The 234009-nt window shown below is 40.9% G+C and overlaps 4 protein-coding genes and 1 long non-coding RNA gene across 10 annotated transcripts; 4 read left to right on the forward strand and 1 right to left on the reverse strand.

Annotated features, from left to right (window-relative positions):
- The first annotated feature begins 25867 nt into the window (after positions 1 to 25867).
- Positions 25868 to 28096, forward strand: LOC115380394 (uncharacterized). The gene is made up of 3 exons (XR_003930314.1): positions 25868 to 26124; positions 26214 to 26324; positions 28067 to 28096. It is a non-coding gene; the product is annotated as an uncharacterized LOC115380394 (long non-coding RNA).
- Positions 28097 to 52820: 24724 nt separating this feature from the next.
- LOC115379975 (ras-related protein M-Ras) lies at positions 52821 to 69082 on the reverse strand. Its single transcript, XM_030080972.1, has 6 exons — positions 68953 to 69082; positions 62574 to 62832; positions 62013 to 62166; positions 58922 to 59021; positions 57434 to 57513; positions 52821 to 56616 (listed from the first exon to the last, which is right to left on the reverse strand). The coding sequence occupies exons 2-6, from the start codon at positions 62764 to 62766 to the stop codon at positions 56517 to 56519; spliced, it is 627 nt and encodes a 208-aa protein (XP_029936832.1). The 5' UTR covers positions 62767 to 62832; positions 68953 to 69082; the 3' UTR covers positions 52821 to 56516.
- Positions 69083 to 76364: 7282 nt separating this feature from the next.
- tmem177 (transmembrane protein 177) lies at positions 76365 to 79686 on the forward strand. Of its 2 annotated transcripts, none has more exons than XM_030081565.1 (3): positions 76365 to 76510; positions 77130 to 77409; positions 77936 to 79686. In XM_030081565.1, exons 2-3 carry the CDS (start codon positions 77209 to 77211, stop codon positions 78665 to 78667), a joined length of 933 nt encoding a protein of 310 aa, XP_029937425.1. In that variant the 5' UTR covers positions 76365 to 76510; positions 77130 to 77208; the 3' UTR covers positions 78668 to 79686. The 2 variants fall into 2 exon arrangements, with proteins under 2 accessions (XP_029937425.1, XP_029937426.1); XM_030081566.1 differs by lacking the exon at positions 76365 to 76510 and adding an exon at positions 76798 to 76815.
- Positions 79687 to 82741: 3055 nt separating this feature from the next.
- On the forward strand, positions 82742 to 171726 carry ptpn4a (protein tyrosine phosphatase non-receptor type 4a). Its single transcript, XM_030080164.1, has 27 exons — positions 82742 to 83265; positions 120011 to 120165; positions 128769 to 128876; positions 129420 to 129462; positions 130474 to 130552; positions 132640 to 132684; positions 133196 to 133248; positions 136972 to 137092; positions 138173 to 138260; positions 139607 to 139695; positions 142591 to 142654; positions 144072 to 144244; positions 145751 to 145819; positions 145968 to 146102; positions 146821 to 146982; positions 154665 to 154824; positions 155741 to 155824; positions 156076 to 156132; positions 156779 to 156935; positions 157850 to 158016; positions 160260 to 160350; positions 160590 to 160651; positions 162327 to 162473; positions 163263 to 163391; positions 165693 to 165841; positions 166653 to 166788; positions 167195 to 171726. The coding sequence occupies exons 2-27, from the start codon at positions 120028 to 120030 to the stop codon at positions 167573 to 167575; spliced, it is 3087 nt and encodes a 1028-aa protein (XP_029936024.1). The 5' UTR covers positions 82742 to 83265; positions 120011 to 120027; the 3' UTR covers positions 167576 to 171726.
- A 1613-nt stretch (positions 171727 to 173339) lies between these two features.
- epb41l5 (erythrocyte membrane protein band 4.1 like 5) lies at positions 173340 to 218747 on the forward strand. 5 transcript variants are annotated; one of them, XM_030080295.1, is made up of 27 exons: positions 173340 to 173524; positions 173795 to 173881; positions 176086 to 176315; positions 183970 to 184074; positions 185408 to 185450; positions 185791 to 185869; positions 186321 to 186365; positions 187811 to 187863; positions 190633 to 190753; positions 191491 to 191578; positions 191832 to 191920; positions 192076 to 192145; positions 194528 to 194697; positions 195755 to 195861; positions 196096 to 196114; positions 197223 to 197280; positions 197678 to 197796; positions 206875 to 207026; positions 207564 to 207658; positions 208000 to 208137; positions 209025 to 209092; positions 210527 to 210649; positions 212113 to 212194; positions 212907 to 212987; positions 213403 to 213465; positions 214270 to 214409; positions 214862 to 218747. In XM_030080295.1, exons 3-27 carry the CDS (start codon positions 176136 to 176138, stop codon positions 214929 to 214931), a joined length of 2358 nt encoding a protein of 785 aa, XP_029936155.1. In that variant the 5' UTR covers positions 173340 to 173524; positions 173795 to 173881; positions 176086 to 176135; the 3' UTR covers positions 214932 to 218747. The 5 variants fall into 5 exon arrangements, with proteins under 5 accessions (XP_029936155.1, XP_029936156.1, XP_029936157.1 ...); XM_030080296.1 differs by lacking the exon at positions 173795 to 173881 and having other exon boundaries at positions 208003 to 208137; XM_030080297.1 differs by lacking the exon at positions 173795 to 173881 and having other exon boundaries at positions 208006 to 208137.
- The last annotated feature ends 15262 nt before the right edge of the window (positions 218748 to 234009 follow it).

Genomic DNA, 234009 nt, shown 5'->3' on the forward strand with positions numbered 1-234009 from the left:
AGGCTTGAGATACGAATCTAAAATTCATGTATGTCATATCTGGAGCGGTGTGGATTCATCTTTGCGCTGTGTTTGCTGTTGCAACATGATTAAAATGTGGAGCGGATGGTGGTGAATTGGTGGGAAATAATTGGGTTGAGCAGATTGATTGTTTTTTTGTTTTGTGTGTTTGTTGTTTTTTCAATCAAGTTTAATAAAAGATGGAGCCCAGCAAGGAGGATACTGACAGAATAATTTGAGTCCCTCTTTTATCTATTCATATGTCAAAGTTCCAAACTTTGCCTGTGATCCTTACATAACGGGTTTTGCTCCGATCTTATCCCACCTGCAGTGCTCAGAGTACAGGATTACATCTGAGATACTGAACACAGAAAAGCCAGATAATGGTGCACAAGATGAGGCCTACTCATCCAGTAAGACTCTACATGTTGAGCGGAAGGAAAGGAAAAGATCAAATAAACTGCAACTGCCTTTGGACTCCGTATTTGACTGAGTCACTCCCACACGCGCATAGACAAGGCTGTCACTTTTGCACATCAAAGGCTTGCCGTCTGTCTTCAAGGACTCATAACTGCGCAGTTGTAGCTCCTTTTATTGGTGAAACAGAGAGAGAACACACTCCTCTCAATGCTGTGTAAAACACAGCACAACAGCGTGTGACTTAAAACTTCAGTCAGGTGCCCTCAGATGCCTCCGAATTTATGGATATTATCCTTAGCAACTTAATGGATCCCTTATGCCTTTGCAGATCCCCAACCCACAGCTGTTATCCTTCACCATAATGTCATCTTTCATTTTTTAACTCATGCACACTTCATACTCAGAAACAGACACATTCAATTAGTCTTTTATCATTTGCCCCTAAACCGTTCCACTGAAGCAGTTGGTTTTTAAGCACCTGCTCAGAGCTGTTTACTTTGGGTGGGAAGAACATTACTCATTCACATCCCCACTCAGATTTTATTCTCTGATTCATGGAATTAAACCCAGCACACCCCTGTCACAAGCTGTGCTCCTCTGCATGGGTATCCACCCCCTCACATCACAGGTGTGAGTCCCAGAGAGGTGAACCCTGAGCTTTTTTCTCTTAGATCCTTATTCACAGTTACATCGTGGGTCAGTGTAATCTGACGATCTGAGAGGAAAATGATGAAGGTGTCACAATCCTATCTGGACTCTGTGTCTTGGTTCCCCCGATGACGGACAGTGGCAGCACGATGAGCTGATAGGTAACCAAGAGGGAAATGCCTTAAAAGGAAATCAAAAAATGTGAATGAACCTGTGGACCTGTGGCTCCTCTGCCTCGAGGGAATCCGACTGAAAGGCTACAAGGAGCCTGTGAAAAAAAGGGTTGCAGATAGGCGAGTGTAGGAGGACAGAGGAAAGAAAGGAGAGGCAATGAGTGAGCCTGTGAAAATGGTGCAAGTAGTCTCCCTGACTGAATTTACAATAAACTACATTGGTAAAAACACCAAAGAAATTACAAGGACACAGAGTAGCTGAGGCATCCACTGGAGGAAGGTTTCTTGCTACAGAACACACAATGTGAGCAGATTGGCAAGTCTGACATTTGATGTCTAATACCCCAAAAAAGAAAATTCTGACTTCATCCCACAAGCATCTGTGGATGACAAATATTGGTAATCTAGGCCAGTGCAGTTTTACATACTTGTACTAGTACTCAAGATTTACTTGCATTATTATCTCCGCTAATGGAGTTGGACAGGGTTCATGATTTCACCCCATTCCATCTGTTTTCACATTGTTTGTTTGTTTGTTTGTTTGTCTGTAAGCAGCATATCTCAGAAAGTTATGAATGGATTTGCATGTTGCAAAGGCCGATCATGGGCCACTGAAGACACAATCAATTTTTTTAGTTGCCTTGGTCAAATTGAAACTGCATTTTTTGATGTGCATGTAAACCTGTCTTCTAGTTGAAGAATTTATATATATAAGAAGTTAAATAAACAGGCAAAAAATGTCTTTATGTGATTTTATGTGTGCGATTTTGCTGTCTACAGCAGGGCATACCATTGGCAAGTTCCAACTTGTAATTTTTTGCATCAATAATAAAGTGTGGATATCCGACCGAAGACGGTTTGGGTCAGGTTTGGTCACATTATTTTACTGAAACTGTTATGTAAAATAAATGAAAATCATAGACCCACTGGGCAACTTCTTGTATAGTGCTGAAATTTATGTGACAACGCTGAAGGCAGCACATAGGCTATTACAGGCAGTAAATGTAACCTAGCAATAGAGCACAAGCAAAATCTCGGGCTCGGGTCAGGTTCAGACAAAAATATGCAGCCTGATCCATACTCTAATCCATAACTCTACATAAACTGTAATTTGTATTTGCAGGACAGCTTATTGATGAAAACAGCAAGCTTTTCACCCTCCCTAAGCAACACTTGGCATGCCTACAGTTAAGTATTTAATCCTCATATATCTATTGGGATTGAGCACTACAACAGTGTATTTGCAAGAACAAATACATTATTGTAAATCTGTGTTTCTTGTTATTCTACTACACATCTACACTACAGCATTCAGGACAACATATCTTGTGTTACTTTGAAAATAAAAAAACTGTAAAAAATGAATAAAGTATGAGGACATGTGTGTAGATGATACTTTTTTGAGTTAAAAAGTTAAAAAGTTAAAAAGAGAGATGTATAATACAAGACACCAATGAGCCGAGGATGGTGCATTCTTTTAAGGAGTGCACAATGGGTGGTTTGGATAAGCAATGTTCATGTTTTGCACATGTAACACCAATTAAAAGTTGCTACTCAGGCTAGCACAGCAGGCAACACTTAAGAAGGCTTGGCTCCCTATATGAAAAATATGATTTTTCGTGATTTTTGTACGTCACCAAGATAAAAGTCAAACTCTCTGTGTCAGCGGACTTCCCTCTGAGTCCAGTCTGAAAGGAGGACAAACTTGAACCTCCGTGGGGCTTCAGTGGTGCGAACACTCAGCCTTCAGAACAGATGCTCTGCATTCTGTCTGAACACTTGTTTACTCTGAATATTGTACATCCTGACAATGTCTCAGTGGGACGGCTGGACTGGGGAAAAGCGAAAACTGAATGATTGCACTGCCAGTCCTCCTTCGTTAAAATCGTATTCATGCCCGTTTCTTATCTTTTTGTGCACTATCTCTGTGTGTGAAATGTGCTTGGCCAAGGAGTGTGTATGTATGTTTGTCTCTGTATTTGTAAACACCTTTGTTAACCATTTATGTACCCTGGCAACAGCTCCAAAAAAAAAAAAAAATCTGTCAAAATCACAAAAAAACTATGACAAGGAGAAAAGTTACATGGTCCTACTGCACCAACAAGGACAACTACAGTCAAAGCATGCACGGCTGAGGATAGTGGCTTGAGTTTTTACACAAAAATGTATGCTCATACTCACATGGACATATGGATCCCATGCCTGCATGACACATGCCTGCGCATGGTGTGTGCATTAAGTTGTCACAATAGATGAGGAGGTGAGCTGTTTTCTGAACCTGCTGCCCTCCATCATGAATAAATGCGAATGCTTTTTTGCTCAAGGTAGGTAAGTATACTTAATGGCAGGCATACTGAGTAGCTATAATGGCAAGCATACAATTGTTTATGGAAATGAAAAGAACATATTGTACTTTGCAGAGGAAGAAACTGGAAATGGGGAAAGGGTGTTTAATGGGACAAATGAGTCATCATGTATTGGATTGAAACCTCTGATTTGATATGCACAAGGTACGTGTCTGAGGCCCTTGATCATGTTTAACATCTAAACAAAAAGACCCATAGAGACATGGCCTTTTGGAATAGATGTGTGTCTCTGTATTTTAGCACTGTCTGTCTTCTGTATTGGTGAGCCAAAGACAACTTTCCACCTCGGTCGACAATAAAGTTTTATTCTATTCTATTCTAATCTATGAGAAATACTTAGGGCTTTTAGACTTAATTACTCAGATGTTAACCAAATATGACTATGTTTTAAATGTTACTGACATGGAAACTGTTGAAAACTACTTTGATCATGCACAGTGTAGTCTGGAAAGTAACAACAAAATGGCTGATATCATTAAAGTTAAAAAAAACAAAATTTTGTGGGTTTATAATACACGCAAAGATAAAGACGTGTTCACAAATTATAGGAGGTCACGAGTTTAACTAAATGATAAGAAAGCTATCTTCTTTTTCAAAAAGTTGGACACCACAAAAACAAGTTCAGGCGAACCATTAAACATCTTAATTACAGTCTCAACACAGACCGCAAAAACAGCCCCCTTCTAGTCATTTGAAAAATTCCTGCAGATAAATGATCAGCAGAAAAGATTTCAGCTAATGAGATCTATTCTGAAAAGACAGTAGAACAACCACACTGAACCTTTTTCTTTCCCTCAAGGAGAGATGTGAACAGACTGAAAGGAGCAGCAGTGCCAAATTCAATAAAAGGGCAATGTTTGGATTGTCCCGATGACACGCGTAAAGCAGAAATGTCAAAAAAGAGAGCCGGGAAAAGAAAAACAATCTCCTTTTCTTTAAAATTAATTTCTAGTGAGTTTTGGAGGGCTTTAACCTCCTACCCTTTCAAGGGAGAAAATGAAATATATGTACATGTCTAACCATTCATTGAGATAAAAGGATTTTGTAAATTATATTTCAAGGCCAAATGAATGCAAAGATTTCACTGCAGTAATAGGTCTAATAATTATCCTGGAAAAATAGGTGACACACATTCTGCAGCACATCATGCAGGACTAGGTGAAGAAATTCATGACTGAGAGAGACAGAGAAGAAGAGAGAGATTTGACCTACAACTAAGACCATAATTTCACAGCAATCTGTCTATGGCTCATTAGATTTTGCGTGAGAATAAAGCCTCTTTTAACAGCATGCAGTCGGAAATGGCATCACATTTTTAACAATGAACCACCTGCGCTAATTTTTCTCATTTTGCAGTGCCCACGTACTTCCAATTTTAATTTTAACTTTCCACATTATTTTTGACAGCGAAGATAGTAAGAAAAGTTCCACAAGGACACACAATGTGACCACTGCCTGATATCTCAGTTTTAGCAACAGACGTATGGTAAACTGAACCAAACATTTGTCCTTGTCCTTATAGCTTAAAGCTGATCGGGGCAGGGCTGCACTTGGACCAACAACTGTCCCTCCACAGGCAGTCGAACACCACCTACCAGTACACCAGCCTCCTGGTCCCCTTTAATATGCATACTGTAATATCCCTCCAAACCACTGCAAAGCTCTAAACCTGACTTGACAAGACAATGACAGGAGAGAGGGAGAGATAACTACAATTAATTGAGCAGGGTATTAATACAATCATAATTCAGATCCAGAATTGTTTGAATTCCCTGACAAGCATTGATGTGCAAGTTACAGAAAAAAGGGATTAATTACTGTTACTTCTCTCCAAGTAAGTGAATTATTTTACTGCATATGAAGTATTTACAAGGGAAAGTCACTTTGTCTTATATTTAAATATCTACTTCAGTTGTCTTATTAATGCGCACATAGATTGTATTTTAGTGTTGCTGTGGCAAAGTGTCAGACAAGACAACTGTCACATTATATTTACCACTGTACTGACTAACTAAAATATTATTATTAAATATTATCATTATTAGCAGAGTCAATTGCTCTTGGAAGAAGAGTTCTATTTACGTGACATGATCCAAGTGGTGAGTTGTTTCTGCCCTCATCAGTGTTTTACCGTATGGATTACAGGCTGTTTCACATAAAACTGCCTGACGGGAGGCAGACTCAGCTCATCTCATATGTTGCTTTCTCCCCCCCAGAACTTTCAAAAGCTAAAAATGTGATCGGGAGGAGACAGCAGATCTTTCCTGCTTTGTGGATGATCTTGAATGATCTCACTGGCAATCTGCCCTCCTCTGCCAGCACTCACTCCTCAGCAGTTCACTGATTCACTCTGCTGCATCAGATGACATGAAAGATGTTGGAATAATACCAATAAATTGATATGGTTCCCGTGATGTTATAGCAAATAACACGACTGGATCAATTGTATTGCTTGAACTGAAATATTGTATAATGTCCATTACATTATCAGTGTTCGCTAAGCACTTTTAGTGGCCTCACCTTCTCCCTGAAAATAATAATAAAAAAAAACCCTTGAGAAACTATTGTCTTTTCTTTGCTTCCTCTCCCTTTCCTTTCTCTCCTCTCCTCTGACTGCCCAACTTTGCTTTAGTTTCCATCATTATCATTGGCTTAAAACTCATCACTGAAACACAGGAGCACATAAACAGCAGTTACCACACCTGGGATTAACGCTTCAGATTCAGTCTCGCACCTTATTTGTTTTTCCATTTGACTATTTTTAGAGTTGCTACTTTTAAACTCATTTGAAAAAGCCAAAGCAATTTCTTGGTCGAGGATCCTTGAGCAGCCACCTCCCACCCAGGCTGTGAGTGGTGAGTTCCACTATTCCCCTGCAGTGATGCTTCAGGCACTTGCAGATGAAAGGTAGTAACTGATAATGGTATCAGGCAAAATAAATAACCAGCCTGGGGGAAAAAAAACAGCACATGACTTGGATATCTGATAGTAGAGTTTCAATTGAATCTCACAAATTTGCAAATGTAGTGCCTAGCCTTCAGAGGTGCTACCCACTGGGGAAAAAAAGCCTCAACAGTTCCTTTCATAAAGTCTTATGAAAGGAACTGTTTCCAAATGTTGAGCTGTCAAGCAACAGTCATTGAAATCACTGAGGTACTTTGCCCAGACTACCACTGCCACCGTGTGGCATCATTTACAGGTCAGTGACAAATAATACTGGCACATCTTGTTGGCAAAGTCGGGCGATGTGCTTTGACCCATCCTCAGTAAAGTCTGAGTGCTGAGTAGAATACAGAAAAGATCCCCTAGGGAGATGGTTAAGTTTCAGGATCAGGAAGAGTTAAGCTGGATGGATGCTTGTGGCCACTATCCCTGCTGAGGTCACCCTGCCCCTGTATTACACCACTTTGAAGACATCTGAATGCATGCTGAATAGCCATGATGTCGTGCCCACACTCGCTGTAGTTTCTTCACTGGTACATGTACACCTAGCAACATAACAGGCAGTGCATAGCAATGGTCTGAACATTTGTCGTGTCAAATGACAAAATGTGGCCCAAGAAGGAGGAGCGAGTCAGAGAGATCACAGGTCCAGATAGAGCCGTTGTAGGTGTTCAGCTTTTCACAGCAAACTAATGTTGCACTTTGTTTCTATCCACCAGAGGCTCCCCCATAGCCAGCTATGAGCTCACTGAGGTCTAGACCTTGGTCATTTTGCCCTCTCAGGCTGGCATTTTGTGTAATATGTATATAATAATAACAATAATAGTGACTTTGACTAATAACAGATTACATTTATATAGTGCCTTATCTCAGGGAGAAGCACCTGTACTGTTACCTGGGTGCTACAGCCTGCCATCTCGGTGAGGCAAACTGTTTGTGTTTTGCTGGCCTGTAATGGAACGAACAATCAACTTGTGTGACATCCAGAACATGAGTCATGCCTCTAATAGGACTATTATGCAATAATAAATAGCTTAGTGGCTCCATTAATCCTGATGCCTCCTTCACTTTCACAGGGCTGCTGGCAATACCCAGTGGTTCACTAAGCCCTTGATGATGTCTTCAGACTGTAACAACACCCCACCCAGTCACCAAGTTTGGTTCAAGGCAACACATTCTCATTACCAAGACGTCAAACGCCAACACTTTGTCACAACCCATTGCATCTGATACGTACTGGACTTGCCCACTTTTAGTGTAACATGGTTTGATTTAGCCAACAAAACCGCTTGGTTAGCGTTAGGATAAAGTTAAGGCATATAAGCAGCATAAATAAGGAAACAGGACATGGTCTCAATGCGTCAAAAGCAAGACGTATCACTCCACTTGCATCACAATTCATAGAAATAGGAATCGTACCTGCAACCCCTGCTTCAGGATCCCATGGCTTATACATGCGCCATCTGCCTCAGCTGCCTCCCTAGCCCAACTTGGTCACTCTTTACACCACCCCCACATCTCATATTGACGTCAAAGGGAGACTTTGGCTTCCAATGGACGCCTTTTGTGTCAGTGTCCAACACAGAAGGGCATGATAAAGTGTTGGTATTTTGATTTGATTTTGGAGTGAGAAAAGGCTAATTAAGGTTAACAGTATGTAAAAACACTCCCATCCTCCAATATGACGGACTGAGCAGCAGGTGTCTCTCACTATAGTCACTGGTGTATACAGTCACTTGATCTCACTTCATAAAGAAGCAAAAGCCTGCACAAGAAATGGTGCAAAATCTTCACATTCAGTTTATTGCTGTATTAAATCATCAAGCTGGACATTTATGACATTTACATGGACGTTTATTTTCTTACCTGCTTAACTGGCTGAGCAGTGAACAGACTGACATTTATTCATGTACTTTTTGCACCAGACGACCAAAGAGCAGCACAGTTTGCTCCAGCGTGAAATTATTTGTTCTAGTCTGTGATCCCAAAGGCCAGGGGAGGAGAACCTTTTTCCTGTCAAGGACCACTTAAATTATTAGAACATCCTTCATGTTTATTTGTTAAATTTTCATGCTTTTTATTGGTCAAGCTTCACAGTAATTATAATGCGATGGCTGGAGCTGGCTCTCTTTGGCAAGGCATCTGATGTCAGTCGGTAGTGATGATGATGATGATGATGATTATGCTATCTGCAGCTGGTGTTCCACATTTTGGGTCAGTCAGTGTTGAGCGGAACAAAGTTTTTCCAAGAGTCAGTTTTGAAAAGCATAGAAAAGCAGTAGGTCGTCCTAAACAGAGATGCAAACTCCGGTGCGTGTCTCCTCAGAATGAGAAAATCCTCAGGACACTGTTTCACTGCAGGCCAGAGAGAGAACTGGAAATTTCTTGTTGTGTCCTTCAGTGTTTTTTCAATATCTTGTTCTATATCAGTAATCAGCTCTACAACATTTTTTTTCAAGACAAAGTGATACTTTGGAACAATTTTACTTTGTCCAGTGCTGGCAACTCCACAGCCACAACAAGGCATTCCTTCACAAATGATCTTTCTGAATGGGGTTTCAACTTCTTAGCTATTTACTTACTCACCACAAAACCTTAAAAACCATTAACACGTTTCTAATCAACATAGTCTGTATTTCATGTTGGGCAGCAATTTAGACATTTTGTTACTTTAGCTGCCAGAAGCACTTGCTTAAGGATGGTTGAGAAGAGGCTAGGTTTAGGCATGAAAACAACTCAGTTAAGGTTAGGTTTAGGCATACAAAATGTAACATTATGTTTGCAAAAAAACAAACACCACTATTATGTTGCACTGGACATGAATTCAGGCCACTTGGTTGAAAGTCTGTTATTAGACCCATCCACCGCCACATCTGACTCCTGGCACAGCCTTGAAATGAAGGGATTACAAATGCTCTTGTGATACATTGCAAACAAACATAATCCACAACAAAAATATGCTCCCCTCAAAGCATAATTGGGAATGCGGTTTAGTTGTATGAGAGTGTAATTTTTAGGAGACTGGGCTCTGCCTGCATAACATCGTCTCTGTCAGAGTGCGGTCTTGAGAAAGCTGCTTGTTGGGCACCCAAGCTCCGCCGGAGAGCATGAACACATTTGTCCTTGCAACTCATCCGGTTTAGAATGTTTCAAGCTGTAATGGTGCTTGAGCTTGGCCACTGTCAGCACACCCCCCCAAACTAGGCACACTGGTTTCACTTTTACTTCAACATGATGCATGTGAACAAACTCCTCATGGGATTCCCTTCACCTGTTCATACTGAATGAAGTGGTGATCTTGATGATGATTTTTAAAGAGACTGAATAGACAAGCCCTATAAAATCACAGAGAAGATTTGTCTGAACCTTACTGTTCAATGAATCAAATCTGCATTTAAGATTTAGCAGACAAATAAATAGGCTACCTACTTCGGGTTCCAGTTGGGCCATTATCTTTGGGTTGAGTCGGGACAGAACTTTATCAGAAAATATCAGACTGGGTTTGAAATTTTCAACCCAAGTTAAACTCCAAAATGCCGATGCTATGGTAATGACATGATGCATGAATATACTCATGCCTCTGTGGCTGACACAACAGCCTGTAAATGAACCAGTCTTTACACTGGTGTCTTAATTCACCCTCTTGGGGCTTATTCTGCAGTGATGACTTCCTGTCCTGGACTTCCCAAAATTACATACACACTAAAATGATGATTTGATATGAAATATTAAATGCTTTTATGACATCTGGCTGAACTGCATCTGTTAAAACATAAATGTCTGTGGTTACAGCAGCATCCCGAGCCTAAGTGGTCTATTTCAGATTCATAGATCTATGACCAGAGAAACAAATCCAGTAAGACTGCTGCTCAAACTTCAGCAATTTCATAAAGTTCCACATTCTAGCCTCAGTCAGCCAAGTGTTTGTCTACAGTATCCAAGGCAACGTCAGTAAAATCAGAAGTTAGAATAAAGTAATAAGAGGACAATGCAGAGTTGATGATTGATAGGCAAATTTACAGTCTTTCTTTGAGTATGAGTGTGTGTGTGCATGTGCGTTTGTGTGTGATAGATAGAGAGAGAGAGAGAGAGAGAGAGAGAGTGAGAGAGAGAGAGATTTCCTCTACTGAGTGAGTCATACATTAAATATGGCCAATATTTGGTTCTCTGTCACTGTTCAGATCTCTGACTCATGCTGCTCTCTTGTGATGGTTGTATGACACACCGTCAACAGCTGGAGTCAAATCATGGACGAATAGCAGGAGACCAGCTGACCAGCTGATTATCATGTGTTTCTGCTTTATTTTTCCGTTATTCTCGACGGTGATATTAAATTATAGTGACCCATGGTCCCTGTAATGCGCATGTAAGTCCGGGGAATTGAATTCTGTGTGTTTGTTTTTATTATGGGATCAATATAGAACTTTGCTTAATTTAACAATGAGAGAGAAAGGAAGAGAGGAAAAGAGGGAGAACTGACTGCAACACCAAAGGGGAGCAACTGTTGCTATACGGTGTGAAATTTAAGTTTGCGGACAAAAAAAAAAAAGATTCGTTTCCTTACCTGTGCCTCAACCAAAGTCCAGCACAAGAATAACATGAAGACTAATTTCCACAGGCATGAGTTCCCCAGTCCTCCACTTTTCTTCATTTCGGTTAAATGTGAGTTAAGCGTGGGGAAAACACCAAACTTCATTTAATTTCAAATAAACATATACTTGAAAGACAATACGGTTGTTTGTCCGGATCAGCCCTATAGGATTACATAGTTAGAAAGGTAAAAGAATCGCTCCGCTCGCTCAAAGATTCCTCGCAAGTTGTAGTCCGACACTGAAAATCGGTCCAGCGCAGCGGAATGAAAACTACAGCAACTTCACTGCATGGTAAATGCCGCTAGTTATCCACTTTGGATCAGTCACTCCATGACACAAAAGGTACTTTGTTCATCCTCTCACCGCTGCAGCGTTCAAAGTGCGGGGTCCGCCGCTGAGGGGCTGCAGATCAGCGACGTGAGAGTTGCGCTCGGCGAGGCGCGCAGAGAGCAGCGGCGGCGCACGTTGCACCATCAGCCAAGCAAGCTGGATCAGTGCGCATCAGCGACACGGACGGTGCGTAAAGGCTGCCTCTCCCCGCCTTGCGCCTAAAAGTGCCCTCGTCTGTAGCAGGAGCCACTTGTTTAGGCTACCATTCGCTCTTATAATTGATTGGCTATTTCTCTCTTGCTACTCTGGCAGCACAGCGCTCCGCAACACCTTCACTTTTTCGCAGCGCGACTGTGTCTCGGTGTCTTGGACAGGCTATATATACATATGCAATCAGTTTCCAGGATTTCAATTCATATAGTGTTTCGGTTCAGCCAGAATTACGTTCACGTCTGACAAGGAGAGATGGCATCTCTTCCCAATCAAAAGGCATCCTGGAGTTTTATTATGTGGGGAGAAACGTACAGGCGTGCAATCCTACATTGTAAAAACTCCATTAGTAGCCTAGTTTATTTGAGATAAGATAAGGTAAGATTAAATAAAACGTGCCTTTAATTAATCCCCTCAGGGTAATTCAATGTGTGTGTGTGTGTGTGTGTGTGTGTGTGTGTGTGTGTGTGTGTGTGTGTGTGTGTGTGTGTGTGTGTGTTAAATATCTGTGTGTGTTTGTGTACTGCATGTATATGCTCTGTGGTTCTTTGCACCTACAGGTTTATTAATTTGTAAGTCCTGCCTCTGAGGCACCGCACGCTGGGTCAGAGTTAATGTGAGTCTGGTACTGGGTGACAGACTGTCATTCTTGGTGTGGCCTCATGGAAATACCCACTCACCTTTTTCTTTTACACAGTGCAGCAGATTGGGATTCTGATTTTGTTTTGAAAATATATAGTACACACACACACACACACACAATCTGTATATGCAATACATACTCATACAGTGTTTCTATACAAAGCCCAATAGTTAAAAAAAAAAAAAAATACCTATAATCCTATTTACAGAATATTTACAGAAATAAATAATAGAGCTTCAGAAAAACAGGATGCAGAAAAACCTTTTAATTGGGTCAGATGGGAGTATCTTGTCAGTGTTGGATAAATTTGGGTTTAGTTCTTTCATTTCATGGCTCAAGACTTAATATGCCTTGTCAATGGCCTTAGTGCATACGGCAGAGTTGCTGCCTGCAGTCTCTTCTATTTGATTTAGCCACTGTGCCATTGGCCATAGTATTGAGAACGGAGGATAAGATCACTGGTATTATTAGAAATGTAGTGATACATAAAGTACTGCTCTATGGTTGCAGACAATCTTTCTTTTTTCTTTTTCTTTTTCTTTTCTTTTCAAAAGTTAGGTTTTTCCCATGAATCAACCGGCAGTAGCCACAGATTACAGCAGCTTCCCTTTCAAGGAAGAGTGCCAAGCTTTTACTTACTTGGCCATCAGTTTTACACGAGTGTATAATGACCTATATGACCACCTTCAAACTGCTGTGTGAACGTGCTAAACAGGACTTAAACAGGACAGTGCAGTCAAGGTGACAATATTGTTGTGATTCCTATATTCATTCCAAATCATCTCCATTTTACTGAGTAAATCTTGGTTTAAACCACTGGATTGTCATATTACCACCTTTATCTGGGGCATGTCTATCCCATGGAGAACTTGTGCAGAGATGCCCCAACCTGCAGGAGGCTGGGCTCACCTAACCTCCTATCCTACTACTGGGCAGCTAATTCTGCTAAATTGAATGATCAGAGGTCAATGTATGAGAACAAACATGTATGAGACCAATATGGGTCTTTATGGAACTAATGTGTGCTCCAACACCTTCTCCAATCTGTACCCATGGCCGTCTCTTACCCATCAGACTAAATTTTCAAAGCTTGAACCCTGTTGTCAAAAATTCTAATATAATGTATATAAATTCTAATATATGGTGTTAGTTCAAGAAGCACTTTCACTTCAATCAGACAAGAAATCTCTTCCCTATCAATATAGTTCATTTTGCGTTAAAATAGCAATACATTTCTTCCCATGGGCCGCAAGTTCACACCTATTTCTCCTCTCCCTCTCCCTGTGTTCATGTCTCACACGCACAGTCTCTCTGCTCCGCCTCCCTCGCTCTGTGACCTGACAACCATCCCTCCCCCTCCTCCTTCACTCACCTCCACTCATCACTGCAGCGACAACATGGAGACGGAGTCCGACAGTTGGACAGTAAAAGAAAAAATAATGGCTCGATAATTTGGAGATGGTTTGGATTCAAATTGTCAGATGACCAGCAGCAAAATGTGTTCTGTAAAGAATGTGAAAAAACCTGTTGCAACTAAAGGTTCGAGCACGACAAATCTCCTCCACTACTTAAAACAGCACCATAAAGTGCAGTACAAGGAGTGTGTGAGAGGCTACTCACATTACCCTGTTCATGTCGTGCCCAAGCACGTTTGACCCCAAAATCCTGATTATTTGACAAGTGTGATCGCTCCGTTCCGTGCTTGAATACAATACCCTTTCCACCTCTCTGGCACGGTTGGAGGGGGTGTGCTCCAGTACGGTACAGGCGTTCATGCACGAGCACGAGCACATGCACAGTCACGCACGTGCGCGAACATGGATACGACGTAAATCATGCGCACCTGTCAGATCCAGCAGACCTGACCGGGTGGCCGCACACACCGTGCGGTGCCGCAGCCGGCATCGTGCCTCCTGCCATCTAGCAGGAGCCGGGTCTGCTAGATCAGGTGGGCCGGCTGCAGAACCGCACAGTGTGCGCGGCCACCCGGTCAGGTCTGCTATGCTATAACGCTTTGGGGGAAACCCCAATTACGTCACAGAAAAAAATATCAATATATATCGAGTATTGCCATTCTGGTTCGATTGTATGCATCAAAACATCATCTCAAGGTTAAAGCAAAATATTGAGATATATATTGTGTATCGTGATATGGCCTCAAAATATCGAGATATTAATAAAAGGCCATATCGCCCAGCCGTACCTCATCATAGTGATAATGGCATTGTCTTCACTTCAGGAGAAATTTAGTTCTTTCTAGGCAAATGCCATAACACTTCTGAGGGTTCTGAAAAATGCATTCAATGTGTCAACATGTCAGGTAATCATCATTTCATCAAGCAATCAAATTTCATAAATCAACACTGTTTGAACTGCTCATCCATAAGTACCATCCAATCACAAAAGGTTGTCATCACAGGTAATATTGTGTCCCTACCCACTCAACATATACATGCTATAACACACACACACACACACACACACACACACACACACACACACACAGAGAGAGAGAGAGAGAGAGAGAGAGAGAGAGAGAGAGATACACACATACACATGTGCACAAACACACATCAAACAAAACAAGATGAAGATAAAACATAGGGTTCCTAATATTTTGTGGATGCTCTGTGATTTCATTAATGTTTTTCATTTTTGAGGTGTAGATGCTTTCTTATTTTTCCAGTTTTGCAATATTGCAAGACACAAATTTTTGGTAAAAATGCAACTTTAAAATAACAAGTTTTTATATTCCATTTTTCAACATCCTCCCAAGTCTTTGTAATAACACTGCATTCCACCATTTAAACATGTAGCCTAGGAGCTGGGGTCAAAATTATGAATTTTTCTCTCTACTGAAATATATTCTTATCATTAATTTATACTGGAGCAGATTAATCTTTTCATCAGTGGTAATCTTGTATGTAAGCTGTAATCATTCCATCCGTTTTTCTTTTGCGTGTATACCAAGGTCTTTAGTCCATTTGTTATATGTTTTGAAGCAGTTGCTCATTGCTCTCTGCTGTTACTGAATGTTGTAAACAGCATCAACTAATCGTTTCTTTTTGTCCCTTTTGTTTAGAAATTCTCTTATCTCAAAACGCCATAGCTTTTCGTGACACTGTTGGCTTGAAGGCACATTTTTTTGCAATAGAAAAGTGTTCGTCTGGTGATCGGAAGCTTCTGGGTTTGATACCCAGCTCATCAAAGGGTCCTTGAGCAAGACAGTGAATCCCTGCCATCACTGTGTGTGTGTGTGTGTGTGTGTGTGTGTGTGTGTGTGTATGTGTAAATGGGTGAATATGAGGCAAACATTGTAAGTAGTTGGTAGACTAGAAACGTGCTGCAGAAACAGCCCCCAATTTTTTTTTTTTTTTTTGAGGGCTTGGCATGGGTGGTGACATTTATTTATTTTATTTTTCTTTCGACAACAATGTTTGCATCCTACTGAAAATCAATAGAGTTCTAAAAAATCTCTTGGATGCAATTCTTTAATTCCTAGATAAAGCTAAAAAAGACTTGTTGATATGATTTGACATTTGTTGATTGAACTTATTATTAAGTTGACTCATGGTTGTTACAACAACTACGAATGCCGACTCATGTAGTTACAGCAGCAGCCTGCTATTTCAGTCAACTTGCAGTCTCTGGGCAGCAGGGGCTGAGCGCTGTCCATGGTGCTTATATCCCTCTGTCTAAAAACTGGCAGGCGCAGTGGTAGAACTTTCCTTCTCACTATCCAAAACAAGTGCATAGAGAGAGCCACCAGCCCGGCTTTATTTGTGTCATTTGAGTTTGTATTAAGAGGACATGCGAGTGGCTTGCACACACTTGTAGCAGAAATCACTGGCATGCCTTTCTCCCTGGTGACTAGTGGTTTTAAATGTAATATTTGCTTAATTCAAGACAGACTGCAGTGGGTTTATGTCCATCTGGCCATTTTCTTTATAAAGTTCTCAAAATAGGCTGTGATTGTTGTTAATATGAATACAACTAGGAAAGTGACCTTAAGTCTTGCTCACTGGTAAAACTTAAACACTACAAGGCTTCATTAAAATCAAAGATCCATTGTTAAACAAAAATCCCAGTCCTAAAACTTATTTTTTTACTCATACCAGTGAGCCACTGAAACAGTAAGATCTCTTCAAAAAAGATATAGTCCTTTAATATTCCATGCCAGTAGACTATTACAGTAGTACATAATGTGCACACATATAAAGACCCAGGCAACACATCAAGGGCAAAAAGGAGGACAGGGAAAAGGATTACATGAGTGCTTATGACAAAAGACTTATAGTGTCTGAATGAGTGGATCATTGTGTGTGTGTGTGTGTGTGTGTGAGAGAGAGAGAGAGAGAGAGAGAGAATGAGAGAGAGAGAGAGAGAGAATCTGCAGTCACATCAAACTTTTAACATTAAATTACCATCAACTGGCCTAAAACTAAATCCTCTTTCAACAGCATACAGAATCGTAAATGTCAGACCTTTAACCCCAAATTACCTGTGCTAATTAGCTATGCTAACTTACAGCTAACTTACAGCAGTAACAACAGAAATTTTGATTATCAAAATATTCAAAGTCTCTGATGTCTCAGGTTAATGGTTAATCTACCCAACTCTTGTGCCTCTTCCATACCTCAAAGCACAGAATTCTTGTATCTTAATGTTATTATCAATATCAGAATCTCCTCCTCAATGGACAAAAAAAATAATGATGATGATGATGATAAGAAGAAGAAGAGGATATGAATAAATAAAAATCTGTGCATGAATTTCCGATCTAATGGGAAGTGTACGAATAAATGCTGCAACAAGTGCTTCTCCTTTTCAAATTAGACTCACTTAACAAACATGTACAAGTTAGGTGGCACACATACCACATTTGTGACTGTTCAAATGACTTTGAAGGCAAAGATTGTTACACAGGTTTACAACCCACCTTGCAGAAACACTGCAGCTTGTCTAGTGTTGGCCATATACATTCAGCTCTACAAAGGCAGATAATAAGCAAAGCAACCCTGAAAAAAATGACAGACTTTCAATTGAACCCTCATTGAAATGATGGAAAGTAGTGAGGCTATGTGGAACCAAACAAACAATCCAGGATTTACAAAGCCTCACAAATCTGCTTAAGTAGCCTTCAGTGTGGAAGAGGGCAAAATCTCCATACACCTCCCCTCCAAAAGCTTTACAAGTGTTTCTGATGCATTTTGAGCACATATTGGCAAGATGTGTTGCTAGAATTGCAGTAAATGAAAGGGCTGAAGCAGAATACACACATGGGTGCAGAGCCATCCTGGTGACTCATTAGGCTAATGAACTAATGCATTTAGCACAAATGTCCAGGAAAAACACAGAGCAGAGAGCATTTTGCTTTTATGGTAACCGTTGATGCCATGCAGCTGTCACACTGATACATGTGTGTCAGAATTAACCCAGCATGTAATGTCAGAGTGAAATCAACTATTTTTTACAGCCTGATGAGCAACACTAGAATATGTCTGAGGGGAGAGACCAAGAGAGACAGAAAAAGGCTACTTTCAGACCAAAATGCCAATGGATCATATTCTCTCTACAAGTGAAAACCTGCTTGATTATGTTGTGATTACTGTATTATTTGACAGCTGAGCACTCATTTTTCCTTTGCTAAAGTCTTTGCTTGTTAAGGGCAACCTCTAGCATCCCACAGGTCTCATCTCAGTCCTGGAGGTGGTGGCCTGGGTGTGTTTCTTCCACCCCGGTGAAATGTGAAGTATTGAGAAAAAATTGTAGATTATCTCTCTAGAAAGCTTAATTATTGTAAAACTGCCTGCAGATGTGTAAAGATTAGGACAGGTGCCAGTGCAGGATGTTATCTTTGAAAAGCCTAAAGCTGTGAACACTAGTCTAAATCATAATGATAACGGCTGAGAAAAAAAGCATATCAAAATTTCAAAAACTTTATTCATGTAAGCTAAACAAAAGTCAATGGGCCAGATGCAGGAAGCAATATATGAACAAATTTCTTCTTATTTTTGTGTATGTCCACAATTTGGTCTTATTTTGGGAGTACCCACTGATGTCTGGGATTCACCAAAGTTTTCTTATTTTCCTTATTGTTTTGAGAAAATGTTACTTACCAAGGGTTGGGGTGGAACACAATGCCGCTCGCCTGAGATCAGGTCTGTCGGAAGTGGGAGCTCCTATGGCAGTCCTTCCAAGGAGGCAGAATCACTGAAAACCACAGCATGTAAGGCCAAAGAAGAGCCACCAAAATAAGCTTCACCCCTTCTACCTGAACCCACTGGACAAGATCTTTAATTTTAATCTTTACATGCTGCCACTTGGCAATGCCATCAGGAGGCATGGCATAAATTTCCATAGCTATGCTGATGATATACAGTTCTATGTTGCTGTGTCTACTGATGACCCAGAGCCAGTGGATGCTCTTTTTAACTGTATTTTAGATATCAAGTCATGGATGGCAGAAAACTTTCTACAGCTCAACCAGGACAAAACCAAGCTCTTAATTATTGGTCCTGAAGCTCAGACAGAGAAACTCAATACAAAACTGCAGACACTGGCATTAAAACCGTGTCAGCAAGTGAAAAACCTTTTTTTTTTTTTTTTGACTTGGATCTCTGATTTGAATCATATATCAGACATACAACTAAAAATGGATTTTACCATCTTAAGAACGCCACCAGAGACTGTTTCTCTCCCAAGCCAACACAAAGACACTGATACACGCTTTTATTACCTGCAGAACAGACTTCCAAAGAAAAATATTTCTCAATTACAGTTATTACAGAACTCAGCTGCACTTGGTTGAAAAGGACCAGAAAGAGAGCACACATTACACCAATTACACAAGTCTCTGCACTGGCTTCCCATACGCTTTAGAATCGATTTTAAAATATTTTTATTGGTTTATAAAGCTCTTAATGGTCGTAGTCCCAGTTATTTATCAGATTTGCTTTTATCCTATGAGCCCTCGAGAACCCTTAGGTCCTCTGGTAGCGGCCTTTTAATTATCCCACAAGTCAGAACCAACACTCACAGTGAGGCATCTTGTTATTACTAAGACCTACCTTTTTAGTCAGGCTTTTACTTAAATTTTTTTTTTTTATTTACTCATTTATTGAAGTATTTATTTATTGTCTGTTTATGCATTTAGTGTTTTCACCATCAGCTGGTATTTAATTTTATCCCAAGTATTTATTATTATTAAGTCAGCTATTTATTGATATTTTCTAGACAGTTTTTCTTTTAACAATTTACTATCTATTGATTTCTTTGCCTTTTAACAATTTATTATCTACTGCTTTCTTGCATACTGTATATAGTTTTATTGACTGATTGATCTTATTTCTTTTATCTTTACTTCAATTTTTATCTTGCTTCTGGTGCTTCCTCACATACGATAGTGTCTCCTCGTTTCAAGTTCCTGTTGCACTTTTAACGATTGCTTTGCTGTGGATGACTGGATGGGGGTGGGGGGGTGGGGGTCCTGTTCATGTGCATGTGTGTGTGTGTGTGTGTGTGTGTGTGTGTGTGTGTGTGTGTGTGAGAGAGAGAGAGAGAGAGAGTGTGTGTGTCGGGGTGGGAGGGGAGTGTTCGTGTGACATACTTTGTGTTGCATTTTCTTTGTATGAAAAGTGCTATTCAAATAAAGTTTGACTGATTGACTGCTTGATTGAAGAGGCTGGAGAAGGGTGAAAGAGGGAAGGCATAGAGCAGACCCTGGGGCCATGGGTGTGCCAGAGCCTCTCACCCCAGAGGCTGATTGTTGTTCATCAGGGAGAAGAAAAGTCAACAATGTACTGACTCTCTGAGAGCGAACAAGTTGACTTCTGTCCTGCCGAAGCCACACCAAATCTCCTCGACTGCTTGAGGATGGAGTCTCCACTCCCCTGGGTTTGGACCTCCATTTTAAATGATGTCTGCTGTTGAGTTCAATGACCCATGCATATGCACAGCGATGAGTGAGCAGAAGAGTGGGTGAGCCCACTGCCACATTTCGGTTGCCAGTTTGCAAAAAATCGGGGAGCCTAGGCCCCCCTGCCTGTTGATATAAGCTGTTGTCACCGTGCTGTCGGTCCTGACAATAACATGGTGACTCTCAGTCTTGGCAGGTACTGTCAGAGTGCGAGGAGAAGAGCTCTCAGCCTCAGGACATTTATGTGCTGGGTCACTCAGTGGTCAATCCAGTGTCTGCTGACCCCGCAGCCTTCATGCACACCATATTCCTGTATTATTCGGAATATCTGCAATATTCCGGTTGCGCATGGTTGAAATACAGAAGAAGAAAAAGACTTCTTCCTCTGTATTTCCAGCAGACCAGATGCCCATACGCGTACTGCTGCCCCCCGGGGCTGAGTGTTGCATTACGTAAGAGAGTGGAATACGCCGAAACACGGGAATATGCCAAGTAGCATGTAAACGGAATATTCCAGTTGCCGCAGCGCAATTACCTTCCAGGGAGGCTAACCATAGAAGATACCCAAACTACTGTATGATGGGTAAGTGGATTCAATGCTGTAACCCACACACTCCAGTAAGCTTTGTTTAAAAAACACAGCACAGATTTTCACAGACTGCACCCTGGCTCAGGTGAAGATCCAGCAATCAGCGATTCCACACCAGCACAGGTGCTTTAAAGGTAAACCGTGACCATGCATGACCAAGCAAGCCAGTGTGTCTTAAATATCTATCCACATAGCCTGACAAGCAGGGGGATCATTTCCCACACATATTTAATATGTAACTGAGTGGAGAGATAGTCTTGAGACAGAAGAGAATGGTTGCCCAGCACATGTAAAATACATTTTAAAATTGAAGAACATAAAAAACGCATTAAATAAATATCAATGCATAATCACATTTAAATAAAGTTTTTATGTGTTAGAGTAATTACAAGGATTAGATTATTAAAATAAGAATATGAATGTAGATATTTGAGAGTTTGTTGAAACAACAGCAAAAAGCCTATAGACTACAGCAGACTGTAAATTTGTTATATGCATAAATTAATGTGAGATTATGCAGTGGAACATTTCTGTTGATCAGGATCATTTATTGTCATTCCAATATTGCATTCCATTATTGTATTGGGGCCTCAGAAACTAACCTCAGCACTCACCTTCGGCGAAGCATTTTTTGGCCTGCATTTTTATACTGAACCATTTTCATTTTATTTCAGTGATTGAATGTCCTTCTACTGAGACGACATGCACAGCATCACAGATTCGTTGCCATTGTTTTCTTTTGGACTTTCTGCATCTGTACTGGCCCTCTGGATAAAAACATTTTCTATTTATTAGTTCATTTAACAGTACTTTAGTTCAGTACAGTTCAGACCTTTACCATCCCTGGAGGGGAACCCTGACTTGCAGAATGGCTCAGCACAAACTTCGCAATCGCAATGAGCTTTGCTTTCAGCTGCCGAAGTTCTTTTTCTTCCTACAGCCGTCTTTGGTTACGGACTGCTGGGACTGATCATTCAGCACACCAAGGGGTATTCTATCAAGACAGGTAAGGAGAATCCTGGTTTAATTTAATGAGTCTCGCAAATTAAAGTGCAAGTTCTGTTCCATTACTGTGACTTGTAGGAGTCCCTGCCCAGTAAGCAAGGTAACCTACACGGCTGTACTAGCCTGTGTCTGGTGTGTCAAAGAATTTCCAACAGGCGGAAACAGGGTCCCAAAAGACAGTTCCATCGAGTGTCTTTTTGCGCTCGCTTCAGCCTTTGTGGTGTCTGTGTTCGGGACATAAGTTACGACCTTTTTCTCACAATGTGACAAAGCATGAATTTCTATGTTTACTTTAGTTCCAAAGAGCATAGGCCTATTAATAAAAATCAACAAGTTAAGAAAGAGGACTTTTTATATTCTTCTTCAGCATACCAGCTTGGTTTTTTTATCTCTATTCAGGTTTATCAGTGTGAGTGAGTCTCGGGGTGGTTAATGTTACATCAAGTGCGGCGCCACTGACTTCATTTGTGAGTTGAAAAAGCCCCCTGTTGGACATGTATTTATTGTCTTAGAATGTGCATGGGTTATAGGGTTACATAAATCGCCCCCTCTATTGGTTTTTGTCCTTTCATCACCCTCATTTTCATATTCTGCTTAATGGGTACAGCTCAGAGACAATAACGCCAGCCTGCCGCTCTAGTTTTTGCTTCCTTTTGTGACATAGCATTTTGTTTTCAACGATTGACTGTCCTGGGCTGCTTCAGTACTCTGCTCGTGCACAAAATACAAGATGGTTCAAGCCTGGTTTGAATTCCCGTCCACAGCTGAAACTCAGCTAAGGCACAGCTGAGTTGTGTTCGCGGAACGGCTCAAGCATGAAGTGAAAGTCAACATTAATTTAAACCATGCTTTTTCAATTAAGCACAGATTTCATTAGCACCAGTGATGGAATGCCCTGCTGGGTAAGAGCAGACTTGGAAGGTTAAGATTGTTTGGTGCATCTTGAACACTTTTTTTTTCTCTTAACAGAACAATAAGAGAAAATATAAGATAAATGCAAGAGTGTTGCTGCATCTGGCCCAGTGTGTTTAGGTGTTTATCCTTCTCACTTGGGGGCCTGATGATGACCACCAGCATTTGAAAATACCTGCTTGTTTTGTGAGTAGAATAAAGGCTCAAAGGCTTTGTTTTGTTCTGTCTCCCTGACCTTGATTTTTGAGTGCCCTGAATGTTAATGGAGGCATTTTGACCTTTTGTCATCACTGACATCCATTTCATTATTTGAAAAGTAACATTATATTTAGACTACTTGACTCAATGTAAATTAAGAGTTCACTGGTTCATCCGCATAGTTAGATAACTTTGAATGCACATACACTGTATGGAGGCTACTTTGTGTGTCTGTTCAATCTATGTCATGTTATGTGTTAGGAGAGCTAGTAAATTGCCTCTTTCTGTCTGCATTAAAATCAACAAGAAAAAAAATCTCTACCATGATTCCTGGTTCTGATAAATTACAGTATTTTCAGCAGAACAATCAGGCCTTTGCTACGTAATTGGAGCTACAGCTAACATATCGCTGTTGTCTGTCTATTCCTTTCTCAAAATTTAAATCTTAGGTTATATTCTTGAGATAAACGCATTATGAAGGCTATGAATGTTTTGTGTATTGTGATAGTGTTTTATGATAGTGCACATTTGAAGCACACTTGGCGTTTCTCATGTTGTGTAATCACATCTCTTGTTTTCTCTCTCTCTCTCCCCATGTTTATTTTGCCCACGGTGGTGGCTGTTATTTTGCGAAATGGAGATGAATATTGAAGATATATGACTGACACACAGTATTCCTCTCATCTGTTCTCAAAGAAAGGTGTTGAGGGAAACTGTGAGACAGAGAAGCAAGCTTACACTGAATTATGTAAATATCAAATTTTCTCTGCAGCTATAGTTACCTCAGCTTTAGGAGACAATCAGAGTTTGTTAGATACTAGCTAATTTAATTCTGCTGCACTCTAATAACAAAACAGCTCCCTGAGAGGGGAAACATAGGGAGTCAACAATGAGCTACCATTTTAGGAAAACAAAAATATACAAACAGAATTGATAAAGGATTTCCAGGCCAGAGGCACAGTCATACATGTTCACCTGTGGCCCCACAAAATCAGTTGTTATTTTGTCCCAAATTAACATGTAACGGTCAAGAGTGTTGGCACTTGCTTGATGGTCTGTATTATCGATTGTTTGTTGCCTGAGTTCTTAAATATGCCATTTAGAATGTGTATAATTATAGGATATGGTATTTTTTAGAGATAGCGAAATATTAGCTGAAATAACACAGGTGTAGTATATGTTTTTTTTCCCTGACCATAAAACATTTCTCTGCTTTAAAAAAGCACATCATTATTTTCTGTGAGTGGAGTGTGACACACTGATGCAACATGAGAAGCTGTGAACTGAATTAGGCTTGCTGAAAGTAACTTGATTTCCATGACAAGGGAGTGAGGACTGAGTGAGAGAAAGTCTTGGATTGCTCTTTGCATGGGTAGAATGAGAGCCCTGTTGTGATGAATCCCCGATGTTTTCTACACTTTACCTTCACGTTGGGGCTGTGCAAAGAGCATGAAAGCGCTGCTGATAAGAGTAGCTCTCTCTGATGTCTCTTGACTGAGAAACATACATATGGTGTCGCAGGCCATGTGTTGCAGCTGGTCATGACTCCATTTTCATTGTTATTATCCTTGCTACTGTTGCTCTTAGATCTGACTATCAGTCGGCACGGATTGGCGAGGCACTCATCCTCCTCGCTGCCGCTGGCACAGACACGGGTGCAGCATGTCTTGAAAACTTTTCAACAAAGCTTTAATCCTCTGTGTCCCTTGGGGAGTTTTACTTCACTTCTTCTTGTCTTTCACCAACAGGTACAGAGGCAAAGAAAATTAGTCAAGTCATGAAACAAGTATTGAACTACGAGAGATACCTGCAATCGCCCGTGCTGTGTGTGTGTGTGTGTGTGTGTGTGTGTGTGTGTGTCTCCAAGACCAAAGACATTAAGTTACAGTATCAATAATAGAAAAATTGAAAATGAGCCTGAGCGAGTCTGTTCCCAGAGATAAACCACCACTGCTCACAAGCTGAAGACATTTTTGTCACAGCCATCCACGTGTCACAGTGCCACTTTTACTCTCAGCCAAGGCTACTCTCCTGGTTTACATATAACTCCTGGCAACCTGACTGCCAGGTGACTGTTAGACTTTGGCTTTTGTTGTCCTTTTCTTCTACGGTGTATTACTGATGTGTTGATGCAACGCACCAGTGAATGTCACAGCTAAAGCAGAATTCAGAAATCCAGGATGATAGAAAAAGCAATTGCTTGACCTCGTCTGGTCGGTTCATCCTGGCTTTGTACGCTACGCGCTGGCCAAGCCAGGTTCAGGAGGGGCAGCTAGATGAAACCAGGTGTAAGTAATTCTGATAAATGTGCATTTCCGGCTTTCTTCAAGTGAGTGAGAAAAAGCGTGCAGACAGTAGTGGACCGACTGAATGTGTAGGTAGCTTAACATCATAATTATACCATTCAAGGAGTTACTGTCATTTGCACAAATTAACAGTTGCACTAGAAAGAGGAAGTGAGTGATCATTTTAGTGCACACTGTAAGCATGACTAACATGAAGTATTGATTTTTGTTATTTATTTATGTTGTATCATGAATGGGTCTGGTCCAGTGAACTGGGATTACAATTTAGGAGGATTATACAGTTATGAAACCTATAACCACGAATTGTGTGTTACCAGTGCCAATATGTACACATTGTTGTGCAGTCTAGCATGCTAATCACATTAGTTACAGCTGTAACACGACTGTATAAATTGTGATATAGCCCTCAGGTTTGTCTTTGTGTGTTTGAGCGTCTGTGTTTGTGCTTGTGTGTGTGTGTTTGTGTGCCCTCCCTCCTCCTCTCTACCTGTGACTAACCTAGTTGGCAGGAGGGAGCGTGTTCCTGGCATTGGAGGCGGCAGCTGCAGCTCATCACCAATCACCTCAGCATTTATTCCACTTTCCAATACTCGCTCCTTGCCAGATCGTGGACATGCAACAGGTCCTTGTTTCTGGAGGGAGCCCTGACCCACACCCACACCAAGAATCTATAGTAAAGGTTTAGGGTTAGGATTAGGGTTTTAAATCTACCTGTTGTGTTCCATGTCTTCTTTGGGGCTTCTGCCAGCCTTGTACTTGTGACAAAGAGAGATTTCACAGCTCTCTCTAGGGAAAAAATCCTTGGCTGCACATGACACAAAGAGGTGTCTTCTTCAGCAGCAGCAACAATGGGCCAGATGCAGGAGGCGATGTACGAACACATTTCTTATTACTTTTGTTATATCCACTGATGTCTGGAATTCGCCAAAAGTTCTTATTTTTGCTTTTCTCTTTGCTAAGAGAAAATTTCATGAGCAGTCGAGAGTGCTCTTAGCTAGATGGGTTGTCCAACACACAAAAATACACATTTTGAAGCTGAAGAAGATTTTAAAAAATGCATTAAATTTGCAGGTACTTTTGTGTGTTTATACAGTCAAACTACGTTCTCTCTGTGCCAGGCTTCAGAAACTGTCCTGTCCTCCTGCAGATGTAACCATGGCTTTTTTGGTCTCCATTTTAACATTGAACCATTTTCTGTTATGGTCTGGATTTTGGTGGGATATTTTGGTTGTTTTGGTGGTGTTGGTGTTGGTTTTCTGTCTTAGTGTCTGCTTCCAGTGATGGAGTGTGGCAGAGGCGGGGCTGACCTGAGGCCTGTATCACGAAGCAGTATTCAGGCTTTAGCGAGATAACTTAAGGCTCCACTCCGGATTTTCTGTATCACAAAGCTGGTTCACCTCATCGGGATAGGAAACCTATCCTGAATCTGCCCTGCTCCAGGGCAGGCTAGCTTTCAGGATAGGATTGAATCCTATATAAAGCACCGCCCACCTGGCCAATCAGCTGTTTGCCAAAACGTGGCCTGCCCAATCACTGAGGATCCCATTGAAGAAGGAGCTCAAATATTGAGGAGAGCATTACGGCGTGAAAGGATTTTCCTGGACCGATCAAACAAGTTAGATTTTGCCGACGACTCTCTGTATGAGAGAGAGGCTGTAATACTGATGTGAAGAAGCACTTCAGCCTGGCTAACAGCTGCCTGCTATACAGAGCTGACACTCTGTAGGAGAGGAAAACAGACATGAGAGATCATTAAAGGAAATTTGATAATTAAAAGTATTTTAGAGGCGTTTCACAACATTTTAGGGACATTTAAAAATGGCACAATTAATTAGCTCTAAATATTTTGGGGGCAAATTATTCCTGGGTGAGAGAATGGGCCTGATTGACAGCTCGCTGATGCAAATGTGAAAAAGGATCATTTGTCCCCTTCATTCAAGAGGGCGAGTCGGCCTTTATATTTGCCTTTTGTCCCTGCTAAGTTCAAACGCAGCTCAGTATATGATTTTATTCAGGCTATCAACTTGATGTACTGACGTGATTGAATTGTGGCATCAGCTTATAGATTTAATATAGCCTGTATAAAGTAATGACATTAAGAAGGCAAACTTACCAAATGTAATGATTTCTTGTGTTTAATTTTTACTTGCTCCCATGTTCTTTTAACCCCTAGGCCCTAGGGGTTACACCTGGAGGAATTCAAGTATACCTGTCATACATGCAACACATCTGTGCAGTGCAGTGAGTTCATAGGTTTCAGTGTCAGATGTGGAAACTTGAGCCATTGATGTGTAACTTAAGCATTTATGCAGTCGGCAATTCGTTGCCAAGTGTTCTGCCTTCTCTTCGCGGCAGCCACAATGTTCGTGATTGGTCTGCTGCCTCGGAACCCGCCCCTTATACGTGCACATTCACGGCCCCTGATGAGGCAAACCTGGATCGAGTGAGCGAGCTGATAAACAGCGTTGTGATACTGGTTATCCCTGATCACTGTGACCTTGATTAGTGTAGCCGGATAGGTCCGAGAAATCCAGGGAAAACTGAGCTTGCTTCATGATATAGGCCTCTGTTTTCTCCTGAGGTACAGGGAGGCACCGGGCTTGGCTTCATCTAACCACTCTGGAGGGTGGGGACACACACCTGATGGCGATCACCTCGTCACTCTCTCCATATAAGCCAGCTCAGACGTCACTCCAGTGCCAGATAATTCTGTCCTGTTTGGTAGAGCCAGTTACCAAGCCTGTTTTTTGCTGTTTCTCTAGTGTTTTGACAGTCATTTTCTGTCCACCATTCTGTGTTGTTGTTTTTTTCAGCCCAGAGCTTCGCCGCCTCCATCTCCTGCCTCCACCTACTCTCCACCTGCTGAAACCTTTTTGTTTGCACCCTCAACCTTAGTTTGGATAATAAAACGTTTTGGTTTTTTAACTTCGATTCTCAGTCTCTTGCTACTTGGGTCCACTTAGTTCTCCAGGCCTTAACAATTTTCATTTTATTTCAGTAACTGCATGTTTCTGCTGCGGAAATTTAAACCATCACAGACTTTTTTTTCTCCACAGTACTTCCTGTAATGTCAATACTGATCCTCAGGAATTTTTAAAAGTTCATTTAACAGTACTTCAGTTTAGTTCAGACAGTTTGTTGTCCAAAGAAGAGAAATGTGTCTTGGCTCAGCACTCACAGCCACAATCAACTCTGATTTCAGCTGCTGAAACTCTTCCTACAGCTTTGTCTGGCAGCATCTGGCAGAGTATTTTGCATTACCTTTGCTTAAAACAAATGCTTTGACACACACCTCCAGTTCACAAACAGGTAAACATCATCATTCAGCACACCTTGATTTGTAACATTTGGTGAATCTGGATTTGACTTTTTTCTCTTAACAGAAAAATAAGAGAAAATATAAGGATGTTGCATCTGGCCCAGTGTTTTATTTGGGATACAAACAAAGCGCTGTGTAGTTAGCATGAACATCAATAACCACCAAGGGCTGAACAGAAAGAAAAGGCCAGTAACAACAGAAACTCAAAATGCAGCACAAACCCACCACAGCACTTAAGTTATTATACTAATTTACTAAATCAAACCACTAAGCCAATCAGTAAATTAACTACCCATGTGGCTGAAGCAACACACACTGAATTGAGAACAAAATATTAAACAAAGGAACAGAACTGAACAGAACTGAAGCTAATCTGAGCAGGCTGGGGGAATATTCATTACTGGGAGTTAATACAAAAAAGCAAACTACTGACAAACAGCCTTGTCACGGGGGTTCAAGAGGTGAGAGGGCAGCACTCAGCATGCACAGTTTTAAACAGATGGCCATTGGCCAATCAGATTGGCCACCCCAGATTTCAAAAAGGACGCTTTAGAGGTTTAAATGGCTGAAAACAAATGGCTGCGTGACTGGTGACAAAAACAGTGAGCTAGAAAAGCAGATTTTTTTTTTTTTTTTTTTTGGTCAAAATGTTTTATCTGCAGGGCTGTTGCTGTTGGTAAGGAGGACGGCAGTTTGCCACACACCAACAATAAGGAAGGGTCAAAGTCCAATTATAAAACAAACCCACACTGGTTGAAAACAGCTTTATCACATTTGAAATGTGAAAACAGAGAGGCTGTTTTGTCCGGTTGGAAGGATGCCTTGCCGGGAGGCATCTCCAAGCTACTGGGTCACCTTCACGTAGTGTAATGGGTGCTACCTGGCTTCTCCTCAGTGCTAAAGGGGAGTGACTGAATTGCTAAAAAGCTGTGTGAGTGGACTATTAAGGGCAATGCTGAACTGGATATTTTTGTTACATTTAGGAACTGTTTTTATATCTGGAAATAAATTTGGAATTTGATCCTATAAAGATTGAGAAAAACAGTAGCTGCTTGTGGTGAGGAAAAGAGTAAGCAAGAAAACTGGACAGTTTTTTTGTTAAAGTTTTTGATATTTATCTGCTCAGTGTTGCTGTTGGAGAAGGATGAGAGTTGCCCGTCATACCCAAAACAACAAGGACGGCTCTAAGTCAAATTTTATTTCCATGTAGCACCGTGGTGGCTCATCGTGTTGAGCGCATACCATGTAACACTGAGCAACATTTCTTTCTTCTAGTCAAGGGAAAAAGGAAAAACTAACCAAGGTAATATTCACACCAGAAACAAACTGCAACAAAGCCAACTCAGACGAACAAAACCAAAAGACTAAACACAGAACACAGCAGCAATGCAACTTAAATACTAAACCTCACAGGTAAAACTAGTTATCCAATAATGGATGCTGAGTGAAGACAACACAGTGGGCTATGACATGACTGTGATACTGAGACTTATTTTAGCTGATTATTACTACCACTGCTGGGGAAGTGAAACATCCGTCAGGGGGTTATGTAAATGCCTCTTTCTATTCTGTTCATCTGTGTCTATGTCTGTCAGCAGGATATCTGAAAAAGTATTTAATTAGCACAAAACTTGGCTGGAGGGTTAATTGGTCATGGACCAGTGAACAAAGTGGAGATTACAAGTTGATTATCCAATGAGGGTTCTGAAACCCTCTGATTTCTATCTGCTGCCTTACAGACAACCAATACACTACATATCTTGCAATTTGAGACAGTCTGCCCACATACTTTTCCAAAATAATACTATGCTCTAAGTGGAAAAGTAATTTTAAAATGGTTATGTGACCTCCTAGGTGGCACTTTTTGTTTATAATCACAGAGCAGAGTCTGCCAGTTGGCTGATTTATTGATGAGGCAGTGTCAGAACACAGCCATTAGCCCAGGAGGATGCCTGTGGACAGGACAAGCAGAGCTGTGCCCAGTATCATTATAAATGCCACACAGCATGCAAACTCAGTCTGACAACATAAATTCCACAGCTATCACTATAAACACTAATATTAGTACTACCATCTGTTACTAGTGCTTTTATCATAATAAAGCATTAGATGTGTGGCAAAACTATAATAATAATAAACAAACACAAAACTGTCCATAACCCTGGCACACCTGTGCACATTTGTTTTGTTTTGTTTGTTTGTTTTTCAAAAAAATCAACAAGACCAACTCAGAATGGACAATGAACAATATTGGTGTAACTACGAGATTTGTTGAAAAAAACAATTTTCTTTTTACAAGAATCGATTATCAGGTACATTGCAACTTTGAGGAGTGTGACTTTGGCATTTCCTGGCTTTACACAGACAGGCTGCAGCCTGGATGTGTACGGCACATGAATCACACTAAACCTCCCTCACAGGTCATCCATGAGTGACTGATCACAATTTGAAATGCATAGTCCCTGGTTTGCAGTAATGCACACCTCAGGAAAAAGAAAACTAAAAGCAGTTTAGCTCTCCTAGCAATTAATTATCCTCTGATACAAGTAGTAAAAGTAACTACTAACCACCCACCCACATACAGCCTTCCTCACCAAGCTGTGGAATGGTCTCCTCTGAAGCAGGACATTCTTGGGGTGACACAGGTGACGTATCATAACATCACCTGTGTCAGATTTGGGCAACTGGACATGAGAGAAGATGCTTCCAGTAAAGCTTGTGTGGGTAACTTTGGGCAGAATCTTGTTTAAAAATGTGAGCTAACAGAACTTTAGCAGCCCTCCTGTCTGTGATTCAGTACATCGTCTGAGTCCCTTCACTCACATGGACATTTGTGCACGTGGCTCTGATGCCAATGCAGAGGGGGAATAGGATTTGGTGAAGAATTGGAATTGTGGAGTTGTGCAGCAGTGGCAAAGGTTAGTTGGCAGGAGAAGGCCGGATTGTAGCAGCGGAGCCCTTGGGAGGAGACGAGGACTGGAGTCCGGCAACGGAGTTCGTGTACCTCGTACCTTGTTGAATTCTTGCACTTCCTCAGATGGGTATAAGTAGCACCAAAGTAGTCAACAAACATCCTTTACTACTTACCTTTTTTCTCATTACCCTGAAGGTGCAATTCCACACTATCATTTCAAATGTGTCAGTAACAAACACATTTGAATGTGCTTTTTTGGTCTCCAGTGAGGTAAGTTTAGCATTTTTATCTGCAAGTACCTCATGAAGTGAGTTATTCAGATGCAGCTGGGGAAACACTTGCACAGGCCACTTAAAACTGAAAAACTCCACTTCCTTCCCAGGATAAAAGCTCTGGAGGTCCGCTGAGAAGACTTTATAAGGCCTATTTTAGCCACACACAAAAAAAAAAAAAAAAAAAAAAAACATTTTTCTTTTCATCCCTTCCAAATGTTTGGGCAACCATTGAAGTTACACATTAACATAGAATACCATGTTCAAAATTACTGATAGAATTATAGATACTGATAGAAAACTGTAACAATCAAGTGACTTGTGCTTGTTTTTGCTTTATTCTCAATTGGTTTGTATAGCCCTGTATCAGAAATGACAAATTTGCCTCAAGGGCTTTGCAGCAATGCAACAATCTCACACTGGATTTTCTCTCTTGTTCCTCTAGCTCCACTTCGTCTTTCACCTTAAATTGATGCATGCCTGTTTTGTATCAGCCTCATTAGCCCTCTGGGAATTGGCCCCAATTCCCAGATTAGTTGCATCCTTTCTCCGCTGTGACCTGGAAATGGAAAACGCCACATGAAAGACTGTTCCAATTGCTTCAGAAACAGAGCAGAGGGCACTTGTTGCTTCATCCACCTCTCCTCTAACGAAGGATACCAAAGTGTACCCTCTGTTGGAATCCTCTACCACTTCCTCTTTGGTCTTAATGGTGTAGTGCAAACCAACTTGTAGGCACACAGCTGGCATCTAACTGAAATACCAGGCAACATTTGAAATAATGCGCTCTATTTTAACAATCCAAGTGCTGGGTCTGAGGAGCATGGTACAAGTTCTTTTAGTTCAAGTGCACTTGTTTTTTTTAATGGCAGAAAAAAAGGGGTCATTGCACCAGGCACCCAGTTCAAAAGAGTTGTACAAGAGTGCCATCTCCCATTCCCTTTTAAAAGTAAGGTGTGTTAGCACCTGGTGGATTGCTGTCATAATGAAGCACTTGCCAGGTAAGAAGGAATGATTCTCTATTGCCCCAAGATAGCACCGCGCCAAACAATGCACCTGACTATGCCTCATTTTAAGACCAACAGAAGTGCATCTCTCACCTGTAATTTTTTACCCTATGACAGATGAAAAAGTGATGCAAAAATCATGCCTCTAAAAATAGAATATCACACAGATTTTGTAAAGCCGTTCAGACCAACCAGTATTTTTTTTTTTTTTTTTTTTTTTTTTACTACTGTATTGTGAAGCTTCACAAAAAATGGCCATAAGTATTATTAAAAACTGCAGCCAAAAGTGGCTCAAGTTTTAAGAGCAAGCCAATTGTGGTACCAGAATAAAGACTACATATTTGTTTTATTATATTTGTTTGTTATTTCTTTGTGTGTATATCTCACAAAATTCAGTTCCATTATTATTGCTATTTCAGCACTGACTGACACTCAACCCACACACATTGCAGCCCGTATCATGATTATTATTATTATTATTATTATTATTATTATTATTATTAAAATTTCATAGTAGGATAATCCAGTCACATCCAAGAAAAACACTGAAAGGACTGTAAATTTAGGTTTATTTAGGTCCAAGCAGTTTAACAATTCAGTTTATTTTACAAATGTTTCTTTAAAAAATGACAACAAAATAAAAAACAGCAAATAAGCTATAACCAGACATACCTGTGTGCTGTCTCATAATTCAGACAAACCTGCACGGCACGCTATGTTACTTAAAATGTGCAGCTGTCTTAACAATGTTGATGGATTTTAAATGCTCATAACTTTTTTATAGCTCTGTTGCATTTGATTATAACTGGCATCATTATTAGTAACATGGTCTATCAGCACTGAAACTTCTAATACCTTTGTTTCATAGCAGAAGTTATTAATGAAAATAATAATGCTAGTCAAATAAAGCACAGCCATATCTCCTTCTGCCAGCTATCCTCTGCCTGTGCAGGGTACTACTCACACTGTGGCACGAATTGTGAAGGAGCTGATGCTCGGCTTATCCTGCAACATGTTTCATTGTGTTTCATGTCTCCAACTTTCCTGAAAAAAGTTTGCAACTACTGCCACATTTGCAAAGTTGATGCCAGCCTTTGTTACATGGCAAACTGACTGGGCTGGGAACTTATGTCATGTAACTCAGGAGACATTATTAAAATGTATGAAGTTGCTTTGGCGCAAAATAAATTGCGGTTCACCTGTGTGATGAGCAGTGTGTCTCATTCTTTCAGTGAAGTGTGTATTCCCTCGATAAATCCAAGCAAGCCAAGAGTCTGATAGCCAGGCTAGTAAACAGGTCTTGTTCTTCTTCGGCAGTGCCTTTCTGTGCGTATTGTGCTAATTACAGGATAGTGTCATAGTTGAATGTGCCATTACTGCAGTCAAATTGGAAAATCCTATTCATTCCAAACATCGGTGCGGCATCCAGGTTGGTCCACGTTTCTTTGCTTTGAAGATTGACCTGTAGAGTCACCAGGAAGAGTACTAGTTATCCCAATGGCCTGCCTCCTACCTCTACACAAAGTAAAACACGGTGTTAATTATGCAGCGTTCATCTGAGAGAAAGTGTGTGCAGACAAACATGTAGGCTATGTAACAGTCCAATCTATATTTAAAGCCCATATATGTAAAGGCTTAATTTATAATATTGACACTCAATATTACTCAATATAACATAATATTGTGTTCATTCTCTCCAACTCTTTATCTGTCATCTGTGATTCTGTTGCCACATTTACACATTTGGAAACAGCCATCTGATTTGTATCACTATGAATTTGGGAAATGAATGGGGGAATTTTTAGTTAAAGTTAAAAACAGACAGAATCCTATGAAAATTGAGTGTTGGCAGGCATAAAAATTATTTTATCAATGAACCTTTTAATTACACTACTACTGTTCATGTGAAGCAGCCATTTCAAGTTAGTCTTGTTGCAGACATGCCACAAAGCATGGAGGTGCAGGAGCTTGGTTGTTCACCTCAAAAGCAAATTTCTCTCTCCCTCTCTCTCACTGTCTGCCTCTCCCTCTCTCTCTCTGCCTCTCATTTTCATTCTTCATCTTCGAAGACCAGTGGTAACTAACACACAGTCAATGTCTTTGATCTGCCAGCCAACCGTATAAATTTGAGCACTCACTCACTCACAGACTTAGTGGTCTCAAACACTGGTCCAATTCTCAGCCCAGCCACAAAACATCCTCACATATGTTCCCCTTCTGTTCAGAGTAGGTCAGTGCAGTGTGGAGAGCAGTAATGATGTCATCCTCCATGGATCTATTTGTCCCATGGATCTAAACCTATTGGATAATTGGACTGCATAACTGTTATGGTTTATAGGCAAGATTCTCTCTACCAGGCACCATACTACATGTATCATTATTGATTTCTTTTCAAAGGAAAACACCTTCTCAAGCCGAGCATCACAGCAAGCATATTTCTCGTTACTACTATATGGTAGCCTACTTGAGAAAGTTACAGCTGTCAGCAGCTTTGAACTGTAGAAATCAAAAGCGTTCCACCTTTTTGAAGTGACTGCAGGTTTTCAGAGGTGTAATAATCTTGGCACCACTATGTAAATGTTATTTCTATCACCTGGCTGAAAGTTAACATGCAGACACGATGGTCACAAGTTAACATAGCAGCTGTTGCTGCTCAGATAAAATGGGGTGGTTTACACATTAACTGCAAGTGTCGGCTGGTGGTCGAGAGGAACAGAGGTGAACACACCATATAGTCATTTTATTTCTGAGTTTGAAATCCCATGGTGTGTTCTTTGTTTTCTTTCATTTTGTGACTGATGAGCAAAAGTATGCATTTTTTTTCTTTCATTGCAAGCTCATTTATTTACACAGACCAGTAAACCACAACATTAATCTAACCTAGCCTATAGCTAGAGACTAAAGGCTAGGTTGAAGAGGTGGGTTTTCAAGAGTTTTATAAAGGTGTCCAGAGATGGGGCCTTGCGGAGCTCAGCTTGGAGAGCGTTCTAAAGGGTGGGGGCTGCCACGCTGAAAGCCCTGTCCCCAAAAGTCCACAGTCTGGTTCGGTTCGCAGGTTCCGTGACTGTGTGTAGGGGTGGAGGAGGTCAGAGGTACTGAGGAGGCAAAGCATGGAGGGATTTGTAGGTGAGGAGGAGGGTTTTATAGGTGATGCGGGATTTGACCGGGAGCCAGTGGAGGTGGATGAGTGTGGGGGTGATGTGCTGCGAGGGTTTAGTGCAGGTGAGAACCCTGGCAGCTGAGTTCTGCACATACTGGAGCCTGTCCAAGGTTTTTCTGGGAACACCGGACAGGACTCCACTGCAGTAGTCAAGACGGGGGGTGATGAAGGCGTGAATGAGGGTCTCTGCCACAGAGTTGGTTAGTGTTGGCTGGAGTCTGGAAATGTTTTTTAGATGGTAGAAGGCAGATTTGGTGACAGATTTGATGTGAAATTGGTAAAAAAGGGTGGAGTCAAGGATGACGCCCAGGTTGCGGACCTCTGGGGATGGGTGGATGAAGCAACCGTCGACAATTAAAGAAAGATCTCCAACCTTCCGGCACAGGGCCTTGGGACCCACAACCATGAGCTCTGTTTTATTGGTATTGAGTTTGAGAAGGTTAGATGACATCGAGGCTTTCATTTCAATCAGACAGACCATGGCAGCGGATGATTTGACCAAGAGGGAGCATATAGATGCTGAAGAGGACTCAGAGTTTTAAATGCGGTCATTGTGAGATATTGTTGGGGAGAACATCCACACTCTCTCTCTCTCTCTCTGTCTCTGTCCCTCGCTGCCAGTGTAGCATGTTTGGGTCAGGGTAAGTTCAAGGTTTACCGCTGTCCTTCACAGAAGAATGGGAATTATTTTCCTTTTTTTAAACTCAATCGATCAAATTCCTAATTGTCGTTTCTCAGTGACCTTGCACTCTTGGACTTGAAGTGTAGTGGCACAGCTGCAGGGTTGTGTATGAGGATTCACGTTTTCATATTACCCAGATAATGATGAGCCAACCTTCAACTTTCATAACCTACCCTAATCAATAATGTTTCCCCTGCACTTGAATACACTTCTACAAATACTCTGGCAACACTGCCGCGATGGGGTATGCTCAGGGTTGTTCCACTGAAAAATGTGTGTGAAGGTGTACTTACAGACTTTTTGAGTCCTTTCTGCACACTTGATGTAAGTCAGCAGCCGTTCACACTTTGCTTGGGGAAATAACCCATAATTCACTGTGTTATGACATAAAAGCAGAGTTGAATTTGACAGATCCCAACGTAATTTCAAACTGATAACAAAAACTATTAAGTGGCATAATCATGGTCACTTCAGTGGAATTGGTGCTGGGGTGCTGACACAGAGGCACTCAGTCGGTCCCTCATATGGGCCCCAGTCCTCCTCTGCATGTCAGGCAGGTCAGGAGGGGAATCGACCAGGTTCTTCAGGCTGGAGCTCTGGCTCTTCCAGGACATCTCTACACATTAGGCAGACGTTATGCAGGAATGCACAGGCCTGGGCAACTTAAAAAAAAAAACAAAACAAACAAAAAAAAAAACCTGGGCCTAACCTCCAGTGCCCCGAAGAGGGTGGCCCACCACGGTGCCTTCATGAGCCAAAGTGAACTTTCAGTGATGGAACCAGGACCTGGCAGAGTTTTCATTGAAGCGCTGCTGCATTCTTTCCGGCAGAGGGTGAATGTACAGAGTTATGATAGTGATTGGCAGCTGAAGGCATGGGTATCCTCCATCTCCCAAAATAAAATAGCCAGATGGACGGTACAGAACCACAAAAAACAAACTGCTCAATACACAATACACCCTCCAAAGTGCAGTTTAACAAACACATCCACTGTATGAGAGCCATCTAGCCACACACTTCACTGATGAATTCATGAATACACAGAGTATTTTTAAGTTGTTTTAAATAGACTAAGTGGACCTCTAAGTGGACTTTTGCCGCCGCAATTTGTCGATTTTCATATTGTTATCCCAAATCTCTTAGAAAAGGTTATTTTTGCAAATAAGACAAAATAAAGAGAAAATTAGAAATGGTCACAAAATCATGACCAAAAAAAAAAACACAATACAAACCAAACTGTGGGTTTACTGAACTGTTACACCCCTGGTAATACATTACATTACTTTGAGGCAATTAATAGCTACATTACATATGATATTTTTAACAGGGTGACTAGTATACTGTAACAACTGCATTTCAAAATTACTCCTCCCAACACTGTTAATGTACACAGGGCTGTTTCTTAATATTCTAGTGTCATGCACTGAACCTCCATATACTGCAAAACGTCCATAAATCTCCCAGAGCCACAGATGGCTTGGGGTTAGATGGAATAGAACAGTTAGTAATTGAAATAGTCTGTTTGGTTGTATTTGGGTGGTTTGATGCAAATGTGGCAGCCCGCAGCCTTACTGAAGGAGTTGTTCTTTACCAGCTGTCCAAATCCCCTGCCAGCATCTTCAGAGAAATGCAGTAGGCTATATGAGCTAATATTATAGTGACATGCAAACCAGCTCATTTCCCTTCTGTTTTTTTTTTTTTTTTTTTTTTTTTTAAATCCTATTGAGTGCCATGGTTGACTTTAAGTAGCAAGAGTAAATTGACAAATTGAAGTCTTCCAGTCTATAAGGCAAGAGCCTGAACAATGTAAAGATCAGGAAGTCTGTACACTGAGCACCATGGTCATGAAAAACGGCAAACATCCCAAACATGCTGGTGCTCTTCAAGGTGTGACGTCGTTAAGTGCTATCCCACTCCTCCTATTACATACCATTTTCAACCCTTGCTCACTCAAGCCCGCGTACAGATTAGCTGAGCAGGAGGTAACGGCAGTTAAAGTCTGTGAGGGTTCAGTGCTTGATGGCTTAGGGCAGACATCAAGATTGGGCAATTGCTACATATGTCGAACCCACCCGCAGTTGCAAGTGAAAGCCTCGCATCTTCCTACAGTGCCAAACGAGAACTTGTCATGTCAAGCCATTGAGGATCTGCCAGTCCTGTTTTATGTCTTGTCATCTTGATTTGCCTCAAGATGAGCAACTTTGATTTCTTTGCCAGGCTAACAAAAAAGCAGACCATTAGTTACATTTAAAAAAAAAAAAAAAAAAAAATAGAAAACAGCATCTGTGATTGCTGGTAAGGTGCACTGGGTGGAGGAAATTTCAAACACATTCATGCACATGGCTTTTACCCACCTCACATTTTACTCGTCAGTTTATCTATCTCAAAAAACGCTGAACAGATATGCTTGAAATGTGGTGGACAGGTAGACGTTGGGGCAGTTGAACAGGTTTTGGAAGCTATACAGATGTTAAGACTCCTACCATTAAATGATCATCACTTTCAAGGCATATTTATGGAAGCAGGTGTTTGCAGAACAACAGATCAGTTCAGTTTAACAACATTGAATGATTCAAAAGCTGCAATTGGGTGTAAAGTAGAAGCGTTGGTGGAGATTTGCATTATCCAAGTGCCATCTGTTTGTTTATTCTCTCTTATTTCTAAGTCTTTTGTTACTTGTTTGTTTAATTCAGCTCAAGGTTTTATACAGCATAAGCTCTGTGGTTCTCAAACTAGTCCTCAAGCAAGTTTTTGTTCCCGCTCTATTCTGTCACACTTCATCCAGTTAAGGTCTTAATGCTGATTGGTGTAAACACATACACCTGAACAGGGCGTGCAGACACAGAAAGGAAGCGAGGCAGTTCTATTTCAATCACCATTTCTGGAGAAAATGAGCCTCTGTGCTAAAACTTAATTGGGTTGTATTTTTCGTATTTTTTCTCCTATCAGTAAAAGAACAGGAGGCTTATTTGTGTGAGCAGCACACGGAAATAGGTGTGATTTCAGCAACGTTATGGTGTGTTTAACTCAGATTGCCATCCTGTACTGTAGATATTTCAGAAAATAATTTTCAAGGACAGGAATTGATGATGTAGTCTCTCTGAACAGCTAGAGACAATAAATGTTTTGATGCCAAACTGTCCTGTGTGTCATTTATGAAAGGGATGGATTTTCTTGTCATAGTAACAATTCATAGCATGTATATGTAAGATTTCAGCTTATTGAAAGTATATGAAGTAACAGGGTTGTGCTCACATTAATGGCTAACTTAAGCATTGTACATTAGGTCCACTATGAGCAACAGTTAACTTATCAAGGACATTGGCCCTCATTGATTTTTACCTGAGCTGCATCTCTTGTTCTCCTCAGATACCTCTTTGGGTAATGAATTAAAGTGTGCATCCTTTAACACTAGAACTACTATGTGGTCAAATTGATTGGATTCATATTTTCAAATGTTGAACAAGGCTTGAGCATCTACCTACTACTGATAATGGTTTAGAAGCACATGTGAAATAAATTAATCGACATAATGGGTGCTATATGTAGGCATAGCTATAGGGAGTGGTGGTACATAATCACAGCTGCAGCAAGTAGTCCACAAAATATATATAGAGAGAGAGCTACTTTGATTTGTCCAAAATGTGTAGATATATTTAGAGAAATGTGGTTCATTCACAACCTCAGTCTTAAAGTTACATCTTCAAATAGTGAATCAAACTCAACATGTTTGAAAATGCGACATGTTTCAACTGCACGGGTCTTCTCAGTCAGTCAAAACTGGACTTTTAGTGAGAATAGAAAGAGGGCAGTTATTTAGAGAACGTGGAGATGTTGAGTGCACATCATTTTAGAGAAATCTGTGGTCCCCACTCCACCTGCGCTGTGTGCACTAATGTGCCTGTTGTTGCACCTTTTTATTTTTCACTGCCTCCACAGCTCAGAACTGACTTCTGTTGGTGACGTCAGTGCTAAGGTCTCCATCCAAAGTAGTTTAACCTCTTCTTCACCATTTCCCATTGCACCTCTGTGCTCTCCAATCCATGTTTTCAATGCCTGTCTTGTTTCTTCTATGTAAACTTTTTCACATGGGCATCTGAGCATGTAAATTACATCAGTAGTTGTACATGCTATTTTTCCTCTGATGTTAATCATTTGTCCTGTTGATGGGGGATGAAAGACATATTTTGTTGTGAAATGGCATTGTCCACATGCTCCACACGGTGAATTTCCATCGGGTAGGTCATCCAGAAATGTGTGGGATTTGACTGGAGGCAGGTCTGAATGCACCACTAAATCTCCAATATCAGGCATCTTCCTGTAAACAATAAAGGAAGGAATTTTGGATGTGTTGTCCAGTTTGTGCCGATGGTTTTAATTTTTTTTTTTTTTTTCCAAATTGTTTACCTACTGGTGAGTATTGCACTACAGATTGGATAGGTTAGATAGATATTGTCTCTTTGGGGGTAGGATGTGGACAGTCCTCTTGGGTTAGGGTTAGACTTTTTGTGTCATGGCTCTGAATTTTTGTGTTTTGGGACTTTATGTTTGGACTCAGCTGTTTGTTCCTCCCAGTGTTTTCCTTGTGTTCTGGCATAGTTTCCTGTGCCCTGTGTGCCATTCTTGTTTGCCCCTCCCAGCTTCCCCCACCTGTCCTGAGGTCTTGTGCTCCAGCTCCTTCCCCAGGTTTGTCCTGTTTCTTTATAGTGTTTTCAAGCCTTGTTTCCAGTTCAGTCTGTGTCTGGTCATTGATGTTGCCATATTATCATATGGCAACATCCTTGTGTTCCTAATGTTGCTAGTTAGTTTCTTCAGTGCAACCTGCCTCAGCTCTTGCATTTGGGTCCACTCACCTACCTCCACATGACATTTTGGCCACTTTGTCTACGATGGACTCGGAATATCACCTTGTTTTAAATATTTGATTTTGTCCTTGATGTGATTTTTCTGTGCTCCATATTCTCTGAATCCTATGAAACTGGCTAATGGGTAAACTATTTATCAGAGAGGTGGGGTTGAGTGAGTCTCCTGAGTAATGAGTTTCTATGACTACTTTTTCTGAACAGGTTTGTTTGAAATGCCACATTTTCTGCCATCATCATACTGTCCAAAAAAATTACTTGATGCTGATTATACTCCATCGTCAATTTGAGATGTTCATTTTGAGTATTGAGAGAAGAGAAGAACTGTGATAATGTATATTCATCCCCGGTCCAATTGATCTTTAAGTGATGATGAATTTCATTAAACATGGCTGTTGGGTTACCAGGCCAATTTCTACAAAAGGCGTCTCGAAGTTGACAGTTAACCTCTTCCTCATTGTCCATCCTGTTTTGGATTACAATTGCTCTCCCCTTGTCTGCATTCTTTATAATTAAGGAGATATCTTGTGCTAATTTCTTAAGTGTTTCCCATTCATCTTTAGATTTAGAGTTTTAGAGTTTGTTTACTTTCTACTTTACTTTCTACCAATCTGCAATAAGTGCCGTTAGAGGCATTTCTACCCTCAGGTGGTGTAAAAGTAGATTTACCACTAAACTTAACAGGATTTGTCCATATTAGGTATATTAGACCATCATTTAAAAAAAAAAAAATCTTTAGTCTAATAGCTCAAAAGAATTTACTGAAGTCAGTGATGGTGTCAAAATCATTGCAGTAGGTGGTTATAACAAAAGAGAGGTCTTTTCTAAGGGCTGACTCACATGTTAGTACTGAGGACTTTATGACTCAGCTTTATTATGCTTATGGCCTGAAACGCCTGGAAGTAGAGCTGGAACAAAAACTTTTAAGGACACATACTTGAGAACGACATTCATGTATTGTATGTTCATCATTACCAAGGCTATATCACAAACTGAAATGAAAGCCTGCCATGAACTGAAATGTATCAAAGATTAAAAGAGGAAATGTCTTCAAGAAAGCAAACTGACAATGAAAATGATTAATGATTAATTCAATATGTGCTGCAAAGTGTTCAGAGAGCCCCTTGACATACCTGTGCCACCGATGAAGGCTCTTCTATCATAGTGAAGAATTTCAGTAGGTGTATTCCTAGTGAGGGACACACCATCAGGGAATTCCTAACGTAACTTTTCTAATGTCTGCATTCAAATACGAGCCAAGTCAGAAAAAAAAAAAAAATCTACCCAGAAATGTCCAAGAGAATGACTGTGTTCAAATTCTCAGTCCAAAACTTACTTGGGGTCAATTTAGCAATGGAGTCAGTGGAGTTTACCACATAACATCACTTCAGTATGGCAGTGCAGAGAGTTTATAACGCTGGCCCTGTTGTTTATGAGAAAAATACATTTTTGTGACCGGGCATCCTGCCTCTCGTCAACTGACGTTTTGACCAACAGGTCTTCATCAGGGTTTTATTAAAAAAAAAAAAAAAAATTTGTGAGTTTAAGTTCATTTAGCGCTCCATATCACTGTTTTGCAGTCTCATAGAGCTTTACAGACACACAAGATTACAGCACACAAAACAGGATGACACCGTCTGACCCAATCCTCATATGCCCCTTTTCCACCAAAAAGCACCTGGTGCTGGTTCGGTGCTGGTGCTAGAGCCGGTGCTTAACTGGTTCCAACAAAGAACCGGTTTGCTTTTCCATTGGCCAAGAGCCAAGCGGAGCCAAGTCAGAGCCACGTCATGACGTCATCGTGAAACGTGATGACGCTCACTCGGAATCACAACAACAAACATGGCTGACCCACCGTAGCGATGCAAATACTGCTTGTGTCTTTACAAGCCTACATTGCGGTCCAGAGGTGAAAAACGCAATTATTGCCGGCTACCCGTCGTATTCGTGGTCGGAACAAACGGTGACTATGTTTAGCTTTACGTTTGTAGCGTTCGCTGTTCCCGTTTGGGTCTGTAACCCCGCCCACCAATGACACGGTGGGTCGCATCATCGGTTCTTTCTCTGGCTCCTGTTTAGCCCCTGCTCCAACTTGGTGCTTGTCTGGAACCGGTTTGGAACCAGTTTGGCCGGAGCTTGGGTGGTGGGAAAACAAAGACCTGGTGCTAAGTCAGGCACCGGCTCTGAACCAGCCCTGGAACCTCTTTGGTGGAAAAGGGCTAATAGTGGGCAAGAAAAAACTCACCGAAAAACCCACCGATGAAGGGAAAGACGCTCGCTTGGAATCACAACAACAAACATGGACGACCCACTGTAGCGATGCAAATACTGCTTGTGTGTTTACAAGCCTACATTGCGGTCCAGAGGCAAAAAACGCAATTATTGCCGGCTACCCGTCGTATTCGTGGTCGGAACGAACGGTGAGTATGTTTAGCTATACATTTATAGCGTTCGCTGCTCCCGTTTGAGTCTGTAAGTCCGCCCACCAATGACGTGGTGGGCCGCGTCATCGGTTCTTTCTCTGTTTAGCCCCTGCTCGGAGTCGGTGCTTGCCTAGCACCAGTTTGGAACCAGTTCGGCACCAACCTGGCACCAAAAAACTGGTGCTAAGTCAGGCACCGGCTCCGAACCAGCCCTGGTGGAAAAGGGGTAAGAGAGAGGAGACAACCCAGTGGGCAAATTACCAAAGCAATACAGTTATTTTACAAAGTGTTGAAAGGAGAATCGATTTTGAGTTAATAATTGTGAGCCATTTCTACCAAAGTCTAATTAGAAAGAATAAATGAAGGAATTTTTGAAAAAATCTGTGATTCATAAAATGAAAGTATCTGTGGCAAATATACATACCCTGCTGAAAATGGGGAAGAAAACAAACTTAAAATGCAAATCCAAAACTTTGCCAGGTCATTACTCTGCAACGTAGCAGGAGCTGCAGGTTACACTGGGAGTCTCCGGTGATGCAGCTCTCCCTGAAAGCCTTAAGAGGAACAGGTGGCCTCATGCATTACAAAGAGAGCAGAGCCAAACCTGACAGCCGCAGCAATGTGAGTGTGGGATATGAAACAGAACAAATTCAAATGAGATTCCAGTGGCTTCTTCTTTGATGGAGTTCTCAAACTTTTGATAATGGCAGCCCAGTGCTTTGGTCCTGGCTTGGCTCCAGCTATCTGCTGAGACCAACAAGCCACACTGTTAGAAAACAGACCGGACAAATGTTTTCTCAGTCACCCCAGCTGTTGTCCTCACCTGTCTCACTCTCATTTCTTTGCTGTCCCACTCTGTCTGCCACCCTTTGTCCATCTCCATCTTACTTGTTTACATTTAATCCATCTCACTCTTCTTTTTACCAACTTTCTCACATCATCCCCATCCATTTCTCTCCATTGTTCCTTTTTTCTCTCTCTCCTTTTTTTCTCCTGAACCACTTCCTTTTGTAAAAGGCTCCCAACACTGTTGACATCTCAAATGAAATGTTAACTGAAAGATGAATTGAGCGGAGGGTCTTGACCTTCTCCTTTCTGCCTCATTTCATTCTTTCTTTCTATTTTGTGCTGTTCTCCTCTTTCTCTCTCCTTGTTAATATTCCTCACTCACCTCTGCTGCCCTCTGGTAGTGGGTGAAAATGAAAAGAAAACCAATTTCATCTTGATTTTTTAAAAAATTAGTCGACATCCATACTTATTTTGTCCCTCTATCCATCCTCGTGCACATTTGTCTCTTCTCCTGAAACTATTTTGCTTCAGTTTTCTGCTTTTTCCTGAAATTTTCCTCCCCATATATGATCCTTCCTGCCTGTCTTTCTCTCATTTTGGCCTTTCTCAGCATATCCTCACTCTCTTTCTCTTCCTCGGTCCTGCCAACTCATCACCATGAAGGTGTCACAATTCAGCAATGGCCCAAACACAGAATCACCCGGCTCAGACTGGAGTTGGCAGTAATCAGCAACTTTTCTGAAATCTTGCAGAAAAGGGCGGTACAGTCCAAAGGTCAAACCCAGAAATCCGATATAACAGGCTAAAGCGCCAGAACATCAGGAAGAAGGTTAAATCAGGCAAACAGGCACAGGTCAAAAATCCAGAAAAAAAAAAAAAAAAAAAAAAACGAACAGGCAGGCAAAGCACAAACTATGATCTGGCAAACAAACAAGGAAACTGACTGGTTTAAATATTGGAGGTAAGAGACTCGCGTCAGGTGTGTGGCAGAATGAGGTGATAAACTAATAGGCTGATGAAAGAAAACCCAAGCCTCCTCACAAGCTTTCATAATAAAGTCATATTCCAAAAACGCTTGCAAAGCTGCCTTCATCGGAGGTGGAAAGAAGCGCTTGATACTTGATACAAAAACTACGCTTACAGTTTAAGTATTTTTTTTTTTTTTTTAAGATAAAAAATGTTTTAATCCCAGTTAATTGGGATTTAATGCAGTAGAGTGGAGCTTCAGCTGGAGCTTTGGTGAGATGGGCGAACTAAAAAAAACTGTACAATACAGCCCTTATGAAAATGTCACAATATGCCTTTTCACATGGGAAAATTCACCATTCACCAATGCACCATTTTCACATGTAATTGGCAATATTCACCAGTAAACTATCATTTTCACGCATGAAAAGAAAATATCACATGTGATTTATAGCTGTCACATGTGAAAAGAAAACAGTGTCACACATGAACTAGATATTTTCACATGTGATTTGCTATTTTCACATGATTGAAATTTTCCGCATGTGAAAAGAAAATCGGTCACATAAAGTCAGAACCAGAATTTCCACATGTGGAAAAACATGAAAATCACATGTGAAATAAACCACATGTGATGTAGGAACACACACAACTCTTATGGACCCATCATTCTCAGAGCTCTGCTGGGATTAGTGATAATTCTACACAAGAGCCTCAAGGCACACAAAATGGTAGAAAAGAAAGCCTTCTTTTTTATTTATTTATTTATTTATTTATTTATTTTAAGAAAAAAGCACAGGTACCTAAGCAGTTTGACTACACTAGACTGTGTGAAAAATTATTAAACTAGCATGAGAAGTTACTGGGAATAATGTTCTGCTTTTTCCTACAATAGGTCACTAGCAGGTTAATTATGTGACTACATTAAAAGTTATGGAACAAAACCAAATCTAACTTTCTGGCAAGGGCAAGTTGTTTAGTAAAATCATGTCTCTTTCTCTGTGCATGTACCTGGCCGTGTGTGTGTAAATGTGAGATTGTGAAGCAGAGCTTTCCTGAAAATGTGCTTAGTGAGTCTACCCTGGAGAAATAAAGTTTAAACCCAGTTAACAAATTTGCTCAAACATTTACCAACTAGAAGGCAAATACCAAAGTCCAATGCCATAGTTTTTCATTTAGGAGTGTGTTGATATTTTATAAAAATGTATTTTATAAAAGTGTGGAGTCAGCTGGCCCCGGGGTGAGGAAAGGTATGTGTGTGTTTGTGTGTGTGCGCCCACTGGTTAGTTGTTCGGGCACAGAACCTAAAGGAGTGGAGCGCCACTGCCTGGGGACACAGTGACAGTGCTGTGGCACAAAATCAGCTGGCTGACAGGAGCGCTCGAAGTGAAACCAAAAATAAAGTTTATTGTTGTGCAGCCTTGAAAACAATTTGTGTCGCTACTCAAACATATGTTGTTTACTGGTCTGTATATGCTTTTGCAGCACATTGCTGCTGTTCTTGCAGCAGGGAAAGAGTTAACAAATCAAACTTGGTGGATGTATTACACTCTTCTTCAGGGAAATCTCCTTGGTGTGTGTGTAGGACTTGTTCAGTATTCAGTATGGATGTATGTCATGATAGCTGTCACATCACGGCCTCTGTCTTGTTATATGTATTACATCACAAGGTTGCTGGCAATATCCAGCTGATAAAGCTGCAATACAGCAGTCATTTGCCATTACAATGTCTTCAGTGCTTCTCAGAATATTATTCAATCTTACAGTGTGTGTAAGGAAAATATGGACCACACATATTTGGGAAAATATCCAGTTCATTTGATGTGGAAAAAAAACCCTATAATTATTATGCTAAATAATAGAAAAATAAAAATAAATAATAATAATAATAATAATAATAATAATAAAATAAGTTTTTGGCAATACGCTACAAACTTTGCATGAGTTAGACAGAACGATTCGGTGGATTTTATTTTTGGACTATCAGACACCAACAGAAGTGAAAACACTTCTTCCCAACACAGTCCCATGTTTCTTTTGCTAAAAAGGGAAACCTAATTATGTTATGTTGTTATGCTGTAGGCTTTGCCAGCCATGAAGCACTTTTTAATTAGCAGGCTGAAGTCAGTTTTGAATCAGTCTCGTCAGATGCAATCAGACTCAAAGCGTCTAATTAAGTTTTGGCTGTGCTACACCTTGAATCAAGGTCAAAGGGGAAGTCCACGGTGCTGTTAATGACTTTGTGAACAGCTATAGGCCGGAAACCAAGCCTTTTAAAGCTGTAACCTGAGGTTCCATCAACATGCAGGCAAACTGATAATGACTGGGAGACGGGTTCATCGTTTCTGTGGTCACATTAACATTAGTCCTTGGCAGTGCTAGCTGTTCTGTGTCAGAACATACTGTTCATCCAGATCCCCAGAACATGGCCCTCTGTGCAGGTTTTTGGTTTATTTTTTAATGGCCAATTGGACACTAAACTGTACTTTTCAGAGCAGTTTCATTTCTCTGGTTTTAAGGGTTCAGAGAAAGTTACTCAAGTTTTAAAAATGTTACTATCCTCCTGGCCACAGAAATAAGTCTGGTTTGAGGTTAGCTTCACAGAAGGGAACACACACACACACACACACACACACACACACACACACACACACACACACACACACACTCACACAAACATATACGCACAACAATACATACACATTCCTATTGATGTGCATGCACATGCAGTACATACACATGTGCTAACAATTTAAGCATGGGCACACAGAAATATAAGCACCCAGTTATTCATACACAAACATCACCATGGATAAACATGCATACACAGTCATGCTGAAGTGCATGGTGGTACACAAACACTGTTCACATATGAATGTACAGGGGTAATCAGACAACAGCATTGCAACACTGTCAAAGTGAAATGTTTTTGTTTCATCTATCCACCACAGCAGGTGACAAAAACAAGTCAAAGGTAAACTGAAGAGAATAAAACACTCCGATCTGACAGCAGGGCGGTGCCACACTGCTGGATGGCAGTTTAATCTTTCATATTATTAGTTATATTATTAGTTTGGCTACACTTTGCATATGTATTGATTTTATTTTCACTTTTTCCATTATTGCATAAAGCACATACCTAACCTTTTGACATACAAGGATACAAGGATACAAGGAAGTTTATTTGTCATTATACAACAGGTTGAATAATGAAATTAAAGTGTGGTTCCCTCTTGATTGATTAATTGATTGTATAGAAAATAAAATTATTAAACATGGAGGAGTGCAGATGGTGCATTTAGTAGTCTCACAGCCTGAGGGAAGAAGCTGCTCTGTAGTCTGGTGGTACGGCAGCGAATACTTCTGTATCTTTTGCCTGATGGCAGCAGGGTGAACAGGCTGTGGCTGGGGTGGCTGTTGTCTTTTAGGATCCTTTTGGCTCTGCGCAGGCACCTCACCTCCCCGATATCACTGATCAATAACATAACTTCATATTGCAATGAATGTGTTTTTCAATCTTTTTGCCCTCCACAATTGAAGAATGGGGAGGGTCCATCTGTCTGCAACATGCAATTTGAGCTCCTGCTGGCCTGTTTTAGATGAAATTTGGGGGAATGATGGAGTTTGACACTGAGGACCAGAGATAGTCTATATAGGGAGATATTCCACCTCCAAGAATATGTGAGGCCACCTCCAGGGAGTAAGGCGGAGTGCTGAAACTGGGCTAAACAGAGTAAATGTAACATTTTTTTTTTTTTTTACTGTAACTCAAATGGTGGTTAAGAAGATACACATTTCTATGTGCTTAGATCAATGAAAACTCAACTGATAAAGAATAGAACAGAAAAAAATACTTTTTTTGCTTTGATTACACAACCAGTCAATGCCACATATCCTCAGTGCCAGTGGAAATCTTCTGAAATTGCAGAAATCGTTTTACAGCCACCGACTTCATGACAGCTTATAATGATGTCTTGCTTGTAAACATTGTGTAACAGCGACAGTAGTTATCCAGTTACTGGTAAATGTTTGCAATCAAATGCTGTGATCATTTTGAAGCATTTAGCACAGTTGACCTCCATATACTCTACTGTGTGGCAAGTGCTCAACACTGCCCCCGATGTCCAAAAGGCTGTACTGCACTCACATCAGTCAGTGTCTGTGCATTTGGCTTTCTCTCTGTATGGGCTTTGCTGGCATTTGCAATTTTGAATAGAAACCTGATTTGCCCACCACAGCGCCACCACCAGGCTACATGCCCACTGCATCACAGGCACTGCAGTGTCAAATGTGATGAACCTTTGATGCATTTTTAACATTGATAGCCAGCATCCACCAAATGAAATCAGCTGATCCACGGCAGCATCACCCACAATTCCCTGAGCTTCAGACAGCAATGTCACAAAACAGCAATTATAACAACAACAACAACAACAACAACAATAATAATAATAATAATAATAGTAGTAGTAGTAGTAGTAGTAGTATAATTGGTGGAGGATGTCACATTTGTTCATTGTTTCTCTTGCTGTTTCTTCTACCACTTCTATTTTTCTATGTGTATGCTGATCCCCATATGCTCTAAATCTATCTTCACTTGGAGGAGATGAGCAGAGAGGGAGCTGAAGCTGAAGAGAAAAGCAAGAAGGAAAAGGAACCTCTCTGCTCCACAAGAGGAAAGAAAGAGACACTTATGCATCCATCGTATTTATGTGTAAATGACTGCATAATATATATGATGCAGTGTGAAAAATAAATATGTGAATACATTGTCTCCCATGTATTCACAGTTCATATGTTAACACTTTTGTCTGAAGTGGTTTGCAGCTTTGAAATAAGGCGGATGCACGGCTGACTGACTACATATGAATACATACACTTCCCTTCCCATTGTTTTGCCATCTTACAACGACAAACAACAACAACAAAAAAGTTAACAAAGTCTTGAAAGAATTGCGCTTGTGCCTCAAAAGGAGTGAAGCTTGTTATTGAAGTTTTCCTGTCTTATCTACAGACACACACACCTTTTGTTAGAGGGTGAGCCATTGGCATTTTTCCATACTCAGCCCTGTTGCAGTGTTTTTGTAGCAGATGGTCGTGTTATTGTGGATGCCCCTGCTTTTCCACCTCTGTTACATGTCGTGCCAGCACAGGGGTCTTGGGGCAAAGAGGCAGAGAGTCAGAGTGCTGCAGCAGCTTGGACCCCATGATTGGGGCATCAGTTGGCACTTCCTGGCTCTCCTAAACTCAGAAAAATATCATAAAGGCTCAATTGAAAAGAGACCAAATGAGGATACCATATCTTGTGATTTATGAAACAACATCAGCAATTCAGAGACAAGGCGATTATCTGTCATTGGGAAAAATAAAGCTATTATTTATTTGTCAAAGCACAGCTGCAAGGGGCGATTATGCTAGACATAAATAATAACTATAAATAGTGAAATCAGTCCATTAGGTTAGATATTACACAGCTGCCTTGGAAACTGATACAGATGGGAAGTCAGATTGTTTGTCAGAAAATGCTGCCAGTTTCTCTCAGTGTCATCCTGTTCCTCTTCCTTTTATGAGTTTCACTCCAAAATGCATGAGCCAACAGCCAATCATTTTTATCAGCTGTGCTTTTCTATAGTGAAATGATATCACATAAGTTTGGGGTTTTAAATTAATTTCTTTATCTCTGTGTATTTAAACAATAACCATATTCCATCTATTACAGACTGCTCCAGTGTTTCTATCAGAAATATTTCTTGTCAGAAGACAGAGGAAAACAGCTTGCTGACATGTAATCTCCTCAATAGAAAAGGGTTTCACACGTTCAGATAAATATCCAGTACATCATGTGTAATTGTTGTAGGTCTGTAAGTTTGTGTTAGCGCAGCTGCTAGCACAATGATCAGTAAAGTACTGACACCCAATGGCGACAACTAAGAATGACAATCAGAGGGATTTTTTGAAATATGGAGTTATCAAGCCACAGAACTGAATTATTTGCACTGTATCTCAATGCCGTCCAAGCAGAATGAGCTGATTTATTTATTTTTAGGTTGTTGTTGTTTTTTTCTGGCAGAGAATCTACAGTTCTTTAAAAGTGAAGGACACTGGATACCTAGAAGCTTGGGTGGACATCAGTGAAAACAGAAGCTTCACTGGGTTGTGCCCAGATTTGAAATGTGTCATCTAGGGCTGGGTGATATATTCCTATCCTATCAATACCATGATATTAGACTAGATGTTACCTGGGGTTTTAGATAATAGTCATAATATCATGATTTGGCATAAGTGGTGTCATTCCTATTTTAAAACATTACAGAAAAAGATGCACGGATGTTCTGTTATTTGCCTCTACCTACTTGGTCATCATATCCACATTATGAATAATTGTTTATTAGGAATCTATTGTGTGTTTATTACTTATGAAAGCACCAAGACATCCCTATACACAGAAAAATAATGGTTCTAAAATGGTTCTCATGTCATTGCTGAATATAGGAGTGTATTCTTAGTCAATATGCGAAGGGGTGAGTGGAGGTTATATGATAGATATCTGATGCACTCTTAAGCTTTCTGGCTTGAAAACAAAGGGATGTGAACTAACAGCGGACATGAACATCTGTCCGTTAACTGAGTGTTAACTATGAAGGGAAGATTTTCTTTGGCTGGCTTTTTCACTGGGTTCATTACACGTGGATGGAAATTCTATGAATCCTCCAAGACCCTGTGGCGATCATTTCAGGGTGTCCCAAGCTCCATGTTGAGCACCACAGCTTAGCACTGTCGTTTTGATAGGAACACGAATGTTAATCGATGGCAGAGGTGCAGAACCTGTTCTGTGGGCTCGCCTGCCTCAATTCCAACAGCAACGGAAATCAATAGAGCAAAATGGAGCTTTCAGCATTCTAGTGCTGTTGAACCCAATGGACCATGACGGCTCAGATGATTAATGAGCGGAGCCTTTGCTGAACAAGCAAGTCTACTTTCAAAACAGGTGTAGGCCTGTTCACCACGACTGTTAAACATGCCTCTCTTCACAGGCCATTCAACAGTCAGTGTGTGTGTGTGTGTGTGTTGAGGGAGAGAAAGAAGGGGAAAATAGACACTTACACACAGTTTAATATCGCATGTGTGTCTCCACCCTGAGTTGTAAAATAAAGCAGTCGAGCACATCAAAAGTCACAATACTTGTATTTCTTTATTGAAATATAATCGACCCCTGAGGCTAGATAGAAAGGCCACAGTTTATTTGTTTGTGCCTCGTCTAGCTCTTCAGTCTGACACAGCCAGTTAGAACACAACAGACCTGGCCAAAAACACATTTCACTGCTGTGGTGTGACAAATGTTGTTTTTTCAATCCAAATTTAAAGTTTACATGGTCTTTTATGTGTTGACAGTGTTTGATGACCCACAGAACCCATTGCTGAACTTCCAAAATGAATGGGCAGCTGTATGAAAACCAGGCCGTTTTTCTCAATATGAAAGGCCAGCATTTTGGACAATTCTGCATACTTCTCAAGTATGCAGAATTTGGCTTGCAGACAGACCAGGATCAATTTATAAGTAGTTTTAGTTACTTTGAGCATTTTCTTTGGTCTTCTAGAACTGCAAGGTTGGAAGGACAAATTACGTTCCTTATCAGCCATAATCGAAAACTCCAAGAAAAGGGACTGAATTTATTTCAAATAATAATTTGGACCTCAAACCAAAACCAAAGTCAAATAGTCCACTCAGAGACACTAGGGTGGTACTTGAGGTAGGTCTGCTTGATACTGTAAGCTGACTTTAAACACTGGAAGTGAGCAAATGGGTGCATAATTCTTTCAAATTACACATTGGAGTATAAATGCTCCTTAGGGCTCATGATGGCTATCATCCTCCTTTTGATATACAATCTTTGATTTGACCACGGTGCACATTTTTGAGGCTATCCATGTGCACCAGTGAGCTCCTGTAAATCAGAGGACCTTAAAGTACTTCTAGCTCGGGACACAATCTGGGTAAATTCTGTTTCTTCACCTTGGCCCACAGGCTCATTAAAGCATATTACAAGTCTTGACATGGCGGGGCACGAAGGCAAATGGACTAGTACCCATTTTGAGTCCCAGTCTATAGATGAATAACCGCTGCTCTAAATTAAACAGAACTGAAAACTATTTTATAAAGAGTTTTTGTCCAGGTCTGGGACACACTGAGGTAACATGGACAGTAATAAATTATTCAGTTGTTTAAAAAACACTTCGCAAGAATCATATCAATAATACAAAAAGGTATCAAACATACATGATATACCATTTTCATCAAACACATTGTTTTTTTTTTTGTTTGTTTTTTCTCCCCTCGGCCCCAGAGTCTGTTGCCTCACTGACAATCAACCTGTATTTTCTCTGGAAAAAAATCTTTTGAGCTTTTCAAAGTCGCAATTAGCAATGTAGATTAATACTGTATCTTTTCCTTTGCTGAGGTCAACTTTTCATTCTGGAGGTGGGTTTCCATTACAATGCAACAAAGAATCTGTCTCATACTCAGCCTCCTTGATCAATTCAACATTTTCATTTCAAATATGGAATTACAGTTCCAAAAACTCTGAGACTGTTTAAATCCAACAAATTTCAGCTCTGTTACGCTCGTCCCTCCGAGGCAACAGGCACACACAGGCAGATAGGGCTACAACTCCATTTGCCTGTTTTGTTGTAGTTGATTTTACATTCAAATTATTTTGACCATGCCTTCCCTTTCATTTACAGATTTGAAAAGAAAACAACATGCCAATAGGAAAGTCAGAGTTTCTATTAAAAGTGCAAAAACTTACTCCTTCAAGAGATGGTATTCATCCAGACAAAAAAAATCCCCCAAACCTTTTTAGTGCGTTAACAGTACAAGCCATTTCATAGGTTATTAAATTGTACACTCATATACGCCTCTCTGACTACAAACATATTGAATGTCTTGTTGCTTCGAGTTTGTGGTCCCCTTACAACCTAACTTGGTCACTAGCTAGGCTACCATGGCTTTGAGCTGACAGGAGTGTCACACTAGCACATTCAGAGGTGTGTTAACTCCGAGTTACACCCAGGACTAGAGACCCCAGCTCTGGAGCAGTGTTATCCTTGACTAATCATGGTTAACATCATCATCATTACCCTAGAACATTGTCCTGATTAACTGGTGCAGTGTGTAATGGGGCTGAAGCAGCCTGCGCAAACTGTCAGCCTAGGATATCTCTAGGCAAAAACCCTGCAATGCGAAAAGCAGTTTTATTTCCCCTTTTGCCTACAGAACGCAGACTCTTCATTCCTACAGCCCTGAAATGAAGTGACATCACATCATTTGGTTAGTGGCCAGTGCAAAACAGCTTCTCTAGCCCGTTTCAGATCTGAAAGGTGTAGCCCTCATTATCCCTTTTCTATTCTATTTCCATGTAAGATTTCCTTCAGATCCTTCAGAACATCTCTGAACATGTTTACACTGCCACCTATAATCTGATTTTTATGTTCACCACTTAATTTGTCATGTTATATATCATCTAGAGACAAAACAGATGATTTTCTTTGTAGACAATCTTAGTAGTTATGACTGCAAAGGTTAAAAAAATAATCAGCGCCACTGTTCATACAGTATTGATCCAGGATTACTCATCTTGTTGCAGTCATCTCACCATTCGCAATGACTGCAGAGGTAACCTATTCCAAGGTTATCATAATTCCTGATGAAAAGGGGCTCTGATTTATGTATGTGGTGGAAAAAAAAATCAAATTACAGGAGTGTGTGTAAACATGTCAGTGTTGGTAGCTAAAAAATATTAAGCCCCTTGGGGTTACACTGAGATGTAATTACATACACCAAACAAACTTGACTCTCCTTTACAATCAATGACTAGCATTTACACATTTCACCATTAATTAAATTCTTCAAAAATATTAGCTAATATCAGCATAGCTTTCATCCATGTCAGCCATTTTGACACGTATTCTCAGGATGCAGCCACATTTCTTCTGCTTGCTACGATACACTCTCCCCCTCCACCTTTGATTTGACTTTTCAAAACCAAATGGCATCACATGACCACAATGTACACGCTATACTCACAGAACTCACAGGTTACCCATTGACAACAGCACAAAACATTAATTTTCATAGGTTTCCCCAAAGCCAGGCTGTCACCACTCTTCACCCTCCCCTTCAGATGTTCACTCTTAGTGCTACCTCAGCACTGAGAACCAAAACAGCTTATCCACAGATTTCACACAGGTCCTTTTCTTCACGTCTGAAATGGCAAGAGAGGGGGCACGAGGCTAGATAGGTGATGAACAGCAAGGTGCTGGAGCTAGATAATGAAATGAACTGCTAACACGGTGCCAGCTTGAGCCTCTGGTTCCTTCCATTTCATTCCATTTCCTTCCCTTTCCGAAGAAGATACAAGTTCCAACATCATGGTAATTCTGATCTCAGTACTTTTCCCCCAGAAACTCTAGTCTTATGCCCTCAGTGACAATGAAGTTGAAACTTAACTTGACAGAGAAACAGTTTAGTGACACCATTCTGGACTCAACTGGGAGGGGAGGGATCCAAAACCTTAGAAGGGAACCAGAAATTCAGTAAGGTGGTCACAGCGCTCATTCCAAAGCGTTGCGAGATGCTGCGGGAACTTGGTCCGAGTAGGTCAGGTGTTTTGGATTCAGGTCTCCTTCCATCACTCTCTTTCCATTTTGCCACCTAGCGATCCCTCCGATTTGTGCTCCAGTAGTTGGCAACTGCTAGGGTGCAGTGTTCCCTGACATCCAAAAGGTATGTGTGTGGGCGTGTGTGTGTGTGTGCGTAGATGTGTGTGTGTGTTTGTGTGTGTATGTTATGAATGACCTGGATGAGGGAGGTCACAATATTACACAGTGGAATCTATGAGAACCTGTTGAACGCTCTCCTCTCCATTTCATCTTCTTTTTCTTCTTCTGGCTCCGCTCTGGCACCTGTTGCCTGTGGAGATGAAGAGAGTGTGAGAGGGAGAGAAAGAAGGAACAAGACAAATATAGAGCCGTAAATATATGTAGAACTTAATCCCCAACACGTTGGTGAGATACTGTGCGTTCTGCAATCTGACCACAAGAGGGCAATGTGGATTCAGTAATCTCCTCTAGTCTGGAGAAAAGAAAAGAGTGGTGGTTGTTTATGCGTCTTTTACAGATTCAGCATATCCACAGTGAGAACTCCAGCTAATCTGGATCATTTTCTTATTACCAAGAACAGGGTTAGAAACTTAAGCAATTTTATATCAAGTATCTTGAGTTTGAAACCATTGTGGCATGACCACTCCTTGTTTGTTGCTCCTAGTGACAGCAGTAGGCCCTCAGACAGGATATGACCACATAGAGAACATCAACACAAACCAAATTCTTCTGAAATTACATGTCGGTTCAGACAGGAAATAGCTCTGGGATTTTTTTTCTCCTCATACTCTCCCAGCAAACACTTTCACTGCCTCCACTCTCCAGAAAAACAAAAAGACATGCAAATAAACCAAACACCCTGAGAAATCAGTCCACTAAGAGAAGGATGATGATCCCCGGTTCGGTGGCATCTTTGTTTTGAACCGGTGTAATATCTGGATTGTGCCTACAGTACATTCTTTAAAGTAAATGGCTAATGTGCTGAAACACTAACTCTAATCGCAGTTTCAAGCTGTTACTAAAAATGCATTTGTCTTACATATCATATTTAAAGCCAAGCTCAAAAGGGTCTTTTTCTCATGAGCATAATTTCAAAACAGGATAAAGGGAAGAGAAAGCTGAGTCACCTTATAACTCGGACCAGCTCGTGAAAGGCTTTGTCCACATTCATGGGAGGATCCTTGGCACTGGTCTCAATATAGGTTATCTGAAGAAATAAGCAGAAATATTTCTATTGTAAGCACAAGCTCAGAGAGGGATTATAATGAGTACTTGCTGTCCTGTGAACTGACCCTTGCTTGAGACAACACAGCTCTGCTCCTCATGCCTGTACTGACATTGCCCTCTTGTTCCTGCAACAAACCCCCAACTCTTACACCCCCCCAAGAGCCTAATTTCAGATCACTGTAAATAGGAATTTATAGCCAACTATGGGTCAGTAACTAAGTTGAAATATAAAGCACAGGAGATTTGCAATCAGCCTTGCCACATAGGCTAGCAAATTTTTCAATCAAACCGCTAGACACTAAGTAGTACAAACAATTACTATTAGCACAGCTTAATATAGATAACTGTCACTGATAAAATACAAGATGTGTCATCATTTGTCTTTTGATGGGTATCTCCCTCTTCAACAAGGCTCAGGAATGTGATCAGGACAACATACAGAAAATAAACTGTTCAAATACTACCCAGAATCTTAAGTATTGTACTTGCTAACTATGCACTGCACTGTAACATGCACTACATATGAAAAACACATGAGTTATATGAAAATTTCTGACTTCTGACAATTTTCAACTCATACTGAACCCAGAATGCTGTCTGTATCTCTTTGGCATTACAGACACATTTATTCTACCATTTTATCACTGGTGTTACATGTGATTATGGGTATTTTTTTTACTCTAGTTATTCTTAGTATTTTATTGATGTGTACTCAGTCAACCTAGAGCACAGTTAGCAGTTACACAAATGGCATTTTTATTTCACTGATGTTAAAGGAAAATGTGCCTGCTAAACCGTTTTAAAATGAGCAGCTGATCAGCAAGGAGATCACAGAATTTGAAGAGAGCATCCACTGATAAATGAAAAGGGGTTGTTGTATCCAAAAAAAGAAAATAAAGGGAAAAGCAGAAGCCTGGGATTAAAAACAAAATAAAAATCCATGGATCAGTGGACTAGGGGAGTTTGAGGCAGAGTGAGCAGTCATTTTCCTTGTGTCCCTCTGGGCCAAACTCACTCAACACCACAGAGAGAATGCAAACTCAGCAACCCTGAGGCTTCTCTCTCGCTCTCTCTCACTTTCTGCTCTCACTCTCTGCCCACGCCCAAATACCTCCTGCCCAGGGGCAGAGACATAACACACACACACACACACACACACACACACACACACACACACTGTTGCACACACATACAGTTGCCTACTCAGACACAAAGGCACAGAAAAACAAGTGCATATTCACATGCACACTCACTGTCAAGCATGCAGTATCTGCACACATACACACACAACAGCAACTGCATGCATAATAAATGTGCCACAACCACCACCCACCCAAACACAAACAAGGACAAGTGCACACAAACAAACAAACCAGGCGACTACTTACATTATGTTTGGCAGCCATCTCCTGGCCCTGCTCACTGGTGACCTTTCTCAGATGGACCAGGTCCACTTTGTTGGCCACCAACACCATGGGGAAGGCCTCCCTTAAGAGGAACAGGACACACACACAATTCAGGGATTCCCCTGCCACTGAACAGCCCATTTCCAAGCCATTTGTACTGGCTACAGTGAAGGGTTTTACAGCTCTACCACAAAAAGGTCTCCCCTAAGAGCAGGAGTACTCACTTTAAAACTTAAATTCATGTCTACATCACACAGGATCTGACAGGCTCAGGTTGGGTTGAGATAGAAGGAAAACAGAGTGCATTTCACACTAAATGATACATTTAAGCAGATTTATAATGGGTCTGTCATATGGGCACACAAGTGAGTTGATAGGGACTTACTGTTTGATGGCAAAAAGCATCACATCTTACACAAATTGTCTCATGGTGGTTCACACACAGACCTTTGCAATAGTCAAATCTTGTTGACACACAAGCTTTTGTGTGACCACAAGATAGAACACCACCAAATATGGACTGCAACTTGCTCAGTTCCAGTTTCTATTTTTGTTTCATCTGAAGCTCAGTTTTTCTGTCTATTAAAAATTTCTGACAGAGATTTGTGTCACTGTCCATGTGAGGCACAACAGGATTCCTCCAGATTTGTGAAGATGTGAGTCTTGGAAGCCAACCAATCTGAAATACTGTCAGAGTGCCCAACTGTTCTGCAACATGAGCAGGAGGCAGAAGACTGACCCATAACCCCTGTCACACTTCAGGACTGTCTGTGCCAAGCTTTTCTGCTGAGTCAGCAAAACTCAACTTGGTCTGACGCAGGATGCTAACATTAGGCCTAAAATCAGGCTTGAGAACATCTGTTTGAAGGTAGCAGTAAAGGGATAACTTAGCAGTTTGACTTTTAGTCAGTTATTGTCTTCAACAGGGATATGTACACTGTGGAAGGCATTGTGAAAAGCTGATAGTACTGCAGCTGAAAGGGTACATTATTTTTTTAGTAGTATGAGCCTTTGTTTAACAGAGATGCAATACACTTTGATACAGTTCACTGTATTATGACACAATATATATTGATGCAATATACCTTGTGGTAAATATTTGGAGATACAGTACCAAGATATAATTTTAAACAAGCCTATACTATGGATTAACGTGGTTACTACTTTAGCTGAACATGTAATCTTTGCAAATAAATGCCTTTAGGTGTTACGAAAGAAGACTAGAACTTGATCAAAAACAGAAGTAAAAGAGTAACAAACTAAACAACAACTGACTTAGTGATTAAGGGTGGTGACATTTGTAGTCATCTGACTTTAATATTATCAGGGCTGATAACAGCCAAAACAGAGTCTGTCTGACTGCAGCCAAGGTCATGTCAAGAATACAACCACAAAGAGAACTGCATAATGTACAGTGTGTAGTAATAAACTGAAATCATTACCTCACATAATAAATATAATGTACCTTCACAACATAAACAGCAATCAACACTTGAGAGAAATACATACATCCAACTTAAACTTCTTAATTTTAAGTAGTAATTATATTAGTCAAAATAATCAATCGGGGGAATTCAGGAGAGTTCATATCACAAAATCCCCTCTGGGTTTTTCCCAGTAATCAGATGCAAAATCAAAACAAGGAAGTAATCCAGCCAATTGCACTTCTATCAGACTCACCTCTCTCTAAGTTCAGTTTGTCTTCAATTCAACAATGTCAATTTTGTAAATAATAATAATAATAATGATAATGATAATATCCATAATAATTTAATCATGATAATACCAGTCCTCAGAGTGACTACAGTCAAAGTCTGACAATCAGGCAAGTTCCCTGAGGAGCTGATCCACAGTACATTGCTGCACCTCCGGCAATAAATATTATTCATCCCTTGCAGAGTTTTGAATGGGACTGAATTTGTTTTTTTGTTTTTTTCATAGCATTTGATGGCCACTTAACTGTGAGAAAACAGCTTGATCCTTTAAAATCATCAAGGACAAGTGTGCTCCTGAAAATTTGTAATACTCAGAGACTTGCTGCCTTTGATGAAATTTTACTTCCATTTTTTCTGATAGGTTCAACTTAGTTCAACGTCACTCTTGTTCAACTATTTCAAATTTGATTCAGCTAAAGATTACTCCCCACATACATGCAGCTTATTATACAATGTTTACTAAATTGAGATGTCTGGTCAGGTAACATGACCTTAGATACTTCATCAAGACCTCAGCATATTTTATCCATACATGTCCTAGTAGTGTTTCACATTTATGTCCAAACCTAACAGAACCTGAATGAACCAAATAAGCTTGGGTCCACAGAACCTGTTCATTCAAGATCTGTGCTTGAATCACTTTCACACAAAGTTGTTCTGATTTGCTTCAAACTCGTGTGGAAAATCATTACAAAGCAAACCGAGCATTAGTCCTAAATTTAGGCTAATATAAAGTTGTACAACATTAGCCTCAGTCCAGGCTAGGACAGGACTGCTTTGGTTCAGGTCAAATGTATTAGTGCAAATCAAGCTGTGGGACTCAACAACCCAGCAGCCCTTGTCAGAGCAGACTAGTGTCGTGGGAAAAAATGGGGGTCAAACAACAGTATGAAAGGGTTCAAAGGGGTAAGTCAACTCCACAATCAATAGTGGTCAATGTTAGGGTTGAACTTTTCCATTTTTTTTTTTTTTTGATGTTCAGGGCTTTTCCTGCATTGTTTCATGTCTGGAGTGTCAAGACTCACTACACAGAAGAGGCATCACATCCAAAAAGCACCAGCCTATAGTGCAGTGCAAATGGAAATATATGGACAAATGAAGAACTGTGCCTCCTCCTCCTCCTTTTCTGATTTTTCCTTATGAGTTGGTTTCTACAAGTGCTGACCAGGCAATCTAGGACTTGATAAACATGCCGGCTTTTGATGACACAATACCGTAGCAACCCACTTGACATTCCTGTGCAATAAACACATGCAATCTGCCTCATACCCAGGATGGCGCCAGATCAGTATACCTCAATGTTACTATGCTATGTGTGGAAGTGTGAAAATGGTATTAGTTCAGCTGTTGTGTCCTACCTGTCTTTGACCCGTAGTATGAGCTGATGGAATCGGTCGACGTGCTCAAAGCTGGCCTTGTCAGTCACAGAGAAGACTATGAGGAAGCCGTCTCCTGTTCTCATGTACTGCTCCCTCATGGCACTGAACTCCTCCTGTCCTGCTGTGTCCAGCACTGTACGTGATGGAGGGACACATGTACACGGGAAGGCATTTCATTAGTGGATTCCTTAATCAATTAAAGATACAGTTAAATATATATTCATATAGTTGATGGAGGCTTTGGGCATATGTCTTGTGTTACTCAGTCTATTCATGGATAGAAACATGAATGATTGGGCAAGTGTACATTATACAACACTAATTAATTTCTGCTTTCTCATCCTTATCCACTCACTCACCATTAAAACCCAATATGAACCCTTGCCTGTCTAACCCATGTATTTGATTGAGAAGATCATCCTCTATGTTGTTATCTAAGACAAATGCACACACACACATATACCCCCCCTCCTGGATAGACACTCCCCACGGCCCCCACAACCCTACCCCCGGGATACACACACACACTTCTCTTCTCACCATCCAGAATGGCCCACTGTCCGTCTATCTCTGTGTGTTTGAGGTATGAGTCCTCTATGGTGGGATCATAGTCTGGCACAAAGATCTTCTGGAAGAATTGGATGGTGAGAGCACTCTTCCCCACGCCGCCATCCCCCACCACCACCAGCTTGTACGTCGGCAGGTTGTCGCTTGGCACTGCACTGGTTGCCATGGCTACCACGATGGTGGTGGTAAAGGTGGGAAGTAGGCTAGTAGGTGGCTAGCGAGACAAACCTGGCTGAAACAGGGAAGTAAGAGAAGGGAAGAGTGGAAGAGTGGGAGGAGAGTAGGAGGAGGTGAAATAGGGGATGGTAGGAGAGGATAGAAAGACAAATGGAGAGAGTGAGAGAGAGAGAGAGAGAGAGAAGGAGTGGGGTTGACAATGGAGGAGGGAGAGAGCAACAGAGAGAGGTGTTAAGGTTTTTGTTAAGGCTGCTTTTCCATCACCATGGAGACCACAGACCCCAGCAAGAGCTGTGGATTAAAGCAGACAGAGAGAAAGATAGAAAAAGAAAAGAGGACAGGAGAGAGAGTGGGGCCACGAGGGAGAGCTCATTGCCCTCCAAACCCTTCTTGCAACACACAGTCATCTAAAAGCTAGGTAATGAACCTCTTCTAGTCCTAGTCAATTACGTTTTAGACAAATTATTATATCAGGCCTCGTTTCATGTGTGAGACAGCAGAGAGGGTTGTTTAGCTGGCTGCAGGTTGTGCATATGGCCCAAATTATCAATTTGAATTTCAAGTTTTGTTGGATTTTGAAGGAATGAAAAAAAATCTATTTGACCTGAAGTTGCAGTTGCTCATCATTATGCTCCAACAAATACAATAAAAACCCTCCAGGAAACAATTTCTCACATAAAGATGAAAAACTACATGAGGTACCAACCTGGCACAGCACACTAAGCCACATAACATGAATCTGAGATTCTGTAAACTTGAATCCAATAAAGAATAAAAATTCATTCAACTGATAAAGAATGACATAATATCATATTTTGGGAAACCGAATGATAGTGGTGGAAATCTGTTGAATTTGTAAGCCCTGGGAGCCTTTTTTTTACTGTGTTGTAGAAAGTGGGCTAATGAGTAAGTCCTGGTGAGAGTTTTTTGGCCCTATGGTGGAAACCAGGCTTACGACTCCTTCTAGTCTACTCTTCCTAGCCCACCATAACCACAGAGCCAGCAGAGAAATATGATGGTTCAGACACATGGATTACTGTAGTTTGTAATTATGGCTTTCTGAAAACAAAAATAAAAATGCCTATATTGCTACAGTATGAGAAATTAGAATACAGAGTGCTTTTTTCCACCCAGCTGAGGTCGAGGCTCCCTGTAAAAAAAACAACAACCTTTCAGTTCAGTTTTTGTTGATACATTTGACAATGGTTCATTCTATACTTAAACCTGAGGCAAAAGCAGCAGGTACTTTACTTATGTTTTTCCATTCCTGCCTATTTCTAAGTCTGGAGAAATACAACATGGTCACCAAGGACCATGACTAAGGGCTTTGATATGTATGTCAGTGAGCCTTGTTTCTGTTTCATGCGATCTCATGCTGTTGTGGCAAAAAGCTGAAGCTCACATCACAGCTGGCCACAGAGGGGGAGAGACAGAAAGAGATGGTGGTGGCGGGAGGGGAGGGAATCCTGCGAGAGAAACAGAGAGAGAAACACAGAAAAAGAGAGAGAAACAGAAAGAGTGAGGGGGAGAACCGGCGAGGGCAAATGAGGACATGGCTGACATGAAACAACCACAATATGGTGAGGAGGGAGTCCAGACCTGATGGGGGATTGTAGCTGAACATGGACTTTTGATGATATGGGAAGGGACTCAAAGATCACCATATAATAAAACTGATAAGAGCCACAGGGTAGTTTACAGAAAGTGAGGGAAGACAGAAACATTCTTGTTAGCACAAACAGCAAACAGAAACAATTTAACTCCCTACATATCCAGTGGTAATGCTAACAAATTTGAATATGTGAAACTACCACATTCTACGTCATTTTTGCCATTGAACTGTCACATTTGCAGGGATTTTACTGAACTGCAGCAACAGAGAAAGGCAGAAAAAAGACACTCACACACTATGAGCACCGCAACCACTACTAACCCCCATTCCTCCTCCATCCATCAGGAAACAGCTGTCAGCTGGCTACAGTCCGTCCCTTCCTGCCCAGCACAATGGAGGGAAGGAAGACGCTTCCTTCCTTTGCACAGCCAGCCAACCAACCAGTCAGTCAGTCAGTCAAAAAGTCTGCAACAGTCAGCCAGTTAAGCAAAGAATTTCTAAGACAAAGTTCTAATATTATAATGCCTTCAGTCAGTCAGCTGGTGGGAAAAGTCAGTAAGATCTACGCCAATACAAACAGTCTTGAGCTGCAATTACACACTGACGAATTTTCAGTACCATGAAGAAAGACAGCAGGAGATGCAGCAAGATGGTACAGGGTTCTCTCCCAGTAGTTGTAGTTTTCACACCTGTTGTGCGATGGAGCTCGTGCAGCTACAGTAAAAACCAAGTAGGTTGTGCTAGTATTTACTCTAGAAAGTTGTGGTGCTGCGGACATGTCGAGCTAACACGATTTAGACCTCGTGATGTGAAAATGCACCACTGACACCAGCTCATGTTAAATTCCTTTGGAGCAAGTGGAAGCATGGAATATGAAATTAGCGTGTGTCCAACCAAAGCCAGTGAGCCAGTCAGTCAGCAGACCATCCCCACCATGAGAGAGGAGATGGGCTTTCCAACAGAGGGCTATGCAGGGCTTACTTGTTTAACATGTCACTCAGTTTTCGGTGACCCCTCCTGCATCTTGCTTCCAGAGTTGATTAGTCAGCTCTGGAAACACAAAAAGCAAATCTGAGCATGTCTTACTGATACTGTGTCTATACCATGGCTCCATAAAAGTCCCTTTGGCTCTGCTGTGGAAATGTGGCTAGCTGCTGCTGCCCTGGGAAAGGATATGGGGTCTTCCCTGTTCACACTGGAACAAAGCAGTGTCATGACTCACGTAACAGGAACATGGGGAACATGGTGCACACCCCAGTCCCGTACCACACTGCCTATATCAGCCCTCATCTTTCATTCAAATACCATGTGACACATACAGTTCATAGAGTTCAGCTGCAATAAATCTTAAAGCAGCTGTCAAGTGAAAACCTCCGACTTTGACTGTTCTGGATCCTTACGTACAGAATATGTTTCTTGGCTGTAGGCTCATGGACCCCATTTAAAACCAATTTACTATCAAATTTTGTTATTTGTATGAAATCAAGATGTCGCTCTCTGGCATCTCCTTCACACAAAGTACAAAGTGTGCACAGTGCTCCTCCTCACTGAGGCAATGTTTCAAACTGATTCATTAATTTGAGTTGCAAAACACTCTGCTAAAAATACGTTCTGACTTCTTCAAACTGCTTGTCATACTGGAGCAGCGGGGTGGCACAGAGAGTGAACTAGTGAGCCACGTTAAGTCTTCAACATAGCGTGTCAGTTAGTTGAAAGGACAAAGTGCAAACAAGTTACCAGTTGACTGCATAGCTGATCACAAGATTATGGGTCACCACAACTTACTCAGCCCGTCACAGTATCCAGTCTCACAGCAAAGGCAAGAGAAAACAGAGCTCTTTTTTTTTTTTTTTCTCCGAATGTCTTTTTCATAACACCACAGCGTTTGGAGAAGTTCTCTGTGAATGAGACTGCCATGCACACACAATGCAGATCTCTCACTGATCTGCTGTGACTTACTGAAGGCATTTTCTGCTTTGACCTTTCTATTCATTTGGTCTGATCATTTTCCATTCATACTGGCTGTTTGGGAATTCCAGCCAGGCCACAGAAATGCTATGTGTGAAATCCCTATTGGGCACCAAAGAAACAAACTGAATGATCAAGTGTTTGTTTCTACGTATGAACACATTTCAGTTTCAAAGCTGCATTTTGGACAAATATAGAACTGTATTAGGTTCATTACACAGCTGACACACCAAAGAGCTTACAAGAGTGACTTAGTCAACCAAGCACTTGAGTTACCAACTAATAAAAATGAGAATCAAATAACATAAATTATATTGATTTTGAGATACATCTGAAAATTTGGCTTCACTTCCAAATAGCAGATATCTCGTCTTGGAAAAAAGCTTACCAGAATGGTAAGGATTAATATTCTACACACAGTAGTACTCATTATATCGCCCAAAGCGTGAAACCACGACTGATAGCATCAGGCCACTGCATTCCATTAGGAACATCTTTATTATTTAATAGCTGCAATGATTGTGCTGAAAGATGCTTTTGCTAAAAATCAGTGCTAACTACCATATGGACAATGTCAATCATATTTCCCTCAGAAAGTACAGAAGAAAAAGGTTAATATTCCCATTTATGATCACACTTTGAACATCTCATAGCATTTTTACAACACAGAAAGCTGGATTGGTCGGAGAATGATGAAAATAGCCTATATGTGAGAGACAATGTCACCTCTCAATCACAGCTGAAAAGGAAAACTGAGACATCGCCAGTCTTTTCAGCAGACAGGCGGCATAACACAAGCTGGGATTCACCATTTGTGGTCTCACTAGGCCGGTACATAATAAGGATTTCCCAGACAAGCACACCAGGCCATTAAGGGGCAATAATACTACAAGCAATTCAGAGAGGGCTTTCAGCGTGGCAACACATAGTAAAGTATGGCTTCACACCCAAAATGGGCTGCTCAGGTCTTGGTACTGAGTCCCCACATCACTGCAGTTGTGCACCCAATTTCACAACTGAACCCCCGGCAATAAAAAACCCAAAAAACCCAAAGTTAATCAACAAAATCTCTATCAGTAAAAATAAATAAATAAATAAATAAATAAATAAATAATAATAATCAAATTTAGAGCAGCACACCATCTGATCATGAATGTCACAGATTACATATAACATTTAAAAACTAAACTGAGGACAGGAGATGATGCAGTGCAGGAGAACAGTTGTTTACAGGGCAGCCTGTTTTAGGTACCTCACTGAACTGGACATAGGCTCAATATCTGTCACTCCCACTTTAAAAATATTTAGCCCAATGACCAATTAAGTTTGGAATAATAATCCATTACTTAAGGAGATAAGCCAATTTACTCCCTAAAAAACAGAACTCTCTTCTATGCAAGAGTCTGTCAATTGAAGGTATTGCTATGTACATAAGCAGTAATGAGGCACATCTAATAGATGTAATGCATTAGGATCAGAATTAAGGTCTCTCCTGAGTGAGGAAACCCAACAACTAGGCTATTACTTATGCACAGGGGAATTTCCCCAGGTAAAAGTACCAATTTAGGCTTGCAATGCTTCAGACAGGCAAAACAGTGATTTTGTAAAAATCATATATCCAGCATCATGTTCTATTCCAATTTCTCTGATGTTGCACAACTCTCAACATCATTATCCTCAAGAGCAACACCATCATCCATAGCAGGGGTTTGACATTTCCATGAAGCTGTGATGAGAGGCTGAGAGGGATCTGTCCCCTAATAGCCAAATTATCTGGTGATTTCACTTTGCTATTAATAGTGATGAATATGCCTCTCTGCGTGCGTGCGTGCGTGAGTGCGTGTGTGTGTGTGTGTGTGTGTGTGTGTGTGTGTGTGTGTGTGTGTGTGTGTGTGTGTGTGTGTGTCTTTCTGCAGACTGACTGGTGCTTCTGAATGATCTCATCCTATGATCTGATACACGAAGAATCTCTATATTCTGCTCAGCGGTTCAAAATGTAGCTGCAGTATTTCTGCTTTTACAGCTGGACACAGTCGGGCGTGCAGCAGTTGGAAACGCATTACCGATAAAGAATTAACACCGTCGTCAAATAAAGAGCTTGTACAGCATTGTCTTACCCATTCAAGACGGGTTCCTTACTGATCATTTTGACACGCGAGGGGAAAAAAAGACCACAGCAGTCGAGGGAAGACGACTGTGTGTTTTTGTTCAGTCCCCACAGGGGGAAAAAACATGTCTTTGACACACCGAGGCAAGGCCTGTCTTCTTGTCTGGGCTCTGTATGGAAAACCGACAGTAACCGCCCCTGAATAACGGGTTTTCGGTTGCTTCATCTTTCTCCGAAGTTTACAGCAATAAGCAATTTCCGCACAATAGGATATAATGTCGACCATGTTCTTGAATGAAAGCAGCATCTCTCCATAACGGCTTGCCGAGCTGTCATGAAGTGAATTTTTGGGGGGGTACTGTTAACAGCAGGCTACAAGTAGTTATTAATTGTAGAGTATGGTTTTGTAGCAGTTTCCTGCACTGCTCGTGGTTACAACAGCCTACATTCACGACCCTTTCTTCTCTCTCAGCACTGAGACAACTTACCGAAAAAAGCTTCGCTGTCGTGGGCACCGAGAAGTTGCCTCACGCCGACATATTCCTCATCTCCCGGTGTCTCTGGTCCTCACACCACCGCCGCCCTTTCGCCACAGACCGGACTACTCCGCTTCACACATCCGAGAAACAATACGTTGTGTAGCAAATCTTTATATTGCAACAGCTGATACTATAAATAGAATAGCCCCAAAGGGGTGCACTCTCTGTTAACTTACAAATTAAACCGTCAAATATTCATTTTCACTTACAAGTGCTATCAGAGTACACGAAAAAAGGAAATATAAAATATTGGCATTGTTTCGAAATGTAGGTTTCCGTGTAAAATTCGTGTAGTCACATAAAGCGGTTGAGGAGCCCCCCCTTTGCTGAAATGGACTGTTCCGTTATGTCGCGGCAGGAGTTGGGGTAGCTCTTGTCAAATTGGCCTTTTCTGCATCTGGGGACATCAGGATAATGTAAAATATATTTTCAAAATAGAGTAGGATTTATGAAGCCATTTCCTAAGCTTTTCTGTAATTTATCAACAAGGATATTTTCAAAGAAATTGTCATGAGGCTGAGTATTCACTGTTTTCAAATGTTCTCCTCTATTACTTACTCTCTGACATTCTGCGTAACATAAGAGTTCATTCAGATTATTTTATGGCAATACTGAAAGCAAACAGACAAGTCTCGTGTGTATAAATTTAGTACAGAGACAAACTCAGCAACAGGTGACAGTTATAAGTGGTCTGAGGTGGTTGTCAAAGTGGGGTCTGGGGACCCCATAGCTACTTCCAGAGGGTTTGAAGTTCACTATAATTTAATTCCCTACAAATTGTTACAATACAAAAAGTATGATAAAAAGTATTTATCTTATGATTTAATATCACTACTTTCACTTACTTTAATCTATAGAAAAATCACTTCAAATGGATTCATGTCTCAGTATCATCTTAGTGATCTGAATCATGAAAACTGTCACCTGCCCTAAAGTACAACCATTTGTGATTACCTGCACCAAATTAAAACTTAAACAAATACATTAAAAGGTGTGTATATATATATATATATATATATATATATATATATATATATATATATATATATATATATATCTTAGTTTTGTACTGAACACAACCTGAAAAAGGTGCAGGTGTATGTATCCTGTGTTAGTCTGAGCTAGAGGTCAAAGGGACAGATAAGAATCTGATCAGTTCAGAGGAAAAGGAGAAGGTGGTGTGTGTGTGTGTGTGTGTGTGTGTGTGTGTGTGTGTGTGTGTAAGCACATGAAAAATGATTTAAATCAACACAAAAAGAGAGGAAAGGGGTGGGGATATTTATAACAAAAAAAAAAGTGCAGAGAAAATAATAAGACCAATACTACCCCCGGTTCAAACAGGCAATGTTTTTTCACAGAGGGAAAAAAATAATCATGAATCATTATCAAGCATTCATATTCAAAAATAACTTGTAAATAATTTGAATGCAAATATTGGAATGTACTTTCTTATCCGGTTGTTAGAAGTGACATGACCTGCAAATATTCAAGAGGAGGCTTCCCCAATCAGATTGCAGTCAGGCTACTCATTACTGACTGACTTACTGACTCATTACTTGCTAGCTGCTCCAAAGAGCAACTTCCCAGAAACTTTGGTAATAAAAAAAAAAGAAGCTGATTGGAAGTAGGTAAATGAACATCAACCCAGACAAGATGGAGAGGCAGTAATGTAACCACTGGGAAAACGCAGCAGTGCTGATTAGTCATCAGGAAGCCAGAGCAGCAATCAACTTTACTCATATATCACTGAAAGAAATGAGACATGAACAGAGTATAGTTCATGTTATTCACCTTTATTTAAACTCAAAGATCATTTAGGGCCGGGCTATATAATTATAGTAATTAAAAGATACAATATACAATGAGGTACCAAAGGGGAAGCAAGGGAGGGAGGGAAATATGGGGGAAGACACACACGTGCATACACGCATGCACACACACACATACAAAACAAACACACACTCTTACACTATTAGCCCTGATGGTTAGTGGTAATGGAGGACTACATCATGAGCACTCTTAGCAGTCAGTGAGAAAGGGGTGTGTGTGTGTGTGTGTGCATACATTTATGCATGTGCATGATACATATATATATATATATATATATATATATATATATACACACACACACACACACACACACACACACAGAGAGAGAGAGAGAGAGAGATGTAAATAATTTGATTTAAGTGAGGGAGAGGAGAGGGAGCTTGATATGAGCTTTGCCTCCATAAATAAGCCAGGCATTAGATGCTGTTACTTTTTACAACTTGCATTACAGTGACTAATGGATATGAAATGAAACAGACTCCCTCTCTCTCTCACTCTCACACCCTCTTTCTCTCTCTCTCTCTCTCTCGCTCTCACACCCTCTTTCTCTCTCTCTCTCTCTCTCTCTCTCTCTCTCTCTCTCTCTCTCTCTCTGCCTTTTTCTCTCGCTTTTTTTTCCCTAGCACTTCCAGGAAAATCTATTGACAGTCATTCCGTATTTAAAAGCACACAGACACACAAACACACTCATTGCTCATGTGTGCACACACGTACATACACACACACATGCACACACATACACAGAGGAATCCTTCCATACATTTTGTGTAATGTGTGATTTTTTTTTTTTTTGTGAAAGATAGAAAGGCAATAAAACAAACAAACAAACAAAGATTCAGTGTGTCCATAAGCTTTCTGATTGCAGTAGTAGGCAGTTGTGATGTGAATAAGTCATTGCAGTGAATCATCTGTTGTTTTCAATGGATGAAAATGCCTGGAGGTACGTTGAGGTTGAAAAGAAACAATGCAAACATACTGTATCTTCAGGTCTACAGTTAAGTTTATTAAAAAATACGTAGTTTTCTTAGAGTAGCTTTGGCACAAACTTGTCTCCAATTACAAGTGCTGACCGAAGTGTCTCAGTGCATAGAAAAAGTATTTTATCGGTGTCATGCTAAAATGCAATATGCATCTCCTCAGGCTCTTTAATGACTTAAATCAAATGATCTTACACACTGTGTTTAAATTTGTTATTTTATGAGGCATCATCAGTAGTTTGAATTTGACTTGACATTTTCTGAAGGTGTTGCCAGTTGTCCATTACAGTAAAGCAAAATCAAACCGTAGACGTCATGACTGACGTGTTAAGTTCTGTCTTGCGTTTGTGGGTGCGTCAGGGTGAAAGGGGCCTTCTTTGTTGGATGAGAAAATCTGCACTATTGATCGGGGCTTTGGGAAACTTCTTGGAAGCAATCAAGAGGTGCCAGATTGATTGACTGGATGATTGATTCATTCATTGAGAAGTCACTCGACTGGATTGGAAGGCCAAGTAATGGGATCTTAATCTGAGTATTGATCACTTTGTATCTTCTGCAATTTGTCTTGCAGAAGATGTTGGTGATGCTTGCAGCACCGGGTCAAATAGAGTGCAGCTCTTCCTCTTCACAAGCCTTAAAGCAGTGGCAGCCGTGCACCCTCCAGCAACAGGACAGCAGAGGGAATTAGTGATGGAGGCAGTTACTTTGCATTTGCTCAACATTACCACAGTGTACCTGTCTCTCTTGGCAAAGTACAAAGCTAAGAAAATGGCTTGAATACATTTGTAAACTGAAGAAAGGTGTAGTATTGATGTGAAACTTTAGAAGTCCATAAAATAAAATCGGGCATCCGCTTTACACCATTAAACTCAACCATCCAATCAAACTGGCTAGATTATATATTCCTTCTTAATTGGTTTTAGTGTTGATTTGCCCTTTGAAATAAATCAAACGTTCACAGCTCTCATCATGTCCACCTTTGTCCACCATCTAATCACCATTCAATACCATGGATCACTAAGCACCAATGATGTCTGAGAAAGTGGTAATGATGCACTGAAACACATGGTACACACGCACTTCATTCACAACACATCAATAATAACCTCCGTGACCTCTATGTGCTGAGAAACAATGCAGCCTTGCCCTGTCAGAACCCATCAAACTCCTTCAGCCCTCGCCCTCATGCACACACACACACACACACACACACACACACACCTGCAAACACACACTCATTCATTTATTCGTTGTTTTGCACACACAAAATGCAAACACACAGTTCTCTCTCTGTCTTGCATGCACGTAAACACAACTTAATGAACCTATGCTGAGGGGAGGAGTCTGTGTGTGTGTGTGTGTGTGTGTATGGGAGGGGGCTGAAGTAGCACATTGCAGCTTAATTTATTTATTACTGCTTGAGCCATGTCAGGGAAATAAGAGATGAAATCACATGGAGTATATTTAACAATGCAACTTTTCTTACTGTATATGTATTAAAGGAACTGTTCACCCAAAATACAAAACAACAACAAAAACAGTTTTCCATTGTTTTTCACCAGGAAATTGTTCCCAATGTTCTACTCACCCCCAAAGGCTGTGTGTTATGCTTGGTATCCATGTCAATATTTTTGGAAAAAGCTGTTGCTGTTGAGTTTTTTGTGTGTATTTTTTTTTTTTTTTTCTGGAACCTATCCCATCTTGCACTGTGTAGAAAGCACTGAAACATCTTTGATTGGTCACCGTCACAAGGTTAACAGACAGACACACACATTCATACCTCTGAGCATTTTAGAGCGTCCGGCCTGTCTGATCTTTATGTCTATCAACCGTGGCACCTGGAGGAAATCCACAGGAAAGTTGGAAAAACATGGAAAACGCCACACAGAAAGGGTCAAGAAATTAACTTGAGTTCTTCTTGTTGTGAAGTCAATGAGACATTACACTGCCCCTTAAAACTGTGATTTAAAACTTTTCCCTATTGAAGGCTATAATGATGATGGTGATACATGACTGTCACAAATTGTTACAAACTGTCAGGCTGATACAATGAATGATCTGCTTTGTACATTCACCTAATCCAGATTAATAGCTCCTGTATTGCCCACAAAGGCTTGCGTAGTTCAGGATTATTGGTTTAGACATAGACATGACAAGTTTAGGCCAATGTACTGAAATAGAATAGAATAGAATAGAATAGAATAGAATAAACTCTGATTCTCACTGATACTCTGTATTATAAAGGATCAAGAGAGGAGATTTTCACTCTCTCCGTCACTCTCCCTCTCTCTCTCTCTCTCTCTCTCTCTCTCTCTCTCGTTCTCACACATGCACACACACACACACACACACACACACACACACATGCATGCACGCACACGCACACTTCAATTGCCTCCTGCCTGTTTCCATGGAGACAGTAGTGAGCTGTTTCACTCCAGTGGGATCAGACCCTCTGACTTGATCTTTTTCTGTAGATGGAAGATCACACACACACACACACACACACACACACACACACACACACACACACACACACACAAACACACACAGCATATAACTTTATTTTACTAGACCAGTAGCAATACAGTACATTGTATATGGTATATAGTGTGTTCACAATATGATATATATAACACAGACATGCTCATTATTTGTACATCATGTGTGTAATATAACTCTGCATCTGACATGTGGAATAACAACTCTCAGGTTAAATCTCTCTCTCAAGCCCATAGATCTTCTGCCCTGCAGCAGGATAGACAGCTGTCTACAGTGTGCTCTTAAAATACATGTAGGATTTCAGGCAGAGGATACATTTTATTTGATGTCTTCAACTGCATTTGTAAATCTCGCCAATATTTTTACCACTCCGCTAGTTTCTCATGGAGAGTACTGACCGCAGCCAACATATTTGTCATACAGTTGCTAAACACTGCATTGCTGAATAAGCAGCATGGACTGAATGATGACTGTTTGAACCTGGGTCACTGAAGGACAATAACCACTATATCACTGGGCTATAATGCACTTCATGAACTTTATATACAGTATGCAAAATCTGAATACATATATAGCACGGTCAGTGTGTGTAAAAGGGTTTATTCTATTTATTTGTAACACCAAAACAGTGTTTAGACAAGCACCAACTACAGGAAACAAGCTGTTTTACACACCAGAAAAAAAATACACTTAGCTAATTACATGAGACAACAAATACAGATAGGGGATAAATAGATTATAGGTTTCTTGTGTCCACTCTGTCTTCCTACTGAGATAACAGAGGCCAAAATAAATTGGAAATCTTACACAGGAAAGGTATCCTGTGTAAGATTTCCATTTAAGGCCATTACTTCCTCTATATTTCTGCATCAGAGTCCAGTGTACAGTTCTACGAATTCAACACAATATCAGCTGTGGCAGTGGCAGCACAGTCCACACTGACCTACATTTTTGTCATTGCAATTATGGCAGTAAATATAAACTCAGCTACATTAAGTTTTCTCATTTGTAGCTTCAGCAAACTGCTTAACTTTCACTTCCTCATCCACCACTACAACCACTGCACCATGCACCCAGTGACTGCCTGGAAATCACTTCTTGTGTACCTGGTACCAGCTTTCATTTGCATCCTGTGCATAAGCCCCAGCCTCAGCTACACCATTAAAGTTTAATAATGGCTCACAGGCGTTTCGACACGTATCGAGCTCCGCGAAGGAACACACATCATTACGGCCCAGCACCTGCACATGTGCTCAGCCCTTCTCTCATTCTGGAATCAATGTTGGATTGTGTGTGCGTGTGTGTGTGTGTGTGTGTGTGTGTGTGTGTGTGTAGGGCTGTACAGGAGAAGAGTGATACACATAAGCACAGACGTGCACGCCCACACACGCGCTCCACAATTACTGCCATTATGAGCTGAGGCCAGGGTCTCTAGGATGAATGGGAAAATAACAACAGGGCTGTAATGAAGAGATCCCATCTATTTATCCACCCACAGACGAGATGACAGCAGCGGTGTGGGACAGAGGTGTGGGGCAGACCTGCTGCCTCTCTTTTCTTTTTTTTTTTTTTTTTAAATTCTCTCCTGTTTTATTCCATCCAGCTCAGATAAAATCTATTTAGCTGTGTTTTTGTTTTTTCACAACACTGTTCTACCTTCCCTTTTCTGTTTTAATCCACTCTATTATTATGCAATAATGTAACATGGTGTAGACATGGATAGGCATTAAGTGTGCCATTTGGTGAGCACTTTAATCCAAAGTGCAGAAGGCAAAACTGCTATCACACATTTCTATTCTATTCTATTCTATTCTATTCTATTCTATTCTATTCTATTCTATGCTGAGTTTTGAGGAGACAGGTAAAGCTGGAGGAGAGGTTGCAGGTATACGCCCCCTGGTGGTCGGTAGCCTGTATCAGCTCATATTTTCTACAATGGCAAAATACCAAACCGCAAATACATGACAGGGTGGTGAACCATACAAGCCCAAATAGCGACATTTCTCAGTAAAGAATAATATTTATTAAAACACTATTCTCAAGTCACATGGGAAAATTTGAATATATTATCTACCGTCAGTACTATAAAACCACGTTGGCGTAAAACTGTCGTGCTGAGCTGCTTTACGGCGCTGATTGTGTCTCATAACAGTGTGGCGCCGTATGCTCGGCTGTCCTTGCAGTGATGTGCAGAGCCTGTGAGTTTACTAACATACTTTTGCACTTAATTATTGTTGTTTAGCAAAGACGAAACTCGTTTTTATCGCAGTTCACGTAGTGTTATTGTCATAATAGACACTGAAGTAGAGTAAATAGTCATTACGAACTGGGTCGGTGGCTGTACATTGTGTAACATGAAGTGATAACCTCCATGAAGCTCAACGACAGTCACTTACTGTAATGTTAAAGTGAACCAGTCAGCCAGCGAATGAATTAATTGTCTTCTTACTTGAATATGAATTAGTTTTACAGACAAGTCAGACTTTCTACATGTCTCTCTCTTGTAGGTGCATGATTTAATTTTTTTTACAGTAGTGGTAGTGGTGTTTCCTTATGTGAGAATTATTATGAAGAATTTGCAGGTTGATGTTTAGATGCCCACAGGTAGAGGTGGGCATATTCTACCTATGTGCAGGCTATGACTGATAATAAGACATGGCTTATTATTTTTGAGTTATATGAGTGTGAATTGGAATATGATGATATTTTTAAAATAGGGGAAACATAATTTCCCTCATTGTTATTATAAAAACAGCCTGTCTTTGACCTGCAGGCCTAATGGCATGCTTATTATTATACTCTTTGCCTCCTTCATAGATGACACCTGTTGAAGTCCACAACGCCTGACAGACACAAATTCAGTCTGTACATAAGGGAAAAAAAAAAATCTCACAACATGGCGTCTCCCTTCCTCAAGTATGCGGTGCTGCTCCAGAAGTACCGCACGCCGCTGCTCATTGCGAGCTGTGGCGGGGTCTTCGCAGCCAACATGTTCTACCATGTCTTCCCCGACATGTCGTACCGGCAGCTCTACCAAGCCTGGCACAAGGGAGAGCCGGTCACCCTGTCTGAAAAACTGGAGGTTGTCTTTCAGCAGGTAATATATGCGTGTGTGTGATCGTGATAGTGTAATAGTTTTGATGTTTTATTTGTTTCTTCACTGCTTTCCCCCTTTTTTCAAGGTTTGCAAGAAGGTAAATTTAATTAGACATTTATGGTGCAATGAAACCTTTAGTAAACCCCCCCTGAAGATTGCTTCTGTCACATCCAGTGGATTATTAAAAAGTGCTACCACATGTTATAAATATTAACATTGTGGAGGGAGCGGTATATCATGGTTAGTGACACCAGTGTGATTTCCCTAATAGTATCAGATGCTGAATTAAAGTACAAGCTTCTGGCTTTTATTTTGGCCCTCCACCAACAAGTACTGACTTCCGATTTGCAAAGCAATAAACATTCATGGTTCATTTCATTCACAGCTCAAGGAGAAGTGATAGAGTTACAGGATACAAGTTTGTGTAGTTCAGTTATTAGAATCGATTGAGTGCCTCTGATGCAATCACTACTGGAAACAGATGTATAAAATACATTATTGACTTGTTTGTTGTTATTGTTCATAGGTGTTGAGGGACTATGGCATCAGCTCACCCAACAATTTCTCTGCTTTCGCCTCCTTTGGATTCCATCCAGTTGGGGCTGGTGTCCCGTGGCTTCCTTCTGGGGCTCAGATTGGCATCCCAGCCAACTTCAACAGTACTACTGATGACACAGGCGGGATCACAAACCGCACCATTTTCATCAATGGGAAAACAGTGGAGTGGGACAGTGATTCTGGCCTCGCTCTGAAGGAGGCGTTAGTGTTTTCCCCTGAGGCACAGAAGTTTGCCATAGCGCGAGAGGTGGCCCGCCTGGAGTCCGGAGGGCCCATTGTCAGTGCTGCTGTCGCCCCGTTTTGTCTTGGTGGAGTCTGGGTGTACAGTGTGCTTCTGAAGCAGGTGTTTGGGCTCCATGCAGGGCCCGTGCTGCTCCGCGGGGCCGTGAACATTCTGGCATTGGGACTCGGTGCCGTGTCCTACTTCCTTACCTCGGACACCGTCAGCCAATGGATGGACTACAGCTCAGACAGGCGTGCGGCAGGAGTGTCCCACAACTATGCCAAGGGAGGGGTGGAGTTCTACGATAAGATCCTGTCCAGGAACAAGACACTGCGCTCTCTGATGGGGCCAAAGGGAGAGGAGATGTACGCGCCCAGTGGCAACTTGTTCCCAGCCCACCTTCTCCAGTTGAAACACGCACCCTACACCTCCAGGAGGGAGGGCATCCTCAGTCTGCTGAAAGAGGAGAAAGCATGAACGTTGACAGGGTGGGGGGGGCTGTTGTGTTGAACATTCAGTTGGATGTCTTCAATGGGCCTCATCTGAGCTAATGTAATGGTCTGATTTATATGTATGACTGTAAAAGACAGTTATAATGTGGTAGCAGTGAGAGGATTTGTGAGCTCTTTTCTCGAGACATTTTGAGTTTGTTAAAAGTTTAGGAATCTGCAAAAGACTGAAGCAGACAACCTTTTTCATGACAAAGATTTCAAAGTGCATGATGCAAAACTCCCAAAGGTCAGTTGAAGCAAGGACTATTAAGAAGTTAAAAAGTGCTTTAACATGTTAATTCATGGATGTGGAATAGGCGCATACTTTGATTTTTGAGTCTGATTCTCAGCTTTGGCCTACTCACTGATCAATTACGTGCTTATTCCACATCTTTATTAGTTGAGTCTCAATGGTCCTCACTCCAGTCAACCCATGGCAATTTTGTATTGTGCACCATTAAACACTGTCTGAGGTTTACCTCTTGGTTTACTTGCCAAGGGCTGATGAACTAACTAAAATGTACCTCAATAATTTTTACTGGCCAAAACAAGAAATATATATTTTTCATATAAGTACTTCACTTGACTCTTTCTCTGCTGTTTTGTATATTGTATTTTATTCATAAGGAAGGAATGATTACAAGACAGCATTTTGAGATGTTGAATGTTGTTAATTAAAAGTTGGTAGCATGACTGATGACTTATTTATCTGCTCAAATCCATTTTTGACAGCATTTGGTGCATTGTATGTTCTAATTTGACTCCACGGTATAAATAAACATATGACATAACATATATTGCAAGCTATTGTCATGAAGAATCAAATCTCATAGCTGTCGGAGCCAGATATTGCAACATATACTGTCTGTTAAGAAAGTGAAATACTGTACACCGTTGAGAATAACCCTGAAATCCTCTTCTGCTGCTCTGCTTCTAAAATCAGCACACCGGTTTTCAAAAATGATGTGGAGGAACCACAAAATACAATAGTACAAAAACAACAAATAGTCGTCCTGTCATGTATTTATCAATTGCCTTAAATTCCTAAACTTGTTAAAGGCTTTCCTTCTATTTTAGCACTCAGCTGCTCAGCCAAAAGTTTGTGCCGTATAAAGTGTTGTGTGCCCATCGTTATTAAAGGCAGGTCAAAACTTTGACATAGAACATATATTTTGGATTTTTATGTGGTGGTCTAGCACTTCAAAGCACTGTATTAGTTGTATTTACAGTGTAAATATGGAAGTGCAAGCCACAACAAAGCAGTGTACTGCACCGTCCTACAAGCAGTCGTACATAATGTCCACACGTGCACGCTGAAAGCAGACATCACAGTGCAAAACTGTGGTTTTCCCACCACACCTCTACCAAACCTCCATCTGTCTCTGCCCCTCCCTCTTTCATTTCTATTCTCATTTTCTCGTCTTCATATCACTAAGTCCCGATTATTCTTATAAACGATAAGCAGAGGCACTCTTTAGAGCTTTTAAGGTCACAAAATATCTTTATAGTATCTTTACGGAGAATAGTACTCAGTACCCACACATCATTCCCCTGACCTTAGATAATTTGATTTGTGATAGTAATCTTAATACCCAGCTTATTGGGACTCATAGCGCTCAGGTTCCCCTAGGTTGTCTGTCTGCATATTAATGAGGTTCAGATATGGTGTTTTAATTACATCTCTAGTCTTGTACCCTGTGGGCCAAACCAAATATAGAAGCATGTAATTAACGCTGTCGCAGACAGATATACACTGATGCTTTTACATTGCTGTGTTAAGGTAGACTGTGTCATAGATGTAGGTACAAAAATGAAATCCAGAGTACTGTGTGTGTCTTTGGGGCTGATGAATGCATTCATTAAAGGAGAGGAGAAGGTACACGTGATAGAGTCTGTATATAGAGAGTAAGCTAAGTCAACACAAAGGAGTAGGGAGAATGTTAGTCATCAAGACTGCCTGGGTTCAACCCACTCTGACAGCACGCATCGTTCCTGCCATAGTGTCCTTGAGCAAGACGCTGAATCCCTATCAACTCCATGGTTATGTAGCTGGCTCTGTTTTGACATTCTACAATCTTATAAACTGAAATTCTTCAAATGCATGAGCCATTATGTTAGCATGACTTTTTGTGTTTGGTCTCCCACAGTAATCCCCTTACCACCAATTCATACGGTTTTAAAAGGGATGAACCCTAGCATTTGCCTCCATACCCAGCTGGAAAGTTGAGAATAAGCAACAAAACTTAGTTCATATCTTATTGAGATTTTAGACTATTTAAGTATTGCCAATCAACAAAGGCAAAAAAAAACAAAAAAACAAACAAACAAAAAAAACTTGAATTTGCAGGCCTATCTTTCCATTTCCCTGACTACAAAGTGGATTTTGGGGATAAGTCTCTCAACACTGGGCTCATTGTCTTGTTTTCACCACTTCACTTCATCTGCTGGCTCCCGTCAATGCTGCGCAGTGAGCTACAATGGGCCATTGTTTGCTGTATCAAAGGGAATTTCTTTTTCTAGCCACATGAGGTCAGCACAGCCCACATTACTGGTCCAGTCATTTGTTACACTCTCTTTTGCAGTGCTTTTGAAAGACAAGGCTCCATTTATGGCAGACTTTTTTTTTTCCAAGATTTTTTGATATTTCTTCTCTGCTAGACAGTGCACAGGTGTGAGTGGCAGGGACAGAGTGAGGGCATGACATGAAGTGAACACGTAAAACCTTTACATTCATCCTGGCATTTAATACAACCTAACCTGCTTAGCCACTACAAGGCTGTTGTTGCTGAAAATTCATGATGTGTCCCATTTTTCCTCTTACAGATCTGTAAAACATTAATCAGGTCCATAAGAAGAACATGTTTAGATGATGAGGTAGAGTATGGCAATCGTACTACATGTGCACGCCTTGTGCCCCCTCCTTTCAGCACTGAAGAGTAATGATCTAGTTATAATCAGATAAAGGTATGGATTGTTTACACCGAGTGAGGATGCAAGTAGAAACAGGGTAGTGGATGTGGGGACTTATGCCTGCAGGTTGCAAAAGCTGGACTGTGAAATATGGGTTGCATTTGAAAACATGGGATAATCCATGAGACATGTTACAAAAAAACATACTAAACCAGTAGTAAGCTAATAGGTTTGTCATAGAGTGAATAATGGTGTTGGTGTGGTTGCACATTTGCAATTACAGGAGAAATTTCAACACAAAGCTCTTACTCATACAAGAGAAATCCAGATTACACACAGTGCCTGGTGTATGTCACAGCAGACAAGACAAACACGGACAAATATGCATTATGACTATTTCAGAGTATTGTGAAGGGGTAGAGTCAGAGTGACACTGAACAAAACAACTTCCCCTCATAATCACATTCTTTTGAAATACAAACAATGATTCTTGATTAATTTTGCCATTAATCCCCAAAGAAATTTGATTTGATTTGACATCATAATTTGTACTCCTGGGGACAATGTTCCTTTTCACAAATGAGTCACTGATTCCAAGTCATGAATATGCTATTTGAAATTACCTCTATGTGCGTGTGCGTGTGTGCGTGCGTGTGTGTGTGTGTGTGTGTGTGTGTGTGTGTGTGTGTGTGTGTGTGTGTGTGTGTGTGTGTGTGTGCTTGCATATATACGTGCTTATCAAAAATAGAGTATAATACCTACAGAATAGAAACTATGGCCTTAACAAGCAATCATTCTTGCTCTGAACCTTAGATTTGAACCAAATAAGCCCTGGTAGCAGCAATCTTTTTTGATTTCCTTGACAAAAAAAAATGTTTAACAGTGCTTAATACAACATTATAACCTACAGATACCACATTACAAGTTCTTATAGGAATATAATGGGGATTAAAAAGAGCGTATCTAAAGGTCATCATAATCTCACCATCGTTTACCACATACACACCTAAAGTCTCTTTTGAGAATGTTATGGGAAATATAATTAAAGAGATTTCTAGATTTGAGTTGTACAGCCGGGGAGCGCTCGGAGACAAATAGCGCGCCTCCCGCTCCGTGGCCCCGCCCCTGTGCACTGGGGTTGCGCCATTACGTTGCTATGCTGATAGCGCTGTGCTGCAAGGCAGGCGAGCAGCTGCAGAGAGACGAGAGAGCACTGACAACGGACGGGCTCAGCTTGGGGAAAGTCAGAGACGCAACATTTGTCTATTATGTAGTCTGCTCTGTGAAATTATTCTGCTCTAACGTGTACGCCGATCATATCTTCGCTTTTTGTACGCACGCGTGGGATTACATGTATGGTTTTCTCCGCCTGAAATGACTGCTGGTGCCTGTGTCTAGCCAATGGTTACTGTGGGGGCTCCTGTCGTGTGGATTATCCGTCGTCGCCGAGCGAGTCGCAGGGTCGAGCCCGGAGGAGGCCCCGCTCTGCTGGATGTATGTGAAGCAGCACCAGGCTCCAAGAACTGATGAAGACCATGATGATGCTCAGGTTTCCTCGGCAGTGGGTGAACTGAGCTTGGATGTTCAGGCTATATCACCCCGACATAAACCATTTCCTCCTACAGCAAAATTATATTCCTTAAAAACTGGACGCCCCTGGAGCAGTTTATGACGGTAAGGAGACACACAGGCCACCAGTTTCACAGGCAGCTGACGTTAGCTAGCTAGCTTAGCACTGTCACTTTTATCCAAGTTTCCCCTCGCGCAGCTAAGATAGCTAACGTTAGAATTGCAAAATAACATTGTGATGAGGTCGCATTAAATGGCCATTTTTGCAGTTCACACATGGGCACGCTTGAACGGGATTTTGTTGTAAGTCGTGGAAAGCTATAATGGAAATTTTAATGAGTAACCTTACTAGCCACTGGTTGTGTAGCTTGCCTGTTAGCTAGCTGGTACTTAGCCCATTCAATACCTCAGCTTACTTTATGCATCTCCGGAGCAGCAGCTAATATATATTGTGCGCAACGTCGATATGCATTTAAACTCTTAGTACACGCGTCCGAGTCGTGAGGAACTTTATTTAGCATTCCCGTTGTCGATTTATGTCGTTAAATAGTCCAAACCCTGCTCCATTCATGGTGTAATAAGTCCTGCCACTGTATTATACTCTACACGGCGTTCAGTGTGGTGGTATGAAACGATACGGCGTCATTTTACCTACAACGCTTTGAAGATGATATTGCCTTTATCATGTGCAATAGTCATTAATGAGGGTGATTCGTGTTGCCACATTCCAGGCATTTTTCAAACGCAACTCTGGCTTGTTTGACTGAGCTAATGGCTTTCCCATAGCAAGCTCTCAGCGGTAAATACGCCTTGCAAATACCCATTCTTGAAGATATTGCTGTGGGTTTATTACTTGCTACGTATCACTGAGGCACTGTTAGCTGCAAATGCTCAGCTTGTGCATATCACATTCTGGAAATGTCACACTGGAGGGCCTATTAAGAATATGCTTATCTTCATTGCGATATTGCGACCCTCTTTTAGTAGCATGCATCTCTAGCAGGATTAATTGCTCCATTAGGAGGAAAATATCCAAACAAGCTCGGGTCCGCTGGCCAAAACCTGTTAACTACGTGGTTCATTATGGATGTGAGGTTTAGCTGTGATGAAGCGTCCTCTTTTTTCTCGATGACGTAATCCCCCACCATCCGTGCCACATCTTTTGGGTCGCAGTCGGTTTCTTGCTGCTTGCCGCCTGCCAGTCGGCTGCTGCTGCTGCTCAGATCATATGGACGCTGCTCTCCCATGTTTGTCTTGCCTGCCTTTCTTCGGTGCAGGCGGACAGAGGAGTCGAGGCATGAGATTTAGACTCAGAATCCTTTCTAAATCTGGGATCTCAGTGCAGGGAAGCAAGGGATTGAATTTAAATTCTGCGAATGCCGAGGTGCCGGATTCAGATTTCTAAGTGTGCTCCAAGGCTAGTAGTTACCTCCTGTAAGAGTGGTCCATCCAGGGATCCCCAGGGGTCCTTGATGGGATCCCAGCCCCTCCCTCCATCCTCATAAAATCAAAAACAGTGTAATTCACTCTTGTGTTATTTATAAGATGAAGAGGAATGAGGGGATGTTGCTGCAATGACTGTTCTGATCAGAGTTACCGATATCAGCTCAGAATTAAAAGTTTTTATCTGACATTTTTGTCCTCACAGTTATTCTGTGACAGCTTTTTAACACTGTGTGGTGTCATTTTAAGTTTTCTGCATTTTTTGCACATTACTTGAAGTGTTTTGCTCCGCAACTCAGTTTTTCTGTATGGGATGCATGAACTTTGATGCTCGATACCTCAAAACTGCTCAAAATGCAGATGGAAACTTATCATTCTAAGATGTTTCTCCACCTACTGTATGTATAGTTTTCCAATTCTGTAGGAAACCATATACAACAGTACAGGTCTTATCAGACCCAGTGTATGAAATCTTAGGAAATATGAGTCTGTGGCTTAATGTGTATATATCTGAGGTGTCTCTCTGTGTTTGTGTGGGTGGATGGGTCGGTGGGGGCTGGATGAGATGTTGCAGAACTGCTGTTTGATACTGATGATTGCAGAGGCTGAACTATTTTACTTGGGAATTACTCCTGCCTTATATTTGGGACACAGGCCTAGGATGTTGATATCCAAACATATGTGCTAAATTCATGTTATTTAAGGATTATTTTGCACTTGGCTAGTCTGAAAATTACTTACCACATCCGTGTTAACTTGTTAAATCTTCTGTAAATCACTTTAACCTTTCTGGTCATTGGGGATACTGGTTTTTCAGTCAATTGCTGGCAGCTATTATTTACAGTGAAATATTTGTCAAATTGAGCTGAACTCTGGTCAGCATTTTCTTACTCGCTTCATTTAAGGACAAGAGCAGGAGTGGACAATCATGGCATATCATTTCCCCCTTCTCTGGTTGAAGGTTTGTCAATCAGTGAACCAAATATATTTGTTTTGAATGAAAACTATGTTCTTGCCTCATAAGGCACACAGTCGTCTATTCCTGCCAAGATAGATTTCAAAATAGTAAATTTGACCAATTCTGCTGCTTTTACTCTGCCAAATAAATGGTTACAGAGGATTTTTAAACTCTGATGTGTTCCACTTAAGTTTTTTGTTTGTTTGTTTGTTTTTTTGTTCCTGCTCACCTAAATGTAATGAAATGCACACTAAGCATAGTGATTGGGTGTGTTGTAATTACTGGTGTTGTGTGTTACAATGATAACTCGGACACTGTGTATTGAACTTGGATCACACTTGGCAGGTTGCTTGGTGGTCAGATCAGGATGTTCACAAGATTTTTTTTCAACGGTCAAGGTTAGGGTGGAACATTAAAGGTTGCCCTATGATAATACAAGGAACATACTGTATATACCAAAACATGAGGTGAAGGTGTAGCATCTCTCTGAGTGCATTTCTAGTTGTGAAAGTTATTTTTCCATTTCTTTAGCCATGTGAATTTTGACTTTTAGAGTGTCGTTGCCTCCCCTCAAGGCTTTATTGATAGTTTCCAGTATTTTCGCATTGCTTTTTGGATGTTATGTATCTTTTCTGCTCTTCCTTCCAAAAATCATGCTTCCTACGGGCAGTGACACCAACTAAATCTCTTTGAAAGAACAGAAAACTCTGTTACCTGCCAGATACCAGTCCTTTCAATAGAGGCGAGAGTGGGTTTTGATCAAGTTTTCAGCAGCTGAGCCAGATGCAAGGGCAGAGTGTGAGACACTGGGATATTATTAAAAGGAATCCTACCACCGAAAGCTGAAACAAGATAAGTGGCTGTGTTGCAGAGCTGTAATTCGCAACTCTGGGAATTACACAGATTATACATGTCTTCATAAATATTGTGCTGAAAAAAAATCCTGCATTGGGATTCAAATTTCTTTGATTTTTCCCCACCGAAACATCATGAAGTTCTGGGCTTCAGGAGAAGATGGACTCAGCTGGTGAAGAATAACTGGCCTGTGGCAAGGGCCCTGCTTTACTAGGCAGCACACCTGAACCTGCCTCCCCTATGGTGTACAACTGAAGTGTGTGTGTGTGTGTGTGAGAGAGAGGGAGAGAGAGAGGGAGAGAGAGAGGGAGAGAGAGAGGGAGAGAGAGAGGGAGAGAGAGAGGGATAGAGAGAGAGAGAGGGAGAGAAGTGAATAGAGAGGGATGGAACGATGAAGAGAGCGAGAGGACACAGGTGTGACAGGGGTAATGGGGATAAACTGCACCTGCTAGCACAGGGCAAGGCAATCCTGTGGGAGCAAGATAGGAGTTAGGTAATATCATTGGATCCCTGAAAGATGTGTTCATATATAACACTGGATATGGTGCGGAGGCTTGTTGTAATTTACCCTAACATTTACTTCCTACAATTCTTTGTCAACTAGGGAATGGTACTTTAATAGTTAATATCCTAATGAAGTTTATCATTTCTGTCATTTCCCTTCACCTTGACTCACAGTGTTACCTGTCTTCTGGCATAGCCTGCAGGTTTATGACAAGTCTGTAATACATGCATAACTGGTAGAAGAAATAGAGATGGTCAACAGTGCCTGTAGCAAGGTTAGTCACTAGCAACTAAAAAGAAAAAAAAAAGCGAATAACACAATTGACTTTAAGTAACAAGTGTGATTTTTAAGAAAAGATACATTTCATCATAACTGTTGATGAAATTGCTAATACACATTGCATCAAAACATTGCCAGTATGTTTTGATCTTTAGACTGTTTTAGAAGGGAGTTCTGTGAAGAGCATCCTCAGTATATCCTTGTGATTTAGCCTAGCTTCAGTTAAAATACACACAAATATAAAAGTGGCTAAAATCTTCAGAGTATCATTTATATTGGAATTATTTTCCTTAAAGTATGTCACAGTTTTCATTGGATGCCAGTTTATGCCCGCTTGTTAAAAATCTGTAGGAAATCTGTTAGTGTTTACCCTCTCCTAGATGATAGTCTGTTTGAGCCATCAGGGCAGAAGAAGCTGTTTAGGGAGAAATACTGCTATAATTTATTCAAAAGGCATTGAGATAATTCTGCTGTCTTGCCTGAGCCATAATTTGAATGTGTTGGTTGATGCAAGCATTAGGCTGTTTCATTAGTGTTAACTGAATGATATCACATAACTTATTCAGGTCTTTGACTACCAGTTCAAAAACACACCATTTCTTCAGGTGTTTTTCCGCAGATTGAGTATGTGCCAACAGGCAAAGATGGTAGCCTCTTGCTTTAACACCATGAAACCAGCTAAATAAAGATAAAGTTACCAAAGGCTGCTCAACTGCTCTGGCCATTTTAAAATGTTGGATGTGTATGCATACTGGGATGGGCTCGGAGGACATAGCTTAGTGCAAGGGAAAGTGAAGAACATACCCCCAGATATGTTGTGTTTGATATGAAAACACAGTCTCTACCCTAGTGGGGCTTAAAGAGGTCCTCTCCACTGAAGGTCCAATAGACCATAAAGTTTGCCTTTTTGTATTTAAGGCTTGTGTAAGAGCTTAATGTTGTATTTGCTTCGCTTAATTGTATCAGTCAGCTAGGCTGCCATCTTTATGCAGCCTGTTCAGAGTTACTGAAGTGAAGCCAAGTTAAGAAGCCCAACTGTCCTATTTAGACAAGATGAAGCAATGCCTTTAGCCTAGGTCTTTCTTTCTTTCTTTCTTGGTTTCTTTTTCTTCTCAGCATCTTCTAGGTTCTCCCTAGCTCTAACCCCTCTCTCTCTTTCTCATTCTCTCTCTTTTTCTTGGTTTTCTCATCTTCTCCTCTCCTTCTCTCTGTCTTTCTCTGACAGCTCATGTCTGGTTTCTCTCAATGTTTGAAAGGCACACCCCACCACTCAGCATGGTGCTCAGTAGTGCTGACAGCTTAGCATTGGTGTCAACTAACAGTCCTCGAAAGAAGACCTCTGCTTGGGTGTTGGAGGCAAGACACATTATGAGGCTTCAAAGATGCCAGTAATTGTGTAGCCCACATATGTAGGCTCGGTTTCATAGCCAGAAGCGATGGGGCAGGTCTGTTAATATTCGTGAACACTCACTGCTGTCACTGTATTTTAGTGTAACTGCAGAGTCTGCAGAGGGTGTATACCTCCACTCCATTCTCTAACAAGGATATTGTTAAGATTTTAGCCTGGAAAGATACTTGTTTGATGCAAAAGATTAATCATGTGCATCCTAATATCGAGTGGTATTTCCCTTTTAAGATCCTCCCTAGGATCCACCATTTTATTTGATTGAGACCACCCCCCCTCCTCCCCATGCCATCTACTGACTGTCAGTGACAGCCCTGTCAAAGAGCAGACTGTTCATGTTTAACCAAGAGGACCAGCTGCCTTCCATTCCATTATAACTCTTTGGAAGGCTCACAGTCCAGTTTGCAGTTGGGAAGTGCTGCAAGCAGAGCCAATGATAGACAGAGTTCAGCCATTACAGTTTGCAGTGGCTGCACTCCAACTCCATGGTTGTTGCTAAGTAACTTGTGATTCGGTGCCAACTGATTTTTAGAATGCATTTCACCAATGGCGATAGTAGATGGTATTGTTTCATAATTGTTGCCAATAATTCTTAGTTAAGAAAATCCCCCAAAATACAACCTTGCTCAACATGGCTCAGGCTTGCAGCATGGTCAGATCAGTGTCATTGTCTTGAGCAACAGTTCCCTCAGCCCGCTTGGCAGCCCTTAACCAAACCAGCCAAACAGGCAACCATTCACACAGCCATCCAGCCAGCTAGCTCTCAGACAGGCAGCTAGTTAGTGGTCTGTCGCTGGGGCGGATATGGCACAACTTTTTAGCAAAAATCTTCTCCAAAGCCCCAAACACAGCTGTGTTTACTCTCTGTGCTAGCTACCACGCCCACAGAGTGTCAGAATGAAGGCGCCGTGACGGATGTCGACTTCCAAAAGGAAAAATGATTGCAATATTAATAATGATACATTAGTTTGGATTGGTATCAGAGGAGTAATTGTATCATATTTATCCTTCTTCCAGATTTTTTTTTTTGCCTCACACAGTCAAATTATCACTCATAAAGGGAAGGAGAGGACTTATGTTTCCACTAGTCTAAAAAACTTTTAAGCTTGGACTTAAAATCATTACCAAAACCTTCCTATGAACAGCAGGACAAAAATAACAGTAGTCTTTTGAAATATGCATTGATGCTACTGGGGGAACGGCTGTAGTTGTCATGTATGAACAGACTACAGGTCTTTACTCTCATCAACATTGTCATTTCATTGTAAACCACTGCATTTGTTTATGTTTATAAGAATGTATGACCTAATTGTATGTATTACAAACCATTTATATCACATACAAAAACAAAACAAAAATACTCTAAGAATAGTATCTTTTTATGAAATGCAGGTTAGTAGTAGTTGTAGCTCTTACTCCAAAAATCTGGCTGAATGCCTTTGTTCCATTTTTAGATTTTTTTTTAGATGCAATATTGTCAGATCAGGGTCACCTCTTCCCTCCCCTCCCCTCCCCCCCCCCTCTCTTTTTTCCTCTCTCTCTCTCTCCCTTTCTCTCTCTCTCTCTGTATCTGTCTCTGTCCAGTGTTGGCGGATGTGGATCATGCATAACTAATCAGATGAAATTGCATATTATGGTAATGGTGTTCGCAGTTAGTGGGCAGTCGTAATGGTTTGATTAGCTGAAACAGCGTGTTAGCCAGCCAGAGAGAGGGGGAGAGGAGCCAGGGACAGGCTCACTCCCACCCACCCAGCCCCCACCTCATGCTGCTCCCAGCCCTAGGTTGATAAAACTGTGATTAGGCCTAAACAGTTGGACCTGCATCAAAGAAGCCATGCATAGAGGTGGGGAAACAGGGACACACAATTGCACACACATGAATTACACATATGCCTTGACATGCATAATAACAAATGCAGCCATGTTTCGGTCTGTGAAGAAGGGGTGTATGGGTCTCTGTGACACCAAGACAAATTTGGAGCCAGACAACAAAGAAATTGTGAAATTCGTGACAACCTCCTTATTTGAATCGTCCTGTCTTTCCTTTTTTTAGATAGAATGAAATGACCTTTTGAAAATAAACTGTCCTGGTCCCTTTTTTCTTGTAATCCTCATGGAACTCCTCAAAGAGCATAAGCGTCTGCCTGTCCACTATAGGAAATAGTAGCCAGAATGCTGATCTCTGTGTTTTTCTCAGCCTCATTACCCCATAGCTTCCGGTGGCGCTGCTCTGCTGGCGACCCGGACTCGCTTAACTGTGGTTGTAGCTACAGGAAAAAATAATATATATTATATATATATTATAGTTTGTTCCAAAATGTAATTGGTCTTTTACAAACAGTAAAGAGTGTTATGCTCTAAAATGCAATCTGAGTGATACTTACCGAGTTGGGAAAACCCAAACCCTGGAAAAGTGATTCGGGAAATATGATGAAGTGATAACCAAAAAAGGAAGACAAAAATGTGGAATTTTAAGGGGCGTCAGCAAAAGTTATCTCCTCAGCAGTGAGGGGTTGAGATTAGGTCACTGTGGCTGTCACATCCGCACATCAGGGCAGTCCAGATTATAAGATTACAGCCCTCTGTGTTTCCCAGCGCAGTGAGATAGAGGTGGCTAGATTACAGCTCTCTTTATCAGCTTTCGGGGGCAACAGACAGTAAAGAAGGAACAATTTGCAGGGAAATGAAGGGACATGATCTTCCAAACCAAATTATGAGATTCATCACAAAACTGCTTTTGCCCATCCATCAGTGGCATTTAGAGTGCTAGAAGCATTATGTACATTTCAAACATCAAATGACAGTGGGTACAGGATTCCAAAATTTACCAGCTGTTTTTTCAGTTGCAACAAATTTGCTTTTAGAATAGAGAACATTTACTAGAGACAAAATTCTTTCACGTTTGGGTCAACCAGTTAAACCTAAGTCTACAAGACAATTTTCTGACCCAGAAATTGATTTTATCAAGAAAAGCTGACCATTTCCTACAATCCGACCATTAGCTTTGAGGATTTTACAATCGGCTCCATGGTGCTTTAAGAGGCTTTTGCAACATAACCAGTGGCTTTAGATATGTGTTGACTATTTGACCATTCCTTATCAATCTTTTTACAACCCACCTGTGCGTTCTAACCCGATTTTTGAAAAACACAGAGCTAGATTATGACAACAGAGCCAGGAGATAAAGCTAGCTAGATTACAGCTGGGGGCAGTGAGATAGAGCTAGCTGGCCATGCATTGGTTGGATTAGGACAACACAACAGGTAAGAACATTAAAGGATTAACATGATCATTGGTGATCACTGGGTATAAGATGGATAGATGGAGGGATGGTAAGCAGATGAATAGAGGCAGGCAAATGGTTGAGTGGGATGGGTCAGGTGTTGCTGTGTGGGTGTGTGAATGGATGGATGTAATAGGTGAAGGAATGGAGGGAGAATATACTGCTGTAAATACTGTCTGTTCTGGAGTCCTAGAAGTGTCATCCCTAAATGTTTTTGCTAAGACGCCTGGGTCCATATTAGATGTTTGATGTGCTAATTTTCATAGCATATGATATAGATGTGTGTGTAAAGGTGCTCAGAGCAAAATTTTCACAGGTTGTTTGAAGACTCAGCTGAGAAAACATAACCTGTCAATGAGCCTGTTGAGAATCACATGAACTAGCCTAAGTCATCAAATTATGTGCTTATTCCACTGTTTTTTGTTAGTTGAGCCTAAATGTTCCTCACTTCAGCTAGATTGAATAGAATAGCAGCTTCACCAGCGATTTTAAAAAATTGACAAAAATGTTTAAAAAAACAGGCTGTTAAACAGCTGAAATAAAATTAATAAATGAAAGTAATTATTCTGCATTTTTGGATTGTGAAAAAGTAGATTTCACCAGTCAAACTGTTAAACAAAAGGTACCAACACTTTGTCATTGCGTGTACCCAGTTTTTTTCAGTAACTGCTGGTATCAGTATAAGCTAACCCCCACCCACCCAAAAAAACAAACCAAAAAAAAAAAAACAAAAAAACATTATAGTATATTCCTGAAGATGGTTTGGTCTCAACATGTCTCAACACATAACACTACATTCACTGAACTCGTATGTCTCTGGTCGTGTGCGAGGCATCTCGTCTTTCATTGTAAGACACACTCTCTGTGGTCTGATTATTTAAACTGTCTGAGTCAACCTTCTGATCTCAGTTCCTTCTGTTTTGACCTTCTCCTCACTTGTATTATTCATCCAGGCCTCTGTGGAGTTTTAATAGGAGAACTATGACTTGAGTTTGCTTTCAGTTTTAAGAGATATGATTATGTATGTGACTGTTTTTCAGGGACAGGATTTAGGCATTTTTGGCACAAGGCATGCAGGGGTTTAGCTACCTTCCTCACATCAAAATGCACACATAAGTACTGTCATACATTGATAATACATGAATAAATGTCAAAGTAAAATTAGAATGCAGCTCAAATACAGCCATAAAAGTCTTGTGCCAGATTGTGGGGCCAATCCACAATTATTTCCCATCCTCCACTGCTTCAAGAAATAGACAGTGGGGTCCAAATGTCTGAGTCCAAAACCAGGAACTGTTTGTTTTCATCCTTCCATTGTTTTTGTCAAGAGCAATAACGTTTTTGGTCCTCAGCTGATACCATTCAAGCGTACATTATGTTGCTATAATCAAAACTTATATCTTCAGATATATTTCAGTTTCACACTGTTGTGACGGCAAATATTAATACATTAATGTGTTGCATGTTTGTTTTTAATTCAACATGTGATTTTTTTTTTTTTTTTGTATAATTTTCAAGTAATAGCAGATATTGACTAAAATAATATTGACCTCTATGTGCTATTGTTCCAGCGGCTAGTGCTTTTACTTTACTTTTACTTTTTTTACATATTATTTTGAACGCAGATGCTCTGATGGGCCTGCCGGTGGTCATGGAGGTTATGTCATAGGGTCACCAAAATTGCCACATTTCATTCTCTAGCTGACATGAATTTTGACACCAAATTTCATGGCAATCCACCAAATAAACTTGGAGATATACTTGGCTGCTCTGGACCTACTGCTGACCGACTGATAGACAGTCAATGTACAAAAAGGACTTCCATTGAAAAATGTTTTTCTGTTGTTGCTTATAATGTCAACAGATCTTAGTGCAACATATTTGTGGTTAAATTGTTCTCCTCATTGCTGATGAATGATCTCAGCGCCAAATTGCACTCTAATTGAGGAGGCAATAAAATACATGCTGAAGAGATTTTTACACACTGTCATTTTCACCCAGAGCAAGACCAGGCAGACCTGCAGTGAACATGCCAACTGAGGACGCAGAAGAATATATCAAGCTAAAATATGAGCAAGTCAGAACAGCAGCAAGGAACACCTTACTCCACTTAGGCTAGTATAAGTACAGTCAAAGACAGTTGGCAAAGCCTAAATGGGAGAGTAGGAGCTCCCAGACCATTTTGATCCAAGGTTTATCTTTATGGTCAAATTGGAGAGAATCTGTGAGCAGGCATCTTCCTCAGAGGTGGATACAGCAATAGAAATATTCACATGTGGGAATTTTTTTGGCCTATTCAGAGTTGTTGATTTGCACAGGATCAACTACACATTAACCATAGAAATATTTTGCAGAGGCAAGCCCTCCCTTCTGGCTTTGTGTTGCGTGTAAGAGGAGTCGTTTTTTGCAGCAGGACAGTGACCCTAAACATGTATCAGAGTTATACCAGGACTATTTAAAGTCCAAGGAAGGCGAAGAGTGCTGACTTGCATGGCTTTCCCTCCACAGTCACCAGACCTCAGCCTCACTGAACATGTTTGGGACCAACTGAAAAGGGAAATGTTGAAACATACTGTAACATCCCAAGATACTCTCTGGGATGCTCTCAAAGAGCACTGGGATAATGTGGATTCTGAGTTTCAGCAAAAACTGGAGAAACTTGGAGAACTGATGCCAGATAGAGTGCAAGCTGTGGTTACGGCAAGTAGTGGACCTACCAAATACTGAGAGGGTTTGTAAATGCTAACAATTTTTTCTTAACTTCAACATGTGAAAATGATGTAACATGAAATTAAGTAACCTAGTCTTGTTTGAGAAATATAATTTGACTAAAAACTTGTATTTTTTTTTTTTTTATAAATAATGAAACAAAAGAGATCTTGGTAGTTGGCTCAGGCTTTTGGACCCTTCTGTCATTGTATTATTATAGAGTAACAGTATGATTTTCTCTGACCATTTTCTCTCTGAAAGAGATGAGCCTTTCCCACCACCAGCCCATCCCCCACCATACACATCAGGTATGTGGGTCTAGCCAAGTCTTTAGTTAGAAGTTGTGTTCCTGCGTGTTTTGGCTTGTTCTCTCCCTCACTATCATTTTTCCCGCCCTCCCCCTAAATGCGAATGTGTGGATACAGGGATGTGCACGTGCACACACACGCACGCACACACACCCTTGCCTGGAGGTGTATTGCGATGTGCTGTGTACATAGTTGTAGGCCTACTGCCCATTTCTCACACCAACATGCTGTTTGTGTAACCTGAGCTTGGTGTGTTTGTGTGTGTGTGCATGTGTGCGTGTGTGTTAGCTTCAGATCCTCAGGTCAGCCTTTGACACAGCTGTTCCAGTAGTCTTAAATACCTCAGCAGCCAAGGAGCACAAATGCTTAAGAATCGTGGGTCATGACCAGAATTTGTCTGTTTGCTTGATTCTGCTTCTGTCCCTGTAATGATGTTTTCATTCAGCTTAAGGGCTGCAACTAATGATGAATTTTTGTCAATTAAACAATTATTCATGTTGTCCATCAGTTGTCAAAAATAATGAGAAATACCCATTACAGGTTGCCAGTGTTCAAATAAGATCTTAAAATTGCTTCCTTAGTTTGACCAGCGGCCATAAAACTGATATGATAAGAAATCGAGAAAAGCAAGTTTGTGAAGCTTTAACCAGAAAATGTTTGGTATTTTTAGGGGATAAAAGACTTAAATGATTACAATCAATCATAATCGATTAATTTTGTGCAGATCGACTAACTGATGAATAGACTAATTGTTTCAGCTCAGGTTGAAGCTAAATGTAAATGGGCTTGGGCCCATTTACTTGCTTTTCGATAGGTTACTTTGGCTAAATTTCTGATGTGAAAAGGATAGACACTGGGTGTTATGATACCCCTTTTCAGTCTCTAATAATTCAGTTTTACCTCTCAGACCTACACATAAAGATTTCTGTATGAGCACTATTAGCTAGATGTGTTACATTCATGGTCTCATTATTTATAAAAATACCAGAGGAGTCTGTTTCCTGACAGTTTGCAGGGGATGGGTGCTCATCAAGAGGGTAGTATTCTGCATTTGTCCCTTGTTTGGTGAAACTGTGCAGTACTATGACAGGACAGACACACAGTGCAGGGTCTTCAGTATTGGTTACTGAAGTCATTAACACTCGGTATTCTTAGACCTCCGTGTCTTTTTCATACATGCGGTGTGTTTTTGTGTGACAGTTGACACACACAGCTATTTCTGTAGCATCAACAATTTACACGGTGGAGCCCAGTTTTTATCCGCTGCTTGTTTTGCTTGGAGATGGGTGGAGGAAGTGCAAAGTGATTCCATGTCCAACACAAATAAGGACACAAAGAATGGTCTAAAAACACGGGGCGGCATAACTGCTGTTTTTTTAATACTGCCTTCCCTCTTTCCAGCTTCCCCACTGTCAGACTTGTTTTCTCACTATCCTTCCCTCCTTCCTTCCTTCCTTCCTCCATTCCTTCAATCCACTCCTCCATCCAGACCCTGAATTCCAGTCTACCATGACCAACTTGTTCTGGAGGCAGATGTATTTGAAATTTCTCTCTCTCTCTCTCTCTCTCTCTCTCTCTCTCGCTTGCTCGCTCGCTCGCTCTCTTTCCATAATTTCCTCTTAGTCAACAAACGGGTGCCAAATGTAGCCGGGGGCTGTGAAAATGTCAACCTCTGTCACTCTGTGTGTGAGAAAGACACAGCGAGTGAGAGAGGAAGGCAACATACGTAGAGATATCTAGTTACAAAGGCCAGCGAGCATGCTTTCCTGGGGGTGTGTGTATGTGCACTCGTGAGCTTGGTCATTCTCCACAGCTCGCTCGCTCACTCATTCACTCACTCACTCACATGCATTTCCTGGTGCTCTTGTGTTGACATCTGGACCCATCATTACATGTCTCACCTTTAACACACAGCCAGAGGAGAAGAGTCAGTGTTTCCTTCAGATATATTTGTCCCAATAAACACATTCCCATGCTAGCGAAGAGTTGGTACTTCCAGGTATGAGCTTTTAGTCAGTCAGTCAGTCCATCAATCTGTCACTCTATCAGTTTGTCTATCTGTTGATCTGTTTTCCTGTGTGTCTGTCAGCAGTCTGTAGTGTCCATCTGTCTGTATTCATCTAGATGTTTCTACTTTTCTTACACCCTCTGTTTTACTGCGGTTCTCAGGTGGAAAAACAAATTGACATCTATGTATTTTTGCACTGTCAAGTCTTGCGTGTGTGTAGTGAGAGGAAAAAAGAGAAAGGTAGAGAGAGAGAGAAAGAAAGGGAAATGGACAGGCATATGCTGAGAGAATTAGAGCGTGTGTGTATGTGTGTGAGTGAGAGGAGGACGAGAGGAGAGAACATGAGAACAAGACTGTGTGTGTGTGAGAGAGAGAGAGAGGGAGAGCAAGGAAGAGAGAGAAAGAGGCGGCCTAGCTGCTATTTTCTGGGGCAGGCTGTCAGGCAGCGAGGCAGCAGGGAGGGATAATAACAGAAGCTGTTACATTCTTGTGGTTTCTCTGATTTCAGCGTGAGGCAGGGGGCTGGCTCTGGCTGACTCATGGCTGCTCTGCCTGCTCTCGTACAGCCCTGACGCCAGCATGGAAGCTGCTAGCAAGCTGACATTACATTACATTTCTTGAATGCTTTTTATCCAAAAATGTCATACACTATCATAAGTGTGTGCGTACTGTAGTGGTGGCTCAAGCAGGAACCCTGCAACTGGGTATTGTCAGTCCTCTCCTCTAGTGCTTTTTTAGATGAGCCTGGTCAGGCTAATTTAGCTTCCGAGTCCCAGGTTTGCTTGTGGGCCTGTTGCAGGATCTTTTTAGTAGGTGTTGTTGTTAAGGAATTATTTTTATTTGGATGTTTGTCATCATATACAGTATATTGCCAGCTCTGTTGAAATACAGTTGTAGTTTTTATGTTTTATTCCAGCAAAGCAAGAAGGCCAGGTGAGGGTTCGGGTTAGGGTTAAGGGTTTTCATAGATAAATTGAAATAACAGAAACATGCAACTGTTCATTGAGCTGTAGGTTTGTAAAATTCTGGGAATTTTCCAAGTTGGAAACTTTCCATGGGAATTAATGGGAATAAATTTGAATAAATTGGAAATTTGCAAAATTACAGATTAGCCTATAATAGTAAACTTAAATGTAGTTGGAAAAAAAAAAACAACAAACATCTTGCAGCATAATCTTTGTTAAAACAACCAGATTAAATGTAAAATTGAATCAGCTGATTTTCTACCCTGCACTGTGCACTCCTCAATCACATGCACAGATAATTTCGGTGCAGAAAGTTCCTGGAAAGTGTCCGTAAATTTATCAGAAATTTTCCACCCCTTTGCAAGCCTACTGAGCTACACTACATCTGCATCAACAACACAAAATCTACAAAAAGTGCATGCAGCATGCTGGTATTAGAGTTTTGGGTGTATGCAAGCAAAGTAACACAATGAAAAGCACTGAGGGTGATTTTACAAAAAGAGCTTAGGTAAAGGCAGAAGCAGGCCTTAAACTGGAAAAGCTAAACCAGAGCGGTGGTTTTCATCAAAGTGGGTTACACTGGTTTAGAAACTTCTAGACAGTGAAGTCCAGGCAATGAAGAAGGCTGGAGTGTTTAAGTTACTGTCTGAGGCCTGCAATGCCCTAGATATGCTTGTATTTTGTGGATCTGGAACAGAACTAAAAAAGATGGAGAGTGCCGAAAAGTGTAAAATAATACTGGACATAATTTATAAAAAATGATAACAGGTATCCGAAAAACTCATAACAATGTTTGTGTGCCAAAACTGGAAAAATATCAATGTAAATGTTACAATTTTGTGCTAATCCACATTTTCAGTCTGCGGTCTTGGGTCCATCACTAATCACTGCCGTGGTGGATTTTCTTACATTTCTGTTGAGCAGCATCATTAATCGTTGAACCTGGCCCTTTAGAGGGTTTATTCAAGCCCTTGTTTATTCCTGGGGTGGCACTAATCTTCTTTTATGCAATCTGATTAATCCAGAGCTGGCTAAATCAAGCACTAACTTATGTTTGTGAAAGCTGGTTTGAGTTAGTCCAACAGGCGAATGCAGCACAACAGATGCAGTTTGTTTGTGCTATCAAGGCAACACTACAGCAAATATAACCTTCAGTGTTAACAAGCTAATGCTGCAGAATAGATGGTGTTAGGCTAATCTAGCCTGGTAATGCAGTGTCAAAACATTTAGCCCATGTTGCTAACAAACTAGCTAAAAGCCAAACATATTTAGCTTAGGGTGGCCATTTCCACAACACCAAAAAGGAGGACACTTTGGGGGTGGCGATGCGGGCCCGGGGGTGGGGGGTGGGGTGGGTGGGTCGAGTCAGGTCCACCAGTGTTAATTTCATCAGCCATTTTCAATTTAGTTTTAGTCTTAGTGTTGTGTCAAATGCCCTTTTTACTTTTAGTCATATTTAGTCAACTTGAATTCTTTTTTGTTTAGTCACATTTTAGTCGACGAAAAGTCTTGACATTTTAGTCTAGTTTTAGTCGAAGAAAATCCAAAATATTTTAGTCTAATAAAGTTTTAGTCAATATTCTTTTTTAGTCTTTGACCTGCATCATGTTGGCTTTTTTTTTTTTAATTTAACAATATTTTAAATTATTATTTTAAAAATGTAAATTACTTATCAAACAGACCTAACAATTCAGCTACCAATGAATGAGCAGTAGTATGCATGTGATAACATAGACTGAAAAATAAGCCGAAGTGATACCTCTTCTCTGAATAGACAAGCTAAGCCAGTGTGCTGCTGTTAGCCAGTGACTTCAGACTTCAGACAGCGCCACACACACGCACTCCGGCATGAGCACACAGCAGCGCAGGAGGAGAAAAACTAACGCGCATCCAATTAATGCACTTTCTGGATTGTAATTTAAAAGTCTATGACGAAAAATATGACTGATATCGATGTACAGTCCGGGCCAGCGTTGCGTTCAAGTGCAACTCCAAAAAGGAGGACAAATAAGCGTCCGGCTTGAGGCTGTGCCGGACGCCGGACAAGGCATTTAAATTCCGGACTGTCCGGCCTAAATCCGGACGTATGGCCACCCTAATTTAGCTGGTGTCAAGTAGCAAGTCGGTTCAACAATAGACATGTAACCTATGCTGCTAACAAAGCTAATGCTACAAAACACATGATTTTAGTCTCCTTTAGACATGAAATGCTACAGCAAACATGTAACCTATGCTGCTAACAAAGCTAATGCTACAAAACACATGATTTTAGTCTCATTTAGACATGAAATGCTACAGCAAACATGTAACCTATGCTGCTAACAAAGCTTATGCCACAAAGCTCACATAGCCAGTGAAAGATAGCAGGCTCCACAGATAAGATTTTACAAGTGTGTGCCAGAATTCAGAGTAGGGTTATATATTTGGGGGAATGCTTATTTTGAAGATACTGAATCAAATAAATAAGCTCCTGAACTATCCTTTGTTAAATTTTTTGTAACATATTGCAGTGCACATTTAATGAAATTTCCTATCAAGACACTTCACTGCAAGGCCTGCAGTTGGCTGAGACTAGGGAAAGAATACACAAAAAAACCCTAAAACATTTTAACACAAAAATTAAAAACAAACTTTCTTATTGTGTTGATGCTTGTATAGTGTTCTGCCTTATTTAGAGATGGTGACACTTGACTTTTTCAGGGAACTCTTGAAACAAGTGCAAGAACAGCAGAGGAGCCACACTGTCTTGGTTCGTGACGCATTCACTCGCATCCCAACAAGTGTATGGTAGCATATTCTCCATTCCTAAACCCCATCAAGATGTTTTTTCAGCACAGAGTGGGAAGGTCTGTGACCAAAACCCTTACACCTGTGTTGGAGCAGACATAAAGATATTAGGGTTGAGGCTTGCCAGGGTGGATAAGGTGTAGGGTTTTTCCCCCTCTGTGATGTTGATGAGAAACTCTGACACATGAGACAGGATGCTGATGCACAATATATGTGATTTCTTTCTTTATGGTTCTTTCTTTATGTTTTATATTTCTTCATTAGTTTGTGTTGGTGAGTACTGGGAAATTACTTAAATCAGTGTTTTCTATGGTTTTTGTCAGTAGCATTAGTACATTTACTTTTTCACTCTGTTTCAGTTTATTGCACTACAGTCCAAATCGTGAAAATGTTCACATGTATTGTGTGTTTGTGTGATTGGAGTTAAAAAAACATATGCACCATTATTCATTGCTGTGTCAGGTGTTTACAGCAGTGTTTTGAATTGATCAGGGTGTAGTGGCTGTTCTGTCATATGTGTGTGTGTGCGTGTTTGACGGCTGTTGTGTGAAATCTGAAAGCAATGTTCGGTTTAGATGGAGGATGACGTGGTTTTGAGTGGAGAGTTTAGTTATTGTTGACATGGAATTTCGAAGGTTGTGAAGATGAGTGTGTGGTTTTGCGTGTTTTTCTGTAGTTTTGGGAAATAGGGCATCATTTCAAGAAATGAGTCCTAGCAGTCAAGAAAAACTAAAAAAACAATTCTATGAACCACTGGTTGACAGTTGTGCAGGTATTGTTGAAAGCCTGTTGAAGAAGGCAGCATGTTTTCTGATTCAATTAAGTTTGGTAGCTAATGGGCTGTAGGCTTCAGTAGAGCTGCATTAGTTGTTGAGATGCAACCTTGGGGATGTGATGGATGTGATAAAGGGTGATGGCAGTGGTGGGGCTCTGATTGTATAATAGCATACTGTTGAACAAATGTGGCCAATGTATTTTGTGGGCTTATTCGTAAACAAAAATGGCAGCATAATTATCAATGCTGTCAACAACAACATTGTCATCCTTGTCAATAACAACAACATTGTCATAAATGTCAACATGATCAGCATTCAGCAGAATGTACTGGCCGTTGAGTTACGGCAGTGTTACGCATTATGTCTAACACAAGAGCTAAGTAAGCTATTTTTTCCAGCAAGCGGTTATTATTCTCATCCTCATGAACATACAACATGCGGCACAATGCTCCGGTCAGAGAGTCGGGCAGGTTGGGCTTGTAGCTTGCTAAGCTATTTTATTGTCACACAGTTTTCTGTATCAAAGCTGTGCCAGCGCACTGAGAGAAAAAAGGCATAACTGCTGTGTCAGGGCTTTGTCAGTGCTCTGTGGAGAGTGATGCCAGCGAAAATAGAAACTTCGCTTAAAAAAAAAAACACTGGGCAATTTGCATCAACTGTTAAACTGGGGTTAACACTTCATGTTGGACCTGCACCATGATATTTTGTGAAATGATCACAGGAACACACTACATCCTGATGTCAGTACACACGTGTATGTTAATGCAAAGTGTGGCACTGATAATTGGTCAGTCCATTTGTAAATTTCGACCTTAGTAGATCAGGACATGTGGATTGCAGATAGAGATTGCTTTGTCAGTATTTTTGCCAGTGTGGAAACATTTTACAGGCTGAGAACTGTCAGCCATATAGGCCCACGGCTTCCTGTTTTGTCCTGTTTACCAACCACAACACGTTCCACCCTACTCAACCTCTTCCTCTTCACACCTTCATACACTCAGAGGCACCAAACCCCGACATTTGTCCCTCACATGTAGCACTTAGAATTTTTTTTTTTTTTTTTTATTTCACACATTAAATGTGTATTATTGAGCCATTTTATTAAGAACAAACTCTTGTTGATGCCACCTCTTCCTTATGAGTTTTGTTTTTTGCAGCTAGGATTTTAGTTAAATGTTGTGCATTTCTACTGAGTGTACCTTTAAGAACATTATCTGAATTAATTGATTTTATATTTGAATATTTTATGCTTCATCTAAGCCTCATAGGACCTCAGCCACATCACCTCACTTTGCTTCCACCTACGCAGTCTTCATTGTTTCTCACAAGCCAGAGACAGCAACACCTATACCTCGTAGGTTTGCACCTCAGAAGGTCAAAACCAAGAAACTGATGTCTGACAAGCAACTCTGACATGAACATGTGAGACAAAGCACACTATGCTTGTATGAAAGAGAGAGGGAGACCGTCCTACTGTGTCAGCCCTTCATTAAACTGAGGGTTTTCTGAATTATGCCTCGAGCAGAATATCTTTTGTTTCTAAGAGAAAAGAGATTACTGTCAAAGTAATTTTGACCCAAAAAGATGGTGATCGCAAAGAGAGAGAGAGGGGAAATGAGAGAGGGAGAGGTGTGGCACAGTGTATACCTTACACAGAGCTTAGAGCTTTTTTTCTGAATTATGCATCAAGCAGAATCTCTTTCATCAGCAAAATGGAGCAGCCTCTATTAGCCGAGGTCGCATCCATGGCCTGAACGCACACACACACACACACACACACACACACACACACACACACGTGCACACAATTCTTTCTCCTTTTCTCCCTTGGTTGCACATACTGACACTGGGCTATATTCTGTAAAACATGCTGAAGGCAGAAGCTGTTTCTGTCAGTGGTGAACATGTGTGCTGAAGACGATTAATCTTCAGATGTTCGAGTGGAGGACAAGTCTTGCTCAAGTCACAATGGCACACAGCCTTTGTTTTTATGTTTGTTTTATATCCTTATTCTTCCAAGCAATTTGTTTTTCCTCACTTTGAAAGTGGGCCGACAAGTGTTGGGGTCAGGCTCAGGCTTACAATTAAGGTTTTTGTTAAGGATGAGGTTATGCAGTTTGTGTAAAGTGATGAGGGTTTGTGCAATTGTGAGGACATGCAGCGTCTTCACAAGTGAAATAATGCAAGCTTGTGTGTGGGCGCTACTGTGTGTGTTTTGTGCTCCTATAGCCTACTGTGTATTTCCAGCCAGATGTGGGAACATTCTGGTTGTATCCAGGCAGAAGATGAAAATGTGCTCTCTCTTTTTTTTCTCTGTCACCCTCCAACCACCAAGCTGAAGGCTGTTATCTAATGGCTCAAACCTTCATGTCAACTATTGTATCTGTTCATCTCAGACACAAGCACATGATGACACCATTAGACTGTGTGTATATGTGAGACACAGGGAGAGGGAGAGACTTGTGAGACTGTGGTTTCAGGGTCAGAGGTGTTTTTAGCAATTGGCCGCATCACTGCTAATGTATCATTAATAACCAAGCTTCTTTAGTGTGGTGTTTTATCTTGGCCTTCTCCTCACTATTTATTGTCTTAGGCTGTTTTTAATTAACCAGACGGGCAAGATTCATTCCAAAATGCGAGATGCAGTGTTTGAAAACATGACACGTACACTTGCAAAATTAGTAATAAATAAACATTAAAACAAATTATGCTTTTTGTTGGATAGTGGGTAAATAAGATTTCTTCTTGAGAAAATAACATATAAACTTAAAACTTAAAAACTAGTCCCCTTTGTGTTAGAAATATTGAATTGTGAACTTCAAAGAAGACTTGGTATTCTAAAAATGGATGCTGAGGTTTTTTTTTTTTTAATTATTTGTTTCCTGAATTCGTGACTAAACTTTAACACTTGAGCTATCACGATGAAGCCACATTAATGCGTGGTTTCATGGTGTTCATTTGATGACCATCTGGATGGTTTTGTTGCTAGACTGGGGCAGCAAGTGTTGGTGCTTTTTGTTGGTGTCTTCCAGAAAGCTTGTACCTCCCTTGTTAGCCCTAGTAATAATTGAAAACTTCCATCATTGTGCATGTATAGAAAATGTTTTTACACTGCAGGATAGTGATAGGTAACAGTTTTTGTCCCTCTGTAGCCCCTGAATATTTTCCGTCGCTTTCAGTGTTTCAACTTTTTTCAACATTTTCCAACTATTGCCTGCCTATTTTCCGCTATTTTCCAGCATTGCCTGGGTCGCCCTCTGAGAACTCACTGTTAAATGTCAGAAATGTGTTGCCACTAATGGACAAATCAATCGGTGTCGCTTTAATACCTGAGCAAGTGACCTTTTGAAGATAGATGGTTTTAGTGCAACATTGATAATACAGATATTTTAGTAAAACTGCCATCTGCAGCAGGAGGTGCATTGTTTCCAGGAAAATGTTGTGTCACCGCTGAGGATTAGGCTGATGATAAAAGCCTGTTCCTGGTATTCTTTCCTCTACTGCCCGCTGCCTACATGTATCTCTCATTTTAAATGTCAGCCCTAGGCTAATTCTGTTTCTCAGGAAAGGGCCAGAATATTGTATTGGAGGCTTCTTAGAAAAAGGCTTGAGTATGGCGAGGTGAGTCAGGGAAGGAGTGAGTTGGGTTTGGATGTGATGAAATGAGTTGAGAGTATCGGGCAGCTACAGCTTCTAAGAATAGGGATGCAGGGAGCATGCGATTAAGGAACAAAGTAAATCATCTCTGTCACATGTCGTACCCTCAGTTTCCCATATTTTTTTTCCTAAGAGCTAAAAGTTACTGGTCAGTGCAGTTTTTGTAAATATCAGATTCTATTAATAATAAATTTGGCTGAAATCAGGAATTAATTAACAAATATATCGCGTTATTAACAAATAAACTTACAAACGTATGGACTGAGGCAGTTTATATCTGCTGTTCATGTGTGGTTTGATCACATCAGCTACTGTTCATATCTAGGCACACACACACACGCACGCTATCATGCTAAAGACAAAGATTACTCAAACACAAGATCACACAGGCATGTGTGTGTTTGTGTGTCTGTGTCTGTGTGTGGTTAGTGTTTCTATCTGTGTGCATTGTCAAGGGGCCTTTTACACCATCTAATGAAGAGAGACTGATTCACTTACTGGTTATTGATCCTGCTACTTAAAAGTGTTCGGGACACACACACACACACACACACACACACACACACACCTGCTGAGTGCGAGGCTTAAAACATTCTGCCTGTTTGTGTGTCTTTGTCTACCTGGACTTGATTTTATATCTATATCTATCTATACCTATCTACATAGATAGATAAAGATAGATAGATATGGTTCAGGAATCAGTTTCAATCCTCCTCAGTGATTTTATATTATTCACGTCTGCACTCGTACCAGCTACTGAAAAATGTTAAATATATTCAATTCCATAGTTTGGTATTTTAATAATCTTCCAATGACTATACTTGCTCTGGAATGTAAAGTGATTGCTGAATTTACCCAAGGTAAGGAAAAAAAAAGGAAGGGAAAAAAGTCGTCTAGGCATCGCCACAGCTTCATCTCTTGGTGTGCACGGTAAATACTGCAGCAGAATTGGTTCAAGATCTGCCTAGTTTTTGCTAAAAGTGATAGTGATAGTGCGTGGGGCAATATTTGTGATTTAAAAAAATTACTGCCAAGTCCAGAAACATCTTGCACCAAATGAAACGCCAAAATAATACACAAAGTTAAGTTGAGGCAATAGAGTTATACTGTATCTGACTTCAAGAAACTGTTGATGCACAATAATGCTACACATATTTTTATAGTCAGTTTAGGTATGTCACGATGCCTCTAGCTCATAGCCTTGATTCAATTGGACTACATGCTACTGAGTTCATGGTTCAGTAAGACATCTTTAGACGTATTATGACTGACCACTGCAGGCATTTTTTCAACACCACCATGTAATGTCACATTTTTGTATTGCAAAGTTTCACAGCATAACCTAGAGTTGCAACTAATGATAACTGTTATTTTCTCGATGAATCAATTAGTTGTTTGGTCCATAAATTGTCAGAAAATGATGAAATATGTTTGACAGTTTTGCACAGGCCAACGTGACGGCCTTAAATGTCTTGTTTTGTATCAACCAACAGCCCACAGACTGCTGAAAAGCTGTAATCAGAATTTAGAAAATGTCTGCTTGAAAATGACTCAAAATGGTTAACCGGTTATCTAAATGGCGATTAATTTAATAGTTGGCAATTTATTGATTATTGAACTAATCATTGCAGCTCTATATTCAACTGTAAATTGTCATAGTAAAGGATGCAAAAAATGTCACACAGGAGTTCATATTTTATTGCTTTTAGTTGGGAGAACTCATGGTAAAAACATGTGCAGACAGTAAATATGGGCTATACGGATAATGTCAGACCTGAATACGTCTGACTACACAGGGGTATTTCCAAATGTAAGTAGGTCTATCTACATATCTGTAAATATGGCTGTAGTCCACAGTCGTTCAGCTGAGTTGTTAGGCCACTAACCTAGCCTAGTAGCATAACCACTAGCGGCAGGGGGTGCGCTTAGTACAGAACACCTGGCCTCCCTGCCGGTGCAGCTGGTGGGGCAGGAATGTGCAAGGTCGAGGTGGATGCGGGTGGAAATTCGCAACGTGCTCAGAACACGACCCCTGGTAACATTTAAAGGTGCCAGCGTCAGCAGGAAGGGAAAAATCAGGGGAATGTGCTGCTTTAATCAGACCTGCATTTCTGTTTCCCTGCTCTCTATCTTTCTGTGTGTACACTGGTGAGTGTGTGTGTGTGTGTGTGTGTGTGTGTGCGTGCGCGTGTGCTACAGTAGAGAAGAGAGGGCCTCTTGTTTAGTAGATTGTGTAACCACTTGTCCTCTCTTTCTCTCTCTCTCTCTCTCTCTCTTTATCCCTGTCTTTTTCTCTTTCTCTGTGTAGCTTTTTTAGTTGTAATCCGTCTATTAATTTATTTATTTTTTCACTTAAAATGGTTGTGTAATAGGCCCGGAGCAAATGAGAGTATAAAATTCAGCATAACTACTTCATCAGGGGTTGGCTGTCACCTGTAAAGAAGAGCACCCTGGGATGTAGAGATTAAAGAGCAGTTCAACAAGTTGCTGAGCTGCTTTCACAGGTTCCTTACCTGTGCGATAGAAGGATGTGTTGTGGCCTGACTCAGGGAAATGACAAACACCTGAAGCAGCTGCCAGGGAGCTATAAGTTAAAAAAAGTACTGAACCTACTGTCGGCTAGTTTTACATTTGTTTTTCAATAGTTAGTGTAAAGGTTACTTTTTCTACTAGTCCTGGTATCGAAATCTTTGACAGCATATGTGACATAGGTGGAAAGCCCTCCCTTTGAAGGCCTATTTGTGGTGGACTAGTATTACCTGTAGACCTCTTGTAATTTGTAATAATTGTGGAGGTCATCTGTGATCTTAATCCTGTACAAATTGGCCATGTCTGTAATTTGTAAAATAAAAATTGCAGCGCAAATTACCCACCATATTTCAGCAAATACAGAGGTCATCTGATAACATTAGTCCCATGTGAATCAGCATCTTAGGAATTTGTGGTCGTGTTTTTTTTTTTTTTTTTCCATGCCATTTTTCTGCCTCTTTTCCAGTCGAGAATTACGGAGACTGTGCTTGAAATTATAGATGAACGTTTTGGCAGCATTTTAGGTCCAAATTCAGGAGGCTTAAATTTGTAGGCTAAATCAGGTAATGCTAGTCCTGTCTGAATAGGGCTTAAGTCTGATTCTGCTTTTTTGCTAACAAGCAGATGATGAGTGGACAGAAGCTTGTGTGCTGATTGTATAAGTACAGGACAGGTGTGTGTGTGTGTGTGTGTGTGTCTGTGTGTAAGTAACAGCAGTAATGTGTGACTGTGGTGGGCGTTGGTGTGTGGAGCTTAGTGAGGTCAAAGTTCACAGGAGTTCTGAGTGTGAATAGAGGGTGTAGAGCCATCTGATGACACACACACACACACACACACACACACACACACACAGACACACACACTACAATACATTAATCATACTTATCGACACTAATCAGTGTATTATGATTTCAGGTCTAGTTGAAGGAATGAGATTTCTCTCTCTCCCTCTCTTTCCCCCTCCCTCGCTCCCTCCCTCAGTGAGTAAACTGCTGAGTGGCCCCAGCAGTCGCCAACCCTCAACTCATGTTTCAACTCAGCGTTTTAGAAGTCTGGGTTGAGACCCCTAATTGGGTCAAAGTACAACTAAATGGGTCACCAAACTGTTCAAATGTAATTGTTGGTTCATAATTTGACAGTACTTAGGCATTACATTATCCTTACCAGTTCCCTGTCATTCTACGATGATCAGACTCTGTTAGCAAGTGGGTTGGCAGCCAAAGAATCAAATTCTGTGGAGTGACTATTCAGATAACTTCAGTATTAACCTTAAAAATTGATTTGTGTAAAAAAGTGAAAATTTCTGTCCCTGAGGAATATGTTTTGAGCTCTGCTTTCTCATGCGTGTCTGTCATATAGCCTCTAGATATGTGCTCCCAGCTAGAGGATATTGCACCAACGGAAATGAATAGATGTTATGGACAGGCTTTAAAAGCTGTTTGAAGGGAGGAGAAATGATGCCGTCCCTGTGCATTCATTTGGCTGCTCAGCCACCGGAAACACAGGTTAGCAAGGTCAATGGGAGCAGAGGGGAGGGGGGAGAAGTGGGGAAAAAGGCGGAGAAATAAGGGGAAACGCTTACTGGGAGTCAGAAGGGCCACCAAGAGGTGGGGCAACATCACAAGAACAATAGACATAAGATTTAGGATAGAGGGGAGAAAAAAGGGGTAATGTGGCACAAAAGGTTTTACAGTTGTCGATGTTTTTTTTTTTTTTTTTTCTGGAGTGCCCAGTGGAGTCGTATAATTTATCCTAGACCACGCATTACTACAAATTTTTCATATGGCCTTCAAATTACATAGAGGTTAGGGTTTCCTACTGAAAATGTAGATCATATCCTGTGTCATTGCCCCTATGTGGGTTGCAAATCAGTAGGTGACCCATTTCTACCTATATCGATTGGGGCGAAAGCCAATAATTACCTGGAACTGTTGCAGGGTTCAGGACCTGCAAATAAAAACTTGCCTCATTTACAGAGATTAAGTCCTGGCTGTGTGATTCCAGGTGAGCGCAAAAGTGGTGTACGAATATAGATCAGAAAAGCAGGTAGAGGGCTGGATGAAAACAGAGGAGAGGAGAATATAGAAAGGGCAGGACAAAGAGGGACCAGGGGGAAACACTGTAAATAGAGAGGCAGATATGAGAGGGAGAGGAGAGAAGATGAAGATAATGAGATGAGCAGACTTGTGAGATACATTTCAGTCTCTCTATCTGTCTGAAAGATGAGGTGCAGATAGTGACATTCTCCAGGATGAGCTGGAGCAGAGTTATCTTCCTCTGTCAGTCTCCATTATCTGTACCTTTCATTCAGTGGAAATCCACCCTGCTTCTTTATATTCTCTTTGACAGTTGTTAGGCATGTTAAATTGCGTTTTGTGTGTGTGTGTGCGTGTGTGTGTATGTGTGTGTGCACATGTAAATGGGATTGCGAAGTGCTGAATAGCTGCTTTCTGGCACTTATGACGGTTATTTGCATAATGGTGTTGCAGCCAAGTGACAGGCCAAGTGGACAGTGAATGAATGACTACAAGAAATAAGGCACACAGACGTACACAACCACTGACCAAATTTCTTGTCATGCGGTGATGTAGGGAAAAAAGAGACGGGATGGTGGATTATCACTTTTGGAGCCCAGGATCTACTCCAACCTTCCAGAATCCAGAAGGGAAAAGAATTTTGTGTAAACTGGAGACATAGGCTTGATGAGGCACACCAGTGTTGTTGGGGCTGAACCCGAATGACCCATTTTCAGGTTCATGGATTTAGGCTATTTTGTGCGCAACTCCTTTAACCTTTAGCTTACTCATTGATTCACCTAGATTGACCCTTGCGTCATTGAGTTGGACGCTGGTTAAGTAAGTTGTTGTTTACTTGGAGAGGGTGTTGGCTAATTACGGATTAAATGAAGTGAATCAGCCTTGTTTGCAATCAGCTTTATTGGCTTGTTTTATGAACTGCAGCTGTGTACAGCTACATTTTCTAAAAGATGTTACTGTAAACTTTTTCGCTTTGTAAGTCTTTGCCATTGGTGATTCCCGCTCCCTACCCTCAGTCAACAAATAAACAACCAGACAATTCCAAAAGTAAGCAAATATATCAGCAATATAAAGAGTGATAGAGAAGGGAGAAGGAATCTCAGTAGGACAATACTGAAAAAAATCTCTTGTGAATGTACGTTTTAAGCCCAGTGTACGATCAATGGAAAGTCTTAGTGTAATATTTTCATCTATCCTGTGTTACTAATGTTTTAAAATGGTCCTAACCTTGACAAAGCCCTGCTGTGGAAGTGCGGCCAATCTGTGTCCTGTGGAGGTATCTGTGTCTGTGTGGTTTACAGTGTAACAAGCACAGCTTGAGTAGCTGTTGTGTGTCAAAATCCACACTTGGTATTTTTTTTTATAATAGATTTATATCTTTTATCAAGGTCTGCAACAAACTGCTCACTTTACAATCAAATCTAAAATAAAACATATTCACAGTGACTTTCATTGTGTCAGGGATTTCACTTTTATTAGGCTTTGAACACATCTGATCTCTGAGATACGTTCTGGTTCCTTGTCTCATGCTGTTTCCTTTAATTTCCTGTTATTTTTGTGTATTTTCATCACATTAATGAGTAGTGTTGATACCAGCAATGCCAGTTTTTTATTTAGAAAGATGTATTTTGTATCTTTTTGTGACATTTTGGACAAAGTTAACAAAAGGCTATTTTACAGCGAATACTCTTTTGAACAGATAAGATTTTATCGCATTTTTCAGAATGACTCCATCCTTGAAAATAATGCTCCTGTTTGCACTCCCTCTACTGATGTCAGCTGCGTTAGACACAGCACAATGATTTTTCCATGTCCGAGGCATAACTATTTATGGAGAACATTTCTTTTTACTGGTTTTATTAGCACATTGTTATTACTCAACATGTTGTAAATAAAAAAAGAGAGGATTGTAGGCAGCGGAGAGCTGGATTAGACCGTCTGTTTCTTTCTAATTGCTGCAGTCAGATGGGCTGACTCAGGCTTTTCCTTTATGTGCTTGGAGAGCCTTAATCCATGAAGATTCAGTCAAAGTTAAAGGAAAGGTCTGCAAGTGTTGTAAGGAAACGGCAAAAAGTGGTCAGACACTGGATAATGCACCTATCTCACTGAGACTCTGTTTTTATTGATTACAAGTGTTTGGGTCAAGGTTGATTCAGTTCCAAAAGAAAAGCTACCTTTTAAAGGAATATTTATACATTGTTGCCTGATGCTTTTAACAGGTGTCTCTTAGCAAAAAGATGCATTAGTTGTGCAACGCCTGCATTTATAAGTTGTTGAAAAGTGTTCTGTCATTTGCATGGTAACACAGGGTTCTTACATTTATTTATATCCGCTGACCGTAGCAGCTGGCTAGTAGTAGCTAGTAGTATTTATTGCCAGTTGCCATGTCCCAGTCAAGCTAGCTAAGTTGTGTTAGGGAAAAAGGATATGAAGCTCCTCTTAAGTTTACGGATCTCGCAGATTCTGCAATTTGTGTTCAAATCGGTACACTGATATTCAAAGTGCTGATGATCTTTTGCCATTGGTTTGCTGCCATCTGTGTGTCTTTTCATTGTTTTCAGGAATTGTCATATAAATGAAAAAACTTAAGCACACTTCAGTTGCCCAGACCTGTGCAAATGGATACAGGTTGGGGAGACTTCTACAACAGCTCCCTCACTATTCTGTTTAAATTCAATGTGGCAGTAATGTTAGTTTTTTTTCTGAAGTCATGCCTTTGTATGAGTGGTGACAAAGAAAAGCCAAGATAAGAAACTACTCTGGACAATCTGGGCCATCATACATATAGGCTACTCAGTGCAGCCAGGCTGACTGACGGTTGTCATTCTTCTGCTGGTAGATAAGCACTCCTTGGGTTTCACACACCTTGAACCTGCGGGGAATTGCATATTGTCCTTTAAAAGCCTCTCACTTACTCTGTTGTATCTCTTTTTACTGTAATTGACTGCTGGCGTTTTACTTTATATGCATGTCACATTACCATAGGACCTAGACAAACCAAACCGAACTTAAGAACATGTCAGAAACGAATCAGCATCTTGAAATGATTTTCCGGAGAAACTGGAGTGATACATGATTTTTTGCAGGACAGTTCTGAAGTATATGACTAAACGTTACGTGGGAACATGTCATCAAACTGGACTGGTGGCTTGCCTTCAGTTATCCATACAGGAAGTCGCTCACTTGTGATGTGGAATTGGTTTGGTGTTCTCATGTTCGTCATCTTTAAAACCCCCCTCTCTTTGCCGTGCCTGTTAGCTGACAGCCCTGAGGTAAATTTAATCTGAAAGCTGTTGTATTAGCAGTGACTCTGCTATAATAATGTAATGGTTTGCAAATTTCAGGCCTGTGCGTGTATGACTGAATAATGGGCTGGAAGGAGGGGGGGGGTCGGGGGGTGGTGGTGGTGGTGGTGTGGGGGTGGGGGGTTTCGGGTGCTTTCATTTTCCAGTAATCATCTTAACTCACTCCACCGATGGTTTTTATTATACTGTTCGTCTTGATTTGACTGTGTAGTGGTGTGTAGTTCTGCTCTGCTCTGTTGTATTCTAGCCTTCAGTAAAGGCCAGCGAGCATGATAAAGATAGATGGTGACAGGAAGACAGAGTCAGAAACAGAGTGGAAAAGGAGAAAAAGAATGAGTGAGGGGGAAACGGTCGAGATGAAGAGCGAGGAAGACTGACTGCAGCCGTCGGTTTACAGGCAGCGCTGCGTGGCTTTACCATCAGCCAGGGCCACACACACCAACATGTAGCTGTCGCTAAAGGAGGTCAGAGGTCAATCGCTGCCCACATTCCCTAAGCAACACCCTCCCTGACACCCCGCCTCCCCCAGCACTCACACACTAACTCTCCACCCTGCAGAAGAAAAATAGTGTTCTGCCTGGTGTTGTGTTTGTTCATTCTGTTGCCCTAGATAATATGAGGAGTGGAGGGGGTGGGGAGGTGGGTGATGGTTGGGGGGGGGGTGGCAAAGTGAGGATGGGTGAGCAGGGGGGAGAGAGAGAGAGAGAGAAAGAGAGGGAGGGAGACAGCAAGGTTGGTGGTTGGAATAGATAGAATGATCCAGAATAAGAAACCATGTTTGATCCTTCCAGCATAGCAGCGCTCTTGAATTTTTTCCACCCCTGTCTTGATTTTGGCTTCCAATTTGTCACATACTGTATAGTCACCGACCCTGGTGTATGTTGGCAGGAAATCTGTGTGTGTGTGTGTGTGTGTGTGTGTGCGTGAGCGTGTGTGTGTATGCTCTGTGTGTGTACATTTGTGTATGACATGATGGGTGATTCAGCTTGGTGCTCTTTGCCAATTAGATGCCTTAAGCAGAAACCTTCCTGAGAGGGGAAGGAGGGAGAGGGAGAGAGAGAGAGAAGGAGAGAGAGAAGGAGAGAGAGAAAGAGAGGGAGAAAGAGAGGGAGAAAGGGAGAAAGAGAGAGAGAAAGAGAGAGAGAAAGAGAGAGATCTATGAGGCCTTTACTGTTTTCTACAATCATTTATTATGAAAATTCACAGCAGTCGCAAGCTGTCCACACACACACACACACACACACACACACACACACACACACACACACACACACACACACACATCTGTAATTGACCACCTGTTTGTCTGTGGCCTAGTTTTTGCTTTATGAAACAGTGGAGCAGTGAAGTACAATTCCTCTGGGCTTCCTAACTGTTAGCCTGTTATCTCAATCGTTCCAAAGCAACACGGAGGGAGAGAAGACCCATACGTTGCATGTCTTCAGACTTTTCTTTTGAAGAACTGGGGTATAAATAGCGATGTATGGGGCAACTGAAGTTCAGTAGTCCGCTCATGTTCATACTGGGAGAAGAAGGCACTTGTTGTCACCTTTTGAAGATTTTTGTCTACGTTGGTATAAATAGGAAATACGGGGAGACTTTAAGTTCAGTAGGGTATGTTAGGATAAGTTTTAATGTTGTAAGTGTATCTTTGTGTGGGGTGTGTATGTGAGTGTGTGCGGTTGTTTTTTTTTTTTTTTTTTTCTCTCTGAATGTGTGTGCATCCTAACACAATAGAACTATACACAACTCTTTTTTTGTTCAGCTCGGCTGTAGTTTAGCTCAGTCAACTGTCTCAAATGCTCACATTATGTTAGATGGCTGCCTGTTAGTGGTTGTGCATATTTTGTTTATGTTTATGTGTGGCAATAGATGTGTTTATAAATTTGTGTGTGTGTGTGTATGCTGTGTGCATGTGTGCAGACAGGAAGGCTGCAGGGCCGCCTGTGTTTGCAATAAGCTGAGAGGGCCAGAGGAGCCCACCGGTGAGGGGGAGCTTTAGGGTCAAGAGACCTCATATACACACACAGACGCACACACAGACACACACACGCTCACGCACAAACGTACATGTACACACTCCTGGCTGTTTGTAAGCTCTGCTGACGGCAGGAAGCAATAATGGTAGCGTGCTTCCGGAGGCTTCTCTCAGGGGAGTGTGGCCGTCCTGTCCAGCTCAACAGAGCAACAGTGAAAGGAACACAGCAGAACAGAAAATGATAGAATTGTGCCAAATAGAATAGAATAGATAACAACAGAAAAAAAACAAAATGTAAGAATGAAACAAAATAAGTGCAGCAGGAAAAAATGTAATAAAATAGAATACAGAAAAATAGAATAGAACCGATACATGATAGCATGAATAAAGGACAACAGGATCGCAGAAAAAAGATAAAATATTAGAATGAAACAAAACAAAAGTAGGACAAAACAGGATAGAAAATAACAAAATGAAGAAAAGATATATATTTGAACTAAAGTGAAACAGAACAAAACGGAGAAACAGAAGATTTACAAGCATTGAGGCATTGGCAGTCATTTGAACCGAAGGCTGGGTATTATTACAATATTATATCAGTATAGATATCATGTGGGTTTGTTTCAGTATATTTTAATATTATATTTTGTCCAGATCACCCAGCCCTATTTGAGCCGTGATGTCCAAATAGGGTTGGGCGTTACAGTATTAAAATAGTTAGAGGTATTTAATTTCTGCTCATGTTGTGTAGGCTAAAACAGGGTTTACTGCAGTCTTAACTGTTGTTGACAAACACGTCTTTGAATAGGAGATGTGGTTTCTGCAGGCGGGGGAGACCGGTGAGTTTCATGTGAGAGCAGGGTGATGTTCTAAAATGGACCAGCTTCTATCAGACGTTACTTACATTTGTAATAACTGTAGAAAATGTTACCAAAGTATATATAAATTTCACAGATGTGGCTGGGTTTTAGGTCACACTGGAGCGACCAAAGTCCACTGTTGTGAAAAAAAGAAATCAAACTATGACTCTGGTGCTAATTAATGTTTAGGCCAATCCTTTGGTTGAGGTAGTTTGACTTTTCTGTCTTTAGTTGGGTAGTATGAGAGAGAGAGAGAGGATGGGTGGAGAGCAGAGAAAGGGAGTCAGAGTGTGTAGAGAGAGTCTGTGTGTCAGATTGTGTTATCTATGTGTGTGACAACCCTTCCTCAATGTGAGAGAAAGATAACAGGGCGTCCATCCTTCCTTCTGCATGACTTCGTCTCTCTGTTTCTCTCTGCCCATCTCGCTGGTCCATTCGCTCTGTTTCCCAAGCTGACAGCTCTGCTGCTGGCATGAGCGCCTTTCTGTGCATGTGTGCCTGTCTTTATGTGTGCTTATACATGCATTAGTGGTTATGTGTGTCTGCCTGTGTGTGTGTGTGTGTGTGTGTGTGTGTGTGTGTTGTCATTCTGTTGAGAGTCAGGGACATCCTCTGACCAACTTTGTGCCTGATTAAATATTGTCTGCTAGCTGTCAACCCAGCTACAGACAACATACATGCTAAATGTTCATGCTTAGCTAAAGCTGCTAGCTTGCTCATGTGTTTTGAATGACAGAGTTTTCTTTTAAGGGTTTCTGATGCAAACATGAGAGAGAGATTTTAGCAGATGTCATCATGATTCTTTAGGACCTTGCTTTGACCTTGTTGTGCCACCCCAAAGGGGAATTGTTTAGGGAAATGCTGCAGGGTGGAGTGCTTCCCCACGTTCTGTTTTTCTCTGTTTTGTGTTTCACCTGTGCCAAATTATCAGATTCCTTGCAATAATCAGTCAAATATATATCATGTTTTATTATTGCATATTATTGCAGTATGGTCGAGTGCAAAAGGTTCAGTCCATTTCAATTCATCAAATTCCCTCCACTGATCCTCTTAGATTTGCCTCATTTTTAAAAAGTAAATCTACATTTAATAAGAAAATATAATCTAAAAACGTTAGGACTATTATGATATAGAAAACCACTCATTTTAATTTGGAAAGCTAATTAGATAACACAAGGCTTTTGTGTGATGGCATTTTTTGGTTTGTTTGGTTGGTGATCTTATTTTTGCAATATCCATGCACCATAGTGGTGGCACAAATTCACCAAAAAATACTACTGGTTGAGACACAGATTATGAATTTTGAAGTAGGCAAACAAATTTGAGTGGGTGTAAACAAATTTACACCCACTTTTGAGCAGTTGGAAATGGGTCTTCTGTTGCTCCTCTGTTGAATAGGATTTGAATAAGCGACACGCCGTGTTAGCCTACTCACTAGATGTTGCACACCATGTGAGATAAAACACAGCTTCCTGTGAGCTGAGAGGGTCTGGTTCCACTCTTTAGCATTTTACAACTGAAACCTCATGGTATCATGTCTACAATCATGTCTAAGCAAGATAACCGTAGTTTTTTTTAATCGGTGAAAGCAGTATGCTTTTGAATGGTGCAGTTAAATAGATATTGTGGTACACAGTTAAGTTTTAATATTCTGATAAAACTACAGCAAACACAGTGCCTGGTTTTAGGAGTTCTGTCAGACACTAAAGTGAATTGGTGATGTTCAGTTCTTAAGTTTTAATTTAAAATGTCTCTTTTCAACAATCGTAAATGTTGTGTTCATGCTGTGCATTTCTTGCTGGGTGGCAGTGTTGATCAGAGGAAACAGTGCCACTGAGTTCAGTGCGGCTCAGAGGGACTACAGTGATTACAAAGTGACTGACGTAGCGTATTGTGAGTGTCAGTGGTGGCCCCTGGTGTGTGTGTGTGTGTATCTGAATGTGTGTGTATGTTTGTGTGAGTGCTGATGTGAATGATTGAACAGATCGCTGTGGGACCTCAAGGGGCCACTTCCAGCATGAAGACACACACACACACACACACACACACACACACACACACAAACATACACATAGTATGCCTACCATCTGTCAGTGGTCATGGGAGTTTGTTGTGATGTGTAGTGACAAGCAGCTCAGACACACAGAGAGCCATCCATATGCGCATGCATGCACGCAAGCACTCTCTCACACACAGACTCACACATACACACATACACATACACAAAGCCATCGGTTCAAATACAGCAGCTCTTGATGACGAGGCCATGACCTCTGTGGAGTTATTATGTCTCCTGTCATGATAGATCACCTAGGAATAAAAAAAGCAGGGGAGGACATTTTCATCGTGGGAGCCCAGGAAAAGGGGTAGAATACAGAGTGTAGTGGCATATTTTACCAAACAAAACAAAAACAGTCCCAACTGAAATGATAACTAAACGGAACAGACCATTTGAAACCATTGCTGCATACACAGTGTGTGGTATCTCAATTTGAGCTTGTTGTCACAAAATAGTCTCAGTTACTTGACCCCTGCTTGTTTTAGGGACAGTGAGAAGACACTCCATCCTCTTACATTACCCAATGTTCATAATGATTAGATATGTTTCCATTCAAGTTTTGTGCAGGTTTTAAGCACATTTTTGAAAATTTGGTGAATAAAATGCAAATTAATATATATTTGAATTGAGTATGTATGTAATTATTTTGGGAAATGAAAGACTATAGGGTTCACAGCAGGGATTCTGTAGTGAAAGAACTATTTTCTATAATAGTGTACCATTTTAAATGAAGTAGTAAGTAGAGTTACAGAGATTCCCTGGCCTACTAATCATATTCTTGTATAAAACAACATTGGTGCAGATGTCAGCAAAAATCACACCATCTTCATGTCACCAGCTTTTTCCCAGTTAAAATTAAAATTATGACGCAAAAATGTCCACTCCCACTAAAATAATTGCACTTGCAATATCTGTCAAAATAATTGCAATATGAATTTTTACCATATCTGGCAGCCCTAATTATAGTTATTTAGCATAAGTTCAGCAGCATGTTAACATCCTTGCATTTGTATTAAAAAGGGGATCCGTAGGTTTTTCAGCCGGTATTTTATGCTTTATTACAGTACAGACAGTGAAGATATCCAGGAAAGAGGCAGATTCTTGACAGCACAAACCTGGGTTTAAGCCATAGGCCTACTTGACTACTCAGGGAGGTAGCTTCCTAGACCGATAATTTAGGAAGTCTAGGAAAGAACTTGGAAGTGGCCAACAACTCAGCCGGTGATGAGGAGGTTTGCTTTGTTCTAAAAATCGAGCAGCTTCGTTTTGATTTACTGTGTTTTTAACTCCCTCTGATGAAGTGATATACCAACCAATCTTTGTGCTGCTGCAGTCAGGTGTGAGTAATGATAAAATGTTGAAATTAAAGTTTTGATCACATTCTTTCATGAAAGACATAGCTGCAAGGGAGGTCATGCTCACTAGGAAAAGCTTTTTTTATATAGAGTGGGTATCAAGTGCACTCAAGCAAATAAAGAATAGTGAAGCGTCTTAATTGTTATTACGTGTTAAAATCAGCTGACCATTCTGTGCCAAATCAAACTTATATAAATTTTAAAGTTATGAAATGCTAGTCCCTGGACATTAAGTATCTGAATGTGTTTTTTTTTTTGTTTGTTTTTTAAGCATGAGATCCAAGTTAAAAGTTCTTGAGTAGACAACTTTCCACGTCTCCTGGTAGGGAAACTACTGCCTACCTCCTCAGACATTCTTTTCACATGAAGCAGTCAATCCTCGCTGCTGTTTGGTGCCTGTACAGGCTTGTTTCTCTGTGTGGCTGCCCTCACTATGGACTGAGATGTAGTTGTACATCATTTTGTAGTGTACAGTGGCTCATTGTGTTCTTTGTTGACAGATGACACACCTGTAAAGACGTCATAATGTATTTATATATCACAGACATTTTAAAATTTTCTGTTTTCACAGCTCTGATCCTTGCTTAATTACGAACCATCGCTTTTTTACTTGCTTTTTCACCTCCCTCTTTCTCTCTGCCTCTCCTCCTTTCAGTTTCTGCCTCTCGTGTTCTGCTTGTACACCACTTGTACAGTTTGTGAGTGTTTATTTTCTTTCTTGTTTTCTTTTTTTTCTTCTCAGTTGCTCACCATTATTTTCTCCCCTCTGCTGTGTCTCTGGCTGTTTCAGACCCTGGTAGGAGCGTGATGAGCGCGCGCTTCCGCTTGCCTGCTGGCAGATCCTACAATGTCCGGGCGACGGAGCTGGAGCGAGACAGGCAGCACACACAGGTTGTGTGCAACATACTGCTGTTGGACAACACGGTCCAGGCCTTCAAAGTCAGCGTAAGTATTGCCAAAAAAATACTTTGTTAAACTACACATAGTAAACAGTATGCAAAAGTGTAGTATTGGAAGATGGAAGAAATGGCCGAATGGCTGTCTTCTTGACGCAATAAAGCAACTTTAGACATCCTTATATCATATTTTCTCTATAAAGTGGTTGTCTATCACAACCTCACAGAAATGTCATACCTGCTGTCTAAGCCTGGTTCTGTGTCCATTAGTTGGGGCATTACAATAGTTATTTTGTTTTTCTTTTAGAATCACAGTGTGACATTTGATCCGCATTAGCTGACACTTTAACAACTTGCCTAATACTCACCGATTGTTTAATGCCCACATTAATTTTCCTTTGGATATGCTTTTCCTATAGCATGAAGAAAGCCTGTTTGTTTGCCTTAATCCAGTTGTTTAAAGCACAGTATATCACATTTTACATATGGCAGCATTTCAAGTTTATATAAATCTGCCTGACAGTTATATGGGAAAATAGATGTGTCGATGCCTGTATCCAGACATTTAAAAAATGGAGTGAGCAGTGGCTTTGCAGTGAGCTCAGGACATATAGGCTCAGCTTCGGAGCAAACGTCCCTGGAGCCTGTAGGGAGCCGGTAACTTGCTCAAGGACACTCCAAGAGGGTGGTTGCTTGCTGTCCCAGGGCCCTGAACCCAGGACCTCAGGTTGAAGGACAGCCTCCCTACTCACTCTACCCCCTGCAGGCCTCGGCTCTTGCCTTTGGTGGCTGCTCCGGCACAGTTGTGGCCTCATTTATAAAACTGTGTGTAGATTCCACACTTAGAAGGTTATGCACATGGAAAGAGCAACCGTACACATGGCCAAAAATAATCAGATTTATAACGCTGTGCATACTCACACCCCTTCAGAAATCCCTGTAATTGTCAAATGGTATGTGCATGTGCATGAGCCTCATATTCTGCCCTTTTAACTCACACAATTAACCATAAATGTTTAATGAAACAACCTTCATGAATATTGATATACATGTAAATGTGCCTGTCATTCAGTTTCATTTCTCATTGTGTGGCAAAATGGTGCAGTCAGAGCGCAAGACAAAACAGCAATTTCCCTGGCTGCCTTACCAAACAAAAATCATCGTGTCACTGTATCACCAGGCAACAAAAAGTTGGTTTAGTTGCAGCACCAGTTAATGCTGCCAGCTCCAAAAGCTGGATCATTTATAAAAATTCTCTTTATCTGACAAATGCCGCACCCCAATAAACGGAAGCCATAATTAGTGATATTCTGCTACAAAAAGAGGGCAACAGTGCCATGCCATTAAAAGAAGATGAGACTGCTGAAGCTGTCCCAGCTATCCTAATTTGGTCTTTTGTTTTTGGAAAGAGTAAAGCTACTTACTCATTTGGTTTGGCTAAAAATTGCTTAATAGACTTAGGAACAGAGTTGAAAGTCTCTTACTCTAATTTTGGGTTTCACCCAACCAGTGTGATCGGTAGTAAAGAGTTGGTTGAAAAAGATGACTGCAGTGCACCCATAACACATCTTTATTTTATAGTCTTGTGACATTCAGACCCACTAACACCTTGAATATGTAGCGACTAATTGGGACACAGAACTTATGAGACCATAATGAAAGTTCACTCCACACAGGGAGATACTTCTGGCCAGATGTGTGACAGATTAAAGCAACAAATAAAACATGAAGGCCTGGTTGATCATCTGGGATTGTAGCTTATTAGAAGCCTGAGTAATATGATACAGAGCATAAAGAATTGATTAATAGTGTAATTAATCATGTGTCTCAGTGTGTCCAAAATGTGTGTGCACATGGGTCAAAGTTTCTGTAGAGGTGAAAAGCAAGTTGTTGTTGTTTTTTTTTTTCCTTCATAAATCCCAACGCTTGTGTGGAAGGTGGCATACACATGCTTTTTGTGTGTGTGTAATGTTTATAAATGAGGCTGTTGGTCTTTTTTCAGCTGCATTCTGCTTTACAGTCACACACATTCACACCTGGGAGCTGCCCAGCGCAACCTCTGTCCTCTGATGATGTTCACTGCGGTTAAGTGCCTTTGCTCAAGGGCAACTTGACAACAGTTACTGAGGGAGGGGAGAGTGTGTGTCTCTGTGAGTGTGCCTTACTGTGAGTGTGTATGTGTATATGTTTTGCCTAAAAGCAGGTGTCACGTTGTGATAAGAAGCTGCAGGAGTGACTGATGTTACAGTCATCTGTCTCTCTTTGTAGTCTTTCTTTTTCTATTTTTCTATACATCCTTTTTTTTGTTCCCTCTCTCTCCGTCTCTCTCTGTGTTCCTCTGTCTGTCAGTCAGTGTTTGTTCAGAGTTATATGACAGCACGAGTAGGGAACTTCCCTCTGTGGCTCTGAAAACATGACTCCTTTAATAACATCCCCTCTGACACATCACATCCTGTGTGTCTGTGTGTGTATGTGTGCACACAGGGGGCTGCGTGTGCTTAGTGTGTGTGCACCATCGCTCATGGTGAAATGCTTGACATTCCAAAGCTCATAGGAGCCTCCTGAAAGCTGCAGCCCAGTCAAGTACGTACACGCACACAGTGTCGGTGTAGCTGCGCATACATACACGCACAATCAGACATGGACATGCAAATACATTGAAAAGGACAAATATTCAGGTGCACATTACAACAGTGCCAGTTACAGTGTTGACATTATCACAACATTGTTTTTCTCTTTAGTATAAGTGGAGGGAGAGAGAAACAGAGAGACATCCCATGGTGTTTCTCCCACTTTGTGTGTACGTGTGTGCGAGCACCCTAGAGCAGGTTTGCTGGTATTATGGTGAAAGACATTGAGTGATGTTTAATTAAGCAGTTTGGGAATGTCCCATGGATTTTTAAGTCATTCTGTTGACCTCCCTCACTTCCTGCCACTCTTTACTGATCTACTGCTGACTTTGTTTTGCCAAAAACACACATATTCTATATGTGCATTATTATTGTATGTGTATGTAACTTGACAGCTGTGGATTGTAAACATTCAAATTCCCAGTGGCTTAACCAAATGGCCAATCATGTATTTGGAGAGATATACTTCATGGAGGCTCAGTGCTGTGAGGAAAGAATAGTCTCTCAATACAGACATGTGGCTCCTGCAATATACAGCAGGATAGGCAAATACTTTTACCTATCCTGCTGTATTTTTATGTGAAGTTGATACAGGATGTAAAGCCAAGTCCAGTCATTTCCCCGCATCTGCACTGCAGTCACATAAGTCCTACTGGAACCTGCTTCTTGAAGCTTTGTAAATGCTAGCTAACTGCAGATGCATATTTTGTGTCTAACAACATCTGGTTTTACAGATTGATGGTGATGTTGCATCCATTCCATCACAGTTTGGGGCATTGCTAATATGTTGTGCTCAGCTAGCATTGCAACCTCCGGCCTCAACTTTGCTTGCGAGGGGAACACATTTGGGCAAACACTGTGTTGTTACAGCTTCCAGGACTGTTTCATAGTCAGATTATAACATGGTGTTACAGAGTCTCTGGAACAGTTAAAAATTGTTCAAGAGAGAGGCAGGCTTGAGAGACCAGGGAAAGATGAGAAATTGCCCATCTTTCTTTATGGAATCCAGTCAAAATAAAGTGCAACTGATAAACAGAGACAATAATTGTGCCTAACCATGCATGAGTACAGCAGTTCAAAACACATGAATACTCGCCAATTTGGGCATAGCAGCTACAGCAGGAACTGACTGGATAAACCAACTTTTGACTTTTGGACTGTTACTTTCTGTTTACCTTCCTTCCACCTGTTTTTTTTTTTTTTTTTTGTCTCTGCCTTTCTCTCAGTGTCGGTCCCCATTCTCTCCTTACACCACCTTTGCACCTTTGGCCATTTTCCTCTCTTATTCTTCACTCATCTCTCTCGCTGCATAATTAGTTGTATGTAATCATACACTGAGATTTTAGTTCTCACCGTTAAGAGTCAGCATGGAATAACTGTTGTACAGCTGTTGAAAATAGCAAGATCTTGTTATAAGAATGGTGAATTGAAGTAATTGTGATTTGCAGTTGTGGTCCACAACAGCAAAAAGATTTGGATTATTGTTTTAGTCATATTTGTTGAGCCCTACCCTATATCAGTTTGTGCGTCTCTCTCTCCAGACCATTTTTCTTTCTGTCTCTGTCCCACTCACCACTCACTCTCTGTCTGTCTCTCACCTTCTGTTTCTCACCCCTACCCTCCTTCCCCCCCTCCCGATTTCCCTCTCCCATGCTGAATGAATGAGTTGGGCTCTGTCAGTCTCTCTGGTCATTGATCAGCCCTCAGCAGCAGCAGTAACTTCCTGGAAAGACAAGACGTCTTTGGAGCAACAAGACTGCTATTGATCCTCTCGCTGGCAGCCTGGCCTTGAACCTCGTCAGGGGGGGAAATCCAGAGGGAGTCACTCATCGTCATGGGAACGAGGGCACATAAAGGGGGTGGGCGCACCCGGGAGAGTACCACACATGCGATACGATCTTAAACACAGGGCGCCTCATTCATTGTGTTCAACACATCCATGAGTATAATTTGGGACAAGATCCATCTCGCCATTTAGTCGGCCAAAAACTTAGAGAGTCTTACTCTGTGTGTGTTTTTCTGTGATTGGGAGAGCAAACCCAAGAGCCAAAATGGAGGCTGGAGATATTTCATTCTAATTATGTGTGTTGGAGTTAGGCATACTGTTTGTGTGAAAACAGAATGGAGAGTAGCTTAGCAATAATGTGTGTGTGTGTGTGTGTGTGTGTGTGTGTATTGTGGGATGGGTGTGGCTGTGGTAACATTTATGCTTGCTTAGCTCCTTCTCCATCCAGAAATAGAGAGGTGCTGCTATGTGGAGAAGGGCGTGAGGTTGTCATATTGTGTGTATATATGGCGTGTGTGTGTGTGTGTGTGTGTGTGTGTGTTTGTGTGATAGAGTGCGAGAGAGAGGGTAATACACACATAGAAAGAGACAGAAAGAAAGAGGTAGAGTGAATAACCTCACTCTACTCCTGTCTGGACAAGCTGCCTCACGCCTCCCTGAATTTCCATCATTCTTTAGCGCGCACACACACACACACACACACACAAACACTGGATTCAGTTTTTATCCCCTGTTGGAGAAATGAAAGAAAGAGGAGAGGAAGGAAAAAAGAGGAAAATACTCTAGGAAAAAAAAAAAAAAAACTTATGATTTTATAGTCATGTTTTGTCTAAGGCCATCGATACAGGATTTGACTCAGGTTTGCTCAGTTATATTTCTGGTTGTGGGAATTTTTGCCCACATTGGAGATTAACCTGAGCTGAGAATGTGCCGGGTGAGAAACACTTTTAATCAGAGCATCTCCCTCCCTCCCTCTCTCAGCCATTCTCTTGCTCTCTCGATCGCGCACAGACAGTGTTTCACTCACTGCTGCTGGTGGATTGATGAAGAGCAGCACAAAGAGCGTTTGTCTCACCCAGCCGCATCGTCAATCACCCCTTGTCTCTTCTTCCCTGCTCTCTCTCTCTCAGCCTCTGTGACTCTCTGTCTTTCCCCTCTTTTAGCCTGTTACTCTTTCCCTCTTTGTTTCTCTCTATCTCTGTCACAGTCTGTTACTGTCTCAACCCATCCAGCCCATGATCTTTCTCGAGTTTACTGCTACTGTAAGGAAGTGTGTGTAAACACGTGTGCACGTTCCTGCCTCTGTTTAAATAATGTATGGCTGTTTGCTCCTGCAGTGGCAGCATTTGCACATTTAGCTCCAATGCTTTTAGAATATCGGAGAAGGCTAGTCCTTGCGCGCACACACACACACACACACACACACTCATACACTCACACACAGTGGCGACACATTTCCTGGGGCCACAGTATAAAAACGCCACAGAGGGCTCCCACATCCACCCTGTAAAGCCACTTCATACAAAGGGGTTACAGTAGACACACACTCACACACAGTTTCAGACATATCTATGAATAGCCATACATGAGGAAACATCAGATTAGAGGCTTTCATGTTTCCTCATTTCCTCCTTTGTCTGTGAGACCCCAGCAGTATAGTTCAACAGTGAGCCAGTTGGTTACTTTGTGAGTGAGCGAGTGAGTCTGTCAGTCAGTCAGTCAGGAGACTAAACACTCCTTTTCCACTGCAGGAGCAAAATGGAAATCAGTCCCCCCACCGTCTCGAAGAACAGGAGTGAGCGACCGCAAACACAAATTATTGAAAGATCGTTCGAGCAAGAGATTTTTGGGCTAGAGAGGAAAACATAAACATTCCTTTTGCCTCTGTTTGCGGCTACACGCTGTGTCACAATTGATCTCCGTGTAAAGGCTTTCCTTCTCTTTGGTGTGCTCAACCTCATTTTCAAACTCCACGCGTCTCCTCTCCAGTACCGAGCACAGCATCACAGCAACACAGAAAAACTAGACACCTCCCCCCTTTCTGTTTGTTTGTTTGTTTGTTGTTCTTGGGATCAGGTCGAGACACAGAAGAGCTTAAGAGCAAGACCCAGAGTGTTTTGGTGGAAAAGGGGGTATACATTACTTTGTCACTCGGCCAGTCAGTTGAATAGCTAGTAAGGTCATCAGTCGGTTTGGTGGATGTTTTGTCACTTAGTCAGTCAGCCGGTTTGCAGCATCCCGTGGCGGCCAGCTAGCCAATCAGATGCAGGCTAGCAGGCTGCTGAGACTGTCGTCAAACCAGTGAGTCACAGAGCCAGTTGATCAGCCACCACGCAGCTTCATCAAAATTGCTCCTCGACCACACCCACACTCACAAACAAACCCAAAGTAAGAGATTTTATTAGATTTTATATTAAGGCTTACACGCTTAAAATATTCTCTCATTTATTCAGTTTGTTTGTTTGTTTGTTTTTTCCAGCCCTTGTGTATGAGGCTACAGGGAAGAGAGCAAGGGAAGAGCAGCGGGTATCAGAGTTTACTCACACTTAACTAGGCTTTGACAGCAGCAGATCGCGAACACACACACACACACACACACACACACACACACACAGTTGAGAGACTGACTGTGATCCCACAGGGCTGCCATGTCAACATATCATCAACTGTCAGCCACCATTCCATTTGTTACACACACACACACACACACACACTAGCATGCTGTGCTGTAAAATGTGTCACCAGGGGAGAGGGGGGAGATTACCGAGGGAAGCAGTGGAAGAGCGGTGTGTGTGTGTGTGTGTGTGCGTGTGTGTAGTTGTTCTCCCATGGGAGCTCTGGTGGAGTTACATGCTCACACACCCTTGCTCCCTCCATCTCTCCTCTCTTTCTATCTTCCTCTCTCAAAGTAGCAGCAGGATCATGTGTGAATTTGTGCCCCACTTGTGGCTCCACAGTTTAATCCCCACCCCCTCCCCTCCGGATTCTCCCTCCTTCTCCTGCTTCCCAAGGAGGCTCATCATCACACGATACGATTTTAATGATCCATGTGATAAAGAATTCCTTGTTTCCTTGATGTGTCCGTCACCTCCACACTCCATTGACCCTTTGTCTTTTTCCTCCTGTGGCACTCGGTCTGTGATCTCATATCTAACTATTAAAGCATGTTAAAGCCTGCCATCGTTTTTCTTTCTCCCATGTGCTATTAATATTTTCTATACAGACAAGAGAATAGCATATAACTTACAGATATTACATTAACATAGCCGTACATTTCCTGCCTAGGCCAAAGCACATAACGTGTCCTCTTAGCCATCAGACTGCTCAAAGTGTACCTTGGAGATGTCTTAATTACTTATCCATGTTAAAGCACATCCTCATCGATTTAATGGAAATTAAATCACTTTTCTCAGTTCTCTTTTACGCTCATGTGCCTGCCTCCACGTTGCTCCCTTGCACAAGCCGGACCGCAGACAGATGTGGTTTTAACGTTGAATGCTGTCTTCTTCTTCCTTCCTTGTTTTACCGTGGCGTCGTGGTTTTAAGAAACAAGTGTCAGTTATGGGTCAGACAATTCACCCTTGTGCATGTGGAGCGAGCCGGCTCAGTTTACAACTAATATATTTCTACAAACGGTCCCTGTTCTTTATTGAGCGGTATCTGGTTAACAAAAGAACGTGATATGTTGTGTTCTTGGTCAAGTCTAACTTTAACAATAAATCTTCACTTGAATCTTCTCCCACAGCTGCTATAATCCTCTTCTTATGCAGATGAATTCAGATGTTTTGACATACATGGCTTCTTCATCGATTAGTTTTGCACTGGCTGCTTTAATACAGTGATTTATGGTGACTGGATATATAGATTAATTTTCTTGTGATCATGATACAATACAGTGTGTTTTGTAATAAAGCAAATTGTTGTATCAGCAGCGCCTGTTATAAGATATAAGTTATGTTATAAGATATGTTTGCTGCATGAGATTACACCTTTTGTTTCCTCTTCTTCCTGTTCTTTCACCCTCTAGAAAACAAGACACGGTCAGGAGTTGGTGCTGCGTTTCTAAATCATTCTTTATCTCGTCCTCCTTTAAATTATCTGTATCTCTTCCAACCTCTGACCTTCCATCCATCTGTATCCTCCACTCCCCCTCTTACCCCTCCCTCTGTCTGCCCATCTTTCTAAAATGAACAAATGAATTCTTAACAAAACATCCAATTTTTTTCCTCCCTGCAGAAGTCGGACCATGGCCAGGTATTGCTGGATGCTGTCTTTAAGCACCTGGAGCTGACTGAGAGGGACTACTTTGGCCTTCACCTGGCCGACGACTCCTCAGACACACCGGTCAGTGTCTGCTATGTGTGTGTGTGTGTGTTCAAGAGTGCGAGTGTGACAACCCGTGTGAGATTTGTTGTGTTTACGTTTGTCAACCAAATTGTTGAAATTCCAGTCGTGTCAACATGTGTGGGCCAGAAATTGGAATAGGCCGCTGTCTGTGTGAAATGAAAACACGATGTTATATTAATGCACGTTTTCTCATAGATATGTGTATGTGCATGCGTAAATGCCTGCCTGTGTCAACATAAATAAGAGCTCAATTTTCGTAGCATTCCTCAGATCGACTGTATTTGGAGCAGTCTCAAAGATATAAATCATTACTGTGTGTAAATATTCAACTATCTAGAGTGTGCAGTCATGTCTGTGTGTATACTCTGGTATGTGCATGCATTCATGTACACTGTGTGAGGGTCTGCGTGTGCGTGTGTGTGTCTGTGTGTGTGTGTGTGTGTGGGGCAGCCTGAGCCCGTTGTGAATTATTGAGTTTGCGTAGTAGTGCTGTGGAAGTGTTTTGGTGTCTCTAAGTCTCTCTTCATCAATATTTTACAGCGCTGGCTCGATCCCAACAAGCCCATCAGGAAACAGTTAAAAAGTAGGTGAAATCTAGCGCACATCATCTTAACCAACAGTCCACAGTCCAGTTTAAGCAATGATTTCAAAGCACACAAGCCGAGCTGGCCCAAGCAAGCCTCCTCAGTCCTCTCTAATTGCTTATTTGAAAATCTGCGAGCCAGTTGAGGCAGTGGTCTGCAGTCCACCTTCAGTGACGGTTTGAAATCCACATTCTACCTCCAGCTAAAGTCTCCAGTCCACTTTGAGCATGATTTAAAATTCACAACCCGCCTCAAGCAGTGATTAAACTTCGTTTCAACTCCGCTCTTATTTTTGATAATGAGCAATAGAACGTGTAACACATAGAACAATTAAGAAGTAGCCTAAGTGAGATCAGCAATCCTCCTCGAGCGGTCATTGAACTGTATTTCAACTCTGTGTTTTTATGTTGAGTGATTGACTAAATGAGCAATAACTACAGTCTTTTATGTTTTCAACAGTATGTGAGTAATCTCTTGATGTGTTTTTGTTAAATGTAGGCTTACATATTTCAAGCCTGGGGTTTTTATTACACCCTTTCATATGTAACAGTTGTATAAAAATAAGTATTGAATCTGGCATATAATGGCAGAATCCAGCGGGAACATTGTGTCTTTTGATTTTTTTCTTTTCTTTCAGTGTTTACCACTGACATTGCACAGAATGTGTAGCAAATGTATTAAGATGTATTGGCAAAGCTCTCCATGTCATTACAGTGTTTGCTGCATTAAACCATATATATTATATTCATAGATAATCGTTTATGTTCATAGCATAATATGTGAAGAACATCTAACATGCAACACAAATCACAACAGCAGTGCATATTTTCCACACAGTCAAACATTTTATTGTCAGACAATAGCTAGTTCTATAGCATATATGTGTATATAACTGTTACATTCCTTGTTCAGTCTTCACATACCTTATTAGCCAACAGGCTGCTCTAGGCAGACACAGATGTAAGTTGTTTTTTTTCTCTCTCTCTAACTGTCTGCCATTATTTTGCCAGGAGGGTCTCCACATAATCTGAGCTTCAGAGTCAAGTTCTTTGTGACAGACCCCAGTAAACTTCAGGAAGAGTACACACGGTAAGACGTGCTGGTCCTGGTTACATAGAATTTAGATGAAACACAGAATAAAATACAAATAAAGACCTTCTCTGGGCTGTGGCCTGGGTTTAGTATTAATTAACCGGAGAATTTTTCTTATTTTACATGAAGAAATAAACAAACAGAAAGCCAGTGTCATTCAGCACGACACTGTTTACAACACATTCATCTTACAAGGCTCCAGTACATATTGTAAATATTCAGTTTTTATATTATTGTTATATCATATTATGAATTCAAGAATGATAAGCCATTATATGTGCCAGTTTGCTAATTGAAATGAACTGAAAAAGTTAGAGAGCAATCCACTGTCTTTAAAGTATTGATGTTAGAGGCGGGGGATAGTGAGGAGAAGCAGGAACGGGCAGAGAGGTACATGACACAAATTTTTAATTTTTAATCTGGCTGGCACATTGGCAGTATGTGACAACCACAAAACTTCTGATAATGGAAATAAGCATTTAGTGTAGTGCACACCTCCCCAGAAAACTAATAGGTCAACCAGGGAAATCATTATTGAACTGAACCTTTTGAAGGCAGTTGTGCAGAAATTTACCTTTTGAGTTTCACGTTGTGTTTGCAAGAGAAGCAATGGTCATTCTCTGGCTGGTATATAAATACATTGGGATTGACTACCACAAAGAATAATTTCAGATACTAACTGAGGTGCCAAATGCGTAGGCTAGAGTGTTAAATCGGCCGGGGCAGCCTTGCCTCTGTTCAAGCCGACCAAACCCCAACATATAAGCCTCCATGTTGGCAAGCAAGGACACATCTGCCCTGCTGATGTGTCCTTGAGCAATATATTGAATGCCCTCCAGCTCTGATCCTTCAGGGGATGGGAACAGGAAAATAGTTTCCCCATGGAGATCAAAAAAGTGTCATGTTAACATAGCAAAGTTTCATATTAGTAATATAATTCTGTAGGAACTTTAAAATTTAAATCGATGATATTTATCATGGTCAATTGAGATTAAGTGGAGTGCACCTGCCACAGAGAGCCATACCATGGTGCAAGTTCGTTTTTACAGAGCTTGTGATCCCCTGTGCTGAGCTGAATTATAAATAATTATAGTTGTGCCAAAAAAATCGGCACATTTGAATATTATTATTATTTTTTTTTTATACCCAGTCCTGTAAAAAACATCATACTTGGATTTATGAAATGAAATGTTTTTTTTTTTTTTTTTTTTTCTACTTTTAAGTGAAAGGCTTTCCATGATCAAAACTTGAAAACTTGCTAGGAGATTGTGTGTTTTGTAACAAGGCCATCAGCTGGACTCCGACCCACAATATTGCTAGCATATGGTCTGCACCTCAGCCTGCTGAGGCACCATGATGCCTCTTCTGCATCATGCGCTTTTCAGCCTCTCAACTGTGGCCATGCTTCCCAAGCTTTGTCAACACTTGTTATTTGAATAGAGAGCCTTAGATCTGGCCTGGTGGTGAATATTTCACTTTGGGTACAGCTAAACACAGTCATGATAACTTTGTTGGAAATCAGCTGTGTCTCTGACACTGATCGTATATTACCTGACAATAAGACTTTGTACAGTTATGGTTCTGCTGACAGCAAGAGCTCAAGATGAGAAGTGACTCCCCTAACTGTTGCTCATGATAAAGTTGAGTTCTTATTTTCCTTTAAAGCTATGATAAAACGGAGCCTTTCTCTTATCTAAAACTAGAAATCACCTCAATTCAGAAATGGGAAGCCTCTTTGTAAAGAGTTTCAATATTTGTTATTGCAGTGTCAGGCTGTCGGTTTGAAAAACTGCTCTGTAGCCGTTTGGACTGCCCATACTTGTACACAGTGCAGCTGGTGCTGTTAAACAAATTGGTGGCACCTCTCTTATGGTAAAAGGTATTTTAGTGGCTTCTCAGTTCTGATTGGCTGAAGGATGACCTTTAACTTCACATAACAGACACCTCCATCAAATCTTACCATTACAAATCATTGTGCATCTCATGTCTTTACATTACATTTTCAAAGGAGGTGCACATTCTTTTCAGGAGAATACATGCTCCCTGGCCTCTCATCCTAATGCAGTGTCCTTTTTCTCCTTCAGGTACCAGTATTTTCTCCAGATAAAGCAGGATATATTAACTGGAAGGTGAGTGCATTGTCCTTACTCTAGATATTGCTGTACATAGGCACAGTTGGCTACTGATTTATTAGCATGGCATTACTACTGGTTTCAGTGGAGAGCGAATGACACAAGGTTAAATGCTCCCAAGAAATATATCCAGAGGAAATCTTGGTGTATATAAGCTCATAGGGCAGCCTCTCAAGGTATAGATTATACCAAGACTATTTTCTTCCTGTGTTTTAGTGAAAAGACCATTTCACCTTTATCCTTCTCTAACCTTGACATACAAGGCTTGAAACACTGTCCATGTTATTCTGAATCTTGTATCACTGTAATTGTTAAACATCAGTGACCTTTGGTGTTTGTAATAGCCAATAATAGCTTTTCTATTGATTCCAAAGCTGAATCAGCCGTGTGAGTGTGTGTGTATGTGCCTGTGTATGTTTGTACATGTGCGCGTGTGTGTGTGCACGTGTACGTGTGCATGTATGTGCGCGTGTATGTTTATACATGTGTGTGTTTTTGTGGTTTCCAGATTGCCCTGTCCACACAACACGGCTGCGCTCCTGGCATCGTATGCTGTTCAGTGTAAGTAACGCTCCCTGGATACACACACTCTAGATAACAATGGAAAGGCAATTCATTAGGTCTCTATTTAGCCACACACGCGCGCACACACACACACACACACACACACACACACACACACAGTTGAATGTAATGACTGTGGTTGTTCCAGTGCGTTTGTAGTTGTTGCCTTGAACCCATTAGAAATCCATTAGGCTCTTTGGCAATAGTTAATAGTATCAGAAGCAACTGAACTTCTCTATGTGACCGTGGTTTGTGTTTTTCACTCCTTACTTGTGCAAAATCAGCCATATTGGCCAAAAGGTATTGAATTGGAGTGGAGATGTGCTAGAGAGATAGCAGCTAGATAATTTCACCAGGCAAGTGAATTTATGGTAGCAGGTTCAGTTTACATTAGGGTTGGGCAATATGGCCAAAAATGTTTGCACGATAAAATGCATTTTTCAGTTTATCAATAATTATTTTGACATACATCAAATGAACATTATAGTACATTAAAAGGCTACTTTTTGCTTCAGTGTGAAATCCGAACAATCCAGAATGCTAATAATTGCTAAAATAAAAGCCCAAGTTTACATGCATTACCCCTTATTTGTGCTCTTCTTCATTGTTGACTTGACAATTAAGATTCTTTCAACTGTGGTGTCTTAATGCTGATATGATGAAAGAAATGCTTTGCGGGTTTCACAATATAATGACCTAGTGAATGAAATAGTTCAGGATTTACAGACTATAAACAATCTTAACAGATCTTGAAACCCAGATTTTACCCTGACCAAATGTAACTTAATGTATTGGGGCTCACATTTCAGTATTTAAGTTGCTCCTGACCTTGTCATGGTTTAAATTTGTTCCCATCGTACCAGTTGGGAAACATTGCTGCAGATCTACAGCCCAGCATACGTCAGCGGTGTAGTGTGGTAAACGCATTCAGCCTTAACTCTAATCTGATCTAGTGTGGTGATTTAGCGTTTAGCTGGGGGTTTGCTGACTGGGCTCTCTGTCATATTGAGCTGAATAATGACTCCTGACACACTGGCCTGCCTGTCTGTCTGTCTGTATCACTCTGCCTCCCTCTTTTTCTGTCTCTCTCTATGCTGCCGATTTAGCTCTCTCTATTTTTCTCTCTGATTGTGTTTCTCTCATCTATCTGCTCTCTTATACTTTTACTTATCCCCTTTTCATTCTTTGGTCTGCTCTTCCTCTCTCTCTACCCTGTGCCTTTCTTACCTCTCTCCTCTCGCTGTCCCCATCTCTAGAGCATTTCAAGGGGAATTTCATCGCTATATAGGCCAGAGAAGAGATTTTTAGTGGACTATCAACAACATGATGGACACTGCTGCATTTACACACATGAACTCTCTCTGTCTCTCTCTCTCACATACACACACACACACACAAACACTGTTGCTGGGTCCATGTCCGCATTGTCACTTAGCTCAGTGCCAGCCCAGATTATGAAGATAAATGTTTGCTTTGGGAAAAACGGCTTGAAGCAGCTGCTTTGCCGCTAATTCAGTTAGCTCGGCCCAAGTGCTAGGACTGATCAAATTAAATCCCATACTAAAGCTCACATTCTCAAAACACTAGAAACCCATTCCAGTAAATCTGAATTCCTGTTTGAAATTTACCAAATACTATCTCATAAACACAGTAATCCCTTCCTCAGAACTGCTGCCATTTTGTTAGCAAATGTCATGTGACAGCTAGTAACTCACTTATGATCCATCTACAGTGTGTCTTCCTGTCTTTATGAGGATTGTTTTTTTTTGTTTTTTTGTTTTGTTCTTTATTTGCCAAACAGTATCTTTGTGCTTTGGAACCTCACCTATTTCTGCTTACAAAAATGTTGCATCACCAAACACCCATTGAGTTATGTATACACATGGACAGTGGGGGAGTAAACTGTTGCACTCCTCCATGTTTCCTTCAAGTCTAAAGTTACCAGTGGGAATGCACTGACTAATTTGCACAAACAAGGGGACACTATTCCCCTGAGTACCCCACCCACAACATTATACACACACACACACAGACACACACACACACACACACACACACACACACACACACACGGACAAACACAAAATTGCATTGTATTATGTATGTATGTTGTAAATCCATACATCCAATTGGAGAGTTGAATTTCTCTTGTTTGGACGCTGCAGTTTAATCAATAACACACTTATTGCGAGCAGAAGCTGAAGCTAGTATTTTCTACTCCCAGCCAATCTGCAGTTCAGTATGGATTTCACATCAAAGGATAAATATGAGATGTGAGATCAGGCTGTCAGCTATCCTTTGAGCGTCGTTGGCCTCCACATTGAACCATGCTAAAACAATGACACCAGCATAAAATAAGACCAACGCTGCTCCAATATTTAGACTATTGACTGGACATATACTTCTCCCTGGAGCTGTAAGTACATCAATTGGAGGGTTAGTTAGAATTGATTCTTTGGTCAATATGCTTAGGCTACAGGGAAGTGGGTTAGTCCAGGGTGTATTTGTGTGAATTGAGGCGGTTTTTGCATTCAACCTCTAGCTAGTGAGCTAATGGCTTTTGGGATTCACTTTAAGCTCCTTCTCTCTGAGGGTTCTGTAAGCTGCCAGAGATTTCGAAATCATTTCACCCGTTTTGTTTCAGCGTTTGATCTGTCATCACTCCCCTCTCTCTCTGATTGATTAGAGACAGTTGCATTATTGATGTTATGTTTCCGACTATTTTTAGCCACATTTGCATTCCTCTCAAGCCATCTACTATATGAAGTGTACTGTTAACATGATCAGGGACAGAGCTTGTTTGGTTATTCCCAGTGGATTGTTTTTGCAGATTATTTGTTGGTCAGTCACCAGTTGTTTAGGCTACTGGGATATTGCCATGCACAGTCACACACAAACACAAATAAGCACTTATGGTTTCTGGGCCTTTGGCTGGGCTGACATTCATCGGAGCAGGTTATTGAGAGATTTATTTATTGATCTGATTGGTTATTGTAGGGTTACTGCTATTTTTAGCTCTATTGATAATCTGTAAGGACATCTGCTCTCACATACAGATACATATGCACTTACACGCATGTCAGCACATATAGACATAAGGATAATAATGTGTAGGTGTTATTACACTGTATGATTAATGAGTTTTCAATCTTCTGATGTCGTCAACAAGTTTTAAAAGACTCCTTGTATTAAGTGTAGACTGTGTGCTGTACCATGGTATACTTGTAGCGCTGATGTATACTTTTGCTGAATAGGAGAATTAGATGGCCAGAGCTTCTTTGAAAATTTGCAGCTGTCATTGATTTCCACAGTAGATCTTTTGTTTGCTTTTATGATGTCGATGCTATTCAGTAAACTGCAGACATGATTTATAGAAAATTATTTTCACAAGTGGTGCACACTGTGAAGATACACAGGTATAGAGAAAAGAAATCTCGCCCCTGACCTGAATTTTCCTCTTGTTGACCACACAGCTGCAATGGTAGCACTGATGAAAATGCTCCCAACTCTACATAGTCTAACACTGTGTTGAATTTCTAAAGGGAATTAATATGCTGATCTATATGTCTGTACATAAGCAGTGTAGTGTTTATATTTACTTCTCTCACTGACACAGCTTCACTCTATCTATTGTGTATTGTGTATATAGTGACATATCAAATGCGATTCACTGACATTATCTGACGTTATCTGTCTCTTTGTTTCCATCTTTCCCTGTAGCTGAGTTAGGTGACTACAGCGAAACAGACCATGCTTCAGGCTATCTCTCCGACTACTGCTTCATCCCCAACCCTCCACAAGACTTCCACAAAGAGGTCACCAAACATCACCAGCAGCACAGGTACAGAGCCTGGTATAACAGTAGATGCATAGAGAATGAATTGTGGTGTACAAAAACAGTTACCTTGTATGTATGCATACATATATGCATATCCAAGCATCTAAGTGGCAGGACCATACACTACAAAAAAAAATTAGTACCACCAAAAATTAAACATAAAAGCCCAGATACACATTTGACGGTTCATTTACAGGAACAATTCCACAAAAGTACAAAAAAGAAAATAATTTTCGCCCCCTTTACCCCTAGTGTCATCTTTCCAACTAGATAGTTTCTGTGTGAGTTTTTCAGTCTGCTGCAACCTTCCATCTCTCCTGTACCCCAATAGAATGCACCTTTAAATCAGACTTGTTGGGGCTAATGTATCCTGAGAGCTGTTGCTGTTTTCACATGTACAAACAAACAAACAAACAAAAAAATGCCCATGCAGCCCATTTGCATTGGGGTGAGTGGAGACAGGGAAAACTGCAGCAGACTGGAAACCCCACAAAATCACACAGAAACTATCTGGAATGGGTAGATTGTGCTAGGGGGTAAATATGTTGTGTTATTTGTTCTAGTAGACAATAATCAGGTCTGCCACTGACAGCATGCATCACACTGAACACCCTCCAAAATCCACAGATCCACTCAAACTATTGTAATCTGGAAAAAAGTGTGGATTTTTAAAGTGAAACATTTATAAAAACGCTGTACTTAGTACCTGTGAAAACACACACATACTTAGCTGAGCACTTATATACTTAGAGCTTTAGAGGTACACATTTATGCAGGTGTATGCACAGCCATGCATTGTGGTAGTAGCATGTGTGCATATGAAAGCATACACGCATACACCAACACAGCTGACTGATGTAGGATTTCAGTAGATGATTTGTATGCTAAATCTGACCTTTTCTCTCCCATTACGTCATCCTTATCTCTCATCCACCTGTTTTCCTTTTTCCCTGACTTTCCCCTCTCTCTTCCTTTCTGTATGCCTCTCGTTCTCTCACTGCTGCTCTCTTGTGCCCCTCTCTCTCTCTCTCTCTCTCTCTCTCTCTCTCTCTCTCTCTCTCTCTCTCTCTCTCTCTCTCTCAGTGGTCTATCTCCTGCCCAGTCAGAGTTTAATTATCTGAACACAGCACGCACGCTGGAGCTCTACGGGGTAGAGCTGCACTATGCAAGGGTAAGGCTGCGTTTGTGTCTGTTTGTTTGTGCGTGTGTGCGTGTGAGATTGTATGCATGTGTGTTTGTGTCTGACGTCATGAACACACTGTTTCCACGGCATTTGTGTGCGGTGTCTTTACGTACGGAGCACAACATCAATATGCAAGATTTATGACCATATAATACAGTTATAGCAGGAATGTGCAAAGAATTATCTGAAGCTGTTGTCTTATACTTAAGAATGAACAAAGAAATGTGTATGGATTTATTAATCTAGTTTACATCCAGAGAAGTAGTAACACAGAGGAAAAAACAATGCTTGTGAACATTTAATATTATAGTGGGGTATCTAAGTAAGTATCTAAGTAAGCAGTGCAGAATGTGTCTATGTTTGTGTGAATGTATTTGTATACCATTGTTGCTGCATGCTTCTCTCTATTTGAATATCTGAAATTAGGGATGTTTGTGTTTTTTTCTCTCCTCTTCTCTGCCATGTGCCCTGTTCGACATGTTAGTGTGTCTGTGACCTCAATCCAGCCCTCTCCCCTCTCTCTCTGCCCTCCCCTTCTCCCCCGTAACAATATTTTTTTCCATAGAGCACTCCAAGATAATTCATCCCATGCGCACCTTCATCCCATGTTAACTCAGCTTCTAATTTACACACCCTGTTAGAGCAGTGGTTTTCAAACTAAGGGTCAAGACCCCCAGCGGGGTACAAGGTCATTTTGGAGGTTGGGAATGTTTTAAAGAATGTGGGATGGGAAAAATAGTTTTTAAAAAAAATCTATGCTGCAGCAGCAATTGTTGTGAGGTGCAGACTTAATACAAAAAGACATCAGCTGGAGAGGTAGGCACAACACTGTACTAATGTTAAAAAAAAAACAACTTTCATAATGAAAATCTACAAAACTATGAAACATCATAATTGTTCTGTAGATTTTTAATAATTAAAGTCAATTTTTAATGTCACTACAGTTTTGCATCTCTTGCGGCCAAAAAAAAAAGAATATTAAGGACAAATTTAAAGCCATTTGGATAATTTTCAGCAGATAAAATTGATATGACTCATGTGATATATTCTGAGAGAAAATATTACTTGCTAAAAGTCACAACAGAGAGAGAACAACTATCTAAGAATTATTTTTGTCAAACTCACAGGCAGTAACAATCTGCAAGGATGGGTGTCCACTTTCGACCCAGGAGGTGGGACAGCAGCCTCCAGTTGTTTTGTAGCAGTGACCCAAACAAGCCAAAACTTGTTGCTCAATTGTCATTCTGCCCCCACACATCCCCCAACGCAAACACACACACACACACATACACAAACACAGCCTCTGACACACTGTCTCCCTCTGTCCCATTCAGGACCAGAGTAACACAGAGATTCTGATTGGTGTGATGTCAGCAGGCATTGTGGTTTACAAGAACAGGGTACGGATCAACTACTTCCCATGGTGAGTGACACAGACACACTTACACCACAGACACACTCACACACCCACACCCACAAACACACACACACACACACACACAGATAATCACAGGCAAATGTTACTCTACAGACTGATAAAAGCTTAAGCTAAGCTAAAGCTAAGTAAGACACTATTGCCGACCAGTGCCGCGGCCGACCCGCCTGATGCCGACCGGTGGCTTTTTTTTTTATTCAAACAAGATTTTGTCCATATAAAAAGTAGCCTATTTTTCCAAAAAAGGGGTCTTGAAAAAGAGGGGTCGTCTTAAAGTCAGGGTCTTTTTTCTCCGGGTCAATATGGTAGTCTTTTTTCTTTTTTGAGGACACACTTTTTAAATTTTTTTTTTTTTGGAGGGTGCTCGTGCGCCCCCAAGTAGATTGCGCCCTGGGCGGTTGCCCACATTGCCCATAGCAAAAACCGTCCCTGCCCACACTAATGAAGTGGTTCTGCCTTTTTTTATCAACCAAGCGACGCTGCTCAGCCTCACCCTCTGCCATCTTCACACGTGCTTGAATCGCCGGCCTGGATCTCCACTCTTCACACACGTGGGGGCGGGGGAGTAGCGGTTGAGTTGCGCATGCGTGTCTCAGAGCGGAAACTGACAAAATAATTGTTTTTTCCCGATTATATGAATTTTGAGATCATCTGGAGCCAAAATCGTAATCACAATTAAAATTCGATTAATTGAGCAGCCCTAAATCTACGTGGTTTTTTTTTTTTTTGTTTTGTTTTTCTGATCCAGGGATTCAAACTGGCAATCTTCTGGTTGCTCCGAGGAGAAGTTTCCCATTGGTGCTGATTGGTTATTCTAACCGTAACCAAACTGTTTTCAGTTGCGTAAAAGTGAGTCAACATGGTTTCCATGTCAAAAAAGTGATCTGAGAGTGTGAACACAGGCCCACACCCCAGGTCACAGTCCCACCTCTCTAACCATTAGTCTGCCTCCAGCCCGTCTTGACCAGCTTCCGGGAACCTTTCTGCTGAGAAAGGCATAGTGTGATCTGGGTAACCTCTCACATAAAGATTATTGGCTTGTCATATTAATGTTTAAGCCACAGTTGATCTTTTCCAGGATTACAGTGGCAATTCCATTTGGTTTTTCCAGTGTAGGGTTTCTGGTGTTAAACAGTTGGATTCTTGGAAATATCATAGGGCTGTCTTACTCTCGCTCTCTCTCTCTCTCTCTCTCCGTCCTCCTTTCTCCATGCATCTCTTTCTCTTTTATTCTTTCTCCTAAGGATTGATTCTTAGAAATCTCCCATGTTCTGCTTCAGTGTGGGAGGCTAAATGTTAATGGGTGCCAGGGGTGGCATAGTAACTACTCAGATCTCTATAAGTCTTGAAGATAATCCACTCACGTGTAGGCTTAACACACACACACACACACACACACACACACATAGACACACACTTTAAGTCTTCATACTGTCTTGGATGCCCTGGCCATATGTATTAATACTGTGCCTTCATTTCATAGACACACACTTCTTGCACAAAAACATAATGTACACACACCAGCTGCTATATGCATTTGTGTGTGTGTGTGTGTGTGTGTGTCTGCGCGTGTGTGTGTTTGTCCAGTCAGGCTAAATTTGGAGCCCAACAGTGGTGTCCCACAGCTGTCCACTATCGTCACAAGAGAGGTCAAGAGTGTTTCTCTCTCTGAATCCCATGTTCTCTGCCCCCCTTGTCCTCTTTCATGTGAGCCCAGTGTTTTCATATTTCCACCTCTGTGTCCTGCCTCAGTCCTGTCACATCTCATCTCCTCACTCCTTTCTTCTGCTCCCCCTCTTGTCTTTCTTGTTAAGGCCACTCAATGAAACGAGAGAGAGCCATGTAGATTTTTGCCTCATTCCTATTTATGTTCACAGCAGCCTGACAAATGAGCCACACTTAGATGGGGCATGACTCACACTCTGCCTCAGCATGTGTGTGTGTGTGTGTGTGTGTGTGTGTGTGTGTGTGTGTGTGTGTGTTTGTCCATCCAAGTGTGTGTGAGCAAGTATGTAAAATATATTTAGCAGGGAGCAATGAGTCACAGCAGCAACAGAGCTGTAGGAAGGGATTATGTTACTCGCCTGCTCATCAGCAGACCTCTTGTGTGTGTGTGTGTGTGTGTGTGTGTGTGTGTGCGTCCTTTTACTTCTGTTTTCCAGATAAATTTTATGCCATTTCTGTTTTATTAGACACATGATTTGGTTATACATAACCGGCAAACAAAGATAGATTTGGTGGAAGTGGATTTGAAACCAAGTCGCACAGCCCCTTGGAAGCTCCAGTGCTCTTTCCCTTCTGCACTTGTGAGGCCCTTCCCATGTCCTCCAGCCTGAGAAACAGCCAGTTAGAGTTTAAAAGAACAGACTGAGGATTTGGGGGATTGAGTCATTAGTTAAAACGCAGTGATGATGAGCGCACGCACCAGAATCATCCATTTGTCCCCTGTAGACGCTTTGCTCTGGTTCTCCATGCTAGCATCTTAGCATACACTGGGAGTGATCGCAAGTGACTGGTGTTATCCAGAGGAAGAGGATTTATCATTTTGTGTTAAAGTGGGATGTTATTACCTTGTTGTCATCGCCATAAACAGTGATTTTTTTTTTTTTTTTGCTGTTCTTCATCTTTTATCACTCCCAAAGTTTACTTTAATTGAGATAGAGCAAGTGTGCTCATGTGGCAGGTAGCACCAGGGACACAGCTGGTTTAAAACAACTCATTCCTAGTGGTGACCACTTTCTACACACACACAAACACACACACACACACGCACACACACACACAACCTTAAGTCACATTTTAAGCTGCTACTTTCTCACTAATTATGTCTGACTGTGGTGACACTAACATCTCTTTTGCATTCATGCCCTTCCCTGCTTTCAGGTTGAAAATAGTGAAAATTTCATTCAAGTGCAAACAGTTCTTCATCCAGCTGAGAAGAGAGGCGGTAGGTGGATACACACACACACACACACACACACACACACACACACACACTCATACATCCCTCTCAGATCCTGCTCCCCCCTATCAAAGTTCCATCTCTAATGACTGATAAAGTCATATTTTATCCCATGTGTGTTCACCTTATTTCTGTTTTTGCATGTCTGCATAATGCGGTGTGTGTGTGTGTGTGTGTGTGTGTGTGTGTGTGTGTGTGTGTGTGTGTGTATGGAGGTGTAATCACTGTCAGATTAACCCCCTGCTGTACATCCTGATTGACCCCATCCCAGCCTCTGTTTTAATCCCTTTGTGTGCCCTAGACCCCCTCTCTGGCACACATGACTGTCAACTGCACACAACAGGGCTTGAACATGACAAAGGGGTCATCAACTTCATAATGAGGAGATAGTATATAATGATTTAATGGAGGGATTTTCATTCCTCTGTAATTATTGAATTGATTAATTAATTAATTTAATAGCAGGGTTTATTTATTTATTTATTTATTTATTGTTTGCTTGTGTTTTTCTCACTAAATGGAAACCACATCAAGTTGCAACATGAAGACATTTGTAATCAGCCCTGACTAATTTCTCTTCAACAAATATGCCAAGATTTTGTAAGACTGGCCTATTGTGTAACTTATCCATGAAAACATGCTAACACTTCAGCACACACTGTGATGAGCCATCATACACAAATAGCCTCATGGAAAGGAAGCAGACTGACCTCTTTAGTAATAATACGTAATTTGTAGAGTGACACATACCAGATTTGAGATTTTTAGGTGCACACAGCTTACCATGGCTTACTGTGTTTACTTAGTATGGAAACAAGACGTCGGAAAAGTAACCTTCCGACATGAAAAGTAGTCCCTGGTTGTTCAACGTGGTGTGTTGGTTTTGTTTGTATTTTGGGTAAATTTGACCAATCTTTGCACAAAATTGCCGGATATGACCAAATACTATTTAAAAAAAAAAAAAAAATTACTTTCTATTTAGCTTTAGAGCTTCAGTAAGTTATAATTTTCTCACCTGCGAGATAATTCTAGTCACTTAATACCAGCGTATGCTAAAGCATTAGCACTGACACCAGTGATCTTCAGGGAACACATGGAAGATATCAGACTAGATATCCTTTTAATGTTGTGATCTGCTATAAGTGTTGTCTTTTCCTGGTTTCAAAGGCTGCATTACAGTAAAGGGATCTTACAGTTTAATGAACTCATTAGACTCTTCATCATAGACTGGTCATCATATCCACATTACTAATGACTGTTTATCTAAAATCTGCTGTGTGTTAAGCAGTACGGATAGCCATTTCCACAGTATGAGTGCTATGGTATTCAAAGACAGCATGATATTTGATGTAGTTTGTGTCGCCCAGCACTAGGCTCAGTCTCGTTGTCTCCCTCCATTCAGAACGAATCCCGCGAGACGCTGTTGGGTTTCAACATGGTGAACTACCGGGCCTGTAAGAACCTGTGGAAGGCGTGTGTGGAGCACCACACCTTCTTCAGGCTGGACCGGCCCGTCCCGCCACAGAAGAACTTCTTCGCACACTACTTTACCCTGGGCTCCAAGTTCAGATACTGGTGAGAGACAGACACACACACATACACATACATAGGTACTTTAACTCTCTCTCTCTCTTCCTCTCCCTCTCTACTTTTCCGTATATCCTTCTTTCCATGGCACAAGCTCCCGTTGGTGCAATGTCAACAGGAATAAACATTTGCAGGGTCAAGAGAAGTCGGTGGAACTGTTTCTCTCTGGTTTGGGAACCAAAGAGGCTCTAGGCGAGTGGGTGCCTCTCGTGCTTCCATCCCTGAGAAAACCACAACTCAATTATTTATGGTTTCCCTCAAAAAAAAAAGAGAGAAAAAAAGCTAACTTGTTTGTATCAAGCCTCGCAACCGTTCTTTTAGTTTTTCAAGGATCCTATGTGTGTTTTGCGTGTGTGTGTGTGTATGGCAGAGAGGTTGACCGGAGGTTTTCAATTATTCAGCTGGAGTCATTTCACATACGCACATCGCTGCTGCCATTCTTAGATCTCCTCTCCAAAACAAAAACAAAACACTTATTTTTATTGTTGATAAACATTTCCATACTTTTGAGGTTTTAACTGGCGAAGAGCGGAGGGGAAGGCTGACAAAGCAAAATAAAAGATCTTGTACAAATATTTCACTCCTCTTACGGCATTGTGACATTGCCTTGTGACAACTTAGTTTCACTTCATGGGGAGCATTTCCTGTTTTATTTCCTTTTTTCTATGAAGTGTGAGTGAGAGATGAAGTGGGAGTTAGGAGGTCTTGTGATGCATTATTGAGCAGCAGTGATGCGATGCGAGCGAGCCTCACGGCGCCTCAGACGATGGGCTGCTCTGATGTTTGTCTTGACGGTGCACGCCTTGCTGCCCTTGAGATATTGACTGACATTCCAGTTAGGATATGCTCTGAATTGTGTATCAGTGTGTTTTTTGTTTGTTTCGTTTTGTTTTTTGAATTAAGACTTTACATACGCCCTCTTGTATGGCTCTCATTTTTTAAAAATTTGTGAGATATTGAGTGGCAACTAAAATATTGTCAATATTGTGATTTTGCACTGCTCTGAAATGTTTCTGGGTGATTTTTTTGTTGTTGCAAAATGGCCCCCCTGACAGTATTGTTTTTGTTGTTAATATTTTTCAAAATTTGGAGAGCTATAATTATTACTGACAAAATAATAAATTGTTAACCATGTATCAGACTGTGTTGTGCTGGAAGGTTTCCTGGTGTTTTGTGCTTGTTGCAGACTGAAGCACATCCCTTGACAGTACGGTTGTTGATGTAGGCGCATATAAGTATTTATTTATTAATTTATGTATTGGTGAAATTATTGCAAGATTTGAAGGACAGATCCCACATAAAGTAGTTTTTAACAGTGCAGAATAGATAATCTCTTCTGTCAGAAACCTTGAATCTCCATAAGTGCTATATGGTTTTCATCAGCACAACAGTCACAAATCTTCATCCATCAATTCAGTTAAACATAGGATGATCATTAAAATTGGGTATCGAAATGCCAATCCACTGACTGTTTTCTGTTTTTTGTGTTTGTAGTGGGCGGACAGAGGTGCAGTCGGTGCAATATGGAAAGGAGAAAGGCATAAAGGACAGAGTGTTTGCCAGGTAATGGTAATGTGTTTTTATGGCAGTTTCTAGCAGTAACAAGCCTCTGAGGGTAGTTACACACTACAAGAATTGTCCTAATTTAGCCTGAGTGTTTTTTCCCTCCAAGTTTCTGAATTTGGTCACATACATTTCCTGCTGTGAGCAGGTCTCCCAGCAAGCCATTGGCCAGGAAATTGGTGGGCGGGACCGACTGGGAGTCAGTCAGCAGAAACAGCCTATCAGATGAGAGACTGGAGACTCAGAGCCTGCCCACTCGCTCCCCGCCTGGGACGCCAAACCAGTGAGTCCAATCACCGTTGCACTAATAACAGTTTCTATTCACTGTCAGTTCAAGCAATTCTGGTAATGGATTTTCTTTGAATGTTGTCATATCCAACCTTGCGAGGTATATTTTAGAATTACTTTTCCAGCATTAGCAAATGAATTGCAGTAATTACTTGTCATTATTAATTCATTCATTTGAAAGGGAAATGGGTTAAGCACTGTATTGTAGCAACTACTTACGTCTGAAAATTAGGCGTCAAGATTCTTGATTTTCGTTATGAAAGATTATTTTTTTCCTAGAAACCATGTGGGGAAAAAAAGGTGAAATGTGGCTCCAGATGAGTCACATTCAAAACAATTTAAAAATGTAACTCTGCATTGTGCTCTTTGGAAAGTAACTCTGAAATCACACTGCAAACCACGGCCTAGTGGGCAGCAGGATGTTCTTGTTTCCAACTTCATGGTGGAAAACATCCTCCCTGCTCGTGTGTAAATGAGCAAGTTACTGAAACCCTGCCAGCAGCTAGTGCTGCTAAATAGCTGAACCTGACCTTTGACATCCCTGGAAGTCAGAGGTCAGAGGTCAGGGTCACCTACAGAACAGAATTCTGGCTATTTCAACAACTTGCATCTTTTTTTTTTTTTTTTTTAATTTGGCCATGTATAATGCTCTGTGTGTGTGTGTGTGTGTGTGTGTGTGTGTGTGTGTGCGTGTGTGACTGCACGCTTGGCAGGAATTCGCTGTTTGTTCAGGAGGGCACACGTCTGCGCCCGTCGTCCGTTGGCCACCTGGTCGATCATGTGATCCATGCTTCACCCAGCCTGCCCGTCTTCTCCTCCAATCACAAGTCAGCATCGTCCACGCAGGCCAATAGCATCAGCCTAGACTCTACCCCGTAAGTCTGACGCCTACTGGACACTCACAAACAGAGTGCAAACTAACTGCCACTGAGTAATAAAACATACCTTTGGGACTGGAGCAGCTACAGCCAGTGTTTTCCACCACAGGACACTGACTACAACCGAGTGTCTCCTCTCTTGCTGTTACTGTTAGTAATCACTGGCAGTCCCTTGAGTTAACTGAGATGCAAGGCCTGTGACAAAAATAATGATTGTGAAATGGTACTGCAGTACTGACCATTGCCTTGAACCGAGCCAAACATGTTGTGCTAACGAGAGTAAACGGACGCACCATCGCAGATAACACACAAACTGACCCCAACACAAGAGAAGCACATCTTACCCAAGTCGGCCTTATAGGTCAGGCAAGAACAGGGATGAGGATCATAACCGGCTCTGAGTTGGAATAGTTTCTTGAACAGTTTCCTGAGACCCAGGTCTCACTGAGCTGTTGTCAGCTCCACATCGTTGAGAGGTTGTGTTGGGTTATACTGTGCTATGTTCAAGCTCTATTCAGTAAAAATGAGTATTGGGCAAAGCTTAATTATCATGTTATCATGATGTGTTCAAATGTTACCTTGTAAATTTTTGTCTTATAAAAGTTTTTGGCAAGAAACTAGGATAACTACAGTTCTTGAAGGCTTAATATCTATGTTTTCACATCAATATAAAATAGATATAGAGAGGGACTTATGACCTGTTCAACTTCCTAACACTAATTATAACAAATATCTTCTAACACATGAACATAGTATGGCACTTGATGCATTCAACGGGTTTTGTTTGGAAAGATAATGTTTTTTTGTTTGTTTGTTTGTTTGTTTTTTACATTAAAATATTCAATAAAAATCTTAATTTTCTTATTCACCCCACACACCCCAAAAAAGCAAACCAACAAAGTAGTTGCGGTCTGAACTGAACCACGGATTTGGAGAATCATTATATCCCTAACATCTGTTGTAGCTTGTTATATATTAAGTTCACAGTGAGTGGGCACTCAGTCATTGCTTTCAAATGGTAAACTACAGTAGCCTGTGCTCTAAATGAAATGGTTATATATTAATTTTTTGAACATATTGTATTTCCATGCTTCACACACTCTCTGACATATGCACTCGTCCCTGCTAGATCAAAACCACATCTGGTGGACTTTGGCCTTTAGCTGGCATATCACCATGTCCAAACAGCCAATTTTGGCATTTCTGTTGACCACATCCATTGCAGCCACACTCACTCTCAGCTGCCCAGTCAAGACGAAGGCCACATTTATGAGAGTGGGTTGGGAGGCTTGTTCATTTTATGATTTCTGTTAGATTAAGCTGAGAATAAACATGGAATATGCAGGTAATGTATTAGTGAGTTCAGCCAAGTCAGGTGGATGATAAGAACCATGTATTCAACAGATTTGATCAGCTCAATCTAGGTGGCTGCGGTTTTTCATAGTTTTTGCAAATTGATTCAGTCTCATAGTTGCTCAAAAACTGTTGAAAAAGGCTTATTGCTACATGCTATATCAGTAGGTACGTAAATTCTACACTATATAAATAGAAATGTAGGAAATATTGCACAAAGTCATGAAAAGATGGGAAATCGTTAAAAAAAAAAACAGTAATGTGGGCATAATGTAAGGCTAATTGAATTTTCCCTGTACTAGAAATGTTTCTCAATAGCAGGGACAGGCTGTAAACTTAAATCTGGTCTAGTGAAATTAAGTGTAGAATAGTGCTCAGGCTGCCTCCATAGTTTCAGTAGAAAGATGACAGGAATGTTTGTCTGGAAGGTCAAACCTATCAGAGAGCGTAAACACAAACTCTCTCTATTGAACTGCAACAAGGGAACGAGATAGAGCAGGGCCTCTTAAACATTTATAGCCTGTGACCTAAATTGAGTAAATTTAGTTTCTGAGAACCAGGCTCATTGAAACATGTGCTACTAGTGACATGTTAGGACCCAACGGAAACTGGCCCATGACCCATATGGAGTCTCTACCTATAATTTAACAAAGATTGCACTGAAGACAACTGTAATGGTTATTACTTACTTTGTTGCCAGTACATGAAAGAGAGCTGTATTTGGTGAAGTGAAAGGGATAAAAACTGTTTGTCTATTCTTGAGTAGCTGAGGTCACAGAAGGTGAGCAAAATAATAATATTCGCAAACCAACTTTGCTTTGATTTTGATTAGGCTGTGTCAATTTTATTTTTATTTTATCACCATTTTTTGACTTACATTGGTTTGAATTGGCTCAAACTAAATCAGTGCCCACTGTCAAAACAACTGGTTTCAAGCGGCACCAGTATTGACAATAAAAGCACTGGCCCATAGAGAATATCAACAATGAGATACTGTACTTGCACTGTGTCTTGTAAAACACTCTTTAGATAGGTTAGATATTGGGCTTGTCTAGTGGTTACAGAGACTGCCCTAAACAACGCAGTGTTGGTGCCTATCAGCAGCCTTGTGCTCCAACAAAATATCCATGAGCAAGACTCGAGCCCTTCCTGCTCAGTCATGAGAAGTCTGTCTTTGCTAAACACACTAAGTCTGTCTTTTCTAAACACACCTGAAAATGTTAATATGCACAGGGAGAGATAAAAAGATACACTTTTTAATAAGTGGATTGGCTATTCCAGCTGTTATCTCTGTGTGTGTGTGTGTGTGTGTGTGTGTGTGTGTGTGTGTGTGTGTGTGTGTGTGTGTGTGTGTGTGTGTGTGTGTGTGTGTGTGTGTGTGTGTGTGTGTGTGTGTGAGTGAGAGAAAGAAGGAGGCACAAACAAAGCTGATAAACAGACCTTGAGGAAGTTGTATCTTACACTAGTAGAGACTCTCCCTCTCCCTCCCTCTGTCACTCTGTTGCTTTTTTTCCATTTGCATTTTTGGTCTAACCATGCCATGTTGATTTCCATTTCCATTACCAGTTTTAGCACACCAAATTGTGCCACGCCCGAGATGGACCATCCCCAGAGTAGGGCCAAAGCATGCAGGACCCGCCCTCAAGCGGGCTGTGGTGAATTTCTTAGTTACATTAATATTGTTCATGTGAAGTAGCCATTTCAAGTTGGACGTGTTGATTTTTTTGGAAAATAAAAGAAGTGTGTGGGGCACTGGTAGAGAAGGGCAGAAAACCTATTGAACAGCCCACAGGCAACTGGTGGGTCTTTGCCGTTAGTTGAAGACACATCTTCAAGCGGGTAGCCCTGTTGGAATGGAAACACAAATTCCAGCGGTGCTGGGTTGATTTGCCGAGTCAAACCGGGTAGAGCCAGGCCAGCATGTGTATGGAAAAATGGCCTTTCTTACTCTGCTGCTTTCTTCTCCTCCTCCATCCTCTCCCCTTTGCCCCACATCCCGCCCATTCTTCTCTAATTTCACAACTGTTTCTTTTTGAAAATAAACAACCTTAACTTGGTGGTAGCGCAGTTGATTTCACTGTAAATTATCTTTTGGAAAAAAAAAAAAAAAAAATCACTACCTCATAAATAACGCACCTCCCTGAAAAACAGCCGCCTTCTAATTTTTAGTTTTGATTTAACTCATCAGTGCTAGTGCCGTTCTGTCTGGGCGTAGTGCTGAGACAACTGGTTTTAAAGTGTCTGCCTGTGCGTCTGTGGCTTCCACCGACAGTTCACACCCTCTCCCAGTGTCACTTAACAGGCCTAAATGGAAAGATGAACTCTTTGAAAAACAGGCTGTAAAATGTGTTTATGACTGGTAGCAGGGCGAAGCGGTTGTACAAGAAGGCTGATCCAGAATTAGTCTGCATGTGTCTGTGATTGTATGTATGTGAGTTTCCCCGCATGCTCCTATAGTGCTTCTGCTCATTATAAAATAGCTGGTGAATTCCTCAAACTAATAAAGCTCAAAGTTGCTGTTTAAGTGAAAACTGTAAAGCCTCTTGAGGAACTATGAAGTTGAGAATTCACCCCTTTTTTCTAAACTTAACTATGAAAATAAAAACACAGTTTTTGCCAGTTTTGGTCAGAATTTCATTTCTTTGGAGAGGAATTTGTGCCTCGGGGCCAAGATCTGTGGTCCCTTAACTTCAAGGTTATCTTGAGCCATCGCATCTATTATGACCTTAATGAAGAGTGTGAGATTAAAAGGGACTTGGCGAAGGCAAAATCAACCTTTGTGCAGTCATGAAATATCCCTGAAATGAACTTCTGAAGGACAGTCAAGTTTTCCTTTGGTAGACTCCTGTTCACTCAGCAGTCAAGGATTTCAATTAATAATCGACTCTGTGTCCGTTTCCTTAAAAAATAGTCGGGATTTGGAAGGAAAGCTCTCACCGTCACCGTTAGAATAAAAAAACACAGAACAATGGGGAAAATATAATTTAAGCATAACTATGACCAACAGTATTTTTTCATTATACTTCTATTCCACATACTACACCCTGTCATCAGCATTCACGCTGAAAATTTAATTTTTCATTGTCCTCAAAATGTTGAATCACAGCTTTTCAGATTTAGGTGTCTGTTAGCGCAATCTCTATTAAGCTGATGTTCTGTGAGGTAGAGACATTTAACCAAATCCTCCCCCTGGTGTGCTCCATTCTCTGATCTGAAAGAGACATGAGATGCACTGCAGATATGCAATATATTCTCTCTCTCTCACTCTGTGTGTGTGTGTGTGTGTGTGTGTGTGTGTGAGAGAGAGAGAGAGGGAGGGAGAGAGAGAGAGAGAGAGAGAGAGAGTTGGGGGGGTTAGAGAGAGGAAGAGAGAGGGAGAGGGAGGGAGAGAGAGAGAGAGGGAGACTTAGTGAGAGGGAGAGAGAGAGAGAGATGGAACATTTCTCAGTTGGAAATCAGGGTGGTTAAGTAACATTACAGTGGTAGTTCCGCTGCCTACAAAGCTTCTCTATAGACACATTTGCGCGCACACACACACACGCATACGCACTCATACGCAAACACACATGCTGTGCCAAGTTGTTGGCTCATCTCTTTGTTGCGGAGCCAAAAGATGACATAATCACCTGCTCTCTCTCTCTTGCTCAGACAGCGCGCACAGAATCCACTGGAACACACACACACACACACACACATTAATGCATATGCTATCCTCTGTCAAAAGTAAAGTCAAGCGGCTGGACTCTTATGCAGATGTAGATGTTACTGTGTCTTTCATGTGCACACAGTGGACATGTATCTGTAATACTGAACAAGATGTAACATACTGAGCTACTGAAACCTTTCAACCTCATTTGGACTCTTTGATAAAGATCAATACACACTTTAAATACTGATGAAGCTCACGATTCACTTTTTTTTTTTGTAGAATGATTCAGCTCTATATGATTCTGTAAACTGTTATTCAAGTCAATGATTCAATTCAGTACTTTTACCCAAATTTTGACATCAGAATGAAATGAACATTATTTATTTTACTAAAAAAATACTTAATTGAAAAAAAAAGTTTGCATTGTATCATATTCTGTTAGCTTTTTTTTTTTTTTTTTTTGGATAATAACAATTCTATTCAGAGCATGTAATCAGTTCAGGCAGAAATCATAGTGATTCTGCAAAATTTATAATTATACATTAATGTAATAAATTAATCGTTGCACCCCTGTCCGTTGTGTTTTCATATAAGGCATACTCCTTTTTGGCAGGGAACAAGATGGTATGACAGTATATACAGTATGATACAATATGATATCGTTATCATAGAAGCCTGACTCACTCAAATATCCTAATACAATAAAACAAATTTCCTTATCTAAGCCATTGTGTTCTCTACTCATCTTGTATTACCAATTCCCTCAAATTGTCCTGTAAGTCATGTAAACAATTAATTGGTACAATATGGTCTATGATATGTACTAATTAGTGATTAAATCAGGGTGTTGGCATTTATTCTGTTGCAGTTCCCGGGTGACCGTTTTAATATGAAACACTTGCCTTACCCTGGGTTTGAATTCAACATAGTTCCTTAAAGCTTCTTATTTTGGACTTGGCACCCTCACTAACTTTCCCTACCCCACACCCTTGGATCTGCAGGGTTTTGATGTGATAGGCTAATCCAGTATGATTTTTTTAAACATCACTGAAATATCCATTTCGCCCATCTGTGCTGTGCTGTTGGTAAATGAATGTAATATGATGTGCGGTCTGATCAAGACAGAACATTTCAGGCCTGCTGTGCTCTGCCCTCCTTCTGAAAGCCTGACCTCATTCTGACCCATAATAAATGGTAGTGTGCGTGTGTGTGTTTAAGACACAAAGTGGCACCAGCAGTAACAGCCAAAACAAAGACAATGTGCTTTGACTGGTGCTTGCTTCCCTAAGGACTGCCTTGGACACACACGCACACACACACACACACACACAGAGTAAAACGAGTGGCTTTAACTGAAAGCCCTACCTGACTGATCATGTTGTATCAACGCACACACTCACACACATTGCTTTCTATTGTCTGGGTGATGTGAGGAAACGTTTGCTTCTTCGTGCAGCCTTTTATTGAGGTTAATGCATTGTGAGTAACACAAAGCTCTTGTGTTTCTGTCTCTTGCAATCTTTTTCTCTCTGGCCTCTCTGTCGTTGTCTCTCTATCTCCAACCCCACCTCTTTAAAAGTCAAACAAGAAGACCTTCAGCTAGCCAGACCATTTGCTAACTCCCTGTCTCTCTACTCTCTCTATTTCTGTGTGTGTAGATTTTCAATGTCTCTGAAAAGCAAGGTTGCTGCCTTCCTGCTGTCCTCAACAACACCTGTTAAACACCAACAGTAACAACTCACACCTTAATAATTTTGAGGTTCTTTTTGTAATGTTGTTTAGATTTACAATATATAGTGATAACATTTGAGAGGGATGTTGTCAGTTGGGTACATGAAGAGGAAGGTTAGCAGATTCACACAAATGCGGCCATGACTTTTTTCGCTCAAGTTGAGAAATTTAACTGACACGACTATGGGAATGATGCAAATTTTATGTGTTTGCGTCATTCACAACGAATTTGTGTCTATTCGTTTTACATTGACTTTGTATGGAATCGCACACGTTAAAAACTCGCTTTGTGTTTGGTCTGAACACACGCTAGGGCTGAACAAGAAGGTGAAATATAATCCAGTATGGCCATGTGTAATATCCAAATCACATTAGTTGGAATCTTTTTGATAAAATCTGACAAAACGCACAATAAATGAAGTGTTGTGCCGCGGTTGTGTTTGGTGTTGTGTTTGGTACAGATCCCAGCAAAAGTCATATCATCATAATTTTAGTAGTTTGTTGAGGGAAAATGAATTATGATTTTATCATATCATACAACCCTACCTTTCATGATGATGTCTACAACAGTGGTGCAGCATTTACAAGGCCAGTGTGTACTGACTGAAAAGTTTACCAGTAAGTGATGTACATGAGCTACATTGGAATAAATAACAGTAGAAAGTAGAGAGATGGTTAGCTGGCTCCCTGGTTACCACAACAGTTGGTGTACCATTGAGTAAAGCACAGATTTATGGGAATTATAAGCAGTGTTGGAGCATGCCTCTGCCCAATCAGATCGCTTGGATGAAACTACTCGTTGCATCAAACTCAAAATAATCATCACTCTGCTGCACTGAACATGTGTAATTATGCAAAACAACTCTAAATCCTCTCTCTCTCTCTCTCTCTCGCTCTCTCTCTCTCTCGCTCTCTTTTAACTCATCCCTCCCTCCTCTCCTCCCAGGTCTCCAGAAGGGGTGGATGGTCAGCCCCCTGCTCTGCCCCCCAAGCAGCTGAGCAGGAAGACCCTGAGCCAGATCATCCAGGCCCACTCCCAGCAGAGCCTCCTGGACAACCACCTCAACGAGATGTACGACGTCCCCGTCAACACTGACAAGACCACGGTCAGTGCGGCAGAATTACTCAGAAACACTCATCACATCGGATTTCGAAACAAGACAGCTCTTAGCCTCTGTGCGAACTGGCTGAGTCACATTCATGGAAAAATAACCAGAAAAAACCCCTGCTACCGCATCACACTTAATTTTAATATTAATGTTGGAACTGACGATCATCGCTTTTTTTCAGCTGCTGATGTGTCATGTAGCTATCCAACTTTTACATTCTTTTCACTTTATCACGATGTGTTATTGCATTGAGCTGTACTTGCACCTCTAAGATTTTTTTTTTTTTTTAAAACAAAACACTAACTCATTGCCTCTCCTGGCTTAATTTAACATTTTAGATGTTTAATTGGTGCTCATACCAAGTGCAAGTGAGTGCAACAGTAGAGTCAGCTTAAACTCCAAAATTATCAGCTTGTAAAACAAAAAATATTGAGCACTGTAAGAGTCACAGCCACAGTGCTTTGACAGTAGATATAACAACTATTCTGTGTTCCTGCATGCTGGGAAGAGAAACACAGACAGAAGATATGGGAGAATGGCTGTGATTTGATCATGATCAAAAAATTAGATTGACAATATTTGCATTGCATTATAATACACAGTGGCTTCTTTTAAAGCGCTCTATACTAATGTAACATGTACTGTATCAGGTAAGGGATCCCTACCCTCAAGGCCCAGCATTAGCATGGCAGCATTTTCCAAACATCTTGAATTTGATAATGAAAAAGTTACACCAGCCATTAAATTAGTATTGCAGCATGCCTAGAGAATGCAACATGATTACTATTGCAGTGCAAAGTATTTGATTCAGGGTTAAATCTGTATAAACTTTGTCTCAGGATACAAAGAACCACAATGTAACCTACAGTATCAATATTATAACATATTTTATCTGTGTCTGTCTACCCTCCAGCTAAATGGAGTAGTCCCACATGATAATCTTGTCCTGATCAAGATGAGACCTGATGAACACGGACGCTTTGGCTTCAATGTCAAGGTGAGAGGGATGCTAGTCAGACACAATTAAACTGCTCTTTTTTTTCCTCTTTTCCCCATAAAGTGCATAATCCCTTCTTATTTTAGCATAATCATCATCATCTGAAATATTAACCTATCCTCACAGAAATAAAAAATGGTGCATTTTATCCATCATGCGGCACTATTTTTGTGTTTTTTTAACTCAAAACTTTTTCTCAGTGGCAAACCCAAGTTTTTATCAAGTTTTGATGTGTGGTTGCGTGTCTCCAGGGTGGAGCTGACCAGAAGATGCCCATCATCGTGTCTCGAGTGGCTCCGGGAACATCAGTAAGTCTAAGTGCATCGAAGTGGTCAAAATGTGCATTGAAGTGGTCAAAGTGTGAACCAGTCTGAGTACTTTTCCATTTACAGTTTTTCATGCCAAATCTTATACAAAAACAGTCACAGGGATGAATGGATGTATTGCTTATTTCTTAATTGACCATCGTATAAGTCCTCACACAAGTTGATAATGATAAGTCATGTAAATAAAACAGGAAGTGGACTACACAGGCTTATTTCTCGGTGTTGTACACAGGTAAACCAGCATATTGATGATCTGTCCTCAATAGCTGATTCAGAATAGGTCAGCAGATGAAGACTGCAGTGGGTTCCACCCTATAAAACAGCATGGCATTTAGTCTGCATAGACAAGATTCCTCTGCTCAGCAATAGGTGCTGTGCCTGTTTGTTTCACCAATAGCTGCATTTCAGACTTTTCATGTCAGGAGGCATTTTTTATCCTGCTGGAGACTTTTCATTACGTCTGAGCACATGCTATTGAAGTATTGATATTAGGCCAATGGGACAGCTTAATTTGCTGATTCAGGTAAGAGTGCACCAATATCATTATGCTGATGAAGCTGTCTCTCTCTCTCTCTCTATCACTCTGCTCTCTTTCCTCTCTTTCCTCTCTTTCTCTCTCTCCCTGCAGGCTGACCTCTGTGTGCCTCGCCTTAATGAGGGGGACCAGGTGGTTTTAATTAATGGGCGGGACATCTCTGACCACACCCATGACCAGGTGGTCATGTTCATCAAGGCCAGCTGTGAGAGCCATTCTGGAGAACTTATACTATTGGTCAGACCTAATGGTGAGTTGCTGCCATTGGTCAGATCTCAGCTTTGAAAAAAAGATGTGTCACTCCATCAGAGACAGAGTGTGAGACAGTCAACTCAGGGGCTACTAACATCAGCATTTCTGGAAAAAAAAAAAAAAGGACCACTCTGCCTGCTACCTGAGTTGCACCTCTAACTTTCTCTATCCTCCTTGACTCCATCACACTGTCAACTGGGGAAATTAAGAATTAACCACAGACATGACCATATATTGTATTAGTGAATTACATACTGCCCACAGTGTATGCTATATTATTATATTACCCACAATATGTCAAGTCACAAGCTTGGAGTCAAGATTGGTTGCCTTCTGGTTGCTCAGTCCCATGGAGTTGCACATCTGGCTTTCTGTACGTCTCAGCCTCTGGTTTGTCACCATGTACAACAGGGAGAGGCAAAGCATTTCCTGTGATCAGGATCAAGGATGGGGGGGGTTGCGATGAAAGATGATGAAACATTAACATTCTTGGTATTTTAAATAGGTCAGAGAGGGATTTATGTATTCTATCCCGTCTTACATCAAAGCACATATATGATTGCATCAGTATATTGAATGCCTGTCAGGCTGCATTATTTGAATTTGCTATTTTTTTATGTTTCTTTTAGCATTCCTACAGGCATATAATTTTTTTTTAGTTGTATAGATATAAACTACTATAATTATCGTTTTATCTACCTTATCTACCTTTGTTTTCCATTATCTATCTATATCTATCTGTATCTACATATCTATATATATGTCTATATATCTATATTTATATCTATGTCTATACATATAGATAGATATAGATATATAGATATGTATCTATCATGTATATGTACACACACACACTCAACATACATGAACTAATGAGTAAGAACTGTATGACACATTCTTTGTCTTATTTAGCCATCTATGACGTGGTGGAGGAGAAGGTGGACTCGGAGCCAGATTTTCAGTACATCCCAGAGAAGTCCCCGCAGGATCCTGCCCAGCTAGACCAGCATGCTTGGAGGGACTCCATGGTCACACTGAAGGAAGGCCTCGCCAGTGGAGCTATACTAGCACAGTTTGATGTGAGAACACATAGATACACACACACACACACACACACAGGCATACGGTGTCCATGGGTGTAAGTATGGGTGTAACCTGTTTGGTATAATTGTGTGTATGTACACATGAGTCATTTTTGATTAAATGATTGATTGGTAGGTTGGTTTAGTGTCTTTGAGAAATTAAAATGTATATTTGTATGGATGAGATCCGGTAGAAGCTGAATAACAATATCACTAGAACTCCAAGTATTTGTGGATTAATTAAAAATAACAACAACAAAAAAAAACTTTAGGAAGGCTTGCTGGTAAAACAAAAGGGGTTATACAGCCAGCTGCTATAAGTGTCAATGGAAGGGGCGGTTTTAGGTGTTACGGGGTTAAAAGAGTAGAAGGCTCAGTCTCTTATCCTCTGACGCCGTGGTGGCAGCACCTGGAAGTGAGGATGGACTACAGTGGTGATGAGATCACTTCAGCAGGTGGAGCTTAGGCCATTTAGGGTCTTGTAGTTCAGGAAAAGGATTTTGAAATTTGTCCTGTAGTGAACAAGAAACTATTGGAGTCAGTCAAGTATGGGAATGATGTAGACTGACTTGTTGGTTGTGTTGAGTCCTCTGGCAGCTCTGCTCTGGTTGAGTTGCTGGCAGCTGACGGATTCAGCTGCAGGACCAGAGGGAGGATTGTATTGGTATTGTAATCAATATGATTAAGGTATAGATCAGTTTATTAGCATCAGATTTGGAGTGGGATCACATTGGTCTTTCTGTGTTTGTGAGGTGGAAGGAGGTCTTGTTGATGTCGTCCAGCCAGTTGTTGAGGTTGGAAATTGTGCTGGTGCAATTGCATATCATCTGCATAAAAACTGACAAATTTTTGTGAAGTTGATGTTGTAATATCTGATGATTTAACAAACAAGCAGCATATTGATTAAGAACATAATTGGGCCAAGTACTGAACCCTGTGGAACACCTTGGTTGCACAACACACCTGTTACTGGTGACGTAGGAGGATAACCACTTTTGCACTGTATCAGTGAGGATGGCAGCGAAGGAAGATGATCTGTTCTTGCTCTTGCTTTGGCCTCTTGAAGTGGAGAGAAAAAGAGTATCAGAGACATACAGAGAAACAGAAAAGAGGGAACTGTTCAAGACATATTATTTCCTCCTCCGCATTCTTACGACTTCCTGTCTTTTATCAACAGCACTTAACTGTTTCCTGTTTCAGTGTCCTGCTGTGTTATTAGTGGAGAGGAATGTTAAACAAACACACACTCTCTCTGTCACACAGACACACACACACACACACACACACACACACACACTCACATAAATGACTGCAAACAGATATACACAACCGTTAATAATGTGCACAACACATGCCAGCAACTGCATCACACACATTAATGATCACAAGCTCGTAACAGTACATGCTAACACACACACTAATGCCTGCACATTAGAATGTGCATGCTCTCACAAACACACTGGGGTAAAAGAGAGAGAGAGTGGTGTTATTTTCATCCCATGTGGTGTGTTGCTTTATACTGTATGTAATGAGCTGTTGCGTTTAAACGCCACTTAAATTGGTTATTGTATCAACTCTGCTTGTAGTCCTAAATATTAGTCTAGCTCGTATGAATACCCTGGAGATATATGCAATACATGAGTTACAGTAAGCACAATGAACAAGACTGTGTGGATGTGTGTGTAGGTGTTTGTGTATTTGTGTGTTTTAGATGTAGGTGTTAGTGTACATAGTTGTTTGTGTGTTTGGGTTTGTGTAGTTATGAGTGTTTGCACGCACATAAAAGTGAAATACCATATGTGTATGTGTAGGTGCAAGCAGCAGGGGTTCTCAGACATATTGGGTTCACTTTCACTATGTTCATATAAACAAAACACACGCATATACACACTGTTGTACATGCAAACACACATTCAATTCACATATTTATTTATTCATATATATATATATATAGTAGTGTGTGTAGAAATGTGTTGGTGTTTAGATAAATTGATAACCCTCTTTCCTTCCACAACAAATTCAGGATATGAAATAGCCTTCTGCTTTGACTTCAGTTGTAGATACAGTTTTTGACTTGATGCATGTCGCTCTGTAGTTTGTTAGAAAATCCTATTCAAAGTGTCTGTGGAAGTACTTAACTCAGTCAGTCAGAACAATTTAGACCTAATTCTCGGTTACAATGACAACTTGCTACATGGTATTTACACCACTAATTATTTTTTGTGTTCCTTTGCTTACAGCAATTGTACAGGAAGAGGCCAGGAATGACTATGCTGTGTGCCAAATTACCTCAGAACGTTTCCAAAAACCGCTACAGAGACATCTCTCCTTGTACGTAGCCACACAGGCTAAAAAATAATACTGTTGGTTCAGTTATGTCCCAGTATTAACCTTTTGTCATCTCCACTCTCTCTGTCCTTCACTCATCTTCTTGATCTCTTTCTCTCCTCCATTATCTATTATGGTCTGTCTTGCTGTTCACTCTTTTTCTGTCTGTATTCCCCTCTGTATCTGTTTTGATGCCGACTTTCTCTTCTCTTCACTCTCTCTTTCTCTTGTTCTGTTTCTAGATGATGCCACGCGGGTCATTCTGAAAAGCACAGATGACTACATCAATGCAAATTACATCAATGTGAGTCTCTCCCTCCAATTTTCTTCTCCTCCATTTTTCTGTCTTTCTTTCTCTCCCTGATCTGCAATTCCATGTACTCTCTTGCAAAGTATGAAATCAATGGTTTAGTCAATATGTAGGCATTCAGCAATTCATAACAATTGCAGTGAATGAATAAATAAATAAAAACGCTGAACTTAAGTGATGTGAGCTGTGAACACAGGTTGAACTTTTGAGCGTGGTGGGTGTTCAGTTTTGCCAACCACCCTATCACTTGTAAAAAAAAAAAAAAAAAAGAAACACAAAAGTGATTTGCTGTTTTGTTGTTTTGATCATACTGGTGAATAAACTAATCAGATGATCTTTATAAGTGAATAATTTTGCAAGTATCTACAGCTGTTAATGTTTAGCAAAATGATGCTTAAACTTTTTGAAACATAGAGATAAACTAAAGGTGTGTGTCAGGAAGGCATGTTTTTTTAGCCAACAGCACTCAGCAAATGTTTTGGGAAAGCGGTAGTCTGTTGATAAGAGGCTGTGATTTTTGAAGTGCAGTGATCCCCCCTCTCTCTCTTTTTTAGGGCCCACTCACATTGGCAAGTTTGAGCCCGTATCATGCTAAAGCCAAAATCCCCCCTCCCCAGTCCCCAGCTGGCCTGCACTCACATTACCTTTTTCCCAAACGCGCCCAAGCACGATTGCCCCCGGTGTGCACGTCATCGTTGAAATACCACAACAGGCATGGCCCGACATCATTATAAATCAATGTAATTCAAATACATCATGTCTTCCTTTTAACTAAAAAACGTTTTTGTTCCTTTTAATCAGACATGGGATGTTTATTTACCTTGACAGTTTCGGAGGTAACTTCCTCCTTCTTCAGAAAGGTCCAACTGACAGCCGGAGCGGCACCTGTCAGATCCGGCAGACCGGGTGACCGGGTGGCCGCACACCGCGCGGTGCCGCGGCCAGTGCCGGCCGGTGCCGACGCGGTGCCGACGCGGTGCCGGCCAGCACCAGGTCTGCCGGATCTCCGCACACAGACTGCTGTACTTTCATTATAAACCGACTTTTGTTTATACGCGGTTGCAGCAGCACAACGGACAGCGACACACAGACAACATGGTTGATTATTGATTGCGCAACGCGGCCATTCGCCGGTAATCAAGCTGCGCACATTAAACAATTTTGCAGAGGCAGGAGGAAAGTTGCATGATTTACATCCGCGCACTGCGTGCGTGACCGTGCATGTACTCATGTACGCGCCCGTACCGTGCAGAAGCACACCCCTTCCAACCGTGCCAGAGCGGGGGAAGTGTACTGTATTCAAGCACGATACGGAGCGATCACACTGGTCAAAGAATCCGGATTTTAAGGGCAATCGTGCTTGGGCGCGGATCAAACTTGCCAGTGTGAGTGGCCTCTTACTTAGCGCTGGAGTGTTTTTACCTTTCTGAAATCTGAGAAATTTCAGCTCTCTGAACTGCTGGAAACATACAAAGCACATTGTTCTGGCTGTAAACCATAAGGAAAACAATATATAAAGGGACATGAGGCCTTGTATCTCTACATTCTGTTATCATATCTCTCTCATTCCATGTCTCTTTCTTTCTCCATCTCTTTCACACCTTTTGCTTCATTTTCTCCCCCACCCTCTTTGTCTTGCTCCCTTTAACCCCCCATTTGCCCTCTGTAGATGGAGATCCCAGCCTCCAGTCTGATAAACCGCTACATAGCGTGCCAGGGCCCGCTGCCCAACACATGTCCTGACTTCTGGCAAATGACCTGGGAGCAGGGCTCATCTATGGTGGTCATGCTAACCACACAGGTCGAGAGGGGGCGGGTAAGTAGAAACTGTTGCCAGTTTCCTGTTTCTCTTCAGAAGACTCCATGCAAAAGCAGACACGGACCTCAGCAAGTGTATCAAATAGGTTTTCATTACTCATTCATTATTCTTGTCTTTAATATTGGAGAGGGAAGACGTGCACGTACTGATACCCGGTAGTGGAAAAAAAAAATGGCAGCCGAGCCTGATATATTGGTAAACCGAGGCGGTCAGTCAAACTCTAGTTTACAACACTGGAGTCATTTCCTTCAGATCATCCGAATCCTTTATTGGAGCAGTATCTACCAAAGTAAAAGTTGCATTACTGTGAAAATGTTAAGTTCTGCATTTTTCCACTTTAGCTGTAATTTTTTTAAAGACTTACATAATTCTCTAATTGCATTTAGAAAGAGCTACATGTCATCATTGTGAATATTCCTCAGGATTGTACACAGTCTATAAGTGTTGGACCAAAACACACAGACAATAACGCTGTCAAAATGTCCCCAGTTTGAATGAATTTGTAGGCATGAAATACATTGTAGCTTATTGCATTGGTTCTTTCGCATGGGCTCTCTTGAATAAACATTCCAAGCCATGCCATTTTACTGATGGCTTGCTGAAGTGTCCTTGAACAAGACACTGCATCCCTTCTAGATGCAGGAGCTGTTGATGCTGGTCACTGACCTCCCTGTGAGGAAGTGGCAAGCAAAGATAATTCCCTAACCTTGACCTGATATAAACAGCAACAGCTTTTGGTAAAACTGAATGTTCTGAGGTAAACTGATTAACTCTTTGTGTTTCTAGGTGAAGTGTCACCAGTACTGGCCTAACCCAGACAGCAGCGCCACCTACGGGGACTTCACAGTGACATGCCACACCGAAGAGGGCAACGCTGCCTTCCTGGTTCGGGAAATGACCCTAATGCACACACAGGTAGCCGGCTTTGGCCTAGCATCACACAAACGCACACACAGTTACCACAAATTCAACATGCTTTCATATGTGCACACTCATGCGCACAGCCACCCACAAGCTCTTGATGTCATACGAGAAAGAGGGACAGAGATAATGAGAGAGGGAGAGATGGGAGGAAAAGAGAGAGAAAAAGTGATGAAGAAAAAGTGAAAAAGTGTGTGTTGAGATTGCCAGAGGAAGCGAGAGAGGAAGGAGAGAGCGCCATAGAGAAAGACAGTGGGTAGAAGCAAAGAGAGAGGAGCAGTGTCTAAGGAAAGGATGAGCCGCTGCAGCCCCGAGGAGGTGTGTTGCCATAGTGACCGGTGTGGGCTGTTCTTTTTCTGGCTCCCGCTGCTGCATGCGGGCCACGTATTGGGATCTGGCTGCCATGACAACCCAACCACCCCAGTCAGTCACACTGCTGTAACAGGGAGAGAGAGAGAGACAGACAAAACAGAGGGGAAGAAGAAGAAGGAGAAGAAGAAAGAGAGAGAAACAGATGATGACAGACAGATACTACAATAAAAAAAATGGTGAGAGAATGAGAAGTAGTGAGAGAAGAACCCTCCATTTAAAGAAATTGTGTCACTGAAACTATTTGATGCTCCGAGTGTCAGCATATCACAGCCACCTTTGATGGCCATATTGCATTCTTCCAACTCGGTGCTTTAATTCATCTCAGGATGCAAAATGGTAGAGGTTAAAGCACCTGGAGCAGTAGGTTCTCCTTGCAGCAACTTTTTGCCACAATATTGTTCTGCTGGAAATATATTTCGGGGAAGTAACATGAGTTGGAAGTAACCTCTGAATCGTTGCAGACATCAAAAGTTTCAGGCCTCCTTGATGTTGCAACCGATGTAGATCAATGGCTCAGGGGGCCACGGAGGTGGAGAAGGCTCTGGCACTTACCAAGTAGTTATCACACTGTGAGTTTGAGATGAGCTCTCAACTTAAGTCAGATAAGAGGGGTCAGGAGGTGATCATTTTTGTCTCACTGCACTCCATAAAACCGATGGTCCTTAAAACATGGGCAACCATCTAAGACGAAGGAGGTGGGTAATTTTAGCTTCAGTAAGCATCGAAATTAATTAGTATGTTGATGGTCAGTGCAGATAAAATAGTTGGCTGTGAAGAGAAAAACAATTTATCTTCAAAAATCTGTGCTGCTGAGTTTTGTTCACTGTTTTTTGGGGGGTAAAACCGCCTACTTCTACAATCTACAATGCCAATGCCAATATCTAGTGATCTTCCAGCTTTTTTCAACACTCCCCATTCATTTCCGTCGGGAATGCCAGTTTTCCCGTCGCCCTCCCTGTCACATCCCGCTCTTTGCGTTGTCCTGATCACAGCCCTGAGCGTTGCCCGTGCATCATGACCTTTAAAATATACGGCTCTGGGAGGAGGCAATTAGCATTCTCCTCTGCCTGTGATGGTTGCTATGGAGATAGATGTGTTACCATGGCGATGCGGAGAGGGAATGTTAAAGAGGAACACGGGGGCTCTGAGTCACACATGAAGCATTGGTCAGTAGTGTGTGTGTTGATGTCGAGGTTCTGTGTTAAGCAAGCTTTCTGTGTATTTCTGTGTGTGTGCATGTACATTTGTGCCTGCGTCTGTGTTTCAAAAGCTTGTTGTTTCTATTGTCTTGTCAGTGAATGCTTGTATATATTCCCTCAGAACAACCGCCTGCCTATTTTTTCCTTTTTGTGTCTCCCCTTGTTCCCTTTTGATTAATTAGTCTACTGAGAAAATGTAAATTATCTTTAGTTACTGTTTGAAATTAGTGGCTTTGAGGCAACATTTTGTTGCAGAAATTAATAGAAATATTGTCTTCAGTAGTTGGTGGTTGGTAAATTGAGGAATTTTGATTGTGGTCTAGAAGGAACAAAAGCATCATGAAATACTTGTGTTGTCTTATTGTTATTCAACAAACAAACCACATGATAACTTTATGATGTTATCTATGCCATTATGCATATAATCATGGGCTTTACAATAATTTCTAATCTTTTATAGTCTCATTAGACGTTGGCTCTTAACTGCTGGTCCAAACTGGGCTGTGGGGTGTTTCAGGGTGTTTCATGTAGGTGACCCACTAGCATGTTTCAATGAGCCTGAGTCTCAGGGTGAGAATAAATATCCTCAGTTTGTTTCCCAGGCTAAAAATATCAGAAACCTTTCTGCCAAAGATGGGTTATTTCCATTGCAGTAGATGTTAATGAATTACACAGTCATTTATATTCTTCATGTCTCCTTGTGTATGTGTGTGTGTGTTTTCAGAGTGAGCAGCAAAGAGAACTGACCCAGATCCAGTACCTGGCTTGGCCCGACCATGGCGTTCCTGATGACTCCACTGATTTCCTGGACTTTGTGGCTCTGGTACGGAGCAAACGGGCCGGGCGGGACCAGCCCATGGTGGTACACTGCAGGTACGGAGCCAGAGGCACACACGTGCTCATACTCTGGAGACAAATCAGAATCAAAAAAAGTACAATAAAATTGTCTCGGTAATAGAAACTGTATGGACAAATCATTTTGAGACCTAAGTATTGTACCTACTGGCACACATGTTTTTGGAAATAAGATTGCCATTCCCATTAGCTGACAGTTCTTAACATTTACAGTTTAGGATGAGATTTAATTTACCTGTTTTTGGTCACCCTCCTTTTGTTTGTGTATCTGTCATTGCTGTTTGTACATGCCTGTAATTGATGTAGTGGTTTTCAATAAGCATAATCACCTGTTTAGCCTGAAAATGATGATTCTTGATGTTCTGGATGACCCTTTAATTTTGGATAATGCTCTGGGATATACTCTTAATCTATTTTTATTCTGTTAGAGTTCTTTCACTGTCATTCTGTCATTCTAATGAAGTGATCATGAAGTGGCAAAGTCATAATTGTGTTCTTTGAAAAGCCGAGCTCCCATTTTTGTGAGTTTTATTGTATTTTTCTGTGCGCTTCAGCTAATTGACTTAAACGTTAATGGAACTTCAGTACTGCTGTTTTGCTGTATTTGTCATCAGTGCTATTTTGTTGCTGTTTGTGCAGTTTGATTTAGCTCTCATAGTCGAGATTATGTCATTGTTGTTTCACCTCGTTTAGGTTCTCTCATTATCTCTCTTGCTGTCTTCTGTCCCACCTCTCTCTTTTGCTAGAGATCTCTTTTTCTTTCTAAGTTGATGTTGGTTTTGCCCCCATCTTACAATGTCTTTAATATCTTATCAAAACTTTCCCTCAGTGCGGGGATCGGTAGAACAGGGGTGCTGATCACCATGGAGACGGCCTTGTGTCTAATGGAGTGCGGTCAGCCTGTTTATCCTCTTGATATCGTCAGGACCATGAGAGACCAGAGGGCCATGATGATACAGACACCTGTACGTATACTTATTCATCTGTTTGGTTGTCATATCTGCCATAATCTGTTTTTGATTTAATTTGCTTTGATTAGATTTCATGTCATTAGAGCTAATACAGTAATTGCTTACTCGGCACCCACGGTGCTTCTGGCTGGCCTTGAAGAACTTCTGTCTCTGTGTGATCCCTCCTGAGATTTCTCCTATTTTTCCCCTCTTTTGGCTTTTGGGGCTTTGTGGAAAGATTTTCATGCCCACTGTTAGGGTCCATGTTGTTTTATTTTCAATAAACTGTAGGTCTGTAAAGCCCTTTGAGACTGTAACTGTTATCAAGGCCTCTAAATAGACTAGAAGAAATGTACACTTCTCCATTTGTCCGCTTGCCTGCTCTCACCAATCAGCTCATTCCTGTCTCTCTGTCCCTCAGAGCCAGTACCGCTTTGTGTGCGAGGCCATCCTGAAGGTCTACGAGGAGGGCCTGGTGAAACCGCTCAAGACGGCCCTCTACCAGCAGAGAGAGAGGGAGGAGGAGAGAGAGGAGAAGAAAGAGCAGCAGAAGGCAGGAGAAGGAGAGGAGGCGGTGATGCTGGAGCAAGAAGAGGTGGCCGGGGCGGAGCTGCTAGAAGGAGGTCTGGATGAAGAGGACGATGATGACGATGAAGAGGTGGAGGTGCTGGACGTGGGGGAGGTAGTGGACGAGGGTGAGGATGATGATGAGGAGGAGGTGGAGGAGCCGAGCGTTGCCAGCGCCACCAGCGTCGCCAGCGAGACCAGCTTGAACCCTGACCCTGAGCCTGCGAACCCTTGACTGCTGACCTTTGGGGGTTGTCAGGGGTTACCAGGAGGCAGCCAGAGGAGAGAACAAAAGCACTGTTGCACTTTACGCTGACAAAAATGAAAAAAAAACAAAACAAAAACAAAAAGACAGACCAACAAACAAACAAAAACGTGAAAATCATGGACAAATAATAAAGAAAAAAAGAAATACAGCTGTGTTGAATAGGTACCATTAGGGGACATTGTGTGTTCAGGGTAAACAAAAAAGTACAGAGAGAAAGAATGAAAAGATTAAAGGTACGAGAGAATAAAACATGGATGTGGAATTGCTGTAGTGCCATAAGTACGAAGGGGAGGGGCTGCCAACATGGATGGATAGAATTTTTTTTTTCCTTTAAGGGTCGCCCTCTCCCCTTCGAAGTGAGTCTGCCAGACGGACCTGCCTTTTTTTTTTTCTTTCTTTTTTTTTTTTTTTTACTTAATGTCCTTTTAGCTGATAAAGAGATATACCTTATCTTTTTTTCCTCAGAGTATTTATTGTGTTTTAGTTTGTGTCAAACCCTGTCCACTGAACGAAAAAAAAAAAAGCTGTATGTTTGTTTGTACAAGTCTAGCTTCATGCTTCTCTGATTAAATCTTAGGTAGTCAAGTAGTGAGATTCCTCTTCTTCTACTACTTCTTTATTTCTTTTACTTTTAGTGGGGGAAAAGGTGATTTAATTTATTGTAGTTAATTTTTATCTTTTGTAGCTTTCTTGTCTAAGTTTCTGACAGTGCAGACAGATGGATGGACAGTTGAAAGCACTTTGTGTCTCACCCTGTTCAATGCTGTGGCGAGTTTGTCGCTTTATCCTGCTTCGTGCTTTGCTTTTGAGCTCAGCGACACACATAAAGTTGTAAAGTGGCCATCGATTGGCGTGGTGAAGAACACAACTGGTTTACAATCTGTAGGGCCTGTGTGTACTGGGTGCTTCTCTTTCACACGGCGATCGTGTGAGTCAAGGCTCCTACTGGTGCTGCATGACTACAGATTTGCTTTTGAATAACAGAATAACTTTTCAAACTTTCAGCATTCAGTGCATTGACTGAAAACAAATTTCACTCTCAGCTCTGAGCGCTGTGGGTAACACTCAACAGCACGTCCATTCACCGGGAGAGAAAGCAGCCAGTGCTGTGAAGAGAGGCCCCCAGTGGACACACAGCCTCACTGACTTGCAATCTAAGCTTTTTTTTTTTATTATTATTTTTTTGCCAAGCCGTCACGGCCGATAAAGCTAAGAAACAAGGCTGGGGTCAGCTCAGTTCAGTTCTCTCTTAGTTTCAATCAGCTCAGTGTATAAATCAAACCTGCAATTAAGTCGCAAATGACAAAAGTGTGCAGCGTAGACCTGGGTTCAACCCCACCAGATCGCTAAGCAGCCAGAGAAAATGTAACTGACCTCAAACTTGTCAAGAATGGAGAGAACGGAACGCAAATGCTGACCTCCCAAACACTTTTTTTTTTTTGCATCAGATATTTATTGCAGTGGGACTGACAACCAATTCCTGTAAGCTGAAGCAAACCCAGGTGTCTCTTCTCTCCAGATGTCCCCATCTTACACATTTGGGATTGAGACTAATGGAGATTTTCATCACTTTTTTTGCGAGTAATCATGTGACCCAGCATTAAACTCAGAGCAGAGCTAGTCATCAGTTTTCCTTGGAAAGTTTTATCCCCCTCCCTCAAGTGTCAGCGGGGTGAGGAGATCACTGGAGCGGGGCTTTAAAACAACCTCTTTAGCTGTTTCTTTATTCTCCCAGTCCCGGAGTCTGCTGGAGAACAGTAGAGCATTCAAGCCAGCTGCACAAACAGAGCACTCAACCAATAATCATGTCCTTTTATTTCATTGTGTCAAGGCACATGCTGTTTTTAGTTTTATTTTTGTTTTTAAACCAAGATGATAATCTGTATCGGGTGATTAGTGAACAACTGATGATGATTTTTGATGATGATGATGATGTTACTTTAAATCACAAAATCCAGCATCAAATTGCTTGTTGAGTGACTGTCGTCAATTTACGGGCTAAGCTGTCATTGTACTTTTCATAGCAGTTTGAAATGGAGTGTAGCCTCTTCATAGTTTCAGGTATATTTCTCTTAGGCTGCTTTAGTACCTGCTGTCATTGGCTCCTTCAATGCATTCTACTGGACAAACCTACTGCAGTGTGTGTGTGTGTGTGTGTGTGTGTGTGTGTGTGTGTGTGTGTGTGTTTCTGTTTTCTGTCTTTATCTCTCTCTCTCTCTCTCTCTCTCTCTCTCTCTCTCTCTCTCTCTCCCTCCCTCTCTCTGTCATTTCTATGGTAGAATTTGTTAGCTGTCTGGTCTAAGCCTGCTTGTCCATTAACTGGAATCCAAGGTTGTGACTCGTGCTGTAAAGCCACATACCTGACCTGATCTGAAGTTTAGTCTGAAGAGGACACAGACACAGCCTGCTTTTTGAGAGTTGAAAAATATATATTTTAGTCTGTCTTAAGAACCGGGCTTAATCTTTGTCTGTGAAAGAACAATTCAAACCTCCCTTTCAAATAGCTGAATCATACATTTTGGCGCATGGAGAGGCGGGATCAAGAAGAGCCTAGAGACTCTCTCTCCCTCTTCCCTCTGTCCCCCCCACCCTCCCCCTTTATATTCTGGAGCCATATTTCAGTATTCTCCCAAATCTCCCTAACTCCTTCTCTCAGGCTACATCAGTCATTTCAGCAGAGCCCACGCAAACATCCGCAGTCCTTTCTTTTAATTGTTCTTCCCCCAAATGCCTCTCTTTTGCACCATTATACATGGATCCCACTTTCAGTTTCAACACGGCCTCGAGGCAAATGACACATCCGAGCAAAACACCCTGGGTACTGTAAGCGTACCAAACAACAGCTCACTTTACGCAGACGGGCCAACTGAGGCTAACCAGTGAGGAATTGATAGACTGACTGATTGATTCGGTCTTTTAATTGATAGTTAAAACCACATCGATTCTCTAGACGTATGAACTAATCATCAAAAGAAGGAAACATAGTTTGAGCCTGGAGGTTTCTTTCCATCAGTCCTTTTTTCTTTTTTTTTTTTTTTTTTGCATTCTTCAGCAGGGCCAAGCAAACATTGTTTAACCGCCAAATCAAACTTAATTAACACTTGATGGCTTACGAGACCTCCATCTAGCAAATCTCTCGAGGCATCATTAAGTTCAAGATAATAACAAAGCTTTTTTTGATTTTTGATGGGGAGGGGAAATAGAAGGGAATCAATTACAAATTACGAAAAAACAAAAAAAAAAGCTTGAAAATGTAAAATAAGGTGATTAGAAGTTGGCCCTGTAATGAAAACTCAAGTAAGAATCCGGAAACATCTCCACAAATGTCCAGCATTGAGCTCTCTATGTTCAAAGTGTTGTGTTGTCGACACATAATGGGTACTGTCTGTGTGTTTAGGGTACTGATCAAAGGTAGTTTGGAGGGACCGGGGGACAGGGAGGGTTGGGGTTAGCCGAGTTGTATTTTTGTAAAGATGAAACAGTTCTAGCTGGGTAGGGAAAGGACAGCACTTTGTAGAAGGCTGGGTGGCAGGTAGTGCTACTGAAAAAAAAAAAGTCAGAGACATAAAGTGGTGTTACAATAAGTTGTTCTTTTTTTTTTAATTTATCATTTTTATTTTGTTTTAAAAAAAGACACCTGTAGGGATCAAGAAAAAGAAAAGAGAACTTCTAACTACACAGTGCCACTTGTTAATTTTTGTGTAAATAATACTAGACCATGTAAATACAATGTTGTATATGAAAAAAAATCTTTAAAATAAAAGGGAAAATCATTTGTGAGTTGAAACATTTTATTTTTTATTTTGTTTGGATTTTTCTTTTCTTTTTCTTTTTTTTTGGGTTGATGATTCTAATGTGACACGAATGGTGTGTATTTCAAAAATGCTATTTCAAAAGTTTGTTTTATTTTAAGCTTAATCTATAAGCGAGTGTATATATAATGAAACACAAAATAATGAGAAATGTTTTACCGTATATACCCTTGGTTAACTCCTCTACCTGTGTCATAAAAACCTTTGTCCTCAGTTGCTTGTTTTTTTCTGGTATCATGGTTTTACGGTGCTTTGGACATGTCTATAAGCTTGATTGTGAACAATTAAAGCTTGTCTGTCAAAGCATGAAGAAGTGGCCTCGGATCACCTTGCTTTTCCACACCGCAAAAGTGAGGTCGGGCAATTTAATGAAGCGTGAGGAGATGAGAGATAATAACCCGGGTCTGAGCGAAGGTGTGGCACCACAGCGTAGCACAGTGCTGAAGGATGTCACTCGGGTTAAAACAAGTTTTCGAAAACTAAGAAACTAGGTGGCTTCATCAAGTTTTAGTGGTTCTGACTTATTTGTTTTAATTTTTTTCAGAATGAAGCCACTGGTCATAATTAGGTTGCAAAACTCCTAAATCTCTGCAATGTTAGGTTCAAAACCAACATACAAAGGTTCCTGTGGTACTTTGTTGGTTGGTCAAAGTTTCCTTTATTCCTATTTTTTGTGGGCTACAAAAATCAGTTTTTGGGTTGTGAGAATAACATGAGTAAATGTGGTTCCCTAGTTTAAAAAAAAAAAAAAAAAAAAAAACAGTCCCCACATCATGTTTTTAATATTCTATTGGTTAGAGCATGAATTCTTTATTTTTTCTACTCATGCATTATTTCTGTATTTTGGTTCACAGTGTCTTACACTAAACCAGCCTTTTAAATGGATGATCGTGTGAGATGACACAATAGTGTAAAGTGCTTTGGCTCAAGCCTTTGGCGTTAATGTCAAGCCAGAGGCTGTAATCTGAGCTATTACTCTCAGAAACATTTTCATCATGCAATAAAGTCTCAAAGGCACGTATGTCTACTGCTCTGTGCCTAGATCAGGCCCCAGCACATTTGAACAGTTTTCAATTCAGCACCTAATGATTGAAATTGGTACATCTTTTGTTTGTTTGTTTCTAAACATCACCAAGGCCTACAATATCTCAATAAAGCTTACCTTTCCAGACAAGTCAGCAGATGAAAAATAGTTAGTCAAGATTATCTGTGTTGTGTTGTATACCAGTATAGGCTTTCTGCAGTAGGGTGACATAATTTGTGTGATAGAGCACACACACACACACAGTGATATATCAGCTACACGACGAGGTATAGCAGTGCAAAACCTTGCTTACACACACACACAGGTTTGAATGGCAGCCTCCATTAAGCCACCTTGCTCCTCCAAATGAATCCCATATGAACCTTGGTTTCACCTGCATGGATGATCAAATGAGGCAAATTAGGCTCCATCATATGCTGAGCCTTGTGATTTTAAGCTGACTAAAATGAGGCATGGTGCAACTGAGCCGGATGCTGTAATAATGACTCCCCAACTAACCAGAGGGTGGCGCTGCTGTAAAATGAAGCTGAAAGACCAGTGACCAAAGTTAAAATCCAGAAAATTAATGAAAAGAAGAGGGCAAAACTATCTGTGGGTGCTTATTTCTAAATTTGCTATAGTTTACTTTAGATACATCAGTAAATACTATTCTACTTTCTTCTGTCCTTATAATAATAAACAATAGGCCCTACCTGCTATAAAGGTAAGATATAACATTAAGCATTTAATATCAACAACTTACTGTAATGTTATTGAGTTTATATGAGGTTACATTTTTCACTTAGACGAAAAGAAAAGCAGAAGACCGGTTGTCCCTTTAAAAATGCTAATTAAGTGTTGTTAGGGATTTATCCTGACGTCACATCCTGACTGGAGTCTTGCCTCCCAGTTTTTGTTGGGGCTTGGGAGAGAAAACCATCCCGCACAAGTAGCGAGGTGGGGGGAAAAAAAAAACACACGGCAAGTTCCTGAAGCATGGGAGTAGACGAGGTCGCTTTTTGACCGTGTACAATGCAAGCGGACGTACTTCCACTGTGAACTTGTGCGAGTGCTTTGTGTGTAAGTATCGCTCTCGGACTTGTTGGGATCCACAAGTGGCTGCTGGCGGAGCAAGTGTACGGACCCGTTTCCATCAGCAGCATCACAGGGGCGGTTAGCTTTGCGAGCTAAGAGAGGGGGGGGCGTTTGTTTTGTTGGCCGGGACATGGTTGAATGAAGCGTACTGTGTACGTCCTCGGTGATGCGCTGTATTTCGTGTTAGTCCGTGCAGTAAAACATACGCACTCGAAGGGGGACGTGAACTCAACCTGTTGCTCCTGCTCACACCAGGTACCGCAAGGCCCCGCTCCGCAGGCTGCGACCCGCAACTGTTTCACCGCTGACCACTCAAACCGACTGGGTCAAGATCCTGTGAAGGTGCCCGGCGTTTGTTTTATGTTCAAGTTTTAGTTTCAGCAATGTTGCCAGCCCTACATGGTCTAACTTAGGTCTGCAAACATGTTTTCTTTTAGCAGTGGCTTTTTGTGGCTGGCTTGAGGCCAGAAATAGTAGACCCCCCCACACACACACTCACACAAGTCGACTAATCGTATTTTCAATTACGGTAGACTTTCCTTGAATCTGTTCCTTTCTTATTGTTTCTTGAAACATCAAAGCACACGGCACGCTCCCTGCTAATGGCTTTATTTTGGGAAAAAAAATGGCAGGAAGTTTTTTTTTTTTTTTTATTGCGTCTGCCTTATAATGTCGCTTGCTGACCGCTGAGAATGACCTGTAGCACCGGCATAAGTAACATAAAATATTAAAAATTTAACATAGAGAGTCACTTACTTTCTGCCAAATGCTAAGTGATATCTTTTTGTCTTGCTAGCCGAGGCTTATCAGTCTTGGTTGTTAACGTTTAACTTGCATCTCTTTGTCGATTAACTCTCAACCACATGGAAATATAAGACATAATTTCCATATTTCCACTCAACGCTTCATAACTTTACGATAATATTACGTTTGTCAGGTAGTGAATAAACCCTTGTCTGGACTCACTCTTGTACTAATGTTCAACAGTTACTTTGCTAGTTTACATTCATTTAGCGCTGTTTGGTGATGTTAGCACAGTTACTGCACCTGCCGGCGAGGGGACGGGGGGCGGTTTTCTCAGTTAGTGGAAACCTCGTTTATTAGCCATTTACTGAACTGAACTCTTTAGTTTGATATTTCACATTGTGATGGACAACAGCGAGCCCCTCTCTCTGACCCTGGTTTCATAACCTATTTTTGTCTCGGCTGAGAAGGTGGGAAGAAGATCTGACCTGAGAAGAAGTGTTAGAGCAATGATGTCTTTTACTACTATGGTGATAAATGATTAAGGAGGAAACTGTTCATAATAACTGCATGAAAAGTTAATACTATGGTTTATATAGATGTGTGACAAAGAATAAGCCAACATCAATTGTCTTAGCAAGGTCTTCAGTGTGTCCTGGCAGAGATACTCCAAGTCTCATTCATTTGGTGTTTTGATGATGGTAGAGAGAGGACTATCCTACATGTCAGTCCAAAATCTCCGGTAGGTGTTCAGTGGGGTCGAGATGTGATGACCGTGAAGGCCGCAGTATATGATTTACATCATAGTCATCCTCATCAGACCATTCAGGGAGTCTTCTTGCCCTGTGGATGTGTCCTTGAGCAAGATGGTGGAATAGACGCTGCCAATCAGGGTAGAGATTTTTCATCATATTGCAGGATGAAGGTTGTCACTCAGAATAAGTATTTGCAGTGAGCCTTTCCTCCTAAGGAGACAAGTTCAGCCAAAGCATGCCAGGAAAATGTTCTCCAAGGCATAACAGAGCCAGCAGACCCCCTCACTGTGGGGGTCAGTCACTCAGGCCTGTAGTGTTGTCTTGGTGGACACTACACACTCACCAACTTGTCCAGGATATGGTGAAGGATGACTCACCTGATTGCATCACTTTTTCCCCATCTCTGCAGACCAGCCCCTGTGGTTTTGCTCCACCAAACTCCCAAATGTGCATTTGTCTTTGTAATGATGGTTTTATGCACTGCAGCCCGACTGTAATATCCCTCTCTATGAACAGTATCTTCTGGAAGAACAGTGTTTCAGAGACTCGTAGAATCGATGCCAAGGTGTGTTGCAGCTGTTCTGGTGGGTCATGGTGCCCCAACACTTTATGAGGACACTTTCAATTTGTCACCTATCTGTATATTTCCTTTTGCACAGGACGTATATCAGGATATATCAGGACAGGTTTTGTCCTGATATTTCGTTCTCCTGTCTCACACACATGTACATTAACCAGGTGTTGAATTGTTTATGCAGCTCCTCAGATTTTATTTGTGCACTCCTTATTGCCCCCTACTTCCAGAGTCACTTTCATTTCTTATTTATCTTTTCTGTTTATTAGTGTTATATTTGTATGATGTATAGGCACAGTCCTCTCTGGTGCAGATCCACAGGTGTTGTCTCACTTACCTCCATGACATTTCTCCTGATTTTAACCAAAGCAGCTCCATTTTCAAGTGTTGTAGTTACTGAACATCTGCACTGTTTGTGAATAGACATCTAAACTTCTCATTCCTCTTTTTTTGTCTCCCTCTGTCCCCTGCAGGTATGGTAGTGTAACCCCCTCCCCCCTCTCCCTCCTCCTCGTCCCCCATCATGCTGAGTTTCCTGCGCAGGACGCTGGGCCGACGCTCCATCCGGAAACATGCCGAGAAGGCCCGTTTGCGGGAGGCCCAGCGCGCCACCACACACATCCCTGCCGCTGGGGATGCCAAGTCCATCATCACCTGCCGTGTATCCCTACTGGACGGGACAGACGTCAGTGTTGACCTGCCGGTAAGGACGACTATTGTTGGTGTAGTTTCAGACACTTTGTTTCGTTAGGAACCATTCTTAAGAAGGTTGTATTGTTTTGGCTTGTAAACCTGAGCAGCATGTTGAGTAGTAGTGAGTAGGGCTGTCATTTAGCTGGAGGCCTGGGGTTCAAGTTCAGCAAGCATCCTCCCCACTGAATGGTATTTGAGCAAGACACTGAAACTCTATCACATCCAGGCTTGCCTGATGTCTGACCTCGCTTTGGGGACTGTAATTTGGAGGGAGGCACAATGTGACTCTAAAAACCGCCTGTGAAAATAACTAGTGAATTTTGGGTTGTACCCTTATATCCAGCAGGATGTGCATCAAAAGTTCAATCAGTTTGAGTGTAATCAAACAACAGGCTATTAAAGTAGCAAGGAACAATTGTGGGATTAAGTTTGAAGGTCATGGAAGCTCAGAAGACCATTTTGAAAGGATTCCCACAAACGGCATGCAGGGCTCTAACTTTTTTCAATGGCAGTAAAAGGACTCACTTTTTAGTATGTTTTGTAATCCGTTATGGAGATAGTGGGGACATAGGAGAGGAAGTCCTGGCTTTACTTTATCTTTGACCAGTGGAGGCACAAAGGTGGGACTTCACCAAACTATCTCTGGGTACAAGAGTTGGAACTTTTACTCTATTCTTCTGCAGCATTCACACTGTGTCGGCGTGTGGTAGGTGGCAAACTGGACGTTTATTGTTTCAATAGGAAACCAACAGCACACTGTGCCAACACTGGATGAAAGCGCTGCCTACGTGCCTGCTGATACAACTTTGCAACAAAAGTTGATTTTTCCTAACTTTTGCCTTCAGTTGTGGCAGTGAGGACAAACCTGATGTTGCTACATCTGGTGAAACAGATGTAGCCACATTGTGCACCTGCTCCTCCAGTTTCCCAACTAAGATAAACTTGCAGCACAGCAGTAGAGCGTCCTCCTCCTGAATTTCCATTTTGGAGTCTGGGAAAATTTTCTCAGAGGAAAACTATGTAGTGCTGTATTTGTTTTTCTCTCCTGACCATCAGCCTATGCCTGTCAGTTGTGTATTTGTTTTAATACAAAGCCTCAGAGTTGCCTACAGGTCAGTGAGTGCAGACTACAAGCCTGTTTCTGTGTGTTTGTGTGAAAGAAAGCAAGAGAGTGAGAGCTGTAGTGGTGACTGTTGTGTGCCTGTGTCAGTGGAGCAGTCATTAAAGCTCAGATGTGTACATTGTGTGTGTTAGCATATGTGTGTGTGTGTGTGTGTGTGTGTGTGTGGTCATGTTGCTGATCACCTGTAATTCCATGATCCTCTCTGGGAGCACACTTGGTCACATGACTATGTCACATGACATTTTAGGCCAGTGGCCAAGTCAACAGAGAGCCTTTACTGTTCCACATCTTACTCTCTCCTCTCTGCCTGTCCTTTCCTCTCGCTCTTTTTTCCTACACATTCTGCAGTCTTTTTCTCCTTAATCTCTCTGCCCCCCTATCTCTTGTCTTTTGTTTGTCTTGCACACACCACACACACCCCCACACAAATCCAGGACTGTAGCCTCATTGTGTACCATTTGAATAACTGTAATGGTATTACTGAGTGCCTGGATATCAGGATATGGCGCTTTCTTCTTCTGTAATAGCCTAGATTTTGAATTTATTACAGAACTGAATTGATGAATCCGAAGGTGGGTTTACTTAGGAGCGTTTCTCTTGTTGTTGTTATGACTCTATTAAGATCTTCTGACCACTTGCCACAGGAGGATCTTGATTAAATAGGTTGATTTGTCCTGGTGTTACAGTGAACTCACGTCAAGTTAATATCTGACAAAAAACTTTATTTATTTCCTTTGATTTTTCTTTTCTTTTTTTTTTTTTTTTTTTAACAGTAATTCGTATGTGACATTATAGATACATTTATAGTTTTCACCTTAAAATTCCTTGAAGCTCATTATTTTTCCAAGTTGCAGCTTACCAAAGCAGTGTTTACTAAAATCTTAGGAGACTTTTGTTCAGCTTGTATGACAAGCGATGTTTGGATCTGTTCAAGTACACAAGGACACTGATGATGGCATACTGATGAAATGTGTTTGTCACATTGCCCGTGTCTTAGAAAGAGTCTCTTATGATCTGTGAGTGCTGGTATTTTTTCATCTTTTGTACGTGTTCACATGTAAGAAGAACTTTTTCTTAGTTGGGTCTTTTTTCCAGTGGCATGCTATTAGCTCGGACTGCTGTCTCTCTCCTGCTCCCCTCTTGTAAAAGAGCTTTTGTCTTTGGCTCCAGTCATCAAACATGTTTGGGGTAGGTTTATTGTAGGGTAGAAATTATCACTGGAATTTACAGGCTTGTTTTCACCAGTGTTAGGCCTCAGCTGTGAATTTGTCATGCCCCGTTTTATTGATGGAGTTAATTGACATTGACAAGCCTCGTTAACGTCTCTGTGTTTTAAACTCTCAAGTAGCTAAGTCAAGTTTCAAGTTTCAGTGTGTTCCAGCGGAGTCATGCTCTTGTTTTAGGTTTCAGTATGACTTCCTTTAGGCTTTTTTTGCACCAGACCTTTTCTTTAGGTAGCTACCACAATCTCCCCTTCCCGTCTCAACCTAATAACTATTTTCTCCTCCCATTCAGCTCTCTCTAAATGACAGAAGAATGAATGGTTAGGGACATGGCTCTGTTTGAATGCTCTGTTAACTCAGTGTGTCTTGCACCTCCCTCCACAGCCAGGGAGGAATGTAGGCATCATCCTTGCTACCACAGAACATTATAAATTCCAGCTGGAGGAAATATTTTAGTAAACAAACAGGAGACAACAATGATGCAGTGTATCTTGTTAAATTTGAACCCACTGAATACTGCTTTATTTGTGGGCAGCATTCCTCTCTTTGTCTAGCTTCCATGCAGCTCTGTTGTCCTAAATGTGTAAAAATAGGTGGATATTCCACTTTTGAGTGTTAGAACTCTTGAAACTAACTTCTTCCTTAAAAATAGAAAAAAAAATCTGTTGTTTCTTATGTTAATGATGCATATCCCTCCATATAGAATCTGCAGGTTTTCACCCTTCATTTACATTGCACTGGGCCTGTTTTGACAGATAAGCCACTTAGTTATGGCAGCATGGTCGCATCACCATTAAAAAGTTACACCGCTCTATGTTTAGGTTTTCCTGACATTGTAGAGGATGGTCTGCCAGATTTACCAGAGGCAGTGCAGACGAAAGAAAACAAACAAACAAACAAAAAATATGTATGGCCAAAAGAGGCATGTTGTAAAATTAAGGACTGGATATATTTTTAATTTATTTTATTTCACCAGGTAGAGTCTCATTGAGGTTAAAATCTCCTCTATGATGGTCTTACTCTGATCAAATATTTTGTCTGATCCATGTCTAACCACTGTCAGCTGCCTAACATAGGGACTAAACTACACCAAACTACACTCCAGCATTGTGAACATGCTGTGGAGCAGACAAAAAAAAAAAAGAAAAAAAAAACTGAGAAGGCGGTTGGGAAATGGTGCAGGGCTTTGCCTTCAGCTTCCCGCTATCTCTTTTTCAGCCAGACTTATCATTAAGATAAACAGTCTCTGGGAAGAAGTTAAACTTAGCACAGGGCTTTCTATTATGTTCTATTTCTCTTGATTGAAACCATGACGTGACAAGGGTCCAGGCTCATCAAGGAGTATTAATATTTCTAAGACGAGGTTCATTCTTTGACACTTTCAGAGTACAAAAGCTTCAGTGTCTCTCCTGTGTCCTCCTTTTGTCTTTGTCAGAATACATATTATCTTATTCCTCCAAAAAGGTTGACATCATTATCAGCTACAGATTTTGTAGCTTGTGCTTTAGGTTAATGGCGCCCAAGGTTAGCCAGTTTAGCAGCTGGCTCCGTGGTTAAGCCTGTTTTTAAAGATGTTCAAGTGGTTGTAAATAAATAGACAGAGGCTGAAACTGAAAAGAGCTCCTTGACGTGTTTTACTGGTCCTCCAGCTGTGTGTGTGTGTGTGTGTGTGTGTTGTGTGCATGGCCACCCAATGCTGTTTCCTAGGGATACAGGCAGTGAGGCAGTAGCCATGTCCATACATACTTGCACAGCCTCATGATTCACCTCCAGTTTGGCACATCCTTCCATCCATCTCTCTCTTTTTTATTTTTCTGTCCCTTTCTGTCCCTGTCCCTCTCTCTCTTTTTGTCTTTCACCACCCCCACATTCTATCACCCATCCCTCTTCCTTTCTTTCTCTTGTAAGAGCTCAGGTTGACAGAGGAAGACTCAAGCCTATCATTTAAGACTTTTGGTCAGAGAGTGAGGATACAAAACAAGTTGTGGATTTGTTCACTCACTGGGACGTGGGGTCACTTTGTCCCTTTTTTATCGTGAGTTTGTAGTATTGTTAGTGTTGCTGTGTTATTCCAGGTGTCTTACTGGTGTGGTGTCAGTGAGGACAGAGAAAGACTTCTTTATTTGATACTGCGTCACTCAGTGAGTGACTCATGACCCTAAAATCCCAAGATAAGGGGTTGAATTTCCCTTTGGACCACCCACGCTATAGACATATGTGTTTTTGGTATGGTAAAGTGGATAAAAGCATCCAAAAAATGTAATGATTTGCATCCATCAAAATCCTCTAGCCTTTTACCTGTCTTAGGCACCGGGATCTGTCCCATTTAAGCTGATCCATTATTAGACTGTGTTGGGGCTGAACGTTTAATTGAAATATTATCAAAATCAAAATATGACCAGGTGCAATATCCAAATCGCAGTAGCTGAAATTTTTTAGGTTTGTATTTTGCAGATGTAAGAAAAGATTTGTTTGGTACAGACCCCAGTAAAAATCATACCATCATCATTTTTATTAGCTTTTTTAGTGAAACTGATAATTATAATGCAAAAATTATTATTCCCACTAAAATTGTTAATCATACTGCAATTGCAGTGTCTGTAAAAGTAATCACAATATGACATTTTTAACTTTTTTTTTTTTAACCATAGCTTTCAGCTCTGGACTGTGTGGCTGAATGGACTTGCTGTAGATGGGAGCATGAGCTAAGTGCCTATATTGTAACCTAAATGTGAAGAACAGGCTGACAGGCAGAGCTGGTTGCCTTGCAGGCAGGCAGAAAGGCTGCAAACCTCTGGTGAACAATACTGCAGGCTCTATAACAAGGCCTTGGGTACAGCGTAGCACGCACGCACACACACACACGCACGCACGCACGCACACACACACGCTCACATGCACACACAATGAGCCCTTTGTACTCTCTCTCCCAGGCTACTGTAGGGGTGCGGTATGCTTTGTCAGCTATGCCAACTAGCATGGGGCCTGCCCCCCTGAGCGACCCAGGAGCTCTCTCAGTGTGTGTCTGAGTGTGTGTGAGTGTGTGTGTGTGTGTGTGTGAGGCACAGGGAAGCTTGCACAGCACCCTCTGCCCCACTCCTCCATTCATCCATCAGTGTTCTGCCACAGTCTGTTTTTTGTTTTGTTTGTTTTCACCACTAGGATTTGTCCCTGATCTTTGTAGAGGCATAGTTAGTAAAACTGTCATCAGGATAAGTTGTGTGACAGCGATAGGAGGCCAAAGCCTCTACAGTCACATAAAAACTTTAAGAAGCAGATGTGGAGCAGTTGGAGCTAGAGGTACCAACATAAAGCCGCTCTGAAGCCCCAATGTAAAGAGAAGACACCATTAAAGCTCAATAAAAATGAGTTACTTAAGATGGTCATTAAAAAACTCCTGGGTGGGCCAGTGTAGAGTTTTTGTGTCTTTAGCCCCGATGAAAATGTGTGTGTGCATGTGAAGGGAGGATTGATGCAGGGGTACCAGTCTACAGTGTACCTTTATCACTGTTGGAAATGTAACTTTCTATGTTACATTGCAAGTGCAAGGTTTCTTCAACCAGAGAACCAGCAAGTATCCACCCTGCTGAGGTGTCAGTACCCCTGAAGATAATTATAAATATCCTCATGGTACGTCCCACAGGTTGTCAGTTTACTTTTACCACATTGAAAGTGGGGGCTATTGGTGACTGGTTTTTGATCTTTTTTTTTCTTTTTTTGATCTACTGAGCGGGTCTAGTAACTCATATACAGGCATCAAAGTCTCAGTTTGGTACAAGGTAACAACTTTAGCTGAATATTTTACCTCCAGCTTATCATCTGTGCTACGATATAAACAGCTTTCAGTTCAGTTTATTTTGGCACCGACACATGAAGGAACACATTTGCACTGTGCCATCAGTACAATGCATCATGGTCGTTGTAGTTCACTCACACATTTTAGACGCTTTGCAGTTGAATATTGTTTGTTTTAAAACTGTGTTGGCAAGGGCCACCGGTGCCTTGCATCATCGAACGTTGAAGTGATTTCAAAACCTTTATTTGAAGAGTTGTTAATTTACCCGTGCATGCCACTAAAATATTAAAATTGAAAACCTAAGAAATGGTGTGGAAAACATTCGGTATTTTATCAAAGATGTGATCAGGAATACATTGAGCACAAAAACATGGGATGGGATGGGAGTTTTATTGAGCAAAAGTCCCAAAATGCTGAGAGAAATAGAGAAAAAAAGAAAAAAAATTAAGCCTTCAAATGCCACTCCAGTTTGTGGTGTCATGAAAGAACAGGAAAGAATCTTGATTAAAACTGTGGCTCGTTTTAGTGAGAGAGCAAAGATGGAAAAGAAAAGGGAACAGTTGAGAGCAGAGGTGGAAGGAGAGAAGGAAAAGAGAAAATGAAGACGGGGACGAGAGAGGTAAAGACGTGATCTTGGTTAATGTCTTGCCCCACCGCAGCGAGAGGCCCACTGAGCCAGATGATCACATGACATACCCAGCCACCCCTCTCCACTTCACTCAGCTGCTGGGCGTCTGGGGCACTTCACCCCGTTACCATGGCAACCCTGTCACTGTGCCTCCTGCTGTAGTTTGCAAGTTGGATGCCTGTGTTTGTGTGTGTGTGTGTGTGTGTGTGTGTGTGTGTGTGTGTGTGAGAGAGAGAGAGAGAGAGAGAGAGAGAGAGAGAGAGAGAGCGAGATCTCTCAGTCTGGAGCGGAGCACAGGCGGAGACTGGTACGGTGTCAGACAGCAGCAATGCCCAGGCAGATTACTTTAAATTTCCTCCTCAGGTCACTCCTTCTGCTCTTCCTGTGGAAAAACAAATCAGAGAATGGTTGACATGTATATATATCCATATATGTTTATATCTGTGAGTACAGCCCTTGAGAAGATCATTTTGTACTAATAACATGTATTTTGTATTTCAAGCAGTATCTTGCAGATAATATAGTAATTATTGTGAAAATTCACTCGATACAATGAATCTTCCATTCGGCTAACAGTTTAGCTACCTTTCACACAACTCACAGAATCTGTACTTTGTGTTTGAGTCACTGGTTCTCTAGGTTTCCACATTTGCAGTTTCTTTATCTAAACCTGTGTTTGTGTGCAGACACTTCATGTCTCTGCAGATTACCATGCATAGCTCGTACTTGTAACAGTCACTTCAAGTTTAATATGCCTTCTGCGTCTTTCTATCATCTATCCTATCCCTTCTTCTGTTTTCTGCTACATCCTCTCAAATTATGCAAAACTTCCATTAAAATGGTCATAGTAAATGAATATTTTTCTTCCTGTGTTTGTGTGTTTGCCCTGATCAGAAAAAAGCCAAAGGTGAAGAGCTGTTTGACCAGATCATGTACCATCTGGACATCGTAGAGAAAGACTACTTTGGCCTGCGCTTCATGGACTCGGCACAAGTCCCGGTGAGAATAAAGATCTCACAAACACAATAGACTCTTAATAGACTCTTACACACTGTCTTCCACTCTGGTTTGCATCCATGCTATGCTGTAGATAGTGTATTTTGTACAGTTATAGTATAATATGGTATAATGATATGTTGTTGGTTTTTATTACTCTCCACAATGAATACTCAGAAAATATTGGCCAGTGGACAGTATCAGAATGTTTTGTTTGCTTAATTTAGATCATCTTATATTCAGCAGGTGACCTGATGGTCCAAAAGTCCAGTAAAATGCAGCATTTTTTATTTCTTAAAATCATTTTGACAATTCATTGTGATGGTTCAACAGCTTCTAGTAAAAAAGAAGTAGACATTTCACCATAAACGTGCAGCTCAGCTGAGACTCTCATACAGCCTGTTCTCAAAAGCGGATTTTAGGCCACATTTGAGTTCTGACTGCTATTCAGCCATTTGACAGAAGACTTCAGGCAGACTTTCCCGCTCAGTGAATGGGCTAAAGGGATTGGTTATGGGACTGTTGTCAGCTCTGGGAGTCAGGCGCTGCTCTGAGACGAACCCTTTTAAGTCGTTGGTCCGGCAGCGTCCCTTTTCGTTCACACTGATATTCTGTGAAGGCCATGGAAACAGGGAGGGATGAGAGCGGAGAGCGGGAGTGAGGAAGGAGGTAGCAGAGGACGGGGTGCGAAAGAAAGAGAGAAAGATTGAGGAAAAAGTGTTGGGAGAGAGCAAAAAGGGTGGGAGATAAAACAGCAATAGGTATTGGAGTGGAGGATGGCAGAGTGAGAGAGAATGAGAGGGAGGGAGAAAAGGAGAGATAGAAAGCAAGCGAGTGAGTAAGGTGGAGAGAGGGAGTGAAAGAGAGGAAGGAAGGGAGGGAGGAAGGGCTGGACGAAGGAATGTGGGGGAGAGGAGAGTCAGAATGCTGTGACAGAGACCTTCCGTTCACTCTCTCTCTCTCTCACACACACACACACACACACACACAACCCCTCCTTGACATTTTTCATGCCTCATAGTCTTCCAGACCTTTGTGTGTGAGAGAGAGAGTGTTTGCGTGTGTCATTGCAGAAGGTAGACACTTAGTATGTCAGCCTTCTTGAATTTTGATTTCTTGAATTCATTCATTCATTTGCACACATGAATATTTGATTATAGGCAAAAAAGAAGAAATAAAAAGCAAGAACAGCAGATCATAGGGGAAAAAAAAGAGTGCCTGTCACATCAAATGTACATGAAAGATAAAGGAGAAATCCCTGTTGCGTTTGGTTTCTTGACTTTCAGCTTTCATTGTTGGTTTTAAAAAATTAATTCTCATCTCTCTCATGTTTCAGCACTGGCTTGATGTTACAAAAAGCATCAAAAAACAGGTCAAAAGTAAGTACTGACATCCTCTGTTCCTACCCTTCTCTCCACACACAGACATTGAAACATATGAAAACCACTTTTCTTACTGTTATGAGATACAGCGTTTTGCAGAGGTTATTTGCTGCTTGTGTGTGTGTGTGTGTGTGTGTGTGTGCATGAAGCATTTGTGCATTTGGTCCTCACCACAGGCTTGGACCACTTGTCACCCTGGTTGATAAGCACTATCTGGTTGTTAAGATGAATAGCTTTTACATTGATCCTCCCTGTCGCTGGCCCCCATCATGCTTTCACATGAGGTCTCACTCAACACTCAGCTCTGTGCCACATTAACATTTGTTTCTCCCCTTAGTTGGCCCACCATACTGCCTTCACATGAGAGTCAAGTTCTATTCCTCAGAGCCCAACAACCTGCACGAAGAGCTCACCAGGTGGGTCGACACACACACACACACACACACACACACACACACACACACACACACACACACACACTCGCTCAGGTTTCCTGTCTCGCTCCCTCTCACCCACATCTTTCCATCATATTCTATTTGTCTGTGTTTTAGTCTTTTTTATGGGCTGTGCAATACAAAGGGCTCTGTAATTTCAATTTCAAAATCTGTGTTTTCTAATGGGTTTTCTGCCGTTTTGTTTTGTGTTTTGTTTTGTTTTAGCCGAAAAAAGTAGAACGACTTGGCTCTCTGTTTAGCTCTTTATGTTGAGAACAATGGTACTTTGGTCACAAAATATGCAGCTGATTCATGCAGGGTTACTGTTACTCAGGAGCAGTGAGTGCTGTGTGTTCACTATATTGATGATTCAGCTGCTGTGTTATTAATAAAACTGTGTGTGTGTGTTTGTGTGTCTGTGTGTGTTTTTCAGATACCTATTTGTATTACAGTTAAAGCAAGACATCCTCAGTGGCAAGTAAGTAATTGCTTTCTCAGTTTCAACAATCTTTACTGCCATCTACCATGTAAAACACCAGAGTGGAGCAAAAAGCTCCCTGTTGGTGCCAGGCACCTACCAAACAAGAGCAAAAATCACATAACTACAAAAGATGCAGGATGCAAGACAACGCACTGTGGTTCATCAGTGTAATGGTAGGGGAAAAAAAAGCTAAACAAACAGGGGCGCAAGAGTGGCTCACCTGGTAGAGCGTGTACTATGTATCAAGGTTTGGGTTTGATGCCAATGCCTGTCATCCCCTCTTCCTCCCCTGCCTGCCCTTATTGTTGATTAAAGCACCTATGCCAAAAATAAATAAACAAATATAATAATAAGTAATTTAAGGTTGCTACTTTGAGAAAACACTCAGCATAATATGTCATTTTCTTTACCCAGGGATAAAGTTGGTTAAGTGTTTAAGAATTGTTGCCAGTTGGCTCATTGGGTCTGTGTAGGTCAAAGTGGGAACCAAAAAAAAAAATGCTATATTGCTATTATTGCTATAAATGATCAGAGTATATAGCAGAAAATAAAGTAAATTATTGATAAACTAAATAAAAATGTGAAATTTTAAAATGGATTTTGAAATTTTAAAGTGTAAACTGACTCATAGTGTGATTACTGTTTCGCAAGGACGAGCCTCATAACAAAAGTTTTTCTTGTAATTGCCGATGCTTTGAAAAATGAACCAGTTTGATCCACTTTACTAGGTTCAACATTCAACATTCAACATTTTCCACACAGCAACACTTGTGCTTCCACAATGTTTAGTCAGAAAAAGCAGAAAGCAGAGGCCGGAGAGTAAGCTGAAATTAATAGGCTTATGAGTGGCTGACACTTAAACTGCAAACTTTTTTCAGGCACTAGCCAATTGGGCCACAGACCGCTGGCCCATTTCGGCATTCTTCTTGCATCTGGACAGGGGGCATTCCTTATTGTAGAAACGCATTTGCTCCAGTAAAACAGCCTGCTGTCATATCAGTCAAAGGCATTGTTTCACATGAGTAGAAAAGCAGTCAGCACAGTATAATGCACAATGTAATCCAAGACAAAACATTGCCTTTCCTCACTTCTTGTTATCCCTATAGAGATATCTGTATTAAGCAGACCATCGTTTCATACATGAATCCATCTGTTGCGTCCGTAGACAGGCCGTGCTGCAGTAAGAGGCTTACGGGATTACATGTTTATGAACGGAATAGCATTATTAACAGTAGTCAGTAAGTGGATTGGGAATATTAGTATCAATTTTCACTACAGTGAGGATTAACGTTTTTGTTGTCTTGTTTGATTTACTAATAAAGGAAAGAGTGCAAAAGAGACCAACCAGTTGGCCCTATCTGGGGGCATAATGGGAGTGTGTGTTAGTATCATAGCATCATTATGTGTGGTGTGACTGTGTTGCTGTGTCTTTTTATTTTCAGGCTAGAGTGTCCATTTGAGACAGCGGTGGAGCTGGCTGCCTTCTCATTACAGGGTAAGCTCCATCTAGGATTCAGTCCAAACTCTGTTTTTAGGTGGTTGAAAGCACCTCAGTGAGAGTCGGACTCTGTGCATTTGTTCGTTTGTGTGTAATGCTTTTTGCAACGGGCAGTGCCTCGGGGGATTATGTGCTGTTTCGGCCACGCAGAGCACAGTGAAGTAAATTAAGTGTGTGTCGTATGCCATGCGGTATGGTAGAACTCAAACAAGTACGTTGAAACTGCTCCGCTCGGCCTCCACATACCAGGAAGTAACTTGATGATTTCTGAACCCTAATTCTGTAACTCTCTATATATCTGTATACCCTAACCCTGTGCTGGCATATTTGTTAAAGCTGGTAGTCACACACCGTTTTCTGTTAAATCCCAGTGCCATATTAGCTAGTGTATTATAACAATGCTGGATCCCAGGCCAAGACCAAATTCTTAAACTCGTCCCACAGGCTTAAAAAAAAAAGAAAAGAAAAGAAAAAAGTTCAAAACTAGGATATTTCATTCATTTCCAAAATGTTTCTGCTGCTGATGCAAGACAACATACTGTGGTGTATCAGTGTAATGGTAGGTCAGTGTATTCAGTGTCAGTTTCAAAGTGTTGCTGCTGCTACCTTGTGCATCCACTGTTTCAGTAGCCCCCTCCTTAATTATTTTCTCACCAAGCAGAATTAGCCAAATATCTCACTGAATAGCCAAAAAGCCTTTTTTCCTGAAAATATTTCATCACTGGCCATTCAGTCATGAAGCTTGTGAAATGTATTGGTGCTTCCATAGCCTCAGCAGCACAAACATTTCTGGATAGATGAGCTTGGATGGGTTAAGACCCTGTGACACACTGGCGTCCAATTCAGGGTGACTGGTGCTGTTCCCGTGGCAACATTGAGGAATGCACTAGAAGAGTGAAAATGACTTTAGCAATCTCTTCCGCAAAATGTCCACAATGACATGCTAAAGAGCCCGTATCTTTTACACTAGACATACTTTCTGGTATTTTCTGCGCTTTTCTGTTTTTTTGGTGCCTGTAAATGCAGCATGTAATTGCATGTGCACTGGCATATGAAGAATGCTGTTTCAAGGGAACAGGGATACAGTCGGTACAGGCCTCCATGGAATGAGATTATGTGTGTGCGTGTGTACACACTCGTACACACACACACTCCCACACAAACACACACACCGTCTCTGTGGGGTAAATGCCAGCTCATTAGTGCTCTGTCCTCTCCGAAGGCCCCCTAATCCAGCCCTCTCTTGTCTCTCGTTCTTTCTTTCCCTCGACTTCCTCCCTTCATCTCCCCCAATCTCTTTCTCAGTATCTTGTCACTGGTCTGCTGGTGTACTGGTACCTGGGACACAGTAAAGTAAAATGACTTACATGTGTGTGTATCATAACATGGTCAGGTCCCCTTTTTTTTAATCTCTTCTCTCCTCCTTTTTTCCTGATGCTTTGCATGCAGATGGACTAGCTGGTCTATGGGAAACTCTTAATCACAGCCAGTCTACCCAAACACGGCAGACTGTAATGGGAGCCAAGGCTTATCATGACATGATAAGCTTCGGCTCCCCACACCACAGCTCCAGTGATGAAAATTTCCTGGTTTATTTTCAGTTTCACTTGTTTTGAAGATATTGTTTTTTATATTATTTTTCTCCTGCTTCAGCCTCCATTATTTTAGTTTTATGTTTTGTCCTGATAACTTGTGACCTGTGACCTCAAGTCCACACAGAGAGTTACAGTTAAACACTTGCCCATTTGTCCCTGCCCTGCTGCACACAGTGTTATCTTAAGGTTGCTGCGACACTGATAGCAGGGGAGAGGGGTTGAGGATGGGCTTCTCAGTGGACTCTAAAGTTTTAGGGATGTTGCTGGGTGGATCGGTTATAGTACGGTAGTCAAATTCTTATTGTGACAGTGTTTTTATGTTGTTCTCACTCTAGCTTTGTGTATGAGCTGTGCATCTTTTCATATTAGTTTATTTATTTTTATTTCTTTGCTATTCCTCCCTTCATTAACTCTTGTCATGGTGTATCTAACCCCAAACTCACCCTGTGAGCAACTTGGTTGATGGGTTTCTCTATACTGACCAGTTGTGTCAGTGTGAGAGGCTCTGATTGTCTTTGTAGTGGTCAGGAGCAGCTGCAAAGTTATTATCAGTCACATAATGTATTTTATGCTCCTTCGGCATTTCCTTCCATAGCCATCCATCCATGAATGCATCCATTTTTCATACACCCTTATTCCTATTCAAGGTTGCATGGTGCTGGAGGCTGTCCCAGCATGCATTGGGGGCAAGGCAGAGCAGAGAATCATCCTGGAAAGGTGGCTGGTCCATCACAGGGCAGACACACTCACACCTGTGGGTAATTCAGAGGCCTCAGTTAATCTGACCTTCATGTCTTTGGACTGTGGGTGGAAACCACAAACCCAAACAAGATTCAAAGCCATGACCCTGTGTTGTGAGGAGGCAGTGCTAACCACTGAGCCGCTGTGCCACACTCTCCTTCCATAACACTCCATCCATTTAATGGATTTACATAACTAGCTACTAAATGAGAAACGTTTTCCTATAGTCTTTCAAATAAAATTTTTGAGAACTTGGAAGTTTTGAATGGCTGTAAGCCCAGAATTTGTTTCATGAGTTTCACTGACAGAGTTGTCAGTGTTTCACTGTTGCTCATCTCTTTAGGAAATTAATAAACCTCTACTGACTTGTTGATTGTGTTGATCATATTGTGCGTCTCGTGTAAGTGTATGCATGTTTGTGGATTTTCAGCTGAGCTAGGTGACTGTGACCCAGCGGAGCATGGTTTGGACCTGGTGTCAGAGTTTCGCTTCATCCCCAACCAGACAGAGGACATGGAGCTGGCGATATACAACAAATGGAAGGAATGCAGGTAAGCTCATCAATACACAAGTGGGCTTGTGCCCTGTGAAGTATGGAGCTCTGGCTGAGTGCAGACTAGCGTAGTGTGGTCTTATAAACTAATGCGTGTTGCTTTCATAAGCACAATTATTTCAGCCTCAGATCAGCTGAACAGAGTATTTATGATGAGGCATGCAGAAGAATGCCTCTGTAAAATGGCCACAGATAGGAGCTATGGCATTAAGTGAAATCAAATGGATCGGAGAGTTGAACTTGAAGTTGGCTGGATCCACCTGGAATGTAGCGCCTGATAAGTCAAGCCTGTGTCTGTCTCCAAAGTGAAAACACATGTGACTCAAAGGCCATACACGGCATCCACAAAGCTTCTCATGATGGAGCCACTAATATGGGATCACTGGTCATCTTACTCAACCATGAAAACTTCACATTGGCCGCGTCAAAATTTACAGCACATGGCCTTCTGCTGCTGTAAATTTGGACCCAGTTGTATTGCTTCGCTCAACAGATGGAGATTTTCTTGTCTTTTTTTTCTGCAGATACAGTATATGGTAAGCCAAGAGGTGGATTTGGGTGATGCATCTGTCATTACGTTACCCACTTCTCTGTCTCATCCTCTAAGGAGTCCAAGGCTGAGATATATCAAGTGTTATGAGATCCTGCAGAATGTTAGTCTTGATTTACCCTCTCCCTCCCCCCACACACACCCTTTTTTTCTGTTCCTCTTTCTCCTTCCCTCACTTCCTCCAGAGGTCAGATGCCAGCCCAGGCTGAGATTAATTACCTGAACAAGGCCAAATGGCTGGAGATGTACGGGGTCGACATGCACATGGTCAAGGTAACATGCATATACACTCAGTTTGTAGCACTTAAACCTTAGAATGCCAGATCTGCTCGTTTTACACACACAGAATCAAGGGCACATGCACATGTTACCCACAGCGTTACTGTTGCCTAATACCACAATTTGGAAGTTGATGAAAGACAGGATATTGAAGGAATACTAATACATATTATGCCAATACTGTTTCCTTTTCTCCTGTTATTTCTTTCCATTTCCTTTTGTTCACTCTCTCCACCTGACCCTCCAGGCCAGAGATGGAAATGAGTACAGTTTGGGTCTGACCCCCACTGGAGTTCTAGTATTTGAAGGAGAAACCAAGATTGGACTTTTCTTCTGGTATGCTTGCTCATGTTTTTATCCAATAAACCACTGATTTAGATGTCTTTTGTAGAGCAGCTCCTTTGAACTCTTTCCCTGCATTCCTTTGTTTGTGTTTAAGATATATTTTATGGGTCAGCTTTTTTTATTTTCATTCCAACTTTCTGTTCAAGGCCCAAGATCACCCGTCTGGACTTCAAGAAGAGCAAGCTTACTCTTGTGGTAGTGGAGGATGACGAACAGGTAAACAGACATGTATTAAAAATGTGGCACGTGGATGAAAACGTTTGTTTTATTATAGCTTATTTACAATCTAAATTCTGTGCTCTTTATACACCTGAAAATGTTGCACTCCCCATGCTTTATTCTTGTTGCAAGCAGCACCATAAAGTGTAAACCTTTCAGTCAAATCTTAGTGCATTATTTGATTACAGTTTGCCATATGACCACTGGGATGGTTTAAGAGGGTGCAAGACATGATACATGTTGTGTATTTTCATTTAGGTGGTCTTACAAAATTACTTAGATGGCCTACCTTCCATTAGCAAGTAGGGAAATCTGCAGAATTTAACAAACAGTAGAATCATATGACAAACAAATATATTTTTGTTGAACTGCAGCAAGGGCTTAATGTTTGGACAAGTGAATTCACTTAGGTCCAACATAACTTTGTGTTGTTCAACTGTCTGCAGCTGTAATTGGCTGTTCAAGAGACCTGTAGCTATCACCAACTTGATGCTTATATTTTGAAAATGAAGTCCAAAAGCTACTCAAACAGCTTCCCCTTTTTCATGTAAGAAAAATAAAAACCAGACTAATATGTTGGCGATCGTGTTGTTACATATTTTGCTGTCAACAGTTATCTTCAGTACTTGCACTGACAGCAGTTTTCCAGGAAAGCAGTTGTAATAAATGGACTGTTTATAAGCGAGGGAACTGTGCATGCTCATGAGTGAAAACGTAAAAGTGAGGTATCATTTGTAATGCGATTCCTGAACTCCTACTCTGCCATCCAAAGCTGAGGAATTTGTGTTTGTTGATGTTTTGTGTGTGTTTGCGTCTCAGTTGTCACCAAATGTGTTTGGTGATAGATACAGCTAAAATCTAGCAGGAGTTATCTTAAAAATATGTAGTGATAGAAACATTCACACATGGTTTGTTTTTGTCATAGTACAGATGAGATGGTATCAGCTCTCTGGCAGTTTCTGCCCGCATACTTTCATAGTTGAGCTGGGCCCCAGTCCTAAGAAAAGGGCTTTGTTTTCAAATGAAAATGAAACAAGACTGGTAAGAGTATTGTGCCCAGAGGGTAGCAGGAGAGAGGGAGAGAGAGAAAGAGAAAGAGACAGAGAGAGTGAGTGTGTGTGTGTGTGTGTGTGTGTGTGTGTGTGTGTGTGTGTGTGTGTGTGTGTACACATAATAGTGTGTGGAAATTTCTGTTGCTTTGTTTTTTGTGTTGCAATTACAACTCTGGTGTCTAGATACTCTGTGTGTCTCTGTGTGTATGTATGTGTGTGTGTGTTGTGTGTGTGTGTGTTGTGTGTGTGTGTGTGTGTGTGTGTGTGTGTGTGTGTGTGGCTGTTCATGTCCATCCTGGAGGTCTTTGTGTGAGGTTAAGGCTGAGTTAATAAAGTAGCCTGCTCCCTCTGGCATTTCTGGTATGCAGTGCTCTCCTACACACACACACACACACACACACACATACACACAGAAGCATACACAGCTCTAGCCTCGCACCCCTGCCATGACCAGCATTATGTGTTACTCTTATCACAGGAATTTACTGTACATGTCTGGGTTCCACATGGTCTAACAAGTCACTCGTCTGTCTGTAACACACATGTAACAGAAGCCTCAGATGTGGAGATCAGAGGAGTGACCGTTAGTGGAAAAGCTTGGTGGTCGGTCCTTGCAGTCATAATTGGTTCCATGTACTTTATGTAGAAAAGTTGTATAAAATCCTGTTGGTGCCTCTACATTGTATATTGCTTACAGTTGTTAGGCTGCATGTCCAAGCTGTGAATCTGCTCTCTGTAGCAGAAAAGGAACTAAGATATCAGTGTCAAGTTGAGTTATTTTCTTAAAACCCCATTCAAGAAGCAGTGGACTGACTTTCTTTGATAGGTGATCGCTTGGAATGTGGACTGTGCTGCTCCAGGAATGTGTGAAGTGCGTATTTGTTTGTCTGTGTGTCCGTGTTTGGTCAGTGCATGTGTCTGTTGGTATCCATGTGTCTCTGTACGTGTGTGGAACAAAAATAAGAGAGAAACAAAGCAAAGACATAAAGGGTGAGCCTGTGCCACTGAAACGGCTCCAGTTAGTCAGTGGTGTTGTAACTGGTTGGGACGCCTGGCAGGCGTCCATCCAGACTGCCATGGGAAATCAGATTAATGAGCCTGCACCTGCACATCACACCACAGCCATTCATTCCTCACATACCCACCCCCATGAACACACAACATAAGTCAGGCTTTGCTGAAAAGATGTTTACTAACTAGATTCAGTTACCCCTAAGTTTGTGTTGAATTTGGTTTATGCTGAACATGCACTGAGACCACGCTGTCGTAACTCTCTGCTCCTCTCGACTGCCCCACCCACATCTCATCCCATCCCAATCTTCCATAGGGAAAAGAGCAGGAGCACACCTTTGTCTTCAGGATGGACCACCCCAAGGCCTGTAAACACCTGTGGAAGTGTGCTGTTGAGCACCATGCTTTCTTTAGGCTGAGAGGGCCTGTGCAGAAGAACTCCACACGCTCCAGCTTCATACGTATGGGCTCGCGCTTCAGATACAGGTAACGGACAGATGTGCACATTAATGAGTTAAGAGAGAGAGAGAGTTATATTACTTTCGACAAACACCTTTCTTTAGCATAAGGGAGCCAGTATAGAAGGGTTACAATGCTCTTTCTACAGATTCAAATATGACTCACCTGCTAAACCAGGTACATGCAAAATACATGAACACATGCATACAGTGTGCATACCAGCACAAATGATCCCACTTTGATACTGGTTGTTCTGCACATACAGAAATATGTGTACATACATACACATGCTTGCAAAGGTACAGGCTATATATTTGTTCCAGCATGCACAGTGGATAAAATCACACTGTGACTCTACATTGGATAGGGACTCCATGTCAGTCATACTGCAGAAGCCAGCTAGTTCCCCTCTGTGTATGTTTAAACATTACCCAGTTGGATAAGCACTGACAGCCTCTCTCTCTCTGTAATGTTGGTTTAACACAGGGGTTGCAGGGTTTGTTGTTAATAAGAGGTTATCGCCTGGATGGACACCGAGTTCAACAAAGGTCATCCCTGTGGCTGTTGATCTCGTCTAGTCTATAAATATACATGTACATGCACATATAAAATGACTGAATGATTGAATGGAATTTTTCCATACTGTGGTTAGGCAGTAGAAGCGGTGATTGACTAGTCACTGATTACCTATTTGACTCTTTTTAATTTTTTTCACATCTTTCCCTGTCACTTTTGTCCTTTATTCCTAGCACTGTTCAGTGCGCACAGTCTAAAACAGAAATTGCTTAAAATAGTTTAAAACCAGTTCATTAGGAATCATACACATGTGTCTACAATATAAACTGAGCCATGGCATAAATGACAATGGAATCAAAAAATGCAATGGCATTAACTTTGATGGCTACATACTTGTTGGTATACAGTGGGTCTTAAACCCACATAGTTCAGATGTGAACTTAGCCGTGTATTGATTAGGGTTATCATAAGCTTTGGCAATGTATGAAAGACAGCATAATATCCTTGCAAGTATAACACAATCTGTGTGTGTGTGTGTGTGTGTGTCTGTGTCTGTGTCTGAGACCAGTGGGAAGACAGAGTATCAGACAACCAAGGCCAATAAAGCACGGCGGTCGGCGTCCTTCGAGAGGAGACCCAGTCGACGTTACTCCAGAAGAACCACACAGAACAGAGGTAAGGGCAACACGCACACACACACACACACCTTTGCATGTAGAGGCAAAAATGTCTTGCATGATACAAACACTCATGAAAACATGCTCTCAGAAATGCTCATACACATCCGTGTTTGTGTATGTTTTGAATCACACACTTGCACACAAACATCTGTTCATAATCATACTGTAGTGTTTTAGTACTTATCACGACTTGGTTTTCACTGCCTGTTCTCTCTCTGTGTCTTTACAGGGCCATTCAAACCCCAGGAGTGAGTATCCTGATATCTGAACACGGTCACGGACTAATGTAATGACATGGTCCATTTTTTTTCACCAGTGTGGGATAGCAGTGAAAAAAGTGAAACAATACATTTTTTCTAGTAACCGTTTTAGCAGACTGTCATCAAAGAACAGTGTCATTGTGATGGTAAGACAGTCCCTTTACTTGACCTTCTCTGGAGTAAGGGAAACCTATCTTGAACACACACAGACACATTACATCATATAGTATTTCCTAAGGGAGTTCATACTGCAGTAGTTGTCGTGACAGTGACTGTTTTAATGTGCTGTCTATTTTTTGGCAATGTTGCAGAACGGCATGGCTCTTTATTTCTATTCTAATGGATATGGACTGACTAATCATGACAAACAACTCTGGCTTTAAGTAAGACCCTTCAGGACCTAGACTCTTATCTGTAAGGCCTCAGTAACTGTCTGGAAAAGCCACTGCGAAAATAAACGAGAGATGGAGTATGTTTCACTGTGCGTCAGCGTGACATAACAAATGGGCCGGCTTGGTAGTTTCACCAGTACCAACTGAATTGAATACATTTTGAAACTGAATATCAGCGGTAGTTTCTTGTCGTGTAGTAAGTATCTCGTGCATAAAGTGTGCTGTGACTCACACACTGTTGTTCCCCCTTTCAGTTTCACCATAAGGCTGGACTATAATCTTGTTACTGACGTCCCCTTTTGTTGCTGGGGTTGTGTGAAGGCTAAAGACGGTGATGTCAGCGGTAGCTTTAAGCTGTCATGGGACCAGTTGAGTCAAAGCATTCAGAAGATAAATAGAAGCATTCCAGTGATTTCTCTACTCATTAAATCTCATTGGGCAAGCTGACACCATGACAGCACAGTGGCCATTTGATCCCTTAACGCCATGAAGTAATTTTGAAGAAATGTTGAAAGAAAGTAGAAATGTTACTTTACACACGGACAGGGTTTTGCAAATTGGAATAAATTAGCATAAGATGATGGACCTTTAAGAACAAGAGCATATTGAGAAAAAAGTAGTAATTATCGTAAATGTTTGAAAATTCAGCATTTGCATTGTGGTTGTCTGTTTTAAAAAAATCTTAATTTTCCCCTTCTGCTCAGGGTTCTCTCCTCAGGCAGTTCACAAAACAACGGAGTCAGCCCCAGCAAAGACACTAAGGTGAGGAGCGAACCTGCTGCTCAGAGGCTAGATGTTTGTTATTTTCTTTTACACTGAGATACACCACAGATCAGTGTCACAGGCCCTGGCAGAATTCAATAACTGATAACAAGAGTGAAGTAAGGAGCAGCCTACAGGCTGGATTGAGACCGGTAATGCCAGATGTTTTGGCAGAGAATGCCAAAAAATTCCCTCAGGACTCTGTAAAACTCAGAAGAAATAATTGGCTGTTGTAGCGTGAACAGGTTAAGACATTACAACACTTTTCACCACAGTCTTGGACTGATAATAAACCATGATAATGACAGCATTGTAACCTTTTTTTTTTTTTACTCATTCTCCCCTTCACTATCACTACTACTTTCCTTTTCTTACTTCTCTCTCTCTCCACCTTCAGCTTCCTGCCAGTAGAGGTGCCTGGACCGGCCTCCCTGTGGTCAGCCCGGTCCCTGCCTCTGTTTGTGGACCAATGGAAATTGAGGCTCTGCCCCGGAGTCCAGGGGGAGAAAAGAGGAGGTATGTGGTTGGGCAATTGTAGTTTTCATCCTGATTCGATTTGTTCTTTTTGTTTTGTGTGTGTGTGTGTGTGTTTTTGTTTGTTTTTTTGTTTTTTTGTTGTTGTTTTTTTTTTTTTACTTTTTATATTTGGAGTAAATTTTCAATTTGCATGTCATGTTGCATTTTCTCTGCCAATAGCGGCTTACCACTGCTCAGTGTTTATGAGAGAAAACAGCACCAGGTTAGCCAAGGTTGAGTGAGGGCAGCTGATCCCTGTTCAGTGGTGAAGGAAGTGGTTGGATTGCTAGATGTGGTTGTCATGGTCTAATTCTGTAAGAGTGGCTTAACATGGCTTATCCACTGACCCGCCTTGGTGTTACTAGGGGAGGAAGGAGGGAGTGACAGAGTGTATGTCTCTGTGTTTGTGTGTCTCTGTGTGACTGTGTGTGACTGCATGCACATACTTGTTAGCCTATGTGCTCGGTGACTGGATGTGTGTACGTTTATATATTCTGCTCTCAGCTGTATTGTGTGTGTGTGTGTGTGTGTGTGTGTGTGTGTGTGTGTGTGTGTGTGTGTGTGCGATCGCCTGTGTGTTTGTGTTAGAAATGCTTGCAGTTGTACAGGATGAACTGGTGAACTTGATCAGTTTATCAAACAACCAAAGCAGGCCCACTGGTTGCACAGCCTTAAAATGAGTGCTGCTTATTTTGGTTGTTTGATAACCTGATCAGGTGCAGCCTTCACCAGAGCACACAGTGAACTGATAACTGTGCATGCAGACCTTGCAAGCCACCTGCCTGTAAACATACACGAGATGTGGCTGCTGTCACAGATAATGTCGTCTGAATGCTACAGGCGGATGCTCAGTTACACGAGGTGGCTTTTAAGTGTGTGTTTTCCTGTTTTTGTCCCGGTGCTGGTTCAAAGTTAAAAACTTACTGTCACGTGGCTGGGCCGTGCCCTAATATAAGAAATACTTAACACACACACACACACACACACACACACACACACACACACAAAAATTGTGCAATATCTAGATCTATCTGTACTTACATCTTGCTGGGCTATAGATAAATCTGTTCATTTCTTGTGTTTGAGAGTTTTATCATCCTCAGCTGCGTCAGGAGGCTGTCAAGTCCAGTTTATTCAGAAACGTGATTTTTCACAAATACCTCTCCACCTGTTCTCTCTCCACTTATGCTAGTGTCAGAGTCACGTACCTGAAACCGAAAGTCCAATCTAATTGCTGGATGGATGGCAGAGGGCTGAGCTAAGTGTGGTAGAAGTAGGAGGGTTTTGTTTTGTCTCTCTCAACTTAGGTGTTGCCGGTAATAGCAGAGCATTACTTATTGCACAATGAATTTATCCTGAAATTTATGTTTGCCTTGTGTCCTGAGGCTGTTGCTTGACTTGAGACTCATGGCAGCTCTTTTAAACATTGTTAACTTCATGTAAAAACAATAGTTGTGTTGTTGAAAGATGAATATTATTAAGCTTGTAGTCTGTATATAGATATACAATATCAGACACTAAAACATTGAATTGCATAGTGCTCTTTTAAGTCCCACTGCAGCAATCATAGCACACAGCTCACTTCTCCTCAGTGCCTTGTTTCCCAGATCTCAGCAATTTGTAAATGAAAGTCTGTTGGATGAATGCGTGTTTTCATATGTAGCCCTGTCTGCATTCCTGCATGTACAGAGGGTATTTGAATATGGATTATGTTCTTCATCGTACACTTGAAATCAGTATCCTTCAGTATGATTGTAGATTGATAAATCTATTGTGTGGATTTATATACCTGTTGGTGTGTGCATTCGCTTTTGTGAGTGAGTGTGTATGCACCCACCTCCATTATAAACCTGTTGTGTGTCCTGTGTGTTCCAGTGTTATGATGTACTGAGGCCAGACAGGCCTTGTCTGGAGGCAGGCCAGGTATGTACAATCACCCAATCAGTTGTGCCATGGCTCTCGCTTCAACTAATCAACATCTGCACCGTGGGCGGGCTTTATGATTGTGGCTGTGGAATAGGCTGTGTGGCGGTGTAATTGTCTCCTGTGATTTGCTGTCTGTCCGTTATTGATCAGCATGTGGTACCAACCTAATCAGTACAGGATGATGGCATGATTCTGCAAGCCATGCTGGGATCTTGGAATTGTCATGAAACGAGAAACAGTGTGATGATCAAAGTGTGTTTCAAATTAAAAAGCGGTTCTTTGGTGTGGCTTTGGTATGTTTTGGGTGTCTTTCCCTCTCAATCAGCTAATTTTATTTATTTGTACTATGCATAGTGTGGACTGCCCGTTCCTCTTCTTTGAATCAAATACCTCTTCACCCCACCTCACTCTCTTCTCTCTCTGGAGGCTGGATACTGGTATACTAGAAATTGCAGGAATATTAGCCAATGAGTTAAAGTGTGCATACCAACCAGCAGACCCTTATTGGCCTGTATGCCTTGGTCCGTCATACATTAATTATTCTCTCTCCTGTCCAGATTTTTTGGGCTTTGAGGAAAAGCTGGTTTAGATTTACAGTTCAGTCTGATTCTGTGTACAACAGAGTCCATTTACAGTCAGTTGTAATAAGAGGATTGTCTGTCAGTGCTGAAAAGCAGGGGCTTTTTAGCTTTATCACTCATTTTCCCTGAAAACAGAATGCTCATGTGTGACCCTCAGCAGAGCCACTAATGTTTAGAGTGGTGACCGCAAATAATACTCTGTCCTTCCTTTTCCGATTGTTTCCCTTAGTAAATTATAGGCAGAATCCTTGAAGCACAAAAATCCTCTTTATTTCATAAGTTTAGAAAATGTCTCCAAGGCTATAGTGGAAATTTTGATTTGTAGGTATTTTTTTTATATATTTGCAGTCTCCATTCAGTTTCACACTGATTTATGTTTGTGTAAACATACCAGTACTTTTGTTATGTAGAACCACGCAGAAGCCCACAACATACTGGGGTCATAATCCACAGTTGCAGAAGCACTGTGGGCGAGTTCACAGTATCTCAGAGTATTATCAGTGCTGTAAAAAGCAGTTCTTTATCACTGGAGCAGTTCCTCTGAATTTTATCAGCACAAAGTAATAGACAAACGATGTCTGAGTTCATGTCTGTGCTATGAATCCATGGCAATAGTTTGCAGCTGGCCTAATTCAGAGGAAGTGATGTGGGTGCTTTGGAGGAAACATTGTTGATGTATTGATTTTTGCTTGTGTGCAAGTTTAATCCTCAGAGCCAAGGTCTTCTGTTTTGTGCAGCATTGTGTAGTAAAATATATCAGTAAGATACGGACCCGTGAAGATTTGGAGCTGGTTTCCAAAAAAACTCACCTTGTAGGACATTAACAGGTTTAGACCAGTCAGTCAAGCTTGAGTGGTAGATTTGGGATGAAATGTGGTGGAGGTAATGCTCCTCCTTCCTCCTCCCACCCGTCTCTCTCCTTTCCTGTCTTCCAAATCCACTATTGATTTTTGCATGGAGTGCTTCAACCTTCTGTCCTGGTAATGTGAGTGATCTGTCTTCACTATATCCCTCTCTATTCTCTCTCTCCATATCTCTTAACTCATATCCTGAAGGCTGTTGCACATACTTATCTACAAAGTTTGGCATAATTATCATGCATTAAGATTGATCCAAATAGTATATTTAAAAAAAAAAAAAAAAAAAGTACAGCATCAACTCCAGGCTATTCACCAGAACAATTCAAATACATGTTCAAGTCCCTATGATATTGCACTTCATTTTTTAAATTTAATGGTTTAGTTACTGGTCACATTTTTCCACCTCAACATTGTGTGTGTAATGCCATTAAATAAAAATGCATCATAAACAGAATTTTAACAAATGCAAATTGAACTAATATAGACCATATATGAATTCTGAACAGATGCTGTAGCCATGTACTGTCTTCTCTGTTTTTGTTCCCTGTTGATGTTACTCTGACTTTCAGCTGCCATCTAGCTGTCCCTGTTTCAGCAGTCATCTAGGACTTTATATAAATCTCTTGCCCTCTCTCTGACCTTTGCTCCTCTTTTGCTTCTGTAACCCACCCTACCTCTCTCTAAAATCTTAGATTATCATAACTGGGGGGGAGAACCGTTAACCGAAATAGAGTGCATAAATCTGCGAATGCTGTGTAGTTATCAAGCTGTACAGGCTCCATGTAAGATTTCCACCAAAAGTTACAAGATTACCCCCCACCAATCCCCATTATCAGCTACTTTCACATCAGGAGATCCACGCATTTTTATGACTGCCTGAAATACACCAGAGATACACCTGCTGGAATTCTAGCCACTTGTAAGTGTTGTAGCTGATTATTACCAGTTGGCAATGTGTTTTGCCTCTCATGTCTCATGCTGATTGGTACTTAATGTTTGAGGGTGTTGTACAAAACTCAGGTAAAATGCCTTATTGTGAGAAGCCACACCCACTGCCAGTCCTTTCTTTGGCCAGTTGTTATGAAAAGTGAATCAGTTCTTCCTTAACTCGTAAACCTTTCCACAAATCCATGAATAACTTTTTGAGATGTCCTGGTAACAATCAGACATGAACTTTGTAATTTTTGTTGATCATAGAGTATGTTGGATTGTGAGTTTATCCATTGACCATCCACCCAGTCTAAGCTGATCAAGTTGGTCAGTGTTGTGCAGTGGCACTGGGGAAATGTAAGCCTTCCTCCACACACAGCTGGTACAGCTGTCAACATGAGAGAAAGCTTCCTGCTCGTGGCCTCCAGCCAGGGCTGTATAAACAGACTTGACATGAACCATAAGACAGCAGCCTATAGGGGGCAAAAGCATGTCGCAGAAGCTCTGGGGAGACCCTGATCCACTTCATTTAAGTCAAGTGTTCATGTCACAACACTTGTCACGCACACATACAGTAAGTGTGTTTGTGTGTACAGTGTAGCAGGCTGTAGGCCACATGGCTTATTCAGTAGCCTGCTTGCCACTGCAGGGTCCAACACTGCTACTCAGGAATTATTTATTTATTCATGTCACTTCATATCCGCTGAAATAATTGTTTTGTAATATTTGTTGGCATGATTTTTCTTGCCAGGCTGTAGTTTCAAATAAAGGGATGATAGTTGACTGCCTGTAATAACAGAGTAAAAAGAAATCTGCCCTGTTTCACATATCTGCATGTTCAAGTGCAAGCTGCAGAGTCGTCCTGCATGTTGAGAGAGTCTGACTCTATACCATCCCAGTCTCTGTCTCATTGTCTTTAATAGAAGGGATGTGTTGCTATTCTTTCCAGCAGAGCCGAGAGCTGTTTTTGCTCTGTGCATGGGGTGCTGAAAGCTTAAAAAAAAAAAAAAAAAAAAAACATTTCACCTATACCAAGCATGTTGCACATCAAAAAGCCCTTCAGTACTTTGATTCGGTAGACTCAGTGGGAGCCAGGATAGCTCTTCCCCCTTTCTCCCTTATATATGCTGAGTGTTGCAAGCTAATGAAGAGGCACTCACTGGACATTTATATAGTTGTAAAGAGATAATAGCAGACATGTGTCTGGCCTCTTTAGTGAGGGGAGGGGGCCAGACATAATAAATCACAGTTGAAAGATTTAAGCTCTTTCACCATTATGTTATCAGCTCTCTTCGCAAACTCTCAAACTCTCGTCTGCTGCCTCCTCTTCTACCTTCACTGCCCTGTATTCTTCCATTCCCATGTTAGACTATTGCTCTTCCCTGTCCTGCTCCTCCTCTCATCCTGGTTCTCTCTCCTGCTCATTTGCATGCAGCCCCCTTTAGTAATTGCTCTCTTCATTCGTTACTTCCTGTTCCTCTTTACTTTTCTTTATTTCCACTTTCTCTCTTCCCATTTCTCAATATTTCTCTCCTCCTCATCCTCCTCATCCTCCCCAGGTCTCCTCTCCCGTACCATCCTCCTTGTTCATGTCTCATCAAAGCTCCCCATTAGGAGTTGGACAACCACAGGACTGTCTCCCCTGCTGGACTGACTGGAATTGGAGAAACACCAGTAAACGGGAACGGCTCAGCAGTGACTCAGTAGCTAGATGAAAAAGTTCTGGGGTTTGTGGTAGTGACTGTTCCACATGGAAGGACATGCATTGCATCTAAATTTGCCTGAAGCTCTGTTCCATACAAATTGCTCCACATAGATTCACTGTTACCAGACTGACACTGCCTTAAACCATCACTCTCTATGATACTGCCCTTTTCCTCTCAACCCCCTCTCAGTCCGCCTCTGCGTTTCATGCCACTTTTCCTCAACCTTCAGTCTGTGGCAGTCTTCACTGTTTTCTCACTTTGTCCCCATCCCTCTCCACCTCCTCCTTCCTCTCCTCTTTCTGTGTTCCTTCTGTCCCTTCGCTCTCTTTCCTACTTTGAGTGAAACTGCCCTCTCTTCTCTTTTTTTTCTCCCCTTTTTCCCCTCTTTGCCCGCTTGCTTTTTTCTGGCCCTCTCTCTCCTTTTCTGCCCCTCCTTCCTCCTCTCATGTGGCGAAACTGACGGACCAGCTGAGGTGAGATGGTATCAACATGAGGCTTAGGAATTCACCTCATATCTCAACTGTGCAAACAAAGTAACAGGTCGCATAAAGTATTTTTCTGCAGGATCTGCCTAAGCCCGCTTCTGCTCTTTATTTTTACGGCAAATCGTTTTTATTTGTTTTGTATTTCAAACACTACTGCTGTTTTCAATTAGTTTGAATGAATCCCATGAAATCATTTTATATGAAAATTCTTTGATTTTCTTTATTTTGTACTTAGTCCATTTTGGTACATTTCACAAATCTGTTGCACTGTTAAAAATATTCAGAACTAGAAAAAAAGATTTACTTAAAGCTCAGTGATCTAAATGTATTCCATAAATTTAACTTAATCTGTTTTGTAGTATATTGTCTCTGTTTCTGATTTGGACACAGCTGTGGTGGCGTGACACATTAGGTTAGTATGCAATGATCAAAACATTCAGTGCAAGGTAACGGTCAGTTTTAGTAACAAGTGTTTAGAGAAAGAGGTGGGTACACACAGTATAGTTATACCTTCAGCTGCACCACTACACACCTGTTACCTGCACAGCTCGACCAATGAAGATGACTTTATAACACTTAGTTAAATGTTTACAACATGACTGTGACCAAAGGATGTCTATCTATCCAAACTGTATGTGTTAAAAGGTTTGAGGAGAATAAAGCCAGGCTTACTCTAACACAAAAGAGCCTACAGCCTCATAGTTTTCGTCATGTGTCTTGTAAATGCCACTTTGTTATACTGTTACACAAGTAACACTGTAAACAAAGACTTCAAAATAGCACATTGCTCTTCTTGACTACAATCACCAGGTTTTAAAACTGTGCACCTTGTCATTTTGAATATTTAGTTTAATGACATACAGGGCACAGTTTTTATGGTCAGAGCCTTTTAGGCTGGTGGGAAAGGAGTTATGACTGGGAATTTGTGAACAGAAAATGCAACATCACTCTACCATGCATGCCCTACGGGGTTTTTTGTGAATATGTTGCCGATTTAGACCTGAAAGATCATTAGAGTTGTCCAGTGGAAACATAACAACAGCACACAGCATTTTTACTTAGAAAATCATTTATTTATTCATCTTTGCCAGCATTTTGTCACACTGTGGCCCTTTCAGCACCAGTTAGTCAAGAGAGCAAGGTCATGAGGGATATCCTCGGTTGAAATTGAAACCAGCTGTATCAAAACATCTAACAGAGAGTGTGTTTGTATGTGCTTGTGTGCACACATGCATAACAATGGTGTAATCTCATGGCTGTCCCATATGACACATGGCCGGTTCCGCATGCACTCCCTCCATTGTGTGTGTGCGTGTGTCTGAGAAAGTATTTATTGTTTGGGTAGCAAGTGACATAATGGCCTTGGTATGTGTGTGTGTATGTGTGTGTTGGGGGGGGGTATTTTTTTCCATCCATTGTTATCTGCTAACACATTTTGGCTTAGATAAGTACTAGACCTTCATGGATATGTGTGTTTATATGTATTCGATCTGTGAGTCCTCAGGCAAAGGAGTCTTCTTCTCCTCCACGCTCATGTCTGTACGTGTATACACCTGTATTTCTGTGTGTGTGTGTGCGTGCGCGGTCTCTCGGCAGTAAGTAGTAATATGCCTCTCATCTTCCACTGTGTCTTCGGGCTACTGAGTTATGAGTGTCTCACACGGGTGATAGGCGAGCCTCTCTCAAAACCCATGTATCAAATGTTTTGCTTCAGGTTGCATTTAATACTGAGGATACAGCAATGTATCATTCACACACCACTTACTGCTGCCTCTGAAGACTTATATCCACGGGCTGAATCATGCCTCTGTACCTCGTGGGAGGATCTTTGATATTCAACAATGTGATGGTTTTCCAGGAGATCAAGTTTCTGGACATAAAGAAACTATTCATTTTCAAAGGGAGATATCTGTTTTTCTGCTTTTTGTGTTCATGGTAACAGATTCCCATATTTTAAATTCATGGATACATAATTATATTTGGCCAGGTTTTGCACTAGAGCACCTTGATACATAGTAAAACTAGCTTAGGGACTGATTATTGGACTTTTGTTAGAGCCCTGACTGAGGCTATCTTTCCAGTTAAATTGAAATTTAGGTCTTACTTTTCATGTACCACATACAAATCTTTCCTTTAAAACAGATTTTTCCAAATATAATTACGAAATAATTAGGCTTTCTTTTTGTCTTGATTTTATATAAAATTGTTGATAGGAAATTGCTTGCTGTTTCTTGTTGTTGCCCAATAGTAGGCAGCTTTATGTGGCTGAAGTGTTAAATTGCTGCTGTGGAGTTGGCTGGTGTAATTTTAAAGCAACTCTCCCAAGCTGCTAAGGTACAGTCCTATCATATCATTGTCGGTGTCCATTCACATTCTGTGGAGGCCACAGGTGAGTTTTTTTTTTTTTTTTTACCTGTAAAAGCACAGATCATACTGGTGCACTTGGCTAAAAGCTTCAAAGTACATTGTCACTGTCTCTTTCCTCTCTGTTTCTATTGAAATCTGATCCCCGTCTTGATTCCTTGCTTCTTTCATACCTTCCTCCCCTCCTCCTTCCTGCCTCTCCTCTTCCTCCCTGTTCCATCTCTAGTATGCCCATGGTGGCTGACCTGCTGGAGACCTGCATTGATGATGTCATCCGAACTCCTGTTGTTCCCATGGTGACAGCGACAGAAGAGGCGGGGCCAAGCGGCGCCCACTCCACCTCCAGTATCAATGGGGATGAAGGGCTATCGCTCAGTGGTGAGGAGAACCTATACAATACCCGTCTAATTTCCAACATCTTAGGGCATTCTGGATGTTGCAGGACTCTGAACAAGACAGCAAAACGGGCATTATAATCTCCCCATCATGACTCAGAATATAATATCAGCTCAACATGGCACCAGTGCATGAGGCTGAGATTGTTCTTGCCCAGCTTGGTTGACGACGTTCTTCAAAACCAACAAACACTCACACTCATGGCTCATTTTCTTCATCTACATCTAAACAGTCTCTGCGCACATTTTTTCATTATTTTCAAATGTCTTCCCTCTTAATAAGCACACATTAAATTAGGTTAACAAGTCCTGCAGCTGAGAACATAATTCCTGTTAATGTCTGTTCTCAGAAGGGGAGAGGTACAGCGGAAAGGAGTTGAAAGGCTTCTCAGTCTAACCACATCATTTGGAATTTTCTTTTAATGATGTTAATGTGTATTTTGTTTATGTGTACATACTCAACGTCAGTATGTCATCATGTCATTTCTGTTTATATTTGTGTGTGTGTGTGTGTTCTCAGAAGTGGCAGCTCGTCTGAAACAGCTGGAGTTGGAGAGCAATCCTCTCCCTGCTCCAAGAAACAACATCAATGTCAACATGGCCATGAACAATCAGGTGGATAGCTGGCGGATTTGTTTGTACAGTATTCATGCTTTATTTGATAAGCTATGCATCTTGGACTTTTATTGTTTTTCACAAACCTTGTCCTTGCCCTCTAGATATAGGCGTGTAACCCATTTTGCATTTTAACCCATTTTACATCCATAGTTTTGTGCCAGGCCAGCACAAAGTGACAGGTATAGGTGAGAGAGACTGAGGGGGAATATTTACTATAGGAAGTATATTGAGTTTATAAGGAGTATAAAAGAACCCATTGACTTACAATATGCCATTATTTCTCTTTGGTTTGTGTGTGTGTGTGCGTGTGTGTATGTATGTGCCCTATCCCATCACATGAGGAGGATGTGGTGAAGCTGACAGAAAAATGTGGTCTGAGCAGTGTGGGCAGCAGTCCAGTTGTCACTCCACTACGCCCCCCAGAGGATCTGAAGAGCAACATCCTCAAAGCCCAGGTGGAGGCTGCTGCCCTGAAGGTGAGTGACAGAATCCACACACCTGGAGAAGCAGTAGGTAAAGAGAGTTAAGGCAAGAAGAAAGATGGCTGATATATATTGTTATAATGGCCAGTCAGTGCAGTGTAAAGTGTGATTCAGTGCCAAATTGTGTTGTAGCTCAGTATTAATTCATAATTTGATTTATGAAAAAGGCAAAGGTAATACACCTTTTTAAGAAATCTTGTTGTCAAGCTAGCTCTTGCTCACTGGTAGGGATTCCAGTTAATATTTTATAACACTGACTATTAGAAAGCATTAGCAACTTTCAATAATATCTCTTCCATCTCTTTCCGTTTAGTTGTGTTAATATCGTTAGTGTTTTTGTTCCATTTAAGTGTAGCAGAGCCCTTTCAGTGAGCCAGCATGAACAACAGCAGGACCCTGGCTCTGTTAGACCTGAATGGATCAGAACCTTCATTAATGTCATTAGTAACACCTGTGTTAGAAATGACCATGCATTTGTTAACCAAATAAAGCACAACTACATACACCACACAAATACACTTATTAAATGTGCAGTAAGTAAAATTACCATGATATATCTGTGGGCATTATTATTAAAAGCAGTGACTCACTGATTCAGAGGTTCCTTTGATCAGAGTTCTTACTTTCTAAACTCATTCTCTGTCTTGTATGCTGTTTTGGAACAAAAACTCCCCACTCCTTTTTGATATATCTCTAATATATTAATGATTACTCAGACATTCTGGGCTTCACTTCCAGTTCTTTAGCATCAATTTATGATTAAATGATTTAGTTTCAGGAATGGGCAGTGTGATGGTTATGAGAGTTTGTTAGATGGAACAGAGATGCATATCTGTTTTAGCTGCCTTGCCTTCAGTTGCTCTGTCTGTGTCTCTGTCTAGGGTTCCTTGGAGGAACATGCAGTCATGGTGGGAGATAAAAACTGTAACCAGCAGGAGGCTGCTGCAAGGTTAGAATGCAATTCATCTTTTCAATATTTGTAATTCTTTAAATACAGACCTGTAATGATGGATTAAATGAGTTTAAGTTTATTGTTACTTTATTGTTTATCACTTGCTGAAGTAGTAGTTTTTCATGGAAAAGAAAGAAATGCTTCACATTAGAAAATGATAACATTGTAAAATGTTACTTCAAAGGCTCCAATGATTCATTCAGCTATGTGACATATATATATATATATTTTGGTGTATTACTTGCAACATGCTGCATTTTTCAAAAACTTCCTGTTTGAAATGAAAAAAGGAAGCACTCATGTACACACACTAATGCTGGACGGATGAAGAAAAGCCCTTCCTCATCCCCCCGTCACTGTCTTGATATGTGACTAGCCCCCTTTTTTTCCCTCCTACCCCTTCCCTTAGTGCCGCAGCCAATCACACCTCATTCTGCTGCTAGAGCTCATTACCTACTTGAATATTCATGAGCATTAACACAACACATAATCCACCACTCATTCTTGGAGGCAGCGCCCTGTAGTTTGATTGACAGGCATGAACATTGCTGTTTTTGTTTTTGTTTTTTTTTGTTTGTTTTTTTGTTTTTTTCATGGCAAGTAGCTTTTCTGAAGGATGGCACATGGCTGTTATTGCTTTTAGGCCACAGTGAAGGTGACCATTAGACTCAGCTCTAAGGATAAAGATTGATGGTGGCAAAATGTCATGTTGGCAGTCAACTTTTTGACAAATTGCTCTACACTGCTGTAACATATTGTTACGAAATAATTTAAAATGTATTCCTTCACTATTGTTCGTCCCCTGATCTTTGCATCCCCATCACAATTAGATTAAGTCTTTAACACTGGGCCAGTGGTAGCCTTGAATTTTGAGTGTAATAGTATAGAATTGATCCTATCCTGTGAGGTGTGGGTTTTCTATGCAAATTTGGCTGAATAATCATGTCGGGAATATACGTTAAATTGGCATAGACAAAATCTACTGATTATTATCGTTTTCCCTGTGACTCTGTGACCCTGTGAATATCTCTCTCTCTCACACACTCTCTCACACACGCTCTCACACACTCACACACACACTCACTCACACACACAAACAATATTTAGAGCTTAAACTAGCACCTTTAATGTAGCTTTTATTTACACAAAACAGGTTTTCAGAAGAAAGGGACACAGACAATGAGAAGAAAATTAAGCACTTTCTGTTTTTGGCCCAAACATGACTCATCGGAGCTTTGTTGTTTGAGTCTGTCCAGTGCATAACACACAACTACCAGCAGTAGACAACAAGTGCATTTGAACTGAATGTAATGTTATAGTTCTCTCTTGCTGACTGTGTTTGTGTGCCTAAGAGTGCATTCGTGCTTTTGTCCATATGTACTTGTGATTATGCATGCTTATCTGAGTGTGTGTGTGTGTGTGTGTTTCTAGGTTGAAGGTGCGTACTGGGCGTATGGGCAGTAACTCGTCTCTCACTACGAGCAGTCGCACCGACAAACAAGACTCCTGGGACTTGCTGAAGCCAACCACGCTGGTCTCATCAGCTGGGACCAGGTCTGTGTGTGTGTGTGTGTGTGTGTGTGTGTGCGTGCATGCGTGTGTGTGTTCGTGTGTGCTGGGTATATATTATATGTGCAGAGTGTTTCTGTGTATAATTTGTATGTGTTGAGTGTTTGTTGTTTTCGTCTAAAAGATATATGCGGTACATACTGTATTGTACCCACTGTATGTGCTTATTGGCTACGTGAGAGAGAGAGAGGGGGACGAGAGAGAGAGCAGATTAGCGGAGGAGGGGATCTGTGACGGTGCCTGCAGATTCCTAATCCTCCTGGGAGGACTGAGACACACACACACACACACACACACACACACACACACAATATCTCAATAACTCATTGTAGTCCTCTCTCCACTCCTTGTCTCTTCTCTCTCACCAAACATTAGTTTCAGTTGTGATCAGTTTGAGGAATATGGTCCCTGCCATTTTCACTAAATAACAGCCCGTAGTATGTTCAGCTCTGGTAAATCCCTCAGATATAATTTAAGCCAAGGAAGAGTTTTGTCATGGATGAAAAAGTACACTGTCATGATTCCAAATTGGATGAAATATACCATGGTGGTTCACTGTTGTTTCTGTTGTCATTGCAAGTCAGCAGGCCCACATTTTCTATTGCTCTCAGTTGTATTGGTGTTTGAACACACATTACATAATGATCGGATTCCTCTAACCTACTTCAGCTGTTACAGCACCAAGAGTAGGAAGAAACATCGTTTTGACTGCTGAGGTGTGAGCGACAAAGAAATGAAGGATGGTTGGAAGGAGAGTCAAGATTGAGGATGTGATCAGATCATAGAGTTAGAGGCAAAGAAACTGCGGCTCCCCCGGATTAGAGGGCCCACCTGTTTTTTATTTTTTTATTTTTATCTTCATTTCTCCTTTACTGGCCTATGAGCATCAACGTGACTGGCAAAGGCCTGTCCTAGAGATAATTACCGTTCAGACAACTTCATAAGCCTGCATCTGCACGAACAGACCATAAAATATAGATCCAGTACCGCCCACCATCATCCTATAGAGACAAAGGTGCTGCTTCATAGTTCTTCACTGCCATCTGTTGGCATGTTTCAGTAGTGCACGTGTGTGTTGGGTCACATGACTGGATTTCTGCCTAGATACTGCCGTTGTGTGTATATGGCAGAAAGACACATTAATACACACATAGAAGCTTGACTAGGCAATTTACAAAGGCTGCATGGCCTCAGGCTCATGGATACAGTAACTACTCATATTATTTGAGGCTGTTTTGTCCTTCATGGAGACTGTGGACTCGCATGTTGAAATGGCAACAGAACTAAATGGCTCAAGGAAGCATTTGATTGGTTACAACATTTAAGTTTTCAAATATGTAAGGAACATACCAAGTAAAATACATGTTTTGTCAGATCTTTCTATGCATTTCTGCTAATATTTCTAGTTTTCTATCCTCCACTTATTTCCCCTTTGTTCCTCTTGACAGCGTCGAGATGCTTGCTCAAGATCTGATCCCCTCTGCTTCCAAGATGCCCTGTGAGTCTGCTAGTGAAGGCATGGCACCAAAGGTAACACAAACTTGATATTATTATCCGTTATCCTGCTGGTAAATTACTTGTAGTGGTGGAGTTAAAATTTGTTTATAGAGATCTTGGCCATCAATCTTCAACTACGAAGTGTGGGAGCATGAGTAGATTTCAGTGCTGCTGTTTGATCACACAGATCTCACTCCTCCTTGTGGTGTAGCTACATTTATCAAGATAACATTTAAGTCCTAATGCTGTTAAATGTTGCCAACATGTCAGTAAGTAATGGCATATTTATTACACATCACATAGGTACAGGTCTTTGCTACATATTTTGCCTATTATGCTCAATGAGTCATCTTACATAGTAGATACACCTTAATAATAAAAAGGCTTTATTTGAGAACTGTCCTAAAAGCAGAATAATAAATACACTACATGTCTGTGTGGAGGTTTCTTCCTCTATGTGGCTGTTTTAACTCTAGCACCTTTGTCAGGTCTGCTGTAGTGTGTGTCTGCATTAGAGAAAATACTGATACGAATGAAAGAAGCCTGCATACCAAGCTTGCCCTTCCACTGTCAGAGTGTAAAAACTGAGGGGAGTTTGGTCTGATTAAGCTGTGTGTCATTCATGTTGCCTTGAACCAAATGTGGAAAGACCATTTTCTGCAGTAGTTGTTTATAGCTGGATGTAGATTAAGTTTATTTGCTTTTCACAAGTTGTTGTGATTAAAAACTCTGTGTGATTCTGCAGGTGAAAGCAGAGGAGGTGGACCTGCACACGACTGCCCCGCTGTCCGACAACCTGATCGACTTCACTGACCCAACTCCTGTGGTATGTCTGAATGTTATCCACTCACCAGTCGAAAGTGAACATATCAGTCACATGTTCTTCTGTCTTTAGCATACAGTAGATACACCGCTCCTAGCTCTATGTTCATAGTTTAATTAGTAACTTTTTGCTTTTGCATAACGCCCAAGAAACATGCAGGTATGCCCGTGCAGATTATGTGTTCAGGTCTTTTTCAAGGGCATTTAAGGATGGACACATTAAACCTGTGAACTTTCAGCCACGAGGTGATCTCTCTCACCACCAGACCAGACTGGCACAACAAATCACTCAGTTTCTTCTAGCAAAAGATCTCAGAGATCTCAAAGATGTTGTGTTTCATGAACTTGTTTCCATTTAAAACTTGGCTTTGTTTTAAGGGCTGATTAAGTGTAACATTTGTTTTCTGGTTGTACTGCAGTTACCTCCAGTGCAGCAGCCCAAACCGGTCATCACACCTCGCTGGATCATTCCTACCACTGCTGTGAGTGACCAGTATCTGTCTGTCTCCCTTTGATTTTACTTACTTATTTAGTTAGTTAGTTAGTTGGCTAGTCAGTCATTTGTTTGTTCATTTGAATAAGGACAATGCAAATTTACATAGCAGCATTTTGCTGGTTTACACAGGTGTACAAAGCTAATGTTCTGCATATAGAGCTTATAGCTACTGCTAGCTTTCAGCTCCCATTCCTAGTTGGGCCCTTTTAAAAAACAAAAAACAAAAAAAAAAAAACAGATGTAAACACGTGACACACAAAGACACACACACACACACACACCCTGTAAGACCCTATATAGAAGTGAACATTCCAGCATAGAAATTGAATCAAAATATGGAAAAAATGTAAATATTATACAGCCTAGCAAAGTATTAAACAGTAAATGCATGCATTCATTACCTACTGTTGAGGATAAATAAAACATCCATTTTGGACACAATTTCCAAAAACACAAGCAAGAAGCAGCGCCAAGTTGATGAGACAACTGAGTGCACACAGTTGTGCTGTTTTCAGCCAGCGTTTGACTTTTGCATTAAAGCCCTTCATGTCTTGTCCCTCTCTTTCTCTGAAAGTCTTGGGGAAAATTTTGACGACATTTTGATATGCCAATAAATATTTTCCCTTGTATTCTACTTTCCTCAAAATGAAGTCAGTCGTGATGTAATATTTTTCCCCTATCAGCACTAAAAGTTGAGGATGCTTACATAGTTGCTGTACACCTTGGCCGATGTAGAAGCAATGTAGACACTGACCGCCTTCCTTGTGCCCCCCATCCTGTTCTAATGCAGCCTCCTGGTGTCTTTACTAACGGCCTGCTCGACCTTGACCCCCCTGCTAAGGTCACCCCTCGTCTCCCTGCAGATGGGGGGGCAGCTCTCCCCCCAGCCCACCCCCACCTCTCTCACACCCATAACATCATCGCCACCAGGTAAAATCCTTAGCAAGCTTCTTAGTGCACTGAACCCTGCTGGTTGAATGGGGAAATGCACTGACAAGTTTTGCTAGAAACTGTATGTTCAGTCTTTAATACTGAAATGTGAGCGAGGTTTCTGTGCCTCTTCATGTGAAACTAGACCGCCTTACTGAGAGTATGTATTTAAGGCTCTAACAGCGCAGAGGCATCAAAGAAAGCAGCAGAATTCACCTCTGACATTTTTAAACTAGGTCTATGATTTATTTATTATTTGCTTATTAACAGATTTATTCATTATTATTATGCTCATTACTATTTAATGACTATGGAGGTGTGTGTTTTCATTCTTTCACCAGTAAGGCAGATGGTACAGATGTTTATATGAAAGGTACTTGTTATGTCATTGGATGCTCATTATTTTGCTAGCATGTGTAATATTACCCTACTTTCCCTCCTGTGTCCAACAGCATTGTGGGTCCTCAGCCAGCCTCGGAAGATGGAGCCAAACCCAGAGGTCTCCTGACCACTGAGCTCTGAGGAGGAGCGAGCAGCAGCCATCTCAACACCAGCTTCCCTTACAACCAGCCCCACCTCACACTGTCACCCACCCTTTCCAGCTCTGCTCAAGCAAAGTGGCCAGGGTGAGCTGAGGAATGCAGAACCACGGAAGAGGCAACTCGCGAGTACTCACAACCACAAATTTCACTTTGCCCTTCAGGACTAGCCTTTCAGTTCCATCGTGAATGAACCGCTAGATGTTACCTGAATGTCCCTAACAAAAAACATAGCTAGTTGTTGTTCCTGTGATCTTGAATTGTTCAGTCCTGATTTGTTACATGGACTAACGTTTCAAAAAACAGTGAAAAACAGTCCGGCTAATCTGTGGCATCTCCATGTAGCACTTTTTTGGGGTTGCAGTGTTGAAGGTAAACAGGAGACTGAGAAAATTGAGTATGGACAGATACATCGTGGGTAAATGGGTACAGTTTGTCTGTTAGAGTGGTTAACCATAGCTTGATTTAAAAAAAAAAAAAAAAAAAAAAACTCAGTTCAAACAAACCTTTAATTCCGTAAAGCACCCTGCCATTGCTCCAGAGTGCATTGACTTTGAGAGGGATGTTCATGAGCTGAATTAAACTTTGCTAGATTGTAAGAATAACACCTAACTTGCTTTATCAGTGTAGGAGTTCGTTTTAGCTCTCCGCCAGCCTGATCAGTGGTTTGGTTTCCCCCATTCACACTGTGTCCACTATTTCCAGAACGTCTCCTTGCTGCAACATGACAACAGTCTCAGTGCCCTGCTTCACTTGTGCTACAGAGGTCAAGCTGGGTCACACATACTACAAATGCATGTTATCCTGGTACTGTAGGGTAATTTGGGTGAAAGCACACATCAGTTCATCAGTGTGCTTATGGATGGGTTGTCTCTTCTCGTTTTGCATTCCACGCTGGACATAAAGTTTCCTTTTAGTCAGCACCAGCTTCAGAGAAAAGTTCCTCTTTGTCTTTTCTTTGTTTTGTTTGATTTGGGTTGTGCTCTTTTATCGCTGATAATGTGTACCACTGGATTTCTGCTACTCTGAGCTGTTTTTCTGTACAGTCACAGATCACACTGCCTGTAGAGTTGCTGAATAGTTGCTGAATAACACTGGATGAAGGACTGAAAAGGCTGTACAAAGAGAAACTGCTAAAAGGAAGAAAATGACTTCAAGTGTCAGTTCTAAGAAGTGACACATTCAATGTTAGACTCTTGAGATAATGAACCTCTTGTGGATATGGCATTGTACACTTCTTGTAGCACACTACAAACTATTTTTATAGACCGCCAGTACACACTCATGCATCCTCTGAGAGTAGACCTGATTGCAGTCACTGGATACGGACATTTTATTTTTTGCATTTTATCTATGAAGACTCACTGGATTGACATTGCAACACTGGACCTTGAGATGAACTCTTTCAGTAGGATGATGATAGCGATGACCACTTTAGTTTCTACTGACATTTTTACTGTTCTATTCTTACTTTTTTGTCTTTTTTATGTTTTTACTTGCCCGTGTGTTCATACATCTTGGTACCAGCGTCATGAAGGATTGAATACCAGCACTGAAAGTTACTTTTGTGATTGTTTTTTTTTTTTTTTTTTTTTTATCTGTCTCTGTTTCACTGTTTTTTCTGAATGTCAGTATGGCTTGGAGTCAAGCATGACTGAACAATAACATGAGTTTTTAGCCAAGGGAACCAACCAGTACTGATGTATCTAAAATGTGACCTATTCCCTGCTCTCAGTTGAAACAACTGCTTTCCTTTGCGGAAGCTTTGTATACCCATCCTAATTTAAATTCATTAGGGAATGTAAAGTGAAAGCAATCTGTTATCAGACCTAGGTCAGCTGCTATTAAATGCCCTTCCACTCTGAGCATTTGCTCTAGTCTGCCAGGAGTACAGGTGGACATTGTTTGCTTTTTTTTTTTTTTTCTTGGATAATTTGATTGGGTGCATGGGTAGATGTTGGATAGCAATATGACACTAATATAAAAATGGCTCCTGCGATGTCATGTTGTAGTTAATACCCTGCCTTATTGAGATGAATGTACTCAAATTCTCTCATCTGAGAATGCTGGAGATGCCACTGTAAGGCAGTATCACTATGAATTACAAGTCTGTTGTTCATGTTACATCAACTAGGGATTATATGTTTTATAACTGGAGAAAAGCACACTTAACATAGCTTAAGAGCTGGTTTTTCAGACAAAATTGGGGCCCTAGTTCAAGATTTTCTTAGCATTTTCTCTTTCAGAAAATAATCTTGGGTATTTCAGCCATCACCTCATGAGTCAGTCCCATTTTAAACACCATGTCCGGACTCTCAGTCAAGTTATATGATATACTGAATAAGGGAAACTGACACTTTTACAATGTCTCCTTCATGTGCAGTGTCCTCTTCTTTGTTCTTATGTGGTTTAAAAGTGTTTTAGATAAGAGTCAGTGTATTCTCAGTATAATGGCATTTGAAGTAGTTACATATATATTTTTGAAAATGAAGATGGCAGTATTGGTACCACAGGCGGAACAGAATTCATTGCCGAGGTGTTTTGTAGTCACAACACAGCGGTGGAAGACGTACCGCTGATCAAACCGGCCGTGTCAGCTGGCCTGAAAGACTCTGAGAGGAGCAGCGGAACATCTGTTTTTGTGATGTCTCGAATGCAACTTTGTGTAATCTTTTATTTTTTCTGGGATACCTAATCACCACTCAGTAAAGCTTTGTTAGTAGATATTTTTGTGTGTGTTCGCCATATGGCTAATGTCAAACTGATTTGACTGGATGGAACATAATCTGTGATTTCAGCTGGATTTACTCAAGACCAGGGACTTCGATTTCAAACTCAATGAGGACCGAACGTTGCTTTTGCCGTACTAGATCACCTGAAGGAAAATAAACCTCAAAACTCCTGTCCTTGTGTAAATCCAAATCCAATTTGTCTGTGATAAGGAAGTACATGTTATGTCTGCATCTGAAATGTAGTGATAGCAACCGTATGCTGAGAGCTCTGTGTATTCAGAATATTTTTTTAAAGCGCTATATCTGAGTTAATTTACTAGTGTAACCATAACTCATTTAAGAAGAACTTAAGTAACACAGTAAGTGCAATTTTTTTTCTTCTTTTTTTTTTTTTTTTTTTTGCTGTAGCTCTCAGATGGTGTTAATTTATTCCTATTTTTTGTAAGAGCACCCTTTATCTACCTTAATTATGAAGGAAAAAACTCACCTTTACAACAAGAGTTTGCATGTATACCTAGCTTTAGTTAGTAATGATGCATTAGTTTAAAATGGGGGCAGGGTCTAAGCTCGGAGAAAATGATGATCCCAGTTTGCGATGTCGTAAAACTGAACTGCAGATTGAACAGGACGCTGACGGTGCCCAGTGTGGTTTTGTTTCATATGGTTACTTTCTCTGGCTTAGGACTACTTGACACCTTTTAAATCGTGAGTCTGATGTTAAAACCTCCGTCACTCTGTTAGTCTACAAAGTCAACCTCTCATTAATTATTTATGGTGCAGCTCCACAAAGCATCTTTTTATCACAGACTAGGGTCCAGCTTCTTTGGCTCTGGTTTTGGAAAAGTCTTGCTCACAACTGCTGGGCTCTCCACGACCAGAGTAATAAAGTGTGAATTGGTTAAGGGTGTATTTTCCCTGTATGCTGTAGAGGGCACAATACTGTTAGTTACCGTCACAACACAGACTTGTTATACTGTATATGTACATTTCCTTTCCAGCAATGTGTAGAATGGATTTAAGATACATATTTTGTACAATGTAGTAAATTCTATGAGTAAAAGTCTTGGGAATTTATTTTTGTGTGTTGTTTCTCTATGAACAATTTCACTTCTGTCACACGACACACATGCAGCACAAACTATATTAAAAAAAATAATAATAATACATACATACATTGACTTGAGAGGTGACAGACATTTGATCCAGTCCTGTTGAAACAACAGTGTCATTGGGTGAAAAAGTAAAGTTTCTTGAAGGGGTTGAATTTAAGGCCTTGTTCACACTCTCACCTTGCCTAAAACTCAGTTCTGTATCAGTGTAGGACTTCTTGAGGAGACCTGAGGCTTGTTGATACATACACACACTTTTTCTTAGCTTTATACAGTCATGCTTACGTAAAAATGAACATCGTATCAAAGAAAATAGCGAGATCAAGATTAAAGTCAAGTACATTTCAAGAGAAGAAAGCCATGGAGTAAAACAAGTCTACAAAGAGACAGGAGTGTGAACGGCACTGAAGTGTGAAGAAGAAGAAATTACCACTGCCCTTGAGGCTACAGCAAACCTTTCAAAATGCATGTATGTTCATTTAAAATGAAAGACCGTTAATCTGATGGACACACAGAGGCTTGAATTTTTGCCAAATGTTCACGCCTAAGTAATTAAAAGATTCTCAAAAGTGAAATATTCACTATGGATGAAGGCATGAACCTCGTCAGTGGATGTGCAGCAGGATCATTTTGGAACCATGAACTTCACATTGTGTTGAGGGACCAAAAGCTATACAGACCCAAAGACAGAAATGTACTAACTTGAGAGTAAGCTCCACGCGCTCTTTCTTGTACATTAATCAGTTCACCACAGGATGGCAGCATAGCACCAGTTTACACATCTGGTAGCCCCACAGGCAGATGGGAGGCTGTTTTCCCAGCATCATTCAAACGCCAACATATATCCCACATGTGCTTTGTGCAGTGCTGTTTAACACAAAGTCATGAGGGAAGAAAACTGCTGGTCCTTCATTAGATCAGGCTTATGCTTGGCGGACTTTTTGGTCAGGGTAATCATTGCCTTCTATTTTTAATATGATGAGTGCTTTGATGGTATGACTGAGGGCCACTGTTGGCAGGTATTTTCCCCAACCTTAAAGAAAGCACTGCTGAGTGTGTATCATGTATTTTATTGTCGTCAAAGCACAAGAAGCTGGACATAATTCTGTCAAAGGGGTACAACCTCTCCAAATAGTGCATTAGAAAATATGACTTGAAACTTGTAAACACACCACTTGCAAACTATGAGGCTTCTAAAAAAAAAAAAAAAAATGTTGCTCCAGCTGCTTCACAAGGAGATGTGTTAGACAGGAACTGGTACCTAACAGCTCTGAGCTCCCTTGAACTACAGAAACCAAGCTAAAGTCTGGCTCACTGTGTGATCCATAATGTTCAAATGAGAGGGTTTTTTTGACTTAATGATACTAGTATTAACCTCTAGGGTGTAGCCTTGCTCCAGTGTGGCTAGTCCAGCTTCTTCATCTTCTTGATCTCTTCATCAGCACATGGAATTATCATTTTCTTCTCTAACAGGATGTTAATAACCTGTGCGTGGGTTGAACTTGGTCTCAAACTTAAACAAGATTTCGATGGACATCTCGCAGTGGGTGTATTTTACCAGATCTGTCAGTGTAACATAGAGGTTCAAGATTAAGGATTCTCATTTTCTCAGGTCTTACAGTCAAATTTAATATTATTGAACGCCTGGGCATTTAAAGTATTTATTTGTCAGAGACAGTTGGGTGGGGATTCGGGGGACTGTGCCCTCACTGGTTACATTGTGGACCAAAAGCCAACATCATTACTTTCTATTCAGCATGAAGACCTTGCCTACTGTTACACCCTGCTGTGGTGCTAGCTGTTTTGCATATCTTTTGAATATTGATAGTTGACGTTCGGAGATGTAATGCTTTCAACATGATTTTCTGGCTCAAAGTAATTTAGGCTATAAACCCACAATATGCTGGCCCAGTTTCACAAACTAACCATCGTGGGCTTCCCCCTTTTAAGCCACTTCGCCAGCAAGAGCTCCCGACATCATCTCCCTTTAAGGAGATGCAAATAAAATTCAACAACAAATTTACATTTATGCACTTTATGCATCACATATAGATAGGTGGCCCTCGCCTGCAAATCCTGTTTCCTCCATGATTGGAATTAAGTCAGGAAGTAGATTGCCATTAAAATCTCGGAAGAAATGAGGACAGAGGCTACCATTATTATGTGAATTGCTGCATTGATTTGCATTCGTAATGAAGTGAAATGAAAATGCTCGACTCCAACTGGTCGCTGCAACAAAGCAACGCGGAGTCGGGCTGTTATTAAGCAGCAGAATGTCCTACAGCGCTATAACTCAGCCAGGACTACTCCCCTCAGCAGATGGGCTGACTTTTCCCCACCTTCCAAATGAATAATTGATTACGTACACGGACCTTATGCCAGGTCATGATTGCTTAAGCATGCTCAAAGCTCTGGGCGGATTCATGGATCTTTGGCTCAAAGCCCATGCCCTGATGTCACCAGTAAATCCCACCAAAAGAAAACTCTGCATGTCTTCTCTTAAATTTTCAATCTACTTTGAAGTTGCATATGGTGGATTTGTATATATGCGGTGATTATAAATCATTACAGTTAGCTATGATAGGCCGTGAAACATGCAAATCTCTTCAATAACCAATTTGTGTAGCTCCAGATTTAGTAGGTTGGTTCAAACTGTTGGCACTCACTAGACAACTGATGTCAGCTGCCAGACGGCTGCTGAGACAAAGTCTATAGGCTGTACAGTTTACAGCCCTCTCATTACTATTCTGCATTGTGACTGCTTTCAATGAGCAGGATTTGTACATGAAAAGAAGATCGGATATTAATCTACATATAATTTTTACAACTTAATCAAGCAGTTGAAGCCTGATTTGCATTTGGTAACATGCATCTTTGTGATCCTGGTTGTTAGTTCTGCTAGTTTAAGAATTGCCAGACAACAGTCCTTACAAATATCAATGTAAATACACCATTAGGATGGCAGAGTAAAATGCAGATGGCCACATTAAATCTGAGAAGACAGCCCTGTTTATGGAAAGTGTGGATGATTTAAATAAAACAGATGTTTTAACTCTGACACCCAAACTGAAAGCTCTCGTGCCTTTTAAGCTCACAGTGAGAAAATGTAAAATCTGCATCACACAGGGTTTTATGTTCCTGTATAACCCTGGTTACACTGATTAAAACACAGGAGTAAAATCCAGATGCTGATGAAATGTACACAACTCTTGCCCTCACATCTGTCTCTGACAGTGTGTGACGGATCCTGATGAAGTTTCCTGTTTTTTTTTTTTTTCTTTTTTACCAGATAAACTGACTTTGATGAAAAGTTTCATCCTGCTAAAGATGAACAAATGGTGGAGCATCTGGAGGGAAAGAGAGACGAGGAGGCAGAACATTGCTCTCCCTCTTTCTCTGTGTGTGTGTGTGTGTGTGTGTGTGAGAGAGAGAGAGAGGGACAGAGAGAGAAGAGAGAGAGAGAGAGAGAGAGAGAGAGAGAGAGAGAGAGAGGCCCCATTCCCCAAGAGACATGGTCTGAGGTGCAGCCAGAGGTCCTGAAAATTCAACAGGTAAACAAAACAAGCTGGCGTGTGTGTATATGAGAAACAGACTGTCTCATATAGGCATGTGCGCGCGCACACACACACACACACACACACACACACACACACACACACACACACAGAGTGCTATCTCCTGCAACAGCTAGCTGAGCAACACAATAGCCTTTATTATAATGACTGACAGTGAACTCCATCTCTGTGTGTGTGTGTGTGTGCGTGTGTGTGTGTGTGTGTGTGTGTGTGTGTGTGTGTGTGTGTGTGTGTGTGTGTGTGTGTGTGTGTGTGCGTGTGTTGGTCTGGAACAGTATTCATAGTCAAAGCATTCAGATGATAAAGATGTGAGTGAGCAGTAATTGATCCCTAAAGGGCTGTATTGTGCCAGTGTGTGTGTGTGTGTGTGTGTGTGCATGCATGCCAGGTGAGACGTTTATGTGCCAGATTCAGTAAAAAGCCTCATTATTCATCAGAGAATTGATACACACACAGTGCCCCCCCCCCCTCTGTCCCTCTCTTTTCACATGCACACACACACACACACACACACAGTTTTCATGTCAGCATTGTGTGTGCGTGTGTGTGCGTGTGTGTGTGTGTGCACTTGTATTTCTCTCTATGGATAGCTTATTATTAATCTATCTGTATTATGGACCAATGGGCTTGATGCCTGGACTGCAGCATCCTCACACTGATATGCAGATGTTTACACACACACACACACACACACAGTGAGAGAGAGAGAGAGAAACATGCAAAACACTGTTGTGCACAGTGTAACCTTTGGTTTGTTGGTTTCTCTGTTTTGCAACAGGTTTATTTATTTATTTACTTACTTACTTATGTATTTATTTACTTATTTATTTTCTGTCAAGGAAAATTATTATTATATTGTCATGTTCATTGAATGCCCATGCCAGTTATTGTATTTTATTGTATTTTATTGTAGCTCCAGAACTGATTGTAGATGTTATTATTGTAGAAGTGTTGCAGTTTACTACAAACCTTTGCTGAATGCACCTTCTGTCTTCACTGTCTTGTTCTACTTTAATTAACAATGTCCTGCATTTCCCAGAATGCCTTTTGGCATCATCCCCAGTGAAGGACTGAGGATGCTTCTGTCCATAAAACTCTGAAATACAACTACTGCTACACAGCTTTTCTAATTTTACTGACCCTGGGAGTATTTACTGTACGCAGGTTGTCATGTGCCGGTCCAGGAGACGGCTGCATCGTTCGAGGAGGTCCGAGGTTTTCAGGCGGGTGTGAGCAGAGGGAGTCCTGGTCTGGGGAGGCCGGGGTCAGGGGGGTCACCATGCAGCCTGTGTGTCTACAGCACATGGAGAGGAGGCATGGCTGAATCAATAACAGTACAATCAGCAGGCTTGTCATATTATAATTTGAGTCTCAGTATTTGTTTGACTGAATTTACATAAATACTGTCCAGGAGAAATAAACCCTTATTCAAAGTGAATCATATCAAGTTGTGTTGTTTAACTGCTCATCGTTTTCAAGCCTGTCACTTTGAGTTTGTGACACTCAGACACATAAAGTTTAGAGACATTTTGCCCCAAAACATCACCTCAAAGTCTGCTTATCAGGGATTTTTTTTAGCCATTAGCCCTGAATTAACCTCACCTCCCAAAGAGGTCTGTCACTGTCAGCACCTCCTTCCCCTACAGCCTTTGCTTTTCTCTCCTCCTCTCTGTTCAGTTCAACTCCATATGACACAGTGCCTCCTCTCCATTGTATGAAGAAAACACTACTACATTAAATTGCAGCTGTTCAGTGGTGATGATAAGAAGTGGCAATCAACACTAAAACTGATGAGGCATATCTCAGGTTGAGCAAAAAAATGAATGAATGAATCAATCAGTGCTAATCAGTATTTTTTTTTTTTTAATGAAAATATCATTGTCCAGTATCTTCTTCATGAAAAAAAAGTTAAAATTAAAATATGACTAACATGAGGGGAGCAAATCTTGGACCATTTATAACACACACACACCCTCCTGCACTTTATTCCACGATTTGCTCTATTATTTCTACTTTCTTGACACATCATATTGCTTAAATGCATTAAGTCTATTGTGGCTTGTTTCTAAATGTTTTATTTGTTTGCTGACAGTATACTGTCTCTGTGAATCATAGTTAGGTGACTTCTGCTGTTACAATGATCTAATTTGCTCATGAAGATTATTATAATTTTATGTGAGCAATCTGAAGTGTGATATTTCTTTAGCCCATCAAGCCTTTAGCTCTTGTCATACTCTTGTCCTCCTAATATTTTGTGAGTAGGAAGATTCATTTGCTGTTAGTTGGTTAAAAATAAGCTTGAATAACATACTGAGCAGACGGAGTCTCCCCTGTATCTCCAGCTCACAATGACCAGCTCACCTGGCTGTGTGGATGGAGCCAACTTGTCCAACCTTTGTCTAATTTTTGCCTAAATACCTAATTGCTCCTACCTGCCTTGCTCTATAAATAAAAAATTATCCAGCTAAACATTGGTGCTGAATTGATGCTCAAGATTTTTCTTGTTTACTTTATTCTGATTGACTTTGTTTTATTTTGGATGTTATTCTTCCTCCAGCAGGTTAAAAAAAAAAATCCTAGCTAGGTGAGGGGATTTTTCACATGTTGGGTGGTCATTCTGGCTGATTGGTTAGGTAAAGGGTTAAGACTGGGGTCAGGCATAAACTGGTTAAGACTAACATAGGGCAAAGGCTGTACAGAATGAATGGGCCTTTATTTTTAAGTAAATCTTATTGACAATTCAGTGCAATACAAACACGTTTTGGATAGAAACAAAAACAAAACAAACAGACAAAAATAGGGTAATACTTGGTGTCATGCAATTAATGACAGAAATAAATAAATAAGTAAATAAATTAAAAAGGAATGAGAGGGCCTGCCTCCAGCAGCACCCAGTGCGTGGCGTCATAAATGATTATGACATCACACAGGGTCCGGTCTAGTCAGTGTGTTCTCTCTCCTGTAAGGTCATAAACATGTCATAAACTGCATGACGTCAGAGAGCAGCATCTGAGTAAGCCCGCGTGGACTTCCTGGCCACCTGTTCCCAGCTGGCAGCCGAACAGTGAGCTGGCGGTCCGGCGGTCAGCTGGGAACAGGTTCCTAACTGACAGGTTCTGCCTCAGAGTTACCTCCATCAGCGGGAAGATGTCCTGGGTTAGGGTTAGCCGCCCTGGGAGCCGTGTGAACCCCGCCGAGGCCACAGCGGACACCTGCTGAAAGTTAAGTGTCTTTTTTATCAGTCGTCTTCAGCGGTGGAGAGCTTTCTCACTTATGGCTAACGACGGCTAACGTAACTGCTAGCTGCGCCGACTGCTAAAAACTAACCTTTTGCCTAGCTAACATCACGTCTTAGCTAGTTTAGTGAAGTGGTTCTGGTTTAAAATAACCAGCGTTAGTTGCAGTATCTCTTAGTCCATGTTTTCCAGAGAACTGTTATCACAAGGGGAGCACAGTTTCACACCGTGTGCTAAAGCTAACTGTTACCATGGTGATTAGAGCTTATTTTTTACTCCAGCTGTTCCCAAAGTAGGCTACATAACCAAGTGCAGAGATAAGATAAAGATATAAAGTTTAAATGGCTACATTTATTTCCTCAAGGAAAAAAACAAACAAACTCGGCCATGCTTTGTGTTTTGGACTGTTGTTGAGTAAGATTCGAATTTACCTCAAGTATTCGTCTTTATTTCCATTATTACCAAGAGCCTTTGTGCACCGCGTTTCTTTATGGAGTGTGTTGATGCAACAGGCCGCCCCGACTGATATCAGGCCGTTTTGATCAGTTGCCTGTCTCTGATGAATGTGATTTTTGAAGTATTTAATTTGCTAAAGTATCTCATTGTTGTTGGAGGCTTGTTTTATCTTTTTTAAAGTCAGACCCACCATGTAGCTGTTGTGTGGAGACAGTGCTGTCTGGACCAGGTGTACAATAGTCTCTGTTTTTAACTGTTTTAATGTTGTTCTTTCATAGCTGTACTTGGCGGGACTAGTAGTATTTTAATTAATTTCTCATGATCGTAGTCATTGTCATTGCTAATTGACGTTATTGGTGTGACATTATTCATTTTGGTCATTATGGTGTTGAAGACAAATACCAAGAAGTGTAGATGTTTTTGTTGTGTCATTGGCAAGATACTGTCCGGATATTGTCATGTTTTTCAGGATATCAGGCTACAATACGGCTCTTGTGCTCATTCCCAGCATTTGAAGGAAACACAGTATGAGCAACATCAAGGTCAGTGAGAAAACAGGTAGGCTAACTGTCCTTTCAAGTGTAAGTTGCTTTATTTTCCAAAGTAAAGAAGTGGCCTTAAAATTCTTGTCATTATCGAGGAACAGCACTGTTTGAACTGTGTGATAAGCTTGTTTCACAGATGGAATCGCCTCTCTGCTTTGTGGATATGAAAAACTTAATGGGTTTGACATCAAGTAAATTCCATGTGAATCTTGGACATGAATGATATGGATGAAGAAATTTCCTTGTCAATGATACCAATGAGTGTAGTTAGGGAGGTGAACGGTAAAGGTTCACTTTTGAGAGTGATGTGCTAGTAACCTCTCCTCTTTAGTTAGATGGAACTGAAGACATTCATCGATTTCACTTCAAGGACTTTCCAAGGGAATGATACCAAAGAGTTTAGTTAGGGAGGTGAGCGGTAAAGGTTCACTTTTGAGAGTGATGTGCTAGTAACCTCTCCTCTTTAGTTAGATGGAACTGAAGACATTCATCGATTTCACTTCAAGGACTTTCCAAGTGAATGATACCAAAGAGTTTAGTTAGGGAGGTGAGCGGTAAAGGTTCACTTTTGAGAGTGATGTGCTAGTAACCTCTCCTCTCTAGTTAGATGGAACTGTAGACACACTTTTTTTTTCTGTATTTTATTCTTTTCATGATTTTTCAATTTTTTTTTTTTTTTAAATTGTACAGAACTTGTTTTATTGTACTTTATTGTACTTTGTTTGTACATTTGTGGATTTCACTTCAAGAAATGTCCATGTTGTTGTAACCAAAGAGTTTAGTTAGGGAGGTGAGCGGTAAAGGTTCACTTTTGAGAGTGATGTGCTAGTAACCTCTCCTCTCTAGCTGGATGGAATTGAAGACATTCATCGATTTCACTTCAAGGACTTCACAAGTGAATGATACCAAAGAGTTTAGTTAGGGAGGTGAGCGGTAAAGGTTCACTTTTGAGAGTGATGTGCTAGTAACCTCTCCTCTCTAGTTAGATGGAACTGAAGACACACATTTTTTTTCATTCTTTTCATGATTGTTCATAATTTTTGCTGTATTTTTAAGTTGTACATAACTTGTTTTATTGTACTTCATTGTACTTTGTACATTTGTGGATTTCACTTTTTTTCATTCTTTTCACGATTGTTCAATTTTTTTTGCTTTTTTAAAAAATTGTACAGAACTTGTTTTATTGTACTTTATCGTACTTTGTATGTATATTTGTGGATTTCACTCAAAGAAATGTCCATGTTGTTGTAACCAAAGAGTTTAGTTAGGGAGGTGAACGGAAAAGGTTCACTTTTGAGAGTGATGTGCTAGTAACCTCTCCTCTCTAGCTGGATGGAACTGAAGACATTCATCGATTTCACTTCAAGGACTTTACAAGTGAATGATACCAAAGAGTTTAGTTAGGGAGGTGAGCGGTAAAGGTTCACTTTTGAGAGTGATGTGCTAGTAACCTCTCCTCTCTAGTTAGATGGAACTGTAGACACACTTTTTTTTGTTTATTTTATTCTTTTCATGATTTTTCAATTTTTTTTTTGCTTTTTTTTTTTTTTTTAATTGTACAGAACTTGTTTTATTGTACTTTATTGTACTTTGTTTGTACATTTGTGGATTTCACTTCAAGAAATGTCCATGTTGTTGGTACCAAAGAGTTTAGTTAGGGAGGTGAACGGTAAAGGTTCACTTTTGAGAGTGATGTGCTAGTAACCTCTCCTCTCTAGTTAGATGGAACTGTAGACACTCTTTTTTTCTTTATTTTATTCTTTTCATTATTGTTCATCATTTTTGCTGTATTTTTAAGTTGTACATAACTTATTTTATTGTACTTCATTGTACTTTGTACATTTGTGGATTTCACCCTAAGAAATGTCCATGTTGTTGTAACCAAAGACTTTAGTTAGGGAGGTGAACGGTAAAGGTTCACTTTTGAGAGTGATGTGCTAGTAACCTCTCCTCTCTAGTTAGATGGAACTGAAGACACACATTTTTTTTCATTCTTTTCATGATTGTTCATAATTTTTGCTGTATTTTTAAGTTGTACATAACTTGTTTTATTGTACTTCATTGTACTTTGTACATTTGTGGATTTCACTCCAAGAAATGTCCATGTTGTTGTAACCAAAGAGTTTAGTTAGGGAGGTGAACGGTAAAGGTTCACTTTTGAGAGTGATGTGCTAGTAACCTCTCCTCTCTAGTTAGATTAAAATGAATACACACTTTTTTTTTTTTTCATTTTTTTCATTCTTTTCACGATTGTTCAATTTTTTTTGCTTTTTTAAAAAATTGTTCAGAACTTGTTTTATTGTACTTTATCGTACTTTGTATGTATATTTGTGGATTTCACTCCAAGAAATGTCTATGTTGTTGTAACCAAAGAGTTTAGTTAGGGAGGTGAACGGTAAAGGTTCACTTTTGAGAGTGATGTGCTAGTAACCTCTCCTCTCTAGCTGGATGGAACTGAAGACATTCATCGATTTCACTTCAAGGACTTTCCAAGTGAATGATACCAAAGAGTTTAGTTAGGGAGGTGAGCGGTAAAGGTTCACTTTTGAGAGTGATGTGCTGGTAACCTCTCCTCTCTAGTTATATGGAACTGTAGACACACTTTTTTTTCTTTATTTTATTCTTTTCATGATTTTTCAATTTTTTTTTTTGCTTTTTTTTTTTTTTTAATTGTACAGAACTTGTTTTATTGTACTTTATTGTACTTTGTTTGTACATTTGTGGATTTCACTTCAAGAAATGTCCATGTTGTTGGTACCAAAGAGTTTAGTTAGGGAGGTGAACGGTAAAGGTTCACTTTTGAGAGTGATGTGCTAGTAACCTCTCCTCTCTAGTTAGATGGAACTGTAGACACTCTTTTTTTCTTTATTTTATTCTTTTCATTATTGTTCATCATTTTTGCTGTATTTTTAAGTTGTACATAACTTATTTTATTGTACTTCATTGTACTTTGTACATTTGTGGATTTCACCCTAAGAAATGTCCATGTTGTTGTAACCAAAGACTTTAGTTAGGGAGGTGAACGGTAAAGGTTCACTTTTGAGAGTGATGTGCTAGTAACCTCTCCTCTCTAGTTAGATGGAACTGAAGACACACATTTTTTTTCATTCTTTTCATGATTGTTCATAATTTTTGCTGTATTTTTAAGTTGTACATAACTTGTTTTATTGTACTTCATTGTACTTTGTACATTTGTGGATTTCACTCCAAGAAATGTCCATGTTGTTGTAACCAAAGAGTTTAGTTAGGGAGGTGAACGGTAAAGGTTCACTTTTGAGAGTGATGTGCTAGTAACCTCTCCTCTCTAGTTAGATTAAAATGAATACACACTTTTTTTTTTTTTTCATTTTTTTCATTCTTTTCACGATTGTTCAATTTTTTTTGCTTTTTTAAAAAATTGTTCAGAACTTGTTTTATTGTACTTTATCGTACTTTGTATGTATATTTGTGGATTTCACTCCAAGAAATGTCTATGTTGTTGTAACCAAAGAGTTTAGTTAGGGAGGTGAACGGTAAAGGTTCACTTTTGAGAGTGATGTGCTAGTAACCTCTCCTCTCTAGCTGGATGGAACTGAAGACATTCATCGATTTCACTTCAAGGACTTTCCAAGTGAATGATACCAAAGAGTTTAGTTAGGGAGGTGAGCGGTAAAGGTTCACTTTTGAGAGTGATGTGCTGGTAACCTCTCCTCTCTAGTTATATGGAACTGTAGACACACTTTTTTTTCTTTATTTTATTCTTTTCATGATTTTTCAATTTTTTTTTTGCTTTTTTTTTTTTTTTAATTGTACAGAACTTGTTTTATTGTACTTTATTGTACTTTGTTTGTACATTTGTGGATTTCACTTCAAGAAATGTCCATGTTGTTGGTACCAAAGAGTTTAGTTAGGGAGGTGAACGGTAAAGGTTCACTTTTGAGAGTGATGTGCTAGTAACCTCTCCTCTCTAGTTAGATGGAACTGTAGACACACTTTTTTTTCTTAATTTTATTCTTTTCATTATTGTTCATCATTTTTGCTGTATTTTTAAGTTGTACATAACTTGTTTTATTGTACTTCATTGTACTTTGTACATTTGTGGATTTCACCCTAAGAAATGTCCATGTTGTTGTAACCAAAGACTTTAGTTAGGGAGGTGAGCGGTAAAGGTTCACTTTTGAGAGTGATGTGCTAGTAACCTCTCCTCTCTAGTTAGATGGAACTGAAGACACACATTTTTTTTCATTCTTTTCATGATTGTTCATAATTTTTGCTGTATTTTTAAGTTGTACATAACTTGTTTTATTGTACTTCATTGTACTTTGTACATTTGTGGATTTCACTCCAAGAAATGTCCATGTTGTTGTAACCAAAGAGTTTAGTTAGGGAGGTGAACGGTAAAGGTTCACTTTTGAGAGTGATGTGCTAGTAACCTCTCCTCTCTAGCTGGATGGAACTGAAGACATTCATCAATTTCACTTCAAGGACATTACAAGTGAATGATACCAAAGAGTTTAGTTAGGGAGGTGAGCGGTAAAGGTTCACTTTTGAGAGTGATGTGCTAGTAACCTCTCCTCTCTAGTTAAATGGAACTGTAGACACACTTTTTTTTCTTTATTTTATTCTTTTCATGAGTTTTCAAATTTTTTTTTTTTTGCTTTTTTTTTTTTTTTTTAATTGTACAGAACTTGTTTTATTGTACTTTATTGTACTTTGTTTGTACATTTGTGGATTTCAATCCAAGAAATGTCCATGTTGTTGTAACCAAAGAGTTTAGTTAGGGAGGTGAACGGTAAAGGTTCACTTTTGAGAGTGATGTGCTAGTAACCTCTCCTCTCTAGTTAGATTAAAATGAATACACACACCTTTTTTTTTTTTTTTCATTTTTTTCATTCTTTTCATGATTGTTCAATTTTTTTTGCTTTTTTAAAAAATTGTTCAGAACTTGTTTTATTGTACTTTATCGTACTTTGTATGTATATTTGTGGATTTCACTCCAAGAAATGTCCATGTTGTTGTAACCAAAGAGTTTAGTTAGGGAGGTGAACGGTAAAGGTTCACTTTTGAGAGTGATGTGCTAGTAACCTCTCCTCTCTAGCTGGATGGAACTGAAGACATTCATCGATTTCACTTCAAGGACTTTCCAAGTGAATGATACCAAAGAGTTTAGTTAGGGAGGTGAGCGGTAAAGGTTCACTTTTGAGAGTGATGTGCTGGTAACCTCTCCTCTCTAGTTATATGGAACTGTAGACACACTTTTTTTTCTTTATTTTATTCTTTTCATGATTTTTCAAATTTTTTTTTGCTTTTTTTTTTTTTTTTTAATTGTACAGAACTTGTTTTATTGTACTTTGTTTGTACATTTCTGGATTTCACTTCAAGAAATGTCCATGTTGTTGGTACCAAAGAGTTTAGTTAGGGAGGTGAACGGTAAAGGTTCACTTTTGAGAGTGATGTGCTAGTAACCTCTCCTCTCTAGTTAGATGGAACTGTAGACACACTTTTTTTCTTTATTTTATTCTTTTCATTATTGTTCATAATTTTTGCTGTATTTTTAAATTGTACATAACTTGTTTTATTGTACTTCATTGTACTTTGTACATTTGTGCATTTCACTCCAAGAAATGTCCATGTTGTAACCAAAGAGTTTAGTTAGGGAGGTGAACGGTAAAGGTTCACTTTTGAGAGTGATGTGCTAGTAACCTCTCCTCTCTAGCTGGATGGAACTGAAGACATTCATCGATTTCACTTCAAGGACTTTACAAGTGAATGATACCAAAGAGTTTAGTTAGGGAAGTGAGCGGTAAAGGTTCACTTTTGAGAGTGATGTGCTAGTAACCTCTCCTCTCTAGTTAGATGGAACTGTAGACACACTTTTTTTTTTTTTATTTTATTCTTTTCATGATTTTTCAAAATTTTTTTTGCTTTTTTTTTTTTTAATTGTACAGAACTTGTTTTATTGTACTTTATTGTACTTTGTTTGTACATTTGTGGATTTCACTTCAAGAAATGTCCATGTTGTTGGTACCAAAGAGTTTAGTTAGGGAGGTGAACGGTAAAGGTTCACTTTTGAGAGTGATGTGCTAGTAACCTCTCCTCTCTAGTTAGATGGAACTGTAGACACACTTTTTTTCTTTATTTTATTCTTTTCATTATTGTTCATAATTTTTGCTGTATTTTTAAGTTGTACATAACTTGTTTTATTGTACTTCATTGTACTTTGTACATTTGTGCATTTCACTCCAAGAAATGTCCATGTTGTAACCAAAGAGTTTAGTTAGGGAGGTGAACGGTAAAGGTTCACTTTTGAGAGTGATGTGCTAGTAACCTCTCCTCTCTAGCTGGATGGAACTGAAGACATTCATCGATTTCACTTCAAGGACTTTACAAGTGAATGATACCAAAGAGTTTAGTTAGGGAGGTGAGCGGTAAAGGTTCACTTTTGAGAGTGATGTGCTAGTAACCTCTCCTCTCTAGTTAGATGGAACTGTAGACACACTTTTTTTTTTTTTTATTTTATTCTTTTCATGATTTTTCAATCTTTTTTTTGCTTTTTTTTTTTTTAATTGTACAGAACTTGTTTTATTGTACTTTATTGTACTTTGTTTGTACATTTGTGGATTTCACTTGAAGAAATGTCCATGTTGTTGTAACCAAAGAGTTTAGTTAGGGAGGTGAGCGGTAAAGGTTCACTTTTGAGAGTGATGTGCTGGTAACCTCTCCTCTCTAGTTAGATGGAACTGTAGACACACTTTTTTTCTTTATTTTATTCTTTTCATTATTGTTCATAATTTTTGCTGTATTTTTAAGTTGTACATAACTTGTTTTATTGTACTTCATTGTACTTTGTATATTTGTGGATTTCGCTCCAAGAAATGTCCATGTTGTTGTAACCAAAGAGTTTAGTTAGGGAGGTGAACGGTAAAGGTTCACTTTTGAGAGTGATGTGCTAGTAACCTCTCCTCTCTAGCTGGATGGAACTGAAGACATTCATCGATTTCACTTCAAGGACTTTACAAGTGAATGATACCAAAGAGTTTAGTTAGGGAGGTGAGCGGTAAAGGTTCACTTTTGAGAGTGATGTGCTAGTAACCTCTCCTCTCTAGCTGGATGGAACTGAAGACATTCATCGATTTCACTTCAAGGACTTTACAAGTGAATGATACCAAAGAGTTTAGTTAGGGAGGTGAGCGGTAAAGGTTCACTTTTGAGAGTGATGTGCTAGTAACCTCTCCTCTCTAGCTGGATGGAACTGAAGACATTCATCGATTTCACTTCAAGGACTTTCCAAGTGAATGATACCAAAGAGTTTAGTTAGGGAGGTGAGCGGTAAAGGTTCACTTTTGAGAGTGATGTGCTAGTAACCTCTCCTCTCTAGCTGGATGGAACTGAAGACCATCAATTTCACTTCAAGGACTTTACAAGTGAA

Source organism: Myripristis murdjan, chromosome 21, assembly GCF_902150065.1.
Source record: "Myripristis murdjan chromosome 21, fMyrMur1.1, whole genome shotgun sequence".
Taxonomy (NCBI): domain Eukaryota; kingdom Metazoa; phylum Chordata; class Actinopteri; order Holocentriformes; family Holocentridae; genus Myripristis; species Myripristis murdjan.

What these genes read in the sequence shown, in the direction of transcription:
- LOC115379975 (XM_030080972.1), bottom strand. Translation starts at nt 62,766, where the DNA reads ATGGCAACCAGTGCAGTGCCAAGCGACAACCTGCCGACGTACAAGCTG. An exon ending in ATACTACGGGTCAAAGACAG is followed by an intron (nt 59,022 to 62,012) that starts GTAGGACACAAC and finishes GTTCCTCTTAAG; the next exon opens with GGAGGCCTTCCCCATGGTGT. An exon ending in AGATGGCTGCCAAACATAAT is followed by an intron (nt 57,514 to 58,921) that starts GTAAGTAGTCGC and finishes TTATTTCTTCAG; the next exon opens with ATAACCTATATTGAGACCAG.
- tmem177 (XM_030081565.1), top strand. Translation starts at nt 77,209, where the DNA reads ATGGCGTCTCCCTTCCTCAAGTATGCGGTGCTGCTCCAGAAGTACCGC. An exon ending in TGGAGGTTGTCTTTCAGCAG is followed by an intron (nt 77,410 to 77,935) that starts GTAATATATGCG and finishes TATTGTTCATAG; the next exon opens with GTGTTGAGGGACTATGGCAT.
- ptpn4a (XM_030080164.1), top strand. Translation starts at nt 120,028, where the DNA reads ATGAGCGCGCGCTTCCGCTTGCCTGCTGGCAGATCCTACAATGTCCGG. An exon ending in CCGCCTGGGACGCCAAACCA is followed by an intron (nt 146,103 to 146,820) that starts GTGAGTCCAATC and finishes CACGCTTGGCAG; the next exon opens with GAATTCGCTGTTTGTTCAGG. An exon ending in TGACCCTAATGCACACACAG is followed by an intron (nt 163,392 to 165,692) that starts GTAGCCGGCTTT and finishes GTGTGTTTTCAG; the next exon opens with AGTGAGCAGCAAAGAGAACT.
- epb41l5 (XM_030080295.1), top strand. Translation starts at nt 176,136, where the DNA reads ATGCTGAGTTTCCTGCGCAGGACGCTGGGCCGACGCTCCATCCGGAAA. An exon ending in GTGAAGGCATGGCACCAAAG is followed by an intron (nt 212,195 to 212,906) that starts GTAACACAAACT and finishes GTGATTCTGCAG; the next exon opens with GTGAAAGCAGAGGAGGTGGA. An exon ending in CATAACATCATCGCCACCAG is followed by an intron (nt 214,410 to 214,861) that starts GTAAAATCCTTA and finishes TGTGTCCAACAG; the next exon opens with CATTGTGGGTCCTCAGCCAG.